Source organism: Urocampus carinirostris, chromosome 6 (genome assembly GCF_059441175.1).
Source record: "Urocampus carinirostris isolate Australia breed hairy pipefish chromosome 6, RoL_Ucar_1.0, whole genome shotgun sequence".
NCBI lineage: Eukaryota > Metazoa > Chordata > Actinopteri > Syngnathiformes > Syngnathidae > Urocampus > Urocampus carinirostris.
Window position 1 is genome coordinate 36,964,026 of NC_142354.1, and position 288,358 is coordinate 37,252,383.

The 288,358-nt window shown below is 38.9% G+C and overlaps 11 protein-coding genes, 1 long non-coding RNA gene and 1 pseudogene across 38 annotated transcripts; 7 read left to right on the top strand and 6 right to left on the bottom strand.

The window, feature by feature from the left end:
* The first annotated feature begins 255 nt into the window (after nucleotides 1-255).
* LOC148364725 (endothelin-converting enzyme 1-like) lies at nucleotides 256-38,560 on the top strand. Of its 3 annotated transcripts, XM_088338900.1 has the most exons (19): nucleotides 256-394; nucleotides 12,150-12,236; nucleotides 17,670-17,808; nucleotides 21,437-21,649; nucleotides 21,733-21,857; nucleotides 22,632-22,778; nucleotides 22,886-22,951; nucleotides 24,202-24,390; nucleotides 25,322-25,464; nucleotides 25,774-25,888; nucleotides 29,103-29,213; nucleotides 29,284-29,382; nucleotides 29,475-29,552; nucleotides 29,623-29,726; nucleotides 30,995-31,105; nucleotides 34,309-34,376; nucleotides 34,699-34,889; nucleotides 34,989-35,084; nucleotides 36,291-38,560. In XM_088338900.1, the coding sequence occupies exons 2-19, from the start codon at nucleotides 12,150-12,152 to the stop codon at nucleotides 36,465-36,467; spliced, it is 2,259 nt and encodes a 752-aa protein (XP_088195026.1). In that variant the 5' UTR covers nucleotides 256-394; the 3' UTR covers nucleotides 36,468-38,560. The 3 variants fall into 3 exon arrangements, with proteins under 3 accessions (XP_088195026.1, XP_088195025.1, XP_088195027.1); XM_088338899.1 differs by lacking the exon at nucleotides 256-394 and having other exon boundaries at nucleotides 11,815-12,236; XM_088338901.1 differs by lacking the exons at nucleotides 256-394; nucleotides 34,989-35,084; nucleotides 36,291-38,560 and having other exon boundaries at nucleotides 11,815-12,236; nucleotides 34,652-34,728.
* A 1,687-nt stretch (nucleotides 38,561-40,247) lies between these two features.
* eif4g3a (eukaryotic translation initiation factor 4 gamma, 3a) lies at nucleotides 40,248-103,101 on the top strand. 7 transcript variants are annotated; one of them, XM_088338902.1, is made up of 35 exons: nucleotides 40,248-40,913; nucleotides 56,154-56,226; nucleotides 59,776-59,943; nucleotides 64,116-64,208; nucleotides 67,449-67,481; nucleotides 73,413-73,433; nucleotides 76,634-76,813; nucleotides 77,989-78,100; nucleotides 78,202-78,362; nucleotides 82,482-82,607; nucleotides 82,878-83,040; nucleotides 83,676-84,416; nucleotides 85,227-85,312; nucleotides 86,660-86,945; nucleotides 87,293-87,426; nucleotides 90,453-90,572; nucleotides 91,124-91,279; nucleotides 91,363-91,560; nucleotides 92,214-92,360; nucleotides 93,376-93,612; nucleotides 93,708-93,812; nucleotides 93,894-94,032; nucleotides 94,141-94,253; nucleotides 95,358-95,448; nucleotides 95,577-95,700; nucleotides 96,888-97,123; nucleotides 97,215-97,327; nucleotides 97,400-97,572; nucleotides 97,820-97,945; nucleotides 98,042-98,123; nucleotides 98,592-98,690; nucleotides 98,775-98,921; nucleotides 99,719-99,800; nucleotides 99,878-100,024; nucleotides 102,236-103,101. In XM_088338902.1, exons 1-35 carry the CDS (start codon nucleotides 40,750-40,752, stop codon nucleotides 102,415-102,417), a joined length of 5,358 nt encoding a protein of 1,785 aa, XP_088195028.1. In that variant the 5' UTR covers nucleotides 40,248-40,749; the 3' UTR covers nucleotides 102,418-103,101. The 7 variants fall into 7 exon arrangements, with proteins under 7 accessions (XP_088195028.1, XP_088195029.1, XP_088195030.1 ...); XM_088338903.1 differs by having other exon boundaries at nucleotides 82,881-83,040; XM_088338904.1 differs by lacking the exon at nucleotides 73,413-73,433.
* Nucleotides 65,100-76,439, bottom strand: LOC148364727 (uncharacterized). Of its 2 annotated transcripts, none has more exons than XR_015850779.1 (3): nucleotides 76,232-76,439; nucleotides 73,366-73,456; nucleotides 65,100-66,945 (listed from the first exon to the last, which is right to left on the bottom strand). It is a non-coding gene; the product is annotated as an uncharacterized LOC148364727 (long non-coding RNA). The 2 variants fall into 2 exon arrangements; XR_015850780.1 differs by having other exon boundaries at nucleotides 76,228-76,439.
* A 3,054-nt stretch (nucleotides 103,102-106,155) lies between the features above and the next one.
* hp1bp3 (heterochromatin protein 1, binding protein 3) lies at nucleotides 106,156-119,808 on the top strand. Of its 5 annotated transcripts, none has more exons than XM_088338913.1 (13): nucleotides 106,156-106,487; nucleotides 108,491-108,578; nucleotides 112,918-113,095; nucleotides 113,448-113,525; nucleotides 113,640-113,799; nucleotides 114,290-114,433; nucleotides 114,514-114,573; nucleotides 114,647-114,786; nucleotides 115,032-115,122; nucleotides 116,236-116,395; nucleotides 116,490-116,601; nucleotides 116,685-116,846; nucleotides 118,643-119,808. In XM_088338913.1, the coding sequence occupies exons 1-13, from the start codon at nucleotides 106,332-106,334 to the stop codon at nucleotides 119,196-119,198; spliced, it is 2,085 nt and encodes a 694-aa protein (XP_088195039.1). In that variant the 5' UTR covers nucleotides 106,156-106,331; the 3' UTR covers nucleotides 119,199-119,808. The 5 variants fall into 5 exon arrangements, with proteins under 5 accessions (XP_088195039.1, XP_088195040.1, XP_088195042.1 ...); XM_088338916.1 differs by having other exon boundaries at nucleotides 106,344-106,488; nucleotides 108,499-108,578; XM_088338917.1 differs by lacking the exon at nucleotides 106,156-106,487 and adding an exon at nucleotides 106,524-106,547 and having other exon boundaries at nucleotides 108,499-108,578.
* LOC148364729 (U2 spliceosomal RNA) lies at nucleotides 117,926-118,015 on the top strand (annotated as a pseudogene).
* A 3,756-nt stretch (nucleotides 119,809-123,564) lies between the features above and the next one.
* On the top strand, nucleotides 123,565-136,341 carry sh2d5 (SH2 domain containing 5). Of its 4 annotated transcripts, none has more exons than XM_088338918.1 (11): nucleotides 123,565-123,790; nucleotides 127,591-127,656; nucleotides 127,730-127,810; nucleotides 127,952-128,026; nucleotides 128,115-128,261; nucleotides 129,785-129,985; nucleotides 130,063-130,298; nucleotides 131,051-131,133; nucleotides 133,403-133,508; nucleotides 133,693-133,852; nucleotides 135,364-136,341. In XM_088338918.1, the coding sequence occupies exons 2-11, from the start codon at nucleotides 127,606-127,608 to the stop codon at nucleotides 135,574-135,576; spliced, it is 1,353 nt and encodes a 450-aa protein (XP_088195044.1). In that variant the 5' UTR covers nucleotides 123,565-123,790; nucleotides 127,591-127,605; the 3' UTR covers nucleotides 135,577-136,341. The 4 variants fall into 4 exon arrangements, with proteins under 4 accessions (XP_088195044.1, XP_088195046.1, XP_088195047.1 ...); XM_088338920.1 differs by having other exon boundaries at nucleotides 127,759-127,810; XM_088338919.1 differs by lacking the exon at nucleotides 123,565-123,790 and adding an exon at nucleotides 123,841-123,914.
* A 962-nt stretch (nucleotides 136,342-137,303) lies between these two features.
* kif17 (kinesin family member 17) lies at nucleotides 137,304-150,157 on the top strand. Of its 3 annotated transcripts, none has more exons than XM_088338910.1 (14): nucleotides 137,304-137,608; nucleotides 137,871-138,017; nucleotides 138,105-138,206; nucleotides 138,792-138,981; nucleotides 139,829-140,284; nucleotides 141,217-141,284; nucleotides 141,377-141,542; nucleotides 143,383-143,516; nucleotides 143,595-143,710; nucleotides 144,650-144,878; nucleotides 146,063-146,321; nucleotides 148,583-148,641; nucleotides 148,716-148,818; nucleotides 149,870-150,157. In XM_088338910.1, the coding sequence occupies exons 1-14, from the start codon at nucleotides 137,378-137,380 to the stop codon at nucleotides 150,010-150,012; spliced, it is 2,403 nt and encodes an 800-aa protein (XP_088195036.1). In that variant the 5' UTR covers nucleotides 137,304-137,377; the 3' UTR covers nucleotides 150,013-150,157. The 3 variants fall into 3 exon arrangements, with proteins under 3 accessions (XP_088195036.1, XP_088195037.1, XP_088195038.1); XM_088338911.1 differs by having other exon boundaries at nucleotides 143,395-143,516; XM_088338912.1 differs by having other exon boundaries at nucleotides 137,305-137,608; nucleotides 143,455-143,516.
* Nucleotides 150,158-151,846: 1,689 nt separating this feature from the next.
* LOC148364732 (uncharacterized) lies at nucleotides 151,847-158,540 on the bottom strand. 3 transcript variants are annotated; one of them, XM_088338925.1, is made up of 5 exons: nucleotides 158,184-158,540; nucleotides 153,951-154,097; nucleotides 153,676-153,871; nucleotides 152,950-153,602; nucleotides 152,685-152,876 (listed from the first exon to the last, which is right to left on the bottom strand). In XM_088338925.1, exons 2-5 carry the CDS (start codon nucleotides 154,053-154,055, stop codon nucleotides 152,835-152,837), a joined length of 996 nt encoding a protein of 331 aa, XP_088195051.1. In that variant the 5' UTR covers nucleotides 154,056-154,097; nucleotides 158,184-158,540; the 3' UTR covers nucleotides 152,685-152,834. The 3 variants fall into 3 exon arrangements, with proteins under 3 accessions (XP_088195048.1, XP_088195049.1, XP_088195051.1); XM_088338922.1 differs by having other exon boundaries at nucleotides 151,847-153,602; nucleotides 158,184-158,537; XM_088338923.1 differs by lacking the exon at nucleotides 158,184-158,540 and adding an exon at nucleotides 156,368-157,184 and having other exon boundaries at nucleotides 151,847-153,602.
* A 1,468-nt stretch (nucleotides 158,541-160,008) lies between these two features.
* On the bottom strand, nucleotides 160,009-169,909 carry yod1 (YOD1 deubiquitinase). Of its 2 annotated transcripts, none has more exons than XM_088338927.1 (3): nucleotides 169,775-169,909; nucleotides 168,038-168,246; nucleotides 160,009-166,087 (listed from the first exon to the last, which is right to left on the bottom strand). In XM_088338927.1, the coding sequence occupies exons 2-3, from the start codon at nucleotides 168,243-168,245 to the stop codon at nucleotides 165,396-165,398; spliced, it is 900 nt and encodes a 299-aa protein (XP_088195053.1). In that variant the 5' UTR covers nucleotide 168,246; nucleotides 169,775-169,909; the 3' UTR covers nucleotides 160,009-165,395. The 2 variants fall into 2 exon arrangements, with proteins under 2 accessions (XP_088195053.1, XP_088195052.1); XM_088338926.1 differs by having other exon boundaries at nucleotides 169,614-169,830.
* A 1,212-nt stretch (nucleotides 169,910-171,121) lies between these two features.
* Nucleotides 171,122-190,400, bottom strand: LOC148364734 (6-phosphofructo-2-kinase/fructose-2,6-bisphosphatase 2-like). 3 transcript variants are annotated; one of them, XM_088338928.1, is made up of 16 exons: nucleotides 190,217-190,400; nucleotides 189,957-190,037; nucleotides 188,599-188,724; nucleotides 186,073-186,169; nucleotides 184,726-184,792; nucleotides 184,565-184,639; nucleotides 184,390-184,446; nucleotides 184,178-184,302; nucleotides 183,323-183,530; nucleotides 183,059-183,205; nucleotides 182,875-182,979; nucleotides 180,544-180,673; nucleotides 180,407-180,469; nucleotides 180,094-180,158; nucleotides 176,099-176,266; nucleotides 171,122-172,538 (listed from the first exon to the last, which is right to left on the bottom strand). In XM_088338928.1, the coding sequence occupies exons 2-16, from the start codon at nucleotides 190,015-190,017 to the stop codon at nucleotides 172,473-172,475; spliced, it is 1,560 nt and encodes a 519-aa protein (XP_088195054.1). In that variant the 5' UTR covers nucleotides 190,018-190,037; nucleotides 190,217-190,400; the 3' UTR covers nucleotides 171,122-172,472. The 3 variants fall into 3 exon arrangements, with proteins under 3 accessions (XP_088195054.1, XP_088195056.1, XP_088195057.1); XM_088338930.1 differs by lacking the exon at nucleotides 176,099-176,266 and adding an exon at nucleotides 178,879-178,905; XM_088338931.1 differs by lacking the exon at nucleotides 176,099-176,266.
* Nucleotides 190,401-196,422: 6,022 nt separating this feature from the next.
* On the bottom strand, nucleotides 196,423-213,010 carry phtf1 (putative homeodomain transcription factor 1). 4 transcript variants are annotated; one of them, XM_088338933.1, is made up of 17 exons: nucleotides 212,942-213,010; nucleotides 212,126-212,219; nucleotides 211,948-212,004; nucleotides 211,809-211,878; nucleotides 211,590-211,748; nucleotides 209,379-209,559; nucleotides 209,176-209,284; nucleotides 208,010-208,177; nucleotides 206,741-206,956; nucleotides 206,533-206,661; nucleotides 204,408-204,677; nucleotides 203,448-203,579; nucleotides 203,293-203,379; nucleotides 201,809-201,964; nucleotides 200,310-200,405; nucleotides 200,116-200,241; nucleotides 196,423-197,479 (listed from the first exon to the last, which is right to left on the bottom strand). In XM_088338933.1, the coding sequence occupies exons 2-17, from the start codon at nucleotides 212,153-212,155 to the stop codon at nucleotides 197,459-197,461; spliced, it is 2,007 nt and encodes a 668-aa protein (XP_088195059.1). In that variant the 5' UTR covers nucleotides 212,156-212,219; nucleotides 212,942-213,010; the 3' UTR covers nucleotides 196,423-197,458. The 4 variants fall into 4 exon arrangements, with proteins under 4 accessions (XP_088195059.1, XP_088195060.1, XP_088195058.1 ...); XM_088338934.1 differs by lacking the exon at nucleotides 212,942-213,010 and adding an exon at nucleotides 212,640-212,882; XM_088338932.1 differs by lacking the exon at nucleotides 212,942-213,010 and adding an exon at nucleotides 212,417-212,882.
* On the top strand, nucleotides 212,366-230,517 carry ora2 (olfactory receptor class A related 2). The gene is made up of 3 exons (XM_088338936.1): nucleotides 212,366-212,402; nucleotides 225,857-226,012; nucleotides 229,390-230,517. Exon 3 carries the CDS (start codon nucleotides 229,420-229,422, stop codon nucleotides 230,356-230,358), a length of 939 nt encoding a protein of 312 aa, XP_088195062.1. The 5' UTR covers nucleotides 212,366-212,402; nucleotides 225,857-226,012; nucleotides 229,390-229,419; the 3' UTR covers nucleotides 230,359-230,517.
* ora1 (olfactory receptor class A related 1) lies at nucleotides 217,780-218,734 on the bottom strand. The gene has a single exon (XM_088337250.1). It carries the CDS (start codon nucleotides 218,710-218,712, stop codon nucleotides 217,780-217,782), a length of 933 nt encoding a protein of 310 aa, XP_088193376.1. The 5' UTR covers nucleotides 218,713-218,734.
* Nucleotides 230,518-288,358: the final 57,841 nt, after the last annotated feature.

The following is a 288,358-nucleotide window of genomic DNA, read 5'->3' on the forward strand; positions in this document are numbered from 1 at the left end:
TCTTGGAGCTCAGAACCCCCACAGGTCTGAACCTAAAATCTGCCCTGTAAAATAATACAACGAAATTAGAGCGCCTCTCTTTTACGTGCAAAGTAAGATGAATTTTACTGTCGCACCCGTGTTTAAAATTTGGTTGATTAATCTATTTATTTCAGTTTTTTTACGCCGGGTGTGTTTTTGGGCCTGAAAATAAAATTATGCGTATGTTTGTTTTCCCTCGCTAGAGCGAAGCCACTTCCGGTATGACGTTGGAGAGGGATGGGACCTATGTTGACGCTTTGGATTGGATCGCAACGGGGCTGGCTGCCAGTCTGTCCCCCCTAAACCTCCTCTCCCTCGGGCCAAGAAAGAATACTGACCGAGTCACGCTAGTAGACCAACCACCGAGCGCTCGGTAAGTACATTTCTTTGTTTGTGGGGCTCTTTCAAACATATTCTCCGACTTGTCGCAACGCAACCATCCCAAAATAACTCAGGTTTCGTCTTTCGTGGAATGCACGTGAAGTAACGTGTGAATCCAAATGTTCATTTTTTTTCAGTTAAGATGAATCCTTCTATTCTTTCTGTATAATGTACGTCATCTTCATTACGTGTGAAACGAACATGTATTTTCGTGATAGGGATCCTGTCAAAAATGCTGGAATGTAATATCCGAGCATCAAAAATCAAATTACTTTGACCTTGACGGAGCAACAGTAAAAATCAAATATTACAGAACTGGAGGGCGACAAGTTAAAATAAACTTACGCATTTGTTTTTATATTGTTACATGAGTTCTTGTGATATGTCGGTCCATCTTCATCATCTGTATTGTATCAATTTACTGGACACTTGTCAAGTCAACTCATTTTTATTTGTATAGCCCTTAATCACAAAGAGTCTCAAAGGGCTTCACAGGTTATTACACAGACTATTTTTTCAGACTATTATTACACCATCCCCTGATCTGGAACCAACATGAGGGCAAGGAAAAACTCAAAAACCTCAACATGAGGAAAATGAAGAAACTTTGAGAAGGGACCGCACATGTGGCATCCCCCTTACAGGATTACCAGACAGCAAAGGATGTTGCAATCACAAATAATACAGAGATTTGTTTAGCCATACCTGTCAACCTCCACGGCTCCATGCCCGTACAAACTGTCGTATGTTCCCTTACAAAATACAAAATAATCTAACACCATATTTTTATTTTTCGGAATGATGCATGATGGGAAATCCCCAGGCGGCAGACGCATGCGCACAGTAGCATCAAACCGCTCGCTTCGTTTGCAACAGAAAAAAACGGTACAGAGATAGAGGCTTCCACGGCGAACTCCTTTGATTTGATTGATTTGCCGTTTCGTGATAGTCCGTTTTTACCAGATGGTACCTGTCATTGACAAATTTGCGTTTTTCCGTACAGATTTCCTTGCACGTCGTACTCGTCTTAAAATGCATAAAAAACATACTTTGTATGGCAAAACCGTACAGGTTGATAGGTATGTTTAGCGCTTCAGAGGGGTAAAAAAACACCATCCATTGAAAGAAAACAAATTTAACTTAAACACCTGAACTATTATCTAGATGTACTTTTTAAAAAACAGAATAATAAAAATCTCAATTCTCATCAATATCAATGGAGTGAACATTGTTTGCAACAAGATTAGACATGACACTCCAGGTTGAACAAGATAACCACGCAATGAAGACTGAAAAGAGAAATATGACATAAAAGAATTAAAGAATAAGTAGACATAAATATCCACCCTAAGAGGTAGTGCTTTGAGACTGGCCTAAGTTTTAAGTCTAATTTTCTTTCTTAATCTTATTGAATTGAAAAATAGTTCCTCGTAACAATATTGCAATAAAAATTACTGCAAAAAACATTTGGCATCAAACCCATTTTTCACTGCAACTGGCAAGATATATTATTTTTTTACGGTTTTACATGCTTGTTTAGGGTTGTAATTTTACATGAGCGTCACCTAGAGGTTGCTGACATAATTGTCTGCCATCTACTATGGGCACCTGGAAAAAAACCTAGCAGAAATAAAAGAGAAGAAAACTTGCGGTTTGGTGGCTTGAAATTACTGTACTACAATATCTGACTCATTGAACTTAATTTTTAGATATTATTTTCTATTCATAAATGATCTGCTTTTTGGCTAATGATATGTTGTTTCTTTCTCAATATGTGCTTCTTCTGTTTACACACTGACGACTCAATCTGTGTTAGTAATAATCGGGTTAGGAGCCTTTTTGTATGTTTGACACTTGTCTCGTTTTTGTTACTTGCTACTGGACATAATTGACGCTCCTTGCCTTCTTATAGAGATGCTGTTCAGTCTACATCCATTCATCCATCCATCAAACAACTGCACATTTACAAATCAAATTGTGACTGTTTTAAATAATAAACTACACATCAGGCCAGTAACCATTAGGATTATTTACGGTATACAATAGAGGGCTGATCTTTATTATCTCTCTCAGGTACTATTGTTCATTGTGGTTCCATGCTCTAGTTTCTTTTTCTCTCATCACAATTTCTAATCGTGTGCATAAGCCCTTACAAATATTTTTCCCCACACAATATGATGACACAAGTTACCCAATTCAGTTTGAGTGATCAGTCTCTGAGCGCACATGCACACACACTTTTGTATGGCTTGTTTACTTGACAGTTATTCATTAGCGAAGTGTCTGGAGAGAGTGCAGCAGAGAGCCACAACAAACAGCCGTATAGAAGGACGGGTCTCTTATCATTTGTGTTTGTGTTATGACTCAAAACCTACCAAAAGCAACAATCATGCACTGCAATTTTCAATCAAAATATATGAAAAAGGAATTGGTCCTTTTTCTTCCTTCTGTGATTTAAACCGTTTCTGTGAAACAAGGGGTGAATAAGACCCTCTTAATTTTAGAAAGTGTTTGTTCGGGATACACTGTTCTTAACTACTTCCACTTGTGCTACTTGTCAATAGAGCACATTTTGGGTCATGAAGACCCTTAACCAGAATCCTGCATGACTTTGTAACCAAGATCCATTCCTGGAGGGAATTTGGCACAGTAAATCCTTGCTGTCTGTCACTGGCATGCGTCAAACCATGATGTAGCTAGCCTATCGCATTGCAGGGCAGACGTACACCGAATCTGAAACGTTAGTTAGTGCCCAGCCTAAACTAGTTAGCATCCATATCAATCATAGAGCCAGAATTGTAAAATATGAAAAAATACTTTATAATTTTACTTTATACTTTATACTGTTCACTCTGCTAGCCTCTGGGAAGAGGTCTGCACTATTGTAATTACAGCGTTATTGTTACAGTGTTAATGTTACTGTGTACCTGACTTGTTAACCTGACTGCCCATTTTGCACATCTGGTTAGCTACTCTTCTTGCACTATCGGCACTATGGTAAAATACTATACGTAGCCAAAATACAATACAACATTATTTATATCTGTACATTCAAGGAAACTGTGGGGGTCAGATGCATCGACATTTCGTTCTGTATACACGTGTACTAGAATGACAATAAAGTAGATCTGAATCTGAATCTGAATCTGAATCTGAAGTACTTCAGATTTTTTACTCAAATATTGCAGCTCCACACAGCAAAAAACCCCTAAATAATTGAAGAAAAATATACAGTTAAACAAATGTTTTGTTTTGAATGTATTTCGGACACATTTTTATCTCATATTTTTTTTCAGCTCTACATTGCAAAAAGGAGAGGAGAAGGAAATTAAATGTCTTTGAGATGATGTGTTTGAGGAGTATGTTAGGAGTGACAAGATTGGATAGATTGGGAAATGAAATTGTAAGAGACAGAACTGGAGTAGTAGTGGAACTGAGCAAGTGGGTGGATAAAAGAGTACTCGGTTGGTTTGGACACATGGAGAGGATGGTTTAGTAGCGGATGTTGAAGGGGATCTACAGAGCAGAAGTAAAAGGAAGGAGACCAAGAGGAAGGCCGCGATTGACGTGGATGGATGGTGTCATGAGTGCACTGCAGGAAAGAGGTCTAAATATAGTGGAAGCTAGAGCTCCTGTTGGTGATAGGAATGAGTGAAGAGGTGTTGTGAAAGGATAGTGGGATGTTTAGACGCGTTCTAAGGGATAGGCAGGGCACCCGTATGATGTGGCAGGGGTAAACCAGTGAAATCTGTCGGGCCCTGCTGTTGAACAGAAGAGTGTGTTGTGTCATCCTGACCCGAGTGACGTGGCCGCTTTCTTGTGTCCTGTTTCATCTGGAGGGATGAAAGCCATGACCAACTTGGGTGCCGAGGTGCTTAACTTGTTTGGGTGTTTGGGCATTTGGGCATTTGGGCATTTGAGCTGGCCATGGTCCAAAAATCTTTGTGTTTTTTTGCTACTTTTTCCCTTTTTTATTTTCTTTGTTTTTGTATGTGTTTGTCTTGTTGTCAGTCACCCCTCCCAAAGGATATGACCAGGGTAGATAGATAGATGGATAAATTCATGCTGTGAAAACTTAAATTAGTTTCCCGAATTACTGTTCTTTGTTCTTCTTCCTGTTTTTTTGTTTTTTACTCATTTTCCTTCTCGTTATTTTAATTCTCCTTTGTCGTCTTTGTTTGAAACAATGTTTAGCAATAATTACAACTGTTCTTTATTTTATTTCTTTAAATATATATTTTATTTGATTTATAACAATAGAACATAATAAAATACAATAGAATAGATACCGCGAATGTCACCTTACAGTTCCGTAAAAAATATTTTTTTTCTGCTTGACAGAGGCTGCAATGGTGACACAAGCCAGTTGATGGTGTATGTGAATAAAAAAAAATCAAATTCCATACAGCTCCTTTGAATAGTTATAGGCGAAAAACATATGAAAACTCGTTACGTAAAAAACTCCAAAGGATTTTAACCCTGTCACACACAAAGCATACCTGAAGTACACGCTGAAGAATGTAAAGAATTCCTGGGTGGCAGCGTGCACATTACACCATGTGGTGGCCAATGCAAGCGGTATTTACTCTTTCAATACTTCTAAACAAATCTACACGTGTTAACATTTGATGAGAAAGCCTCTTAAATGGTTTTGTTTTAATCGCTGCCCTACCTCCATGATTATCAGGGGGTTATCCTCTCTGAAAAGGAAACGTGTTTTGCTGCAGGATGGGAATAAAGCGACCTTTTCCCGCAACATGTTGACGTCACAGGTCACGAGCTATACCCATGAGACGAATGTGACACTATCTCTCATTCTCAAGTAGGCCAGGCCACTGCAGCCCTGTAAATTGTGCTTTACAAGAGACGGACAGGCACACGTGTTTTGAGTCATTGGCCTACTTTATTTGTTTCCATGTCATATGGGAAAGCAAACAAACAAGCACTTACATGATGCAGTGTCAGACAGGCAGCAAGTTGGGTCATGTTGTGTTTACATTACGATGGTGGATGGCATGCATGTGCATTGTGCACGTTCGTACATAATTGTGTAACTATGTAGTGTTGTTGTTTGTAAGTTTGTCATTTGTGTTGTCTTGCTTGTCATCATTTTTAATGTTTTCTTTCATTCAGTATATTTTTTATGTATTTGTGTTTGTCTTGTGTATGTTTTTGGCAGGGTCATTCAACTCTAGAGCGACCTACCTTATTGTTTGTAAATGAAATGATGTAAAATATTGTGATTTTGGCTAAACTTGTTCTGGCCTAAGATAGTAGAATGTCTTACTGGAAAAGCTGCTGAGTCAGCACAACTGAAAGTCAGCATTTTGGGCCTGTTTCCATATTTGGGGTAGCCTACCTGACTGTCTCTAAACCAGGGATCTCCAACATTTTTCAAGCTGAAAACTAATTTTTCTTCTTAATTTGCGCAAAGAGCACCCATTTTGATATGCATTTCTAAAATAACAACATAGTATTATTATGTTGTTATAATATGGGGGAAGGAGCTTAAATATTACCACCATCTTTCACAGGCAGTCAGGTAGGTTACTTTCAATGCCAAACATGCCACACAAAGAGAGAGACATTCCCCTATCCCTGGCCAGAACTAAATTTAATATCAAAATCATTATTTAGAGTAGGTGTCTCCACCATGGTATCCACAGGCACCAGGGTGCCCCCTAAAGATAGCCGAGGTGCCTGTGGACTTGTTCTGAAAAAAAGCTTACAAGTACTGGGTCATTGTGAATTTCTGGTAAAATCATTTTTGGGGGTGTTAACTGAGTCCATATAACCCCATTTCCAATAGTTAACCTGCTTATAACAACATAATAATACCATTTCTTGGGTGGGCAGCTAAACACACAGACAAACAACAACAGAGTGCTTAGTAATAATAATAATAATATGATGCAATTAAGAATAGTGCTTTGTAACAAAAGGGCAATGAAAATAAGTGCAATAACATTTAGCAGCACCAATTCCCCCAAAAATTAAATATAAAATGTTGTGTGGACAAAGCACTGGTCCAGAGTTCACTTCAGTGATGAAAGAAAGAAAAAGAATGGACCAAATCACACTCGAGCAGTGTGAGAGACTAGTGCTATCCTATGGCCGCAGATGTGCTGAAGCCATTTACAGCGGAGGCCTGTACACTTCTTACTAATTGCTGACTGTTGTAACCTTTTGATTTTTTTTTCCCATGCCAAAGTCGTTTTGTTCTCTAATTTCGATCAGTGCGTTTTCTGAAAAATTTATTTTTTGTAAAATGCCTTTAGTCATTTTATGAAAAAAGTATTGTCGAACCACAAAATAGACACAATAAAATGTCATGTAACCGTGGAACAGTGAAGATAGTCTCATCTCATCTCATTAGCCGTACCGCTTATCCTCAGTAGGGTCGCGGGGGGGCTGGAGCCCATCCCAGCAATCATCGGGCAGTGGGCAGGGGACACCCTGAACTGGTTGCCAGCCAATCGCAGGGCACACAGGGACAGACAACTCATTCGCTCATTCACACCTAGGGACAATTTGGACCGGCCAATTCACCTGAAATGCATGTCTTTGGAATGTGGGAGGAAACCGGAGTGCCCGGAGGAAACCCACGCAAGCACGGGGAGAACATACAAACTCCGCACAGAAAGTCTGGAGCTGGATTTGAACCCACGACAGGTTCCCATGACATATTATTCCCAAATTATTACATTTTTTATAAGTTCTCTAATTTCATCTTCCTTAGATCCCAAATGAAAACATTATCACCTCCCTAGCTTTGCTTGCAAATGATAATAATCAGTTTTGTATCTGATATTGTTTTCTAAGTCTTCGTGTTTGTACCTTTTTTGTTTTTGTGTGTTTGCAGGAATCTATGCATGTTTTTTTTCTTTGGTACGTGTCTTGTTTTCGTGTGGTTGTTGGCAAGTTCCAAGTGTGTTTACAGGTTATAATGTTTTTTATGGATTTCACAATATCCATCTATCCATTTTACTATCTGCTCATCCGTACGAAATTGTTGTTGGATCTTATCCCAGCTGTCTTCAGGCTGTAGGCGGAGATCCTGAAGTGGTTCTCACTGGGCACACCTAGGAGAACAAGCATTTATACTATTACTCACTCATATGCGGGAACAATTTAAGTCCCTAAATAACCCAACATGCATTTTTAAAGGGATATGGGAGGAGACCAGAGTAGTTGGAAAACATGCCATATCCACAAAGAAAGGACAGTCGATGGAAATGAACCCCTTGACTCCTAACTGTGAGGTGGACGCACAATAAACAGCGGTGTCATTTAATTATAATTTATGTATTTTGTTTTGAGTGAGAATGAGGGAAAAAAGAGAGAGTGAGCGAGGGCTCAAGAGGGACCTTCCTAGCTGGGTTTGCACTAATCTGATGAAACTTGTTGGCGATCACCCATTTTTAAGGGCACCATTGTGCTGCTACTTAAATGATTTTCCCGTGTACAAGGAACCGGTTTGTTTGTTTGCGGCTAAATGTTTGTTAGCTGTATTTAAAAGCCCCTTTTTACATTGACGCAGGAAATTTGAACATGACTAAGTATCCAAAATCCTATTGTAGTAACAAGACCCACTTGGCAAATACAGCTCGGTGCCATACTGCAGGCAAGTACAAGTAATGAGTGGTTGCGAAATATATATTTATAGAAGCTAGTCTATTTAAGTATCTGGTCACTGCATTGGATAATCTTATCATAGATTCTATGCCTGCCATTCTGCCCATGAATATTTCAGAGATTTAATATTTCCATTTGATGGCCCTATTGCTCCAATGAGCCATGCAGTGTGGATTTCAACTCCCTTTAAAAATGAATCGCCTAATCTTACACATTTTATAGCCAATATAATCCAGTTTAAGAAGAAGACATTGCACAGTGTGAAGCATTTTATCAGCCGTTGTTTAATGTATATGTTGAATATTAATGTATTATTGTTTTTATTAAATGTATAATCATATTTTCCCCACAAAAGTCCACGTTATTGTTTGGAAAACCAAAAGAGGGTGACTGCAGCAGTAAACAGTAGATCGTCCCAAAGTTGTGGCTCTGACGAGAGAATTGCGAATTTTATTAAAACATTGTCGGGATTCTAATGTTAAATATTTTCATGAATTGATAAAGAGGAGTGTCATTTAATATCTGCAGCAAAATGAAAAACTACAATTGTTGTTCCGCATAGAGGCAAATAATGCTCAATTTTGTATTAGGAATCATTTGAAAACCATTTCACCTGGCCCTATTAGTATCTGCATCTACTTTCCTTAAAAAAAACAAAAAAAAAACAATTGTGTGGCTTTTTTTTCTTTGCTCGGAATTCTAAGCCAGCCTTTCCCTTGTGATTTTGTAAAACAAGTTGTGGGAAACAGCAAATCAGGGGTATGTGAGCATATGGACTTTGTGATTTCCTGGTAGCTGTCAGGGTCAAGTAAACATAGTGGGTTACTGGGTTTCAAGGTTCTTTAGATGGGAACCAGACAAGAAGACTTAATTTAGTGTATCATCCAAAGTCCAGGATGTTCCATTTATTTATTTATTTTTTAGATGTTTTTGGCATAGATGTGATAATTCATCTGAAGAAAAAAAGGAAAGAATGAACACTACAATTCACTATTGTATGAAAGGTGAAAGTTGTCAACCTGATTGTTTTTATTTTTGCATGGCAAAATGCTGTGAAAACCAGACTCATTACTGTCCTAGCAATTGGCCAGGTGACCTTGCCAGGTTCGGAAAGTGCTATCGGTTAGATCATTATTTGAAGGATTTGTTCCCCCAAAATGTATGCAAAGAGTGTGTTTATAACTGTTGGCTATGATATTTTTAATATGCAGTATTGCAAGGACAAGGTCAACTCCTTTGTTTTTGTTGTATGCTGGTGACATTTGGTTTTCAAATCGCAAGATGAATGAAAAAAGATAAGTTAACATCTGAGGTCAAAGTCACCACAGGATTTTGCATGCCTTTTAAAGATTGTTTTGATAAACAAAAAAACTGATTTTGTCGAAGCCTTTTGAGAAAGTTACAATCAAAGTTGCACAAGTAGGTCAATGTTGCAGTATATAGTTGACGTTAAAAAAAAACAATTGTGATATACAGTATATCTGTGTATATATATATATATATATATATATTAGGGTGGTCCTTATTTTTCGACTTTTAAAATTTCATGCTCTGACCCCTTGAATATGTTCCAATATATGCAAAACGTAATTAGGCAAAGTTTCATCAAAATCAAAGGATATTTAGAGGTCGCTCAAGGCCTCTGAAATTTTGGTATGAAAAATAAGGATTTTTCGCACATTATATCAGACCTAGTGTACAAAGTTACTTGTAACTTTTCTTGTGTTACAATTATAAGCAATGGACTGAAATTGGATGTTCTAAAACGCCGTACACATAGGGTTAAGATTTCCGTTTTTTCTCGAAAATTGCCAAAATTTTACCATTTTGGGAAATTTCAAAGTCGTTGAGCTACCTCTAAATATTATCCAAATTGTTCAAAATTGCACACAGTGTGTTTTTATCGATATAAGAACATATGCGGGGGGTCAGAGCCCAATATTTCAAAAAAAAAAATTTCGACCCCCATTAAGGACCACCCTAATATATATATATGTATATATATATATATGCTGGCTTGTTCACAAAACTTAGATATGGAATTCTTTGCAATGATGTATTCTGTGGTCTTAAGTCTTTACACCACAGGCACACTGTAGAACTGGTGAGACAACAATGACGTAAGAAAGCTTCACTTTTAGACAAACAACGAATGTAAACAAACACACATACCAATTTGGCCCACCAGTGAATAAATCAGGTATTTGTCATAGCTTCTCTTTTATCTCTTTAAGATTTTTGGTATAACCTTGTGGCCAGGTGAAAGCCACTGACTTGCTAGCTGGCAACAAGAAATATCTTAGAAATTATCTTGTAAATTGAAATCTAAATTCCCTAGTGAACTAAATACTATTTGTTATCTTTTTTTAGTTGTTCCTAAAGAAGCAACGAAGCAAAAACAATGTTCAGGAAAGTGATTATTACATGATGTAAACCTTTTTTTTCAAAGTTGTCACATGTATGGCTTTTGTTTATGGTGAATGGTAATTTGACTGCATCAGTCACTAAATACCTCCAAAGCGCTTCACAATGTACTTCACATGTTATGGATTCACAGACACTCACACACCGATAGCCAGAGCCTGCCACGCAAGGCACCTACCTGCCTATCTAGGGCTTTAGGGCAGTGTCTTGCCCAAGGACACTTCGACGTTTAACTTGCAGGAGCTCAGAATTAAACCTTCGACCTCTCTACCTTCTGTTTAAGTTAAGTTTCATGAGGAATACCAATTTGCCTGGAGCTCAGGAGGTAAAGCGCTGGTCTTGGGATCAAGAGGTCACAGGTTCAATTCTCGGCTCCTCCGTGTCATATGTTGAAATGTCCTTGGGCAAGACACTAGATCCCTAATGCCCCTGATGAGCAGGTAGTTGCCTTGCATGGCTGACGCTGCTATCGGTTAGTGTGTGTAAAAGGGAAACCTTATTATAAAGCGCTTTGGGAGGTCTTCAGTGACTTGAAAAGCGCTATATAAATGCAGACCATTTACATTATATGGTAAAATGAGTGAAACAATATTTTCAGTCATTTTTAACTTCTAACAACCATCTGAGAAAAACTCAATTGCTTAGACGTTAGAATTAAAACATTTCAGGGCTCTAAACTTAGTTTACCAACAGTTGCACTGCACAGGACTCATTGCACATATTTTTTTTACTTAGTTACTTACCCACTTACTTACCTACATAACTTTCTTACTTACTTACCTAGGAAACCGCAACTTTCAAAGACAATATATTGGAAAAGATAGTGAAAGGTCCTGATTGGCAATGTTGCGGTTGATTGATTACAATCGCCCAATCGCATTGAGTTGAAAAAGTTTAAGATACAAATTGCAATACCACAAATTACCGCAGGGTCTGGTATACTTTAGAACAGTTCCTACACTGAATGTCATTAGAAGCTCATTGTTATTTATGATAGTTGTTGATTTTGCCCACTGCCGGTATACATTATTTTACAAAACTGTGACAAAGACGGTTACGTTGAATCCGGCATCAGTGTATTCACACAACTATGTTTGTATTGGAAGTAAAGGAAAAAGGAAAGAAAGGCCTCAAATGTTTTTGTCCTCTTTAAAGAGGAGACGAGATCGCCTCACTGTCTCAGGTGTCGGTTGCCATTGTGACGAAACCGAGCATGTCGTGGGAGGGAAACACGCTTTCCAGGGTGCCTCCTTCTGAGAGTGTCTTGCCCAATAGAAAGAGATGAGGTGTGGCCTCTCCAAATCTTTCTGGGAATGTGCGCACGCATTCACACACATGCACACACACTCGGACGTCACAATCACCACTTCTGCCTACTTTTTCACTAGTTCCACTTCCTTTACACCAGGTCGAATCAACAAGTAGTAAAAGAGAACTCTCAAGGATTTTGAGGAAATGCCATTGTTGTAACGAACTGTGTCAGCAATCATCAGGGCAGGCAGGGGATGCCTTTGAAGCACTCACTGGTGTCAGCCCAGCCGGACCGGACCAACCAGCTCGCTCACTTGCAATGGATGTCGAGACGAAACCTGAACCTCCAAAAGCTGCCGAGGAGTAGACAGCTGAAGGGGGTTTGAAGAGGCATTATGGAGGCACTGAGAGACTCTTTTGTGCATCTAACTTTTCAGATGTCTTCATACAAAAGAGCCACGCTGGACGAGGAAGAACTGGTGGACTCTGGCGGTGATGACGTCTACCAGTCAGCACCTATGCGGGTAAGTGAGACACATACATCAACGTTCCTCTTGATCGGCTTTTATGCAGGATAAACACATTTCGGATATCCACAAGCCATTTTTGTGGCTTAAAAGTACTCCTGCTTTGCATGGAAGCCAGCCTTTTGTGGTGTGATTTGTTTTTTTATAGATGTCAACTTCTTGGCAAACTTCTGCTAAGCTTTATAATGCCTATTTTTAACATTTATGGAGAAATAAACTTGCAAGTTCTCCCCTTACACTATATTGGGAGTACCAAGATTTTGTTGCAAATTACCCAAGTCAACTATAAGAAAATATCATTCAGAAGCTAGGCCAACTCTTTCCTAATAAAATAAGCGGAGGCGTTGCTTGACTGGCAATCATTAAAAATGACATCTGATCAAAATCAGTGTCAATGGCTTTCCTTAGCTTGAATTTGACAACATAACCAAAGATTTCTGATTGAAAATGAATAGGTTTAACATTTCTTTGTTTATTTTTGCAGATTTTGAGAATAATCAGTCAGGATAACCTTTATTAATTGTAACTGGCCCTGGCAAAAAGGTGCTCAGGTTCTTGTGTTTGAGTGTTTTTTTTAATGTTAACGTATTTACTTAAATACCTTAAAGATGATGCATGTCAAACATTGACCAAGTTAAAGCAATTTTTATGCTGTCAAGTTGAAACCTGTGTTCTTGGATTTGAGAGAATTTGTGTTGTCAAATCCCCAGATATAATACACATGGACAATTCAATGTAAGAGTTCCAAATACATTTTAAAAAGAGATGTCATGGAATGTATTTAAAATTAATAGTTATCTTTTTAACACCCTGCTCTATTTTGTAACAACAATAACAATAATAATGATAATAGCTATAATGCTAATTGTTTCTTTTCAACACAAAAAGTTAAACATGCTCGGATTGAAATATATTTATGCATTACAAAATTGAGATTTCTCGTAATCTTGTAGTATTGCATTATCACAATGTTTTTCAAATGTTCCAATGAGTGCAACCTACATTGGAACTGAAAAGCAAGGTCATTTGTTGGACATGAAATGAAATGATCTGCATTTATATTGCGCTTTTCAAGTCAATTACTTCCCAAAGCGCTTTACAATGTGCTTCACATTTCCCAATAACGGCCGTGCAGCCATGTAAGGCGCTAACCTGCTTATTGGCGGTATTAGGGGTTCAGTGTCTTACCCAAGGACACTTTGACATGTAACACGGAGGAGCCGGGATTCGAACTGCAATCTCTTGAGCCCAAGACGAGAAATGAAATGAAATGAAATGATCTGCATTTATATAGCGCTTTTCAAGTCAATGACTTCCCAAAGCGCTTTACAATGTGCTCCACATTTCCCAATAGCGGCCTTGCAGCCATGTAAGGCGCTAACCTGCTTATTGGGGGTATTAGGGGTTCAGTGTCTTACCCAAGGACACTTCGACATGTAACACGTACGAGCCGGGATTCGAACTGGGATCCCTTGATCCCAAGACGAGCGCTCTACCTCCTGAGCTACTGCCGCTCAAACTTTAGTCCATGCTGCATAATTGCGTTAAAATTAAAAAAAAAAAATCTAAAGTAAAATTAACTACATTAAAACTAAAACGGGGTCACTCAAGCTTAAAGGTTTAGATAATAAAGAAGATGAAATGTAAGACAAACAATACATTATACAGTACTTTTCAAATAATTTAAGCAATGAAGCTAAGTACCGTATTGGATTTTTATTTTGGACAAAGTCTCATGGGACACTATTATGATGTAACCCATTTAGGGTGATTTATTCTATTCATTTTTACAGTCGCACATAAATAAACATTCTCTAGTCTTGAAAGTTTGTCCTGGCATTTTTATTTTTTGTTTTGATATGCAAAAATGTCAAAACTATTTTCGTCACTTTTTTTGTCCTATTGTTGCAAGTTTCCCAGAAAGGAGCCTGCTTCTTAGCAAATTCCCCTTTTGACTATAAATGTCCTGGTAGAATGTTGTTTTATCTTGCATGGTTTTCAACACACAAGGAAGTAAACTTACAAATTTAAAATTTGGGTATAGAATATACCGCTAGCCGACTCCACAGACTACGAACGTCCATGCACAGGAAGTGACCATACTCTCCAGCTGAATAATAAAGATTTGAAACCCCAAACGGTTCACATGTAATCCAAAGATTAATGATCTGCATCTGTGTGTCATGTTCATACCAGAAAGGAGTTTACCGCGTGTAAGAGTGACATTTTGTCTATTATCACAATTATAATAATTATAATCAACCAGTTATAGAACTTTATTTTGGAAAGCAGAAACTCACTTGTGACTAAGACCGCACCTCCGCACTGGGACTTTCCCACACCTATAAAAGAAAAGGAAAAGCTCCAAACTCTTTTTCTTTCTGCTGCCTCCACGCGTGCTCGGCAGGGGGGATGCTTTGCCGGCCTAGGACGCCTGGGGACAATGGCGACCAACAATGCCGAAAGCCACAGCCTTGTCTCCCCAGCCAGGAAACATGGCAAAACCAAGCCATGGTTCTCATTTTCCCTATCTCTCAGCTAAAGGATGTGACAAAAAGGGATACACAGACTTTTCTGATGAGTGTTTTTTTTCCTTTTTGCAATTTACTCTACATTTGCATAAAGTCAGGCGGTCGACTCACCTCGAGTTTTGTTAGTCCCTTTCGAAACAAGTAGCTAGTACTCCCCTGCTCATCTATGTAATAATTTTTCATACATGCTAAACACAAAAGAGTTACCATTTAACCATTTTTAATTGTGTTCTGCACACCATGCATAGGTAAGTTACATAAATGGTTTAAAATATACATTAACACAATTTCCAGTGGTTTAATTTAAAATAGTTTAGCGTTTCATATCATCACACTGGGCCACACTCTTTAAACCTATCACACTGTATAGGGTGTGATTTCATATATATATATATATATATATATATATATATATATATATATATATATAGATTAAACATGGCGGCTGGGTGGTTAGCGGGCAGCCCCACAGTGCAGAGGTTCAGGGTTTAAGTCCAGCTACCGCAATCTCCCCATGTGGAGTTTGTATGTTCTCCCCGTGCCTGCGTGGGAGTCCTTCGGTTTCCTCCCACATTCCAAAAACATGCATATCAGGTTTATTGGCCGGTCCAAATTGTCCCTAGGTGTGAATGAGCGAGTGAGTTGTCTGTCCCTGTGTGCCCTGCGACTGGCTGGCAACCAGTTCAGGGTGTCCCCTGCCCACTGGACAAAGATAGCTGGGATAGGCTCCAGCACTCCCACGACCCTACTGAGGATAAGCGGTCCAGATAATCGATCGATGGATAATTAAACATTTGTTTGAATAACTCACATTATGCATCTGACGTTGATGAGCACAATCTTAAAAATCTAAAAGTGGCCACTGTCAGTATTTGACTTTATTTAAGATTATTTCGAAAATGTTGAAAAAAAAAATGGGATGGGTTCCAGCATCCCGTGACCCTACTGAGGATAAGCGGTTCAGATAAGGGATGGATGAAATAAATCTTGGATGTTCCACATTATATATTCTTTGTGCTAAACTAAGTTTAGGTTCACTCTGTGTGATTAAGGCAAACCTTGGCTTTGGTGCTCAACACAGTCACGGTAACTTGGACTAATCTGATTGATAGAGAGTTAAGTATGTTTATGTATGTAATCAGTTTCAGTTGGATGATGCACTGTTGAGTGTTGCTCTGACCACTTAATAAGAGTTTTGGTTTAGCAATAGCACTTACAGGTAAAACAATTCCGTGACCCAACACTCAAAGTTCTTGAAACCCTGAAATCAAATTACACTTATAATGTATTGTGGTTGATCTTTTGGTTAGGGGAATGAGAAACCAAACTGCAAAATAGTTAGAGGCAAGACATGACGCTCAATTATCTTGTTATACAGCCATGGTGCTGCATTTTTTTTTACTGATAAGCAGTGTGTTTTGATTGAGTCAATCAATTTATCTTTTCTCCATAGCAAACAAGAAAGATATTTTATGCTACTTGTTGTAGGCCACAACAGTATCATAGTAATGATGTTATGTTTTTATCTTATAGTTTTACAATTCCTGAGTGTTGATTGCAGTTAACTTTGGGAGAACCGAGAGAATGCCAAATGTCCACTCAATAAAATATTTATCAGTCGCATCATTTAAAGCTACACTTTTATTCATTAATGCACGGTTCATTGATTTGAAAATGAATTAGTAATTTGAGTTTAAAAACAATGAGTAATTAGTAAATCAAATAAAACAAAAAACAGCAAACCTTGGTTGATAAACACTCTACTAAATTAATTCAAACTAAAGTCAATATTAGAATGAGATGGGTTTTGTTCAGTGTTTAAAATACTATGGAAAGTGAAAATAGCTAATGAAAGAAATGAGCAGAGACTTTTTATGGCGTGTATGAGGCTTAACACCGGCAGTTGTTTTTCTTTTGTTGCTACAAGTATCTTGAGAGAGAGAGATGTAGTAATCGTTCGGGTCAGCTGGATCTCTGTCTCTCGCTCTGAGATACCTCGGCATGCTAATGTCAAGAGAGCAAGGCTTGTGGGAGAGGACTCGTCCTTGAGACGGTTTTGGGCGGACGTGTCAAGGGTGTCTTTGAGATGTTAGGCGCTTGCGGTTTTGTTCCCTAAAAAAAGGCCTTGTGACGTCAGCGACCCCTGAAACGTGTTATTCGAACCTGAAATGTGACTTCCTCTCAGGACAAGGTACTTAGAGCTTTATTTATTTAAAAGGTGTCATCTAGACGCCAAAAAAGGCCAATTTCATCAAAAAGGTCATGATAGAATACTGATGTACGCATAAATCATAAGTCATCACGCAAAGACCAATCACCAATCTTTTGATTACAAGCTAACGCTCCCAATATGAACCTTTAATATAAATCTATCATTTTCCTGGAACTGGAACTTTGTTATTCAAATGCACACTTGTGGACAACTGATTTGCATTTTGTAGCTGTCCAACAGAGGTGTAGCCTCTTGCTAAAGTCTATGTATCAGGGCATAGGAACTCCAATAATCTGAAAGAAGGGGTGTCTTGGGGCCAAACGGTGTGGGCATTACCCTACAATGGTAACTATTTGCATTAAAACAAAAATAAGTTCAGTCATGTTTAATCGTAAAGCCCTTAATCACAAGGAGTTTCAAAGGGCTGCACAGACCACAGATCATTGCAAACTACAGACTATTATTACACCATCCCGTGATCTAAAACCTACATGTGGGCAAGAAAAAACTCAAAAACCCAACATGCGGAAAATAAAGAAACCTTGAGAAGGGACTGCACAGGATGACCAAAGTATCACAAATCAGTACCACTTGTTGCATCATTATACAAGTCATTAAGTACTTCTTAATGAATTCAATGAAGTCATGTTTCCATAGTATGACTAAAACATGTCAATATTTAAACAGGTGACTCTTCGTCAGGGCTGTGGCTTACCTTGCTGGCCCGAGAGACCGCCTAGGGAGAGGCAGCTTCTGTTTCTGGTGTGTGCGCTGTCTGCAGGCCTATTCATATCGCTCATCGCAACCTCCGTTCTCTACAAGCAGAGTGAGTGATTATTTTGCTGTGCAAACTGAACACATTTCAAAATGCAGGGGAATTGTAATGTAAAGTTGATATTGTTTGACTTCAAACAAGTAGGGTCATGATTACCTTTGGTTAATGAGTAACCAAATCTCCACATTCAATAATATTGGACGATCGAACAAATTGATGTCATTCAACATTCAAATTTAACAATGGTTGCCATATACACAACTGTGTTCAAGCAGGAGATGAAGGGGAAAAATTGCAGCCAAACATTTAGGTCATCTTCCCATAAGCTTTTTAGCTTTCCCTGTGAGCATGTACATCCGGATGACAAAAGTCTTAGGGATGAGCAATTTCGTATGTGTGTCTTCCTAATGCAACTTCCTGCCATTCACAAATATGAATGTCACAACATATGGAATAATGGAAGGAACAGGAATGAATTCTCCTCGGGGTGTAAACGTGGTTTGGTGACACTCTGCCTGCCCGTCTCACGTCTTGTACACGATTAATATTGTTTTTTGGTTAGAAATCACATTTTTCTAGTTAATTTTTAAGGGAAATCAAGTTTGAGTTTTTGCTGTATTTTGTGCTTTGGGTAAATACCACATCATAATTTAAATCCAAGAATTTAACATAAATATGAAATGTTCAGAAGTGTCGTGAAGTGCAATAGAATGAATTTTCTGTGAATTGTACATTTTAGTAGTAGGTAAGGGGTAGGTTTATAGTTGAGTAAACACTCAATATAAGGAGAAAGAAAATCAATTAATTTTGAATTTGCAAGGTGAACAGAAGAGGATTCTACAAACAGCCCTTGGATAAAAACATTCCAATCTATTATAAAGGTCCTCCAAGTCCTTGCTTTTTTTTTTAATAAAATCTCCTAGGCTACAAAAAGCTGATCCAGCCTAAAGGATGTGGAATCAAAGAACAGCATCATTATTAGCCAATAGTAACAATGATGTAAACTGTGCAAAATAGTCAACAAAATGAGCAACAAAGAGCCTAAATAGGAAATAACACTGGCATCCTATGCAATCTCCTTTACAGTTGCCCAATTTTAAAGATTGAAGAAAGCTCAATTAACATATCACAAGATACATAACATTAGGCTTTTAGATTCCTATTTTGTCAGAAAATAATTGGTAAAAAGACTTAAAATTATTGATTTGTAGTTTAATGAATACTATAAAATGTTCCTGAAAATGTATTACCGGTAGATAATGGCATTTTCAAAGTCTGACTTTACTGAATTTTAGATAGTATGTGACACCCCGTCACACGAGGAGGGAAGACATGGTCAATATCGTCTAAATCTTGCACAATGTTTACAACTGCATCTTGATAATAATCATTGACACCTAAGTCCTAAGCGGGACAGAAGAAGATAAGTGGCAATAAAACACGTTAAGGCATCTGTTTGCCCAAGAGGAAATTCCGAAGTAATATAAATAAAGAATAAGGAACACTTTGCAATCAGTTGTGACCTACTTTTAGCGCTTGAATTTACCAGAAGCTTAAAACAGTTTAGGAAAAAAACTATTATCAGCTTCATGTCTTGTGGCTAAGGCATCTAATAATTTTAGGGTAACGAAAAATTTCAATCTCAATTCAAGAAGACAGGAAGCTATTATAACTTGGCCAGTGTAAGGGTGATATGACCAAACTTCCTAGACCAAATAAAAGGAATAGCTGCAGACCTTTGTTACTAGCTAGACACAGGAAGCCCCGAAAGCAGCTTGTTGAATTAGTCGGCCTTGTTTGATTATAGAAGTCTAGACGGTATTTTGGACAGGGTATTTACTGCAAAGACGTGCCCGAGATAGTGATATCTCAGTCTTTCACATAGAAATTATTATTTTTAACTGATGTTTGAGTAGAGTTTTTCTTTATTTCCATTCACATTGATACGGTCGGGTCGGGTCGGGTTCGGTCCTGCTTTTTTTTTTTTTTTTTTTTTTTTTTTTTTAATTAATTAATAATTATAAATATATGTTCATTAAAAATATATACTTAAACTATGTATGGATACTAGACCAAGGAATACTTGTTATAAAATAAATAATTTGGATAAAACGGAGAAGGAGCTGTAATTGCTTTTAACGGAGCCAGAGCATGCTCTGTGCACGTGACGTGACGTGAATGCTGTCCTCTTAATAATCTTCCCCTCCGCAAATTCGCGTGATTTTGGCCTGGTATCCCCGATATGGAGTCGGACCAACAAGAAGTTAAGGATAAACTCAAGAGAGGAGAACTGACGAGGAAAACGCACTCTGGTAAGAGTTTTAATAAGCGTTTTATATAGAATACGATCGCTTTTGTCGGAAGTGTACATTGACGTTGGTGACATTTTCATCCGCGTTAAAAAACGCAATTTGCAGAATAAAATCACGCTTTATTGTTTAAATAAACGCGTTATATAGACTAGGATCTCCCAATTATTATAATTAGCTCGCTTTATTGTTTTAATAAGCGTTTTATATAGAATACGATCAGGGGGGGGGGGGGATTTGCATAGGAGTCGGAAAAGGGCACAACACGTCAACACCCCCTCAATGATAGTGCCGCGCTAAAATCTTAAGGACGTACTACTACTGCTGCTGTGGATTATGGCCCAATGATCAAGTCGTCAAAATGACGGACGCCCTTAAATGTTTTCGCTACCTCAAAAAAAAAAACCGTCAATGACAGATTGTCGCATAATGTAACATCTGCAGTGCAGACACAGAAATATAAAAGATGTAAATGTTTATACAGTTTTATTTAACTTAGGCCTAGATGTTGTAACAAAAGGCAGAGTTTAATTTGTTATCATAAATCACCCCTCCTTATAAATAAAATATGTAATTTCGGGCCCCCTCGGGCCGGGCCAGCAAATCCAGTTAATTAGTCGGGCTCGGTCCGGGTCGGGTTTAATACCCCTCGGGCCTGCGTCGGGCTCGGGTGCTTTTTTTGGGCCCGATCTTACCTCTAGATACCAGTTTGTCAATAATTATGATTTTCGAAAGATCCCCAAAACAACATAATTTCCTAAAACTTTTGAAAAACAGGTCGCTTTCAGAAAATTCAAATATTGTGATAGTTCTTTCTCATATAATTAAAAAAGAAAATGTCATACATACTGCATTTATTAGACTTCAACGTAAATATTGCAGATCTGGGTTTTGCCATGCTCAGCATTAATGAACAAAATTTACTGGTCTTTTTCAGTGCTGTGAAAAAGCATATGGCAACTCTCACTTGCAGGGCATTATCGCCATCTACTGTTAAAAAGTGTAATTAACCCTCAGTCATTTTTGTTTTCTTGGCAACTTTGTGTCAAGGCCCGCGACCCACTTTTGGTTTGACCTCCATGAGAACATTTTTTTCAACCATGTCGCCCCAAAGCTAAAATGAGTTTGACACCCCTGCTTTAAGCGATGATCAGCTTTGTTCAAATAATAAAGCCTTGCAATTTTTCGTTTGATTTGTAATGAATCCAGAATTGATGGCATTTGTTTTTAAATTGTATTACATAATGTAAAGAATTTCCTCACAATATTTCAATTCTCTGAGACAGTCTGGTGTGTTCCCGTTACCCACAAGACTTCTCAAAAAAAAGGCGAGATTTGACTCGAGCCTACTTTTCTTCTCCCCTCTACAGCACATCCGGGAGTTTGTCTGACAGAACCATGTATCACAGTGGCTAGTGCTGTCATGTCAGCCCTAGACCGCTCTGTGGACCCCTGCCATGACTTCTACAATTACGCCTGTGGAGGCTGGATGAAGAACAACCACCTTCCAGAAGGCAAGTCCCGCTGGGGCTCGTTCAGCACCTTGTGGGAACGCAACATGCTTGTGATGAAGCAATTATTAGGTGAGTGTTTGAACATTTGATGATTCTTGTTGCAGGTTTTTTTTCAACACATTGATATGATTTTGTATGTGTAACTTGAGCAGAGAATACAACAATGAAAGATCTCAGTCAAGCAGAGGAGAAGGCTCAGCGATACTATCAGGCTTGCATGAACGAGGCCAAGATTGAGGAGTTGGGCGCAAAGCCATTACAGGAGCTCATTACGGAGGTGTGTGTTTTAGCAACATTTGCCATCTAAACCAGCCATCCATTCATTGATTGATCGGTTGCAGAATAATTTGATCATACATTTAATTTTTTTGTGTATGCTGATAGCAAGCCAGTTACCATATTGGTTAACATGTTAATTAGTCAAAAAGGTTTTGAGTTTTTTAGGCCAAGTTTTGGTAGTTTTTTTCCTGGAAAATGCCTAGGTGTTGTGTCCCAAGTGGGTGCAGAACTGGTAACACAAATGGCAAGCAGCCAAAATGGGGTAAACTACACAAATAACACACAGAGGGCTGATTTTCAACGGGACCTGCCATTGTTATGAGTCTTTGTTGTCATCCGGATGACGTTCCAGCTCCAGGGGATATGAGGTGAATCGGTCGACTTTGAGAATTAATTTCTGAAGTTTCATGGCACACGGAGTATTTTGCAACATATCTGCATGCTTGTGGAGAGAAACACTACATGAAATAAAAGGTCTTTTATAATCCCTTCAAAACTGCAAGTCTTTTTGACGAGAAGCGGCTTATCTCTTTTATTTTGCTTCTCTGCATCAACTCGCAGGCTGGATTAAATCGTTTGTGGGCCTGATGCGGTCTGTGGGTCGTGGTTTGTTTAACTCCTGTTTTAAAACAATGCAGTTGGAGTCTTGTAATGATTTACAGTGAAACACTATTGGAACATTGAGCGTGTATGCAGAATGCAAGTGGTGGATAGCTCATCTACGAGACATTTTCCAGATACTCTTTGTTTTACACTTGTCTGTCTCCTTTAGCTCGGAGGATGGGCCCTTATTGGACCCTGGGACAAAGACAATTTCCAGGAGGTGCTCCGTGCTGTTTCAGCAAACTTCCGGACCTCACCATTCTTTACTGTGTTCGTCAGTACTGACTCTAAAAACTCTTCCAGTAACATCATCCAGGTGAGGGGCATGTCACAAATTCTGATCTTTTCACCCATGTTGCGTATTAATGCTCTGACGCTAACACAAGGGAATGAATATGCCTCTTGATGCTTGTTCTAATACAGGTAGACCAGTCCAGTTTAGGACTCCCTTCAAGGGATTACTACCTCAACAAGACCGCTAATGAAAAGGTATGCTGTACTGTATTGGTATTTATTACAAATGCTGTAAAATTGCATGGAACAGTATGCATGGTAAAGAATGGTTGACAAAATGTTTGATTACCAATTATAACTCTCACAAAAATATCTGCAATGTTGTGTCGGACTTTAGTATTTCAAAAAACTACATAGATCCTAGTAAACGATGAAAAACACTACTGGCAAGCTAATGAATACCACTAGTGTTGTGGTGTAATAAGTCAGAAAGCATAGAATATTTATGTAGCCGAGGTATTTTGCTGTTATTTCTAATATTTTAACACTGCCCCAATTGCCTAAAGGGCCAGTGTGTAATATTAAGGGCCTCCCATTGGTACAAAAAAAAACTCAAATAAAAAAAAAACTCAAAATTGATTTGAATAATAGGCAAAAGTAGATGAACTATCATACCAATTTTTATCTTTATGAATATTCTAAGGTCGAGAAAATTTGTATTTTATTTCCATAGTGGAATCCATACGTAGTTGCCTTTGACATGTTTGTTAGGCATCTTGCTGCTACACTGTCCTCATTAGTTCGCATTAGACAATACAGTGCCATCTTGCAGTTCACGGATCCCTTAACCTTATCCGCCGTTGCGGACGCAGCTCTGGACAGATTTCTCCACTATTGATTCTTCCTGGCCTGTTTTTGGGTTGTGGAAAAGTTGGCACCAGTGCACTCCTGGATGTTGTCAACCCAGTTCTTTTTTTATCCTCTCCTTCTGCTCCCTTGGGATGTGCCCTGGAGAATTATCTTGGCCAGTCCTGATGATCTTGTGATGTGACGTTACCACTGCAGTTTTCGTCTGCGCAGACTTGACAACAGTTCTTCTTAGGGTCCAATGTGCCTTCTCATGGTGTTGCGCACCGTTTTGTTTGTCACATGGCCTATGTAGCTGATACCTTGAAATTTCCTGTAGCAGAACAATCTAGTGGTCAAATATTACACAAAGTACCTCCAATGATGTGCGTGTTTCATGTACATTTGACAAGAGACCAATATTGTATGGTAAGTAATAGATGATACCTGTCCTGACAGTGTAACTCAACCCTGACTGTAAACACCTATTTGTTACACAAATACATCTTGTTGCTTCCATCTCTAAAATTAATTTCCCAAAACTCCAAAAGTGGAATGATCGTAAAACTATTCAGATTGGTTAATCGATGTGAGCAAGGATTTACAACACTTCATTGCTCAATAACGTTTCTTCATGCACACGCTTGCTTTCTTCTCAGTATCTGACGGCATACCACAATTTCCTGGTGGAGTTAGGTGTCCTCCTGGGGAGCTCTGAGGAGACATCACGGCACCTCATGGGAGAAATTTTGGACTTTGAAACAGCCCTGGCTAACATCACAGTACCCCAGGAGAAGAGGCGGGATGAGGAACTCATCTACCACAAGATGGATGTCAAAGACCTGAAGGTTAATAGAGTACTATTAAAAGACAAACCCCACACAATTACTTTTATGGTACCTGAGAGATTTTCTCGATTTCTGCAGTCACTACTTCAATTAACATCTTGATACATTTGAACATTTTTCGATCCAATAACAAAAGCCTAATCATAGTCGACTATTACAACATTGATCTTATGAAATTATTCAATACCAGTGTTTCCCCAAGTTCTTTAAAACCCCGAAGGCCACCAGGGTTTCAATGAATAGAAAGTCCAACTGACATTCAAACACCCTCATCCCATTAACATACCCACCTGTCCCTCCCTCTCGCTGCACCGATCTATCTGTTGATCACACATACCTACCCTTTACCACTAAAGTTAGAGAGACATATTAGCCATCTCACAGAGTGGCATATATGATTCAGTGTATCCTGTTCAGAGTCTTCCGGTTGAGGAGTTTTTGTCCATCTTGGATGAAATTCCTAGTCTAACCACCAGCCACCAGGCTTCGCCAGTTTTCTGCAGCAGCAACACTGTTTTAAATACAATTCAATGGAGATCTTTAATTTTCTAAAGCTACTTTGTGAAGATTAAGGCTATGTTAATATGTAGACAATCTAAGAGAAGATGCAAATGTGGCGTCATATACCCGCTTTTTATTTAGCGTTAAACTACGAGTGCCTTCAGTGAAACAAATGTGTGATAGATTCTACTGTGTATGCATACCAGACAGCCAGAGTCAGCTGGATCTGTTATTTCTTTTGAACGTGACTCAGCGTGATTTTTACCCTCAAGCATAATGACAAGCCCTTAAATGTTAACTTTAAATATCTTTCTGCATCATACATGGCCACCAGAACCCAGATGTTTTAACTGGTACCTTTCAGATTGTATCTTGTTTGTGGTATTTGAGATGAAACATTTTAATGTACACTATGTCAATTTTTTTGCAGAGTCTGGCTCCTGCAGTAGACTGGATCCCTTACCTCAATGAAGTGTTCGCTCCCGTGTCCATCAACGAGTCAGAGCCAGTGGTCGTCTACGCTACAGAGTACCTTCAGAAAGTTTCAGAGCTCATAACAAACACCAATAAAAGGTAAAAAAAAATTAGATTCTGTGCACTTTTTTTGTTTTAAAGTTTCCCCATGAAGTTCTTAAATGTGCCTGCAAACTAGGTTATATATATATATATATATATATATATATATATATATATAATATATCCTATACATTATGTATTATGATTTGTTTGGCAGTTGACCCAACATTATACAAAGAGTGAATACATACAATGTTAGACTGGTGTCAGGGGAAATAAAGACATAAAATCGTTACAGTTAAACAATACAGTAATAATAATACAATTTGAATGTAATTTGTTTTCACCATAATGTCTGTTTTGCAGCCTTCTGAACAGCTTCATGATTATGAAAGTGGTAAGGAAGATGGCGTCTATCTTGGACCGCAGGTTTCAGGATGCAGAGCAGCGCCTGCTAGAAATCATGTATGGAACTAAAAAGGTTAGCATAAATTCTTTTTTTAATTGTAAAGTTTATTTTGTTTACATTACAAACCACAAATGTAGTTAGTACTCATACAAACCCAAGTTCTTCTTTTTAGGGAACGTGAGTGAATAAGAAGAAGGGGTTCATGCCACAAAAAGTCAATAACACCCCTGAAAAAACACAAAGACAGTCATGTTGTAAGAGACGGGGTTTTGCTTTTCTGCAGTACTACACAGGAAATAGTTTGGCTCTCAAGTGGATTGCTGTTTTTGTAAAGTTAGGAAGGGAGAAAAAATGTCATGGAATAAGTGCAGGCGTACTCTTAGCGTTTATCAGGATGAGATCCTGTTTGTTTTGCTAGCTGGTCAAGCTGCAATAACAAAGACAACGTATGTGTAAATTTTATGTGACAGTGATACTAGAGCTTGAGTTACCACAGTGCTTTCTAGGAAGTCACTTTTTAGACCCATGACATATCATCTACTGTATGTATGCATGCAGCTACCGGTACTTTTGTCTTCTTGACCTTGACACTCATAATGTGGAGAGTTCAAACCAGCATGCGTTTGCCACAATTTAACAGTTACTATTTCTAAATACATCTCAAATGGTATACACACACATACATGCAGATATTTACTTTTTAAACTTACTTTTAAAATGTGGCGACCTCTCATAGTGCCCCCACACGCTGGAAAGAAGCACTACAGTAATGTCGTGTACTCGGAAAAAGGTGCACACAATACAAAATCTAACTTACAGTAATGTCCGGATATTTTTCGACATTCCGAAAAAAATATTCGTATCTACCGTTTTTCGTAAGTCGAATGGTCGTAAGTGGAGGAGCGTCTGTATGGTCAACAATTTTGGTTGTCGACTCCTGCAGTTTTCCATAATGTCCAAGTGATAGCGACTAAGTAGTTTTTAATAAACAGATAAATTAATAAATAATAAAGGTTTCTACTTAGTGGGTTTGACTATTGTGAGACCTTTATGGAAAAACTAGAGATTACTGTACTTTCATTTCATTTGAGGCCCATTTTCAGTTTTTTTTCTATAATTGTGTGGATCAGTAGTCATTATGACATTTTGGTGGTCGTATTGTGGCTAGACCCCTTTTTTCGGGGTTAATATGTAGATTTACAGTTTGGGTTTTAGTTGGAATTTTAATTGGGATAGGTTTAGGCTAGAGCAATCAGTTTCACAAGCTGAGGTTAGGGTAAGCTGCTATAGGTAATGCATTATGACAATGGAATGTCTCAACGAGAGTAGAAATGCAAACTTGTGTGTGTTAGGGTGTGTGCGTGTTTGCGTGTACCATTCTGCAGGGCTACACTGAGCAATGCTCTGGATAAAGCCTCTTGTGTTTGTTGTTTGACAGTGGCTTCTGTTCGTCCCACCTACACGCAAACATACGCGTACATGCACAAACACCCCCACAAAAACGGTCAAACACATTAGATGAATGGACATCAAGGACTAAACAAAAGTCGGCCATGGTTGAAGGCAAACAGGGCACTGTCGGAACAAAGCCTATGTTTACATGCAGGCGATAATATGATTGTAAAGAGAATATTGTATTTCTGGAGCATTCTAAATAAATTGTTTACATGCCAAGAGACAAACGTATAACCCCACACACATGTGTTTGGGCATCATCCAATTGAAAGGTCTGCAAGACATGTATGACATTATTATGCAAATAGACATTGTTTTTGTATTTAACTTATAATGTTAAATAAAGGATGATTTCATGCAGGTCACTCGCCAATATCAACCAATTTCCATGCTTTTTTTCCCCCAAGGATCCAAAGTGAGCACCATTTCTGTGTGTGTTTACAAGATTTGTTTGTACGTGGCTAGCTAAAAGTATAAATTTAAGACTATTTATGAATGGATACAATATATGTGGTATCCGCTTTATATATAATACACACCTGTGGCATTTTTGTCAGGGACAGTAAATAAATAGGAAATCCAACCATTGCACTCGGAAAAGTCGCAGTTGGATATTTGTGCTCGTTTAAATGGCTTTATATAATCTCAATAAAAACAATATTACGTTTCCAATCGAATCATTACCTGCAAGTAACTCTACCCATTGTAACCGTAATCACTTCAAGCTTTTCTAGGGTCATTTCAATGTGGGTGCAGTGTGTGTCTTATAAAGAACTAAGGGAAACCCTGCAAGCTAACATCACTGTTTCCTGATTTAAAAAAATAAAGAAAACAAATAAGTTCAGTGAGAAAAATGTACCATCATCCGGGCCGAGCATTTCACACCTAAGCCTCAGTAGTGCTACGTCTAAATCAGTCCAACCCTCAATAACTATTTTATGGCTAAAAAACATTTACTGCAGCTATATTTAAAAAAAGCGTAAATATTAACCTGATCAAATTGCAATATTATTTATAAATGTAGCCACATTTTACTCACAAATCCATCCTTTTTTCTCTGCTCCAGAATATTTCAATTACTCTGTCATACAGATTATCCTTGTGTTTGAGTTCCATCAAGAAGTTCTTTTATATTGCCACGAAAGCTAATGTTGAAAGTCCAGCCTGTCCTGTCGTATTTCTTGCATAGGTTTTTATTTGGTTTAGGGCTTAGAATGCTGTTGACAAGGGGAGATTTTTCTTCATCTTTTTGTTGTGATACTTCCGTTACCACCCTCCGTTACCGCCCCCTAGCCGGTTATAGTTTGCGAAACCACTGACGTTTTCCTAGGGCAGCTAAAAAGCCCGGACTCTGACAACTTGTAATCTGATTGGCTAATCAAACAGTTTTTTTTTTTACACTTATTTTTTTAAAGGGCCAGCAGAACCGATTGGAAACCCCCTCGGGTAGATATTTGACCCTGGAAACAAGTACCGGTAATGACTGAAATGTGATTGGTTAAAACATGAAAACACTTCTGGAAGCAGTGTAACCAGAGAAAAGCAATGAAAGGAAACAGACAATTTGGAATTATTTGATAAGTATTCATGGACTTAATATAATTAACATCACATAATTCAGATATTTTTTTTGACCAGCAGAGAAGGCCTTGCAGGCCCTGATTTTACTACATGACTATTTTTTTGAAATAATTTTCTTGAGGAATTGCCACTTGTCACTCAGTTGAAATTACTCTGCTGCATGAGTCAAGCTCACCCTATGTATAACTGTCTGGTATATGTAATGATGTCAATCTGATTCTCCCAACTGTCTGACCTGCTGATTTTTCAGAGCTGCACTCCTCGCTGGAAGCTCTGCGTCAGCGACACAGACAGCGGCCTTGGCTTCGCTCTGGGCGCAATGTTTGTCAAGGCCACCTTCGCCGAGGATAGCAAGGCCATCGTGAGTGCGTAAGTGCTCACACTGCGTGAAATGACGTCATTCCCACTGTTCCTTTCCGTTCGGTCTGCAGGCTGTCAACATGGTAGGTGACATTAAGAGAGCTTTTGAGGACAGCCTGAAATATGTGGATTGGATGGATCCTGACACAAAACAGGCAGCAAAAGAGAAGGTGTGAGAACAAAGAACATAGACCAGTTGAGGGAGCTTGTTGAAGCATCTCTACCTCCTGGTAGATAACATAACCCATTTTGTTTTGTCTAGGCAGATGCAATTTACGATATGGTTGGCTATCCAGAGTTTATCATGAACACCACTAAGCTGGACAAAGTGTTCAATGATGTAGGTAAATGCAGACACATTAAAACCAACCAAGTTGCCTTGCCAAAACAACCAAACCTTTTTTTTGCAGTTCGAGGTAGTGCCTGATCTCTACTTCCAGAATGTCATGCAGTACTACAACTTTTCTGCCAGAGTGACAGCTGACCAGCTAAGAAAAACGCCAAACAGAAACCAGTGAGTGTCTATGCTCATCCTAAGGACCACCAAGTAGAAAATCCACACTTGAAGGAATCACAACTCAACTTAATATACTAAGTATTATAACAGATCACTTGAACTAAACACAACGGTCAAGATTGAACTTTATTTAACAGTATTGTATACAAAAATGTGTTGCTCTACTCATTGCGTTTAAAGTATAAGTTGCATTCAGTGTCAAAGTGTAATTCTTTATTTTAATATTTATGAAAGAGTAAAGCTAACTGCTTGACAGAATTTTTTAACATATTCATTTATATTTGTCAACAATCTGGCAAACGGCTTTTTATTGTAAAGTTTAGTAGAAAGGACTCGGGTGTTATTTTAATTTTAACATGCGAACCAGTACAAAATATTGGACAACTGAGGTGTCATATCCAGTATTTGAAATAACGCCGTTATAAATAACGCCATTACGTAAAAATGTAAAATTTATTAATTTTCTTCTATTTTTTTTTCTTAATCTATTTTTTCCCCATTATTGTCTTAATCTCCCCCCCCCCCTTTTAAGCCATTCTTTGCAGAATGTATAATAATAAGTAATGTAAGGAATAAAACAACAAAAACAACCTGAAGAGCTGTTTGGGACCTTCTTTTTAGTGAGCTGAGGCGAAAAAGCACGTTTTCTAATAATTTCCATCTCTACGGGTAAACTCCGCTCAAAATCGTCACTGCGGTGTTTAGTATTTGCCCAGAAAATTTCCAATTTTTTGACATACAACAACTTCTTTTTAAAGTAATGAAAATAGTTACTTTCCCTGCTATAGACTAATTCAGTTACTAACTTTTGTTTGGAAGAAGTTGTGAGGAACCATGACTAATTATTTTTTTAAGGTAACGTGCCCAACACTGGACGTAATGTTTCTTCATTGGTCTGCTTCCGGTTACAAGACATGCATTATGCCAATTCTTTCACATTTTTTTTTAATAAAATCCAAATAGATTTAAAAAAAAAAGCACTTAAAGTCAGCAAAAATTGTTTCATGGATGAGGACTGCATTTTTTTTTTTTAATTATTATTTTTCTTATCTCAGCAAAACATTATTCCTAAAATGAGTGAAATTATTTTCCTTATGGGGTAATATTTTATGGATTGTTTCTCTTCTTTGTCGACATGAATGATTCAAAATGTAGACAAAAAGTAAATTAATGCTCACAATGCGCTAAATTATCTGCCAATCAAGTATGAATTCATTGTTTGCGGTGTGTGACTAAATTGCCTACGACTTTTGTTTATTTTGCAGGTGGAGCATGACCCCCCCAACGGTAAATGCCTATTACAACCCTACAAAGAATGAAATTGTTTTGCCAGCTGGAATTCTTCAAATGCCATTCTACAGCCGCCATTGGCCCAAGTAAGTCTTAAATGTGAAGTCACGTTTACGTCACATATGTGTCGGCTATAATACATTTCATTCAAAATGGAATCACGTGTGAGATTTTAATCTCGTAATGTGGCGGCCGTGCTAATTTTTTTCTTGGGAATATGTCTTTAAAACGAGATTAGTTCAGCACTTAATAAAGCCACAAAGCCCTATGACTACTTTTACATACCATATTTATTCATGTATAATGCAAACTCGTGTGTACGCTCACCCCTAAATGTTTATTGAATACGGCATAAAATTTTGTTTCACTTTTTCTCAGCTCAAACTAGGCATTTTAAGTGACACAAATTGTTGAATATGTTCCTAATTAAAATCATTTATTGACACATATATGAACACAATACTAACAAAAACTTTACAATGTATTTATTTCATGTCCTTCAAATTCATTATCAGATACAACAAAGAGTTGTTTCCCTCGTTATGCTTTTTTGCGTTTATTCGTATTTTTTTTGTACAACTTTTTATTTTCTCCATTCATTTCTGGCACCCAGTAAAATAACTTGATAACAAGGTAAAATGTGCCTTTTCATATGTTCTCTATATCACTGAGGATCTAGTGGTTAGGAATCCGGGCCCTCACCGCCGCAACCCAGGTTCGATTCCCATGACATCCAATGTTATATGGCCAGTGATTGCAGTTATCCGCTCCAAAGTCACTCAATTGGAGAAAACGTTCCATCCAGATTCTCGAGCAACCCTATATGACCCAAACTGTCCAGCAGCTTAACGATGAGTCTTTCTCAGACAACCAAGCATTGAACCCCGTCCCTAAGGAAAAGTCAGTTGAAGTGACAAAGAATTGGTAAATGTGGGCCTCTCTTCTGCTTCAGGGGAGTGTGACTGAATCACTGACTCGAAGCTCTGTGTGCAGTATGCAATTGTGAATGTACGTACGTGCGTGTCGGAGTGTACCAGCTGGTAGGACAAAACATTTCGTGACACTGCAGTTGCAACAGTCTTAGGCTGTTAATCAGGAGACAGGAAGGAGAAAAGGGGAGATAAGTGAACTGAGGCGAACCGAACGAGAGAAAGGTCCCAATATTCATTGTTTTTGGAGTAGGGAAACAATACTATTGGTCTGCTTCCGGTTACAAGACATGCATTAGGCCAATTCTTTCACATGAGATGCCAACTTAGTCACCACAGTATGCATTTGTGGGATCCTAGATGATACAATTAGCTTGTTGAGAAGTTGTTGTTAATGGTGTAAAAGACCAGCTGATCAATTTCATGGGTACATTTTAGAGGTAAGATTTATGGCCCGAGCCCGAACCCGAACCCGAACCCGAGGCAATTTCGGGCCGGGTCGGGCCCTGAAATGTCAGTCATACGGTCGGGTCGGGTCGGGTTCGGTCCTGCTTTTTTTTTTTTTTTTTTTTAATTAATTAATAATGTGTTAAATGTTCATTAAAAATATATACTTAAACTATGTATGGATACTAGACCAAGGAATACTTGTTATAAAATAAATAATTTGGATAAAACGGAGAAGGAGCTGTAATCGCTATTTTTCCGACTCCTATGGAAATTCCTCCCCCCCTCCGATTTTAAATGAAAAAAACAACAATTTGTTTACACCGCGGGATCCAATGCAACCAGGGTTTCATTCACAATAAAAAAGACATTACATACGGATATTATAGTAAATCAAATAAATATTATTTGTGTACAATTAGTTGTGATTGCGGAAATCATAGCGTACAGTGACGTTGGTGACTTTTCCATCCGCGTTAAAAAACGCATTTTGTAAAATACGATCGCGCTTTATTGTTTAAATAAACGCGATCTCCCAATGATTATAATTAGCTCGCTTTATTTTGTTTTAAAGCGTATTATATAGAATATGATCGCTTTTGTCGGAAGCGTACATTGACGTTGGTGAGATTTTCATCCGCGTTAAAAAACGCAATTTGTAGAATACGATCGCGCTTTATTGTTTAAATAAACGCGTTATATAGACTAGGATCTCCCAATGATTATAATTAGCTCGCTTTATTGTTTTAATAAGCGTTTTATATAGAATACGATCGGGGGGGGGGGGGGGGGGGGGGATTTTTCATAGGAGTCGGAAAATGGAACAACACATCAACACCCCCTCAATGAAAGTGCTGCGCTAAAATCTTAAAGGCGTACTACTACTGCTGCTGTGAAATATGGCCCAATGATCAAGTCGTCAAAATGACGGACGCCTTTAAATGTTTTCGCTACCTCAAAAAAAAACCGTCAATGACAGATTGCAGTGCAGACACAGAAATATAAAAGATGTAAATGTTTATACAGTTTTATTTAACTTAGGCCTAGATGTTGTAACAAAAGGCAGAGTTTAATTTGTTATCATAAATCACCCCTCCTTATAAATAAAATATGTAATTTCGGGCCCCATCGGGCCGGGCCAGCAAATCCAGTTAATTAGTCGGGCCGGGTCCGGGTCGGGTTTAATACCCCTCGGGCCTGCGTCGGGTTCGGGTGCTTTTTTTGGGCCCGATCTTACCTCTAGTACATTTTTGCGAGGATGAAATGGCACGAGGCTAGGAGAACAGTTTAGACGAGGACAACAAACAAGTCAAGTCTTGTTTATTTGCATAGCCCTTAATAACAAAGAGTCCCAAAGGGATGCACAGATCAAATACTATTGCAAACTACAGACTATTATGCCACCATTCCCTGATATTGTCAACATAAAATATAGGTTATTCATATGCTATAGAATATAAGTGTGTTTAAAGCTTAGATTTAAACATTTCCACTGAGGTTGCAGATTGAATCTCAGGGGGAAGAGCATTCCACAGCAACGGGGCCCGAATGGAAAACGCTCTCGAACCTGTGGATCTCTTCTTGGCTCTTGGGATCCCTAGTAAACCAGCATTTTCAGTGCGAAGGCTTCGGACCGGAACAAACAAGGCACATAAGTGAAAGGGATCAGAGTAAAATGTGCCCCTTTGACAAATCCTTCCATCAATTGCCACCTGGTCATTTTGGAAGGGGGAATACCTTATACCTGTGCGACCCCTTCTCAAGGTTTCTTAATTTTCCTCATGCTCATGATGTTGTAATTGCGGTCTGTGGAGCCTTTTGAGCCTGTTTTGATTAAGGGGTATCCAAATAAAAATGACTGGACTTGTCTCTTTATCATGGTCATCAACACACTACTTCTTTGTATGTTCCAGAGCTCTTAACTTTGGTGGAATTGGAGTCGTCATGGGGCATGAACTAACGCACGCTTTTGATGACCAAGGTTGGCAATCTTTTGTATTTAACTGTTAAAAATCGGAATCAAATTGTATGATTTTTTTTTTCCTGTTTTGCCTTTCAAGCCTGTTTTATTGCTCTAATACATAATATATGCTGGTGGCACCATTGTTCCAAGAGTTCTCAAAAAAACCCGGCGTAATGGAAAACTAAGTACTTAAGTTAAGGAAGTTAGATGCAAGTAACATACAGAATTTTGAACCACTTGTTCCAAAAATTATATATACATTTGGTTACGGTCATCATTTATTGGCGTTGCAGGTGACGCCTAGGTACATTTAATGATGCAGTAAAATTTTGCAATAAAGGAAGAGAATTTGACAAAGAGGGCAACCTGCGCTCTTGGTGGAAGAACTCATCAGTGGAGGCCTTCAAAAAGCAGACAGAGTGCATGGTGGAGCAATATGGCAACTACAGCATCAACCAGGAGCCTCTGAATGGTCGCCACACCCTGGGAGAGAACATTGCTGACAATGGCGGGCTTAAGGCTGCCTATGAGGTTGGGACAAAAATATTTTTTAACTCTGTTGCTTGACCGAAAAGCAGCACCTACCTGTCAGTGGGATTGTGTCATATTATTGTTTTCCTTCCACGCAAGGCTTACATGAACTGGATTGAAAGAAACGGTGAGGAGCCCACCTTGCCAGCTCTGGGAATGACCAACCACCAGCTGTTTTTTGTGGGATTTGCACAGGTTTGTGACTTGTTTTATATATCAATTTAATATGCTATAATTGGTATTCTTACATCTAAGGCCAATTTGAATTGTTTGCCTGAGTAACATTACTGACTTTTTTGCATAAATCTGGAATAAATAATAAAGATAACCACATTGCATTTATGGTAATGGCATGTTTTGACCAAACACATCACAGTGAGAAAAATTTGTAACATGTTACTTATTAGCAAATGTTTTAAACTTTTCAACTTTCTCAATTGATAAGTATACGATATAGTAAGAATATAGTGAGAAAACATGATTTTGCAGTTTTATTTCTCAGGTGCACGTGTGACCAATTGCATATTGCCAGGAATCTCTTAAAGCAAGACAAATATTTGAAGTGCATAAAAAACATATTTTTTTATCAATAAGAAACTGTAAAATTAGAGGCAAGCACCTTACTATTGTTTATCATTTCAAAAGTATTACTATAAATTATCCCATTTCCTTGGCTTTACTGTTATATATTGTATACATTCCATTCAAAATGCAAATGATTAACCTTTACATTCACATACATTTCTAACAATAAAGAATTTGTAGCCTTAAATACAAAACTAATTAGAAAGGAGAGTGTGCACCCCCCAGTATTACCTACCCAGTTGGTGTGGGAAAACATTTCCAAGAACATCCATTTCTATGTTTTACGTGACTCATCTAGATTCTTTTGTAACAATCTGATGACACCATGGGTCTATTTCACAAAGGAGGTTCAACAAGTGCCAAATCAAACTATGACTTCTGAGTTGCGCCATGGAGATAAAAAAAAACACACAGGAATTTTTTGTTCCAAGCCACAATTTCAGCGAGGTAATGCAAGTCAGCTGCCTGAATGAATAAGAAAAGAAAATAAACTGTTGGCTGAAAGGTGGAGAAAACTCTAGGTTTATAAGGAAAAACCTACTACCGAGCCAGTTCGTTTCAAAGACACTCTTATAATTGTACTGAGTCAAGATCTTAGTCACTTTGCTTTGTGGAACTGTTAGTTGCCCCACTTTCTCCGGTTTGAGTTACCTCTGCTTTGTGAAAAAGACAATATAATGTTTCCCTCATTTTGTGGTTAAAACCAAACTTCCTTTGATAAATGGACCCCATAAGTCAGAATGTCATCAACAGTTTTACAAAGTTAACACGGAAAGAGTCACGAAATGACCAGACAGATTATTTTCTTTCAATCAGGTGTGGTGCACCGTAAGGACCCCGGAAAGCTCTCATGAAGGCGTCCTCACAGACACTCACAGCCCGTCCAGATTCCGAGTCATAGGAACCGTTTCCAACTCACATGAGTTTTCCAAGCACTTTGGCTGCAAAACGAACACACCCATGAACCCCAAGCACAAGTGCAAGCTTTGGTAATGACTCAAAGTGGAACGCAAATGGGGGAAATGACAAAACTGACTGTGGGGGCTCACTGACGGGGAGAACCACTAAGAACCACTTGATGCCAATCAGCACATGTCAAGATTTAACATGCCTGCTTTGTGCAGGTGATTACCCGAATGCTTTTTTTTTAAAGACGACATATTATGCATCTTTTCTGATTTTTTTTTCCAGTCTTAAAAATGTGTCTATGACATGCTTTTATAAGATGTAACCCAAGTATCAGGAATCACTACACACTATTTCTTGACTAACTAAAAATAGCCCGTCAAAGCCCCTGGCTTTGCTCATGCAAGTTAATGTAAACTCCTGCCACATTCTAATGGACCATTGGTCCTTCTTTTTATTGCGCTAGACAATTTTCTTAATTTTCTTTTGTTACTAAAAAGTGCCAACAGCATGGGGGGGTTGTCAGTAATAGATGCAGCACTAAATACAATACACTGTTCATGTGGTGTATCAACACAGTGAACGTCGCTCTGGAATCCGTCCCTGTAAAGCTGCAATGTCACAGACATAGAAATGTATATTTTATGTGAATACTACGTCATGAAGCCAAACTGTGACACAGTAAGTTTTAACTTACACAGACGATGCAGTTATTTGTAGTCGGCCCTTGGTCCCTCAGGAGAGATGATCATGCTAGAGCTGTAGAAACTCAACGGTGATATAAATTAACCCTGTTACGAACCAGACAATTTACTTTTCTTTTGAAAGGAGCAGACAACAAGGCTCACCTGTTTATTTATATTTACTTGGATTGATGAGCAAGCACTCCATAGAACCGACTATTATACACGAGCTATTAAAAAGAAATATTTTTTTATGCTATGTCCCTTTTAAGGACAGCAGAGCTGTGAATGTGCTTTTTGTTTTGGAACACTGGTGTTAGGACTTTTGATGTTGAGGGAATAACTGTCATGTCTGTAAATTTTCTGTAGTACAGAATGGCACATTGAGTGACAGTCACATTCAGCTGCTTTTTCTTATCCCTGCCATCTTTTGTCAGGATTTCCTACACATTTAAAAGCCAACAATTTAGTAAATAGCATCTATTGAAATAACTTATAACATGCTAAATCCTGGGTCAATCCATGACAGTTAAAAATACTTTGTGATTATTACTTTATACTTAAAATGTGTGAAACCCTTCAATGCACTGTGCTTCATTTTACTTTTATATCGGTGCCTTGAGATACAAGCGAGCAGAAAAGAGTTTCAAAACCAGAGATACCTTTAAGATATTTTTTCCGAGCTATGAGTGAACTAATCTTGCATTCACCCAACCAAAATTTAAAAAAAAAAAAAGCCTTTGTGCTTTTCTATTCTACATTCAACTTCATTAATCAATAGTGTTAGGCAGAAACACAATACAGCAAACTTGATTATTCTGGCTGCCCCAAAAGATCAACCAAATTAATTGGATAGCAGCATTAAGCAATGTTGTGTTGGGGCAATTGTGTTTAAAAAGTCCAATGTATCTCAAGGTACCATTCGATTTTATCATTTATGTAGTTTCTATGTGACACTGAATTTGAACGGTTGTGTTTGTTCTGTTTATAGCTGTTGAAATATGAAAGTCCCCTCAAAGAGGATTTAAAAGCCATATACTGAAAAAATAGAATGTCCATTGCACATTGGGTGCGAAGCTCCACTGTTGCGACGGAATGTGGTACAAGACGGTCCGATATTCATTTTTGTGATAATGTTGAGCTGAATTTCAATAGGTAAGTAGCCTAGATGGTAAGGCGCCCGCTTTGAGACTGGGAGGTTCGGGTTCGCGCCCCGGCCGAGTCATTCCTAAGACTTAAAAAGTGGTCGGCGGCGCCCTCTCTTGGCTGCGGCTGCATCGGGTCAGATGCAATCGACATTTCGTTCTGTGTACATTGTTACACAGAATGACAATACAAGGAAATTATTATTATTATTATTATTATTATGACAAAGCCATTATTTGGTTTTTACAGCATATGCACATAATATAACGAAACTAACACCCAAGACCAATTGTACCACTTGAAGTTTTACGTGTAAAATTATTTTGAATAATAAAATGCTTATAAAACGCCCTCTGGCTCATTTTTATACACAAACACACACACACACACACACACACAGACAGACTCGGTATCATTTATCATAAAAAAAAAAACACGTCTTGGGGGGTTAAGTATTTGGTGTAAACGTAGAACCTAATAACTAAACAAAAACAATAAAATAAAGCAACAAAGAAATAAAAGTGATCATTGAGACAGAGCATCGAGAAGCATGAGTATGCATAACATGAATACACCATTGTTGTAGTTTCTTTTGACCTGTTTACTACTTTATATTTCCATACATTTCAACTACTACTTACTAATGATTGCCATCCCCTTATTAAATGATAATAAACCTTCCAAAAAAGACAGCCGCTATTACTCAGCAAGAAAAGAAAATGTGAAATCAAAAAGAATTGTGAACTTTCCTCTAACTGTTCATACCTTACCTTTCAGATAGGACGCTTTCATATGGTGTTGTCACCTTTTACCCTTTAAGTGTTACCCGTGGCGTTCCACAGGGCTCAGTACTTGGCCGCCTTGGTGATATTATTCGGAAGGGCGCCAGCAGGCTGTACTTGCCCAAGACACGCCACAGGAAATGGGGCCCTTACAACCCAAATGGTGAAGTGATCCAACCAACCAACAGTACTTTATAATAATAGTTTCCATTTCTATGCAGATAACACTTATCTGCCAATGGAGGGAATTAACCAGTTTAGTTGTGGAAATCTGCGTGCCTGCCTCACGAACATAAAAAGACGGATGTCACTTAATTTATTACGTTTAAGCCCAGAAAAAAAGAACAAATGGTAATCATTGCTCTAGCTCAGTGCTTCTCAAAAATGCTCAGTCAATGCACTGTGCAATATGCATGGTTAGATAGATAGATAGATAGATAGATAGATAGATAGATAGATACTTTATTCATCCCCTAAGGGAAATTCACATTTCCAGCAGCATCCCTTAGCTGAGAACAATACAATAATAAAGCCAAAAGAATACAATATACAAATACCCAGTGTGACGTGCAAATGCCCACTTTAGCATGTTATATAGAGTAACTAAATAGTGCTACACAGAATACATAATGCAGTAAGATTCGGTAATATCCAATGTAGGTGGTGTGGTTTAATGTGGGCCTTTACTCTGCCGGGTGGAGTTAAAGAGCCTCATGGCATGAGGAAGAAAAGATCTCTTCAGTCTGTCCGTAGTACAAGACAGTGACAGCAGTCTGTCACTGAAACTGCTCTTCTGTCCAAAGATAATGCTGTGAAGCGGATGCGATGGATTGTCCATGATATATATAAACAAAATGATAAAAAATTGTATGAACTACGGAAAAACGCATCAATTGACAGCTGCACTGTATTTCCTCTTGATTTTTTTATATGGAACGAATGGGAAAGTATGGATTAAAAGGGAAAATGTAATGGAGGGTCGAAAACGATAGATGGTGCCACCAGCACCAGAGTCCTGAAAGGTTTCGTTTAACGTTCAGGACCTTTCTGTAAATACTGTACGTATTTTGTACACAATGTGTATCTACTATTCAACTTAGCATTTTTATTATACATTTATAGCGAGTCTGCCATATTATGTAAAGTGCAAAACGGTTTGCAAATGTCTTTTTATTCAAGATAATGCCCACTTAAACGCGCATTTATGTGTGTCAGCGGAAGGCGCTCTTCGCTTGGTTGATTAGCCGAGTGCTTCCGTAATTGGCCGAGAATTGCCGAATCATCTGTCCTACCCGGACGGCTGGAGAAGCGGCAGGCAGCTGCGCCATGTTGGCCGACACTCTCACGTTTGTGAGGGCGAAAAATGAGAGGAAACACATTTGACGAGAAGTTAAACTAAAGCTTCCCACGCGGGAGGTTGAAGACTGTGCGTTTTATCCTTGTTTTCCTCCCCCCTCTCATTGAATAAGAAACGAAAACGGTGGGGGAATCCGATCAGGCTCCGGACGGGCTAGGGAGGCTAAAGCTCCCCACCGGCCCCATGAAGAACACCGCTGTTCCTGGCTGCGACTTTCCATGATATAAGGAAAGAACCGTATCGCTATTTGGGCTTCGTTATCCCGCTTTCTCTCCGGGGCTTGGGGCCTGCCTTGACCCATGTGTGAGAGCTAAAACGACGGTTCTTTCTCTATTTGTTACGCGGAGTTGTTTTTAAATGTTGTAGTTGTAGCTTTATTTCAATTTTAATTTCATAGTACGATGAGTTTACCACCGAAAGTAGTCGCTAAACCCGCCACCGTCGCCGTCAGTGGACCTGGAACTGGACCCTCTCCGTCGAGTCAACTGCGGGCTACCCTGACCTCCGTGTCTCTGCCACCGGGAGCCCCAACAGTGCCCCAACCTGGAGCTGTACCACCAACCCAGTATCCTTTGACTCGCTCGGTATTAACATTTATACATGATTAATTAACACTCTTTCTTCCCTTTGGATAGTTGGACTGTTTCGCTTATTAGTGTATGTGCTTGTGATGAAGGATGTGGGAGGGGGACGCTTAGCTCGCATGCTAACGCTAGCCGGGGTTCGAACGCAAAGCGCTAGGATTGATTGTGTTTTTGGGGGGTGGAGGGATTTTCCCCTAACCCCTTCTTACAACGCCACACCCAACGTGACTTAAAACTCCGTTTCAGTGGTACGCGTTTGGATTGTACTAAATTGTCAAATCGGTCTGACACCTTTGAAAGCTCATGACACCGGCCGGCTTTGTTCGCTTTCCTATGGTGGATAACCGCATCGCTCGAGGACAAGTGTGCTAACGTTGGCCCCAAAATAAGGCCCTGTTTTGGGAAAGAAGTGATAGTAACGCCCCCATCCTATTGTTGAGCAAGATGAAAAGGGGCTCTCTGTGACAGGCCTCTCGGTAGTCTGTATTGCTTCTACAGCAAAATCAGATGTTAAGAAAAAAAACGACACTGACTTGACAATAAAACATCAAAAACAGCGGTCGCAAACCCTTTTCAAGTTGATATCTAATTTTGTTCCAAAGTACGGCATGGCCACCCAGTTTAATATGCATTAAAAAAACAGCTTATCCTGTTATTACTATGTTATTACCGGGTTAATTATCATAACTAATACTCTCTTAAAAAAGTGTCTATGACATGCTTTTGTAAGACGTAACCCAAGTATCAGGAATCACTACACACTATTTCTTGACTAACTAAAATAGCCTGTTAAAGTGTATAGTTATAATATGTATATAAAATAATATTAATATTATAACTATAACTCAACCACTGAATAAATATATTTACTAAAAATAACAATGACTGGTGAGCTATTTTCAGAATAGGTCCACAGACACCACATCTGTCCTCAGGGGCCACCCTGGTGCCTATGAGCAACACGTTGGAGACCCCTTAATCAGAGAATTAGGATATTGTAATAACGTTTTTTATTTTATAAAACCATTAAAAACCTCAAAATGTCATACTTGATTTATTAACATAGCAACCAAATTATTGCAAGTCTTTGATTGTTCTAATACTGCTGATTACAATGATAATGCACCACTCCCATCTCAAAATATTAGAATATCATGAAAATGTATACTAGTAGGCTGTAAGCCATAATCGGCAAAATCAAAATAACTAAAGGCTTGCAATATTTTGGTTGATTTATGATGACTCCAGAATATATGGCATTTTGTAAATTGCATTACAGAACATAAAAAAAAACTCAGAATCTTAATGTTCTGAGACATTCCTCTTAATCAAGCAAGGTACCACTGATGTCACTCAATTTCTTGCGTCTTAACTCTGAAAAGACCGAAATGTTAGTTATTGGTCCATCTAAATGCCGTGACTTATTCTCAAAAACTGCTGTGAACATTGACAAATGTCACATCACACAGAGTGACTCAGTTAAAAATTTAGGTGTCATATTTGACCCTGATCTAGCCTTTGAAATGCATGTAAAGAAAATCTTTCTTCCATCTTCGTAACATTGCTAAAATCCGTTCAATACTGTCTCAGTCGGATGCGGAAATTATAATTCATGCATTTGTAACCTCCCGTCTCGATTACTGTAATGCACTTCTCTCTGGTCTCCCGAAGTCTAGAATCAAGTCTCTTCAGCTGGTACAAAATGCCGCAACGAGGCTTTTAACTAGGACAAAAAAGTATGATCACATAACACCGATCTTGGCTAACCTGCATTGGCTCCCAGTTAGCCTTAGATGTGATTTCAAGGTTCTCTTAGTATTATACAAAATCATACATGGACTTGCTCCCTCTTATCTTTCAGATCTGATTTGCCCCTATGTCCCGGTCCGAAGCCTACGATCTGAGAGTGCCGGTCTTATGGTGATCCCAAGAGCAAAGAAGTGTTCTGCGTTCTCCATCCGGGCACCGGTGCTGTGGAATGCTCTTCCCCTGAGATCCGATCTGCAACCTCAGTGGAAATGTTTAAATCTAAACTTAAAACTAATTTCTACTCCATAGCATATGAATGACCTACTCTTCTCGTCGGCTGAAAAATAGTCTGTGTAATATAGTGTAATAATCTGTGAAGCCCTTTGAGACTCTTTGTGATTTAGGGCTATACAAATAAAAATGACTTGACTTGACTTAATTTACATTTTTAAAATCATCAGCATCTGAATATTGGGTGCATGGATTGTGATGGTTCTGTTAGAACTTTCACCAATGTTGAATTTTCTGTGACAAAGCAACATTCAACATATTATATCTCCATTAACAATAGATTTTTTTACTACAGCAGTAGGGGATCTGATATCTATATTAAATATCGAACCAATATCAAGTCAAGTCATGTTTATTTGTACAGCCCTAAATCACAAAGAGTCTCAAATGGCTGCAAAGACTATTGCAAACTATTATTACAGACTTTTATGACACCATCCCCTGATATTGTCAACATAAATATAGGTTATTCATATGCTATAGAATACAAGTGTGTTTTAAGCTTAGATTTAAACATTTCCACTGAGGTTGCAGATCGATTCTCAGAGGGAAGAGCATTCCACAGCACCGGGGCCCGAATGGAGAACGCTCTTGAACCTGCGGATCTCTTCCTGGCTCTTGGGATCACTAGTAGACCAGCATTTTCAGAGCGAAGGCTGCGAAACGGAACTTAAGGCGAAATTAAATCTGAAAGATATAAGGGAGCAAGTCCATGCATGATTTTGTATACTACCAACAGAACCTTAAAATCTTATTGAGCACATCATCTCGAGCACACAAAAGAAACCCTGTATCAGATTACATCAATTTTCATTCCAAATCTCTCATATTTATGCTTCTCTAGGCAGTTATTTCTGGATTTGTCGGCATCCTGCCCGATCCTCCTATATCACATTTTGTTAACGTTTTTTTTTACCACCCTATCAGGAAAAAAAACGATCCTCAATCACAAATGTTATCATGCTTAATTTAAAAAAAAAACACTTTTAATCCACCACAAATTTCCTTTTTCTTTTTTTTTATATATCTATGTTTCTGTTTATATTTTTGACTCCTGGGCTAATAAACGGGATTGTTTGGACTGTATCTTGTAATTTTGTGAAACGGGTCAATGACTCTGATTATTAGACAAATTATGCCATTTGATATTGCCATGATCATACAATCATGATCAAAGCGGGGTAAAGTGTAGTAAATGTTGATACTACCCACAGATTATAAGTTTTTTGAAAGTATATAACATAATTTAGTAAAAATGGCTGCAGTCTTAAAATACTGGCCTACATACGAAAACCTTGAGTGGATGCCATAACCAATTGCTGGATTGTTAAATCATTGTTTAACTAAGTGGCTCTGTTGTCTATCAAGTATCAACACCCAGAGCATGGTGAAGTGTAATTTCCACATGCCACTGCTGGCCTATTTACCTTTACCTGTGTTTTGGGGCGGTGTTCACACAAAGGACAGACTAGCCTACTTATGAGTAGAGTGAGTCACTCACTGCACATGTCATCTCCTATTACAGTTTCAGCAAGGTGTCAGTGTTAGATGGTTACTAGTGACTTCTCTTCCCTGTCAGTCTGTCTGTCCGTCCATTAGTAGCCCAAAAGATGATTGTTGGAGGTTTTACGCTACAGGTCCAAAATTCCGATGGACTGTCCATTTACATGTTCTACGCAAAAAGGACAATGTGCAGTTTTTAATAAAAATGAAAATAACTTCATAAGCAGCAACATTGAACACAAATCATAAATGAAATAATTTTGTTCAGTAAACTATTAAAATTGGAGTTCTAATACATAATCAACAGAACGAATCAATACTCACAAGTCATGTTTGTGTTGGACAATCACTGCATCAGCATCATCATTTATTTGACTGGCATGCATATTACAGTTTGCACTAGGATATTTATGTGCGAGATAGTTGTGTTATCCACCAAAAAGAGTTAAACAAAGAAATCTTGCTCTCAAAGGTGTTTTTTTTTGTGTGAATAGGGCTACAACTAACGACCATTTTAATAGTTAAAATCATTTATTGGCGTTGCAGGCGACTGGTGAAATGATTTCTCAAATAATCAAATGATGTCTTTTTTCTTAAACATAGCATAAAGTTAATTTAATTATGTTATATATGCTAATAAACACAGAAAAATTGGTACATTTAAAAATATATACTTTATCGAACATACTCTGGATTCGTACAATAATCTAAAACCATTAAGCACTTGGGTCGGTCATTAATGACATAAATCCAAAAATCAACTTCTGTCCATTTTTTTTAGGGACAGGCAAATAATAAAGCATCTTAATTAAGTCGACCATTTTCATCCCTTAAAACCAAAAACAGGCTTATCAGCAGCAGTAGAACAGTTAATAAAACAAATGTGTAGTCCATTTGATGAAGTAAATTCAGTGGTCAACCACAAAGTCTGTCACATAAAAAGTACCTAACGAAACTTAACTGTTTGAAATCTTTCGACTGCATGTATTTGATTTAAATTATGTTTGTCAGGCACAGACATTCTGGCATAACGTTTAAGCTCTTTTATAGCAAAATATACGCGTATAAAATGTACAGTGCATCACATCAAAATCATATTGGCTTGAACGTTACTTGATTTTTACCGAGGCTAGTCAGTCTCAGTTTCGATCAAAACTCCGTCATGCTCTTTAAACTTTGGTGTGTCACCAATCTCCCTCCATAATATGGAATGTCTGCTTTGTTAATTTTGAAAGTAATCTTTTTATTGGCCGTATTCAGTCTTAAATTCTCCCAAACTTGAGAAGTTTTGGTACATGTTGATGTTGACGCTGCCGTTTCTGTGTGTTCCGCTATTGCGAATGCGTGACTCTCTGCAGAGATTATATTCATATAGCGATGAATCTCTGTTGGAAAAAGGTGTCTTTGACTGCAATAGTCAACAAAAACAATTGTTGTCAACTACAGAGATCCCTCGGTTTCTGCAGTTATTTGGACCAGAACCACATCTAAAAAGTTAAAATCCACGACGTAGTGTTGGAGGTTTTTCTGCTGACTTACTACTGTCAATGAGAGGGAGAGAGAGAAAATAATGAAACCTAGTGTTATTTTAAATTAGTTGATTATTTTTTTGTGCGGGACGCAATTTGATCAAGGCCCTGCTGACTGAGTAAGATCATGAGAGATCAAATTGAAACCCAGTACGTATTTTACATTAGTTGGTCTTTTCTAGGTGGGTTGCATTAAATCAAAGGAGAAAGAGGGTTATTAAATCGGTATCATTTATCATAAAAAAAGAACAAGTCTTGGAGGGTTAAGTATTTGGTGTAACCGTAGTGCCTTATAACTAAACAAAAATTGAGAGATTGAGAGAGAGGGAGATGGAGATGCATGACGAAGGAGCAGGATATAAACTTCTCAGTGAGATGTAATAGAATGCAGAGCAGGTGTCCGCTCACAATACTGTAAGAAAGACACTATGATATGGAATTGGCATCGGCTTTCTCAAGGTGCTGCCCTTTTGCGCTGTCAACCCAGCAAGCAGACACAGCGAGAGTGATTTCGTGAGAGTGGTGCTGTCGGTGTGGAACACTTTTTTTTTTAATTGGCCGGCCAATCTTCTTGAATCTTGGTTGCTCGAAAGGTTCTACAGGGCTCGGGGAAGCATCCTTTGTTTTATCAGATAATCTTTTTAAATTGAATACTTTTGGTTGCCCCGATCTTTTATTTTCATTTTTATATTCTTCCCTTGCGAAGGAGTGAACCAGCGATAACTGAAGTGCGATGTAGCAAGGTGTGTCTGTATTTTTCTTCTCAATTTTCTCAACAACGTCGACTACTTGTTGTGGCCCCAAGTGTCAGTAGTTATCAAGCCATTATTGTCCCTAAAGCCTCTGTTCCAAAGACTCTGTATGTACCCTCCCTACTCGACTTGACTCGATCCTACCGAGCTAAACCCCTCGACTCATTTCATCTCCACAACCGCAATAACTGCCCAGCAGCCCCTCTTCTGCCCCAATTGATGTTGTGCTCTTGAGCCGACGCTCCACAGTGCTCACACAGACAGTAATACCAATGGAACAGTGTTCGGCTGTACGTAAAGGCAGAACAGCTTTATTGCTGACAATCATCGGATTTTAAAAAAGCACCAGGACTCACAATGTTAAAAAAAAACACCCTTGTCAATGCAGTTGAGAAGCTCGGAATCCAAATTATCCGGCAATGGCAGCAGGTATGCAGCTGTAAATTGTGTCCATTAAAGATAAACTCCTTCAATTATTTAGCTGTTTTCCGTTCGGCCATTGCGTTCTTAAATTTTTTGGTAGTCTCTCTTTTTGAAGTTTTTATCGGCTTTGAGTAATACAGAATCACATACTGATTTTTTTCTACTCCCTTTTCCATCATTGCACCTCAAATTTGCCCGCGAAAATGCGTCATTATCTGGCCATGCTACTTGTTTTCCTATCTGGATTAGATTGGGGTACCACAATTAGCGGCCCGCGTCGAGTCAAACCAAGCTACTTGTTGAATGGATCCTGAATTTTATCAAGTGCGACTTAGTAGAGAAAGATGTATACGGTCTGTGGAACCGAGGTATAAGTATTATACTTCTCTATTAATACAGAAATGTGTCTGTCGTATTTCTGCAGTGTCCTCTTTTCACACTACCGACTGTTGAATTTGTTTGACCTATTTTCCTTTGCATGACTGCAGATGTATATGATCGGGGTCTGTAACATTTGCTGTATATATGATTCATGGTTTATAGCAGGTTTTCTGAGAGTGGATTGAACATAAATATATGACAAGTGAAGATTTTTGCTGCAGTGTTCTACATGTCTCCTTTTTTGTGTCACGTCACCTGGCATGTGACTTGTGACTGCTGATAGTACGGTATACCTATGCTATTTTTTGAGGACGTAGCCTTTACTTGACAACATTCTGACACCTATCCCAAAACATTAGATGATCTAATATTTTCATCAATGTTATTAACAAGCCATATTACTTTATTGAAATGAGTGCATTTAAAAAAAAAATCCAAACATTTAAAGCTCTCAGGGAACCAGTTTCTCTTGTATTTGTGTTCAGCTGCTCCAGCAAACATTTAAGATTTTACTTTACAGTCACGTGGTATATGGCTCAGTCTAGCCTGGCATGGACGAAACATTTCGGAATTGACTTGCTAATGCTTATTAAAAGAAATACTCCGTTAATCATGTTGTAGATTAATAATCAAATTGTTTTAATTACCTATCCCCAGAATTCAAGCTATTTTCAAATTGGTTCATTCATTTTTATGGACAGGTTTTGGCAGAAGGGTATTAGAAAAAGAGCAAAATTATTTTCCAAAATACAACATATCTAAATTAAAAAGAATTAAACACAGAAATAATCGTAATACAGTTGTAAACAAATTGTGAAGTGTTGTTGATATTTGAAATGTTAATTTTGAAATGTTGTAATGCAATTTTAGCGCAACAGCAGGAAGAAGAAATAAACGATTCACTGTTGAGCAGAATATTTTGTTACAATGTTTCTTTACCCCTTAACATTCTTGTAAAGTTCGACTAAAATCCCAATCCACGACGCACCCAAAGAAAATTGAATGCTGTTCTTGAACTATTTGGAGAATATGAACTGTTTTGGTCTCTTAAAAGGCAAGACTGAGGTTTATCCCAAATTTAAATAATCACTGCAAGTGCTACAAACATTGAGTAATTGGAGTGGTGACACACAGATACAGGTTTTTATTCTCGCCGGATTTTTTTTGCAATTAAATGCCTGCAGATGAGTGTAGCATGGGCATCTTGGCTGGAAAAAATGTGAGCTTGTACCTTGTCTAATTTGATCACAATCTGAAAAACTAAAAATTGTATTTTACTTATTCATTTTTCTAAGGGTAGGTTTGGTTGTTTCCGAAAGTGGGGACGACCAGTTTTCAAAATTAAAATATTTGCAATTTTGTATTTGAGGTGTTAGAGAGGTCGTGATGTAGGCCGATTAGATATTTTGTTCAATGGGGTAAGGTTGCATTTTGGTAGATTGTTTCAAGGGTTTGTATGTGGCACTAGGTGGTGGTTTAGAGGAGGATGTGAGGAAGAGGGTGGGTAAAGGGTGCAAGGCAATGGGTGTGCGAAACATATTGTTCAAATGAAGAGATATGGTAATGGTGATAATGGTGTGGAGGTACCAACAATGATGTAAGGCTCAGAGGCGTGGGTTTTGAGAGTAAATGAGCGTAATCTGTTAAATGTTTTTAAAATAAGATATTTGCGTAGTATATGTGGAGTGACAGGACTGGATAGGTTAAGGGTTGAGGAAGTAAGTAGAAGAACTGGTGGGGTTAGGGATCTTGCTGAGAGGGTTGATGAAAGTGTTTTGAGATGGTTTGGACCTACTGTATAGAAAGAATGGATAAAGGCCGTTTGACTAAAAGAGTATGTAGTGCAGAAGCGGTGGGAAATAGAATGAGAGAAAGGCCCAAATATTGTTGGATGGATGGGGTGAAACCTAATCAGGATGTAAGGTTGGTCAATTTAATGGATTGCAAAAGTGTGTGCTCGGGATAAATGTGAATAACGAAGGATAGTTAAGAATGACTGATACTGACGCATATGATATGTATGCTGTCGGGACTCTCTGCTGATAAGGGGTTGCATGGCACAGCGACTCACCCCTTGTTGTGCTATGGGCCTAAAGTTCAGTGTCGGGTTGGGAAAAGCAAAGAGAAATGATTGTTGGTTGTATGTGAGTGTTTTCTTGTCTCGAGCCTCCTCGTAGGGGGGTATGGCTTCAGTAAATAGACAGATAGTATTTTGCTTTGGCCATTTTTTAGACATTATAAAAGAATTGTAAACCTTTGAATTCTCTTTCCGCATGCCTATCACTATTCTGCACACTTGCACATAAAAATGGTGCATAAAAATGATCCATAAAAATGAAACACTAGTGGCGTTAAGCAAACTTATTTCAGGGTGTAATTTGAATACAATAGGGACATCTTTATCGATTTACTCAGAATTTCTTTGGCTAACCAATCTGTCGATCATCATTTTAATCGGTCACTATTGGCTTAAGTAATTTGGAGGTAAAGGAAGCGGGTTCTATATAGCAATACAAGCTAATGCTGCCTGTGGACCGTGAAACAAAGCCTGCAATTGGCCAAAAACTATGTAGAAGGAAATTTCAGTTACCTGTAGAAAGTAATTTAACTAGTGTGTTGATTTGTAAACGGTATTTATGGGGCTAAACAGACAGCTGGTAATAAGGAACGTCCATCGATGTAGATATGCTATTCGGCAGATTTTTTTGATCTGGGCATTATTGTGTGTTTTAGAGTAAATCCGTTCGATTCACTAGACTCTCGCGGATGTAAGGAGGCCATGGTTGCTTACTATCATTGAATGCAAGACAGCGTCTATGGTGCGCTACTATGGTTTTATAGTTTTTGGGTATCTTGTTACAGTCTATCAAGATGTTTCTGTGATTAGTACATATTTGAAAGGCCAGCATATGAAAAATGGTATCGTTTGTCGACTGCCTGTTGTTTGAACCCAAGTGCCCACATTTATGGTGATTGACAACTCATTAATGAATGCACTAAGTGCCCTCAAATCATTTATAAATTTTTTTAAAGACAAATGACAGTGTAACCCCCATGACCCTACTGTGGATAAGCGGTGTAGATAATGGGTTTACAATGTAACCAAGGCCTATGCTATGTGACTAACTAAAAATGCTGCTGCTAGTGCAAAGGTTTTTGAAGAGCCCTGGCATATGCTTTTAATAGAGCGTTTTTTTAAATCATCTTAAAATTTTATTGTGGCTAGTTCCTGTCCAGCAAAGGAATGCTCGGTGCATATGTTTGCTGCTGCGCAGGCTCCGACAATGGCGATGCTGCTTAATATTCCGTGTGAGAAACCAAGGTGGCAAGTCCAACCGTCAGCCAACAAAGGCCCGGATCAGCCAGCTTTGCTTGGGAACTTATCATGCTCTCCCAACCCCCTCTTATTTTATTTTTCATTTCAACTCACCTCTTTCCATTGGAGGCCCACTTTTTTTTTTTTTTTTTTTTTTTTTTTTTTTTGGGTGTCACATTTTCTAAAATTGTTGTGTCTACACTGTTTTGGTTTGGGAAGCAGACTGGAAGAGGAGAAGTGACGTCATCATCCAAATAGACTTTAATGCAGTGTGACGATTCATGCACAATCCAGGAAGTATAATTGTTTCTTCCCCTTTCCAAAAGCTTGCTCGTCTTGTGTGTTTCTAAGTTTTGCCTGGACTTGACTTGCCAGAAGCATGAACTTGCAGGATATACTATTTTACATATGAATAAAACCCTGGCATTTTTGGAGTAGTGACAAAAAATATTTTGCGCAAATCAACGTATTCATGTCGGGCTCATTAAGAGATGTCCTGATTTAGTGTGAATAATTTATTGGTCTACTCCAAGAACAAAGCTCAAAGGCTGTAACAATGAAGTCGAAAAATTTGCCAACCCTCTTAATCTAACTATTAGCAGTCTTAAGTCGAGCATATTTATATTTCTGTGTATGTTTACATTGGGGTACAAAACCCCCAAATTGGCAATACTCTGATGTGGCTATTCCCTGCATGTACAGTAAAGGTACTGAGTGGAGGCAATTGCTTAGAAGAAAATATTTACTTTCCAATATTGGTACAGTTTCAAATAAAATGCATACACAAATAAGTGAAACGTGATCTTTATTTCAAATTAAAATCCACACATTTCCAGGATACAACAGAAACAATCAAATTTACCTCGCTAGTTCTATACTTTTGGAAACGACCTTGCTAGCGCTCAATGTAATCTGATGGTGTTGGGTAGTGCATATATGATTTAGACGCGGCGTTTCTTAACTGGATCATGGATGGAAAAATACAAGTGTCATTTTAACTGTACAGTAGTTGGCTGTGCTACAGTTGATGACCCCATCCGCCAGACATGCCGTCACATTCAGGTATGAGGCACAGCTGCAGCTATGTTCTATCTACAAGCTGAACATTGACACAAAACCGTACTTGAGGCAAGTGTGATTATGTGTGTGTTGCCTGTGCGTGAAAATGTCTTAGGTTTGTTTGCTCATGTGTGGGAGTTATAAATAAACTGCTGAGCTGTTATGAGCCAGCATTAAAGGAAGTGTCTTCCAGGGAGGGTGTGCCTGTGGTAGGGAAAACCTTCTGCCTGATGTCAGAAGGCATGCTCACTATTGTTTGCTCTGACCGCCTTGCATTGTGCGTTCTCTGTCTGTATTTTGTCTATGTTTTTATGATGAATATATTATAAACTCTATTTTGATTAATCTTTTCCATTGATCCAGCACCTGACAAACCTTAATTTTTCTGTATGGACTGATCCGTAGCAGAGGACACAGCCATCAATTCGAAAACATTTATAATACTTCATTTTGCTGTTGTGCCGGAAATTTTACATATAACAACATGTTCTATCCAGTGTCCTTGCAGCCTTTTACAATTAAGTTTTCACTTGGTTTGAAAGTTTCTGAGCAATTTTTTTTAGATGAAAAAAGTAGCAGGACAAAATTCAATCATCCCATTTGAAAATATTATAATATCATGAACATATACTAGTAGGCTGAAAGCCATAAGCAGCAAAAATAAAATTATAAAGACTAGCAATATTTCAGTTTGTTTGAAATAAATCCAGATTATGCGATATTTTTGTTTTATTAATTTGGTTACAGAAATAATGAAACTACCACAATATTCTCATTTTCTGAGACAGTCTTGTAACATGAGGTAACACTGTACTGTATACCAAAAAACATTGACTGAGCATTGGTTGCATGCAGTGTTCCTGTCAAAGGCTCATCTTTTTGACATTAATAAGTGGAAGAATTTTTCAGTTTTGTCTGGGTGGGCGATATGATGATGATAATAGATCTTTAAGTACCTTAACCAGATTGTGATCGAAAGAAAACTCAATGATTGAAACATTGTTTTAAGTGCCCAGTCTATTCGGTTTAGTTTCCGAAAGTCATATAGTCTTATTTTGTTTAGGTGTATATATATATATATATATATATACAACGTGTGTGTAAAATATTTATATTTAGAAAATTAATTAGCTGTGACAAGAGTGGCCCCAAGTTTTAGAAATGGCTATTGGACACCACAGTTTTCCCATATTATCAGTTGCTTTACTCTGTCTCAACAATTTTAAGTAGTGTTTGACAGGCTTGTGATTATGTCTTGCTATTGCTGATAGGCAAACAAGATCCAGAAATCCACATATGTGCTTTGCTTACTCAAATTGCTCTGCGGCCATGCTTTAAGAATATAAAATAAGATCAAAATATAATATAATGCCTTCTAAGGTGCCAATGTTGATTATTATGTTTGTGAGGTATTCTGTTTGATTTCATGTCGTAGTTATTGTTAAATGCAATGCACCTTTGTTCCAACTCGCATGTTTCTTTTATTCAAATTAAAACCTGTTTAGAAAGCGTTTTTCCTTATTTTCAAGTTCAACATTAAAGAAACGCTTCATTTAATCTAATCAATTGAGTTCAATTTTCAACCAAACACACTAATGCACTCTAGCATAGTCGGGAGCAATTGCTTAACAACATACTCAAGGTAACTCATATATGTACGTACAGACATTAATTTGAACTGCGTTGCCAACAATTAACCCAATATTACTAAAATGGTGACCAATGAAAAACGTTTTTAAAAACTTTGATGCTTTGAAAAGCCTTGGTATACATAACAGTAATAGAGCTTTTAACCTTTTTAGGAGCGTTCACTGTTTTACTTTGTTTTTAATCCACTTAGATTATAAAGAAGACCAGCAAATCAAGGGAAAGACGGGAAAGAATATTTTTGGGTGACCAAATGCAATATGTGGATGATTGAGAGTGGGTTGTTTACTACATTTTTGGCTGATTGTCTATTCATTAGGGGTGAATAAGGATTACAGTTTTGTGATAGTTTGTATGTGTTTGTATTAGTTGGTCGTGCTGCTTTTGATTAGATGTATTATCTTTTTTCTGGTTCATATAATACATAATAGATCCAACTTTGTGTCTCCTGGCTGCATTTGTGTCACTGCGAACCGGCTAGGAAATTAATTTAATAGCGCTTCTGTTGCAAAAAGTGACTTTTGTTTAATGGCCTCACCAATTACTGAAGTCTGTGAAGTGGCATTTGGCACAGATTCCAATTGTGGACTAAGGATGAATTTCTAATTATTTTGGCTTTCTTTGGCATATTTTTTATCGTTGATTCATATACAGTCAACCTCAACTATTGACTGTAGGGATAAGCATCAATTTAGCAAGTTGCACAAATTGTATAAGTGAAGCCCATATCATTGAATAATATGATAGAGTTTGTTGAGAGTGAACTTTGGAATGGGGAGAAATCTTTTTATATTTAGGATAAAGCAATAATGCAAGAATATGGGTGCAGAAAATGTATGTGGGAGGTGCATTATTTATCTAAAGCTCAGCTAAAACATGTTACCCACACTGTACTCTAATAATGCATCAAATGGTAGTTATGGAAATTTACATTCCCAAAACTACAATTTTCTTGACTAATTAGCATTTAACCTCTGTATGGTACTTGTCGATACATTCCTAACAAGCATGTAAAATCAAGCTCCACTCTGCAAAACATACCATTTTCTATTTTTTTTTCATTAACATTTTCTGCACTACAATTGCATGTTGTTTTTATGTTGGCCTGGATTTTTCACAGCCAAGCAGTGTTTGTGAAAATATAAATAGTATCTTACAACTGACTGCATATATATAAAATAACATACACGCACACACATTCGAACCTAATTAGAAGTCCTCATTTAACACTGGGTTCCCAGATATTTGGTTTTCTAGGCTTGAATCCAAAAGGTTGGCACCTATTGTCTGCACTGTAGTGAAAGAGTGGTCTCAGCTGCAGCTTGCAGTGAAAGCTTTGTTAGTGCCACTCTTAAATGTGCATGTGTTGTGTGTGTGTGTGTTTAGAAAAGTAAGAAGGCAATGAGCCAACAGGGAGTGTTTGCACCACCTGGGATGACTCCGCTCACTTCTTTTGCCTTCAACCGCTCTTCTTTGTCTTTAAAGTTACAGATAACACTGCATTACCATATAGTGTGTTTTTAACCTTCGTTTTTATTTCTTCCCACTTATTATTTTGCAAATTTGTATCATATTTTATTGCCCACCCCCAACCCTCACTGCTTCCACCCCCCTTACAGTCTAGTCTGAACAATGCATTTGAATTTTTTGTTAGACCCAAATGGGCCTAATTTGTATGTGGCTTGAACATTCCATATTTGTCTGGATACATCCGAAGTATCAATCATGAATTCTGTCATCCACAAATCTGACTTACAAGTCAGAAAAAAACAAATGATTGTAAGAGAGGTCCTGGAAGACTAAGGTAATCTAAGGCGTGACAAGTTAAGATCAGCCTCTGCCGGAAAAAGTACTTTTAGTTTCTTCACTGCATAGTTTGAATGATTAGCAAAATCAGCCTAAGTCGGCTGGCTTGGGAGAGTTGGGAGGCGTGGTTGAACCAGGAGGGAGACATTTAATCACTCCGTTTCCTCTAAAGTCCTAACCATGTGACCAGCAGTTTTTGAATGTGACACAGGCTAGCAGTCAACCAAGTTGATTGTGGTCTTCCCAGTCATATGTGGCTGTTGGGTGCTCCTCTTAGTCAGTTTTGATCCTTATTCATCGGCCCATTGAAAACGCTTCTCTTATGCATCGATTTAGTAGATCCTAAAAAACATTGTAATAAATAAAAACAACACAATATATGTTTTACTCTTGTATGTATTTCCCCCGTGTGATGACTTGGCACTCGTCAGACTCTTTTACTATTATTTTTAAAGCTTACCCCTGCCCCAGAAATCCGCCCCACAATTTTTCTTTCACACTCTCAGAATGAGAGAAGGTACCTGCTGTACTCTTTAAGTTCAAGGAGCTCAACGGGAAGCCTCTTTTTTTAAAGGGAACCGTCAAAATAAATCCCGAAAAAGCTGAAAGGGAATCTCTTTTAGGTAATGAATGTACTTTTTTAGCATAGCTTACACTAACTCTGTTGTTTTCTACTGACTTTAAACCTAGCACACCAAAATTCCTTGTGAAAGTGTATAACTCATGTATCACAGTGCAGGTTTTCCTGAACATGCATCTTTGCAGAATTCCACGAGTTCCACAGTCCCTGGATGACAGAATCTTCTCCACACAGCCTGGAGTTGCTGCAGTGTACAGCGTGAGTTGACACACAAAAAAAAAAAAACATAAAAAATATCCATCTTTGAAACATACGGAACTTAGGTGCTGAAGGCCAGCTACCAGTAGAGTTTCCACTAAATATTGATAGGCCCATTGGCGCTCCAGGCTTTCAAACCACCCACCCCAGAGTTTTAATGGGAAACCCTGAATACTCAATTACTAACTACAGGGGTCGTATAGTACCTGTCCACACTGAAAGGGAAAAAAATTGCCTTGTTTTTTACTGGCATTGTTTTTGTTCAATTTTGCAAACATTTTCATAACCCCCACCGCCGTCCCAGAAAAAAAAAACCTCAAGGTTTGGGTGCACGTCGTACATGAGGTTTTACAGGTGAAATATAATTGTATTTGTGCAATGATTGATTCGTCGTCAAATATTGCTGACCACATCTGCTCAGCATTAGATGCAATGGGAATCAAACCCGGATTGCGGCGGTGGGAGCACCGAATCCTAACCTCTATACTATTAGGAATGTGGATGACATGGGAAAGGCATTAAATTTAATCTCGTCACCATTCAATTTTTTTCTCAAGCTGCCATGTTGTACAACCATGTAATGGAGCACTATGGGAAACAATGTTGTCCAACATGGTACTACGAATAAAAAAAGTGATAAAATTTAATGCATTTCCTGTGTCATCTAGTAATTACACAGGGGATTAAGGCTTACTTTAATTATTAATATAATTATTATTGTCATCACTACTAGTGTTTTTATTGGGCCGTACCGCGATAATACTGTAAATCACTAAACTGGTCCGTGGAATAGAAAAGGTTGTGGGCCACTGACTTTCTGCACCTGAGCATTTAACACGGTAGACTGTACTGGCAGATGGGCATTTTCTTAATGCCCAGCAATTAAATCTAAGCTTTTTTTGCTCATTCAACCCAAATGTGAGTTTGGCTAAGGGGAAAGTGATTAGTTTGCAGGCCTCGCTTTTCAATCACAGTACGATTCATCAATCAAAAGGGGTGCCTGTGGCATTAGGCGTTAGTTCTGCACGAGAAGAACTAGCATCCCCTCATATTACAGGTCGTCTGGAGCTGCCCTTCCCCCATACCATCACTCCATATGTCTGTAGATCAGTCGGCCACCAGAACAGGCTCCTCCCCTGGCAACAGCAGCGAGATTAGTTGCTTTATCCTGGGTTATGTGAGGGAAGTGGGCCACACAAAGGAGCTGCAAAGATGCACACTAACGCTGGCCGCTGCAAGCCTTGTCCTGGAGCCCGCAGCAGTGCCGCAGCACTCCCGATGTGCTGAATAATGCCGTTGTCGAAAGGAAAAAGGACCTTTTGAGTGAAGATTTCTCTTGTTGAAATACATACCCTTCCTGTTGTCTCCCTGCCGTGGTTGAGAATGGTGAGAATGGTGCCAGCTGCAGCAAGCAAGCCTTTTTTTCTTTTCTTCTATGCAGCCATTACCAGCTGAAGCCAGTGTGCACTTTCACACTGCATGCTGCAATTTCATCATTAGGCTGGCTTTATTAGACAGTTTCAAAACATTTGAGTACTGTGATAAAATGATTTATTTTCTGATGTTCAATAAAAATAACAAATGTCATGTATTATGGATTTGTTACAAATTAACTGGAATATCACAAGACTTTTGGTGGAGAGTGATTATACATGCGTGCTGGTCATTTTTATTTATTCATGGATGAAAATGTTGAAAGTATGAAAAGGAATTTTTCAAATAGTCCAAATCCCAACTCAAACGTGAAAAAAAGACTATTATTTTGGCTCGTCTATGATTGACATATACATGCCTGCGGCACACAAGCAACTTGACAGAGGCTGCAATGATGGATTTCAGCCAGAAGGTGGCATCAGCAAGTAGAAAAACCTTCAAGTTACGGACAGCACCCTTAAAGATGATTGGCTCTGGCAAAAGGGTTATCATGTTGAAAACATGTAAATTCCTTATGTGTTTGCCTAATTCCCTTCAAAATAATTATTAATAGAGTTGTTTTAGAAATCATAGTTATTGCAATTTGAATCTCATCAATTTGGAATGTTTTTAAAAATGTAATATTTTTTAAACAATTAAATAATTGTAATCCACTTAGATTACTAATCATAATATATGGGCTGCAGAGCAAGAAAATGGAGACGTAAATGAAGACATTTTTGAGGGGGGAAAAGTACATTTTAAACATTGGTCATTAAAGCCGATTGTTAATTTCTGACATTAGGATAGTTTTGTAAGGGTGTGTCACAAATTAATCTAGCCCTTCACTAATATAACCAAGCCAACAAAACAATAATTTACTTGTGGCCACATACTTGTACCACATAGCTTTTATATTCAATGCTCCACATATTCTGTATAGTGCTTTTAATGGTAAATTCCAAATCAATTGACGCCGCATGGACTTTTGAAAAGTGTGTACTGGTGTAAGTTCACACTGTGGCTTTCAAATATGCATAGTATGCTCAAATTAAGGGAATTTTACTTCAAAACACATAAAACAACAACATATTATATGATATACCTTTTAACAAAGAATATTCAACATTATACGTCAACAGTAAAAAACAAAATGTCAGTATGATAAATTACGATGCAAAATTAATTTAGCCAAAAATATTTTTAAGGTCTAAATGTGATTTGAAAACTTCCAACACACGGTTTATTGACATTTATTTTATTCTGCTCTTTCAGGGACAACAGTTGTTAAAGCTGGGGTGCGTGGTTTGAGGTGACCTCTAAAAGTTCAAAGTAGAATATTTTCTCTATTAAGTATGAATTAAATATGCCCACCAGACTTCAAAGAGCCCTTATCATTTTTCCACCATGTCTATCTGCTTTATCATGTAGCAAAGCTGTTCAGGCCGAGTAACACATTAGGTATGAGGATCGGGGGAGGGTGTGAAGATCAGCTGTGTGCTTGTCCCTGTGTTTTCTCCATTTGTTAGTGTAGCATAAAATGGTAAAAGTAATAAAAGCCCTGTTTCAGATAGTGACCACACGCCAACCCAAACAACCAAAAATATGGGGAGGAAAAAAAGAGTTTATTCAAGCACGTCCTAGAAATGCACATACTTGCATGTTCATCATGAGCAAGCTGACTAAGGTTTCAATCATGACTTTAAGCTAGGAGATTGCGTTAGAGTGTTTAAAAGTTTTAAATTCGGTACTGTTTCTCTAAAGGTGCAAAACCTAGTACTTACTGCACCACACAGAAAATTTGTTTTGTTGCATGTGTGCTCGTAAAATACAGTTATGGACTCTTAATGCAACAGAAATCCAAAACACAAATATTGAAGGGTCTCCTTCATTTCACTGATGTGAGAATCATAACTAACAGGTATGTCTAATATGTGCTCAAATTGCAAGTGTCCTTTATGAATTAAAATATTCATACTCATTAATAGGCCACTGCCAAGCATAGCCTTAGTTGCGTGATGAACAAAATGGTGGGATGAGGGTCAAACCTCACACCAATGCCAGCATTTTTGTGGTCCATGTTGGTCACCAGGATTGCAGATTGAACCTTAACCAACCTGTTTTACCACCCCCCAGCTCCCCAGGCATGCTGGCCCCCCTTACACCCCTCTTGACATCACAAAGGGACACCCGACTTTGGCAGGCACGCCGCCCGGTCATGCCCACTCCCCGGCGCTCTCTCAGGTATCCATACCCACGGCTCCCACGTATCGCTATCCTAAGGGCTGGGAGACGGGCGGAGGGGTGAGTTGAGTTTGTGTGACATTTACTGCCTTCATCCTCTGCATAATCATGTTTGCATTTTACGAATGTGTACTTTGACTTTCTTAACACTACTGTTAAATGTGCAAGTGTTAATATTGAAATAGGACAGTTAAAATAACTAAATTTAAGAATCTACAATGGATGCTCACATGAAAAGAATACGGATTACTTAGCTGATGGCCTAAAAATTCATGCATACTTCTTAGTGTATTTTATGGACAGTCATTAATTTGAGCCCTACACTTCTCACTATTGTGTGTATATTACCATAATATCCGCAATATAAGACGCACCAGATTATATGGCCCCCAAAAAAGTATATTTAGATATATATACAGTGCATCCGGAAAGTATTCACAGCGCTTCACTTTTTCCACATTTTGTTATGTTAAGCCTCATAATAATAATAATAATAATAATTTCCTTTGTATTGTCATTCTTTGTAACAATGTACACAGAATTCCAAATTGTATTAATTTAATCTCTTATCTCAAAATTCTACACAAAATACTCCATTATGACAATGTGAAAAAGTTTTTTTTACTTTTTTTAAATTTATTAAAAATAGAAAACTAAGAAATCACATTTACATAAGTATTCACAGCCTTTGCCATGAAGCTCAAAATTGAGCTCAGGTGCATCTTTTTTCCACTGATCATCCTTGAGATCTTTCTACAGCTTAATTGCAGTCCACCTGCAGTAAATTCAGTTGATTGGACATGATTTGGAAAGGCACACACCTGTCTATATAAAGTCCCACAGTTGAGTGTGCATGTCAGAGCACAAACACCAAGCATGAGGTCAAAAGAACTGTCTGTAGACCTGCGAGACAGGATTGTCTTGAGGCACAAATCTGGGGAACGATACAGAAAAATTTCTGCTGCTTTGAAGGTCCCAATGAGCACAGTGGCCTCCATTATTCGTAAATGGAAGACATTTGGAACCACCAGGACTCTTCCTAGAGCTGGCCGGCCTTCTAAACTGAGCGATCGGGGAAGAAGGGCCTTAGTCAGGGAGGTGACCAAGAACCCGATGGTCACTCTGTCAGAGCTCCAGCGTTCCTCTGTGGAGAGAGGAGAGCCTTCCAGAAGGACAACCATCTCTGCAGCAATCCACCAATCAGGCCTGTATGGTAGAGTGGCCAGACGAAAGCCACTCTTTAGTAAAAGGAACATGGAAGCCCGTCTGGAATTTGCCAAAAAGCACCTGAATGACTCTCAGACCATGAGAAACAAAATTCTCTGTTTTGATGAGACAAAGATTCAACTCTTTGCTGTGAATGCCAGGCGCGATGTTTGGAGGAAACCAGGCACCGCTCATGACCAGGCCAATACCATCCCTACAGTGAAGCATGGTGGTGGCAGCATCATGCTGTGGGGATGTTTTTCAGCAGCAGGAACTGGCAGACTAGTCAGGATAGAAGGAAAAATGAATGCAGCAATATAGAGAGATATCCTGGATGAAAACCTGCTGCAGAGCGCTCTTGACCTAAGGCTGGGGCGAAGGTTCAGTTTTCAGCAGGACAACGACCCAAAGCACACAGCCAAGATCTCAAAAGATTGGCTTCAGAACCACTCCGTGAATGTCCTGGGGTGGCCCACCCATAGTCCAGTCTTGAATCCGATCGAACATCTCTGGAGAGATCTGAAAATGGCTGTGCACTAACGTCTCCCATCCAACCTGATTGAACTTGAGACTTATTGCAAAGAAGAATGGGCAAAACTGCCTAAAGATAGGTGTGCTAAACTTGTGGGATCATATTCAAAAAGACTTAAGGCTGTATTTGCTGCCAAAGGTGGATCAACAAAGTATTAAGCAAAGGCTGTGAATACTAATGTAAATGTGATTTCTTAGTTTTCTATTTTTAATAAATTAAAAAAAAAAGTACAAGAAAAACGTTTTCACATTGTCATAATGGAGTATTTTGTGTAGAATTTTGAGATAAGAGATTAAATTAATACCATTTGGAATGAGGCTGTAACATAACAAAATGTGGAAAAAGTGAAGCGCTCTGAATACTTTCCGGATGCACTGTGTATATATATATATATATATATATATATATATATATATAAAGACGCACCAGACTTTAAGGCACATGGAATTAAAGGTACTGTAAGGGAAGGGGTTGCAAAAAGATAAACAAGTGCTGATTTGCGCATTGATAAGTCTGAATAAATAACTGATCACAATTGCATAACATTGGATGCGACAGGATTCAAACTCAGATCGTGGCGTGGAGCGCGCCGGATCCTATCCACTAGACTTGGGAGTCTAAGGATCATCTTGTGGCCAAGGGCAGCCTTATGTAGTGCCACAATTCATTTTTAGGGTCCCCATAGGTCCTTGCCACGGTGTGCCATATTGGGAGTTTCAGTGACCAGTATGACAGAGTGTACTACTAATTTAACGCACCTGCTCCCTATTCATACCTGAGACTTGGTGAGAGTAGCAAGTGACATGGTATTTTGGAGGGAAAATGACAAGCAGTGCTTTGTCTGGACATATAGGGTTGTAATGCCTTTGGAGTGTACCCAAGTTTGTTGGAGGTTTAGTTATTGTTATATATTGAGTTTTTTAAGGGGAAAGATAAATTTACTCTTCACATTTATTTTTTATTTGACTTGACTATTTACTCTTGCAGACTCATTTTCATTGTTTCAAAACGATGTTTTTTTCAGTGTTGTTCCATTAAACATTATAATGAAATATCTGCAGAAATGTGAAGTGTACTCACTTTTGTGACATAATTTATCTGGTGTCTGGGTCCCTTAATCACTGCGGTTGTAGGGGCACCATTTCCTGTTGTGTGTCTTGGGCAAGTACAGCCACGTGGTACCCATCCCTTTCCAGGCCAACAATACTTTTGACTAAATGAAGTATGATAATTAGATAAAACCTAATGCTTTTTCATGTGTTGTCTGTATCCCTAGTGGTCTAGTGCTGTGGTTTTCAACCTTTTTTGAGCCAGGGCATGTTTTTTACATTGGAAAAATTTTGCGGCACGCCACTAACCCAAAATGTTATAAAATGACACTGAACAGTATGTTTAATTACAATATAATTTATAATACCCCCAGTTTTTACAGCATAGACACTTGAAAATAACATATTTGCAAGAAATGATTCAAAAATGTTTTATTAAATTTTAAAAAGTGACATTGGATAATTTCTCACAGAACCCCTGACGATCTCTCACGGCACACTAGTGTGCCGCGGCACACTGGTTTAAAATCACTGGTCTAGTGGATAGGATTCGGTGCGCCTCCCGCAACGATCTTGGTTTTATTCTTGTTGCACACAATCTCATACAATCGTGCATGACCATCCATCTCCTTAGGGCCCTGGTGGTTAGGATATGGCACTATTACCATTGCCATCTGGTTTGATCCTCGTTGCCACCATTATTATGCAATTGTGGTCAGGAATATTGTCGACTAATCATAAATACGCCAAGGCATTTCTAATTTTGTCCGTGTATAAGACGCACCAGATTACAAGGTGCGCGTTAAACTTTCTGGCCAATTTTGGGGTTTATGCCTTGTAGTTTGGAAAATACTATGATCAGAAATTTATTTTAATGGAGGGATTATCCCAACTTGAAGTTAAAAAACCGTAACCACATAATCAGTATTTTGTGTCAGTTTCATTTAGATTATTGGCATGTGATGGGCAAATGGATAACACCATTCCAAAAACACTTTAGGCCAGTTTACAAACATCTGTGACATATATTCTCTGGAAATTCTATGTGAGCATCATAGGAATCTTCGGTGTTGGCAGTTCAGTTGCCCACTGTGCTCCCTGGAAGCAGTTTCAGTCTTAACATACTAAAAATAGAACACTCAGCCAGCACATTCTTAAATGGGCACAACAGTATTGATGGTATCTCTGAGAAAAAGAAAAACTGTCCACCCCTTAGCCCTCAAGACCAAATATGCGCCATGAGACTTTACACCTTCAGGGTGCTGCTATATACACGATATCTACCCCAATAGATTTATTTTACTGCAGTGACATAAAAATACTACAAGCTTACTTGATAGCAAGCTGTACTGTTGTTCACAATCTTGTGGATGATTAAAAGTATATTCCTAAATCGGTTTTTGCACCTGACTTATGAATCGTTCGTTTCCTTATACTTTTGACAGTCCCCGTATAATCCTGGGCAGAATGCTGTCTCGGCCCCCCTTGTGTATTCTCCTCAGACGCAGCCAATGAATGCACAACCACAGAGTCGCCCGGTGAGTATCACCTATGTTCCTCCCTCATCATTGCTAATGTAAGAGTCAGCGTTCCTCAAGCCCCGTGTTCATCAAGCTTTGTATTTAAGAGTCATGTGTGGTTACAACCAGCAGATTTTCTGGGTCATTGATGAGGTTGTAAAATAAAAAATGCCTGTAAAAGCAATTACATTAAGTCTCGTAAGTAGCTTTTCTGTGTAGTGTTTGAATATTCTGCATGTGCTTGCAGAGGTTTCTCCATATTCTCCAGTATTCTTTATCTAAAAAATAAATGTTGATCCGTCATTCCATAGGGGTAAATTATTGAGAGTAAAAAATTAACATGAATAATCTCCAGCTCAACCATGACCATTACTATTGGTACATTATAAGAAACCAAACATTTCACAACTAAATAGGCATTTGTTTACTGGTAGACTCACAAATAAACAAGTGTAAAAAATGATTTTCATAAGCCAGCTTTAAGAAAAAAATCAAATATTACATCCCACTCCTACTCTCTCTTTCACACAATCTTTCTTTTAAGAGCCAGAATAGTTAACCAGTATGTGCCCTTTAAAAGTGGCATAAGATCCCCGTCAGGGTACATTTGTTTGAAATTGAGAGGAGACTTGACAGAGCTCCTCAGTTTCCAAATTTTCAGGGTTGTTAACAGCACACCATGAACTAGTGTGTGTAGCTCCATTTTAGTACGTTGATCATGCTCTTCATTTGGATGTAAAGTTACCTTGCCTACCGTATTTATTCTTGTATAATGCACATTTTCTTTTGACTAAAAAGAGTACATTACGCGGGTAGAGTATTTTGCAATGTTAGATCAGTCAAAAGCTATTACTGACCACAATTGCAAAATATTGAATGAAACAAGAATCCAAACCAGGTCGTGGTGGTGAGAGTGCCACTAGAACAACAGTGATACAGACTATAAACTGTAAGGGATTCGATTTTATCTTAATATCACAATTTTATTTTACTGTATCAGAGACAAATATTGGAGAAAGTCATCCTTAAAGATATAAATGCAAAAAAGCACAAGGGAAACAACTCTTCGGTGTATCTGATGGTGAATCAGACTTTGAAGTACAAGAAAAAAAATACATACCCTTAGAAAAAGATGTAAAATACTATCTTTCAGATTGTGATCAAATTTGACAACGTACCAGGTAATGCTTCAAGCTATTTTCTCAACTGTTTTCCAGCCAAGCTGCTCATGCTACACTCATATGCAAGCATTTATTACAAAAAAAATAATCAGGCGAGAATAAAGATATTTTATATCTGTGTGTTCCAACTTACATTTCCCATTGTTAGTAGCACTTGCAGTGAATATCTCAGTTTGCGATAAAACGCCAGAGTCCATATTCTTTGAATGGTTCAAGAACAGTATTGAATTGACTTTGGGTACATCTTGGATTCGAATTTTAGGCAAATTTTAAAGGCACATTAATTGGTTAAACAAAATTGTACTTATTTTCTTAATTTATTCATAAATAATGAATTATGGGTGTTATACATGAATTAATAATGTAAGGTTATCTTACATACTTAATGTTCCTCTGTTGGCTTGTTTAATTATTTTGCCTGAATAGTCAATCAAAATAATCATACTTTATTTAGGATTTTTACTATAGCTACTTTATTAGTGCATTAGTGACAACCACTTATCAAAGTGCATATTTGGGTTGACGGGATTCTAGGTTATGTGCCAATTTCAGAAAAGATCTCTTTAAAGAAGTCCTACGACTTTGTCGCGGATAAAGTAGGGTACTGTATATCTGTTTAGTGTGAACTCGGGCTAAGCAGCCTATTGAATAACTTGATTAGTTGGTCGTTTTAAAAGTTGAGGGTTTCAAAAAATGTGTTATTGTGAATTTGATCATCGGATTTATTTTAGTTAAATTGTAATTACAAGAAGACAATACTGATTATTAAATATTGAACAATTCATTCATTTATTGATTTTCCGAACTACCACTGGTGCTGGAACCTTTCCCAGCTGACTTTGGGCAGTGGGCAGGAGACACCCTGCACTGGCAAAATTGGCACTAATTAATAGTGGCATTTAAGCCCATTAGTTACAGGCAAATAGTAGCACTGTTTTTTTCACACTATGAGTGATTTTAAACTTGCATTTAAATCGATTTAAAATCAGTTATCCTGTGCAAAATGTTCAGAAAATGTTTTCTTAAATCCATAAAACCAACGTTACAAATGTAACTATGGTTTTATGAGTCCAGTACAACCGCCAGAGGCGGTGCTTCAATCACGGAATTTCACCTTCACTCATGTGCAGTTCAAAAATTAGTCACTCCATCACACCGGTCTCATTAGAAATGTCTATATGTTCCAGTCTCATCACAGGTGCGCCACTTTCACAATCTTTGTGCATGAACAGAATTCCAAGTGACACTAGCTCTGCCAGTCGTACAGGACTCATAGAACTGTAGTTACATTTGTAACTTTTGTTCTATTTCGTCCCTATTGAACGCAGTGCTTCGAGCACGAAAGGACTAATACCAACGTAGTCATAAGGAATTCCTGGAACAAACCTTACGGAGAAACCTCGGCTGGACCAAATACAACGCCCGAGCATTGTGGAGGAGCCCACATCAACGCATTAAAACCTGGCAAAAGTCCCAGATGACACCCAAGAGGCAGCAGTACAGATGTCCTCCAGGAACAACATTCAGAGCGGCCCAAGAAGTGGCAACGGACGTGGTAGAATGGCAGCGCACCCCTGAAGGCAAAGGGGGGTATAATATGGGCAACATTTCCCGCAATCCAGTAGGACAAGCACCAGTCAGACTAAACAAACTCTAGACAAGCCATCACAACAAACAAAAGTCGAATCTACGAATGAAAACTCGACGCTGTGACCCTAATCGGAACAACGGCATGCACCCGCCACGCGAGAGCATTAAAAGGTGGCGCACCTGTGATGAGACTGGAATTTATAGACATTCTAATGATACAGGTGTGATGGAGTGACTACTTTTTAGTAAAAATTTCTTGAACACTGCATGCGCAAAGGTGAAATTCTGTTTTATTAAGAACTGCCTCTCGCTGTGGAAATAAGGTGTTTAAACCATGGTTATTTCTTTGAGGCATTGTTGATGCATCATACATTTTTTCATCTTGGTTGCTCTTTACTGTTTGCCTCACTACTCACCTTTGTGTCTGTTGTGCTTTTCCTTTTGCCTGCTTTTCCATCGCTACTTCAAACATCTTCCCTGCAATCAGTTTGCGACAGTCCCACGACCAACGCACCACCAGGTACATACTAAAATTATCACATTTCCCCTTTATATGTTTTTTTGAAAGATTTGGCTATTTTCACGATAAAAAGCTTTGACTTCGTGGTTCTAATTTACAAAATTTCTCCCGCCAAAGAAAACAAAATACGCTTTCCTTTTTTACTGCATTTGTTTGAGATGAACACAGGACTGTCTCAGAAAATGTTATGATTTTGATAGTTAATTTTACTGATAGCATTAATAAAACAATAATTTCATACAATCTGGATGAATTACGAATCAACTGAAATACTGCAAGCTTCTTTTATTTTCATATTGCTGATTATTTCTTTCAACCTTTTATTATACTCTTTCATGATATTCCAAAAAATTTAAATGGGATATACTGCAGTATCAAAATGACAATAAACGTGCAATATTAATGTTGATTTGTAATGATTTCTGAATGTATGACAGGCAAGTTTTTTAATTGCGGTACAAAAAAATGTAAAACATTTTAAAATTATTGTAATTTTCTAAAACAGTCCTGTACACAATTTTTTACGGGGAAAAGAATAACAACTCTTCACATTTTATACAATTAATGGATGTTTGCAACGACCTACAGGACGTAAATAACATGTATGTGTTGTTGCAAGGCAAGTATTTGTAATTTTGTCGAAAATTGGAAAATACATTTTTGCATTTTCTCTACAATTCAAATCACAATTCTAGTGATCTTTTGATTTCTTTTTTGTTTTGTTTTGTTTTTCTAAATTATTAGACTGTCACAGCGCAGTGGCCAATGGGTTTAGTGGCCACCGTTGGCAGTATAGATTTCTAAAATAAGGGTGATAATGACACCGTCCTGACTTAGTTGACTACAAAATTTGAATTGTGATCGTTGAAATATGTCAAGAATTCTTCCCTATTATGGAGTCATGTCTAAACGTGTACTCAAAATCTTCGTTGTCATCATGATATTGATAAAATATTTTAATAACCAATGAGCTGCTTTTGGGACGTGCTTAATCATAATGCACCCAGCGACTGTTTTAGTTGCAGAACTGTCTTCAACTGCTTTATTTATCCTCTGTCATTTATTTTGTTTTTTGCCTAGTCGAATAAGGTCATGTCGAGTGTTTGTAAATCGTTTGAACTCACACACACAATGCATACGTTGGTTTTTACTGAATGGTGCTATGCTCTGTTGTGCCGCCACGGAAATGGAGTTGGAAAGCCAATGAGGCCGAACAATAATGCTTTTTATTCCAATGGAGAAACATCCATTGTGCCCTGAGTAAGGCACTCGATTCGCAGCCATGAAAAAATTAATTTGCTTGCTAAAAGGAGCTGTGCATTTTGTGGTCATGCAATACTGATACTACAGCTGAGAGTATTGTCCAATACGTATGATCACCAATCCGATGTACAAAGATATTTATGCGTGCTGCTGTTCGCCCGTATTTGATTGCGTATCGAGACACAGGACTAGATTGAATTTTGTTCTTATTCCAGTTCCCTGTGTCAATTAAGGTTAGCAATATCAGTCCTAAATTTACTCCCTATCAGCTCAATCTTTGGTTATCTAATGCTAACTCGGACTACATTTTCCTCACATCTCTTCATCTACATCTAGTTAAAGTCAAACGAACTGAGGGCTGAACGCAACACCTTTAATTGTAAATTTATAAAATACTAACATGGTGATAAGAAATTAAAAAAATTATTTCTTAAAGTGAGAATGGAGTAGAGGTCAATTGTTTATCAGGCGAGCCAATTATTATTTGGAAATTTGACGGATATCGGTATAACCATTTTTATCTATTCGAAGGGCCAATTAAATCTATTTAAAACGGGTTTATTTAGGTTCAGATGCAGCCAAGCCTCCCTATTCTTTCTTGTTCCTCTCTAAGGGGTTGCGGGCCGAACAGATAAACATTTATTGATTACACTTCAATTTAACATTTTTTTTAAACCTAAACATTGAATGGCTGTTTTCAGCATAAATTTTTAATTTGGCCATTGTGGTTTTGCATCCTCGTTATCCACGCCAACAGATACGCCCCCCTGCTGGTCCCCGTTGAGCAGTCCTTTGCAGCATGATATATAGTTGCTCGTCCCCGGGCGTCACGTTTCTGCTTCCTGACACTTTTAATTCACTTTTAATGGCAGACGTGTTGTTTATTAGTCGATTAGTTCGCTAGTAGTTTTAACAGTGGCAGCGCTCGTCGGCCTTAAGCTGATTGAGTGATGCGGGAATGTTTTCGGAAAGTCTTGCGGCAGCAGCTGAAGCGCTGTATCATGGGTTGTGTAGTTTTAAAGTTGTCATCTAGCCGGGCCATTATATTAGATTTATATAAATTGATTTCGCGGGCTGGATATAATTGTAAACCGGGCCTGATATGGTCCGCGGGCTGTGAGTTTGCCACTTATGCTCTAGTTAGACCCCACCCACCCTATGCCTTCTGATTGGATAAGCGACCAGGAGCAAAGCCACTGAAGCAGGAAGAATAAAGTTCGAATAAAGTAAAAAGCGTCTGGTCAGCCAACTCCTGAGTCCTGACATGCCTGCTTATCAATACCGCTGATAGTAATGATATTTTCAAAAGTCCATGGTAGAAAGGCATGTGTGTGATTAAGATATAGTATAGTAGTTTTGGGAAAGCACTATCATTTCGAGACTAATATATTAGCTCTTATTGTAACATTAGTTGGTCACTGAAGCATGTGTTGTGATTGAGAGAGAGCATAAAAGCCCGCTCAAGTGGAAGGCTGAGTGATTAGCTGTTACCATAACATTCGATTTTCTATCATGAGTGCCCACTTCAATTCGTGAGCTCCGTTGAAATTTCAATGCGCTTGTTTGTTAATTTATTTTATGTTGGTTACATTGATATATTTATGTATTTATTGTAAAACATATTTATTGAGCTATTTTGTACATTTATACGAGTTTCTGCCAAGATCAATTTCATTTCCTGCGCTGTTTTTAAGTTAGAGAACATATAATAATCAGTGCAGGCAATTGTTTGTGAGGGCAGTTTTTTAGTCCTTAGTCTCGGTCAAAAGTCCTGACTCATACATAACAAAATATGCGGACATTCAGTACATACATAACACATATTAATTACCCTATCAATGTGAGGATGATTGAACAGATGATAGTGTCCTAATATTTTTGCTATAGTGTGTCACATTACCCTCTTTTTTTAACAGTAGAAAGACATTTTGGTCTTGTTTTAACTCCTGGATAAATAGAAAAACTGAGTAACAATTTAAAGCATTGGATAGAAATATAAAAAAAATTAGTTGGGGAGCGGTTCTGTCAATTGACTAGTAATTATAAAAGGTATTTAAAAAGGGAAGCATCACTCGCACAGCTATTATTAGATTTACATGACCAATCTTTGGTCATTCAAAAAGTGTTTGTTTAAAGCTGCTTCTCAGGTAAGTGTATGTGCATGGTAAGAAAACAGTGGATTAAAAAGAATTGGAGTTGAGGGTAAACTCATAAATGTTGCTCCCCGAAGAAAGCTGTGGAGAGAAAATATTATTGTTTTTAAGACAACAATTTTAGTTCCTTAGTTTGGTATTAGGTGTGTGTGTGGGTTTTTGGCTTATTCAATGAGTGTTGACATAAAGTCAATAAACCTTTTAAATTATGTTTCATATGTTCTAGTAAAAACAGAAAAAACATAATATGCTTTTATTCCCAATTCAACTGATTAAGAAGGTTCTGTCACTTGTACCCCTTTGGTTTATGCATTGTATGCATGCTTAATTTCTTCTTCGCCTTTTTATATTATTTTGTGTGCAAGGACTGCTCTTTGCTGTGCAAAAATCCTTTAGTTTAAAGTCATTGAAATCTTTGACATTTTTGTTTTCTTTTTCACTGCAATGCCAATGCCACAGTTGAATCTTTAGTTTAGGTTTCTTCCTCTCCCGAGCAATGTACAAGCAAACTTGTCTTTTATTTATTGAACTGAATCTTTCCTTTATTGTAAAGCATTAAATGCAGAAACGATGTCTACTTCCATAATTACAACGGTTGTGCTTTGCCACTCTTTTTTAAAGTCTGATTATAAACCGAATAATGCCTGCATGAAGAAGTAACTACTGTTGTACTGGTGCAAAAAATGGATGTAATAATAAAGTAAGTGTGTAAGGTTTATGGTTTTCTCCTAATATCTTCACAAGTGCATGTCGATATCATAATAGTCTACAGATTATTCAATACTTAACATATACTTTAAAATCTTGAAATTCAGTTTTTCCTCAAGCTTAAAGATTAATAAATGTATGTAGTCTTTATAAAAATGTTCCGGTGTGTAGCTTTGGAAGTTATTTTGTATGTACAGTCGTTCAAAATTGTTTCATGATTGGTTATTTAATCGGTATTTTCAGTTAAAAATCATACAAGAGAAACGCATTGATATTGAAATGAAGTTTACTGTATAGGATTTAGCCCAAGTGTGCAATCATTACTTTAACAATAGTAGAAAAGGTGTTAAGATTTGAGCACTTCGTAAGGACCAAACTTACAATGTTTAAGAAACTGTCACAGTTGAGGATCTAAACAATATGTTATGTAATTTTGCCCAAATGTATACACCAGCCTTAGGGTGGTCCTTAATGGGGGTCGAAATTTTTTTTTTTGAAATATTGGGCTCTGACCCCCCGCATATGTTCTTATATCGATAAAAACACACTGTGTGCAATTTTGAACAATTTGGATAATATTTAGAGGTAGCTCAACGACTTTGAAATTTCCCAAAATGGTAAAATTTTGGCAATTTTCGAGAAAAAACGGAAATCTTAACCCTATGTGTACGGCGTTTTAGAACATCCAATTTCAGTCCATTGCTTATAATTGTAACACAAGAAAAGTTACACGTAACTTTGTACACTAGGTCTGATATAATGTGCGAAAAATCCTTATTTTTCATACCAAAATTTCAGAGGCCTTGAGCGACCTCTAAATATCCTTTGATTTTGATGAAACTTTGCCTAATTACGTTTTGTATATATTGGAACATATTCAAGGGGTCAGAGCATGAAATTTTAAAAGTCGAAAAATAAGGACCACCCTAACCAGCCTACTCTCGGTGAAGTAATTTCCTCACTTTCTATAAATCTGAGGACTGTTAGCCATTTGATATATTATTTTATTATTATTATTATTATTATTAATAATTAAATTGAGTTTGAGGCCCCTGTTTTCAGGGAGTCTGGGGCAAAAATAAAGAAAGTACTGTACATCAAAAAATGAGTCAATGCAGGTGAGTCAATGCAGGAGAAGGAGCCAAATTTGGATTATTGATGGCTCCAAAGCCGAGTGCATTGTTTTTCAGTGGCAGAAAGAGCTGCATCAGTCCCTCAAAGCTGATGTAATTTCAGTCGTCACTGCTTTTTCTTTTTTCTTTTTACACATTTTAATTTTTCGTTTTTGGATGTTTTTAAGAAGTTCTGTGTCCAAATTATTTTTTTGGGTCCGTTTATTTTTTTTGAGCATTTTTGGGGGATTCTGTTTTATTTGCACAATTTTATTTTTGTAGATCTGTGGGCTGACTGACAGAAACAAATAAACACCAGGGCATTTGCTATCCGCACAAATTAAGCACAGAAGCAGAGGCAAAAACACTCATTTTAACCAATTAATCAATTCACCAAAAGCAGTGAGAGGACAAAAAAACAGCATGCAATCAAGCACATCATAGCATTTGCGATCTTTTATATCATGAGAAATTTAGAAGTTATTATGATTAACTTTGCATTCATATATGTTTAAGAATATTATATTTTTTTAGTAATGTTTATGTTTGGACACCATAGCGGCGACCAATTTGACCCTGGCAGCTTTTTAAATACATTACATGAAAATTGGAAACTTTGTGTGTACGAGTGAGAGTGTGCATGCTTGCCTTCTCAACATTGCAATTGGCTTTTTTGTCTTTTTCCCGCTCTCAAGGGAGGATTCAGGCCCATCCAGGTAACACAATGGCACCGGCAAACCTGCATGGCATGATGATTATTAGAATGAGAAGGGTGGGCTCTACCATCAACCCCTCGACATGACGGCCCCCTGGCGTCATCTTTCAGATTCGTAGAGAGCAGGAGTGGAGAACCTTTGTATTCAATATTCAGTGGGCTAAACTAAATTTAGGAACAAACCTTGTTGCAGGGATCACACTTCAGTTTATTATTAGACATGATTAACATTGATGAGCTGATTTTTTTGTGTTCCCACTGCCTGCTGGTTCCCCACGCCTGTAGTAGAGAAAACACTTAGACTCATGCCAAGTCATCATTTGCCATTTTGTCTTGCTGCATGACTCATCTAACCAGCCTGCGGACTTGCACCAATAGCATGCGGCATTAACAAGGCACATATGCACGTTCTAATAACATTTTTCTCACTCGAGTAGTAGGACTGTATCTAAAGAACCAGGCCCTGTTGCATGTACAGGGTGTTTACATTAAATTATTCTTTCTGAAAGTGTCCCAGATTTCAACTTAACGGGTTCATATAAAATCCGCTTAACTTTTCGACTTCTGCCATTTTCATGTGATTGTAACATTTCCACGGTCAGACATATTGATTTTATATTTGAGGACAACCTAGGATTTTCCTCATTTTGTAATTAAATATTTTCCAAATGCTATATTTGTAAAAAAGTAGAAACTTGATAACATTCACAATTTTACTTGAGAGCAATATCAAGTAGAGATTTTATACTGATTACTATTATAGCCATTTATTTACCAATTCAAATGATTCCAACCTGCACTCTTTTCAAGATTTTCCTTATTGGAACACCGCATTTGCTTTTAGGAAAATTGACCAGTTCTTTCGATAGGTACAGCAGTGGAGCGAATCCAAGCCACATTTACCCTACTTAAATGTGTATTTCCCCTAAGAATTATTTTTTAAATATCTTAAAATTCTATCCCAATGCATCATACATTAGAGTGTTATATTACCAATAAATCCGAAGCTTTCTAAACTGACTCAAATAATTTTACTGATATCATATTAAGAAAATCACCTTTTAAAACACACTTTTTAAATGCATCAATTCACCTCATTTGTTAGTCTTTTGTGTCTTACGTTCTACATTTCATACTTTTTTTTGTTTTTTTGCCTACATTAGTCTCAATGGCCAACAGATACTTGCAAATTTTACTGAAGGCAGTTTTTAATCTGCTTTGAAATAAGTAACAAAGTATATTGTTTATAAACTGTTTTTATTTATATGCTGACAAATGATTAGATATTTTTTTATCTCTCCATGATTGAAAGTATCAGGAAATGCAGAGCTGTCTGACACTCGTTTCACCGATCATGATAAATTTGGTGAACAAGAAAAGTCTTAATATGCCCATAAATCCAAAGATGCTTAGACATAATGGTTTTAATCAGCCAGTTAAGATCAAGTGTTAGTATGTATTTTTTTAAAAAAAATCACCCTAATCAAATACATTAAGTAGCTTTATTTCAAGACAAATAGGTGAATCAAATTAGGGAAAAATAAACACAGACGATATTGAACCTAACATGAGCGGCCAAAATTTTGGGGGGGACCTTAAAATGATGAGTCGTGGTTCTACATAAAGGTTTTTGTTATTTTGTTCATTTGTAAGTATTTATTTGCCACTAGCCAGATTGATATTCCACTTAACACCAGGGACTTCTCTGCATTCTCTTTCTGCAACTGCTCCATTGAAATTTGTGCTTCAAAGACAGGGTGTTCTGTACAATACCTTTAGCTGTTTGGATGATGCAGCAAGGCTACTAAACTTGCTTTGAATAATCACTGTAAAGGATATTAATGATATCACCCACACACGAAGAACATTTGACATCATGGCCCTCAGTTATAGATTTTTAGTTTTACATCTTGTTGATGGTGGATAATTTTGCTAGAACAGAAATTGATTGAAGCGTTCACGAGTTTGAGTATTGTTAATGCCATGTTCAGTTTGTTACCCTGACTGGTCCTGAAAAGGTGGGCTTTATACAAGATGGATTATCTGGTTGTTGTAGATCGCAAACAGCGTGAGAATTGATCTTGCAGGCGCAGGATTTGAGGCATTACAGCTTCTAGTTGAAAAAGGCAAGTGTGAACCATTCGCTTATTCCAGAACACAACACTCTTTCGATAGGGATTTATTTTCTTCTCAGAATATGATCTTCCAAATAATCAGTTGTATAAATGTTGCTATGCTGCATTTTTTTACTGCAAGTACGGTTAATTTAGGAGCAATTGAGTTTGTTGAATGATAAACTCATCATATTGGTCACTTGAAGAGCTTTTGCAATGGTACACAATGTTAAATATTGAGTTAAACACTTCAGGTCACAAATCTACCCCACATAAAGGATCACTTTTTTGTTTGTTACACCGGCCATACCATGAATTGATAATAAAGCAAGTTTGAAATGGGCACCTTACCGTCAGCTGGATCAAGTTTTGAGAACAACACTGCTTTATCAATCGCTTCACAAAGCATGTTCCCCTTTATGATGTCACAATGGGAACATTTTGTTTTCTCCCTTCATGGGAAATTTCAGAATCTGTCAATACGCCAAAGCAGTTGTTCATGTTGTATCATTTAATAGTGTTTAGAAGTTGGTCTTTTAAGGTTGAGTTAATCATGTGCTGATGACTGGATCCAGCAGAGGCCTTCCAACTTGCAGCTTTTGAACCTCTGCCGAGCCTAAAAGCATGTGCTTGGTTGTTTGTGTGCAAGATATTGAGTTAATTAGAAGGCAGATCCTTTACCCACATTTCCGGATTCCAGGAACTATAGGGAGAAGCAGTTGGGTTTCGGCACAGAACCAGATAACTAGGTTCTTGATTTTTTTCTCTTCCACCTCATCAAAGCCCACGTGCATTGCGGAGAGGGAGTGCAGTGATCCAAAAGATGGTGGACAAAGCTTGATGTGAGGCAGTTGGTATAGTAATTTCACTAAGCACATTATCACCACCCATAAGTTTTGAAAACATTATCATGTGGCAGGAAATGTTAATGTAGCACTCTACAATTGGTCGATGTATTAACTCCTCCCCCTTATTTAAAAAGGAGTTTCTCAAAGTCTCAAAGCCATACAAAGGAGTGGTTCAACTTTGCAAACCAAATCTCAATATTAATTGAGTAACAATAGCTTCATATTTGTCTCTCTCACAGTTTTTCCAAAGGACTCAGATGCAGACTGCAAGGCCCACTATCCCCACAAACACCCCTACCATACGGCCCGGCTCTCAGGCCCCCACGGCAGCCGTCTACCCTGCTAATCAAGCAATCATGATGACTATGGCGCCAATGCCTTTCCCGTCACCGCAGGCTGCACAATACTACATCCCACAGGTGAGGCCCATTGACTCAACTGTGAATGCATATTTTGACCTTTTTTCGCCTCCTGTCTTCATGGAACAGTACTAGTATAGCCAACATAGCTTATTTGGTAATTACGGTGGTTAGATTAAAATGTTAATTGTTTTGTTATCCCTTACCAGAAACATTTAAACTCGCTATGGTTGCAATCAATTCAGAATGTTAAGGAAAGTTGCTGGCTGTCTTCATAGTGTTGCCTCCCTTCTTTTGGAAAATAATACTTTTGCGAGAAAATGATTAATTGCAGTGTACGTTCATATACGTACTTCCACCGCTTTCAACATATTTGGCTTATTCATTTGGCACTTGGCCTTTCTAGTTTTTGTTACAGCAACAGGCTTTGTCCCCAAGCATAATTTCGCATTGTGATCAGGGTTCGTCTCAATACAAGCAGGACCATAGAATTAAATTTTGTAACGGAGGTTTAAAGTGTGATTAAATGTCTTTTTAAAGTTCATCTGAGAATTAAGTTTTTTTATAGTCCTAGTAAAGCCCTGCTTGTCCTTTTGATTATTATATTTCATGTGATATTGTGCTTGAATCTTACCATGTATTATATATGTCCCTTTCCCGTCCTCCTAAATAAGGTTCAGTCGATTTCCTCATGAAAGCAGTGGACTTATTTTCATTATTGGGCTTTTTTAACTACAGGATATTGGCAAATTTAATAAGGCCATCTCATTAAGACATGTAAGGTGGGGTTAGACAATTATTAAGTGAAGTTCACTTTAACTAAATTAAAAAAACTGAGAATTGCTAACTTAAGAGAAGAAAATATAATCTTCCCTTTATGCTGTTAAGCAAAATTATATATAACATATTTTTATCAGAACTTGTTAAAAATAGGTCATGCTTCGCTTCTTTGGGATATTGGCATTATTTCTATTGAATTATTTTTATTCGCGAGCTGTGTTTGCAACATTTTCTTCCTGTAAGTTGGTTCACCTTTGAACTTGAAAGATGATAACTCTGCACCTCAAATACACTGTCACTGTGCTTCTTTGTGATTAAAGGGAATGATGAATGGTAAAAGGATGTAGTCATGAGAAGCACAATCCTGTAGGATTTTTGTTTCTTTGAAAAAATCAAAAGTTGGCCCAAGAGCTGACTGTTCTTGTCTTGTTTAATCATTGTGTTGGTCTCTGCAGTATCGTCACAGCACTGCTTATGTGGCGCCTCCTCAGCAGTATTCTGTCCAGCCCCCGGGAGCTGGTACCTTTTATCAAGGTCCAGGACCAGGGGAGTACCCATCTCCTTATCGTAAGTTTGGAAAAAACAATTTAACACAAGGGCATGCTTGATACAAAATAACACCAATTGTCACGATGGATTTTTACTAAAGTAGTACATTTTCCCTGAAGATCCCCTCAGGTACCATCCACCCGTGTCCCCATCTGTACCTGCCCCTGTTCCTACAGCAGGTCCGCCCTATTACCCTGGCCAGACTGTGTACTCTGCCTCGCCACCCATCATAGTGCCTACACCGCAGCAACCTCCACCAGCCAAGCGCGAGAAGAAAACGGTGAGTAACTTTTCGGTCAGCATCTTTTAACTTTTTTAACATCGTAACCTATGTAATGTTATCAGAGTATATTTTTTCTTGATGCCTGACATGTAACGTGACTTTAATTTAATTTGATATGCATAAATCCCTCGGTTTTCGCGATTAATGCAGACAAGAACTACTTGCGAAAATCCACTAAGTAGCATCGCAGCTTCATAAAAGCCCCCAATGGGATAAACTTGCCTCAAGATGACATCATTACCGATTTAGAGTATATGACTGTAACAAAATTACAACTGCAGATCTACAAATAATAACACACAACACATAATTGCAGTTGAATGTTTAGTTTTATTGTTATTTTACAAAAGTAAAATTAAATTGGTGGGCTTCTATTGTCAGTGTAAGAAAGCACTGCTAGCTGCGCACTAGCATCGGGTGTCCTCGAATGGGGACAGATCCCCGCGATTATTAAAATAAAACCTTCCCGAATGTAGCGATTTCCCACGAGGTGTTGCTTTAAGTCTCTTGTTTCATGGCTAATGAACCTGGCTTTGGCAAGATACAGGGTATCCAAGAGTTGTTAGCCTAGCCGTTAGCAGGAGGCCAGACCAGCAGCGCCGCCCTTGCCATCTACCAGATGCCGGTTGATTCGTCGTGAACCTGATCATAATCCAAAAGCATCTGCTGGTGATCACGATTTCCTCCAAAAGCTACTGGTCACCATGCTTCCCATTTTGTCTAAGAAGGCAGCGCTCGCCCTCTGTTTGACTGACAGCTTAACACCAGCCTATCACAGCAGTGCACACACAATCAAGCACACCCAAAACAGAGAATCTTCCCTAATCTGTCTCTGCTGTCTAACAGAACAAAATGCATGATACAATTACGTCAATGACAGTGAAGACAAAATCAATTCTATTCTATATCTGCCAAGGAATGAACCAGCAGAAAGTGAAGCGCTAAGTAGCGAGGGATGTATGTAGATGGTTTATTTCTTTGAATCCCCTTTATCTTAGGAAAGAAATATAAAAGACTTAATCTACAGTAAATGTGTATCAAAGTGGTACATGTTTATATGAGCACCTCTAAAGAAGAGCATCTTGGTATACAAGGTTTCTTTTCAACAAAAATGTGCTTGCTAACGTAGAGAAATCCAGTTCACTAGCAGTCCCAGAAGCTACCACTCGTCACTGCCCACCGCCAGCATCAACTTGTTCCAGTTTTCACATGCAAAATACTACAGAAAAAAGGCTGTAAAATGTTTTGATGTTCATTTAAAGTTACAGTAACTTTAATTTTACCACCAGCTCGGTGGCCTTGGGGGTAGGGCGCCGGCTCCGGGACTGGGAGTTGGCTGGTTCAAGCCTTGGCCGAGTCATACCTAAGAATTACAACATTGGTACCCAAAGCCTCCCTGCTTGGCGCTCGGTATTAGGGGTTGGAACTGGGGGGTTTGGTTACCTAATGACTCCCAACGCATCAGTTGGGTTGAGTGAGGGGGCTGGGAATCCCCTCTTCTGTATCATTCTCCCAGAAAGAGTCAGAAATATGAACGTGTTTCTGACTCTAGCCACCTCCCACTAGGGGGATATGGCTCCAGTATATATAACTTTCATTTTAAGTGTACAGACACTGCCCAACTTATGAACGAGTTAGGTTCCAAATGATCGTTCGTAAGTTGCTTCAGTGCTTTATTTCGTATGTTTAAGGTTTATATCGTTAGGCGGCCATTACCTCGTTTCCCGGGTTTGGGTAGACCCCCCTGAGCCGCACCACAGACGGTGAGCACGCCACCACCCCGGTCACAAATTCACCGAGCGCATTTCGGCGAGAGTATCCTGCGGCCGTCGCAGTGCGAGTATATGGATGCATTTCCTATCTAACGGGGCCTTAGGGGTCCCTTTTATGTGCCTGTAATGTGCCAACATCCGGCCCGTGCGTGGACTGAGTGTAACCGGCCTTCCATTTTCGTTTCCCTTGTGATGTGACCTTATGCGCTGGAAGAACACGTGGACCAGTAGCCTAGATGGTAAGGCGCCCGCTTTGAGACTGGGAGGTCGGTGGTTCGCGCCCCAGCCGAGTCATTCCTAAGACTTAAAAAGTGGTCGGCGGCGCCCTCTGTTGGCTGCGGCTGCATCGGCTCGCTACAACGGGTCAGGTGCAATCGACATTTCGTTCTGTGTACATTGTTACACAGAATGACAATACAAGGAAATTATTATTATTATTATTATTATTATAAGTATGTTTAAGGCTTGTATAAGTAACCCGTATTGTTTTGTGCTAAAAAATAAACATTTCATAACATAGTATGCTCTAACTTAATTTTGGAAGATGCGCTCCAAGAATTCCTCCTCCGTGATAAAAAGTGGCTGGAGAAAAAGCGTTCCGAGCATTTTCCCAACTGTGTCAAGCTTTTTTATTCCACTTTCGTTTCAAAAGAACTGGCTCGTCTCTTTTTTACACTTTACACCAACCATATTGAATGGATGCACGCGATATTAAACAATACAAATGTCAAAGTGCTTAGCGCGCTGGAGATAGTGTAAGCGTAGAATGTGAGGTGCGCATGAATGATGTCAATAGCGTAAGAATTCAGTTTTGGAGAGTTTGGTGTCTTTACAAAGAGACCTAAAGTGTTTTTTAGTATTTTTTCATGAACGCGGAGCAATCCATTACCCACACAAAACGACACTCTATATTGGTGGCAGCGGTGGGATTACGAGCAGGTGGTGAGATGTTCACATACGAATTAGGAGGAGGAAGCGGATTTTTTCACTTTTGGGTGGATGCTGGGTGACCTCAAACAACACCTTTTGCCGGTAGCGGCGACAAGAGGCACTACAGTGCGGTCCTGTACTGGGAAAAAGGTGACCGCAATACAAAATCTAACTTACAGCAATGTCCGGATATTTTTCGACATCCCGAAAAAAAATGTCCGTATCTGCCGTTTTTCGCAAGTCTAATGGTCGTAATTAGGGAAGCGTCCGTACAAGTAAGTTCTTAGCTATTAACAGTCTCCTGATCTCATACCTGTCAACCTCAGCCTATTGCTCCCTGTATTAATTGGGGTTGCGATACCCCTTTTTTAAGCGATAATCAACCTTTCAAACACAGCGTGACGCCTATTTACTCACAGGAAGACAGACTACGTAAAACAGGTGACGATTTCAGCAATCTACGATTATGTTCTCGTCTGCTATTAGTGACCAAGACAGTCCGCATTTAGTGCCGCATTTACAATTGTTTAGTAAACAATAGGTATATACTACTAAGTTTCTCGCAAATACAAATTTCCCCCCAAAAACACTGAGAAAACCGCGCCTTTTGTAAAGGATGAATTTTAAAGCAGAACTTTGACTTTGCTGCTCTTTTTTGCCTTTGTAATACCTCTAATATATGAACAATGCTTTCCATAAACATAAAGTAAAATGTTATTGCAATAACATTGAAGTTGTACATGAACGGTGCATGAACAAAGCCAGAACTTTTCAGTGACCAATGTTTCTGGTAACGTAATTACTCAATTTCAGTCACCATAAGATCGCGTTCCTGCGAATGTGTACAAAACGTCATCCCTTCTATTTCTGTGTGTTCCAACTCAGATTACTCAAAGTAAGTATCACTTATGGTGATTAATTTAAACCTTCACGGTGTTACCTTTCAAAAGAGGCCAAAACCATCCATATTGTCCAAACGGTTCAAGAACATCATTCAATTTATTTTGGGTATGTCATGGATTTGGATTTCGGGCCAATTTTACAGGAACTGTAAGGGGTTATATTCATCTTATTTCTTTATTACTGTATTTCTCAGGTTTATTTACAATTCAAATACGGTTTTGAGTGATCCGAAAGATTTATAGCTCTTTAAGATTCACTTGAAAGCTTCTTGGAGGATTGGAACGGACCCATTAGTTTTTTTTTAATATTTCACATCTGTAATACTCGCTCGTTATATATTCGAGCTACGAGTACGATCCTGGAACAAATTAAGTTTGTATCAAGAGGTACCATTGTACTGTGACAGTGATATTCGACATTATAAAGATGGTTAACAAGGACACCCCAACAGATGTGGTTGTACATGTGCGCTTAATTGTTTTCTGTTGTTTTTGTGCTTTTGTCATCACAGATTCGTATTTGCGACCCCAATCAGGACGGAAGGGACATTACAGAGGAGATCATGGCAGGGGGCTCCAGGAGCAGGAAGTCAACACCTCCTATCGGCCCTCCTTCCTCCACTCCAACACCTCCACAGGTAAGGGTCAGGTTATTACTGTCAAAATAGCAGCTTGCATGTTATTGGGTGACTTTTTGTCCTACCTGTGTGTTCATGGATGTTAAAAGTTGCCTATTGTCTTTTTTTCTGTGTGTTGTTTTGTGCTCAATTGCCATACATTGTTTTTGCACTGCTCTTTGTATGTCTTATTCTGGATTTGCATCTCTGTGCTGTTTGGTGATTTTTGCTATTCAGTTTTCCCTTTCCCACCCTCATAATTATCCTCACGGTGCCTACTTCAAATCTCAGCAGCCACTGAGCAACAGGCAGACTCCAGAGCTGCAATCGCCCTCACAGCCTCCCCAGTCTGTTCATGCCACTTCCGGAGATGTAACGCCTGAAACCTCGGGGCCCACGCAGCAGTCACAGCAAGCGGTGACAACAGGGGTTCCAGATTCCAAACAAGGGCCAGGTAGGCCTCACACATATTCTATTCTTCCAAAGATAATTTCAAATTTGAGAACATGTTAGCTAGGACAATCGTGTACCTATTTATCTGAATTCAGAAACTGTATTCCATTGGAAATATAAAAATTGACTTTTGGGTCAGTTTTACAATAATAAATAAAAAAGGAAAGTTCGTCTGAGTGCCAATGCCACAACCCCTGCAAGATTGAGTAATGCCAATTAGACATTGAAAAATGGATAGAATTAAAAAGATCTATAATTTGATTACTGGTAAATTATCACTTTTTGAACTTTTTTATACTTAAGTGGACATCAGTAGTTCTGTAGGCCAGGGTATATGTCTTTTAGCAATTTTTATTTTCAATCATCCACTTTTAAGTTTCTTATGAGGCAGATTCCCCTCAAGCTATGACCCACCCATTGCTGCCTCTCATTGGTAGGTCGCTGTCTGCTTTAGCATATTTGTTTGGCCTACACTCACACAGTTTAGTAACTAATAAGGTGGTCATTTAATCATACACAGAAGTAACAGATAAGATCGAAGGCCAGCGGTGCAAGATGTCACAGGAAAACATCAGAAACTGATTCATGTATTGCAGCAAAATGTGTTACTTGTTTTTCTTGTCTTGCTTCTTCCAGATGACGTACCCAAATTAGAGTCATTGGTCCAAAAGTCTTCCTCGCCTAGTGGCCTCCATCCTGAAGCTCCCCCAGAGAGACTAGAAGCCAGTACCCCTGCATCAGAAACCTCTTACACTGTTGGACCAGAGCTGGCCTTCCCTGCCTCTCAGCCCACTATCTTAGCCCTACCCCACACAGTTGTTGAAAGCGTGGATCAGCCACCTTCGATAGCCTCATTCTGCTCCGGAGGCGACCATAAACATTCTTCGACTGCAAATGTTATTCCCCTTGCTGACAAGCCCCTATCAGATGCCCTCTCTCGGGCTCTGACAGTCTCACCGTCTCCAATTTCAAAGGCCGTGAATGGTGTCACTGACCCTGACACAGATATGGATGCTCCAGCCCCTGAGGCCCCTTCGTCACATCCTCTTGCTTCTCCACCCGCTTTCCAAGATTCCTCCTCTTTAAGAACCTTATCTTGTGACGTCAGGCCTGAGATGCCCATTTCTGCTGAGCTGGCTCCCATGGCATCTGTGGCAGTGGTGCCTGTTGCCCTAACCTCCAGTCCTGTCACAGCATTGCGTGTTATGCTCCCTCCCGGCCTCCCGCCTCTGGTGCAGGCCGCAGCAGTAACCGATGAGGCCAAACAGCCCTTGGACAGGATAGACTTTGTCACTAGATTGGGGCCAGAGGCACACGAAGATGTTGCTGAAGCAGATCCCCAGCATAATTCATTTACTCGGAGAAGCCCAACTACAGGTACATGGGGAAACTGAAATTGGGTATTTGTTCTAAACCGTGGTGTCGAACTCATTTTCACCGGGGGGCCAAATTAGCCTAATATATATGCTCAAAGGGCCTGACGTATCTTTTAAATGAAACTAAATGTAATTGAATGGAATGTAAATTGAATGAACTACTCTTGGATGTAAAATAACTCTGAATGTAATACTTATTCAAGTCACAAACATTACAGTTGCATTCAAAAAGTGAATCTACAGATACATATGTTAAAATTTAAACACTTCCAAAGAACAAGGTATTTCTCAGTTCGTCTTATTAGTATTGATATCAAAACACTGGTGTGTAATTGCGCTGATCCGTCACATCGTTAATATTGTAGTCAACAGGCGGTGTGGAAGTTAGTTTTTGGTCAAAGCACTCTGAATTCATTTATTTTAAAACACTGATATCGCGGGCCACAAAAGATGATGTGACTGGCCACATTTGTATTTGTATAAAATTTGTATTTTATGTACCAGTACTCGGAAATCTCATTTAATGTAATCTCAATCTCTTACGAACGTCATCCTCTTCTTTTCTTTTACATCTACTTGACAATCCTCTCATTTTACGATTTATTTATTTATTTATTTTTTTTAATTTTCATTTGCGGGTAGGCTTTCTGTTAACCAAACTGTTTCTACTTTGAATTACGTTACTTTTATATTAGTGTTATAGCATTTGAGTTAGTAGGTTTTGCCTTTAAAACCAAACTTTAAACCTGCAATGTGTTGTATGCCTAAATGGACTGTTTTTAAATCTCTAAATTGTGACTTTCATCTGCAGTAAATCAGACTTCTCCTATACCAAAGACCTGGAGGAAACCAAATGAATTGATACATGCTGGAGACACACCTCCGAAGCAAAACGAGGTAAAGAAAGAAGATGCTTTGACAAATTTGTGTGCTTTAATTCTTAAAAGGAATTCCTAGTGTATCAAAAAGTGCGACGGTTGGATAAAGAGGAGTGGAAAAGCACCATTAATCATGTGGAAAATGTTTCCATATGTGCCGCGTGAAAGCACTTAGACACGGTGTTTAGGTCAAGCAAGGTGTTATCCATCATCCTTACTGCTCATTCAGAACACTGTTTGTAAATTCAGCTGCGTGCCTCTCTCATTTCCTGTTCTTCATTGATAGACAACAACACACATACTGTCTCGTAGCCTTTTTTTTGGCTTGCTCTGGTTTACTTTTAGGACTGCCGATAATGCCTCAAACCAACATAAATATTTGCTTGATGGCACAGACATGCAGCAGTTTCTTTACTGTTATTTTTGTTTGTTGTTTTTTGGGTTTTCTTCTTTTTTTTTTTTTCCTTTTTTTTTTTGCAAAGATTTGCACCGGCATTCTGGATTTTGTTGACAGTGTTATTTCTATCTTTGATCTTAACCAGGTGGACCAAAACCACCCATACTGCTGACCTAATGCAGCTTATGTAGTATTTTACTTTTTTAAGTTATACTAGCTTACTGTAATTTTGAGCTGTACTTTAAGGGCAACTTAGAAACATATTGGAGCATATGTTTCTTTGCAGGGTTCCGCAAGTAGAGGTCTCAAGGAGGTAATTGCATAAAATGTAACTTTTTTTCTTCTACGTGGGGAAGGGAGCAAAAGGAACAAAAAATGGAGAACAGAAAGACACATTGGTCGTTTTGCAGCTCAGTATGTAGAATTGTGTCTCCTAAAAATAATGTTTACTGAACAATGTAATGAAAGCAGCACCTACAACTATCATTTATTTATTAAAACTTAATGTAGCAGTTGTCTTCAACTAGTTCACATTTTGTTTGAAGATTAAACGTTGATATATTTTTGGCCACAATTGATAATGTTAACTATATTATTTTCAAAAACTATTGTAGACTTTAAAAAACAGATGAACACACACAAGCACATATCTAGAGGAGCAGAACTTACAGAAAAGTGTGAGAGGGGTAAGAACCTGAGTCTGTTCGTTCATTAAGCTTCAAATGCACAAAAGCCGGAAGTTGGACTTAATGAACATGGCGCAGTTCTGCCATTTTCAAGGCCAAAAAGGTTTTTCAATGAAAGGAATTCCTTTCTGATTCAATCCACGGCAGCCATTGCAACAGGAATGGGCTTTCTTTCTTGTTTACACTTAGGTAGTTCATTAGACATTGCTTGTTGTCTTAGAAAGTAATGCGCTCGGAATTTTTAAAAGTTAGAAACTCATTCATATATTAACTCTTGTTGCAGGACATATCCCTGCCTGTAGATCCTGTTGCTGTGGATCCAGCGCTGCAGTCAGTTCTGCTGGGGGCGTCTGGGGTCCCGCCTCTGCTCTTACCCTCTACCGACATGCCAGCTTCTGTCTGTAGTCCCGAGGCCCACAGAAGACTTATTCTCCCAGAGGAGAACGGCAATACCGAGCTAGAGCATTTAAGGAATGGGGCAGGCCATACCTCTGAGACTGAGAGCAACGACAGTGGAGTGTCACCTGGGGAAAAAGACAACTCCACTGGGGCATCACAGGACTTAGAAAGTAAGATAAACTCCAAGTAAACTGTTTCTAATCGTTTTTTTCTGTCTTGGATTATTATTTGTTTGTTAAATGGATGATCTCCTTATGTTATTGGATATATTTAAATTAAATCGATCGTGTTTGTTCACCTATGAAATAGTTGTTTACTAAAATATAGAAATGTCTGCTTCTGACAAAACATTTCATGCTTGAAAGTTCTTCCCATTCTTCCAAATCTAAATGTTTTCAATGAAACCATTCAACAAACTGACATTTGTGTGTGAAATTTCATCCTATTTGCATTCCTTTAGAGAGGAGCATTGTCATGACAACTTGTATTTTTCCCCTCTCATCTTACACTGTGCTAGGTTGTCCTGACATGTCTGATCCCAGCAAGAAGCGACAATATGACCGGGGCTTCTTGTTGCGTTTCCAGTTCGTACCTGCCTGTGTACAGAAACCAGAGGGTCTCCCGCCAATCAGTGATGTGGTGCTTGACAAGGTGAATATCACATTTAGCACAAATTGTCAGTTTAAGGGTAGGTTTTATTGTTTGAGATACACTTTCTAACAAACGAATCTGGTATTTTCCAAAATTTTCAGTATTCAGTGTCGGTTCTTTATTTGTGGTATCCAATTCAGGTCCATTCACTTAAAACTACAAAGACAAATCGACAAACAAGTCAAGTCATGTTTATTTGTATAGTCCTTAATTAACAAAAGCCTATAAGGGTTTCACAGATTTACTACAAAAATCAGCCGTTACGTAGATTGAGGACCACATGACCAGAGCCTCAAAAGTTTTATATTATAGACACAGGCAGTAAATGTTTGTGTATATTTAGGGATATGCGCAATCACGCCACTTTTCCTGTGTGTTACATTAGGGCCCTCATAGTTAGAAGCCTCATTTAGCGGTAAAAACTCATCCGTATCAACCAGGTTTCATAAAGAATGTATGTATTTATGTATTTATACAGTGGCTTGCGAAACTATCTGCCCCCCTTGAACTTTGTGACCTTTTGCCACATTTCAGACTTCAAACATAAAGATATAAAACTGTAATTTCTTGTGAAGCATCAACAATAAGTGGGACACAATCATGAAGTGAACCACACTTAATTGGATATTTTAAACTTTTTTAACAAATAAAAAACGAAAAAGTGGGTGAGCAAAATTATTTCGCCACTTTACTTTCAGTGCAGCAAACTCTGTCCAGAAGTTCAGTGAGGGGCTCTTAATGATTCAATGTTGATCTAAATGACTAATGATGATAAATGGAATCCACCTGTGTGTTATCAAGTCTCTGTATAAATGGACCTGCACTGTGATAGTCTCAGAGGTCTTTTTAAAGCGCAGAGATCATTATGACTAACGAGGAACACACCAGGCAAGTCCGAGATACCGTTGTGGAGAAGTTTAAAGCTGTATTTGGATACAAAAAGATTTCCCAAGTGTTAAACATCCCAAAGAGCATTGTGCAAGCAGTAATATTGAAATGGAAGGAGTATCAGACCACTGCAAATCTACTAAGATCGGGCTGTCCGCCTAAACTTTCAGTTTATACAGGGAGAAAACTGATCAGAGATGCGTCCCAGAGACCCATGATCACTCTGGATGAACTGCAGAGGCCTACAGCTGAGGTGGGAGAATCTGTCAATCGGACAACAATCAGACGTATACTGCACAAATCTGGCCTTTATGGAAGAGTGGCAAGAAGGAAGCCATTTCTTAAAGATAGCCATAAAAAGTGTCGTTTAAAGTTTGCCACAAGTCACCTGGGTGATACACCAAACATGTGGAAGAAGGTGCTCTGGTCAGATGAGACCAAAATCAAACTTTTTGGCAACAATGCAAGACGTTATGTTTGGCGTAAAAGCAGCACATCTCATCACCCTCAACACACCAGCCCCACAGTCAAACATGGTGGTGGCAGCATCCTGTTTTGGGCCAGCATTTCTTCAGCAGGGACAGGGACGATGGTTAAAATTGATGGGAAGATGGATGGAGCCAAATCCAGGACCACTCTGGAAGAAAACCTGATCAAGTCCGCAATATACCTAAGGCTGTGACGGAGATTTGTCTTCCAACAACACAATGATCCAAAACATAAAGCAACAGCTACAATGGAATGGTTCACCAAAAAACATATCAAAGTGTTAGAATGGCCAAGTCAAAGTGCAGACCTCAATCCAATTGAGAATCTGTGGAAAGAACTGAAAACTGCTGTTCACAAAAGCTTTCCATCCAGCCTTACTGAGCTCGAGCTGTTTTGCAAGGAGGAATGGGCAAAAATATCGGTTTCTCGATGAGCAAAAGTGATAGAGAACATACCCCAAGCGACTTGCAGCTGTAGTCGCAGCAAAAGGTGGTGTTACAAAGTATTAACTCAATGGGGCTGAATAATATTGCACACCCACTCTTTGTTTTTTTATTTGTTAAAACGGTTTAAAATATCTGATAAATTGTGTACAACTTCATGATTGTGTCCCACTTAGTGTTGATCCTTCACAAGAAATTACAGTTTTATATCTTGATGTTTGAAGTCTGAAATGTGGCAAAAGGTCACAACGTTCAAGGGGGCCGAATGGTTTCACAGGCCACTGTGTGTGTGTGTGTGTGTGTGTGTGTGTGTGTGTGTGTGTGTGTGTGTGTGTGTGTGTGTGTGTGTGTGTGTGTGTGTGTGTGTGTGTGTGTGTGTGTGTGTGTGTGTGTGTGTGTGTGTGTGTGTGTGTGTGTGTGTGTGTGTGTGTGTGGATAATTTTGCTGCACACATGGCTGTCGAGTTGTGGGATGCAGCGTGAAGGCACACATCTTTGCTAAAATATTCCTCCTCCACAATGTAGTATGCGAAGATTGATTAATCCTTGGTTCTGCCTGAAAGACGCCCCTCAATTCTGTATTTGAGTGTGATGTGTAGCGTGGAGGTCTGTTGAAATCCTGTTTTGATTAAAATTACACTTTCATTATGTCACACTTGGCAGAGTTGAGAGGCTCTTCCCTGCCCCCCACCTGTGAAGAACGCTGCTGAATTGGCTCATGGGATAACTGATAGTTTAATTTTACAGAAAGAATCCAGAGGTCAACAAAGTGAATTGTTAATATTCTTTTTTAGTTTATCCTCTCTTCCCCTAATATTGTGGCTCTCACTTCTGTATCTCTTTTTACATCTGCTGCTGACTATTCTCATTGGACTGCCTGCTGAGCGGGACTCACGTTTCGTATACTCTGCAGTATTTGAAAGGGGTTGGGGAGTGGGTTAAAAAAAATGCGACAGGTAAAAGTTAAGCCAAACCTTGTCAAAATAGTTTTTTTTTTTAATTTATTTATCCCATGGATGATGACTGCTCTCCCTGGTGTTGATGAGTAATTCATGGTTTGACATACATTTTTATAAAGGCCTTGTCCACCTTAGATAAAGGTATTGAATATCCTGACTATCAGGCAATTGAGGTCACATAAAGTCAAACAAGCGTTCACGATGTATTGTTAAATTTTCATGTTAACCTGACTTCCATGCTTTTGCAGATGAACCAAAACAAGTTGCCTTCTCGAACAGTGGAACCCAGAGTGATTTCAAGGGGACCTGATTTCACACCTGCCTTTGCAGACTTTGGCAGGCAGATGACTGGTGCACGAAGCACTATGGTGAGTCACATTGATGTTGACAAACTTTTCTAAATTTAAATGACTTAAATAACTCAAACTCAAATTTTACTTACAATTAAATTACCATATTTTCTCGACGACCAGGCACACTCAAAAACCCCAAATTGGCCGGAAATTTGCACCTTGTAAACCTACGTGCCTTAAATGGGGACAAAATTGGAAATGCATTACCATGTTTGTGAAATTTATAGATCAGTTGATAAATGTTAGCACTGGTAGTAACAGGAATTGAACCGGATAGCAATGATTCCTAACCACCAGGCTGCTAAGGACATGGATGGTTGTTCACAATTGTATAATTTTTAAATGCAACGGGAATCATACCCAGATCATGGGGTGGAGTGTGCCGGTTCCATATCACAAAAGAGTATTTTTTGAGGGCGCGCCTTGTCCTATTTGCACGTGGTAGATGTTTGAAATACCAGCCGTGAAACTTTTTTCCACTGTTTGTGAAGTGTTATCCATACATTTATGAAATTTCCTACCCTGTTCAAAGCTTCACTGTATACTCTTCTTTCTATGTTTCACAGCTCATGAACATGGGCACGCGGAGACCTCCTCCCAGAAAGATCATCATGAGCATGTCTGTAAACGATGACGTTCAACTGCAGAAGGCCGAAAACGCCTGGAAGCCAGGATCGAAGCGAGAGTGTGTGATTGAAGACCCAGAGATGCTGAAAACACAGGTAAGAAAGTATATTTACCAACAATACACATGTAGAATTGATTTTTTTTTCTCTCATGGCGGGTCATCAATGTTTCTCTTTAGGAGCTTTTCAGGAAAGTGCGCAGCATTCTGAATAAGCTCACGCCACAAAAATTCAGCCAGCTGATGAAGCAGGTAACAGACCTGACCATTGACACAGAAGAGCGACTGAAGGGTGTGATTGACCTAGTCTTTGAGAAAGCCATCGATGAGCCCAGCTTCTCTGTTGCATACGGGAACATGTGCCGGTGTCTTGCTGAGGTAAAGTTAGTGATGCAGTGAATAGTCATCAAATTTCAATAATTTGAATTAAGAGTATAGCTGTTGCACTATCTTCCTCCCAATTTGTTCTCATTTTTCAAGGAACCCGGGAAACTTTATAGACAAAAATATGCAAGGTTGGAACATGGCTGAATTTTTTTATTTTTTTTCCGTCATGCGTCACCATAACTATACATTTTTGGTATTTTAAACTGTGGAAAAGTAAACAGGTTATGGTAAACTTTTGAGGAGCATTCAAAGCTTAAAATGAATATCAACCCCCAAAAAACTGGAATAGCCTACAAAATGTATTTTGATATTGCATTTGCAAGATATGGGTCAAATGTCTAAGTATTACATGTTTTTACCCCATGGCAGCCACTTGCCGTTGACTGTAAAGGACATCAAGGGTGTTTGGAGAAATATCAATCACAAAATACTTATTTTAAATTCTGAAGCTTTTATCAGCATGTTGTATCTTAAGTGTGACGAAATACTCGTAAAAAAAACAGAAAAATGCCTTGTACATGTTTTTGTATAATTTTGCTCACAGGCAAACAAATTAATTCTAAAAAAATATTGTGGGTAAGTATTATTTGTGGGTAAACAATACGTTTCTACTTTTGTGTGTGTCTGTGTGCTGAATGGTACAGCTCAGAGTGCAAATAGCAGACAAGCCAAACAACACAGTCAACTTTCGTAAACTCCTGCTCCACCGGTGCCAGAAGGAGTTTGAGAAGGACAAAGTTGACGACGTGGTGTTTGAGAAAAAGCAAAAAGAACTGGATTCAGCTGATTCTGTATGTGCCCATGTTTTTTTCGATTATTTTCGTAAAAAATAATGTGTGTTTAATTATATTTGCTGTATTTCTTGCACTATAAGAGGCACCAGATTATAAGGCGCACCCCCAAAAAATAGTCTTTTTTTCATATACTTTTCATACATAAGGCACCCTGGACTATAAGGCGCCTTAAATTGAGACTACAGTAGGAGCCTCCGTGTGTACAGGTACAAATTAATGTAATGCATTTACATGTGCTGCTAACGAAAACCGCATAAACATTGCATGCAGCGGGAATTAAAACCCATTATTAGTAGTGGCAAGCGCGCCGACCCCATATGACTAGACTACCAATGGTACAGATGACATATGAAATGGTATAGAGCTTATCCCAGTATCACACTATTTTTACTCACAGTGCCACAATTCTGGTTTACAAAAAGCATTCTTACAGGTTTAATAGGTTCTACATTTATTTTCCATGTCTATAACCTCTCTGTTTAATATGTATGCGTATGTAAAAGTACTTCAATAGTATTCAGTTTAAATACTTAGTTTTATCCATTCTCAACTATCATTGGTGAATAAGACTGTTGAACAGAATGGAAATCAGTGATCCTTGCATTGAACGTAATGGTCTAATAATGATATACGGTTTAATGCCTTGTCTTCTGTCAAAATATCGGCACTCTCACCGCGACTTCTCGATTCCCGTTGCATGCAATGTTTTGCAATTAGGTCAGTAATGTTAACATATTGATCAATCATAGCACAATCATTGCTCAAATTCGGTAATATACCATAACACATTATATGGTAACGGACCTATAATTATGCATTTCCAATCTTATTCAACAAATTTTGTGGTATATAAGGCGCACGAGGCTATAAGGGGCCTTTTCAAAAGTTCTCAACAAATTTAGGTTTTTAGGTGCACCCTATAGTCTGGAAAATGCGGTATACTTCTGTGTGCCCTATCACATACATACATACATACAATGTTTGAGTTTTTTTTTCTTAAATCGTGTTGCAGTCTACGGAGCGTGAGCGGCTTCAGGAGGAGCTGGAGGAGGCCAAGGACAAGGCACGGAGGCGATCTATCGGCAACATCAAGTTCATCGGAGAGCTCTTCAAGCTCAAGATGCTGACTGAGGCAATTATGCATGACTGTGTTGTCAAGCTATTGAAGAACCACGATGAAGAGTCTCTTGAGTGCCTCTGCAGGTTACTCACCACTATCGGCAAAGACCTCGACTTCGAAAAAGCTAAGGTTAGCAATAAGATTTAACATATGTAAAATGCCGTGAAATGAAGCTAATTGATTAGCATCTACCACTATTTTTAATTATTAACTTTTTTCATCAGCCTCGTATGGATCAGTATTTCAATCAAATGGAAAAAATTGTAAAGGAGAGGAAAACGTCTTCTCGGATACGCTTTATGTTACAGGATGTCATTGACCTGAGATTGGTGAGTTTGTGGGATTGCTCATAATGGAGCAACAGACTTTTTAAACCTGATATTATTTTTTGTTAATCCATATCTCCGCAGCACAATTGGGTGTCCAGAAGAGGTGACCAGGGTCCCAAAACTATTGAACAGATCCACAAGGAAGCCAAAATTGAAGAGCAGGAAGAGCAGAGAAAAGTCCACCAGGCGCTGCTTTCTAAGGAAAACAAGCGACGAGGAGGTATCCTCTCACGCACAATCGTTTTAATTGAACTTCCAGTTACGCTTGTTCAGCTACCATGATCTATTACTTTCCTGTTTATGGCATATATCGCTTTATGTTGAATAGATGTGCGAGAGCATAGGGAGCCGCGCATGCCCAGAGAAGAGATTTGGAATATTGTGCCCATGACCAAGAGCAGCAGGACCATTGATCCAAATAAGATCCCAAAGATCTCTAAGGTGAGATTCTCAAATTTGAATAGTTGCATGCCAATATAATAGCGGACATGATTTTAGAATATATAATGTGATATATGGATCTACTTTTGTGTTGCTCTGGTAGTTGATGACTAATATTTCTAAAGATTATTTTTATTCAAAATACAATTAAAATACATGCATATACCTTTATATGTCAGGCAGGTGGGTTCAAACAGTCAATTTGGTAATCTCCAGCCAATATGGGGCTCTAGGAAGGATTATGTTTTGGGGCCCCTTTGCCAGTCTAAATTATGAAATGAAATGATCTGCATTTATATAGCGCTTTTCAAGTCAAAGCGCTTTAGTGTGCTTCACATTTCCCAATAGCGGCCGAGCAGCCATGTAAGGTGCTAACCTGCTTATTGGGGGCATTAGGGGTTCAGTGTCTTACCCAAGGACACTTCGACATGTAACACGGAGGAGCCGGGACTTGAACTGCGATCTCTTGATCCCAAGACGAGCGCTCTACCTCCTGAGCCACTGCCGTCCCAAATTATTGTCGAGGCCACCTTCCATGGCTTGGGTTTATTCCATTTGATTGTGTCAGTTCAATAGTTTTTTTAGTTTGCAAGGTGGTTGTCCTTGTCTGATCTCAGAATGTCTAACTCCCCCTGGTGGATGCTTGTATGTAAAACAGTCAGGTAAGGAGTTCTCATTCTGTCGGACACTCAGTGAGTACAGGATATTTAGCGTTGGTATCCTTTTCATACAGCATGGCGGGCTTATGTCCATTATGATATTCAAAAGCAATTTTGGGGGGCTGAATGCTAACTTATGTTTTATGTGACAGAATTACAGTTGTTCAAGTAGTGACGATAACAATTGTCTTGAGAATCATTTTAAGAAGGCTATGTAAAATAAAAAATTCTGTGGATTCTGATAAAAGATGATCAGAATCAGCCTTTTTCAAGAATTTAAGAACCAGGGGAAGTAACGGACAACAAATCAGCCATACGCATTAATGAGAAGAACCTATTTAATGGGAAGACCCAAAGTCTTATGTGTAACATGCATAAACCTTTAACATGAAGTGCCTTGCCAGTTGCCTTTAGAAAAGTCTTTCTCCTGCCTCAAATTTTGCAGCCTCAAATGGACGAGAAGATCCAGCTCGGCCCTCGAGCTCAAGTCACTTGGGTGAAAGGCAGCAGTGGTGGCGCAAAACCCAGCGAATCAGGTTTGGTTCTTACACTTTGGTTTGTAATATAGCTAATGTGTAATGTCTATTGTCATACATGGCATGTAGTAGGTTACAGCATTTCGAAATCTGTCATCTAATTTTTTTCATCCCATTTTTACTTTTAGACATGTCGCGCAGTGGCAGCAGTCTCAACCACTACTCGGTGCTACAGTCAACACTCGTGTCTCAACAGGCTTCATCTACTCTTACACTAAACCGAGACTTTGATTCTAAAAGAACTCTTGGAAGGTGAGCAAACAATTGAGGTACATGCATAAAGATAGACTATGTATAACAAAAGTAACAAATTTAACTACGGTTGTACAACCGCCAGAAGCAGTGTTTCACCTTCGCGCAGTTCAAGAAATGCATACCAAAAATAAGTCACTCCATCGCACTTGTCTCATTAGTAATGCTTATAAAATCCAGTCTCATCGCAGATGCGTGAGGACTGTGGCAAAATGCTCTGGCGGTCGTACAGGACTCATAGAAGCATAGTTACATTCGCAACTTTCTTACTATTTTGTCCCTACTGACTGACAGAGGCGGTGCTTCAGGCACAAAATGACTAATACTAGCTTAGTCATGAGGAACCCTAGAAACAAACCTCACAAAGAAGGCTTCCTGGACCAAAGTCGTGCCGAGCGATGTGGGGAGGCCACATCAACGCTTTAGAACCTGCCGAAAGTGCTAGGCGACTCCCAAAGAGGCAAGAGTACAGATGGATAGACACCCCCTTCAGCGGGGCCCAAAAAGTGGCAACGGCCCTGTTAGAATGGCAGAGCACCCCTGAAGGCAGGGGGCATCCACAGCCGGCATGATATGGATAACAGTCCCCGCAATTCAGCAGGTTAAATGCACTCAGACCAAACAAACTCCAGACAAGCCACCACAGCAAACAAAAAGCGACCGGGCATACGAAAACTCGCTGTGCCACAATGTAGTCACGCAACACACGCATAAGGCAAAAGAGCCCTGCTCAGACCACACCGCCGTGTACCCCCATGGACCTGCCAGGTGAGTCATCCTCACCAGACTGGGGATAAAAACACCCGACGGGGGTAGCCTGCCTGGCAGGGACATTCCTTTAATCGGGACGTAGCAGTATGCCCCCGAGGATAAAAAGGTACCGCACCTGAGATGAGACTGGACTTTAAAGACATACCTAATTAGACTGGTGCAATGGAGTGACTAATTTTGAGTATTAACTGTACGTGCCCGCAGGTTAAATTCAGTGCTTGAAGCACTGCCACTGGCAGTTGGAAGGGACGAAATAGACGTTTAGTCATAAGAATTATTTGTTGACTGTTCAGTGACGTGTTATAGGTGCTCTTATTATCTACAGAAAACTAAAGTCGCTACTATGAAATATTTTCGTGTCACATTAATTAAAATCTGGTTAGTTTTAGTTGTTTAATATGTTTTTGCAATCGTAGCTCCGCAGCACGGGATCGCAGTGAGAAGCCACAGGTCCAGGCGGTGCCGTCATCGTCCTCATCTTCGAGACTTCAGTTTTTCAATAAGGGCGACAGCTCCAAGGAGCTGCGTGACGGCCAACCATTGGAGGAAATACGAAAGGAGAGGGAGAATGAGCCAGCAGAATCCCGTAGAAAAAGTGTCTCGGACGATAAGTCGGAACCACAACTAGAGCGGAGCAGGACCAAAGCGCCTGGTAAATAATGCTAAACATTTAAGAAATAACAAAATAAGTGACAACCACCAAACCTTTTACACTAATCCTGGATTTTATGATATGTTGACAGTTAAACCTGAACCAGTGGCACCGACATCAGAGAGACTGGTCCTGTCTGAAGAGGACATGGAGAGAAAGTCCAAGTCCATTATTGATGAATTCCTCCACATTAACGATTATAAAGTACTGAGGAGGCTTTCCCACCCTTATAACGAATTGATCAACTCAACTATTGCTGTATTTCTTCCTTATTAGGAAGCTGTTCAGTGTGTGGACGAGCTGGTTTCGGCCCCCCTGCTTCACACCTTCGTGCGTGTTGGAGTGGAGTCAACATTGGAGCGTAGTCAGATCACACGGGACCACATGGGCATGCTCTTCTTCCAGCTAGTGCAGCAGGGAGTGCTGCCAAAAGAACAGTTTTACAAAGGGTCTGTATATCTGATCGTACAGCTGATATAACTACGGTATTTAATTTGCTACCAAAGTGATCCAGAGTTTTAAGTACGCTATTTAAAACATAAACTCAAATGCTGCGCTTCATCAACATCACGACATTGATATGTCTTCAAATATTGAATTGAAAATTGATGCAGACCTAATACACTTATTAATACACTGAGTAATCATTAATCCTTCTGAAAGTTGAACCATGTCTACGTTTTTTTTTTTTTTTAGGTTTGCTGACATCCTGGAGCAAGCGGACGATATGGCTATCGACATTCCTCACATCTGGCTTTACCTGGCCCAGTTGTTAACCCCTCTACTGAAGGATGGAGGCTTCTCAATGCAAGAGCTCTTCAGGTATTAATTGCTAACGTCAACCTGATGGTTTGATGTCAAGAATCACTCTGTTGAAGTTCAGCGGAACAGTTTTGACAATTTGGTTTATGTTCACAGCGAATTAGGCAAACCATTGTTGTCTGTGGGAAGAGCAGGAATTCTAATATCTGAAATACTGCACATACTATGCAAACAAATGGTAAGAAAGAAGTCCGTCTGAATCATTATTTACCATCAAATTCAAACCTGTATCTGCTTGTCGACTCTTTTTGACACTGACATTCATTTTTTTACTACTTCGAAAGAACGCATGGATATCAATTCATATAAAATGTAGAAAAATCATTCGGGCGGAATTAAATGATAACCGTTTGCTGATTGTTTTTAAGTAGTTCATTTTGACAATTTGCTATCTACAATCTTGGTGTGGTTTTGTGTGGGATTGGAACAAGCTGAAAAAATGTGGACTGACAGAGGTCGAGTTTCTTCACATTACATTCCTTATGGATGGTTTAAGTAAATAAGTAAATGAGCAGAAAACAACTTTAACTCGCTGTTTTTCCTCGTTGAAATGACCTATGGCAAGATTCCAAAACTGAAATTTATTTTCATTCTCTTTCCTTTAAAATAATACTTAATATATTTTTCACACCGGTTGTCTCCACAGAGCCATAGAGCTGTGGGTTCGTTCTGGAGAGAATCTGGTCTCAGCTTGTCTGACTTCCTTCCAGAGGGCGAGGATGTCCATGCCTTTATTTCACAAAAGGTAATCATACACATCTGTGGTTGCCACAAAGCTGTGGTCAAATTGGTGTATTTTTTTATACTAATGTTGACCTCCCTCATTCAGAAGCTGGAATTCATCCTGCCAAACGCGATAGACACTGGAGAAACTATGTCCAAAAAGAACTTGTCCCCGGAGGAGCTGAGTAAACAGCTTGAAAGGCTGCTGCTAGAAGACATGGCCAGTGACGAGCAGATCTTTGACTGGGTGGAGGTGCGGAAGAGTGCTCACAAAGTTATTATTTATTGAGAGTAAATTTATAGTTATTTTACAACAAATTATGCAGTTTAGTAATTTTCCTCAACAGACTTCCACAAATTCCGGACTACAAGCCGCTCCTTTTTTGCCTCCATTTTAAACACGGCAGCTTTAAATACGGTGCGGCTTTTTCTTTTTTTACGCGGAGCAATTCTGTTGGTGTCAACTTTAGACACGAGCTAGGCCCTTCCATTAAATATCGCTTCAAAGCACCGCGTCGGCACGGCAGTGCTCCTGCCCCATTCAGCGGCGCGTCCGCAGCAGGTCACACCGGCCAGCGCCAAGCAGCTGGCTTAGAACTGGTGTGGATCAGGGAATCTAACTCTTGAATTTAAAATAAGCATCACAATTCCTGCCAAGTACTATGAATGTCAAAAATGAAGAAATTCAATAAAGCCCGGGTAGATGTGGAGAGTAACTGACCCTCCTTCGGCAGCCGAATGCCAGTTACAACGATTTTAGGCAAGTTTTTCAAGAACAATCAGGGGTTAATCGGCACGCTGTGTTACTTTTCTGATATTTTTAAAATTGTAAGAAATGGACGTGAATGGGTTTCTTTTTTATGGCTGTGCAAGCCTACTGCTCAAAATCTGGTGGAGCTTGTACAAAATTAAAGGTGAATTTCTTCCTTGAATTTGTGCATGCGCCATTCATCAGGTGCACTTTGTGGTCCAAAATATGCGGTAATCTGCTGTGGCACAGTGGTTGTGAAATACTAATTTCACATATTGGCTCTTTGTATCTTCATCAAGGCAAACCTGGATGAATCTCAAATGAGCTCATCGCCTTTCTTAAGGGCACTTATGACAGCTGTGTGCAAGGCAGCGGTGAAAGGTAAACCACATATTTTTTATTTGGTGAAGCTGCATGACTCACTTGTTCTCTTCCCTTTCCCCTTGCTCTTTTGGTAGACATTGGCAACAACTATCAAGTAGACACAGCAATCATCCATTGGAGAAAACCCGTATTACTCAAGTACCTTAACTTAGACACTGAGCGACAGCTGCAAGCACTTTATGCACTTCAGGCACTGATAGTCTCCCTCGATCAGCCTCCAAGTAAGTGTTATTCGTTACTTGAATTTTCAAAGTGTTGGTCTAGCAGGTTAATGTTTGCGTTTTAATGTGAGAAAATAGTACATTGTTTGTACACAAAATCTATATGTATTCCATCTGTATTTTCAATTATTTTCCAAAATAATGTATTTTGAAGACAGGCTGTCTTGTGATTCCTGAGCTGAGATGTCAGTAGGGTAACACCATATTGTTTTACATGTTATTCTAAGAGGTTGTGAGTGTTTTAAGCTAAGTTTTGTTAGTTTTCATGGAGGATGTCTGCCTATTGTGTCTCAGGTGGATTTAGTAGTAATAGGGCTCAAGGTTTTTTCGAAGAACACTGTGTTGTCGAGAGTTCTTGTGGAAACTCGATGCCTGCACCGTCTGTAAAGAACTAGTTTTGTGCTATGGTGATTCTTACTACAATAAAAGTCAAACAGTGCAGTTAAGTAGGGAATTAACAATACATTTAGACAAGTTTTATGTGATATTTGCTGTGAAACATCTATATTTTACAACAGTAAATATATTCAGTCATTAGGTCTTTGGTATGGCCCGTTCTCAATGGTGTTTTCCCGAACTGCACACTTACGTAAAAAAAAAGAATATAAATTGGTAATTAGGTCGAACACTATTTCATAGGAAGGGTTTTAATCGCAACCTATCAACACCTACTGTGTTCAGGAAATGATGACTAATTCTCTTCATTGCGAATGTCAAGTCTCCCCGCATCTGTCGCCTTATTTACTGGTTTGAATTGATACAGCTTTATATCTAATTCTCTGGCACTATAACTTTTTTTTTTTTTTTTACTCTAGACAAATCTGTCAGGGACATTCTTTCATCATTATCGTTCATACAATCGGGGTCGGAGAAACTTTGTACACTTCAATCGCTGTCTGCTGCAGAGCTCGCCTCATATGTTGTTTAAATGGGATTTGCCATTTTGAAAGTGTTGTGTTACTCAGTGGCCTCACAGCTCTAGGGGAAACAAACCAGATGGGTCAACTTTGAAACAAAATTTCTGGAGTCCCTGCTGCATGGAATATTTTGTACCATATTTGCATAATTGCGGGGATGAACACTACATGTTCTGTGGCAAATTAAGGAAAGAAATGTTTGGGAATACATTTAAAACCCTCAAAAACGAGATTTAATGATTGGGTCTGTTTGTAACCTCCCAATCCCCCCCTAAATGAAATGAAACAACCCATAATTGTAATAATGTCTTTGAGGATAACACTGTCATTTGATCATAAAATGTATGTACTGTATCTTTAAGAAAATTATGCTATATTTTTCGATAACTGGGTGGGTGGGTGGATGGATACATACACACATACACACATACACACATACATCCCTGAAGGGAAATTCACATTTCCAGCAGCATCCCTGAACTGAGAACAATACAATAATAAAGCAAAAAGAATACAATATACAAATACCCAGTGTGACGTGCAAATGCCCACTGTAGCGTGTTATATAGAATAACTAAATAGTGCTACATAGAATACATATTGCACACTTTACTACACATTCTCCTTTGATGGTTACAGGAACCGGGTGAGTTCTGGTTCTCCTGAAGTCCACCACCATCTCCCTGGTCTTGGTGGTGTTCAGGTGCAGGTGGACATTGTTTTGTTCAGAATAAGTTGGCCCACATTGTACAACAAATGCCCCATGAAAAAAATATATTTAATTTATTCTAAAAAAATACAAATAAGGTCAAGGGGTTGGTGTGATTATTTTTTGGGAGGGGAATCATGATTTTGTATGATAAAAGTGGAAAAAGGATCTTTTTGTTTAAAGCCCCAGTGTGTAATATTTGACCACTAGATGGCACTTTTGTCTAATGTGAACAAAAACCAGTGCCACGGAGCACACTAAGACGACAGACAAACATGTCAGCGACTAGTAGTTGGGATTCCACTATGTAAAACTAAGACACATTTCTGGACCTAACATATAGTATGATAGTTTATGTATTTTAGCCTAGTATTCAATTTTTTTTAAAATTTTTATTGCTAAATTGGAGGGTTTTTTTTGTACCATTAGGAGGCACTAAATTTTCCACACTGGCCCTTTAAAGGCAGGTGCATTATATACAATGCAAACTTTTGATAGCATAAATATATGTCAATTTCCATCCACGAGTTCCCTAACAGCAAATACAAAACAAAGCTTGACATTTCTGTCTTTGCTGTCTGCCAGACCTCCTGCGGATGTTTTTCGACTGCCTCTATGACGAGGACGTCATCTCGGAGGAAGCATTCGACAAGTGGGAGACCAGCAAAGACCCGGTGGAGCAGGAGGGCAAAGGTGTAGCCCTTGAATCTGTGACTGCATTCTTCACTTGGCTTCGGGAGGCCGACGAGGAATCGGAGGACAATTGAGACCTGCAAGGCCTCACCGGGCAAAACTTTGAACTTGAACCAACTGTTCTTGTTGGCTGGAATTCCTTATTCTGCGGTACGGTTCGGAAACATGCCGCCATCTTTAGTTTGGATTCCAATGGCGGAAGCACTAAATACATGTATTATAAACAGAAAATATTTTTGGTTTAAATTTTAACTTACTTTTTTTTGTTACTTTTTAAGAGACTTAAAAAAAGAAACAGCAGCATAGGTTATGAACTCTTTAATTTATTATTTTTTTAAGGACTGAACATATGGAAGCAAAAACCCAAACAACAGAAGTAACGATGTAATGAAAAAATGTTATTATAACAGAATAATTTTGACAAGTTAATAGAGCAGTCTTCCTGAACTCAACATGGCTTGGGCTCAAACTGGGAAACTGAATCCTTTTGGGGTTAAAAGGAAAGCTGAGTAAGGTTCTGGTACAATAAAAAAAAGAGCTTTCCTCGCCCTTCTGCTTTTGCCGCTTGTATCGGCGCGTCAAATCCAAGGAATGACTGAAAACTGACGGCCGCTGATGAGCAAAGTGGATGCGGAAGCAGCAAAATGTCAGGAAGGCTCATGGCAAAAATGCTTGTAATACGTCAGCCCTATCCAGCTCATCAAAAGCTTGTAAATACATTAAAGATGGAGAGAGAAAAATGTTCAAATAGGAGTTGATCTATTTGTCTGTCATCAATTGAAATTGCACTACACATCAGGTCTTTTCATGAATGTATTCCAGATAGCTGAATTTCCTGCGATATGTTTTAAAAGATCAATTTGTGTGTAACCTGGGGGGAGCAGGCTAGAAACCCCCTCTTAACCTTCCCCTCAACACTTGTTTCACCCATTTCCAAGACATCTATCTAGGTTACTCTTAAGAAAAGATCTAGAGGCGGGAATCAAAATCTAATGGGCAGTCAAACATTTTGGTTTAAAGTACGGGTCTCAAACTGCGGGCCGCCAGAGTTAGGTTCCAGGCAAAGTGTCTCTTGCTGCATCTCTTTCTGTCTCTGTCCGTCAGTTTCTGTCTTTCTCTCTTTCTCTGTCTCTGTCTATTCCTCATCATCTAAATGGTATCGACCAGCCAAGTACACTGACTTTCAAGTACCGTGTTTAAAACACAACAGATCACTTTAATTGTTGGCTAAATTTCGGAGTGAATTATGGCTAATATTGAGCTAGCATCTATATCAAACTTGCGTGGGCCGCACTGACTTAAATCTTTCATATTAAGGCGAGGTGGTCAAACTATCATCACACCGGCTGTAAATGGCCCCTGAGCTGTGAGTTTGAGATCCCTGGTTTAGAGCATTCAGATGCAAACATCCAATTAATTTAGGGAAATATAACATTTTATTTCATCCGTACTGTGTGTCAATGGTTATAAGAGAAACCATGACATCAAGAGCTCTTTTTTCCACTACATGCCCAGGCCCAATTTCAAGCAACTTTAAGTGTATTTTTTTCCGTTTATTACCATTTTCTGAGAGGCGGCTATGGAAAAATCAATTTCATTGTTTTTCTAAAATTCTCAGAACAGCCTATACGATTTACGTACAATCTGGCGCATGAGAAAATACTTTAAATGATGCGGTGGGTGATTTACTTTTACTTCGAGTTTCATGCCTTCACTTGAAAGCTGACCTTTTCAGTGATATTTAACAGAAACAAGTCTTTCTGACGAGCGGCACAGCGGATGAGTGGTTAGCGCACAGCCCCACAGTCTGAAGGTTCAGAGTCCAGTTACCGTAGCTTCCCAGTGTGTAGTTTGCATGTTCTCCCCGTGCTTGTGTGGGTTTCCTCCCACATTCCCCAAAACATGCATGTCAGGTTTTTTTGGCCGGTCCAATTTGCCCCTTGGTGTTACTGAGCGAGTGTCTCTGTGTGCCCTGCGACTGGCTGGTAACCAGTTTAGGTTGTTCACTGCCCGAAGATAGAGTTGGCTCCTGCACTCCCACGACCCTACTGAGGATAAGCGATGCAGATAATGGATGGATGGATGGAAGTCTTTCTGACATGTTTTGAATTCTTAGTGTGAAGAAATCCTTTCTTGGTAGATAGTTTTCGAGATCGAATACTAAAAATAGTCATTAACCTGTGTTGTAATCATCACATTTAAGGTTCCATCATCAAATAACTCATTTGGGTCAAGATGTTCAAGTTTTTGCCTCTATTGTTATGTTAGTTAGGTGTGAGGAAGAATGCCCATGCCACAATCGTATCAGTTTTCAACAAGGATTGATAGAGCTTCACATGCTGCTTCAGCACAAAGTTCAAACTTGAAAACAACTTTGCTGGTGTACAACGACCTGTAAATGCCATCAGTGCACATTACAGGTCAACAAAGGCAGTGGTCCCAACCATTTCTGTACCATGAACTGGTTTAATATCTGACATTATTCCTGTGGCCCAGCCCAATAACATTAGTGATGATGATAATAGGCCTACGTTCTTTGTGTAATCACTAGACCACAAGGGATGTAGATGACATAGGAAAAGGCATTTGATTTGATCTCATCACACAATGTTTACTCACGATACATGAGTTCAATGTTGGGACTAGAAATGAAATGAATGAAAACAAAGTTGTCCTGAAAGCTAGAAACACAGAAAGGCACGACCATGGAAACAACTCTTTATGTATGAATCAGACCTTGAATGTCATTTAAAAAATACAATTTAATTTTATTATTGTTTTCATAGTTTACGTTGTCAATAAATAATCTTCATGGCTCCACAGATTTAACAATGTGGTACCATGAGTAAAAATGGTGAGATGATGAGATAAAATCTGTATCTCAGCTCGATAGCCCAGATGGTAAGGCGCCCGCTCCGAGACTGGGAGGTCGCTGGTTCAAGCCCTGGCCGAGTCATACCTAAGACTTACAATATTGGTACTCATTGCCTCCCTGGCGCTCGGCATTAAGGGTTGGAATTGGGGGGTTTGGTCACCTAATGACTCCCAACACAGAGTTGAGTCTAAAAAACGGCGGCGCCCTGTTTGGCTGCGGTTGCGTCGGCTCGCTACAGTTTAACTGTATGGGTCAGGTGTAATGACATTTCGTTCTGTGCATGGTTACAAAGAATGACAATAAAAGTAAATTCTATTCTAAAGCCTTTTCCCATGTCATCTACATCTTTAGTGGTTAAAATCAGCACTCTCACTGCTGTGAACCTGATTTGATTCCCATTGTATTCAATGTTTGACTGTTCAAGTACAGTACTAAAACCATCGTAAAACCTCGTGTATAGCACGCACCAAATCTTTGAGTGTTTATTGTGGGTTAAAAAAAATGTGATCACTAAAAAATACAGTGTGAGCAATTTTTATTTTTCTGTCCAGGCCTAGTACTGGCCCGCAGCTCGGTGGTTGCTTCTCACCGCCGTGATCTATTCAATTTCCATTGCATCAAATGTCCACTGGACTAAGACAACCATAGTTTGTGTAACATAAATTTTAAACACTATCATGAAAATACAATAAGATAATGACCAAACTATTTCCATCAAGGCGTGAATCGTTTCTCAAACAAAAATAATGTTAAAATAAATTCAGATAAAACCAAGGTAGACGGTTAATGCAAACTATTTTTAAAATTTTGGACAACAACTCCCATGATCCTTATCGCCACACATCGCCTCAGTCTGAGTTCATATTTGAAACCTCCCCTCCCCCAAGCTTAATAACTGATTAGCAATTGAAAGGAATAGGTTTGTATTTCGTGACATGGTCGGCCTATTGCAGCATTAAATCAAGTTTTTTTTTTTAAATATGTACTGAGATGCAAGTATTTAAGCTGTAGCAATGAATGAAACATTAGCTGTTTTCATTGAAACTGTTGATACATGTTTAAAAATTGGTGAATAAACTCTTCGTGATAGGTCTCAAAACAAAGGAAGTGGCAATGGTTGAGAGAGAGTTGACGCTGCGCCATGACAGTCGAGACGTTGTGACGTCACGAAGCAACGGGGCGGGGCTCGTAAACAGAGGATTCGAAATAAAGGCTCCGCTGCACATTTTCAACTCTCGAATATATCAATTTTGCCATCATAAAGTCAGAGGTAAGTTTCCATTGCAACAAAAGCTTTGCTGTTAGCAGCGTGCATTGGATTTTTGCAAGGTAGGGTGTCTTTGAAATGCTCGCGCGACGCCATCACCAGCGCCGACTCCGCGTACGTGTGTGACACTAGCTATGTGTGGAACATTCGCTATAAGACAAAATGGCGAAATAGGTGAATTTTGTTTCGGCTAACTCGTCAAAAGTACAACAATTGCGACCGGCACGAAATACTACGACAGCCTGGAAATTTTCGTCTATTCGGCAATTACCGCTCATTTCACGACCTCGGGCCTCAGTTAAATGAGGTAAAAGGCTTTGCCTGTTTGAATCCATGGCGAGTGGTGGGCCTCGAACCAGTTTTTTTTTGTTTTTTTTTACCACTCGCCTATTTTATTCTATTTGGTTCGGAAGAGATGAATTAGTGGGATTGGTAATCGAAACCATTATACAGCTAATAATTCAAATGATTTATTTTCTGGCTTTCTATTACTTCCATTTGTGTGCTATAAATAAATCGATTTCAACTTTGATGCACCGTGCCACCATAACCCCAATCAGAACATCCGGGTAACATTGTTCTACATTTTCAACCATGTAACGTATTTTCATGCCCATCACTTTAAAAAGTGACACTGACGTTTAGTTATAAAATATCCTTACCTTTATTTTTTTAAAAAAGGTAAATTCTTACAGATTGTCATTCAAACATTTTTCTCAGAAATCCGATATTCATAAGGTACACGGTATTTACATTAAATGTCACAAATATTAAAATACATTGCATGGATATTTGCGTTGCACATATTCATCCCGACAGATTCCTAATACCTATTTAATAAGCGCTGATCAATAAGATGAAAGTATGATAATGTTGCAGTACACAATTGCCAAGACTTGCAATAAGTGTTATTATTCTACCAAGTAAACAAAATTACAACTATTATGCCCTAGAAAACACTGAGCTTTCCTATTTGGCCAATTTAAAAATATATTTGCATAATATCTATCCAACTGTTCTTGCATTTTCTACGTTTGTGCAATGTGCATTCTTAATATCAATGTAAACACAAATTAAAGGTGCAGTGTTTAGTATTTAGCACCTCCCAATAACACAAAAAACTTTTATTCAGTAAAAAAACATAGGTCGATTAATCTGCATTTATTTTACATAGTGGAATCCCTACTTAGAAGTTGCTGTTGTGTTTGTCTGGTATCTTGCAGCTACACTGTTCTCTTGGCGCTGGTTTTTGTTCGCCTTAGACTATACATTGACTTCTAGTGGTCAAGTATTACACATTGGCACTTTAAGTAACTGTCATCCTCAGTCACCGAAATAGTATGTAAAAAAAAAAAAAATCACAATAAGAGCTGTTTTGAAATTTACCTGCTACATTTGAATAATATTTTCGATGTGGAAACCTCGCTACTCCTTTTAGCAACTGTTAATTGGGTTGGCAGCCTGCACCAGAAAAAGCAGGTACTCCAAATAAATGCAAATCAATGAGTTATTTAAAAACATGGACACCAGATGTAAAGCAAAACTAAGTGGCTGTCAATATAATAAGTCAATATAATCCACCTATATTAGTCACATACTCGTAAATCCTTTCAGCAATTAATAAAAAATCCTAAGGTGCGTTATACCTGGAGACATTACCAGTCGATGACCGTCAACACTGTACATAGCTTCAACACAAGATCTTTTATTTTTTTTCCCGTTGCAGTACTCAACACAAACCCGAAAATTTTCCTGTTAAACTGCAAACTAAAAAGAAATGCAAGATCTCCCCCGCCCCCCAACACACACGCGCACATAAATAAGAGTCCGCTAGAAGAAACCGCCCAGAACAAACAACTCCCTCATTGACAACTGTCTTTCTTTGGCCGCCAACAACAACCGTACCTACACAGACCTCACTTGGCTATCTCTTGGTCATCCTTCCCATTGACGATCAATCACGTATTGTCTCCCATATTGTCTTATGTATTTTTTCCAAATAAATGTTTCCAGAAAATCATCTGTGATGCCGATTCGCCGAGCAGCAGCAACTCCAACGTTGGAGAAGCCCCTCTCGGCGGCACAAGAGACTGGTAAGGACTGTGGAGAAGTCAACGAGGAGTCAGTTATGATCTTAAGAGTTCCTTTTTAACTTGTCTTAATTAAGATGTACTTGGATTGGTTTTTCAAAATAAAAACAAATTGCACTTTTTTTCATACATGAATTACAATTTTGATGCCGTTTTGGATTTCAAAAGAAAACTTATTTTCTCTCAAAAAAGAAAACTATTCCTTTTTGTGAGAACGCAATCATAGTGAACTACAACCTTACGTCGAGATTATGTCATTACATACTGCGTATATGACTGTCACAAAATAACAACTAAAGATCTACACATAAAATAGAATTGCAGTTGAATAAATGTATATTATTGTCATTATACAAATTCATAACAAAATTGGAGAGCTTCTCCTTTCAGAGTAAGAAAGCAATTTAAAGGGAAGCTGACTAGCTGCACGCCAGCATTGGGTAATGCGACCTCAGCAAAGTCTCTGCAATGTTTAAAATAAAACCCTCCCAAATTTAGCGGTGTCTCACAAGTTGTAGCTCCAGGTTATCCGTCTCATGGGTAATGGATCTGGTGTTGGTATGATACAGCCTCACTATCACAGTTGTGCACATAGTGCTTGCAAGGTTTGCCTCGCCTTTATTAATTAGTGCCATTCAAACTTGCCTCTGATTTTCCGGGGCTATTAAAACCTGGCATCACTAAATAAGAAGGGGGTGTATCTATAAATCTTTGGGGGGAAAAACTCGCACTACATCACATTGCAATATTGATTAGATTTCCGTTATACTTACCCTTACTTTGTCCAGCCACTCAACTTGAACAATTTCTGTTTGTGTGTGTGCTTAACTCATTTATTGGAAGCTGTTTTTCTTAAATTGGTAGAGCCAGTGCCAGCCAATTTTTGCCGTTTCAACTCAGTTTTGAAGGCCTACAAAAACCCCACTTCTTCATTAGGAAAAAGTATGTTTCTAGAATTTAACAATTGTTTAGTAAACAGTTGAAAATTGCTAAGTTTCTTGGAAAAGCAGAGACCCCTCGCAACTTCGCGCTTAAGTTATTGCTGGTTCAGACCTTCGTGGGAAAAAAGATTTAATTTAACAAAAACAACACTGGATGCTTTCTGCACCACAAGGAACGTTTTGGGCAGCCAAGATTCAAGCTATGTGGACATTTAATTTGGAGGGGAATCAAAAGATCAGAATAATGTTTCCTGCACTGATAGAAACTCTCTCGGGAAACGCTGTGGCTCAGTTCAGGTTGCCCGCTTGACTGCATGTGAGGGAAGAGTGGGTGGTGGAGGCACCAGCACCTCTTGACTTGAGATCTCTGGTGCCAATTCACATCATACTGCTTTCATACTGTATTGTGAGTGGACACCTGATCTCTTCATGCTGCATTTCGCTAAGCGTTTGTGTCCCGTTCTGTTATGTCCCTCTCGTTCTTTTTCTCTCTTGCACTCTTCACATATAAGCTGCACCAAAACCTTTCATAATAATGTTACTACTATTATTACTTTTATTTTTAAATGCAAAAACATGTTTTTATGTTTTGGCACTCGGGCAATGCTTCTGAAAACATATTTATATGTTATGGCATGTAATGAGTTAAAAACATTGCATTTAATCTTAGAAGAGTTCTTAAACTTTGAGGTTTTGCCTCAAAAGCCATATTTCTGTATATCATGATATGCAATGTATTTTAAAGCGGATCGCTACATGTGGTTGTCAGCAATCCCCAGTTTTTTTCTCTTAACTACAAAAAGAAATCCGGTGGCTCACTTCAGCGTAGTTAAGTTACATGAATATAGATCATTAATACAGTTATCCCGCTTATTTGTCGGGGTTATCTCCCAAAAAGAACCTGTGAAAAGATATTCTTTTTTTTTTTTTTAACTATTAAACAATTGAATACTCTATTATACATTCAGATAAATGTACAAGGAGGAAAACAAAACTCTTCTTATCCCAGTGCTTCTCTTCATAATCCTTTTATAATACTCATCAGGTGTCTTAAAGCAGGGAATGTCACTTCAACAAAGTTGTCATTGCTGCTTTTATTTTTGTAAATGATTCAATTACTTTTGTACGTACTAATGGGTATCACCTCATGCATAGTCAAAGATGCTTCATGCTTTCCCTTAGCATCACTGATTACTTGTTCAGTCAGAGCCCTTAAAACGAGGACAAAGAGGTTCTTCCCCAGCTCCATAACCACCCTGAACAAGTCATGACACTTATTTGAATAGCCCTTAATCACAAGCAGTCTCTAAGAGTTGCACAGACCACGGACTATTACAGACTGTTATTACAGCATCCCGTGATCTAAAACCTACATGAGGGCAAGAAAAAACTCAAAACCTCAGCATTAGGAAAATGAAAAAACCTTTAGAAGGGACTGCACACGAGGTAATTCCCCATCCAGGATGATCAGGCTGCAATCAATGTTGCAATACACAGACATTGTCAACATGAAACAAAGGTCATTCATAACCTATAGAATATAAGTGTGTTTTAGACTAGATTCAAACAGTCCCGTTGAAGATTGAATCTCAGAGGGCATAGCATTCCACAGCACCAGGGCCCAAATGGAGAAGGCTCTTGAACCTGCTGATCTCATCTTGGCTCTTGGGATCACTAGCAGACCAGCATTTTCCAAGCGAAGGCTCAGATCAGGAACTTGGCATGAAATTAAATCTGAAAGATATGATGGGGGCACGTCCCTGCATAAATTTGTATTTGACCAATAGAACCTTAAAATCACATCTTAACCTGACAAGGAGCAAATGCAGGTTAGCTAAAATCAGGGTAATGTGATCAAACCTTCTTGTCATAGTCAAAAGCCTCTCTTAGGACATTTTGTACTAGCTGCAGGGTCTTGATACTAGACATTGGGGGACTGGAGACTAGTATATTAACGTAATCGAAATGGGAGGTAACAAATCCATTAATTATAATCTTAGCATCAGACTGGACAGAATAGGGCGAATTTTAGAAATGTTGCGAAAATTGAATAAAAGCTGTTCTAGTGATATTCTTAACATGTAACTGGAAGGACCGATTAGGGTCAAATGTGGCACGTAAATTTTTGACTGAGTCATTGTGGGTGATATTACATTTGTCAGTGTTCAAAGCAGCGTTTTGGAACAAGCCGCGACATTTGGATCAACCAATAATATTTCAGTCTTTTCAGGGTTGAGGCGCAACAAGTTAAGTGACATTCATATTTTCGTCTCAGTGAGGCAGGTCTCTAAATGCCTACAATTTAGTGGGGCATATTCCTCTTTTGGAAGATGCACTTTAGTGTAATCTGCCTAGCAAGGGAAAATGATATTATACTTGCGAATAATATCACCTAACCGAAGTATACAAATGCTGAATAGTGGACCAAGTACTGAGCCATGCGGAATGCCACAGGGGCTCAGAGGTCGTTTCACCATATTGAACACAACGCTTCCTATCCGAGAGGTAGGATCTCAACCATGAGAGGACCGTTCCTGAGAGACCAGCCAATCTTGTAAGATATAAGGGTCCAGAGTGTCAAAGGCAGCACCGAGGTCCAGCAGCAGCAACTTTGCCAGAAGATATCGTTGGTTACCATCACCAACGCTGTCTCAGTAGAATTTTTAGCCCTGAATCCTGACTGCATAGATTCAAAAAGATCATTCTCACCCGTAAAAATATTCAATGGCTGTGTCTCAACCTTTTCAAGTACTTAAAAGAGAAACGGTACATAGGTGATTACATAGGCTTTCCGGGTTAAGGTGCCAAAAACTGAAAAATATATATCTTGTGACTTGTTTGCGATTTCGTATTGCTGCTTAAGGTTTATTACATTTTATAAAAGAAGACATTGCACTATTGTTATGATAAACTATTCTTTCGTTGCACAATTATTATAACTTAAGCCAGAATATTTAGAACTATGTGCGAAATATTTTTGCCTTTTTATCCAGAGAGTCTTTTATCTTGTTTTTCTCTTTAAATTCTTTCTTACATGTCTACCATGGTGTTCCCAGTCTTGTCTTGTTATACACAATGTTTCTCCATGTTGATCTTAATGACAATAAAGACAATTCTATTCAGTAAGTGACAACATTGCCACTCCCAAAGATGGGGTATAGGTTCATCTTGCAAGGCCATGATCTAAAAATGCTAGATTTTATCAGAATGAAATTAGTGATGCAGTTTGGTGTGTTTTGACTTTAACTTTTAATAATGCAATATTTATAGTATTTATTTTTTATATCAACCGCCTAAGAACCGAGGTACTTGTTTGATGTCCATTTATGTCCACGCATGTGGACATAGAAGGTTTAGGACCTAATGTAACCTTATGTCAATTTTCGTTTTATAATGATCAGGTCCTAAAGACACTCCCGATGTGTCTCCCTCTGCTGAAGAGGAACCGCCAGTTTCCTCCGGGGAGACCCCTGGAAATAGCAAGGCAAAGGTGGGCGACACAGCTGAGCCGTCAGAGAACGGCGAGAAGGTGGACGAGGGGGAAGCCAACAAATTGGATGACGGGACAGAGAAAAACGAGTGAGTTGCCCACGAGTGTGCCAAGTCACCACAAAAAGGGGACCTGCTGCGATATTTCACTCTGATAGCACTTGATCCTTACCTCCGCCCAACATTGGCATGTTGCCCATCCATGGCACAGCATTGCCTTTCCCTAGGATAGGTGATGACAAATTACAAATCCAATGATCAGAAACAAGTAGATGGTCATGTGTCATCCAGGGAGATTCGTATTTCCTAGATAAGATTTAGGAGATCTAAATTCCATCTTTTTGATTGAGAGAACCTCCCCTCTTGTTCTCCCGAGCAAATGGGAGTGCACTGTAGAGTAGCTACTACACATTTATTAAGCCAGATGTTCTCAAATTTTCAGTTTATCCGGACCAAGTGACAAATGTGAGGACTGCGTGGCTGGCCAGTGCGCAACACACTGCTATGTTCTCCTCCCAAGGTGAGAATGTAATAGAGATAAGGGTGAGAAACATCACAGTGAAATATCGCTCCTCGGCCTCAGAGAGCCAAGCCCACTCAACATTTATCGCCGTCCCCCTTGTCCTTCCCCCAGGTTGAAGGATGGCTACAAGTACAAGAAAGCCAAAGTCAAGAAGATGAAAAGGACCATCCCGGTGTGGGCCAGCGTCAACACCAAAACGAAGCAACTTCCCGTTTCTAATTATGCCGGCACACACAACAGGCTGGACAATCTTATCATCGAGGCCATCACGGTGTGTACGAATAAGCACTTGTCTTCTTGTGCAAACAAAGAAAGGGAATGGTAAATGGTCTGCATTTATATAGTGCTTTTCTGGTCACTGGAGCCCTTCCAAAACGTTTGACAGTGCGCTTCACATAGATAGATAGATAGATAGATAGATAGATACTTTATTCATCCCCGCAGGGAAATTCACATTTAACCATTCACACACAAACTCGCACACCGATGCTTATCAGAGGCATTGGGAGCTCAGTATCTTGCCCAATCACACTTTGACATTTAACTTTGAGAAGCCAGGAATCGAAACTGCGACCTTTGGAAATAGTTTACATAATCTGCAAGAAAGTCTTATATTGTGCTGTGGTTGGTAAAATATTATTTTATAAATAACAGAAAAATTCTTAAATCAAGCCCAGTTTTGCCAAGTTCATTCGTTTTTTGTCTTTTTTTCTGCACGTGTGAGTGTTAAAATCATCTTTTTTTTTCTTTTTTCTCCCCAGTCATTAAACCACAGATCTGGAGTATCCTACCAGTCAGTCATGAAATACATCGCCAAAAAGTGTCCGGACATGGAGCTTGACAAGAAGAAGTTTCACATTAAGAAAACTATAATGAAGCAGCTGGAGAAGGGGACTATCAAACGGGTGAGTTAAAGCAGCTAAATTAAAACTGAATTCAAAACATCCATTGCTATTAACTTGTTACTTTCCCTCTGCTCTCATAGCTGAAGGGCAAAGGCCTCTCGGGAACCTTTGCCATTGGGAAGCCGACTTCCGCGTCCAAAGTAGGTGCATTTTGCTGCATAAATAGATAAAAGTACTGGTGCTGTTGTTGTTGATGATGATGATGTGTTGTAGAAGGCCACCTCCAAGCAGGAAGCTCTAGGAGACGCACTGCCGCTCATCATCACACGTCTGTGCGAGCCCAAAGAAGCTTCTTATCTGCTTATTAAAAAATACCTGGAGCAACACTTCCCTAGCCTTAACATAGAGAACAGGTGGGTGGTTGTGCAGCTGTTAAATTGTTCAATGCCATTGTGATCTTTGAATGTAATTATTGGCATATCTTGGTTTTAACATAGTGTGTGTTAAAATACAAAATACTCTCCTTTAGCAATCATGCTTTATGCTTCGATGATTAGCCTGATGGCCAGAAGTTTTTGTTTTAGATGTTTTTACTGTGAAACAAAGCACAATGGTTTAACAGATACTATAAAACAGTGTCTCGTTTTCCCAACTGCAGACCAGAAGTTCTGAAGTCGGCTCTTGGGAAGGCCGTGGAACGTGGACAACTAGAACAAATCACAGGAAAGGGAGCCTCTGGAACTTTCCAGGTAAAATGGCGTGCATTTCGACACACCCAAGTATTGTGAGCCCTCAGGTTTTTGAAGTAGTAATAAAAAGAATGTGACAATTAGTTTTAATAATCAACTAGTTATCAACTCTTGGAACAATTAGTCAAACAATTGGATGCTTATTTTTTTCTTAAACTTAGTTTGAAGTTGATTTAATTAGGTGGTGAATGCTGATCTACACAATTAATCTTTTATTAAAAATAGATTCATTCAAAAATGTGAAATTAAATGCCCTTTCTGAAATCAATTCGGCACGGATCTCGGTACGTAAGGACATCAATCCATAAATTAACCTCTGTCTATTTTTGGAGACAGCAAATAAATAATACAATTTTTAAAAAGTATGTTTTTAATCCCTGTAAATAGTAGAACAGTAAAGGAAATCTGTATTTTGTTACGTAAATTATGTGTTTAACTGTGTTGTCTGTAACAAAGGAATTTAACGATTCTTAACAGTTTGAATATCAAAGCCTTTTTAAAGGGGTAGCTGTTGTCTTCGGACTGAATGTGTTTAATTTCAGGTAGGTTTGTCATGCAGTCTGGCATGACGCTCAATCTCTCTTTATGAGAGAAAATAAAATATATAGGCGTAGAAAATAATGTACAATGCATGTTATCAAAACCGAGACTAGTCAGACGGTTTCGTTAAACTGTCCGACGTGCATTTTCTTAAAAAGTTTGTGCATCACCGAGGTACTGCAATGATACGCAAGGTCTGCTTTACTGCTTTATTCGTCTTATCCAGGCTAAATTGCTACTTAACTTTAAAAGTTTTGTACGCATATTAGATGTGGGCGCTTTGTTATTGCTTGAGACAAAGACACTATTGCGCTTGAGCGACTTTCAGCAGAGATATTCATGTAGAGATGCTTCACTCTGTTAGGAATAAGTGTCCGGCGACAAAAGTATCTCTATCTATCTGTCTATAGTCTAGTCTACAATGGAACTCATGTCGACTTTTTTTACTATCAATTCTCGTTGCAGTCTTACAATAAATGTGAGTGAGTGAGAGCGTAACAATAACAACTGTGACAAAATAGAAATGGTAAATACTCTTTTACCACATAATTAACAGTGTGTGGTTTATTGAAGCTCAAACGAAATGGCAACCAAGTGATGCTTAAGGGGGGCACCCTGGAGGTGGCTATCTTGGCGGCCATCACGGCCATGAACGAGCCCAAGACTTGCAGCACAACCACACTCCGCAGGTATTTGGTAGATGCCAACAAGGACACCAAGGAGTATCAGCTGGGTGAGTTAAGCTTTCTCCAGTGGCCACGCATGTAAAACTAGCACATCAACTGCGATATTTTGACTAAAGGCAAACTGTGTGTGCATTTATCAAGTTGCCAATCTTAGGAGGACCCTAACTAAGTGTAAAGTCCTCGGATGGATGGAGCAAATCACCGGTCACGGTTTTACAGGGACTTATCGCCTCTGTTTCCCTTTCTATCCTAGGTACCAAATCTTCCTCAAAAATGTATTTACATCCAAGAAAATAACATACTTAAGGTTCATTGTTTTCACTTGTGTGTCTTCAGCCCATCTACTTTGTACCCGGATGAATTTGCAAAGCTCTCCAACAAGCCCAGCTCCAGGCCAAGGCGCAGAGCTACATCAGACGAAGAGTCAGAAGAAGAGGACGAAGAGGAAGAGGAGGAGGAGGAGGAAGAATCTGAGGAAGAAGCTCCTGTTCGTAAGAGGTATGTGCTAAACGTCGGCCATAATTTGGGAAGTCCTGTGAGTCTCAACCATAACAACCTTCTTCGACCTACTACAGCACATAGTAATTAGGTTCTAATAAATATGTGTACAAAACAACCACATCTGAATAGGGAGTTACACCCCCAGATGTGTACAAAACAACCACATCTTAATATGGAAATACACCCCCTTAAGTCTGTGTGCTTAGATAAACTGTGTGCATTGCTGTAATCAAATACAAATGGACCTGCTGTGGTCTATTTCTAGCATATAGGACTGGCTCAGAAAATCTGAATTTTGTAATGGTTTTTTTTTCTGTAGTGCAAAAAATAAAAATCTCATGCATTCTGGACTTATTACAAGTCAACTGAAATATTGAAACCTTTTTTTGTTTTAAAATATCTGTTTAAACTTTTTCATGTTACTCTACTATTTTTAGATGGAATATTTGAGTTCACCATTATTGGGAATATTTAAACAAATATTATTGGATAGCGCGCACTCAAGATTTACGTGCACCCTTAATTTTTGATGAGAAATCGGTATAATTTTTATTTTATTTTATTTTTTTCAAATTGAGCGCTGTTGTTCACAAACGTCATTTGAAAATTATTGCATGGCTTATATGAACCCGGTTGTTTTATTACCATATATGAGCAATGATTGACCAGTCGAATAATATTGCTGACCACGCTTACACAACATTGGATGCAAGAGGATTCAAACTCCGATTGTGGCAGTGTAAGCACCGTATCTTAACCACTAGACTATTGTGGTTTTAGATGATAAAATCGAATGCCTTCACCTGTATCTCATCATCACACTCATTTTGCTCACTGTACAACGTTGTTTTGTCTGAACCGTTTGCCATAATGTTCCATTACACCGTTGTGCAATTTGGAACCGTGAATAAAAATTGTGGGTCAAAATGATAAAACCTGAAGCCTTTTTTTATGTTATTCATAAACCTGGTGGGGTAGTGATTCAAATTTGCCACTTACACTGCCGGCTGCGGTTTTTGAACTATGTACTTAGTGGTTAGGATTCTGCACCGGCCTGAAGTTGGCCTGCCTTGGCTTTTGATTTTTGCATTCCGGAGATGGAATAAGAGCTTGCTCTGTCCACTCCACGCATCGGCCCGGTATTGCAGTACCTCCGGGAACGGTGCATTCGCAATGATCGCAGCAAGGCTTTAGGGCTAGGACCTTAGCTTGGCCTTTTGGCTGAGAGTAAGTGTCCCGGCTCCTAGGCTTTGTAGCGTATTATGAACTGACCGATAACGGATAATGGATAATGAATAACGAAGATAGATCAATAACCCTTAAAAACCCCCACACCGCCGCGATCTGACTTTGAATCCATCGCATTCAATGTTGTGCAAATAGGTCAGTAATAGCTTATGATTCATCTATCATTGCTGAAATAAGGTAATATACTACTGTAAAATCTCTTGTATAACATGCACTCAGGATTCAAGTTATTTTTTGGGGTAGGAAGAAAAATGCAGGTTATACACAAATAAATAAGGTTTATGTATCAGTTGATTTAGAATTGATCCAAAATGCTTGACATTTTTGTTATTTTAATTGCATTACAGAAAATAATGATCACAATATTACAGTTATCTGTATTGCATTTCAACATTAAAGCGGTAATATAACATGCAAAGTAGTTCTAAACGTTCAAACGTCACATTTTGTTGTAATCAAATGTCCTTCACTAATTTCAACACACTAATTGGGGTTAATTGTTTGACATTTAAATCACTGTTTTTTTGTTTTTGTTCTGCTTGCAGGCCTACGAAAAGACCTCCTCCTCGGGTCCGCCATCCCCCTGCCGCCAAGAAGGCTGGCAAAGGCCGAGGACGCTCTATGGCCAAAGCATCTCCTGCCAAAAAAGTGGTAGCCAAGAAGGTCAATAAAGCCAAGGCGTCGGCTTCTAAAGCCACCACGCCCATCAAGAAGCGATCAACCGCCAAAGGGCCAAAGAAGCCCGCTGTCAAACGTCTTAACAAACGGGCAGCGAAGCGAGACGCCACCCCTGAAGAATCTGAATTGGAGGACGAAGAGGAAGAGCCTGAATCTGAAGAGGAGCCTCCAACGACAAAAAAGCGCGGAGTTGCTAAACGCGCCAAGCCTGCCCCTCAAGCAAAGCAGCCCACAAAAAGAGGTGCTGCCAACCGCTCCAAACAGGAAGAAGACTCTTCTTCAGAGCCTGAAGAGTTTGAAGATCCTAAGGCCAAGAAGCCAGCGAGCAAAGCATCAAAGCGCTCCGGGGCTGCTTCAAGGGACCAGCCCCCAGCAAAAAAAGCGGCACCCAGCGCTCGCAAGTCCAAGAGAGGAAAGAACTGAGCCCCTTGCCCTCAGTTTGTCACCATTACCACTTTTATGAGTGCTCTTCTTTTTAGTCTTCCCCTTTTTTAACGGGGCAATGTTTTTGTTTTTTTTGTTTTTTGAGTCATTTCCAGCATCGAAGAAGATTCTACAACCAGTTCCCTTTTTAATCTACCGGTATATGTAGAGAAACTCAGTTCAGCTCAGGGCTGATATTTGTAAACTAGTACCATGTTGTTTTGATTGTTGGGTTGTATTAATTCAGCCTGTCCTCTCCATGCCGGCTACTGATGTGTATTTTTCCAAGTCGCAACATTTTAGTTCAGTCCCACTGTTATATCGCTGTGGTAGCCGTCAATTAAAAAGGATTACGGACACACCGCTGTTCTTTTACAGCAAAACATAACATTTCCAATTGATATTTGTTTTGAATTTTTATACACAAATATGTGTGTGTGATAGAAACTGGTTTTGAAGCTTCTCAGCTGTATTTTTGTTTGCAGCTTTCTGTTGTGAATAAGGAAAAAGCTGCATAGTGTAGCGCCTCCATCACCCTGCATGCATGTGTACTCCTTGTGTTGTAAAACCCTTTTTTCCAAGTAATAAAAAAAATATGGCTCTTTGTAAACATTCTTTTGATTTTTGTTATTTTATGTTTTTGTTTTAAACTGTTTGCCATCTTCAGAGGCAGTAAACAACGCTATCAGAATTTGGGTAAGATAATAGACTTATAATCACGGATCCTTTTACTGTCTGGGTTGTCGGGGCACCACTTCTTATGGTGTGTTTTGGGATACTAAACTTGATGCTGCTCATCCCTCTTGTTAGTTTTGGCCTCTCAGATATTAAAGGACCTTAACTGCTAGGTTTCTGTGATCGTCATTACTTGGTGTACTACTATCTAAAAGTACTCTTGCACACATCACCTAGTTAGAACCAGTTAAGACCATTTGGTCTCACATTGGGACATTAGTCAGGCTGAGTCATACCCCCCCACCTGTGTGGGTGGGCAGCCAAGACAGTATAAGACTAAGCACCATTTTAGATGAGACAAACTTCTTCCGGGTCATACCAAAAGAGGCTCCCGAGCTGTGCTCAACATTTCTGGCATACAGTAAAAGGGTTAATGAGAATATGCAGTCTTCCTAGCTCTAGTATGGTTGGTTGGTTGGATCCTTTAACCACTAAGGTCATAGGGGCACTGTTTCCTGTGGTGTATCTTGGGCAATTACAGTTTGGTGGCGCCCATCCCTCTCTTGGCCAACTTACATTCCCACCAAGTCTCAAACCGGTGACCTTTTGGGGGGTGGGCGAATAGTGCAGCAAGCATTTGAGATAAAAGAACAGGGCTGAGGTTCCTTACAATTACTGCCTAAACTTGATACCTCTCGCAGACCATTTTTTGGGGGGATGGAGTTTGCTCCCCCGTGTGAAACGGACATGATTGGTTTCCTGGGTTAACAGTTACAGGAGAAGCTTCCTAGTCTGATTCAGTTACAGCACTTTCATCATCTGGTTGCAGTTGCTGGTATAGCGCGTGCTCCTGCTATTCAGAAATGAGCTAGATCTAACACTTAGGCAAGAATTCTTACAATTTTGGGCTAAATTCTGCAGTCTACAACGCCACAGCGTTTGTAACTGAATAATGGAAAATTTGCCAACATAATGCGAATGTCACATTTCTTGGACAAAGCCACAGTACACATTGCAGGATGTTTTCTTTACAATTTCTATATTGAATAGCTGAGAAATTTAACAGTTATAGAAAAAGAATGTTACAAACAATGCATTCATGATTGAAGAACTTCAACTGAAAAAGAAAAATGTAATAACATGACTTTAACCCTCGTGTTGTCGTCATTTCAAGGACAATCTGAACTTTTGTACAGTTTCCTTGGAAATGCGGATAAAAACATTTCAAATTTTTCTACCCTTGAGACTAATCTTGAAAAAGTTGTAACATTTATAGTAAAATTAAATATAACTATACTTTCCACCAATGTTCCCTGTAATTTTCCACGGGTCTGAGCGTTCACACAAAGTCTTTGAGCAACGCTTGAAACAACAGTGAGCAACAACAATCCCAAGTGTGGCAACTAAGTCATTATCAAATGATCAAAACTTGACATCAAGTTACATTTTGCTGAGTTTCCGGCAATGGAATTTTTTTTCACTTTTGAATGAATTGACTAATGTATTATTGCAAAGGTTGTACGGCCTACAAACGTCATTTGTTTTTACAACAATTCTTTCACAAGATTTCCATTTTTTTTTTTCCTGGTATCTTTTGTCGCATAATACTAACATTTTTGGGGGCTTATTTAGTCAGTTTCACGACACAGAACTGTATTTAATCACATTTTTTAGTGGAAGTACAATGTTGGCAACAAGATTGACTTGGTATAATTGGAAATTATTTGAATGCAACACACACTTTGTCTTCTTTTACCCTGTTTCTTTTCTTTTTGTAATTCCTTTAAAAAAATCTCATTGTGTTTATTTTCCTAGCTGTTACTTTTTTTTGTTCTCTATTTACATTTTTCATTTGTTTCTTTCTTTTCTTTTTTATGGCCTTTTTAGAATTTTTCCTTCCTTTTTGTTCCTTTTGGTATTTTTTTTCTTTTTTGTTCTATTTCCCCCCCTTCCTTTAAGTCATTTTGTGTACAATTTTACATAATATTTGGCCGTGTAGGGATTAAAGAAGCAAAAACAACCTGAAGAGCCGTTTGGAGCCCGAAAGAGCCAGTTCTTTTTAGTGAGCCGAGCCAAAGAAGCCGGTTCGCGAAAAACTCAACTGACTTTACTCAACTTTGTTCTCCTCAACCCGTGTATTTTTACCTTCATGCACTGTAACTTTGACTTAATTTGCTTCTTAATTAGCAATTTCGAGCCCTGATTTCTGTGAGTTTGGCTAGATTTTTTTGTGCGTGGAAAAGCTCTGGGTAGTGCGCAATTGCGCACACACGCAGCTTAGAGGGAACATTGCGCTGGATAGCTTTTCTTGTGCGCTGAGTATGTGTGGACAGTGCGCGATTGCGCACGCGCGCAGCTTAGGGGGAACGTTGGTAGCAAGTCATAATGACCTAAAGACAACAGGAGGGTCTCAGGCAGTGTTCCCTCTAAGCTGCGCGCGTGCGCAATTGCGTATTGCTCGCACATTCTCAGCGCACAAGAAAATCTACCCAGCGCACAAAAATGAGGGCTCAAAATTACTAATTAAGTCAAAGTTACAGTGCATGAATGTAAAAATACACGGGTTCCCCTGACGTTGTGTCCTAAATGCGGTATTTTGAAGTTGAGTCGAAGTAGAACAAAGTTGAGTAAAGTTAGTAAAGTTTGTCAAGGAACCGGCTTCTTCGGCTCAGCTCACTAAAAGGAACCATCTCTTTCGGGTCCTAAACGGCTCTTCAGGTTGTTTTTGCTTCTTTAATCCCTATATGACCAAACATTATGTAAAGTTATACACTAAATGACTTAAAGGAAGGGGGGAATAGAACAAAAAAGAAAAAAATACCACAATGAAAAAGTAGTGAAAAGCTAAGAAAAAAAATTAACAAAAGGAAGAGAAAAAAAAAATTAGAAAAAAGACAGGAAAAAAAAGAAAGAAATGTAGGAAAAAAGTAAGTAGAGAACAAAAAGAAAAAAGTAAAAGCTCGGAAAAACTGAACACAATGAGATTTTTTTTCAAAGGAATTTAAAAAAAAAGTAGAAAAAAACACGGAACAAAAGAAGAAAAAGTTTGTGTTGCATTCAAATAATTTCCAATTATATCAAGTGAAAGTTGTTGCCAACATTGCACTTTCACTATAAAATGTGATTAAGTACCGTTCTGTATCTTACAACCGACTAAATAAGCCCCCAAAAATGTTAATATTGTGCGACAAAATATATCAGGAAAAAAAAAGAAATGGATATCTTGTAAAGGAATTGTAAAAACAAACAACGTTTGTAGGCCGTACAACCTTGGCAATCGTACATGAGTCAATTCATTCAAGAGAAAAATAATTTTGCATTGCCGAAAACTCAGCAAAATGTAACTTGATGTCAATTTTTGGACATGTTTGATAATGATTTAGTTGCCACACTTGAGATTACGGTTGCTCACTGTTGTTTCAAGCGTTGCTCGCCGACTTTGTGTGAACGCTCAGACCCGTGGAAAATTACAGGGAACATTGGTCTCAGGCATTTACAATATTAAAGTTAACGTTTTATCATTTCAAGAACAAGACAGGTTACTAATATTTTAACTAAAATATGCAACTGTAAAACAACCTTTTCAAGATTATGGCTTGCCAAACATCAGGTTTGGCAATTTAGCCGTAAACTACAATTAAGAGGGCGGAGTAATTTTGTCTGGTCGAGGTATTCAACTTCCGACTTTGGGTACGTGACGTCATCAACTGTTAACGAGTAGTAATGCTGCTGGAGGGACGGACCGTGAACTATACACAACTTGGGTTGGAGACCACCACCTGTTATCTCCCCCGAACCTGCACCTTAGACATTTTGTTTTTTCTACAGCAGGCTCCAAGGTGTTTTCTTGGGAGTTGTGGGAGCAGCACACCTGAGCTGAAGCGAAGCACACTTTAGCGTGGACGCCCGGACTTCAGGTGAGAGCGGCGGGGGCGTCGACGAAGACTGTCTCGGTCTGAAAAACGCCAGCCGACGCGTGAATTCATCACGTTCAGACTTGTCGGTGTTTAGTCTTTTTTTTTATCTCAAGAGTTTTTATCGGTAGGCAGATTTAATACATGAGTATATTATACTTCCAACAAGTAAGCCTTTCTAAATAACTGTTTTAGAACCATTTTAATCATGTACACCTGGTGCAATATGTTTTGAGACAAGTATGCTATTTCTCAGTGCTTTGAAATCGTTAACATACCAGTGTTTTCTTAACTGTTTTTGAGGCAAGGCCCTTTTATTTACAAATTTCGGGGCCATCGTCAGTCTAAATTATTGAAGAAATCATTCAGTTTAATGTTGTTTTTTTTAAGCTTTATTAACCATGTTGCCCGAAATGACAACAGTTTTTCTAATTATTTGTTGTCACCAATGTTCCCTCTAATTTTTCACGGGTCTGAGCGTTCACACAAAGTCGGTGAGCAACGCTTAAACACCAGTGAGCAACTATAATCCCAAGTGTGGCAAGATAATTAATTATCAAACATGTCCAAAACTTGACATCAAGTTACACTTTGCTGAGTTTCCGGCAATGCAAAATTATTTTTCTCTTTTGAATGAATTGACTCATGTACTATTGCAAAGGTTGTACGGCCTACAAACGTCGTTTGTTCTTACTATTCTTTCACAAGATATCCATTTCTTTTTATTCCCTTATATATTTTGTCGCATAATATTAAAATTTTGGGGGGCTTATTTAGTCGGTTGTAAGATACAGAACTGTACTTAATCACATTTTTAGTGGAAGTGCAATGTTGGCAACAAGATTTACTTGATATAATTGGAAATTTGAATGCAACACAAACGTTTTCTTCTTTTTTTATGTGTTTTCTTCTACTTTTTTAAAAATTCCTTTAAAAAAAATCTCATTGTGCTTATTTTTTCCGAACTGTTACTTTTTTCTTTTTGTTCTCTATTTACTTTTATCCTACATTTCTTTCTTTTCTTTTTTTCTGGCTTTCTTCTAAATGTTTTCTTCTTTTTTTTCTCTTCCTTTTGTTTTTTTTCTCAACTTTTCACTACTTTTTCATTTTGGTATTTTTTTTTCTTTTTTGTTCTATTCCCCCCTTCCTAAAGTCATTTTGTGCATATTTTTACATAATATTTGGTCATGTTGGGATTAAAGAAGCAAAAACAACCTGAAGAGCCGTTTAGGAGACGAAAGAGCCGGTTTCTTTAAGTGAGACGAGCCGAAGAAGCCGGTTCTCGACAAACTTTACTAACTTTACTCAACTTCTTTTCACTACGACTCGACTTCAAAATACCGCCTTTAGGACACAACGTCAGGGGAACCCGTGTATTTTTACCTTCACGCACTGTAACTTTGACTTAAGTCGCTTCTTAATTAGTAATTTTGAGCCCTCATTTTTGTGCGCTAGCTAGATTTTCTTGTGCGCTGAGAATGTGCGAGCAGTGCGCAATTGCGCACGTGCGCAGCTTAGAGTGAACACTGGTTGTCACTGTGGCCCAGGAGATGATATACGTTATTCATTTTCGTTAATAATTTTGGGTCTTGGTATATGAGTAACCTGTTTTTCAAGTTACATAAAATTTTTAACCTGATTTTCTACATGAATAACACAAAATATTCTTCAAGTGATCAAATATTTTCTGCCAGTGGATATTTTTACCGTGCTCTAACTTTGTTCTTTATTATGGCAATATATAATGATTAAAACCTGTAAAATGATGTGCAATATTTTTAGTCTTTAAAATGTATTTTATTATTTTTACTGTTCAATCTTGAACAGGCTCTGTGGTTGGCTGGCAATCAGTTCATGCTTTCCCCTGCCCATTGCCTAATGTAAGATGGGATACGCACCAGGTCTTCACAACATAATGTATGCATAGAAACTTATTACATGAACCTGTCAGTTTTAGAAATGGAATTAAGTTTAATTACTCCTTCACCCTAGAACAGTGCAGTAGGCAAGTTAATTATTTGATGCTCTGTGCAAGTATTTTCCCAAATACCTCAAATGTTGTGAGACTTTATATTTTGGGAATTGGTAAGTGTGAATTTTTTTTAAGCAAAGCAGGAGTGTTATTCATTTTCAAATTATTCAAGGGTTCGTTTTTCACACACAAGTACAAATCCAGTTTGAGCCTTTAAGTCAGGGGTTGTGAAACTATGGTTCTTTTCATAATTACATCTGGCTGGGAAATAAAATAGAATCCAGCAAATCTTTGTTATGTTGTTTCAAAGTAAGTATATGCGATGCTGAAGCGGCGCCAAAGCGAATCACGTTAACTGCAGTTTACAGTTATGGTGTTACACGAACTCACCTAGTTTTGGTTTTACGTCTCTATGGAATCCTGCATGTGGATGCTCATTAAACAATGTACAAGTATGCACGATGTTGAGACACTTTATAATGAAAACCCACAGAACAAACTGTACACATGCAAAAATGCCAGCAAAGCGATCAGAACAAATTGATTGGGTGAGCAGTTGGGATGGTCAAATGTCTTCCCTCTGTTCCTCCCAGCGACTCTTCTGCACGGAAGCGAAAATCTGTGTATGTATACCTCTTGTTTTCAGTATTTTGCCAATTTTTAAAATAAACCCCCCCAAAAAAATGTTTGTCAAAATGAGTCTCAACGATCTTATAAATGGGGGGTGCGGGTTTTGAAAATTTAAGACTGCAATCATGACTTTAAGCTAGGAGATGGTGGCAGAGAATAAGACATGATTTGCATGCAAGTAGAAACTCTTCTTTTTCCTCATCATTTTGGGGGTTTGGGTTTTAGTTTAACTCTACAAAAAAACACACCTTTTCTTACTTTCATCAAAAATTCAAAAAACCTGCTCGGATGAGCAATGACGTCTCTCCAGCACTCCCCAAGTGCCCTTCCTTGAACCTGATGTCTTCCGCCCCGAATATGTATGATAAGTAAGATAAGAGCAGGTAGGCGCCATGGAAAATAAAGCATAAGGGCATAAGTCTGCCATTGTTAACAAATACTTAACAGAGAACATATTATACTTTTTAAGGACACCTCAAATGACCCATCGCAGTTCAGGTAACTGTGGGAGGGAGCTACATTTTATTTCATACATTTATCAAATCATCAAACGTCACACATTTAAATAAAATGTGCTGGAAAATTAGCTTTTTTTCTTCAGCGCAGGTTTCGTGGTTTTGTTGAAATTTGTCTTAAAAATGAGGTGTGGCTCTCTCTCTCACCCCCAAAAAACCCCCATCAAAATATTTTGATTTCCCGACCCCTGCTTTAGGGTTTAAGTCAGTCACGTCTCCGGTCCCTAACTACAAAGTGTCCTGAAGACGTTGAATATCTGATAATTTACCACCCCAACAACCCTTGCACTGAGACTGACTTATCTGGGTGCATTTTCAAATGTCCAAAAAGTTAGAGCCTAAAGGTTGTTGTTTATTTTGGCACCTGTAATTTGTATTCCACACACTGTATTCATAACTGATTTGTTTTGTCAATGGATAAATGAGTTGAGATGCCAATGCTATGAACTGGCAAAATCAATTTTTTTATCATTTTATTCAAGATGCACGTGCCTTACCTAGAGAAAATCATTCCAATTTTAGTATATGGGAAGGAATAAGAATATTTAACACAAGCCTAAAGGATTTTTGTATTTGAGTCATTCTATTTGTCTTTTGCACAAAATAAAATCATGGAAAACCGCTTTAGTCCGCCAGTAAAAATAATTTTGTTAACTGTGCATTGATGTACACTGTTGCCCGTGCAGAAATCCCCAAGAATCATGGGCGACGAAGCAGTCAGAGAGGATACCACAGTTATGCGATCAGCTGAGGTCAGTACGATGTCTACATTTAACATTACATTATCACATTATTTTTGCATCCAAGACTGCATTGGCTCTAAAGTACATAGGCTCCTTTCCGGTTGATGACAGCTGTCTAGATGACCAGATGGAGCAGCTGCACCGAAGCCTGAAAACCTTGAAAGTGAGTCCTGATGCCTGTTTATATGATGAAACATTTGAGAGAAATATGAAAGTGGTTATTTTTTGGGGGGAAAATAATACAGAAAGTATAAATCCTCATCAAGGCATTGAGTGACCTAAACGCCTTGTAATTTTTTGTCAGGCATGCAAAAAGAGGCGACCCGTATCCCTCAAGTTTTCCATTAAAGGCGTGAAAATGTACGATGAAGACGAAACGGTACTGATGTGTTTTTTTTCACTTACTTACTTTGTTGAGTCTGCATTTACGAGTATTTGTTTGTTCCAACTTGTCATCCTGTCCGTAGACCCTCTTGATGGCCCACGCCCTTCGCAGAGTCTCACTTTCCACAGCCCGACCAAGCGATGCCCAGTTCGCTTTTGTCTCCCACAACCCGGGCAGCGCTGACGCCCAGTTGTACTGCCACGTTTTTCGAGCCAGACATGCAAGAGCCGTAAGAGACAAGCCTGTCAATAGACTGTGTGCCACCAGAGGATTTGGGTACCATGCTAGATCAACCAAGGCGGTTCCAGGGTGGGAGTTTGAGCGATGTCGCACAACAGGCCAGGGAAATTAGTACCATAATTTTTTTGTTGCAATTAAATGCAATTGCATGGCCACATTTCTCAAAGAGAAGCATAAGACTTAGAATTTTTAGCTTGTCAGTAGCACCTCAACTTTATTATTAGTCAACACATTGGTGATAGTTAACATATTCCTTCATCATTTTAAACAATGACGTTGTCTTTAAGCATCGGAACCATTTTTTATCTAGGGAAAAATACCAGCTGACCTCTTGCTAACAATATCAAGGATAGTGATGTTTGATACTACATTTGTTCATACTGAGTACCAGGATCTTATAGCCATCTATTCTGATTGGTCATACCGATATTAGGCCATACAATTCATGTCTGTATGCAAATTAAGGACATGTTTTTAAGGAAATAACTCGGCTTTATATATTAAGCCCTTTAAAACGGCCTTAGCTAAAGACAAATCTGTACGCATGGTTAACAAAAATCTTAAATGGATGTCATAACTTGTGAAAATAATAAAACGGGAACAAAGTCTAATGTTGGGCCAAAAGCCAAGGGGAAGAAATGGGTTTTAAGACTAGTTTTATAAAAATGGACAGTGAGGGAGCCTGTCTGATGTGCAAGGGCAAGTTTTCCTGCAACAGAAAAGGCTCTATCCCCTCTGAGCTTCCTCTTAACTCCAGCAACTAACTTTTGAATCACCCCAATTAGGTTTTACAAATGTACTTATTGGCAATTCCTGTCATTTAGATTGGCTTCGAAAAAGCTGCTATTGCTGGTATCGGCTTACATTATGAATACTGAGTCCTTAAAAAGATGGCTCGTATCGGAAATCATCAATCCCTAATCTAAAAGGAGGGATGCTGAAAGGCAACATTTCCACTTCATTCCTTTTCAATGTTTACCATTTCCACCTTGGCTGTGCTGTTGGACATCAAACAAAGACAGCAGATTTGTAAAACATGCTGTACACTCGGATTTGGTAAAAAAGATAGGAACACCAATAAAAATTAAAGAACAATATTAAATATTTAAAAAGTGCTGTAGGCATCCCTAACCAAGCTGATCTGGTTTTCAATGAAACTTTGTGTACTTGTTAGAAGTGCTAGCAAAACACAAAATCTTGAAGCCTTGTATCTTTAAAACTCCTGTTTTGGCATTCATAAAAAAATGGTTGGGAAAAAAGCGTCTAAAAAGAAAAGCTGTGCTTGGTAATGGATTTAGAAATAATTTTTTCCATGGAGATTTAGCGGTTTTTGACTTCTAAGAAAAACATTTTAGTTTTTTGGTCAAATTTTCTTTTAGAAGTCAACAGAACCTTCCCAGACTCACCTTTTGTAGTTATCAAGACCTTTGCAGAAATGATAGTTTGCATGTATGTTTAGAGAGAGCATGGGTGATAATACTAGTATCATGACAGTATCTCTTCTCCTTTAAGGCCCAGTTCCTGAACCTTCTGCTGTGCCGCTGTTTCCAGCTGTCTTACTTGGAAAAGCACCCGGACGAAGCCCAGGACATTTCCTCCGGTTCTGCGCCTCGACGTAACCCGTCGCTTCTCAACCACGGCTTCCCGCTCAGTGTTAGCGCGCTGGTTTCCTTTAGAAGAGCTCCCTTTCGGGGGTGGATGTTCGGGTCAAAGGTTGTTCGGTAAAACTTTCACAACTTGTTTATCAGGACAGCTGTTGAAATGCTGTCCTTTTTTTCTTCTGGGTGCAGAAACAAGACAAGTTCTCTGAGGAGCAGAAGCTGGGCGACCACGACGAGGTTTTCCCTACGTCTTCACCATCGCTGGTGCGCAAAAAAGCCATCCGCAACAAAGTGCTACGTTCGGGGGCCTACCGCTCGTTTACGTTCACGCCGCTCAAGCAACGCCAAATGCAGGAGCGCCTCAGCGCCACACAAGGTGGGCCCGCTGTTCACAGGGCAATCGCCAAATTCAGGGACTTGATTAGGTAATGCTGTTAGTATTTGCTTCCTGGGGGGGGCACACGGGAGGTGTTTCTGCATGCTATTTTTCAAAACTACCACAGTGTACACTTGTTTGAATTCTTCACAAGCTGTGACCTGTTCGGTTTTCTTATTGTTGGCTAACGGATGTCAATTCTTGGGAGTAAAAGGATTTTTTCACAACACTGACTGGGCTAAAAGCACTGGAAATACTGGAATGCTGCAAACAAAAAAACGAAACCTAAGAAGCAGGCTACAAAACACAAAATTGTGAGAAATCATTAAAGGTGTGGTTTGAGGTGTCCTTAAAAAGTTGAAAGGTAAATATTTTCTCTATTAAGGATGTGTCAACAATGCCCAACCAAGTTAAGAGCCCTTATGCTTTATTTTTCACTGCGCATATCTATTTTTTTCTTACTTTTAGCAGGGCTGTTCAAGATGGAACACATTAGGTTTGATGAATGGGTTTGGGGGGAGTGCTCAAGAGTGACGTCATGCTTGTCCCCACAGTCTTTTTTTCTTTATCTATTTGTCAGTGTAGCATGAAAGGGTTAAAATAAGAACCGGCCTGCTTCAAGTAGTCCAAAGCCAACCCAAAACCCCAAAAAGCTAAAAAAAAAAAAGGAGAGTTTATTTGATTGCATCTAAGAAATGCTCTTATTTGCTCGCGCATTGTGAATAAGCTGACCGAGGCTGCTATGTCGACACAAACCATGAGATGACGGCTGAAAATAACAAAGTTCCAAATTCCATACAGCTCCTTTAAACAACTGCAAACTAAAAGTGCCCCAAGTAACAAGTCACAGCAGAAGGGACCCAGGCTACTAGGGAGCTCCAAAGGTGAGACCAGATTACTATATCAATATACAGTGATGCCTCATTTACCGCGGCGGTTACATTCCAAAAATAACCCACGATAGCGATCAGATCAGAATTTTTTACAATTATCATTCAATGAAGTACTCTTATACATTCAAACTAAAGAACAAACCCCTTTTCATGCCCAAGCATTCTTTTAACTCAGTGTCCAACTTTTCAGAAAGCAGGCCAGATTTGATAAGCTGAAAATGTGTGACTGCTAATTATTCAGCCTGGCATTTTTTCAACAGTCTTTAATCAATTCACCCTTCGTGAGAGGTTTTCAGTGTTTGGCGATCAGCGTTGCAACCCCGTAGCTTGCCCTTGTAGCATTTTTATTTGTCTGGCAGGGCCTCGTAAATAAGGGCTGCTGTGCTGTTAAAACAGCTTTCAGTTTCTTCACCTTTTCACAGTGTTCGTTTCCCGTTAGCGTTTTGTAGCCAGGATGTTCTATCTGAATGTGCCACTTTTTTATTATGTTTTTTGAAAACTGCCACATTTGGGTTGAAGATACTCCAATTTGCGCTTGTCTTGGAAGTTGCAGCCCTCTCAGTCAAGTTTCCTTTTTATTTACAATCGCCATGTTGGAAATGGGATGGGATAAAATTCTCGCAGAAAGCTAAGGGCAAGTTGTCAAAAGTGCTACTGCCATTATCTGGTTAAATGGTGAATTTTGTTTTTTGAACAAATTTGTTTTATATTGCGGTCAACATTACTGGCAGAGCACATATTATTAATTTTATGACAGAGGCCTCAGGCCAATAGAAATTTGATCTCGGACCATAATTGGCCCCTGGGCCGGACTTTGGACATGTAAGTTTTTAACTAACAAAAGTAATTCATACTGTTCTGTACCTGTAAAACATGTATTCATGTATTTTTGTTTTTACCAATACCTTGTCTCTTAGGGGTTGTAGAACACAATGCATGATTAGATGCTGTGATTCAACGAGACTGTGAAAGCTAAACAGCATTATAGTGAGGGATTTCTGTATATACATACAAAAAAACACACAAAGATCATGGGTTTAGGTCATTGCTCTGTCTAAAATACAAAAAAAACATACTGAACCTACAATTTTTAATGTCTATCCCTGCCAAAAGATTCCACAAATTAGGAGCTAAGTACATTTTGCCTGAATGAAACTTTTTGGCACACTATAACACCAAGTTGTCATGATGAGGGGTGAGTAAAAGCACTCATTTTGCCTACATACACTTCTCAATACACTAGACCTAAGTTCTTGGGCAGAACCCAGCGAGAGAAATTCAGGCGCAGGGTTTTTCCTTTTCTCTTTTTTGTCCTCTTTTTTTTTTTTTTTTTTTTTTTCGTGGATGATCTGCACAGCATGCAATCAGTTTTACTCAGGTAATTATTTGGACGACTACTTTTTACTTGAGTGACATTCTTAAGTAACTGTACTTTTACTTGAAAAAACACACTTAGGCGCTGCACCTCAGCGCTGAAGTGTGCACTTCGGCGATGAACTTTAGGCCGCCCGTACTTCTGCGGCAAAGTGCACACTTGATTTGAGGGACCGAGCTCGAAGAAAACCCGAAGCTGCACCCCAGTGCTGCATTTTGGCGACTCTTGCACTTCAGCCGAAGAAGGCACTTCAGCGCCAAAGTACGCACGGCGCCAAAATGCAGCATCGGGTTTACTTCGGGCCCAGTCCCTCAAAATAAGTTATTCGGTCGGGTTTTATTTGTGGTCCGGGTCGGGTCAGTTTGGATTTTAAGCCCCATCTTACCTTTTACATGACATTTTTCCCCTTTTTTATGCAAAATTCAAAAAGTTCATAATTCTTCAAAGATGCTGCAAGCAGAAGATAACTTGACCAGTTTAAAATCTCCACATGAGTTCCACATTATTTATTGGCACCAAAGCCCCAAGAAGATTTAAAGCATTATTGCAAATTTGAAAAATAAATAAGCAAATTTTTAGTTAACTTTTTAATCACCTCTAAGAAGGCGTACAATATGCTCATGCTCTGAAATTGTTCACTGAGAAAGAAGCGTGCGCGTGTTTCATGCCTGGAGCAACAGCAGTATAACTTCCCTTCTTTGTCACCAAGTCTTGTTAGTCAGTGATATTGCTGGATGGAACTTTGAAAGCGTTAGAGATCACACAGAAAAAACAAGTTTTCATAAAGCTGAGGGTTTCACTATTTTACACAATACCAAAATGGGATTTGGCTTACTGTGTCTGCAATACAATGTCTAATTGGGTAATTGTCTTGATGTGGAGTAGAAAAGGACCAACGCAAGACACTGGCAAGACGATCACGCATGCCGAGCTTGGCCGAAACCGAGGAAGCGCTGGCTCAGGCTGTGTGGTGCTGGGCCGGTATTGCAACGTAAGTGTGTGTACTTCATGTAACTCTTATAAATCACGGATGTGGATCACGAAAACTGCAAAATTTAAGAATCTTAGACGCAACTTTGACTTTTACTACCATGACGAAGCCGTAGCATCAGTACTCGGCTCTGCTTAACTTTAACGTTTCAACATCTGTCCTTTACCTTGTCATTGTGTCACAGTGACAGCAGCTACTCTCTCCTGGCTGATGATGTTTTAGGATCCTACCTCCTCTGCCCGCACCCCAAGAAACCCAAAAGTGGATCCCTCATCATTCGCTTTCCATCTGGTCTCGTCACACACCTCATCGAAAACACACGCAAAGGGAATTTCCTCCTGGAGGTAGCGTGCATGTCACTCACCATTCCTTAATGAAGTAGTGTCTTTTTCCCAGTTTAATTCGATATTAGTATTCCTTTTATGCATTTTTTTTATATGGCTGCTCTGCCATAAAAATGCAAACTGGAACGAAGTTCCCCTCTGAAGTTTCTGTTGCCGGGGGGCTTCTGTACACAGTCAGAGAATAACACAACACAGACAAAAGAAAATGAGCATCTCATCTTTTATCAAAATACATTTAATTGAGGTTTAACGTGTGTGTGTGTGTGTGTGTGTGTGTGTGTGTGTGTGTGTGTGTGTGTGTGTGTGTGTGTGTGTGTGTGTGTGTGTGTGTGTGTGTGTGTGTGTGTGTGTGTGTGTGTGTGTGTGTGTGTGTGTGTGTTTTATATATATTTATTGCTATCTCTTATATATAAAACACACACACACGTTAAACCTCAATTAAATGTATTTTGATAAAAGATGAGTATTTTAGATCTGATGCTGATTAAAGGATCCTACATTATATACTCTTATTATATCTATATATATCCATCCATTATCTGCACTGCTTATTCTCAGTAGGGTCGCGGGGGAGCCAGAGCCCATCCTCGGGCAGTGGGCACGGGACACCCTGAACTGGTTGCCAGCCAGTTGCAGGGCATGCAGAGACAGAAACGTTACCTGCCGGCCAATTAACCTAACATGCATGTTTTTGGAATGTGGGAGGAAACCGGAGTGCCCGGAGGAAACCCCTCTAGCATGGGGAGAACATGCAAACTCCAGACAGGAGGTTTGATCTCATGACCTCAGAACTGTGCCGCACATGCGCTAACCACTTCTCCGTCGTGCTGCCCTACACACACACATATATATAAACAAAAAAATATTTATCATTAGTGTAGTATGTGCAGTATTAAATGACAAATGGTCAATTCAAAGGTTTGGTCTATATATGGGTAGTAGATCGAATGGTTGACAGTTGGCCTTGTGTCATTTGACTTGCTTCAATTATTGGTGAGATTTTTTTTTTCTGTTTGGTCTTACTACTGGATGCCTGGAACGTCAGGGATTCCAGACGGTATGGACGAGGCATTAGGCTTAGATGCGGTGGTCCGATGGAGAAGGAGGGGGCATTGGTGGCTGTGACAGAAACTTCAAGTTAATGAATAGTCATCACTGTCGACATTTTTTGATGGATATGATGAATATAAAAGACTTTGAAAAACAGATATGAAATGTATTTCTATTTAATATTGATATCAAAAGTGATGGCTCCACTTAACGTTTTGTGTAGTTATTATTTACTTCATGCGTACAACATGGAGTAATTGCAAGAGGTGGATTAAGCCTGGTAAATACCAAATTAGGGCTAATGCTACTACCTGGCGCTGTACCTTACGACAGAATACTATATTTGTATTTAACTACATTCCACTATGTGCCTGTTTAATGGCAATATTATAGTCCAAGATGTTTAAAAAATGAAATGTTGTTCCATTTAACATCAAAACTAAATTAATCTTTTGGTGCAGAAATGCAAAACAGAATTCAGCTCCTTGGCAGAGCTGATCGAACATTACACAGAGGAGCAAGATGGACTCCCGTGTTTGCTAAGCTGTGCCCGAGTCAACCACTGTTATGAATGGGAAGAGGAAGACGCCACAGAAGTCAAGGCCCAGGAGTTCCGCAGGAGCCTGAACAAAGGCAAAATGCAGAAAATAAAGAAAGGAAAAGGGACAAAATAGAGGTGGTCAACCGCAAACATTTTTTTGTGTGTGTCACATCATCTTTAACTTGGTCACAGTAACTTTAATAACACTCAATGCACCTTTTTGTTTTCCATGTAGGCACTTCAAATAGCTGTAATCTATAGATAGGTAATTTTGTATTGCTGTTTTTTACTGCTTTTACTTTTTTTTTTTAAATGCGTGTTTTATTTTTGAATCAAGTTCCAGTATTGAAAGGCATGTCCCGTTCTTGACCTATGTATTTGTTCAATCCTTATGGGATTAAGGCCTCAGGTTGTTAAATCTGATGGCAAATTTGTTTTTTGCAAATGTATTTGTTGACATTTATGTCGTTGGTTGGACTCTATAAAAGTTTGCACTTTTTTCGGAAACAGAGATGCTTATAACAATGATTGCCTTTGGGAAAATGACCTTGAGGCAAGAGCCTTATTACACATTCCCAGGTATTGTAATAGACATATGTTCTGTAGAATATATTTCTGTACAGTGACTGATTAATGTTATGGTATCTTGTATTGTGGGTTAGATTTTTGTGAGGTGTACTGTTGTGTGTTCATCTCGAATTTTAAGAACAATTCCAATTTGAAATGACTGTTAAGACATCATGGCTACAAAAAAGCCCAAAATCTTAAAATATTCTTATTTTAAACATGCTTTATCTACTAATTCTCACTTTTTAATTTTCCTACACACTAAATATCGCAGCCTTAAACTGTAAACGGTCACAAAGTATGTCAGCAATAAATTCATCATTGATGTCTATTTATTGCCACTATTTTTTAAAACATTGGATATTGTATAATGACAATTGAATTTGAAATTGTGCTGTGCATTTTTAACTCTCAAATTGTAAATGTTTTCCCCTCTCTTTTGCATGTATTTTTGTGATAACAGGTGTAGTATGTTTGATGTAATTATCTCTGATCAGTCTGCCCTCAGAAACATGGCCGACCGGGGGAGCCAGGAGGCCAAATGTTGCTAGGCAACGTCAAAAGCATTGCAGAGGGGAAACTGGAATTGCAAAATGAGACCTGCTGCTTCGACGTCACGAGAAGCTGCAAACAAACGTATTTACTCTGTTTTCTTTTGTTAGTGGTTGAGTTATCTACCTCTAAACTTGAGCAAACGTGCTTTTGGAACTACTTGCCTTCAAGTTTTCAAAGTCGTTTCCAGTCGTTCCGGTGAGTGCTCTTTTTTTTTTTGTGCCAGTATACGGTATGTTCTATGACAGGCCACTGTACTTAGGTACACTATAAATTGTGTTTTATGGAGGAGAAGGGGTCCAGGGAGGGACCACGTCTTAATAATCGTTAGTATTGTATGTTATTCTAAGACATTTGCATCTTTGTGTATCCTTTTTAGAAACGAAAACATCAATATTGTTTCAATGATTAATAAAAAAAAGTTAACGTAAATAGATATGATGTATACATTTTAACATGTATTTGTTCGTTAACACACACATTGTCAATACGGGCAAGGTTGAGAAACACTGCTTTAGATGAACAATACATCTTTCCACTTTTCATCATAATTTTCGTTTTTAACAAGATGTCAGAAATGGATACAACACTTCAATTTTTGCTCATGACAAAAAAAAAACATACATCCATCCACTTGGGTGGGAGGGTGACTTGGCTTCACCAATGTGTCAATCATGAGAGTTTAACTGGTCCAGACTGGATAATGTTTGCAAGAGTACTTTTAGATGGGAAGGAACCCAGTGGCTCAGCTTCGGCCTTATTTCTAATACCCGGGAGGCCTAATCTAACAATCTAAATTCTTCCAGGTGGCTGAGATGGGGTCAGAATCCGTGAAAGTGGTGGTCAGGTGCCGGCCCCTAAATGACAAGGAGATAGCTTTAGGGTCCAAGATTGTGCTGAATATGGACCTTCAGCGCTGTCAGTGTTTTATAAAAAAAAACACATTAGCAGACGAGCCCCCTAAACAGTTTACCTTCGACGGGACTTATTTTGATGATCAAACCACGGAGCAGATGTACAACGAGAGCGCCTATCCATTAGTTGAGGTGAGCTTTCTACTGGAGAAAAAACATTTATAATACAAACTCACTAAAAGCACTGAATGTCAGTTAAAACTAATATATGTACACTAAAAAAGACTTTGCAGCTCTGTTTCTTTGACGTAACGGAGATGTCATTGCTCATATTGATGATGGGATTCTGCTGGCCATTTGTAGTTTAAAACCAAGTTTACATTTTCATACAGATACTTGAAAGAAAGTCTAAACTTATGGCCCCTCTGACATAAAATGTATAATTATCTTATAGGGGGTTACAGAGGGGTACAATGGAACAATATTTGCTTATGGTCAAACGGGGAGTGGAAAGTCCTTCACCATGCAGGGGGTGTCAGAACCCCCTGCCCAGAGAGGAGTCATCCCAAGAGCCTTTGAGCACATCTTTGAGAGCATTCAGGTAAAATGTGTCAGTAATACATTTTTTTCACTTGCACAGGAATAAGTAATGTTGACGTGTGTGTATTTTTGTGTTTGTATGTGCCAGTGTGCAGAAAATACTAAGTTCCTAGTGAGGGCTTCCTACCTGGAGATTTACAACGAAGAAATTAGAGACCTCCTGGGCAACGACCCCAAACAAAAATTAGAGGTGCAGTATATCAGTGGAAAATCTGATTGTAGTGCACAATGATATCAAACGCTTACCATTCAAAACATGAGGTACCCTTACCGCCTCGCATTGTGTGAGCAAGCTTGAATGGGCAATACAACAGGCAATGTTTTCATACAATGTTACAAGTCACATTATTTGCAGAAGTTGGCTAAATGGTGATTATTGTTGACTGACATTTCTGCACTATAGTGCGCACTTGATTCCAAGGTGCACTCCGCAAAAAAGTCTTGACATTTTTTTTTCATATGAGGCGCAATGGACTATAAGGCACATGGAATTAAAACTACAATAAGGGCTAGGGTTGTACAAAACCTTTTTAAAAGTTAACTTACTTTTTGCATTGATTGATCTGTTGAAATATATCTCTGATCCCAATTGCACAACAATGATATCAACTTTATCGACTAATCTATAATTGCACAAATGTGTTAATGCATTTCCCATTTCGTCCGCATATAAGGCGCACCGGATTATAAGGCACACATTTAAATTTCTGGCCAACTTTAGGTTTTTGGGTTTCCTTTATCAATTTGGTAGTTATTTTTCCTTTCTTGGCGCCAGCTTAAAGAGCACCCGGAGAATGGGGCATACGCCAGAGACCTGTCCATGCACACGGTGCACAGTGTGGCTGAATGTGAGACTGTGATGGAGAAAGGTTGGCGCAACAGAGCTGTTGCCTCCACCTTGATGAACAAGAACTCATCTCGCTCGCATTCCATCTTCAGCATCCACTTGGAGATGTTTCGCACAGGTCAGGTTATGCTATGGAATTCTTTGAACACTTCGTTGCCATTCTGGGTGAAAATGTGGGGAATGTTAATTAGTTTGGAAGGAGAAGTGATTAGGTAAGAGAAAAGAGAAAGAAATTAGAAAGTATTTGGCGGTATCTCCCATTTTGATTAACCTCACTTACATTACAGAAAGCGAAAGACACACTAATAAATACTTTGTTTCAATTATAGCTCTTAAAGTAGTTGAAACTTTGTATTACCTCTAACTGTGTGGGAACGTATAATCCTCTTTTGCATGTTTTAGACCTATATTGGTCCTATTTAATGAATAACAATTTTCTTTACAAACCATTTTTTTTTATATAAAAACATTTTGACTTCAGGCAAACATTGATGCATAATAGTACTGTTCCCATGTCTTTATTTAAAGGTGGGTTGTGTTGTTTGAGATGTCCTCAACCCTGGAGAACTCAATAATCCTTTTCTTTGTAAAAATATGACCTGTGGGTTCTCCAGGGTTTAAAAGTTGAAAGTTAAATATTTTATTCTTTTGAGTATGTGTTAAAAATGCCCAACTCGGTTCAGTGAGCGCTTATGCTTTACTTTCCACTCTGCTTTCATCTTACTTTTAACAGAGCTGTTTAGGGAGGAGCCCTTTAGGTTCGAGGAATGTCGGCTGAGGGGAGTGGTCGAGAGTGACGTCGTGCTCATCCCCCAAAGTTTTTTTTATTTGATTCCTATTTGTCAGTAAAGCAAGAAAATGGTTTAAATTAAGAAAAGCCCTGTCTCAAGTAGTCTAAATACCAACCCAAACCCCAAGAAAAGGGGAAAAAGAAGAGTTTATCCAGGGTTGTTTCATCTCCACAGATGCTTCAGGCCAGAATCACCTTCGGTCGGGCAAACTCAACCTTGTGGACCTGGCGGGAAGTGAGCGTCAGTCTAAAACAGGCGCCACGGGTGAGCGCCTGCGGGAGGCTACCAAAATCAACCTTTCGCTCTCGGCCCTGGGCAATGTTATCTCTGCCCTGGTGGACGGGCGCTCTAAATACGTCCCTTATCGTGACTCCAAACTGACCCGGTTGCTGCAAGACTCGCTGGGTGGCAACACTCGCACCCTGATGGTGGCCTGCCTGTCGCCGGCCGACAGCAACTACGAGGAGAGCCTGAGTACGCTGCGCTACGCCAACCGGGCTAAGAGCATCCAGAACCGACCGCGCGTCAATGAAGACCCCAAGGACGCACTTCTGCGAGAATACCAGGAAGAGATCAAGAAGCTGCGGACACTCCTTTCGGGCCAGGCAGTCTTTGCTACTCCCATTACCGGTGAGTACAAAATGACAGAGTAGTTACCCTCTCAAATATTTAATATGAAAACACTGTCAAAAGAATTGCATCAACAGTTACTCATTTTGGTGCAACAAGACAAAGCCACTAGAACAGCTCTTGTGCCACCAAATACATTGATAAAAAACACATGTTAAACATAAAAAAATTAGGTAATCTGGTTTTAAACACTCCAGGGGGCTGGGAGACAGGGGTTTGCTTCACCACATGAAACAAATAGTACTGGTTTCCATGGTTACCAGTAGCAGGAGAAGCCTCCTAAACTGACTCAGATAGAGCACTTTCATGTTCTGGTTGCTGTTGTTTTTCGGTAAAAAAACGTATTTCGTTCTGAAATTGGCATTATGTCCTTTGCTTTGGTGAGTCATAAAAGTGATTCATTCTCTTTGAACTAACGGGTCACCAATCTTTTTTCATACCGAGAGCCACATTTTTATTGATGATTAGCGCGAAGGATTACCAGTTTGATATGTATTTTAAAAATATCTTAATTACTTTGTTGTTACTATATTACTATTATATTACTGGGTTCTAATTATTAGATGTAGGATTGAAATAAAATATCATGCCAGTTATAAATCTCAATGGCCCATCACTTAGGTGCTTGGTTTTCCAGAACCGGTCAGCAGGCTTTTCGGGTGTTCTAATGGGGCTACCTTGTGCTCTCTGCCATGTTGATAACCCCTGCTTTAAATCTAACGGGGACAAAAGGGGGTTGTATTGTTTTAAAAGCTATTTTCTTTAAATTAATTTTGTTGTTTTAATTAAAGAATGAACAGTTGCTGAACTAGTATTACTCTACTGAATAACAAAAAATGTGTAGTAGTTCAAAACGAAATTGGAAACTAAAATGTGTGCTTAAGTTTGAATATTGTTTCTTCGTTGTTGTTTATTTGGGGGAAATCATGCAGCTGTGTCTGAGCACCTAGCAGAGGTTCTTCCCCATCCCACCGATGGCGAAAAGGAAAATATTAAGAAGGTCTGTATTGGACAAGCACAACATTCCCACGCTCACATATCACTGAACGCCGCTGCCGCCACTGGAGCTGATTTACTCTTCTGGCATTTCAGGACTACGAAGAGAAGCTGGCCAGGTTGCAAGCCGATTTCAGTGCCGAGCGGGAGTCCAAGGCCAAACTGCAAGTGGATATTGCCGTCCTTCGTGCCTCCTATGACAGAAAAGTTTCCGGGCTTGAGAAGGGCAAGTCCAGCAGGGGGCGCTGTGCCGTAGAAAATGGTGAGCTGGGATCCATTGTAAAATTTGGACTATAAACCGAGATGTTTTTCCCAAACTTTCAACCCGGCACTTTATGCAACGACGGGGCTAATTTATGTATTTTTCCATTAGCTGCCAGGGGCGCCCAAGCAGTAAAGATAAGAGTAAGACACGTGGAAGATATGTGTCAAGGAAGACGCAAGTTTAATATAACTTTGTGCTTTGTGCATGAATAAAACTAGCATGAACAGACCCTTATCATGGAAAAAGTGTCAATCGTGAGTGGAGCGCTAACTACCATATCGGGAATAATTTTTTCGAGTCTGTTTATTTGTAAACGGAAATAATGTGAGGAAAGATTGGATTACAAGAAGCAATGTCAAACAAAGCAGAAATTTTTAAAGCGGATTCCTATTAATCTGTAGGCATTATCGTGTCGTTTGGAGTAAATATTTTACACTGTTAGATTATATGGATTGTCCTTAATGTAACAAAAACATTTTTGCGGACATTTAAAGAAGTTGAAGACAGCCAGAGGACGTAATGGTGAGTAACCTCAGCTTTAAAAATGTATGTATCTTGTTCCAGACTGATCGTGGTGTTTCTCTGTTGAGTATATCCTGAAGTGTTTGTGCTTTCCAATGATATGTGGCATGACTTATTTCTGTGACTGGTGACATCGTACAGACACACATTTGTTTTATCAAAAGTCTGGCTGCCCACCGGCGGGCTGTTGAAACAGTAAAGGGTTAAAGGTACTATACATGTATATTGTTAAAACTCTTTCTACGTACCGGCTCTCGTTTTAAATATCTCATGTTTCTATTTGGGCACATGCGGTATATACTCAGGTGCGGTTTATGTATGTACAGCATGTTTTTTTCTTAAAAAATGTGTCGTGCGCGACTTATAATCAGATTCGCCCAATAATCCGAATTTTATGGTATTTGCTTTCTCCCAGGAGTTGGAATTTTGTGATTGCAATTTCAATTAAGATCTGTTTTTTAATTTTCTTTTTTCTTCTTTTTTTGTGCATCAAAATGTTTTACAGTTTTTAATTCCAGATCATTATACATAGATATTCATAATATGTTCCTGAAAAAATAACATATTTCAATTTTTGTAATTTTTTTAAAAACTTTTTGCCTGTATGGAATGTTCAATTTAAATTGGCTCATGTTGCACAAGATTAATTTTATTCAAAACAACCGCAAAACTCGTCATTCAATTTTTTTTTTTTAAAAAGGAGACAATTCCATAGAGGTAAAAAAATTAAAAAGATTTACAAAATATGAGCGGTTTTCTCATGGCAGGGATAACATGCTAAATAAAAGCCCAACTAAGAATAATAAACAACATATCATTCAGATCAGTTACTTAAAGGGACATTGCGTATATTTAGTGCTTGCATGTGAAAAAAACCCTTAATTTATTAAAAACAAAATGATATTGATTTGAATAATACATGAACTCATATAAACATGCATTTTCTAAAAACGTGCATTTATTTTACATATTATAAGGCTCACGTGAGGGACTGTCATCATTGTCTACCATCTTGCTGCTAAGGGTACTCCAAAAAACTAATATTGTAAAAGGCTAGGCAAGAAAATTGGATGAAAAATTATGTGGTTTGGTCACCTTGAGTGTCTATAGTTATTTTCCATGCCTTCTAGCACTGTTTTGGTTACATTACAATACAGCGACAGGTAGTGGTCACATATTTGTGTGCCCCTTTAACCCCCCCAAAAAGCTTTCATTTTTCTTGAAATAATGGGTATTAGGGTTTTATATACACAGAACATGTCCTACATTTTCTTAGCATCTGTGAATGTGAATGATTTCAATATATCCTCTAAAGCTGAATTGACAGAACCAGTGGACTTCCAAAAGGCAAAACCAAGAAGTTTCTTTTCTTTGTCTCCTACACAAGCAAGTTCCAGCAATGTGACATCAGAGGGCAATAGCCACGCCTCCCCCAGTCACACAAATCAGGTTCACACGATGCCCTATAATAAAATATTTAATACAAAACCTACCATGAAAATGATCATACTTGCATTTTTTGTGTAGCTTGGTCAGTCCCCAGTGCTACATTCTCCTGCAGAGATCAATACATGTTCAAATGAAGTACCAGAAGAGTTGCACAGTGTCAGCACAGCAGTCGAGCAAAAAGAAGCCCTGCAAAGGTTGGTTGTGGGCCGCTGTCATGTCTTTTCATCTGCACCATTAATGCCAGTTCAAATTGATAGGAAACGTCTGACATGTTGATCCTATTGGGACATCGCCAAATGACTGTATTTCCCGCGTTATAAGGCGCACTCCTCAAAAAGTCCTTGGTGGTATATTTTTTAAATACAAGGCGGACTGGACTATAACGTGCATGGAATTAAAACCATGGCATGACATCTGGTTTCATCAATAAACAATGATCATATTCTTTCATAAGTGGTTACTATGCTATCCTCACTCCCAGGTATTCCCTTTTTTGCTAGCTAGACAGCTTGTGAACGACATCCTGAATAAACAAACTGCTTGTGCTGCTGTTTATTCGGACAATGGCCTCAACCGTTAACCTTATAAAGTCGCTGTAAAACTAAAAACATAGTACAACTAAGTCCGGTTTGCTTGCTGAATATACAGATGCATTGTAAGACATGTCAACAGTAATTCAAATAAAAGTACTTAATTGAATACTAAACGCGACCATAAACAATAATTTTCATTTTAGTAATCATCATACATTTCATGCTTACAGACAATTCTTGTCTACAGCAACTACATAAGAGGACTGGCAATGAGCGTCCGAAAGTTGGCGTCTGAGCTGCTGTCAATGTATTGCGTTTAGCTTATGTTTCCTTTTACCAACGATCAATTAACATGTTATCCACAACAGGGCAGTCAAAAACCACTCTAAATGTTTCGCAAAGGCAGAACAGTTACAGTATGCAGTATAACTTAATTGCTACTATGTATTTCTATTTTTTTCCGCCGTATTTTCCTGTAAATGAGGCGCACCGGATTATAAGGTGCACTTTCTAATTTCTGGCCAATTTGGGGTTTTTAGATTCTTGTTATAATCCAGAAAATCCGGTAATACAAAATGGAATCTTTTGTCTCTTGCGCAGACTGCGCAGGCTTGAGCAAGAGGTTGTCGGCGGTGAGCAGGCCCGCAACAAGGAATTCCAGCAAAGGCAACGGGAGAGGAAAAAAGTGGCTGATCAGAGAAAAGCTCAGCTCATCAAAGCCTTGTCAGACAACAGCGAGGAGAGCGACCACGTGCTGTTCAGCGTCTACGACTCCATTCAGAAGGAGGTCCACACCAAAGGACAAATTCTGCTCAAGGTCCAGGGGAAGGTCAGTGCAAAACAGGCAAAACATTCAGCTGGACACGGCAAAAAAAAAATGCAGTTAGAATATTAACGCTTAAAAATAATTCAATTTTAAAGGATAATTGCCTTAAAAAAATTATTTCTTCTTTTTTAAGATTTATTATTCAGAAAATCAGATTAACATACTTGCAGTGAGAAAAAAAAAGACTCGACATACAACATATGAGATCAGTTTTGATAATTTTAAGCAGCAGTTTACCAGAACATTAAGGTAAAATGTATGAATAAGCAGATGACTTTTTTTTACTGGGAAAATAAAATAGTAATTCACCATATGTAGAATAACTATTCAAAAAAATAGTACTACTCCAATACACAATACAATATTTTGGTTGTCTGCAACAAGCGGCTCTGGAGTTGCATGCAGCTCTTTGGTGCTCCCTAGTGTCTCCCTGGCGATTCTGAACTAAAGAGAAAGGCTTTGTGAGCAGTAATTTGGTTGTCTTGAAATTTATAAAAAAAAAAAAACATTGCTCTACATATTCAAAACGTTTGTCACTTGTAATGCCTAGTTTTGAGCTGTGAAAAAAGAAACCCAACCGATTTTAATCATTGTCTGGTTTCTCATTTTTAATAAGACAAGACCTATTGCCTTTTTATGGGTCTGTTGTATACCCAGTGGTCTAGTGGATAGGATCCGGCACTCTCTCCGACGCAATGCAGGTTCAATTTCCCTTGCATTGAATGTTATGCAATTGTAAATAACCATCCATGTCCCCAGCGGACCAGCGTTTAGGCTCTTACCATATCTCTCCGGTTCGATCCCCGTTGTCACCATTGTTATGCAGTTGCGGTTAGTAAAAAGATTTTATGGGCTATTCAATTATTGCACAAATAATTTGGAGGGTCTGGGTGCACCTCATAGTCCAAAAAAAGTTATTGGCTTGAAATCCAATAAGGTGCAAACATTTAGATCTAAACATTTTCCACAAGGAAAAGTAATTACTGGTGTATGTTAAAACAATTAAATATAATCAACTCAGGGGACTACGAAAACCTTTTTGCTGTTCACATATAACCTGGGGGCCTTGACTTTGACATACAGTATGTGCTTTAAAGCAGCATTTTTGATGCATTTTGCCAATGAGCCATGTCCTCACAATTTAGCTTGCGTTGATGTTCTTAAACACGATCCTCTTTCCTGGTCAGCTGAAAGCGGCCAAACTGGAGATTCGTGACCTGCAGTCGGAGTTTGAGGAGGAGCGTAACGACTACTTGGCAACCATTCGGCGGCTGGAGCGAGAGGGCCAGCTCCTCCACGGCCTGCTGGAGCGCATGGCGCCACTGGTTCGCAGAGACTGCAACTACAGCAGCTTGGAGCGCCTGAAGCGAGAAGCTGCGTGGGACGACGACAGCGCCACGTGGAGGATTCCCGATGTCACAGTAGAGAGAACAAAGCTGCCTTCTGGTGGGATCACCTAGATGTCTGTCCATTCTGACCAGTGTTAGGCGCCTTTCTGAAAAACAGTTACTAGTTATTTTGTTTAAAAAGTAATTTCGTTCCCCCCGGATTACCAATACCCCAAAAGCAGTGTGTTACTCTGAAAGTAACTGAAGTGTTACCTTTTTGTACGAGGACTTCTACACATGAGAATTTCTATTCGCAAGTGTTTTTAAACAAAAATCTTGCCCGCTCTATGAAGGAAAATTTAGTTCACGAGTAGTCCCAGAGGCTAGCACTAGAGACCATTCACTGCTTGTGACCGCTCACCACCAGCACCTCGGTTCAGTTTGCGCATGCGCTTCCCACCATCAGGCACCAGATTCTGCTCCTTGGATATACCTGTAGAGTATCTGTATTCCGCAGCAAGTTCGTTTTGTTTGCATCTCTTAAACAACATTTGAAGTATCTCCTTTTTGTTAACTTAGCCATGAGTTACGAGATGATAAACTATAAGGTGTTCGAGGAAAAAAAGGAGAATGATGAAAATTGAAACGAACCTTGAAACAGAAACTCACGAGAGCTATGTTCATGTGATTGGCCAAGCGAAGGATTACAATTGAGAAGCAGCGAGTGCCAATTCCAAAGCGCAAAATGTACGCAGTGTCTCGCTGCAATAATTTCTGTGGGAACTTATATTTCTGTTGCCAAAAAAAAAAACCAGAGAGGACAAACCAGAAGTTGGTGTCTACAAAGGAGATTGGAGAGGAGCTGCAGTGGGAAAACGTTGCTGCTTTTGTTAAAAGGAAAAAAACATCCAGAAAAGTCGCAACTGGTCATGTGACGGCTCTCTTTAATGATACTTGCATTACGCACTTCCATAACATTTTAAAAGGGAGATGGAGACAAATCTCCTTGGATATTTTTTTTCTTTTTTCAAAAGACCTGTAGAAAGTGATAGCATTGCAAATCCAGCCAAAAGGGCAAATGAAAGTGAAGAATTAAAACTGAAATAGGTAAAATATATATATATATATATATATATATATATATATATATATATATATGTGTGTATTGTGCTGTAAAATAATATAAACTTGTGTGTTCAAGGTCATTCAAAGTTAGAGTAACTTATTTTAAGTTTACAGTGAGTGCTTACGTATTATCAAAAACCATGCGCCATCACATCTACTCCTGCAACTGCTCACTACGCAAACACCCACATGGAGACCCCCTCATAATAAACTAAAATTTTATTTTGTCAATATCATTCATCTTGTCACTGTATTTTTTTGTTTAATTGATATTTCTGTTTTTAGTGATCAGGATGATTTGTTTTTATATTTGTTAGGGTTCACTTTGATCATTTTAGAAAGTCTGTAACAGGCCAGATACATTTTGAGTACTTCATTACACAAGCAATTCGATTTACGAGCATGATCCTGGAACTAATTAAGCTTGTGTAGATGTACGTATCACTTTATCTAGTTACAAATTACGGTATATACTTGCATTAAATCTGACCTCCTAAAACCACTTTAAGTGGTGAAGCCTTCATATTTCTTGGCCTGTGCAATCTTGAGAGCTTGCGTTATAACACTTAAATTTGATAACCGCAAACTTAGGCCTGGTAAAGGTCTTAAGTTTGTTTACAAGTCTTAGATTTAAATCACTAATGTCTTAATTTTCCCTGTCTTTGACTTTATAACAAGTAAACTAACAAAAGTATGGAACGTCTTGTCGTAAAATTGGCCGGAGCCTAAGAAAACTGGGAGCGCGGCTTTAGGGGACAGGGTGGGCAGTCCCCAAGCCACGCCGGTGCAGCCAAGTTACGCCATGAGTGAAGGATGATCAGTTAGCGATTACTGGAATTTCTAATACATTATCTGCTTTCAATAAGTGGCATAGTGATGCACCATGTTGTAACCTCAGTTAGTCTGGGAAAGTTAAAAATCCAGAAGATAAACGTGCTCACACTCCCCTTGATGGAGCCTTGCGCCCCACTATTTGAGAACGACTGCTCTTGAGGATAAACCTCAAACCTTGGGACAGTGAGCTGGTTCTAAGGACCATTGTTTACAACACAGACAAAAGAAAATGAGCATCTCGTCCATCAAAATACAGTACATTTAATTATAATTGTATTAATAGCGCGTTACACTACTCGTTACCAAGAAAAGTAATTCTGTTCCTTTGAACAAGATAGTCCCAACAATGTTCTGTGCAATGTTTTCCTCATCATGGACGACACTTTGTGATTAACCTCATATTGTGTCGTTCATTCTCAGCTGTGCCCACAAAACTTGCCTCGGCCAAAAGTCCAGCTGACGATCCTCTAACGTTTAGTGTGAGTGATGCCATCACCATGAGATTTAGACGATGCTCCTCAGTGGCCATCAAGTGTACTTCGTTCCCTTGCAGGTTGAGAAGGACTGCTACAAAGAGCTCTTGGACCGCAGTGACAGTGAAAACCTTGCCAACTCTTACTTCAGATGCAAAAGGGCCAACCAACTGCTAGCCAGCGGTGAGTTTTTTTATTTTATTTTATTTTTTTATGGCATCGTGGTTTGGATTGGATTATCAAATTCCAAGCCCAGCTTTGCATAAGAAAGCATTTATGACAAATCAACTCTGCCAACCTTAATTTTTGGCTGTGTATTAGTTAATGAGCAACTCCTGATTTAATGAAATCAAATTTATTTTAAATTTTCAGGCAATGAATTGACATATATATTGCCGATGCTAAGTTTTTTTAAGCAGCCCATAATAATTGTAAATGACAAACTACAAAACATTTTAAGAGTTTATTTTTCAGGTGTTTTGTTACGAACAATAAAACCAGGGTAAGGTTTGGTCTTAATTTAGGAACATATATCTGCTAGTATTAGCACTAAAGCTTTACACTTTTTAGATGAGTGTTTTTCAACCATTGGCTGTGAGACCTTGTCTAGTGTGCCTTTGGACATTGCCCAATTTTAAGCATGCCATTAACTGTTCAGTATTGTTCAGTGCTAGAGATTGACGTCATATTTGTCCCGGTCTATTTCATTTATATTTGTTAGTATAGCATAAAAATGGTGAAAGTAAGAAAAGGGCTAGCTTCAAGTGCAGTCCAAATTACAACCTAAACCCCAACAAATATGAAAAAATAAGTTTATTCAAGCATGTCTAATAAATCCACGACTTGCACTCACTATGAACGAGCTGACAAAGGTTGCAATGATGACACAAGCCAGGAGATGGCGGTGCAAGTAAAAAAAGTTAAAATTCCATAGTTTCTTCGAAGCGTAGTTATTACTGGTTGTTTCAACTCCTGTTTGAGATCAGGGCCTGTTGTTACCATGTATAAACTGTGGGATTGTGGCGCATATTGGCTCTTCTGGAATTAAGCGCTACACAAATGACGGGCAAAACTGAGACTGTTACAGCACTACAATTATGAAAAGGGACTTCTAGACTTTTTTAATTAATGCAGCTCCCCACATTGACATTGCTTGTAAAATGCAAATAGGTGAATTTGTGATCTACAATCATTGGGGTGATGCCTATTCATTAACTTGAAGCTTTTGTCACAGCCACCCATGCCCCCTCCCTCTCCATCGGACCACCGCATCTTAGCCTGGACTCTGCAATGCCTCGTCCATACCGTCTGGAATCCCTGACGTCCCAGGCATCCAGTAGTAAGACCAAACAGAAAAAAAACAAATCCGACCAATAATTGAAGCAAGTCTAATTGTACAAGCCCAACTGTCAACTATTAGATCAACTACAATTTTTTAGACAAAACCTTTGAATTTACCATTTGTCATTTAATACTGCACATACTACACTAATGATAAATGTTTTTGTTCATATATATATATATATATATATATATATATATATATGATATAATGCTGATACCTCAATTAAATGTACAGTATTTTGATGAATGATGAGATGCTCATTTTCTTTTGTCTGTGTTGTAAACAATGGTCCTTAGAACCAGCTCACTGTCCCAACAATTGAAGTCTCTTCCCCAAGAGCAGTCGTTCTAATAGTGAGGCGGGCCCCTTGGTGGGTTATAAGGCTACATCAAGGGGAGTGTTGGTGCGTTTATCTTTGGGGATTATTTTTACTTTCCCAGACTAAAGTGCAATGGCACCACCACTAGACTAGGGGGTAGTGGTAGTGTTGTTTACATTTAGCTTCAATGCAGTATGAAGTGTAGACCCAAAAATAAAGAACTGCCCAAGAGCCATCACCGGCCTAAACAATCACACAAGACTGTAAAATGAATTTAAATATATAATATATATGTTTCCAGGCTGTACTTGCCCAAGACATATCACAGGAAGTGGTGCCTGGATGATGTGTCCACGGTCATGTTTCCAGTAATCCTTTGGGCCCTCACCAAACTGCTTCCTGTTTTTTTTTTCTTTTTGTCTGTGTCATGTTACGCAAGTTCGGCCAATCTCACCCTCTGTTGCAGAATATGAGTTGACAGTAAGACGTGTTAAGTTTCAGAATTTGACACCCCCATCCGCCATCTGTTGCAGAAACATAAGTCCAAGACTGCACCCCCTTTTTCCAGACCCGCTGCTCAAGTGATAACGTCTGCCACAAGAGGCAACGATCGACCTCTGAGGCTACGGCGACTTTGCGTAACGCTCAAGGGAGGAATTAAAAGTCAAACACGCAAGAGGGGATTCAGCGGACACAGAGAAAGTGGCGTTTACTAACAGTTGTGCCACGCTCAAAAGCTAATCTAATCACGGAACCGAAAACAAGCCTCCCGAGTAAGACGAGTAGTAGCTGGATTACGGGTCACACAATCCTCAGTCAAGGCTACAAGCATCTGCAGTCAAACTTGGTTATATTTCCTTTTTGTGTGGGGGAAAAAACATGAGGTAGAAAAGGACATGACTACTTTTAAAGGGACCATGTGTATTATTGACTGCGGGGCGGCAGTGGCTCAGGAGGTAGAGAGCTCGTCTTGGGATCAAGAGATCGCAGGTTCGATTTCCGGCACCTCTGTGTTACATGTCGATGTGTCCTAGGGTAAGACACTGAATACCGTCAATAAGCAGGTTAGCGGATTACATGGCTTCACGGCCGCTATTGGGAAATGTGAAGCACACTGTAAAGCGCTTTGGGAAGTCTTGACTTGAAAAGCGCTATATAAATGAAAATGCCATTTTTCATTTCATTTCTTAGTGGTAAACAAAAACATGTGTTAATTTAAAAAAAAAAAAAAGTCCCTTTTTCTTCACAAAAGGCTGGGCAAGAAAATGGAAGAAACGTGGTGCAGTTTGTTCACTCTGACTCTCCAGTCTTTGTTATCTTCCTTGTGCGTTGCAGCACTTGTTTTCGGCTGACCTACACAATTATGTGGCATCTAAAGAGGCTGTCCCTTTAAAAGAAATATTGAAATGATAGATCAGCAAACCTGAGGCTCACCTAAATGTACCTGGCATTATTGTTTGCCATCTTGCTGCTACAGAAAATTCAAAAACCTTGTGAAAATCTAGGCAAAAAAAAAAAGAGAAGTCAAAATGGTGCAGTTTGGTTGCTTTGAGTCAAATAGTTTTTATTCTTCCTTGTGAGTTTTGGCATTTGTTTTCGGTTGCACAATACGATACTGCGACAGTGGTCCAATATTACACAATGTCCCTTTAAGTTTTCAACATTAAGTGCCACTGGCTGCAATAGAAGATAAAGCTCTATTTAAAATATTCAAGATTTAAGACGCTTTTATCATCATTACCATAAAATGCCAATAACATTTTTTGCAGACCCCGATGTACAGTGACAAAGATGTACGGTATTCATGTTTTTTTCTGGGGAAAGAAGAATCTCTATTTTCACTTCTGAAATCTTTACCTACAAACGGAGCACATTTAGTGTTTTTTTTTGTTTTTTTTTTTTTAAAGAATTAATTAGAAATCGCTAATGTTGCCAACATGTTTGGTCTATAACTGGCAGTGTACAAGTTTTAAGTAGTCTGGCAGTAATGGAATGTTGTAAAATCAAGTCCTAAATTCACAACCGGTTATCCTGACTTAATCTGATGTCCGACTTGAGGCACAAACATGGATCCTGAATATGTCAAAGCAAATTAAAAGCCTTGTAAACTATTGCCCAAACCCGGGAAGTAATCAGTCACAATTGGTTGGAAAAACTGCATAAAAAACATTGAGGAATAGCTCTGCTCCTTTAAAATCCTGTCCCTCTTTGTCCTGAGAAGAGTGCCAAGTGGCTCCTTAATCCCTTCACCGCAGGAAGTTGGCAACCACATCTCTCAATTTTGCGAGGCGTCTCTAAGCAGTCCCAACTTCCTGAGGGCCTCTTTTCTGTCAGCACCCATCCCACGCACCATCATCACCGTGTAGGCCACCGAGTTTGAGGCTTTTGGGGTGACGGGACGATCCTCATGGACTGTTTTGAGAGGCACTTCAGGACGATTCATCTCTTTTTTGCAGTCGACATGGACCATGTTGGGTTGGGCTGGATTAGAGAGCGATGTTATCTGTTGGTCGTACCTGTAGCCGTGGTGAAAACTCACACTGCTCTGCAGCCCCTTGCTCCTTGGTCCAGGGGGCCCTGAAGCATGGCAAAAAGAGGGGCTCCTCACTAGGCTGACATTTGAAGAGCTTTTTGCAAATCTGTTACAAACCGAGAAATTCGACTTTGGTAGCTCTAGTTGGGCCACTTGAGCAGTTTCAGACTCTCTGTCTTTGAGTAGACCGAGCTTCTGCAAAGCTTCCTGTCTGACTACTTTGGGATCTGTTGCGTTCTTGAGATTGTACGATGAGTTTGAAGTAGAGGGTGCTGCCTTTTCAATCTTCAATGAAATATTTGAAGGAATGCTTTTTGTTTTTTCTGCAACTGGGGGAAGGCCTGTCCTTATCCGGCAGGCGTCTGAGATGGCTCTATCAAGCCTTCTCAGATTTCCAGCGTTTGGACAGTCTGTGGAGCATTTGACAGAGTCTATGGTGTGATCGACTGAAGGGCACAATGGCGTTTTCTTAGTGGAGGCGCTCCTCCTAAGGTAAACGAGCGCATCATAGGACAAAGGTCCTCGTTCACCCGTTTTTCCGAAGTTGTCTTTGGGTTTTGTTGAAGCGTCAACACCAGAAGGCTTGTCACAGGAATTGCTTCCAAACGAAAAAGACTTCTTTTTGTTGAGCTGAATGCCAACCTTTGCGTTTGGCTCCGAGCAAGTAGCGCCGCTCGCCAAAACAAAAGGGGTTGGTACAAGGTAGTTCTGTATAGGTTTGTTCTCCACCTTATTCCTGATGGTTTCCATGAAATTGTCCCCTGGCAGACCTACAAAGTCAAAAGTGCTCTGTTAATCATGTAATCATGCTTCCTTGATGAGAGGCCAAAGTCATTAGCTCACCATTTTGTTTGGTTTTGCTAAAGGACGCTGACAAGTCTGCCAATCGGGAGGCCAAGCTTCCTTGGACGGGTAAGTGGTCTGCATCTTTGCTTGACATGCCACCATCGTCCTCGTTGTCCAAGGCCTCAATCGTCTCTTCCAGAAACATCAGGCAGGCTTTCTCCTCGGCAGACAAATGCTCCAAGTTATCATTGCTCTGTAACAGAAAACAACAACCATCCATAAGAACTGTTTTCACTGAAAAACTTTTTAGATACGAGATATTTAAGACTTGCCATTGCAGAGTGTCCGCTGATGATGCTCTCACTGCTGCCAGCACTGTCCATGCCAGCCATAATCTCCAGTCCAGCCCCACCTGGCCAGATGTCATTTCTGGGCATTTTGTATTCAAATGTTTGGCACCCCGGAATGATTTTGTCACTCTATAATAAAGAATGGTAATATACATTAAAAGAATAGAATTGTCTTTGCTCTTATGATACCAATGTTGTGAACATTGTTTGCAACAAGAATATAATTGGAACTTCATGATAAACACACATTAAAGACTGAAAAGAGAAAAAATAGATAAACCAATGTCTGGATAAACAAAAATGTTTCCAAAGCTGTGCTCAAACACTGGCCTGAATTGTGTAATTTTCTGTCATAATAAAATTTGCAATGAAAAAGAGTGCACTGTAACAATAGCCCAAAAAATGAGCAGTCATTGATAACAGAGTGAATAGTGTTTTCTATAGGATTAGACATGGCACTTGAGGATGAACATTTAATTAAGAGAAAAATAAGTTGGAGTCTGGCATAAGTTGTAAGAATAGCATAATGAAAAAATTGTGCATTGAAACGATATACACGCCAACCTTTTCGGCATTTTGTTGAGCACTCCATTTACACGCGGGAAAGACCATCTTCAGAATATTTTAAAAAAAAAAAATCACTATCCTTCTGAAACTAGACACCCGAAAACTATAAAGCCTGTGTAGCTCACTGATTACGTTCGCTGGCTGTCATCTAATTAGTTGAATGTCCTCAAAAAATGGCTTCGTTATATCCAGAGAATCTTAATGGTTTAAAATTTTTACTCCAAAACGCGCGATAATGCCGCTAGATAAAAAGAATCTGCCTAATAGCATCTCTGCTTCGTTGGATGTTCCTTGCTGTATTCCGTTAGTTTTGTTCTAAAATTCCCCTTAGTCTTAAAAGTATTCTCAATATGGTCGTTGATCTCTGACCTTTTGATTGACACCACTCTCGGCCAATAGCGGCCTTTTTTTCCACAGTCCACAGCCCAGAATTGGCCTATGAGGGCGTGTTTCATAAAGCTGAGAGCCCCCCCTGTAGTTCCGAATATCTTCAGCCAGTAGTAACTGGAAGAAATTATGATGATTGACACATTGGTCGGCCAATGAAATTTCCAACTTAAATGTATAAAATGTTTTCATGTGCAAATCCAACTCAGGATCCATTTGGACACACCATTATTATGTGCAAGTGTGCCCAATCATTGATCGACTTTTGGAAAGAGAAGGCAAACATTTACAACTCTTTCAAAATGTCTAAACAAAAATACACATTGGTAAAGGTTTTAGTGTTGTAAACTGGTCATCTCCAAATGACCACTTATGGAAACGCTTAAACCTACTCTTTGAAAAATCTGTTTAGTTTTTTTAAATTTGTGATCAAATTTGACAAGGCACCAGGTTGGCTCCAAGCTATTTCCTCAACTGTTTTCCCGCTTGCAGGCATTTGATTGCAAAAATAAGAACTTAATAAAAACTCAGATTACTCAATGTTAGTATCCCTTGCAGTGATAATGTCAGTTTGGGACAAAACATCAGTGTGTTACCTTTCAAAATAAATCAAAACTTTCCATATTCACCAAAAGGTTCATGAACAGCATTCAATTTACTTTCGGCACGTCTTGGGTGGGATTATTTGAGGCGTATTTTCCAGGAACGTTAAGGGGTTAAAGCATCATCGAAAATCTGAAGAGCTATTTGGAAGCTAAAAGAGCAGGCGCTTTTTAGTGAGCCAAGTGAAAAGGGCCTGTCCGCCAAAAAGAGCCAGAATTCCCATCTCTGCTATAGTGACTTTCAGATTCTGCAATACAGTGTGACTGCCCAATTTAGGGCAAGGTACCACCTAGGTTTTGAATTACTCAGATTCACTTTATTGTCATTCGTGTACACATGTATACAGAATAGGGTGGTCCTTATTTTTCGACTTTTAAAATTTCATGCTCTGACCCCTTGAATATGTTCCAATATATACAAAACGTAATTAGGCAAAGTTTCATCAAAATCAAAGGATATTTAGAGGTCGCTCAAGGCCTCTGAAATTTTGGTATGAAAAATAAGGATTTTTCGCACATTATATCAGACCTAGTGTACAAAGTTACTTGTAACTTTTCTTGTGTTACAATTATAAGCAATGGACTGAAATTGGATGTTCTAAAACGCCGTACACATAGGGTTAAGATTTCCGTTTTTTCTCGAAAATTGCCAAAATTTTACCATTTTGGGAAATTTCAAAGTCGTTGAGCTACCTCTAAATATTATCCAAATTGTTCAAAATTGCACACAGTGTGTTTTTATCGATATAAGAACATATGCGGGGGGTCAGAGCCCAATATTTCAAAAAAAAAAATTTCGACCCCCATTAAGGACCACCCTAATACAGAACGAATTGTCGATACCTCTGACCCGCACAGTTTCCTTGAGCGTCAGCCGGGATAGATAAGATTAACCATGTCTTCGTCAGAATTTTAGCGCAGCAGTTCGTCATCTCGCAGTTCGATGCCACTTCCAGTTGTTAAATGGTCCAGTTTATTGTCCAGAGAGCGAACGTTGGAGAGGAAAATGGATGGGAGAGGCGTTTTGAAGGGTTTAGCCTTTAGCCTAGCGGTTAGCCCGGCCCGACAACCTCGCTTCCTCCTCCGGCACACTGCTCTCTTGCCACTCTGCTTCGCTGCTTTGTAGGCCGCTGGGTCTGGACTGTGCTTTTTAGCATGTTATGTTTCTGATAAAGCATCCTAGCTAGCAAAGTGACCTAGATTACAACACACACCGCAGCACCCACCTACACCGCACTGCATATTATATTATTGGTTCATTACAGTATATGCAGTTACAGGCAAAATGCAGCTCTTTTCCACTTGCTAAATGGTGAATAGTGCTCTTCATTGTTAACTCTTATTGACCGCTGCCTGTCGAGATAAAATGTGTTGCAGACCGTAAGCAAATAAGCTTGGCTTTGTAATTTGTTTCACTTTACGTTACTTTTCCTGAGATGTTTTCGGCCGATAGATATTTGCAGTTTTTCCTTCCGTTATCTGCACTGCTTATCCTCAGTAGGGTCGCGGGGTTGCAGGAGCCCATCCCATCTATCTTCGGGCAATGGGCAGGGGACACCCTGAACTGGTTGCCAGCCAGTTGCAGGGCACACAGAGACAGAGAACTAACTCTCTCATTCACATCTAGGGACAATTTGGACTGGCTAATCTGACGTTTTTTGTCTTTGAAAAGTGGGAGAAAAACTGGAGTGCCTGGAGGAAACCCACGCAAGCACGTGGAGAACATGCAAACTCCGCACAGGGTTGGTAGCTGGATTTGAACCCATGACCTCAGGACATGCTTGTGTATATCAATCCAATTACATTAAAAAATATTCTGGTTGAGTGAATGATAGAATATTCCGATATTTTCTTCCTTTTAAGTAAATTTAGCCAAATGTTTCTAGAACCGATTCTGTATGCCACTTATGGTTCCTGAATACCGGGTTCGTTTTTTTTAAATGTTCATGTGATGGGGATTTTCATATCATGGGAATGTTTCTGGTGTAACTGTTGAAAATTTAAGAAATATTTACTTCATGTCCTTGATCATATTGGACTAATTTACGTAATTATAAGGCTTTATTAGTTAGGCCGACCCTCAGCTTCTTAAATTTTTAATTCGGGCTTCTCATCCATTTGCCTTTAACACCCGTTTTAAAACGTACAAATGTTCAAATATTAGAAGCCTTTGTGTATTGACCTTGAACTAATTTATAATTAAGATTTCACTAATGAATAGAGTTTATACATTTGTTTAAAATGTTCAGTTACTTTATGATGTAAGTATGCATGTTTGCTTACTATCTACTGTATTACCTAAACAAAAAAATAAGAATCTCTACAGTTACTTTGAGTCAAACTTAAAAACAACAAAAGTAATATCTTAATACATTTTGAATAACATATAGTTAATGTTTGCACTCAGATCTACTGAGTGTGTTTGTCCAAAATATGATTAAAAATAGGCTGATTAATTCAAACCCCTATTCAAGAAATACGGAACTTAGACATTTTTTTTTTACTATACATTACAAAAGGCTGGCTAAATATTGTTTACAGTCACTGCAGAGCACAGAGGAGGATGTAGGGTACACACGCACGTCCTTTTTCAAGAAATTGCAACAAAAGCCAAAGTTTTAACGCTCGTAAAAATGTAAATAACTATTCCAAAATGTACCTTTTAAATCGTCCTCGGTCATACAGTCGCTTTGGAGTCCCATAAAAAGCGCTTCCCCGAGCTCCCTCTTCGCTTACCTGCCCGAGGGTTAGGCGACAGCCAATCAGAGAGCAGCCTCCAAGCTGTCAACCAATCCCGGCACGCTTTAAAGACGCGTTGTCATGGGAATAAGCCGAAATTAAGCTCTTTGCCCTACTGCATCTATTGATCCGATTCATTTCGGAGCACAATTTCACATTCAAACCATAAACGGTTGCAACCCGTTTCTATTAAGAAAATGTACGAAATCAGTTTCTAATGTGAAGCCTCTAATTTCCCAGCATTCATTGAAGTTCATCGTGTAAACGATTACAAAAGCAAGCTTATCGATGCTTTGTGACTAAGAGTGACTGTGATGTCTTGCAAAGCAGCACACAAAGCCCAGACTCTTTTTATCTTTTTATTGTGAAGACGCTGCAAAAAATAAAATAAGGCGAGTCAATCCAGTCGTCGTGAAATGATTACTGTACTACATTCGTGGAATAGTGAGGGGAACTTTTTTAATTGCCCGGTGATTTTTAAAAAGACAATTTTTCATTCTCTCATTCATATTGGAACGACAAAACCCGGGCAAGAATTGTTGGCACCAACTCTAGAAATGTCTTTATCGGTTCTCAAATTCACAATAAGATATCTCACGTAAATGAAATGTAAAAGAAAGACGTTTTGCCCTCTTTAAAGTGGAATTAAATGGCAAAAAAAACAGTTCAGGTTCCACAATCTTAGTGAAACAATTTCAAGCATTACAACTAATTTAGCAAAGATAATAACTTAAAAGGAGGGGTGAGCATTTTAAAAACGTTTAAAATAAAAAAAAATTCTCACTTAGATATGTGTTAACAATAGAGGGAGGGGGGAAAGACTGATAACGCACGTGCTCGAGGTTATCTTCATATCACGATGAAAATGGTGAAAGTAGGAAAAGGACTGTTTCAAGTACAGCTCAAATGCCAACTCAACCCCCCAAAAAGATTGTTTATTCTAGTGCATCGAAGAGACATGCACCATACAAGAATCTTGACAGAGGCTGCAATCACGATTTCAGCCAGAAGATGGCGTCAGCAAGTTGAATATTTAAGATACGGACACCGCCTTCAAGATTTTCTGTAGTGTGATGATTAACATCTCCCCAATAAGCACAGGAGACAAAATGAACTCAAAAGTGCCACAAAAATCCTAAATGACAAATCGAGTTAGTCCTGTATAAAAAAAATATATGGTTCACAAAAGTTTTTTTGTTGGTCAACGTTGCAAGTTGGAATAAAACACTTCAAAACTTCCATGTCCATATCACTTGAACCGTTCCACCGTTTTGTATGTATGTACAAACCGAGTGTCACAGAAGACCTCCGCCAAGGCTGTAAACAAATCTGCATCGCAACTTCTTTAAAAGTACGACAAAACAATATCATCCGTTAAGAACGTATTCACGCATTGTTTAATTCATTCATCTCAATTGATGTGACAATAAAAAGTGGGCCTGTAGTGAGTTTGATATCAACATTTATCAAAAATGATTAGAAGGGAACAATCGCGTATATATTTGTTCAATGTGGATACAAATGAGCAGAGGCAACAGTGATCAAGCTGTGTGTGTTGTGCGTTTTCAGGTCATGTTTATTTGTGACGCCCTTTATCACAAGGAGTCTCGAAGGGCTGCACAGACCACAGATTATTGAAAACTAGACTATTTTTGAATTATCCACTGATGTAAAACCTACATTAGGGCAAGGAAAAACTCAAAAACCTTAACATGGGGAAAATGAAGCAACAGCAGATCCCTTGGTTAAGGCATTCCTACTTTATTTTTTCTCATTACGATGTTGGATAAAATGCTTCTTTGGCCCCCGCTAAACAGATTTTTCTCACCAGGACACCAACACGAACTTATTTTGGGTACCCAAAAGCATAGAAAATTCAATATTTCTGTTTCTGTGGATGACTATTGTTGTCTCTCACTGCCTATATTTAGTCATGAGTGTATAACTTCATCTCCTGAGTTGAGCTTTGTTTTGTAGCCATATGTGTCCTTGAGCATCATCATAACAGTTCCGGTTGATACTCACTTAAACAGTTTTAGAAAGAGATTTATTATAACATGAAAAATTCCACCTCCAATTTCTCTTGTGATTAAGAGCCATGTAAATAAACATGACTTGACAAAGCACACAATATGTTTTTCCTTCTGTGCGGCATCCCCTCCTATTGTTCACATTCAGCTAGTGCATACCTTACATCACCCCGATAGACGAAATGTTTTGTTAAATCAACACGATCAATTTCGTACCAGTCTGAAACGGCAACACTTGAGTGAAATTTGGAAGTCAAAGAAGAAAGAATCATGAAATGAATAATAATCAACGTGGATGGTGTTGGGGTTATCCTTAAATGACCATTTTGGGTTTGAATTTTCCTTTTTTTTTCTTATAGCAATTTTGGGTAACTTTCCACTACTAGGTTGTTCATTGACATTATGAAATGAAATAGCGCTTTTCAAGTCAAGACTTCCCAAAGCGCTTTACAGTGTGCTTCACATTTCCCAATAGCGGCCGTGCAGCCATGTAAGGCGCCAACCTGCATATTGGGGGTTCAGTGTCTTACCCAGGGACACTTCTACATGTAACACGGAGGAGCCGGGATTCGAACTGTGATCTCTTGATCCCAAGACGAGCGCTCTACCTCCTGAGCCACTGCCGCCCATTATAAATTGATAAATTATGCAAGATCGGCGTTCCACCACCCTATAATTAAAGACAAATTGTCTTTTGGGCATTAATAGGCGAATTAATAACTTATTAATTTTCTAGTTTTTTTTTCTTCCTTAAAGGACGCACCAATCTTAAAATATCCTCCATGATCAGCCCCCAAAACGGCAACGCTCGAAAATGCTGAAAGCACCGTATAAGTGCACGATGACTTTTCAAAACGAAAAAACAAAAAAGCAATTTGAGTAAAATGATGAAAATATGGATTTTCACAAGTCCAAACATGAAAACAGCATTGGTGGCCAGTTGACAGTAGTGAATGTGCGCAAATGATGTGAGGTAGACCAGTGATTCCCAACAATTTATCTGCAGTAATTTCACTCTGTAAATGATGCATTTCCCTCCTATAGTGCATTTTTGTTGGGGTGTAAGAGCAATAAAGTTCAAAATCAAAATGGATCATTTTTACAAAGTGCACATTCACTGTTAATCCCGATATTTGGGAATTTAACAGATATCGGCATTGGCCTTTTCATTCATTCGACAATCCGATAACTAAGTCATGCAGCCGAGACTCTCGTTCTTGCTCCCATTCTCCTCGGTACCCAACCAGCTCCTTGTGATTGGATAAGCGACTGGGGGCGGAGCCATTCACGCAGGAAAAATAAGAGCGCGGCAGCTCAGCTAACATGCTTGGATATGCCTGTGTTCATGTTAGAAAAGCGTGTTTGCGATTAAGGGATAGCCTAAATAGTGTAGTTAACTTGTTTCAGAGAACAACGTTGAGGTGCAGACTGATATATTAGCTTTTATCATAACATTAGTTCGTCAATCTGTCTCTAAAACAGAAGTACCCATAGTTTCAATTCACTAGTCCTGTTGAAAAGGTGTAGTTTTTGTTTAAAGTTAACTTAAGTCATGTTAGTTGTGCTGACATTTTTGTTTATTGTAAAAAAATATCAAGGAGGTTTTTATGCACCATTTTACTCGTTTTTATTTCTTCCACCGTTTTCGTTTAAGCGAGTTATTTTAGTTGTGTTGAAATTATATTTTTTTTACTGTAAAAGGTTTAGGAGAGGTTTTAAATATTTATATGAACTTATAACAAAATTTCTTTTGGCATTATTAAAATTTTCCTGCACCGATTTGAAAGCTTAGTGGTGGATCCCGAGTAAATAGTCTTCAAGATGTGTGTCGGGCCCTATCATATGGTGCACTTATGTGAAGTAGAGGACACCATGACATTTTGAGAAGTGTTTTGAGTAATGTGTACTTCGGCAAGCAGGTACAAAAACGTAAATGTGTATTATTAATGTAACATTATTTATATCAGAATTTGCATATGTACACACGGGTTTTGTACGTATGCATTTTAAAAACTAAATTAGATTAAAATTTATTCCTATCCACATTCCACGCTTCTCTATTGGCCATCCACACTGATGGTTACGAAGACTAGTACCAATATCCTTAACACTACAGTCAGTTTCCCATGGTATCTTTCGCATGCTTGTCTTCTTTTAGCATGCCGTTACTTGTCTCGTACATATCTGAAGAAAACTTTATATGACGCCGTGAAATCATGAAAATACACTACATGACCAATGTCGCCAACTTGAATGTTCAAGTGATCAACCCATTTCGAAGCATCTCCTAAAACAGCGCCTGACAACAATGCTGATTGCCAATGGTATGCTATTAAAGGCACCTGTGCACGGTTTCACCTCGAACGGGACAGAAACAAGTCAAACTGTTCTTCAGGGAGTCCTGACGTAAGAACTCCAATGACTGGACATTGGTGTGAACCGGATGTTCAATACAAATTTGCGAGGGACACCAGTGCGATTTTTGACCGATAAAGACCAAAGTTTCACTAAGAGTGGCAAGTCGCCCTCGGTGAGTCACACCACAATTCTATGGTTGATTGGGCTGTCGCAGGGGTCGGGAACCCTTTTGACCCAAAGAGCCTTAAAAACAAAAATATTTGTAAACAATTTTGAGAGACTCACCAAATATCTGAAGACAAAATGCAGCAAAACCGCCAAACCTGCTCTACAGAGAGAAGCGAATTCATTAGCACATTTTATCACACCGTGTCATTTGATGATTTGATCAAATCTATTTAGCCCAATAATGATAATAAAACACTTAAAATGTATCTTCCAAATTTTGTTTACCAAAACAAGGTGCAAGCAAAGTCCTTTTATGAAAATGTTACAAGACACTGCAAACGAAAAGGATATCGTCATACTTACTTTTGGTGCAGAGTGCACTGAGCGAGAAAATAAATGGAGAGCAGAGATCTTCCCACCTCTACCGCTCACCCAATCAAATTGCTCTGCATGGTTTGCTCGCGTTTTCATATATTTACAGTTCATTCTGTGGGTTTTCATCATAAAGTATCTCATCTGTGATTATACATAGTTTGATGAAATGAAATGATCTGCATTGATATAGCGCTTTTCAAGTCAATGACTTCCCAAAGCGCTTTACATTGTGCTTCACATTTCCCAATAGCGGACGTGATCTGAGCAGCCATGTAAGGCGCTAACCTGCTTATTGGGGGTAATTGGGGGTTCAATGTCTTACCCAAGGACACTTCGACATGTAACACGGACAAGCCGGGATTCGAACTGGGATCCCTTAATCCTAAAACGATCGCTCTACCTCCTGAGCTACTGCCGTTCCATTTCAAGAATTACTTAGCGACCTACTGCCAAAACAGGGTGAGTTGGTGGGACACAGACTGTAAACTGTATTTGAGAAAATGGCTTATATCTCTTGGACTGAAACATGAGTGTACTCAGTGTTGCTGTGGGTTTGTATGTAAAATCGGGATTTAACCACCCAACTTTGGAACGCATCTGAGAAATGTACTACAGTCAAATTTCATCTCTGAGCCATATGTACTCATGTCTCCCGAGCCATGGGTTCCCGACCCCTGGCCTAACGTGTCTGCCTGTACCGTTTGAGCCTTCCCTATCAATAACACGGAAAGTGACCGCCAGTATAGGAAACTTGGGATGTTCGATGTAGATGAAGCGAAACAGAGGATAAGGACTTAGATGTTCAGTTTTGCTCTGCTTTATTTTTAGATGGCATGCTCGAGTGTGTGTTGTTTGTTTAAGGTGGGCGCGGTAGGGGACACCATGATGACCTTAAAGGGTTAAGTGCTTGCACCAAAGGGTCATGTCCGGAACACAAATTGTATATAAAGTCCTGGCCCTGTAATCAGGTGCATCATACGTGTGTGCCAAATACAACAATGGCACTCTTAGACTGCACCTTTAGTCCAGCGCACCTTACGGTCGTGAAAAAACAATAGATTCAACAGTCAAAGCGTAGTAAAGTCAAATTGCCAAAATTTCTAGTACAAAACCCAACTTAACTGCCTATCTGTTTATCGAAAAGCGGGAATTTCAGATGTACATCTTTTTGTGTTTTGTTTTTTGTGTGTGTTTTGCTAACAATGACAATCTGTTTGAAAAATGGCCAAACCAACAAAAAAGCACAATGCACAACGTGATTGGTCAGCTCAGCAAATGCCATAACCTACTGTTATGGGCAGAAGAGTAATGAAGTAAGGCTCCTTAACGTTTTTGAGTGGAAAGAGTCCTCTAAACTGTGTTGACACAATCTCTTAGTGAATGCTGACATTCGGACTGAAGTTTTGACTTTATCAAACCCTCAAAAACTCAATACAGGCAAAAGAAAGAAAATCGTTGTTTCAAAAAAGCTTGTTATAACTGAAATTTGTCCTAAATGTAAAATTTCGCCAGAGCCAACTTATTTTCAATGGCAGATTAATAAAAAAGGGTTGAGTAATAAACAGACTTTTTTTGTTGAAAGACGAGCTAAATTTGTTCTTTGAATTCGTCATTTTTCTCTATTGAATTGAATTGTTTATTCTACATATATACAGTGTATAACCATAACACAATTGTCTGTAGGCCTTGAAAGATCCTTCAAAATTGGCTGCTCCTGGTAAATTACTTTTTAGAAAATGAGTAGAACTCAAAAAGTTAACTTCATCGGAAGAAGCTTGCTTATCAACCGCCAGATTAACAAAAAATATGTTGATATCCAACAACAAAATTGAATATCGACTTTGATTACTCTAGCCAAACTAAACGGAGCTTTGGTGACATCTTGTGGCATGTTCGGTTTGTTTTAAAATAATAAAATAAAAAAACAGAAAACAGCCATTTGCCTGAATTTTCATTTTAAGATCACATTTTTTTTTGCTAAATCCTGAATTAGAAAATAAAGTACACTTCAAAATGTTATTTCAGAGGGGAGTATCACAAATTGATGGTTTTTCTAACAGCCCTCACACGTACTGGTTGGCATTGTTGCTGCGGCATCCTATTTTTCCGCAGTAAAACAAGCTCCTTTTCTCTATGATGGTCAGAAATCACTGAGGTAGGCAGCCACGGACCTGGAAGACGAGCACGAGAACCCAAAGGTCTCATACTTCGCCAAAGTTGGTGTGACCCGTCTCCTTAGCGTGCTCGCGCGCCTCCTTCTGTCCCACCAGGCCCGTCTGGCAAACCATGCAGCGCAGCGCAAAGCGGTTGACGTCCGTGAACTGCCGCTTGCGGCGAGCCTCGTCGGCCAGCTCCAGGGCTTGCGCCAGGATCACGTCGTCCCCGGTAGAAAATATGGTCTGGGGGGGCGCGCCGGGCGACTCCCTCTGCAGCGGGTCGTAGTGGATGCCGTCGTAGATGAGCAGGACGCGCTTGCGGTAGCCGGCGTCCTCGCCGAAGCGGTCCACGCGCACCGTCTGCGTGTCTACCACGCAGATCTCGCACTGGTAGAACTTGGACAGGATGGACACCTCGATGGCGCCTCCCCAAGTGTCGCCGCGCCCGATCCAGGTGCAGTACTCCTCGTTGCTTTTTCCCAGGACGGCCTCAGAGTAGGACGCCGGGTCGCTGGACACGATCTGTCCGATGAGGCCGCGCATTTCGGGGGCGCAGGCAGGGTCGTAAACGCCACCCTCTACCACGTAATTGACGCTGGTGAAGAGGCACGAGTTGTCGGCTGGAACTACGCGCCGCGAAAGCGCCGGCAGGGCGTTCAGGCGGGGCATTTTGTTCACCGCTGGATGGGCGCCTGGACGGGGCTTGTTTTTCTCCTCCTCTACGATGAGTGTGTCGCCTGAAGAAATCGCACATGAAAATTGTTTAAAGGTGCGGTGCATCGTTTGAGGCGCCTTTAAAAACATTTAGAGTCAAATAAACGGACCCTTTACAACTTTGCACTTCAAATATTGCTGGTTCACTCCTTTGCAGATTTTTAAATGAATTGTTTTTGTCTTTGTTGTCATTAATACCATCGATCGTGCATTGCGTTCAACAGGGACAGATTAAGGTGGGCGCTCAGTGTGGTTGGGTGTGACTATCCATGTGTGCGGCCGTGATAGGCTCCAGTATGCTGTCAGTCTACATTTCCGAATCCTAACAAACGTGGCTACAGCAACAGCTAGCTTTTAGCGGCCCGTTCTATTCAAAAGAAATCCATCAATTAAATTGGACTCTAAGGAAAGTCAGAAGAACACAATTAAACGCTGACCACCAGCGGTTTCTCTTGACGATTATTATCAGGTTCCAGAAGCGACTCGGGACGGTCTTATTTTAATATCTGTCTCTGACACCTGATGCTAGCGCCCAGCTCGTCGGACGCTCTCTAAATTTCTTTCTTACACAGAAAGAAAAAGCCCCCCAATTTCTTTTTACTTTTTTTATATTGAGAAGAAAACCAAGTGGCCAAGCATTCCGATTTCCGTGTGTGGGTCAGGGGGTGATAAAGCCAGGACCACGCCTGGATAGCATGCGTGTTGAAGTAAGTGGGGCTCTTTGCTCATACTTGAATCTGCATGTGGTTTTGACGAATGTCCTCCAATTTTGTTTTAAATTTGTATAATGACAATAAAACCGTTTATTCAGCTGCTCCTATGTGTTATTATTTGTAGATCTATAATGTTTTTTTGTGTGACAGTCTTACACTCTTAGTCAGTAATGACGTAATCTCGATGTAAATGTAATCCTTTGGGGACTTTTATGAAGGTGAGACACTACTTGGAGGATTTTTACTTTTCGTCGGTGGTTGTGGTCCTTGTTAACCGCGGAAACTGAGGGATCTTTGTATTTTCTCTTTTAATGGTGCTGTCTGGAATTTAAAACTTTGTTTCTCCCTGCCACAATCTCCTGTCTTAAAATCATGATCGCAGTCACAGTTTGCTCACTCCTCAAGAACATGCAAATCTTAAATGCGTCCCAACAATCTCTTTTTTTTTAAATCTTTTTTGGAGTTCGGGTTGGCATTTGGACTGTATATTAAAAAGGCCTTTTCTTACTTTTACCATTTTCATTCTACACTAGTTCTCTTAGGAAAAAATGTCTTTAGTACCATTAAGAGAATAAATATGGTGTGAATCAATCCATAGCCCTGTGTTGAGGTCATGTATTTTGCAGATCAACGAATGTATCTGCAATTTACAGATGTGTCTTATATGTCTGAGCCTTTCTCTCCTATTGTAAAGAAATGGATCTCTTTTTGCATTATGTCCAACATGCTCCGTGTGGATTTGTCCTTTTTAGCCAGTGTTCGTATTCTCTGTTTTCTAGCCATCGCTTATTGAAACAGCAGCCTCCCGGCATCTTGATGCCCCTATCCCCTTGGGCACGCAGGTGATGACGCTTCATAGGACAATGCCATACGAACTAAATAAGCTGCCGATGACCACCAGGGGAAGAACAAATGCTAGGCAAAGCGAGACCACCAAATCAGGTGTGTCAGCATCGTTTTTAAGCATACTTGTTTTATTTGTATTGATTCAATGAGTGGTCTTTCGAGTCAGACTGCCAAAAACATGGCAACAATTTCACTATATCCAAAGTTCCAGCCCATTTAGGACTTTGAAACACCAAGGGTCAAGGATTCGAAGCACCGGTGTGAACCCTGCTCATGAGAGCATTCAAATGTTTCACAGTCTTCGAAGAGTTTTCTTGAATCCTTGATTTTCCATGACTATTTTGCTTTTGCTTGGTTTACATTAATCGACATGTCTGAAAGCTAAAACTAAGTGACGAGCTGGTTGTGACTTACCGGACTTGATGGGGTAATCCTTGAGGTGTGCCTCTCCGTTGCGCAGGTCCAGACTTGAAGGTGGATACCCCACCATGATTTTCTGCACATCGCTGGGGATGCCAGTCAGCTCCTCCACTTTTCTTTTCAACTCTTGCACGCACGATTGGTGGGTCAAACCTTGCATCACATGACTCCCATTTTTGGTCTTACAGCGAAGACGCAACATCCTGAGGGGAAATTGAAGAACATTTGAAACGGCAATTACGGCAGCTTTGACATGAAGGACGATTTTCCTAGATGTCCAACACCCACCCACGGGACTTTAATTTAAAATAGAAAATATGACTTTTCCTCTTTTTTCTTATTATTTAGATCAATATATAAGCTTCCCAAATAACATGACCTCAAAATTCCTTGTCAGATGTTAAATGTTGAAAATGTAAACATTTATTTAACAGGGCATTGTGTATTAATTGACTACTATATATATAGCTGTATTGTGTTGTGCAACTGATTACGAGTGCTTTAAACTATGAGGAAGAATACAAAACTACGGAGACTCGTAGTGACCCAATTGCACCATTGTTTCATTTTATGACCAGCCTTTCAAAAGGTTGTTTTTTGGTGGATTGTGTAAATTATGTCGGCTCCCTCTAACCCTCGTTATATAAAATAAACACACATTTCTTGAACTATGAAACTGCATAAATATATAGACTAATATTTCAGCAATATTATTTTGTATATTGAACAATATTTATGTGAACTGAAAAATCTGAAGCGATAACTGCTTTGTATTACCAATAAACTGTGATGATTAAAACTGAATGAAAATATAGATTCATATAATAATTTCAGCAATATTATTTTGTATAATGTACAATATTGTTGTGAACTGAAAAATCTTGAAGTGATAACTGATTTGTATTACCACTAAACTCTGATGATTAAAACTGAATGAATATATAAATTTATTTTATATTTGTAGCCGATTTACATTTTCAACCTCGATAACAGTAAATTTCTGGGACCCATAGATCTCTGTTGGGACCCATAGATTTTTGAGCATGCGAGTCCCCGGGAACCATCACTTTTCAGGGGTAAAATGAACACCGTATAAGTTAAGCTGAGACAATGAAAACGTTTTAATGCTACAGTTTATATATTACTTTCTTGCTCTGCCATTCAAAATATGTAAAAGATGTATGTGCAATTGTGCAATCTGAATTAACTGTCCCTCAACGTGAGTCACTGCAATTACATAAAAACTTTCTGAACATTCTAGTTGTGTTTACAAACAAAGACGTTTACCCGCTAGTATATGGAAAACCCCCTCAACAAACACACACCACCCAAAATGAACACAACATTGCTTTGTTTTGCTGCCCTTTTGTTCGTAGGCTGTCCTGTAGCGTTAGAATGTTGGCTAGATAGTAGATAATGTCTCTTTTTCCTTTTTATGTGGAGGGTTTTAAATATCATCCACTTCTTCGTTGAAGAAACTTAACTCAAGTCATCATTGTTATGTTATTTTTAATTATTGTGAAGAAGTGTGGTGGGTGGGCAATGAGCTATCCTGAGCTAGCATGCTAACCTGTCCGTTAACTTAGCGTTCAGTGGACATTTTCACTCGGAGCGGCCTTCTTCGTCCTGCTCTCGTCTTCGACAGAAGCAAGCACGTTGGATGACAGCCGCGACAACTTAAATGTCCGCTTCGTCATTTCTTTTGTCCCTCATTTTGTTAGTTGTTGTTACCTGAAGTCGCCCGATTCCAACACCTCGAACAATGCACACACAATTGCGGGGCGGGGCGAATCCTCCACTACGTTATCGTGACGTCACGGCGTAGTTAATACCGTAACTTCTCTAATTGCTCACAAGCGAACATTATTACTGTGATTTGGCAACACGTATGCGCATTTATTTAAAACTAACGCAGTTCGTCATGCAGTAATATCTGAAGAAAGTGTTAATTTAGTTATAATCTTGCCCTAGTAGCATATAACGTTTACTACGTTGTTATTAATGACAATAAAGCCTATTCAATTCAATTTACCACAACGATGATGGCCAGGGCCAGCCCAGGTGTGAGTTCTTCAAAACATTTCTGTTTTTAAAACTAAAATGCTCTGAACTGGATTTGGAAACATATTCAAGCCATTGTAATACGCAGGGTTGGGTAGGGTTACTTTAACTTGATTACTTTCAATTACTTTTAGATTACTCCAATACCAAATATGCTAATAAAAGACAAAATAAACTAAATATGAATAAAATGATGACTCACAACACGTGGTAAGCTTTCTCTCCTGGCTTTGATCTCTGGCAAAACTAACATGCGACAGAAACAAAATAAAGATAAATCCAAACAGCTTGCCAACATCATTTTTGCCGTTCCATGTATTCCGTTACTCCCCAAGCCTGCACAAAATTTAGTCATTTTATTCATATTTAGTTTCTTTTGTCTTTTATTAGCATATTTGGTATCGGAGTAATCCAAAAGTAATTGAAAGTAATCCAGTTAAAGTAACCCTACCCAACCCTGGTAATACGTTATTTAACAGTGTAAACCAGACATGACGGGTGGCTGATACTGGACATTTTGGTACAATACAGATTACATCCAAGTAAAACATGTTGGTATTGATTGATATCGACATCGATACGTTTCGCTTGGAATGATCATTGAATAAATGACGCATAACAGAGATTAAATTGTCTAAAAAAATGAAAAGGTCAATAAGTGCTTTGACCAAAAACTACATTTCCCACAATGCCTGTCAACTACAATATCTACGAAGTGACGGCCATGCGCAATTGCGCGGCAGTGCTTCTATAAGTAACATTGAGAAATAATCCCCAAAATGTCCATCCATTATCTGTACCGCTTATCCTCAGTAGGGTCGCGGGGATGCTGGAGCTCATCCCAGTTATCTTCGGGCAGTAGGCAGGGGACACCCTGAACTGGTTGCCAGCCAAAAAAGTCCCAGATATTGTTATTTTTGTTATACTGTGTTTAGTATATACGAAATACGATACACCTGTATTTGTAGCCATATTTTTTGTCGATGCAACTGTAACATTTCTGACTTGACAAAGCAATGAATTCAGAGGTTTTTATTCATTTTACATATCATTTAATTACAGTTTCAAGTTACACACTACCATTTGAAGGCAGCTATTACGTTAATGTGCCCCTCTGTGAAAAGGAATTCTACACTTCTAAGACATTTTTTCAGAAAAAGTTTTTTTTGTAGTTATTGAGACCTCAAATAAAATCTCATTGAGAAAATTTGTCATAATTAAGTCAAAACGTGTGCATACGGAAACATAGCATGTAAAATACATATTTGTTAGTAACTTACCTAGGAAAGGAAAAATAAAACTGAGGGATAATATACAATATAATGTGATAACGTTTTCACTTGATCACAAACACATTTTACCTGAATAAAAATAGAGCTCTGCCATTTTTGGGATACGTGTTATTTAATTGCTTCAACATTGTGACCAAGAGATGTGCAAATACAAGCAGCTTCGACAATACTGTACAAAAACCACCCAAAAATACTCCAATTCTATTTTCCAATCCAGACCCTTGTATAAGCTAAAAAGGCACATGTATCGGTTTTACACACATTCTTCTTGCATTTCGTCTTTCAGTCAATTAAAACCGCATACAAATGTAACAATAGAAATACAGTACAACCGACATCCGTCTTTAAAATGGGGAGACAACATAGGAGTTATAATTCAGTAAACTCACAGAAAATAATGCTTAAGAATTACTAGGGACGTGTTCTTCAGCAGCTCCACGAGTGCTTTTTCGTATTTGACAAAACATACCATATTTTGATAATTGACTTTTTAAAATATGTTTCAGAAAGTGCACCAGCGACAGGTTCTCCTTGCCCAAATGCGAGGGTATTACAGTACTTTTTCAATTGATTAATTACCACAGCGCCTCTAAAATATGCTCTAACCACAAATGTTTAGCAACACAAAACAAAAAAAGGAAATGACCAAGAAATTAGTATATCATTTGAAAGATTTCTAAATTGGGACACTTGCAAGTCATTGGTTTAAGACTACAATGAGACACTGGTATTTGTGACCACATTGCTCTGGCCTATTTATTTAAAATATGAGAATAGTTTTTTGTTAAATTAAAAAATACATCACAAATATATAAATATATAGGGTTTTTTATGATTATAAAATTGTGCTTGATTTTAAATAATCGGTACCTTCCCTTCAACTGTGCAACCTGTTCTTTAGGGGGAAATCTAATACACACGGCTATAAATATGAGACAGACACAACTGCAGCGTAATCCAGTATTAATAGTCATTTTACAGAGGATAAAGAATGTATGCCTGTGTTTATCCTGAAGCTAGGTCAATCGTGTATGTCAAGGCACCACTGTTCATACTTGTCCATTTTGCTTCTTCACTCAAAAGCGGACGCAGCCGCTCGTTTCTTCAGGGTTGTCAAAGTCGATTCCTTCGCAAAGGGAGCCCTGCAAAGCAAAATATTCATCATTCAATGAGCACGTTTCTGAATTTAGTGTGAGTGCAAAAAGGGGGATGAAGCACACTTGGAATGTTGTAATGAGTTTAACCCTTCGATGCATGGCCTACCAGTACATAAAGTACAATTTTCCATGAGTGGGGTTGAAAATTAGCTGTGGGAAATAAGAATATTAATGGCATCGTGTCATAAACATGTTTTATGAGGAATACCTGGAATATGACAATATTACAAGATTTTGAAGAATAACAACTTCAATTTATGCATCCAAGGGTTAAGAACTGGACGCAAAGTGGGAAAAAAAAAGGTTTGGACATCCAAAATACTCAGACATTTCCTATGCAAGGCTTGAAGGTTTAAAGATAAAGAAAAACTGAATAGAAATGGAGGGACAGAAAACAAGCAGGCGTACAAACATGCATTTTTTTCCTGCTAATTTTGGACCAAACATGCAGACAAACAAAAAAAAGTCAAATCAAATGCTTTACTTTCAATCTCTTGTGAATAATTTGTGCTATATGTTTGCCAAGCACAAAGACTGTAAACCAGAAACATTGGTAGACTTCTGTATTCTTTCAGCGAGTCTTCTAAAATGTGCGGCAACGGACATCTGGGCCAACATTGGCCCCGTTTTCGAGGACAGTTCCCTGACTACCCCCCAGCCTGATTCATTGTTTATGCACAGTTAATTAACAATGTTAATTATGTTCAGTCAAAGCGTGTTTATCAAGGCTTGCTGTTGTTTGTGTATGGACAGTGATTACACAAGCTAATTAGGCTTATACATTTGGCTTTTGGCCTTATGTGCGTATTAATGAATATCAAAGTATATATACTGAGTGTATTTGGTTGTTGAAACAGTCAATAAGTTCTTCTTCTTTGAGTTTAACGGTGGCTGGAATCCATTACTTTAGTGCATTACTGCTCCCTATTATTACTGTTATTGGTCTCTGTACCACTCATACACACACTAAAAACAAACTCCAATGACTCTCCTGAAATTCTGTTATAAAGTCCCGTACTCCTTAAAATCGGTAAATTAGTAAAAGTATCCTTAGTTTAAGGCTAAGACTCAAGTCCAGCAATCCTTTAAGTCAGTGATTTTCAACCAGTGTCCCGCGACACACTGGTGTGCCGTGAGAAATTATCCAATGCCACTTTTTAAAATCTAAATTTTATAAAACATTTACGAATCATTTTCTGCAAATATTATGTCATTGTCAAGTGTCTGTGCTGTAAAAAATGGGGTATTATAAATTGTATTGTAATTGAATATAATATTCAGTGTCATTTTATAACATTTCTGGTTAGTGGTGTGCCGCAAATTTATTCTAATGTAAAAAACATGCCCTGGTTGAAATAAGGTTGAAAAACACTGCTCTAAGTGATATTTCTTTCTTCTGTAAAGCCCATCTTCATCTTCTCCCTATTCAATTTGTACCTCCTGCATTTTATTATTTTATACTTGCTGATTTGTGCTTCTGACCATCTTTACACAATCTAAAGTTATGTTCCCGTAACGGTTTTAACGTTTCTGTCATGATTACTGAATCGGGGCACCTGCAGCTGCCCCGTTGGCGCCAACAGCCCTGGTCGCTGATTGGCTCCCTGCCTCTTTTTAAACCCCCGGCTTCCAAAAAGAAGCTGTAAGACCGTCCTGCGAACCTATGCTTTCAGCTAGGCAAGCTCTGTACCTTCCGACAATCTTCTGCCCTGTTTTCTCCTGCCTGATACCTGTTGCCGACCTCTTTTCTGGACTCATTACTGCCCTTGCTCCCCTGTCCCGGCTATCTACCAGTTTTTCCCGCTGCCTACGACTATCCTCGCTCGACATGAAAGTGCCACTTCAGCGTTCCTGCCATCAGCTACCCGTGTCCGACGATCATCGGATCGAGGAAGCAAGCACTGCTCTCTTTCTCAATAAAATTGAGTAAAAATGAACGCTATTGGTTCCTATCTCCCTTTCTGGCTTGTGACAGTTTCAATTAAGGCACTTTGTCCAATCTCAAGTCTTGTTATCACACTCTCCACTCTACTGTTTTTGCCACCAATGCTTGCTGTTTTAGTATTTTGTCGAATTTTATACAAGGTTAATAAAACATCTTCATGGTCAAATTCAAGGACTTTTTAAGGGCTTTCAAGGCCACATTCCAATTTTTCCAGGACCATTAAAAGAAAGGTTTACCACTGGTAATCGCTACTTTAATTCTTTTCATGGCCTATAACAAAAGTCCATAATTGATACGTAATCCTTGCACTAGTACACTTTTGATCATTTCATAGTGCCCTGTTTAGGTGTAGCATATAGAAAACGCTTAGCAAAAAAAATAAATAAATAAAAAATTGTTAAGATAGTCATCTCTGTGAATTACCTTTTCTCTCATATTGTAAAGTGGATCTTTTTTTTCATACTTTGCAGCCTAATGTTCGTGGAATTGTACCATATTTTAGCCATTATTTGTTTTTTCAGTTTTTTTTAGCCATCATTCATTAAAACGACAGCCTATTGGCATCTTGTTCTTTTAACCTGTCATTCTGGGGGCGACGCAAGGGGGCGATAACATTTTACATGATAACACCGTACAAACTAATGCCAGCTCCTGTTAATCACAAGAGAAAAAGAAATGCGATGGCATAGCGAAGCCACCAGAGATCAGCATCTGCATAATTCTAAGCTGACTTGTTTCATTTTTCTTCATTTATTGCGTGGTGTGTCGAGTCAGAAGGCAAAAATTTCAAGCACCTCCTCACCTAAACATTAAGCTCATTTCAAACCTTGAAAAAAACAACTTCAAAATTCAAGCTTTCAAGCAGCTGTTTATACAGGTGTAATCTTTTGCTCTTTTTGTCCCACATGCCGCCCTATATCTGATTAATTCTTCCCTTATTGATTACTTGCATTATAACCCTATTAGCTCTCAGTGTCCTAATTGCCAACAGAATGGGAACTGCCATCCCTTCCTGTGTATTCTGGTGATTGTGTACAGAACCTGGTATAATATTTCCTGCCTACTACTGCAGCTCAGTGGCTTTGGGGGTATGGCGCCCGCCCCGAGACTGGGAGGTTGTGGTTTAAGCCTCGGCCGAGTCATACCTAAGACTTAAACATTGGTACCCGTTGCCTCCCTGCTTGGCTTTCAGCATTAGGGGTTGGAATTGGGGGGTTTGGTCACCTAATGACTCCCAACACCTCAGTTGGGTTGGGCGAGGGGGCTGGGAATCCCCTCTTCTGTATGAATCTCCCAAAAAGAGTCAGAAATGACTCTAGCCACCTCCCACTAGGGGGATATGGCTGCGGTATATATGTATATATATACTACTGGAAGAGCTTCAAATGTATTTCAATATAAAAGCACAAAAGAGGAAGTGTGAGATTAAATATATGGATTTTACTAATTTAACATATTTCCTTCATAAGTTTGCACCTAGCAACGTGTATTAGCTTCTGCTTTATTTCTATTGAAAACACACACATGAAACATGGCAGGGCAACGAGGGTGAGTGGGTGACTGGTTAACTACAGGACCAGCAAGGAAGATGACAACTGACTTGGCTGGACCGTCCCTCGGGCATCAAAGCCGTCGGCGTAGGGGCAAGGGGCAGCCAAGGTTGGTTGCCAGCGCTGTACAGCCGAGGACGCTTGACCTGGTCGTGACTGGACAAGGGCGTGTAACTATTCCGTCGGAGTAAATGGGCTGAGTCCTTGGGGATTTGACCCTGGTGGGTGCGTGGAAAAACAAAAATGTAAAGCTGGAAGGAGGTGTGAAGACAGGGGTGTTAAATGTTGACAACTAATTGGATGTGGTTAAATTAAAGACAAAGGAAAGGATAGTGAAAGAATCGGGTTGTAATTAATGATCCATTTCAGGCCGAGCAAGGCTCAAGCAATATTTGTCATTATGAGGGAGTCGTTGGCTATTCATACAATTCTGGTCTTTTAGCAGCAATGTACCGTATTTTCCACACTATAAGGCGCACCGGGTTATAGGGCGCACCCCGAAAAAATAGTTTTTGGTCCTATTTTTGACATACATAAGACGCACCGGATTATAAGGCGCTACAATGGGAACGTGGACAAAACAGTCAGATAGTTCAGTCCAATTTATTACCCCCTTAACATTCCCAAAGCTTGCAAAGACGCAAATACGTGTCGAGAACACGTGCGGATGCGGTGTCCGTACGATGTCACTCAAATGCATCGTTCCATCATTCGGAAGGTTAAAGTCTTGGGATTCAAGAAATGCCAAACATTCCTTAGTTTCTATTTTCTTTTTCGCTCGCAACTTTACTGTGCATATGACAATAAACACTTGGAATTGAGTTTAATTTAAAAATAGACACTCCATTCCATCCATTATCTGCACCGCTTATCACAGAAACATCGAGTTCAGTCTGAAACAAGATACAGGGACAATATAAAACCCGTAGTAGCTCACCGAAGTCGTTGTGTTCATAATAATGTGCAGCCAATGTCCTCTTATATTCGTGAGGGTAGTAAATCCAGGACAATAAAATATGTACAAATACAGAATAGAAAAAAATGCTTTCTGTATGCCGTCAGCCACGTGCTATACGCATTCATCTTTTTCGGCCAATTGCAGGCTTTGTTTTGCCGTTTAAGCCAATGGCAGCCTGTAAATGATAAAAAGGATCCGCCCCTTGACCTCCGAATAACTTTAGCCAATAGTGATCAATTCAACTGATGATTGACACGTCTTTTTTGGCCAATTGCAGGCTTTGTTTTGCCGTTCAAGCCAATGCCAGCCTGTAAATGATAAAAAGGATCCTCCTCTTGACCTCCGAATAACTTCAGCCAATAGCGATCGATTCAAATGATGATTGACACATTGGTTAGCCAATGAAACGCCGGTAAATAAATCCCAGCATACACCGCGGACTACTTGGCGTTCGGGGGAAAATCTAGTCGGCGGCGGCAAGTTAGTTGCAAGACTTTGCGAATTAATTTTGTTCCATAAATAAGGCGCACTGTATTACAAGGCGCATGGTCAGCTTTTGAAAAAAATAAAGGCTTTTAGGTGCGCCTTATAGTGCGGAAAATACGGAAATTCAAATGTGCTATAACTAACCTAATAGTTACCGTATTTATTTGTGTATAACGTGCAACTCATATTTTTGACTTTTTCCTAGCCCAAACTTTGCAGTTGGATGAAAGGGGAATTAAACCCAGGACGCGGACTGGAGAGCACTGAATTCTAACCACTGGACCACCAGTGGTATAGATAACATACAAAAAGGCAGTACATTTTAACTCATTATCACACTATTTTTAATTACGGTACCAGAGGCGATTGTTACTTTCGTTGTGAGTTACGCAGGGATCAGAATGGAGATTTTCATTTTCAGCTGAAATAGCCAGCGTCCAGGAATAAACCTGGGCGGAAACCCCCCACCCCCCACCCCCCCAAAAAAACAAACAAACCTGGGTTTTAGGCAATTTACTTGTCCAAAACCATGCTTATATTTATCATTTAAGTAACATTTTTAGAAGATTAAAATAATTTGCCCACATAACTGATTTTTTTTGTAAATACTGCAAGATAAGTTCAAATGCAGTTCAGTCCCTGCAGCTTGTGCGACAATGCGGCCAATTTTTCTAACGGCCGCCAGGGTGCGCCAGAGCAATAAAGGAAAGAGTGAGACAGTCGGATTTTGAATTTGTTTGCTACGCAAGAGAAAAAGTGAAAAAGTCGGAATGCCTTTGGGGTTCAAAAACAGCGGAATTCCGCGGATCCGCGGAAAATTCTGATCCCTGGTTACGATAGAATAAATGCTATCCATTAGGGCGGAGCTTTGGCCCACATAGCTCAGTTCTAACACAGGGGAGGGAGAAGAAAAAAAGTGGAGGAGTGATTCCCCGGAGTTTTGCATTGCAAATTCTTGAACAAATTATATTCATTGTCATTGTAACATTTAAAATTCACAACGAAATGAAGATTCATATCTGGTACCAGGCCTTAAGATAATAAAATAAAACCCAATGCCTTTTTATATGTTATTGACTTCACTGGTCGTACAGTGATTAAAGCTCTCAGCACCACAACTCAGGTTCAAATCCTTTTATCGCCAAAAACAGGCACCAAAACTTTAAATTATTTTTTAGGTGAAAAAAGAAACAAAAATATGGTAAGTGAGAAATATAAGGTTTTGTATTTAACTTTTCAACATTGAATTTTTTTTTACCACCAAATATTACATTTATTAGTGCCATTGATTAACTCATACGCCAGTGACTACCCCCCTGTAATGCACAGCAAGGATAGGCATCAAAACATTCCAGAAAATCGTATTGGGCTGTTGTGATATCAAACCTGTTGTCTGGCCAGATGTTTCCCAACCTTGATTGAGGCAAGAAACATATTTTTCAACATGAGAAAATCTTACTAAACCACTAAATTAAAAGTCATAAAACATAGGGATGCTATAAAGGACAACACATATATTTGCTAGATTTGTAAAAAAAAGTTCTTTTTTAAATTTCCAATTTCCACTTGGGCAAAGGCCTTTGTGTCATGGCTGATTTGACTGGCAATTAGAGGGACAATGTAATATTTGACCACTAAATGTTGCTGATATTTGCAGCAACCGAAAATGATTGCTTCAAAGCACAAGGAAGAATAATAAACTCAAAGTGACCAAATTGCACCATTTTTCTTATCATTGTTCTGCCAAGCCTTTCACAAGGTTTTTGGTCTTTTGGAGTACCCTTAGCCGCAAGTTGGAAGAAAATCATCTCTACTTCCTCTTGGTGAGCCTCATGTTATGTTAAATAAATAAAAACATTCTCGACCTATGAGTTTTTCAAAATATGCCCATTTATGATTGTTTATGTAATTCTTCTTATTATTCTTATCAATATTGTTTTGTAATAATATATATATTTTTTCCCATAGGAGGTGCTAAATAATACACAATGTCCCTTTATTGGAAGTTCTGAATTGACAGAAACACTTTGAAGATACTTGGCCTAGTTGAAAGTGGGAACAAGGTACAAAACAGTGCTAATACCAGAGCTGCTAAACATTGAAAATCATTTTTCAGGGCGGAGAGAGAATTTTCAGACTTATAATTTTTTAAAAGAGCGCAATTTTTAAGTGGAAAGTGGTTCCTAGACAATGTTAAATTGCACGTCGAACTTGCTGCTACTGCAAGTGTGCAGCAGATTGCACTAATGTACAATAGCCAATAAACAATGTCAATACAACAATGTTTGATTCTTTCTTTTGTTTTTTATAATTATTTTGTTATTGGCTAATAACTGGCGTAGCAAGCTATGATAGAGAATGTGGTAGAACTGTTATACATTTAGCCTTGAAATCAGCTTTTACCTTTAATTCATAACTTTATGGAGCTATTTAGCAGATATGGATAACTGATCACATTGCTTGATTGTTAGATCTTACGAAAGACCAGATCATTCTAACAAATTTTTCGACTTTTGAACTTAATAGCGTGCTCGCCTCAGTTTTCTGACAGTGCAAAAACTGAGCCTGTTTATTTAAACAAAAAAAAGTTGTCATACTCACAAGGGGTCTGTCGCGATGTGTGTTCACGGCCTCCACATCGAGATAAAACATTTCTACTTTACAGCCTGAAAGATTGAGGAAGTATGTGTGTGAGACGTATTTAAAACATTTACCTGCTGCTAAGAAATGAGAAAAACTAGAACAACAAAATTATCGAATACCCAGAAATGTATCTGAGTCAAACTTCTCCCTACTCATTTGACACAATTCAATACCTTTGAATAAACAGCTCTTCTGTGGCATCTTAGAATAGACATATGGAGGGAAAAAATGCAAATGGCACAAAAAAAAAAACATTAAAGTTGATACATACCATATGCCACAGGGGTGAGTTTGAGGACGGTGTGGAGAGGACATTTCATATAGGGAAGATCTTCTGTAAGAGGAACAAAATGGAGAAAAAGTCAGCTTCAAGGAAGTAAAAGAACGAGTGCCCTTGACCTCACACACCTGCACTTTTGTCCAGGAAGTATGCTAGCAAACAGCGCATGACCGCCTGGTGGCAGATGACCAGCACGTTGCCTTGTCTCTCCAGCTCCATGATAACCGGCTCCAGACGCTGGACCAGATCCTGGTACGACTGAGGGTGGAATGTCGGCACAGGGAAAGTTTGTCTTAGGTAAACAACCAGCCATTGGCAAGTGATTCAGATTCAGATTCAGATTCAGATCTACTTTATTGTCATTCTAGTACACGTGTATACAGAACGAAATGTCGATGCATCTGACCCCCACAGTTTCCTTGAATGTACAGATATAAATAAAGTTGTATTGTAATTGGCTACGTATAGTATTTTACCATAGTGCCGATAGTGCAAGAAGAGTAGCTAACCAGATGTGCAAAATGGGCAGTCAGGTTAACAAGTCAGGTACACAGTAACATTAACACTGTAACAATAACGCTGTAATTACCATAGTGCAGAGAGCAATGTGCAATGAGTGGCAAGCTATAAAAAACTGCCAGTAGTGCAAAAAGTCAGATTAGCAGCCGTTTAGATTTAAGTTAACTATATGTTAGATTGACCATTTAACAGTCTAATGGCCAATGATGTTACTCAATTTAAAGCCCTGGTGTGTAATATTGAACCACTAGATGGCACCATTGTCTAATGCGAACGAAAACCAGCGCCGAGAGCACAACGTAACAGCAAAAGATGACAGACAAACACGGCGGCGACTACTAGGTATGGATTCCGCTGTGTAAAAAAAAATAAATACAAATTTCTAGACCTATGATTAATTTTTAAAGAAAGATTAATATTGTAATGATAGTTGGTGTAGTTTTGCCTGGTCTTCAAATCAATGTATCTTTTTGACTGAGTTTTTGTACCACTATAAGTCACTAAATATTACACATTGTCCCTTTAAGTGCAATAAAAAATGCTTATAATGCCAGGGTTGTTCGATTTGGAGTATTAAACACTGAGAATGCCTTTAATGCCAGGGTTCGTTAATTTGGTTTTATTCTGCTTGCATTTAAGAATGCTTATTAATCTAGGGTTAGTTTATTAGATAGATAGATAGATAGATAGATAGATAGATAGATAGATAGATACTTTATTCATCCCTGTAGGTAAATTCACACTTCCATTAGTCTCCCTTGTTGTTTATTAACAGATTAACATGATGCCCTTGGGGTGCTTGTTGTAGTTTAGCAGAGTGGATGACTTCACACGCTAGTCCAAAAGTTCGACATCCCTGCGGCAGATGGAAATCTTTGTGCCCAGGGATACACCACCTCGTGTTAGCGAGTCCACCTCCTCTCTATTAGTTTGTTTTTGTGAAATAAAAGGGGGCAATATGATTAAAAATTAATGTAATATTAATCATTTTTACATTAATATGTTGCCGTTTTGGACAATTTAAAATTTAATTGATGTTGTTTTGTGTAATTTTACCCAATTCAACATCTATTTCAGCCTGGTCATCCTGGAAGGGGGATTACCACTTGTGTGGCCCCTTTTCAAAGTTTCTTATTTTCCTAGTGTTAAGTTTTTCTTTGCCCGTGGGTTTGGTTTCAGATCAGGTGACTGTGTAAATGTAGGCTGTGCAGTCTTTTGATACGTTTGTGATTAGGGGCTATACAAATAAAGTAGTTATGCTTAGATGCCAGAGTTGTTATATTTGCTATCACTGCATCGTTTTCACTGTTGACCAATCATGTTGCGGCTCTTTGATTTTCTACACCCTTTAGGGTTGAACTTATTCCTGTAACCTAGTTTTGTTAATTCTTAATTTTAATAAAAAAATAAAGGGTACACAGGAGGACCTTTAGAACAGGCAGATTATTGTACATGTTGAGGGTTTTGTATGGTACTCTTTGTTATCGCATTCTCAAAAGGAATACATGTCTTCTCTCTTTTTTTGAGCTTGTGTTGTACTGAAAAACCATCACAGTTTGTGTAGTAACATGAGAAAAATACCTAAAATCTCAGGAACTGTCTTATATTCTAATTGTACAATATTTAATTCAGTTTTACTGTGTTTCTCTATATAAATAATATATTTTTTTGCATTTCATATTTTTTTGAGTAACTTTTCCAAAAGTATTTTTCTAGCAGGACAAAAATAGTTAAACATAAGAGATACATTTAGAAAAAAATACCTAATATAACCAATGGAAGATATATATGTTTTTGTTTTAGCTAGAAAAATAAGCCAAAGTGTAGCAGAAATTTTGCAAGAAAATCAAAATGATTAAAATAAAATTAAGACGTAAAATGAAGAAAGTAGTACTAGAAAAAATTCTCCAAAAACAGCCAAATGAGAAAAGGTCAGTCACCTCCCCGCCTGGATAGCGGTAGTGATATTTGTCCTGGTCCCTTAACACAAACTCCTCTGGGAACGCCCTCTGGATCATCTCATAGGTCATCTCTTCGCATACACCCTCAAATTAAAAAATAGAAAAAAACCTTTTGAGTACAATCGTCCTGTTGAATCGCATCAAAACTGTATATGATGCCAACCGCGTCAATTTCGTTGAGTATCTTCCACTGCTCGTAGGGGATGGCCAACTCTTCCGCCGTCTGTATTGTGCGTCTCAACTGGCTCGTCCACACCTTCAAATCAGAGAGCTCATGCTCCTCAATGAACTTCCCTAGGGCGCAGGCGAACTAAAAAGTACATAAAAAGAAATTAAAAAAACAATTGAAAATTTCAAGCTGTTTTTTTCCATAGTAAGACTGTTATTATAGAAAATTACAAACAATAAATATATAAAACTGTTTTACCTGTTTTCCACGGGGAGAAAGTTCAGAATCTCCTCCAATGCGGCCCTGGACATTATGATCACTCTCACCGTGGCGACACAGGTAGATAGAGTGCGAGTGCACGTGGATGTTCATGAGGTAGTAGACGATCTTGCTCTGGATATAGTCCTGTACCCGGTTCACCAAAAAACGACGGCCCACGTTTATCACTTTGATGAAAGACAGGTCCCTGCAAAGAGGACGTCTCAGTTTAGCCTCTATTGGCTGTTTGTGGAATTGCATATGTCTTTGACCACACTGGAAAAAAACTGAAATTAATTAAAGTTTTATGGGGCATGCAACCTTATTCGGAGATTTTGATTTGACAACAGAAGTACTTGCAAGCGCAGAAGTTCTAATTCTAAAGCAGTGGTCAGTATTACCTGTACCGGGCCTTGGGTTGTTTGGTATGGGCCACACAGAACAAAATGTGCCTTATTTTTTGCCCAAGATAAGATAATCCTTTATTCTTCCCACAATGAGGAATTTTTCTTTTGGTACAGTCGTACGACAATAAATAACAGCTAAGGATATAACCAGTATAAACAAGTATTTAAAATACTTATACTGTATTCGTGTGTAAACACATTTTTTAGTTCTAAAATACACTTTTGATGCAACTTAAGACACATCATCACTGTTGACACTTGGGTTCACTGGGTGTTTTCGGGTCTCACAACAGACACCCTCGCCCAGGGTACCCAGCCAGGGTTGATCAAGTCCTGGCTTGTGTCTTAAGAGCCTGTAACCATGTGGGGCTGCTTGGCACTAGTTGGCGCTAAAAATGCACACTCTCCCGTTAATAAAAATAAACGGTATATTTTCTGGAAGTCTTACTTGTCGTAATCATCAGGATCCAACGGTTGATAAGTCACCTTGTAACACTCGATACGTTTTAGAAAGTCATCCATGACCCGCTCTCGGTGCCTCTCGGGGTAGTCCGGACTGGACACCTTGACTTCCTGTTTGATGGCATGCAAGTAGGCGCTTTCTTACATAATATCTTAGCAACAGCACGTGGATATGAATAGAAGCTTTCCAATACCTACCATGATATTGGCAGCAATGACCTCTGGGTCGTCACACACAGATTCCACAAAGAACACCTGTTGGCAGAACTCCAGCATGACTTGTGGTAAGACATTAGAGCAGACCTGGGCACTGTGGTCCTACATAATTTCCCTTAACGGCTACTCATGTACTTTATTGTTGGCTAATACTCACCTTGAATGCATTTTCCTTCGCAAACACCTGAATGAGGTCTCGGCGTTCTCTAGTCGTGTTGGTTGCGTCAAAAACCTGGCATCAAAAACGTCAGGGCAAAATGCTCTTTCATTTTGGGAAGATAATTAAACAAAATGAGAGCATATAGAGGCACGACTCACAGCGATTTGACCACCCTCGTCCGTCAGGTACACTTTTACATCTCGGAGGGCCACAAGCGCACACTGCCTGAAATAAGGGCAAGATTACTTTACATTTTTTTGCATCTTGGTGCAAAGGAACTATGTCAAGGGGGGATTTCATGTAGACAAATGGGCTGCTTCTCTGTCATCCTGTGGCATTAAACCATCTGTTTGTCAAATAATACCGTATTTTTATCGAAGCCTCAATGTGTCATATTTGACCACTAGATGGCACTGTGTTGTTTGGTGCCAGCAAAGCCCAGTGCCACAGAGCACAGCGTGGCGACAGGATGCCGGACAAACATGGCGGGAAACTAAGTGGGGATTCCACTGTGTAAAAGAAATACACATTTCTCAACCAATTATTTTTTTTTAATAAAAATTAAAATTGGTATGATAGTTCATGTATTTTTGCCTAGTTTTCAAATCAAAATTTTATTTTTTTACAGAACGAAGGATTTTTTTGTACCACTGGGAGGCAACAAATATGACACACTCTCAATTTTATACTAGTATTAGAATTAACCATATTTCCAAATATGCCAGAAATTTGAAAGTGAGCCCTATAATCCAGTGTGCCATATATACAGGAAAATATGCTGGATACAGTTGGAAATACATGTTACAATTAAATGATAATGCACAGGTAACTAATTTGCCTTTGAGAAACATATAGCCTGGTCTTTTGGTTAGCATGTTAATAGTTTTCTTGATTCCCAATGTGTTGTGCGTCTCGAACAGCTCTGACAAAAGTAAGATAGAAGGGGATGGGCACAGTGGGAAAAAAAATATAAAGGCTTTTTGATCTAAGTTGGGTATACTTAATAGAGATGATATTATACTTTATATTTTTATATTTATATATATATATATATATTATTCAACATTTTAAGTATATCTCAAATGATTTTACATGTATTCATTTATCATGCAACCCTAGCGCTTACTACAGTTTTAATTCAATGTGCCTTATAGTCTGGTGTGCCTTGTTTATGACAAATATGTCACTAAAACTATTTTTAAGAATGCACCTTATAATATGGTTCACCTTATAGTGTGGAAAATATGGTTTGCTTTGTGTGAGAAAAGAAACAGAAGTATAAGAGTATGAAGAGTTCATTCATTGATCCTGGTAAAAACACTACATACTCAGAGTGATGTCATCCATATTTATTTTAAGCTTCCATGTGAGCCACGATAAATCAGGCCACCAGTGACAGCTGCAGGTTTTGCTTTCATATTTGGGTCAGCAGCGTAAAAGCCGTCCAGTGTCTTACTTGGTTTCATAACAGCTCTCGTGTCATGGTGTTACGAAGTATAACTTACTTCCTGATTTCCATAGCTTCTTTGTTGTCGTGCCGGAAAAAGTCGTAGGACTTGTAGGCTCGGACGGCTTCTCGACGGTAGACGCCCAGGTTGAACACTGCAGAGACACGACGGGCGTGACATAAAAGCTAGTGTGCGGATCTAAATTTATCAACGAAACAATTAAACAAGTCCTATTTTTTGAGACACATGGGTGTCGAGTACAGAACGAACACTATCTTTAGATTATATAATGGGATGGGGGGAACACTATATTTTACTAAGATGTTTAAAAAATGCCCAAAATATGGGAACAAATTGAATAAAATTTATACTGGTATTTCAGTTAAAGTCAGTTAAAGCACAATGCTTCGGTTGTTTTCCATACGAGCCAACGTTTCAACATTACATACAAATCAAGTCAAATTTGTTTATAAAGCCCTTAATCAGAAAAATGTCTTAAAGGACTGCACAGGATTACAATGACACAATTACCTGATCTTAAACCAACATACCTGTCAATTGCTCACCTTTTTCATGATTGAAATTACCCTTACTAAACTATAATGAGCCTTAAAAACACAATGTGGCAAATATTAACTCACAGCAAGACGGATTATGTAGAATTGAAAAAAGAGGTAATTTGTGTAAACAAGTTTATTTTATTTGCTACACAAACAACAAAAACAATTCAGCATTTCCTCTATTTCCCCGCTTGCAGTAAAGTTAGTGTTGCTACTTTTGTCTTTTATTAGCCTATTTGGTATTGGAGTAACCCAAAAGTAATTGAAAGTAATCAAGTTAAAGTAACCCTACCCAACCCTGTATATAGCAGTGTAGGATTTTGCAGACTTCTTCTGTTCTATAGTTGCAATCTGTAACATAAACTCTTCAATTACGTTTAATTTGCGAAAAAAGATGCCATGGTAACATAACAGAACCCATTGTCTTCCTATAAACTGTATGTACTTTCCTCACATGGCTGAAAACTCTCACTGTCAGCATCCACTACCAGCAACTTTCACATCCTTTTTACACTGAACGCATGACCAGAAATAAGGACCTTTTGTTGATGATTAATCCATCCAGCATATTCACCGTAGAACGATTCCAATTATTTATTTGTGTCGACGTGATTCTTGAGTTATTCTCCTCTTGTCGGTTCTTCCATGCTTAATTTTGCAATTATAACTGGTTGATTAGTTACATTATAACACAAATGCCTGACCCTGAAATATATAGAAACTGATACAATGTGATGGGCGTGTACATATCATGCTTTATCGGCAAAGCCACAATAAAAAAAAGCTTGATCGAAGGTAGCATTTGCTACTTCACCACAATATTTGCAGCGTTGGGCACGTTACTTTAAAAAAGGAATTAGCCATAGTTACTAACCACTTTTTCCAAAAAACAACTGAGTTAGTAACTGAATTACTCTGTAGTAAAAGTAACAAGTTACCAGGGAAAGTAACTATCTCTGTTACTTTAAGATGATATTTGTCAAAGAATTTGAAATTTTCTGAGCAAACAGGAACACAGTGGCAATTGATGTCTTTGACTGGAGTTTACTTGTAGAGATGGGCATTCCGAATATTTTAGAGAATCGTCTTTTTCGGCTTGGCTCCGTCGGGTCCCAAATGGCTCTTCAGTTTGTTTTTGTTGCTTTAAGCTCTACATTACCAATTATTATGTAACGTTATGCCTAACTTAAAAACAAAAAACAAAAGAATAAAGAAAATTTAATAAACTTTACATTTTTATAAACACACTGACACTGAAAAACCTGGGAAATATAATTCAAATTTTTAAAGATCTACAAAAATAAATAAAGTAAAAACATTTTGTAACCTTGTTTATGCTCTCCAAAATTAAAGTCAAAAACACAGAATCACTAAAAAGTCGAAGGAAACCAGCTGTTGATTGGTGAGGTGCCGGGTCCATTCGTTTACTTCCAAGAGCCAGCTCATAGAGATGTTTCTTTCTTGAATGACTCGTGTCAGTTGCACCAATGACAACAGCACTGTCAAATATAGGGCTCACATTTTTCGCAACTCAGACTTCATTCACCTTTTCTTTTGGCGGTTAGTAAGTACTATATTCGTAGTCACTATCTAACGTGTGATAGTCTCTATTTTGAAAGGTGGCATGAGCCAAAAAGAAAACTCAGTGGAGAGCAAAAAAGCGCACCATTGAAAACGGCGTCAAATTTGCGGGGCCGGAGGAAACCCACGCAAGCCAAAGTAACGCAACGCTTTTGACGGTCAGCAACAGTGACAGTGTTGTAACAACAGAAAAACTAATTAGTTAGATTGCCCAGTTACTGAAAAAAATAACGTAACAACATTACAATTGTATACTAATCATTTGTGTCTGTGGCGGAAGACCCTAAAATATGCAGGACAGATGCCCTTGAGGACCTGACTTTGACATCAGACAGTTTAGCCAAGAAGAGTGTAATTCTATGAGTTATGGTCCAAATTCGAAAGCCAGTTTATATATGGTAAAACGTGCTACACATTCCAAAAAAACACCATTTAGTTTTACCTTTGGTGGGGACGCCGATCCAATTGAGGTATCGTGTGAGCTTCTTGGACACATACGTCTTCCCTCGGGCGGGCAGACCGATCATCACGATGACGGTAGGGATATTTGTCATGTAAGATGCCCACGCTGCATTGAAAACAATGTGAATGGTTCCAGATGAAAATATGGTCATTGTTTATTTCGTTTCTCCGAATGATTCAGTAATAAGGTTCATTTTTATTTAACTTCAAAATGTTTGATTTTTTTTTTTTAAAGATTAATTTTCCAGCGGTATGGCAGTCAGTGGTAAGGGTCCATGGCACAGTTTGTATGTTCTCCCCGTGCTTGCGTGGGTTTCCTCCGGGCACTCCGGTTTCCTCCCACATTCCCAAAAATCGCATGTCAAAGTAATTGGCTGGTCCAAATTGTCCCTAGGTGTGAATGAGCAAGTGAGCTGTCTCTGTGTGCCCCGCGACAGGCTGGCAACTAATTCAGGGTGTACCCTGCCCACTGCCCAAAGATACCTGGGATGGGCTCCAGCAACCTCGCCACCCTACTGGGGATAAGCGGTGCAGATAATGGATGGATAATTAATATTTCATCATCATCATTGGGCAGCACGGCGGCGCAGTGGTTAGCGCATGTGCGGCACAGTTCTAAGGTCTTGGAAACCTCCTGTGTGGGTTCAAATCCAGATACCGGACTTCCTGTGTGGAGTTTGTATGTTCTCCCCGTGCTTGCGTGGTTTCCCAGGCACTCTGGTTTCCTCCCACATTCCAAAGACATGCATTTCAGGTGGATTGGCCAGTCCAAATTGTCCCTAGGTGTGAATAAGCGAACGAGTTGTCTGTCCCTGTGTGCCCTGCGATTGGCTGGCAACCAGTTCAGGGTGTCCCCTGCCCACTGCCCGATGATTGCTGGGATGGGCTCCAGCACCCCCGCGACCGTACTGAGGATAAGCAGTGCAGCTAATGAGATGAGATCATCATCATCTATTAATAGAATATTTGTGCAATGTATTACTGTGCTGACCGTCTACAGAAGAAGAGCGAGGCAGACAATTAACTTGCCTCATGGCAGAGGGCAATAGCGAGACCAAGGATTCTCATTTAGTGCAGACCTTAACCTCAAACATAGAATCAGTGATAGTATTAGCAAGCTAGCAGCAATCCAACCCATCCGATAATTGATTTCTCGATGCATTGACTTTTTCTAACAATGGAGGATTACCCATCTTCATTTCTAAGTTAAAGTAAGACAATAAAACGGTTATAGGCTATACAGTTTATACATTCCTCACAAATCGGATTGTGCCTCTCCAGAAACTAACCTCTGATACACAGTCCAAGCCAGCAGGTGTACCTAAAGAATTGACTTACAGCATTTCTTCTCATTCATCCTCTCGTCCGTCGTTTGGCTGAAGCGGCGCAGGTTCGACATGGACGATGAAGCAACCTCGTCTGGACACAAAAAAATCCCGAGGATTTTTTTCATACAACAGCAGCTGCAGACCGTTTCAGGATACAAGAAATGGTTCTGCCCCTCTGCCACATCACCGCTCCGAAAATCGAGGCGGGAAAATTGGCGACAACACAGCATTTGCCTACGTCATTATGTGAAGAGTTTTTATTTTTCATACCTCATAAATTGACCGTCCGGAACGAGCAGAAGGGTGAATGAGTGTCTTGGGGGTACCGTCCTTGGGTTCCGAGCGAGTCAACCCAGCTGGTGCCCTTCCAAAACCAGTAACGGAGGTGTGTGGTAGTACGTCACAGCGACCCACGCAAAAGGACCGGTTGTTCCGCCGAAAGGTACTATCTTGTCGAGACGTCCTACCAATGCCTACTGCGCATGCGCAAATGTCTCATTGCGATTTTCTACGGAGAGTATTTAACATTTTGCTTTTGATTTTGTCTTATTTGACTCTTTCACTACTTCAAAGTACTGATTTCTGACGTGTTTTTCTGTGGTAACTTATAACATGATGTTTGGTGACTACGGTAGCTTTATGTAGGCATGCCAACCCTCGTTATATGCAGGGTAGGGTAGGGTTACTTTAACTTGATTACTTTCAATTACTTTTGGATTACTCCAATACCAAATATGCTAATAAAAGACAAAATAAACTAAAAATGAATAAAATTACTAAATTGTGTGCAGGCTTGGGGAGTAACGGAATACATGGAACGGCAAAAATGATGTTGGCAAGCTGTTTGGATTTATTTTCATTTTGTTTCTGTCGCATTTTATGTTAGTTTTGCCGGAGATCAAAGAGATCAAAGCCAGGAGAGAAAGCTTACCACGTGTTGTTAGTCATAATTGTATTCATATTTAGTTTCTTTTGTCTTTTATTTGCATATTTGGTATTGGAGTAATCTAAAAGTAATTGAAAGTAAACAAGTTAAAGTAACCCTACCCAACCCTGGATATGTCATGATTAAAAGTTCTATTTAAAATAATTCTGAGGTTCAGTGTTCCTCGATAAGAAAGAAAACAAAATTCGCTGTCAGATTAGCCTACGGTAGGACATCTCCACAATGTAGGACGTTTCGGCAGAACACCGTAACACTCCTAATAGACGCTCACAATAAAAATAAAAGCTGGCGGGAGAAAAGCCAGACCTGATCCCGTCCAGCCTATTTTGGGGGGGTGCTCAACCAATTCCAAATTCAACCCAGACACCCTAAAAATTATAGCATGTTTAAACTCTTTACCTTAATAAAAGACAGGATATGCTTTAATATGATGAAAACCGCTAGATAAAAATAAAAGGGTAAACAAAACAAAAACGGGAACAACACGGCGTCGGGAATACTCCACTGCCTTGAAATAATTTAGCCTATTTGATTGCTAGCCTCCCTCCCCGCACTTCTTTTGCTGACTAGTGTCGCTTGCAGCATAGTGGCAGAGTCTGTGGAGGCTCCGATGTATTATGCTGAGAGTATGGTATACAGTGAGCTTGTTGAACAACTATTTTACCGCCAATACCACAACTTTGTTATCATCAACAGATACTAGTCCTCATTTTAGCTGCAAAGCTTAATAGTTGCATGAGTGTAAGCTATGTGTTTGGTCATCCTTGCAGCACTAGCATGGACATTCAAACAGGTGAGAGTCTTACCCACATTAACATTAACCCTAACCCTAAATATAGAAAACCTCCCTCTGATTTCTTTGTTTGGTTGTCAGCGCTAGAAGAGATACGGGTAGAAAGGGAGAAGAAGAATCCCAGAACCCGGTAGAACACAAGGAAACACATTCACTGAGATGTAAAATATGAACAGTGGCTTAAATTAAAAACTTCAAAATGTATTCTGATAATCATATATTTTCTTCTCATAAGTTGACCACATTATCATCCCATTTGAAAGGATCATCTATAAACCATTTACTATTAAAAAAAGTGATGAATTGATACAGATTTTTCTTATTTATCTACTATCTATCTACCCTGGTCATATCCCTCGAAAGGAGTGACCGACAACAATAACATACAAAAAAACAAAGATAATAAAAAAAAGGGGAAAAGTAGCAAAAAACACACACAAAAAAAAATTGGGACCGTGGCCAACCCAAATGCCCAAACACCCAAACAAGTTAAGCACCTCGGCACTCAAGTTGGTCATGCTTTCGTCCCTCCAAATGAAACGGGACACAAGAAAGCAGAAATGTCACTCGGGTCAGGGTGACACAACACACTCTTCTGTTCAACAGCAGGGCCCGCTAGCTTTCACTGGTTTACCCCTGCCGCATCATACATGTGCCCTGCCCATTCCTTAGAACGCGCCCAAACATTCCACTATCCTTTTACAACACCTCGCCTCTCATTCCTATAACCATCAAGAGTGCTAGCTTCCACTATATTTAGCAGACATGGGACCAAGTCACACATGTGCAAGTCTCAAGTAAGTCTCAAGTCTTCACCTTCAAGTCCCAAGTAAGTCCCAAGTATTTTTTTCTTGGGCAAGTCAAGTCACAAGTCAAGTCCCGAGTCTTAGATTGCCAAGTCCAAGTCAAGTCACAAGTCATAAAAACAGCGACTCGAGTCGACTCGAGTCCAAGTCACTAAGTCTCAAGTCCCCATGTCTGATATTTAGACCTCTTTCCTGCAGTGCACTCATAACACCATCCATCCACGTAAATCGCGGCCTTCCTTTTGGTCTCCTTCCATTGACTTCTGCTCTGTAGATCCTCTTCAACATTCGCTCCTCATCCATCCTCTCCATGTGTCCAAACCAACCGAGTACTCTCTTATCCACACGCTTGCTCAGTTCCACTACTACTCCAGTTCGGTCTCTCACAATTTCATTTCTCAATCTATCCAATCTTGTCACTATTTGCCCTCGTGTAGGTTTTAGATCAGGGGATGGTGTAGTAATAATCTGTGGTTTGCAATAATCCCAGCCCTTTGTGACTCTTTGTGACTAAGGGCTATAGAAATAAACATGACTTGACTTGACTAACATACTTCTCAAACACTTCATCTCAAAAACATTTAATTTCCTTTTTCAGGCTCCAAGTCTCTGCACCATTCAACAGTCGGCATAATCACACTCTCATACAGTCCCCTCTTTCTTATACAGAATTCTTATCTTTTTGGTAACAAGGCAGCTTGTGTTTGAGAACACAGGGGAAGATTATTTTTTTTAATTTTATTCTTTATTAGTTATTCAAATGACTGAATGTATATTTTTAATGACTGAAAGATGTTTGTATGCGGTTGCTTGCGGAAAGGGAGAGATAAGGCACTCTGGGTGCTCTGCACTGCTTATCCTCAGTAGGGTCGCTGGGGTGCTGGAGCCCATCCCCGCCATCTTCGTGCAGTGGGCAGGGGACAGCCTGAACAAGTTGCGAGCAAGTCCCACGGCACACAGAGACAGACAATTCACTTGCTTATTCACACTTAGGGGCACTCTACCTGACACACGTATTTTCAGATTTTGGGAGGAAAATAAGAATTAAGTTCATGCAGGCAAAGGGAGAACATGCAAACTCTGCACAGGGAGGCTGGTAGCTCCATGAAACGCTGGACCTTCGCACCATGGGGCTGACACACTTACCACCCAGCCGCCATGCCGCTCAAACACTTGTCACATCAATCAAATCGTAACCAGTTATTATGACAAGGTATATGCAAATGAATAACATTTTATTATCATTGAAAACAAACAAACACTTTATACAAAGTCAGTTAATTAATGTAGGATTATCATTTCTCATCACACCATTTGATGCAACATAATCACACAAAAAAATAGACTAAAGTGATCTCAATAAATGTATGTATGTATGTTTTTTTTATTGATTCATGTTTAATTTAAAGAATAAAATTATCTTGGCATTTTTACATCAAAATGAGTTTATAGGGTTTGTCCACAAGATGTCACTGCAGCGTGTCATGCAACTGAAAATGAGCACTTGAAGCGCTGAGATTGATACTAACTATGGAGACTCAAAGTGACCAAACTGCATCATTTTTTTTAATGTTTGCCTTTCACAAGGTCTTTTGGTTTTTGGGGTACCCGTAACAACAAGATGTTGGATAATTATCTCAGCTCCCTCTAGGTGAGGCTTATTATGTAAAATTATTGCATTTTTTTTTACCTACGAATTATTAAACATGCGAGGTTATATGACACTTAATGCATTTTGGTTTATTATTCAAATTAATATTTTTTTTTTAATAAATGTTTTTTTTTTTGCTTCAGGTAGACGTAAATAATAGAAAATGTCCCTTTAACCGAAAAAAACCCCCCATCTTTACTTGCATATTGTTTCTAAATAAAAGTAATTTTGACCTGAACATGTCTAGCCGTTAAAGCTAAATGTTTCCAAAAAATTGGATTTAAATAATGCAAAAAGAAAAATTCAGTGTTCTTTTAATATCTAATTATTCAACTCACAATCCCAAGAAACATAATATTGTGTAAACAATGTATAGTTATGAAAAACAATATTGTGTTTTAGAACATAACAGCAGAGACAAAACCAAGTCATAATCACGAATTCTTAATGGACTATTCTTGCGAATGATTATGCACTAGGTTTTCCCAAAACATGGTGAAAACCTGTTTTTGTTGGATATTCTGAAAATAGAATTATGAATAATAAACGAGCCATCAACAGCGGAAATCAAACTCTTCAAAGTAGCATTTCTAAAAGATGCGCTGCCGTTAATATTGTGACATGACAGTGTAGCCTAGATGGTAAGGCGCCCGCTTTGAGACTGGGAGGTTCGGGTTCGCGCCCCGGCCGAGTCATTCCTAAGACTTAAAAAGTGGTCGGCGGCGCCCTCTCTTGGCTGCGGCTGCATCGGGTCAGATGCAATCGACATTTCGTTCTGTGTACATTGTTACACAGAATGACAATACAAGGAAATTATTATTATTATTATATATATTGTGGCAAATTTAAAAGGCCTGTTTGTATTGTTAGACCCCTAGATGTCGCCACATGGTATAGTGGAGCAGAAAACGTGTGCTAATAAGCACAAGGGAAAATACAAACTACAAAAAAGGTGACCAAAATGCATCATTTTATTTTTTTTGCCCAACCCTTTTGAGGTTTTTGAGTACTCGTAGAGGCAAGATGGCAGAAAATTAGTTCAGCTCTCTATAGGTGAGGGTCATGTTTTGTCAAATACATTTCTCAACCTTAGTATTTAGAAAAGGCACGTCTAAACGATAGTTCACATATTGTTTGCTTACTATATAAATCTTTTTTTTTCTTTGATGAATTACGTTTTTTTACCACAAGGAGGCGGAAAATAAAACATACTGTCCCTTTAACATTGCATCACTGCGATTAGAATTGTAAACCGTAACTCCATACCAATTGAGGGAAGTTTTATTGGATGGGGTCTTATCGGACATGGAATAAAACCTATACAAAAACAATTTGATTTGATCAGACATAATGATGAATGGAATGTTTTAGTAAATTAAATACATTTCAGAACATAAACAAAAAAATAACCAAATATATAGGACTTTGTAATGCTTTACTCCACACTGGCAACATCTTTTTTTTTATTCAAATATTTGACATACTACCTAAACAATTTTGTCCATTTCTGTAGTTTTAAGAGAAAGAAAAGAAGTCGGTATGTCACATAATACATCCTATTTGACATTTTTCTCCCCTCCTTCAGGTTGATTTGTCTTTTCCCCTTCAATTTCTTCACACTTTTCACATTAGTATACTAACATATCTTAGAACGTGTGTATTATTTGACCACTAGATGTCTAATTATTATGTCGTTCTACCGAAAATGAGGGCTAAAAAGCGCAAAAAAGAATTCAAGCTACAGAGACTCAAGGTGGCCAAACCGCACCTTTTTTTGCCCAGCCTTTTGAGTTTTTTTTATTTTTAGGGCACCTGTAGCAGTCAGATGGCCGAGAACTATGTCAGCTCCCTCCCTCTAGGTGAGGCTCATGTTATGTAAAATAAATACAAATTTCTAGACCTACAACGATTAAAAAAAAATAAATAAATAAAAAAGAAAACATGGTCATGTAATACTTTATGTATTTTTGCTTATCATTTATGTCAAGTGTTAAAAAATGAATTCCCTTTAAATGACATTATTACATTTAGGGTGCTTGAAGCAGGCAGACAAAATGATAAAATAATGGTTTAACTGGCTGCAAGGATCTTACTTTGGAGGCTTAACAGTTGGACTGCTCTATGCGCTGCACCAACATATAAAAAAAAAAGATAAAAAAATTATGTTATACTTCACTTTTCAAATACTTAATCCCAACACTACATATGCATTGGAGTCACGTTACTATCGCAAGTGAAGAGAAAACATGAAAATAGCTTCAATAATCACACATCACCATGTTAGCAGAAACTTTTTATTATATTAACCAATACCAACGCTGGTGTCAAACCCCCGATTCTTAAAAAAAAGTTTGAAACGAACCTGTTATGGCAAAAGTGCACAATGCTAATAAAAGAATAAACCCATAAACATTGTTTCATAAGTTTTTTTTACCTTTTTTAGTTTTAATTGTAAAAAAAAAAACAATCCAAAAAACACCTTAAGTGGATTTTCCTCCACCAAACATTGACATTCCTGTCATATTTCATTCTTTGCGACACCAAAAACATTCCCATTCTAGTGTAACCCTGTGTGAGGTTATCATTAAACAAAAACGCTATAAAAATACACTTTGTAAATGTCGAAAAATCCCCAAAACAAAATCAACTCGGTTACCAAACACTTTGTGTCCCACTAACCCTTTTCTAGTTTAAAGTGAGGTTAACCTAGAAGTGGTCATTGTATAAATATGTGGAATTTTAACATTTTGATCCCAAGCTAACCATTTAGACTTTAAAACAAAAAACAATGGGTATTCTAGTATGGTACTTTAAAGGGATTTTCTTTTAAGTTAAAATAGTTTGAAAATTAAATTTCTGTATTCCCTCACATTGCCAAATCAAACATGTTAAGTTCAGTGAAAATTCCCAATACTTGCTCGTCTCACTGACTGCTGTATCTATACATAGTGAAAAGACCTTACAGTACATATTGCATTGGTAATGCTAGGAAAAAAACCTAGGTTAACAGTCCACAAGAGATAAGGCATACAGTGGTGATGGTCCGTTAATACCCAGAGTAAGTGCTAGAAGCCAAAATAAATATTAAGAAATAAACCTAAAAATATCCACCTGTGTTAAATTACTGGCATTATCTAGCATGTGTTATACAACAGTTGATTGTGCAGTCTCTAAGCTAATACATCACAGGTTTTTAAAGGGAGATGCTTCGTGGCGTGATCCACCATGTGGCGGTCAGTAGATTTGCACGTAGTTTGAGAGCGAAGGTGGGAGCTTTTTTTTCCACTTTAAAAATTGAGAAGGTATTTTCTTCACATTATGGTTTAATTTTCCATAGCTGCAAAACAAAGACAATAGATTCAAACGTCATGCCACAAGAGAAAATAATGAAAGCATCACCAAAAACAAGTTTGGATTTCAGGTTATATTCTTTTGTCATTTAAAAAAAAAAATGTTTACTGTGAATTCCGGACTACAGGTCGCTACTTTTTTTGCGACATTTTGAACACTGCAACTTTCAATACAGTGCATCTTATTGTTTTTTTTTTCGTAGCTGCACAGAGGGAAAGGGTGAGCTGCTGTTTTTCAGGACAGATACGCTCTAAACACATCTACAAACATTTATGACGACCTTTTAGAAGCAAAATTAGTTAATGTTTTTGCTAACTTTATCATCAGCAGGAGATCAGCAGTAGCCTTTAGTCTATCAACAAAATCTAATTGTCTTGAATGCTAAAAGCCTGGTGCTTGCAGTTCAGACTCCCACCTTGAATGCTGTTGCCCCTCACAGTTTATGAGATCCCAAGATCAACCGTGGTGATGTTGAGGAGGGGGGTCACAGGGTACATCAAAAAGTAGCTCAGAGTTCCACGATGGTTTACCTCCATAGGTCTCTATTGAGATGGCATCCTAAAGCTTCCTCTCACCAGTTCAAGTGGGAAAAAAAGACTCTAGATGACACTGAACGAATCTAGGGACTTAGGAGTAAACAAAGAACCAATCTTGGCAACAGGGCGCAAATGGAGGCTGACCCAAGCAGTGGAAGAAGCAACAGCAGCCTTCAGATACGCTGACATTGTGGGCCATGTCCAGCAAGGAAGAGGAGGCTTTGGGTTAACGGAGCTCCGCCCAGCTTGGAGTTAAGGCCACAGCAACCGAACAAAGAGGAATGGTGGTGGAGGAAGTAAGCCGCCAGGAGGAAATTGCCAGATGGGCTAAGCCAGTCTCTCTAGGTAAACAGGGTCAGTGGATGAAATGGGACAGTGTGGAGAACAACATCAGCTTGGGGGACATGTGGGTCATGAAAGCAAAGCAGCTGAGCTTTAACACCAGAGCTCAATATAACGTCCTTCCAATACCAGTTAATCTTCACCAGTGGGTTGGTGAAGACCCCATGTGTGCTTTTGCCCCATGCCAGCACCCTTAGGCATATTCTTATAGGGTGCAAAAATAGTCTCACCGAAGAATGTTACATGGGGCGCAACAACCTGGTCCTCAAGACCCTGGTTTCCACCCTGGAAAACAAGGCAACCGCCTACAACCACCAGTCAACCACCATCAGGCAACTTACCCTGTCAGTAAAGGGGCTGAGGTAGCAAAGGGTAGCTCCATACCAACTAAGAAAGGCCAGCCAAGCTTGGCACAGGACTGGAAGATGCTGGTTGATCTTGAGGTCTGCCAGTGGAGGTGGGGTGCAGAGGCTTTGTCGCGAGATCTACCACCAAGCTATTGGTTGACCTGGGAATCCGGTGCCAAAGCCTGCATGAAGCCGCATCAGGGGCAGCCGAAAGAAGCAGCCTGAGGCTATTTATCAGGAGGAAATACCCCTGCTGCGCCCCAGGTAGCAAGTCATGAAGTATGTGCTCAGCTTGGGCTGGACTTGTGGAAAATGATGCCCCTGCCATGCATAGAGACGTATAATACCCAACAAAACAGCTCTCATGAAGGCATAGAGGATTAGGACTGACACAAGCCTGAGCTAATCAGCCCGTGGCTGGCCACCCATGGTGAGGGTGTCTAGTGTTGTTGCCAAAAGGCCCAGTGACTCAGGGTGAAACTACTGATGATGTGTCCAGATTATAATTTGGCCTTTCACCATCCCACCAGTAACCACCAATACAACACTCTCTGCCAACACAAGGAATCTACATCCATCCTGTGTTCTATAAATAAATTAAAAAGATAACATGAGCAATCCGGCAACCACCAATGACCACACAGACGACTTCTATGTCTGTGTTGCAATCTGGCACTTTTCTTTAGAATACAGTTGCCCTAGCACTGCCGTCTAGAAATATAGGGATCAGATTATATGCCACGCAGTCCTCATTTACATCTTCTTTTCCTGCAATGGTAGATATGTGCGCGTCCACGAGTATTTCAAATAAAGCATGTGTATTTGATAGTTCACGCAATTTTTGCTCATTAAATCAATATTGTTTTTTTTTAATGAACAAAGTTTTTTTCCTCAATTAAGGTTATCGATCAAAATCTATACACTTCTCATCAGCGTCAATGTCAGGTCATGTAATTTTAACGTCTTTGTTGCAATCTGGCACTATTTCGCTACCGTGTTGTTGCGCCAGCAATATCCTCTAGAAATATAAGGCTCACATTTTACGCGGTTCGATCCTCATTTTTGTTTTCCACCCAAACAGTATTTAATATTACCAGTCTTGAATAGGCAAATGATCCAAAAACCCGTAAGGTGAACAACTTGGAGCAAAACTGAAAACAACGCAACTAAAAACGGCATCAGGTGCGCATGAAATGAAAGAAATGGACGTGAATTAGTTCCTTTTAATGGCTGTTTCAGCCCACAGCTTTAACTCCACTGCGACTCATACAAAGACAAAATTGAGTTGAATTTGAGCATGCAGCGTTTGATCGGGTGCGGTCTATAGTCCAGAATTTAAAGTAATCCAGTTTACTCAAAAAAACATCGATTGTTTTTAATTCAGCTATGAGACTTACTCTTATGTTAAAACCTAGCAGGTCACTGACCACGGCGGACACCGCCGACAAGATGACTACTTTGGTGATGTTGTAGATGAGCGGGTTGACGGTTAAACCCAGCAAGCGGAAGGGCGTATCCAGTTCCTGCAGGGAGGTTGGCCGTTAAGATCGGATAATGACTCAAAGAGATACATTGTTGCAACATGACTTGCCTTCATTAGTTTGGTAGCCAGTTTCAAGACGTTGTTGACAATATTGAGTTCCTCTTTCTTGTTGGGTTTTTTCTCTATTTTCAGATACAGATTGATCTGGAAGGCACACAAAAAAGAAAGGACACAATGACACGTGCTGCACATGTGCACTAAGCTACAACAAGCTCATCAGATCCAAAGCAATGCAGTCAAAGATACAGAAGACAAAACCTTGGGTCTTTACAAAAATTACATTGCACGCGGGCAACAAAATTTAATTAATTTCCTTTGTTTGTGTTGAGCAGGTTGTCTTGCAATTTGTGTTCGTGAATATTTCCATATTTAGATTTAATAATTAATGTTTCAGTAAATAGGAAAGAAACAACAAACCAGTCAAAAGTGAGCAAACCCCCCAATCATAGAACAAAAATCTAACCGCTTTCATGATTTTAAAGTCAGGTTTGTTTTATGTATATCAAACTTCTAATATTACAGGATTAAAAAATGCACCATCTACTGTATGTGTATATATATATATATATATATATATATACACAGACAAACACACGTGTGCATATAAGCTGACCCCCTAAAACTGCTTGAAAATAACCACATACTAAAAGAAATATGTACCTATATAAATAAAATGTTTCCCCTAAAAACAATAACTATTTAAATATATTATAGTTATATTAAAAATTAATATGCTGATATTAAAGATAAAAAATATTTGTAACCATTTATTGTACCTTTGAGCAGCACTTTGATGTACACCGTTTTCATATTTTACAATAATTTCCTTTTTCGACTTGATGAAGTTGTCACTGTTTTCCACTTTTCCTTAACTTATCACCAACTTTCTTGGCACACACTATAATGGCCAAAAAAGCAATAAAACACACTCAATCTCAATAAAATGAAATGAAGTGCCTCCAAAAGTGAGGGGGGAGCATGTGGTCACCCCCCCTAGCCATTGTGGACGCAATATGGAGCTCAAGATACGAGGGCCAAGTAAAGCATCTGTATCAGCAAGATAGTTTGACTTCCAAGGATTGAGCTCAGCGGTGGTAAACAGACAGAGAGCCTGCTTTGGGTGGCAAGGCCTGTCTTATGCTAACTTGTGCTCATTAGGTTCATGCGCACACAAGCTAACCCCAATTTCAATACTTATAGTTTTAAATTTGGCGAATATTCATATCTGGTGAGTGAAGTTACTTACTAACAATGATGTTCATATATATATCTACAGATGTCAAAAATATAATTTCTAAAAAAAATTGGTAGTATTTCACTCTGACCTAAGGTGAAATATTTATAATATAATTGGGAATAGGAATCCACAAATTGGATATGAAATATTAGATAACCAGTTCACCGTAGAAGTATATCAAATAATAAAAACATGCTGCGTTTCCAATAGATTAGTTGCTTATTGGATGGGTGAAACATATATTAAAAACGTCATCATAAAAATGTAATGGTAGATAGGTTAAAGAACATTACATTTGTCTGATTCTAACCTGTTCAGTGAGCAGCACCGAGGAATTGCTGTACTTGCAATTCGTCTCAGAACCTAATGTGGCGAGCCGAAGCAGGAAGAGCACAAGCGATGAACCCCACAACATCAGCTCCCAGTTGGTCAGAGAGTCCAGGAAGGTCTTGTGGCTCTGCAGAAGCTAAAAAAGAAAATATAGGAAAACAGTTTTTTTTATCAAGTTAAATTTTATTTTTGCTCTAGTATACATATTTTAGTAGGCAATAACTTAAGTTCCCCATTCGTATATTGTATTTCCCACCAATCAATATTCATACCTAGAATAAATAACAAGAAAAGACTACAAATGACTATTTCTTTATGGGCACAGTGTGTAATATTTTGCGCCTCCAAGTGGTAAAATCTACTTAGTTGAAGAAACAATATTCATTCAAATAATAGGCAAAATGACATGAATTGTCATATAAACGCAATTTTTTTAAAAAAATACTCATGGGTGAGAAATTGCCATTTATTCGACCCAACAACTCAAATAATAACTCAAAGTTCGTGAATACGTTATATTCATGGTTTTAAAGTATTAACGAAACAAAAATTGGATGTAGTGGAATTCGAACCCGTGCTGCGGATTTCGCCATTCGAACCACTGAACCCTCAATAACATGAATAACATGAAAGAGCATTGGGTTTTACATCATTATCATACTTTCTTTAGTCATGGTACCAGAGACAAATGTCAATTTAGTTGTGCATTTTACATGTTACAAAAACAATATATCTGTCACCTACGATGCTTAGAATAGAATAGAATTCATTGTCATTGTAACATGTGAAAGCCACAATGAAATTAACGTTAGTCTCTTGTACCGTGACTATATATATAGTGTGATCATGAGATATAACCTTTTTCCATGTGAACCATATCGCTAGTGAGCTAGTTTGAATTATATGTTATGGCATTTGTCTATATTCTTCCTTGTGCTTTGTAACACTGTTTTGGGTTTCTCTACACCCAGTGTCACCTACCTTTTTGAATTTGAGAGTTATGCTTTGTTACCAATTGGCAAGGAGTGATACCGGTTTGATAAGCATTTTTAAATAACATGTTATTACCATGTCATTACTATGTTATGTTATTACCAGATTGTAATTGTTAAAGGTTAAATATAGGCCCAGTGAACCACTATACATCAAGCCAGATAGAGATCAAATATCCTAGAAAAAACACTATGACCAATGACATACTTTCAGAACCTGTCTGAGGATTTCAGTTGGTCTTAGGGGCAAAACTGGTGGGCACCACATTGGGGACCACTGCTCTACACAATACAGCGACATCTACTGGTTAATAATACACACTGTCCCTTTAAAGTATTTTTTTGCAATGAGTGCGTACTCTAATTTTTGGGACATTGACTTTTTACATTTATTCGCATTATGATGTTTTGAAATATTCGTCCTTTCTGAGTAGTACAATATGTCAAGTTACCGTCAAGGGGCTCCTTTTACCTGAGCACAGATGATGAATGATATGGAAAGGGCGAGGAGGAAGATGGTAGACACGATGACGTCAACGGAGCGCTGCGGCCCTCGCCTCTGCCACGAATGAATGAGGGATGTCAACAGATAGGACAAACGAGCGGACAAAATTTGAGGACACACACCCTGAGGAAGGAGCGCAGAGACAGCCACATCTTGATGTTCTGCACTTTCTTCAGCCGGAAGTGGGGGATTTTCGACTTCTTCGCCTTGCGAGCTGACGTCAGGTGGCTGAAGTGTTTGGCAAACAAAAGTCTCTGTGGATCAGGTGTCAGGAATTTCAATGCATGGTATTTACATTGCAAAAAAGCAATAAGGATTGTTCATCAAGTCAACTATTTGGAACACACAAATCCGCTTTATATACAATAAAAACTGTTGAAATTTCATGACATTGTATCATAACAAACAGCAATTATCATGCATAAGGCAAAAGACAGGATAAAACTAGAAAATATTCAGGAATCGAGTGGGTGGCTATCAGTTAAGGGGGAGCCATAACTTCAAAATCTTAAATGTAAAACAAAATTAAAACGTTTATCTATATCTATAACTGGTGTAAGACTATGGAACAATCTAAGTGAGGACCTGAAGCAAAGTCAAAATATCCACCAGTTCAAGACAATTTATAATAATATGTTATTTAGTGGCCACAAAGGAGAATGACGATGAATAATTACAGGTGAATTTGATTTATTTATTGATATGGCATCGTAAGAAAAAGCAAGAGTATTTAGGTACGTAGGTAGGTAAGGATGTGTAATTGTGTGTATATATATACATATATATATCTATACATAAACATATATGTTTCTGCTCATTTTATTCTTAGTATGTCTTTTGTTTTCTGGCTTGGGTAACTTCCTCATTTTTTCTCTACATGTTTTTGTTGTTAGAATTTCTTTTACAACAATCAGGAAGTCTTGCACTTCTTGCAATGCATATGCAGTATAGATGACAACTACAACCATTACATCACTGATTATATTTTTCAACAGGTAACTAGTAACTTTTAGGAAGTATATAGGATTACATTTTTAAAATAACCCTCCCAACCCTGGTAACAACTGTCCATTTGAACTCACCTGTTTATAGGTCCTCTCAGCCACACACATCATAAAAAAGAAGAGCCCCGTGAGACAAACTCTCAGCACGGTGGTTATGAAGAAGAAGGCGTATGCTTGTACACTGGCTGGGCAGAATGCAATCTCCAGGAGCTCACCCGCCGTCGGCGAGCCCAGGCTGGATACGTCTAGTCGCTGCGCCAGGCGGTAGGCAAAGGGTAAAAGTGCCAGCGTAGCGGTCACAAGTCCGCCAAACACCAAGTAGCCGACGCCTTGTTCTGCAAGCTTCACCTAGGGGGCGAGATGATAAAGCTTCTGATCAACATAAGTTTATGGTTAACCTCTTGGGACTTGGCATACACATCCGTGTACATCACAGCTCGGGTCTCAAAAGGTTAAGGTCATTTGAAGTTACATTTTTTATACCTGCCATGAAATATATGCCAGAAACGCCTGGACCTGTTTTTGTCTTGAAAACTGATCGATTTAGCTTTGTTTAACGACTTCTATTTAAACTAATTAAAAATGCACGTAGACATTACAACAAAAAGGGGGAGCTTTTGTTAAAATTAGGTACACTATGCTACAGCCTATGGTCCTACAACAAGTTAGACTGGCATGAGCCACCTAAATTCTTTTTTTTTTCCAAGGAAAAAAAACACGACAGATTTGGTGACGCTACCAAAAACGTTTCCATGATTGTTTTTGCCAGGGTGAGTATGCATTAGTTACATAGGAACAAAGTTGGAAGCACTCTCGTCTTTTTCGGAAGTCTCGCCCCTACTGTGGCTTAAGCCTATCGTCATGGTTACTTACCGGTACATGCAGTAGGCCTATTTGTTGTCCCTCAGTGTCACTTTCTTTCTGCGCACGTTCTCAATGAGAAATCATGTCGTTAAAATTTGGAATACCGGATTGATTTATGCATATAGCTTATTACAAGCGCATGTCCAATTTAAAGAATTTAGATTTATAAACCTATTTAAGGAGCTGAGAAGACAACCGGTCAATGGGCATGTGTCAAACCACTCTAATTCATCGCTCATACTTATGGTTCAGCATTCGCAGTGTTGCAGATTTTAAGTGAAGTTACAGTATTTCCCAATTTCTTTTTTTTGTATTTTAAACAACTAATTTTCACAGTTTACAATTTCTTTTTTCTATAAAATTCTCAATTATTGATTGTAATAGTTGACTATGATTACAAGCTACTAGCTTTATTGTACTTGTAGTAGAGCGCATATGTCAAAGTAAGTGGGCTATATCCAACCCCTGAGAAGCTGTTCCTGGACTCGAGATCTTGATTCATTATTGTATAATACACCAGGAATTGTATTTGTTTTCACAGAACGTTACGTCTACTTGCACTGGCACTTTATAGTAGTTTAGTAAAGTGTTTCTCAATTTGTGGATCGCAACTCAAAAACTGGTCACGCACTGGTTTTGAGTAGGTCATGGACCTTTGCCTTGGCAAAAATAAAAGAGGGTCGATTATGCGCCCTTAACAGGAGATGGCGATCATACCATACAAATGCGAGTAGACACTTGCCATTTCACAGCAAAAGAAAAGACCAACCAAAGTTTGTTTACACATGTTGAATACAAACACCGTGTGTGTTCTGTGCAGCAAAAAGCTGGCAGATGTAAGCACAGGCCGTAAAACTGAAGCAAAACAGGAGCAAAAACAAGGCCAGTTCTCAGGTTAGTGGTACAGCTAATGTGGAATTACATTTTGGCTAAAGTTTTCAGGATTTTTCACAATTCAAAAGGTTGTCCATTCCCTATGCTCTATGAGTAGATAATTCTCACTGTGCTGTCCCTGACCAGCAATCTATGACTTCCATTTATAGTGACAACCAGATAATCGAAAAGCATATGCAGGTATTATATCGATGTTTTATTTAGGGGATTTTGCTGGTGCTAAATGTTATCACACTTCTTTTTATTGCATTGTTCTTATGATGGACTATTCTTTTCTATCCACAAACGTTGCATTATTTCACGACTTAAGCCAGTCTCTAAGCACGATGTTGCAAATAATTATTTTTTTCTGCCTTTTTTCCTAAATCTTTATTACATGTCATGCCATGTCTAATCTCGTTGCATACAATGTTTGCGTTGTTATCAATGACAGAAGTTACAGTACCCGAGTAAGAATGATCCCGCTTATCTCCAGCACAGACATATCTGCTTTCTTACACTCGCCCTGCTCCCATATAATGGCACTGACTCTGTCTCTGGAAGGATGGCATGCTTGGAACCAGGACAGATGGTGCTGCGGACATGCCCCACCAAGTTAAAAAAAGGCAACGAGAATTAACCATGAACAACAATTAGCAGGAAGCTGGTTTTACCCCTGCCATGCCTTGCTGGAGGCTCTCGTCGTCGCTGCTCAGCGTGGTGGTTTGCTGCAGTGCCAGGCCGCCTGTAAACCTCTCGTTGTTCTCGCTGTCGCTGCTTCCAGTGGAGGCAGAGTCGGGGTCTTGGAGGAGCTCCTCCCACATTGTGTCTTCGGTGTCGGAGGCCGGCCGGGAGCCCACGCTGGCTCGAAGGCGTTCAACTTCCCGGGGCTTGGTGTTGAACAACAACTCTTAAGCAAAACTGGAGCCACCAAATCTGGTTTAACCAAACCACCTAAACTCACATCTACATACCAGTCAAGCTCAGCTTATTGCTACCCTTAATAGACTTTAAAAACACAACGCTGCAACTATTTACTCACAGCAACACAGACTATGTAGAATACCCCTACAATATTAGCAATCTACAATGACGTTTAGTCTGCTACTGGTGACAGAGACAATCCGCGTTACAGCCAAAATGGGAAAATCACAATCAGTTTAAGAAAGAAACAAGTTTAAAAAATAAATAAAAATTCCCGTACCAAAATTGCTAAATGGCATAAAAGAGGTAAGAGACCCGATCAATTAACTTGATTTGCAGGGTTGAGCACAAAGCAAACCCGAAATTTCATATTTCATTTGTGAGGTGATTCATGATGACGAAAAAAGCCTGTCTTTTTTCATAAAAGTTAAACAAAAATGTGTGAACATTAACATGTTTATATTTCTTTGCCTGCAGAGGTTACATTAACAATTTTCCATCATTGGCAGATTTTTTTTTAAGAGTTGACGGGAAAAGTTTTAGGCTTTCGTCATTTCGTCACTGGTTGAAAATTGGGCCATAAACCAAAGCATTAGTACATCCTTATATATCTAGCATGCCACTTAAAGACAGAGAGGCAGCGAGAAAACGGCGCAACTGGTTTTTTTGCTGACCAGGGTTTCTCGTGGTCTACTCACAGCTTTGAAAAGCCTTGGCGAGCAAACGCCTGGCCAGACCTGAACATAATGCTTGACATTTTAGGCCCGACCCAGGCAGAAATTAAGGTTTCGTTGGCCTTGGACCTTGGCTTAAGATCTTATCTCTGTGGCGTACACAATATGAAATTATCAAAAAATGTATAAAAAAAACAGGGAAAATGTATAAGTTGAAGACTATGCAGAGCCTTCAGCAGAGAACACATAAAAACACAGTGTGTGAAAAATCACCTATTGTTGTGGATTTTAGTCCCCGCCCCACGAAAAAAAGCTCCCACATAAAATGCATTCTCACATTTTTACCTGAGGCCTGACTGCAGCGTTGCAGTTTGACTTTCTGGAGCGCACAGAAGATGCCGTCGCAGGTGGAGGCCAGGAACCGGCAGGTATCATGTCCACCGGTTGCAAGCCTTCTTCTTCACTAGAGAGCTCGTCCGAAGCGCCAAAACCAGACTTTCTTTTGCCCTGTGACTTAAAGGCAGCAAAAAACTAATTTAACTCTCAAAATTTTGAACAAAGATTTGATGCAAGGAAAGCAAACATACAGTGAAGTACAGAACACATGGTAACTCCTAATTTTGAACCACTTTTCAGTATAAAACAAAATCCCTACAATTTTTGCCAGGACGGGCATTTAGCAGATTAGTAGATTGTTTTGCTTTTTTAAAGTATTTTTTGTAATCTTAGTCGAAAATCATTATTGAAATAGACAATTCAATATACCATTTGCAAAAAATAAATTAAAAAATAAATAAAAATATATATATTAGGGCAGCACGGCGGCGCAGTGGTTAGCGCTTGTGCGGCACAGTTCATGTCATGGGAACCTGTCGTGGGTTCAAATCCAGCTCCAGACTTCCTGTGCGGAGTTTGTATGTTCTCCCCGTGCTTGCGTGGGTTTCCTCCGGGCACTCCGGTTTCCTCCCAAGTTCCAAAAAACATGCATTTCAGGTGAATTGGTCGGTCCAAATTGTCCATAGGTGTGAATGAGCGAATGAGTTGTCTGTCCGTGTGTGCCCTGCGATTGGCTGGCAACCAGTTCAGGGTGTCCCCTGCCCACTGCCCGGAGATGGCTGGGATGGGCTCCAGCCCCCCGCGACCCTAATGAGGATAAGCGGTACGGCTAATGAGATGAGATGAGATATATATATTAGCAAAATCTTCTGTCTATTATGCAAGATTTTATATTTTGCAGCTTAAGTTTGGTTTTGCTTGCAATAAAAACAGTAATAGGGGTAGGAACGTATAAGCTTCTCCTTCAGCCTACTTCCTTTGGGTTAATAATTATGTATTACATAATTGTATTGTACATCTGACTGAGTGCAAATTTTTTATTTTTGTTAATTATCTGTAGATATTTTTGTTTGTTGTTTTTGTGCTGCCCAAAGGGAAAAAGCAAAAAACAAACATCATCATCTGTTGTCTGTCACTCTTTTCGATTGGTTTCATCTCCTTGGTTTAACAGGTACCATTCTCTTCTGTCGTTGAACTTCTTCCAATGGCAATGTGACTTGCTTTTCCTTGTCTTGAATCTCATTCTTGTCCTCCATTTTTTTCTGGCCCCTGCCTTTTCTGGGCCTGACCGAAAACAGGCAGGTAAGCACCCGACAGCTTTAGTGCACATAATCCAAAGTACTTCAAGCCTTAAGTGTTCAAGCCTAGAGTTTCTCACCTCCTCCTGCGAGCCGGGCTGGTGGTGTTGCCAACCGCTGGACCGCCAGAAGGCCAACGGCTGCACTCGGTGGACACGATCTGGCAGTGAACGGTACCAAGCAGAAGCATAAGGCACAGGGGACCGAACGCCTCACTGGCACTTGCCCCAGGAACATCCACATAGAGTACCACAGCAGCAACTGTGAAGAGAATGAAATATTTTCTTAGTATAGGGTGTAATAACAACACAGGAGAGCAAGACTTCCTGTTGCACTCAGGGGTCATACTTAATTCCTCTATATAATATCGGTGGGAACAAGACTAGGCACACCTGCACAATCTCAAGAGATAAACATAGATGCAACAAAAAAATATTTTTATAGATGTTTTGAAAGTCTGCCTTCGCTAAGAGAAAAATCTAGACACAGTTTTTTACGGTTCTCCCAACAATCAATTCTTAAAAAATAATTACTTCCTGTTCCTGTTTGTGGTGAAATAAAGTTTATTTAAAGGTAAAAATAAACTAGAGAGAATTTTACATGATGGTTTTAAATACACCACATAGGTTATCTAATAAACCATGAAAGGTTAATGCTATCAAACAATAATAGAGTCCCAGGCAGACAAAAGAAGGTACCATCAATGATGCAGTATGATTGTTGTCAACAAACTAGTTAATGGTAATGCTCATTAATGGTAATGGTAAGGGCAGTAACACACAAAAAACTATTATTATAATCAACAGCATTTGCAAAACTCTGAAAATTTTGTTTACAACATACCACTATGCACTTGGACTTACTGTAAGTGTCCACTGTCTGTTTATCTGTCAAACTGTCTACATGTGTCTTAGTGAAGTGTGTCCTAGCATAGTGTATGTGTTTTTTTTCTAGACACCGAGGGCTCAAAGAAACGCAATTTCAATTCTCTGTTTATGCTGCAGAATTGACAATAAAGCTAACTTTGACATATTAGTAAGCCCAGGGGTCGAGAACATTTTTGACCGAAAGAGCAATAAAAGCAAAAACATAGAGCCACATCATACATTTTAAGACAAAATTCAACAAAACCGCCAAACTCGCTCTCCAATTCTTCAGCGCATTTTATTTTTCTGTGTGACATTTGATGATTTAAAAAAATCTATGAATTAATAATGATACCAGAGCCTGCATCTTATATCAATATAAATGTCCATCTATCCATTATCTGCAATGCTTATCATCAGTAGGGTCGCGGGGCAATATACCACTTCAAATTTGTCTTCCTCCTGCAGTTACTTAAGAGTATTGAGGCTCATTTTGACTGTCATTTTGTCATTAATAATGGTTTCAAAACGAGGTGCAAGCAGTTGTTTTGTAAAAATGTCACAAAATAATGCAAACAAGGATATCATTATATTTCTCTTCAGCTGGGCGAGAGGGTGTGTGGGCGTCCTGTCCTGTGTATACCTGGTTAGAGCATTCCTACCCCTCACCCAATTAAATAGCTCTAGGTGCCTTACACGAGCTTCTGGGTATTTAAAATTTGTTGTGTAGCTTTTTATTATAAAGTGTCAAAACAATGAGCACAGAACAGGATTATTTGGTGAATAACAGTCTAAATGGGGTCTGTTGGTGTGACACCTTGATTGTAGTGAAACTTGTGTCCTATATATACTGGACAGGAATCAACCGGAGGTAAACGGTAAAGTCACACATTGGATAGTCAGCCCCGAGTAATATTTTATCTAAGAGCCTTAAGTTCTCATGAAAAAAGCCACATGAGACAAATGTACTTATGAAAAGAGCCATATTCGGCTCACGAGCCATTAGGATCATGAACCCTGATTCAGCCACTTGGGAAAAAAAATATTCTAATGTGATCAGAGCTTAGTGGGCATTAGTTTAATTTATTTTTGAAAGTCTATAATAAAATTTAGTAAAAAGTGCTATTACTGAAAAAAAAATGTAGCATTTTTTATTGTTAATTTACAGGTGTCTACAATAACTTTAACAGGAAAACATACGGTCTTACAAAAACGATTGGCCCACTTTCGATACAGTGGAGTGAGGGAGCGCTGCCTGCAGCCTATTTTGGCATTGTCACTCATTACCAAAGAGAAACTACGCACGGTAATTTTTGACTGATTTCTTGTGGAGTCTTTCTGGTAGTGTTGTACTGTACTGTTCTATGTGTACATCAATAGAGAACATGGATTACATGTCATGCGTAGGCGTAAAATGTAACCAACCTTGCATAAAGTAGAGCAGCAGAATGCATGAAGAGATGGACTTGGAAGTGACCTGGATCCACCATGGGAAAAAGAAGGGGAACAGCAGGACACGGACCAGACCCTTTCGAGTCAACGAAGTCCAGGGACTTTGAGGTTTGGCTTTGCTGAACGTAGAGCCTGCAAAGAGCAAAGCAATGATGGCTTCGAATGTGAAAACTTGGCATCTCGGATTCTAACCTCTGACTAGGTCGACGTCAATGAGGTCTGACTTGATGTGGCCTGTCTTTCGGGGCTTACTGTCCAAATCCTAGAAGACACAGGACTTGGATTTGGGCACACACAGTCGACACGCCTAAATATTCTTTTCTTATCTTACATTTAAATCTGTTTGCTCCAGAGACTTCTCCCAGACTTGTTGATCGTAAGCTCCTATCTGTGGCATCAAAGACATTTAAGTAAAGACAGGATTCATTATTTTCTTAGCTTTTCTGTACTTGTAGTTAATTGAACGCCCCTGGGAAAAAAGAGCCACTTATATACACACAATTGCCCACCTTCTCTTGATACCAGGATATTCTGGCCATTGTGTTTTGTTGCTGGAAGCACTGTTTGATTCAGTCAGCTCATTTCACTGAGAACGCAGGCAACCTGTGGACAGGAAAACAGTACACAACTGAACAAACAAGAGCCAACGGGTGACGATGAACTCGCTCAACTCGAAAGAAGGCCATTTAATGGAGCGATAGGGCAGCATACTAGGTTAGTTATCAAAGCTGTGCAGCAAGTTATCAGGAAGACATTTGACACATGCCGTGTCGCCAGCATAGCAAGGTATCCAAACTTACCTGAAACGAACAGCAGAGTTGGCACATTTTGGAATAAGCTACGTCATCATTACACGATCGATTGTGGTGTTTGGTGTTTAACTGATATTCAGAAATGCTGTCATCCATATTTCAAGTGTCCCAGATTTGTACTCAAACACGTTATTTTTTTCTTTTAACGCCCTCGACGTGACCTCTACCAGGGAATGCCATTTTTTTTAAACTCGCACGTTTTAAAAAGTACCCATAATTTTTTTTTGCCAGCTCTTCCGTAGAGATTTTCAGACTTCTTTTTTCTTGTGTTTCGTACTTCTTTTCCGGGTTTCACGATCTAAAATGAAATTCCCTGATGAGTGTATATCAGGGAAAATACAATCCGTAGTTGAGAAGTCTTTCACTAATAACACCTAGGTGACTCGGTATTGAAATTTACATATTAAAAAACTATTTTAATGAATTATTCAGATATTTGATCCACTTTACGTAGATAACGGGTGACATTAATTTCCTCTTAGACAAGGTTACGGGCAGAAATAGAAAACTCACACGGGAAGTCATGCCCAATCAGAGACAAGCATGAAACCAGCCCACTGTTTCACAGGTCTTCGGTTTACGACCCTACCGACGTACGGCATTTTCGTGTTTCCGGTATTATTTTATAAATTTATATGTACAATATAATGGCATATTTTTAACAATTCCCTACAAAATCCACTACAATCTTGTGTTAGTATTAAAACCCAACCGTACAAAAAAACACAATTACAAGAAAATATGAATAAAAATGCAACGAGGAAATAGATAAGTTACCGTACATACAAATTCTGAAATGTCGTCCACTTAACACTATGCTGACAGAAAACGTTTCACTTTCTTAAGTGTATTGTTTTTCACAATTTTATGACATTTTACCTTGTTTTTCTTGTTAACCGGAACACAGAATGTACATAGAGTAAGAAAAATATTTTTTAAAACCAGCAAAACTATCCAACATCGACTAGTTGGACAATTTGCTTATTCTAGGGATGCTTTTCGTTAATTTATCCAACAAGCAATATAAAATGCCTAAAAGTAAGAAAACATACGTAAAATGGGCTAGGAATGTATTTCTTCAGTGCAAACAATTTGTATCTTAAAAAATATATGTATGTCTTTTGGAGCACAGCGGATGAGTGGTTAGTGCGTCTGTGGCACAGTTGTGAGGTCACAAGTTAGAACCTTTTGTGTGGAGTTTGCGTGTTCTCCCCGTGCTTGCGTGGGTTTCTTCCGGGCACTCCGGTTTCCCCCACATTCCAAAAACATGCATGTCAGGTTAATTGACCGGTTCAAATTGTCCCTAGGTCTGAATGAGCGAGTGAGTTGTCTGTCTTTGTGTGTCCTGTGACTGGCAGGCAACCAGTTCAGGGTGTCCCCTGCCCACTGCCTGAAGATGGCTGGGTTGGCTCCAGCACCCCCGCGACCCTACTAAGGATAAGCGGTGCAGATAATGGATGGATGGATGGATGTATTTCAACAAGCTAGAATTGCAAAAAAGAGTGAAATAATCTGTAGTGTACAGGCACTGGTATTAGTTTTTACTACCTTCAAAGAATACATAATAATGCTTTATTGTAGCAAAGGTTAAAAAATAATTAGCCCTAGAGTAAAAAAAAAACAGATTAAAATAGGATCATCCATCCATCCATCCATCCATCCATCCATCCATCCTCTCAAAACTGCGTAGACCAAAAAATATGAAGTTTTCACTGCTTCCATAGGTTGTCGTACACGTTTTCTACTATTTCTTTTACTAGATAGATAAATAGATAGATAGATAGATACTTTATTCATCCCCACAGGGAAATTCACAGTATGTTTCTATTTTGGAGTTTTAGGGGGTCTGAGTTTATGCGAGTATATACACGATTATTTGCAATGAAATTGTTACTTCCAGAGTAATGCACTACATTTTATTCAATCACTTTTTAAAATAAGGACTTGTCACTAGTTACTGTTTTTTTAGAAACGCGCCCAACACTGCCTGTCTGTACCCCATGTCCTGATGAGTGTACAAGAACCCTGGTTTTATGCATTATTCTTCTCCAAAGTTCTTATGACAATTCCCACAGGTCACACTCATCAAGACAGGAATCGATCAGCGTTTTCACACATGCACACTTCCCCTCACATCCTGTTTCTGACGCAAAGGACCAAGACAATTAGTTGGATAACATCACATGTTGCAATTCACTGGGGAGACGATGAAACCTGTTTTTGCTATTCATTTTAGTCTCAAGGTTACCATCGACTCGACTTCTAATTGTTTCATGTTCGCACTATCAGGTGGCTCCATGTTTGCTCTGCTGATCATTTCTGAAGAAATGACTTTCCCTAGGGACTGTTGTTGTTTTCACTTGCATATGTGTGAGGGTGTTTTACACGTTCAGAGACTTCATTAAGAATGACAAGTTCAAGCATGTTCGTCTGGTCCAAGGTAAGCAACATGTCCCACAGCTCAATTGACATGAATTGAATCTTTAACAGCAGATTAAAGTTCAGTGATTTATAAATCCCCAAAAAATGTAAGAATATGTACTGTATCATACTGTATATTTGTTTTCACTGTATGCATCATGTGTTTTTCTCATCCATTTAAAATGGCCTTTCACTGTTGGTCTTTTCCCCCTCTTCACAATATACCTATTGCAAAGAGTTATTTGAGCCATAAAAATAAAACATATGTTATTACCTGAACAGACCAAACACATAATTTCAATGTAATATTTTTTGAAAATAATTTATTCTAACAAATCTAAAGTTATGCTCTATCTACAAATAATTTTGGTTAAAATATGGAAAACTCTTTATTTACTTTTAAATACACTGTAAAGGACACTGTGCCATCTTTCAATGTACTTTTCTGCTTTAGTAATGTACACATAATGCTTTTCATTCTGGAACGTCAGAATATGTACATGGATCAACAGAAGATGACGTTCTTGAGAAATCAATTGTAAAAATGATCCTCTGCAAATCTTACATTAAGTATATCAATATTTGCAGACATTTCTGTCGTGTATAAGGAAAACGATTTTTCTCGACCAGAAACTGGACCTTGCTTTTTTTTTATAGGTATTGTACTTAAAAGATGCATAATAAGCCCAGTCCATCATGATGCATATGTACACCGTTTTCTATGTTCTAAATTGCAGTTGTTTTGTCAAATAAAAACTTGTGTGTAGTATATTATCAATAAGTACTTTATCTTTTTATTACTAGTCAGGATTCCTTATTATTTTAACTATCATATGGTTAAGTAAGTCTGCAAACTTATATTTAGTCTACAACAGAAAATAGCTCATTGGCAAAGATTTTGCTTCTGTTGAAAATAACATTAATAATACCAGGATATCTACTTGCTTTTTGTTAATAGGATAAAAAAATAGTCCTTCAAAGAATTGAAATGGTCTTATCCAGAAGGTGCTATAGAGTTTTATCATTTAAAGAAATATTTTCTACAAAGATTAGAAAATGAATACTACCATGCTAAATGAATGAATTATTTTTTTTTATTATAAAGTATCTTATTTAATATAAGAATGAGTAAAAATATATCAAAATAAAAAACAACCTCAAAATAATCACAAATGTATAATAGTGGGTTGTATTTTATCTTTTTAGTGTTGTAATGGTCTAAGTAAGATTATGGCATATTGCTATATGGCAATACGTCTGAGTAGATAATAAAGTGGATTGCCTCTAAAATTACACTGTATTGCATATATTTACAGTAAAGTAACAATTTTTTCCTCTGATGTGATTCAAGTGGTAAGAAGAGAGTTTTAGCAAGGTCATTTATAAATGATTATTTTTTTCTGGTTTGTGTTTGTTAGTGTGAGTTCTCAATTTTTCTTCGCTCACAAGTGCACATGAAATAACATTTGTCATTTTTTTGTACATGTTGAAAAAAAGTTTTCTCTCATCTTTTTATAGTGCTGGTGCAAAGAGAAAATGTGAAAAAGTATCAATTAATTTAGTAAAAAATCAATAATTTAGACATTCTAATAGCATATTAATTCAGTAATGTTGTTTGCTCTTTTGGTTGATTATAGGCATTAAGTTAAGTATGTCTGCTTCATTTTGAGTTCTTTCTTTTTTTCTTTTTCTTTTTTTGTGTGAATGTAATTTACAGATTTAAATAAGATTACCCTTGCTTATTTATGACATTGGTTAAGGGTATTTGTGGTAAATAAAGTCAAACATAGGAATAAGGTCTTTGTGAGAGGGATGTGCAAAAATTGTGTTTTCATTTCAACACAGAGACAGTTTCTGAACAATAATAACTTGTGATCAAATTTGATGTGTTTTGTGCAAAGCAAAAAATACACAGCAAATATTAGAGTAATCCAGATTATTTTGTTGTTGGCCTTTAATTCCACACATAAAAATAAGACAAGAAGGAAAACATCATAACATATAATAATAATGTCATCTGGTTAAATAGAGGTGCCCAAGTTCACTGAACTATCATTTACAGTACTTCATTGTAAATTAAACACAGAAGTAAACAGAATCTTTTTGTTTCATAGCAATTGCCCATGCACAAATATAGTCTGATAAAATCACTAATTTGTCTAACAGTAAAGCTTTATTTTTATAAAGTTTCTCATTGGGATTATATGTTCATTCTTGGATATACAGTACACCTTTAATGATGTATGTTTCATTTAGTAAACAACAAAATGTATACACCTATACCGAAACAACTTCACACTGTTTACTTTGTCATTCTGGCATTTACACTTCATATGAACAAATGTTTTGCAATAAATTTTAACATCAAAATGCATTAGAAATAACACAAACACCCAAAATATACATGACGGTGAAAATGATCTTAATTTTATATACATTATCTGTAGTTCTGTGACAGGATGTCTGACTGAAAGATTTAAGCACAAATATGGTTATTAACTCTGAAAAAGTAAACAATAAAATGAGAAAAATAATACCTAAAATCAGCAGCATTTTAGCCAAGAGAACATACAAACGTGACAGAGATATAGTATTACTTATACACTTTATGAATCAAGGGACAACAGTATAATTGGCCCTGGAAATGGTGCATTTTTTTTACGTGATCACATAATGTTAATCGGGACAAAACAATGATTGCTTGATTTTGGTGGGGACATGTCCCTCCCCTGAATTGCAAAAACAGATTAAAAATTAGAAAACAAAATAGTAAAAAAGACACATTGCAAAAACACATATTATAAAATGCGCAAATTCATAAAATAATGGAATACTAAAATTATCCGACCAATCTGTCAAGAAATCATGGATATTTCAGGGTAAATGATCTGGATGTTAACCATGATAAAAAAAGATAAAGTTGAATTATATCATTTCGACTCTTGTGTGTTCATGGATGCTAGCTGATCCTGCTCAGCCACACACACAAGTTTGGCCTTGACCTTCTTATTGGAGGAAATGATGAAGTAAGGGCTGAGGAAAGCATAGCAGGAGGAGCAGAAAACCCTCATGTCAGCCACTACCGGAGACACATTGGCCTTGGTCAGCATGTAGATCCAGATCACATTATCTAAACCGAAGAAGAACACGTATAGGACAACCAGGGTGACTACCGTTTTCGCTGCTCTGGTCTCAGTCGGGTGGGAGCGCCGTATGCCCCTCATCTGGTGGCTGTGGCGGTGGAGAATCAGCAAAATGTAACTGCTGGACAGCAGCATTAGGGCCACCACGGAAAAATCCCTCCCCGAGACGATAACCCCTTGGATGACATAGAGCAATTTGTCTTTGAAGTCCATGAGGCAGAAGCCTAGGTTGAGCGTGAAGGATGGGACGGTACCATTATGTGGAGCTGTGGAATAGAGAAGAGCTGGGATGTAAATGGTCATGTTGCTTAGCCAGAGCCAGGCGAAGGTGGGGAAGACCAGCGAAGGGAAGGACGACTTCAGCCTGGACATGTAAGGCCCTACCGGGGCAAGGCTCACCGCCTGAAAGACACTGAGCATACAAGTGATGCATATGGACAGCGCTCGGCCAATGCGGTAGCCGTAAATCACCACCTTGCAGCCCGGGTTGTCCAGCAGGTTGTTGAGACCAAACACTGTCATGGTCTGAGGCACGCCGCGAATAGTCAGTATCATCAGATTAGCAAATGCCAGGTGGCACAAGATCATGTCCACAGGAAGGAGATTGTGCTCGCTGTAGATTATGTTAGCGTAGGCCAGCAGCACCACCATGTTGCCGAGAATGCCGATCGCTGTTTGCAGGAGGAAGGACACACCTTTGATGGTCATGCACAAGTCCATGCCTCCGAGGCCTGGGCACTAAAATCGCAGAGACGAACGAACACCTGTTAGCAAAGTATCATAAAAGAATATTTCAGGCGCCCACTCCACACCAATCATTCTCACCTGAGCAAATGTATGGCATACGGCTTGGCTGCTGTTAGGAGCATGCAAGACCGCATTTATATCCTCCAACGTCCGTGGAGAGCTAATTTGATAGCGGATTCAGTAAAAACAAAGAACACATACACACAGATAGACAGAGGAGAAACTCAATTTGGATGAAGTCGTCCCAAGGGGAAAGTCTAGTCTGGTATGGGTCACTAAGGGAATACTGTTGATCTTTTTTTCCAAATATATCCATTCTATTTTATCAGTTTTGTGACGTTGCGGACGACAAATGACATGTGTTTGAACTTTGAATTGATCGCCTGCGATGATCAGAAACAGAAGTTACTTTTTGGGTGAGACACAGGGACAGATCAAAAATTAAAAGGTGATCCAGAAGATGATAAACAGGGCAGCTCTGCCATGGTGAAAATACTTGCTTTAAGCTTACTACAGCCATGTTTCAATGAAAACCTCAAAAAGTAAACATACTGAACACCACGGTTCATCAAACTTTTTGAAACTGGTAACTTTTTCTTTCTAACTGATAAGTGCACAGGCTACCAGTTTGAAATGCATATGTAAAATAATGATTGTTTTTTGTGATCGGTACAATGTTAGTATTGTGAGTTATAAACTTGTTGATTTATACATTATTGAAAGTGTGCTAATAGGCTTTTGTCAACCACAAAAACATCTTCCAAACAGAGTATTATACTACACTTTAATGTTTAACTTTGTAGAAGATTCACAATCATCTTATACAATATACTGTATATAATATATATATGCACACACACACACACACACACACATATATATACATATAAATATATGTATATAAATATATATATATATATATATATATATATATATATATATATATATATATATATATATATATATATATATATATATATATATCCTATATAGGGCAGCACAACGGCGCAGTAGTTAGCGCGTGTGCGGCACAGTTCTGAGGTCATGGGAACACCCTGCGTGGGTTCAAATCCAGCTACCGGCCTTACTGTGCAGTGTTTGCATGTTCTCCCTGTGCTTGCGTGGGTTTCCTCCGGGCACTCCGGTTTCCTCCCACATTCCAAAGACATGCATTTCAGGTGAATTGGCCGGTCCAAATTGTCCCTAGGTGTGACTGAGCGAGTGAGTTGTCTGTCCCCGTGTGCCCTGCGATTGGCTGGCAACCAGTTCAGGGTGTCCCCTGCCCGATGCTTGCTGAGATGGGCTCCAGCACCCCCGCGACCCTACTGAGGATAAGCGGTGCAGATAATGAGATGAGATATATCCTATATAAGCAATTACTGAGTGTTGTGTGATTTGATTGTATACTATTATATTTTGTGTAGTAGACTCTACTATTACTATCACTACTACTACTACTACTACTACTATTATTACTACTACTACTACTACTACTATTACTATTACTACTACTACTGCTACTACGATTACTACCACTACTACTACTACTACTACTACTACAGTTTTTGCTTGACCCAAGAGTCGTAAGTCCTGAATGAGTGACTCAAGTTTTACATGAGGAATTCATATACAGTATTCATGCGAAAAACTGCAAAACCAGGAGTCACTACAGTGGCCACCATAGGAACTTGGTTGGCACCCAAGAAGAAAATCAGTAACTAGGAGATCAACTTGCCGATAATGTGTTATGGCAATCTTGGAAATTTGAAAAAGCAAAACGGTGGTAAATATTTATTGAAATAGAGTGTTGCTTATTGGTCTTTATGATTCATAATGTAAACATTGTTACCAGGGTCAGTATCTTCACATAAATGATCGATTCATTAATAGTAACAATGGGTTGCCCCCCCCCCCTAGGGTAGGACATTTTTGTGCCGGCTATTTATCTCTTTGTTGATTTAACAGATACAACAGCACATATATAATATCAATAATAAGAAGAGATTATACAAATTAAGCTGGGAACATTTTATTTTTAGAATTTGAGAATTATGTTAACACTTGTAGCCCTCTGTACAGGTCAGTTTCCAAAAAGTATTGAGCTTTACATAAATCGATGAGCCTGCACTCGACCGTCTAAAAAAATATTTGACTCATTTTCAAATAACTTAAATCTCATAAAATTACATCATTATCAGACTAAGAGGGTGCATTCCATTGTAGGGTACCACACTTCCACAAATACATTTCCCCTAACCTTTTCCAACTCTGACTGCAAAAACAAGGAAGAATCTTGAATGACTCACAATCCTTCATACAAGACCCTTATTCCTTTCCCTTTATTTTAATTGGGTTTTAGCTGGGAGTATTGGATTACATAAAGCACCCTGAACTGCACACAAAGGCACACCAGGGCTCACAGACAGACATTCCCTTCATTTACAAGTGAGCAGACTCTCTAGCTGTATTTTAAGGATTTTAACCCCCAAAGCGTTCATTTTTAAAAAGATCAATTATCTGCCTATGTATGTTGTCATGATTCAGGCCAGAGATTTATTTTGTTGTGTGCCCGTATGAAATTTGCCTGTCTAATTAGAGAACTTTATTTTGAAATATATCAACAGGAAACTTCAACCGGTCACAGGACATGCCTATGGTGACCAATGACACCATCTGTTTTTAAAAAGCTGAAGCCCAAACACCTACTCTTTCTTTTTTCTAGGGCAGCGTCCCAAAAAGTGGCCCTAGATGGCCTTTGCTCCTTGCACAATGAGGGCAAAGAAGGCCGAAGTCCCGGTGCCCATGGACTGGGACCGAGATTAAAGGGTAAATGGTAAATTGTCTGCATTTCTATAGTGCTTTTCAAGTCAATGAAGACTTCCCAAAGCACTTTACAATGTGCTTCACACTTACCCATTCACACACACACTCACACACACACACTCACACACCAATAGCTGCCGTGCAGCCATGCAAGGCGCCAACCTGCTTATTGGGAGCATTAGGGATTCAGTGTCTTGCCCAAGGACACTTCGAGAGTGGCAAGAAAAGACTGTTTTGGTGCTGGGAAAAAATAATATCATTCTGACACGCTATAAAGTAATTACTGATCATTGAAATAAGTTGATTATCTTAAAATTGGGCTTATTGGTGAGCACTTTTAATCACTACAGAACTCCCTCCCCCTCTTTCCACACGGTACCTTGTCTTTTTTTTTGAGTAAAAGCGCGTGAGAGTTTTTCTTGATATAATATCCTGTGTTTTATTGGTTTGATTTTCTTGCCCTATAAATAAATCTTAGATTGTATGAAATGAAAAGATCTGCATTCATAAAGCGCTTTTCAAGTCAATGAAGACTTCCCAAAGCGCTTTACAATGTGCTTCACATTTACCCATTCACACACATACTCACACACCAACAGCGGCCGTGCAGCCATGCAAGGCGCCAACCTGCTTATTGGGGGCATTAGGGGTTCAGTGTGTCGACATATAACACGGAGGACCCCAAGACGAGCAGTCTTCTTCCTGAGCTACTGCCGCCCACGTAGAACCAAACTTCACAGCATTATTTGTGTGTCTATTTTATCTTCGGATTGATCAATAATTATCAATCTCAATGATCTGCAAATTCGATACCTTAAGGCTAAAATAGAACATATGATTCAAGGACTATTTCCTTCATGATACTGCAGAGACAAAAGAGGCGATTTTATAGTTTTTGGTGTTGGATCTTATTAAAGCGTTTTGGGAAGTCTTGACTTGAAAAGCGCTATATAAATGCAGATCATTTAATTTTATTTAATCTTCAGCTCCACCTAATGGGTGATCCGGTCACCAACAAATCCAGTTTCAAACCCAAATAAATATAACAAGCAACCACGTACTTCCTGTCATCAATACATCTTTGATCAACATTTTTTTTATGATTGAAAGACTAACAGCTATTAGTTTATGTCCATCAACTGAGATGGATTGCATATTTTTTTACAAGGCTTTTGGTGACTTAAAGAGGCCGCCTTCTTATGGGCCTCTTTTGACATGCTAAACTCTGGAAGTTTCTACAAAAACCCAAATTTTAAAACTGCATTAGTATCATCAAGTATTTTATGTTTGTTGGTACCATAATTTTGTTAAGAAAACAGTTTCAAGATTACCTAAACAAGTGGTACTCAAAGAATTAACCAAAAATGACCAATGTCCTTAGATGTGGCATGAGCAAATAAATAAGAGTTTACCTGTTTGGTGACCTAGAGCAGTAAGGCAATTAGTGCGATAACAATTAGCGTGGCGTCCCATTGGGGGAGAGCTTGTTATTATTATTATTCATTTAACAATCTACTTAACACTACCAGGTAATTACTTACCCGTTGGTGATCATCTGGGATGCTTTTTATGTTTAAAAGAAGCGTCTTTTCTCAAGGGAAAAGGTTGTGTTATTTTCTACACGTGTGTTTACATGTTCTGGGACCTCATTAAAATGGCAAGTTCAAGCACGTCCACATATCATACTCAGCAGCATTATAGCAATTACATGTAGGTTCAAACAAACATTTTAGAATTATGCTAATTATTATCTATTAAAAAAACTATCACAAATCCAATGAAGTGAGATAAATATAAACTTGAAAAAAACAATATGCTTTTAATGTTTATTTTATTGATTCTCTTTGAAAATAAATTATTTTTAGTCCCGTGTTTTTCGGTTTGGGTATTACATAGGCTGCTTGCAGATACAAAGTTGCCACGAATCTGGACTTTTTCTAATTGATTTCATTAAATTAATTATCCATTATCTGCACCGCTTATCCTCAGAAGGGTCGCGGGGGTGTTGGAGCTCATCCCAGCCGTCTTAGGGTAGTAGGGCAGGGGACACCCTGAACTGGTTGCCAGCCAATCGCAGGGCACACAGAGACGGACAACTCATTCGCTCATTCATACCTAGGGACAATTTGGACCGGCCAGTTAACCTAACCTGTGTGAGTGTGTGTGGGTGAATGGGTAAGTGTGAAGCACATTGTAAAGCGCTTTGGGAGGTCTTCATTGACTTGAAAAGCGCTATATAAATGCAGACCATTTTTTTTATCCATTTTACATGCATGTTTTTGGAATGTGGGAGGAAACCGGAGTGCCCGGAGGAAACCCACGCAAGCACGGGAGAACATGCAAACTCCACAAGCTTAAAACAGCTGATTAGATTTTGTCTTTCCAAGTTAAGATTTCTCCATGTGCACATCGGCCAAACCACATAGAAACATAAAAAGAAAACGAAGCTCTTATCTTAAAAACAAAGTTATAGGGCTTCTTTGTTACTCTCGGGACAAACAGTCCGTAGTCTTGAGAAATAGTATATTGAATAAATAATGAGCAAAATACATATTTTTTTTCAAGTAAAAAAAAGATCGCCATTGGTTTAGTTTTAACACTTTGATTCCCTTTAGTTTGTAATCTTCCTTGTGCTTTTCAGCACTGTTGGTTGCACTACACAACATAGCGACATCCAGCCGTCAAATAATACACACTGTCCCTTTTACTGTACAAAATGACAAATCAAAATTTGTTAAGCCATTGTACACCTATGGAGATTTGGCTTACCCAGATTAATCAATAAATTGCAACGCTCTTAAAGGTCTCAATTGAAAACACAAAGCAAAACAATGATCTAACCCAGAGGTGGCGAACAAGTTTGACACAAAGAGCCGAAATCTTTAACTGTGAGAGTCAAAGAGCCACACCATGCACTGACTGCCATGACGGACACACACAAAGACACACAATTAAAAACATATTATTTCCCATTAAGTCAAGTCAAGTCATTTTTATTTGTATAGCCCTTAATCACAAAGAGTCTCAAAGGGCTGCACAGGTTATTACACAGACTATCTTTCAGACTATTATTACACCATCCCTTGATCTGGAACTGACATGAGGGCAAGGAGAAACTCAAAAACCTCAACATGAGGAAAATGAAGAAACCTTGAGAAGGGACCGCACATGTGGCATCCCCCTTTCAGGATTACCAGACAGCAAAGGATGTTGCAATCACAAATAATACAGAGATATTGTCCACGAAAAGTATAGGTTATTCATATGCTATAGAGTAGAAGTGTGTTTTAAGCTTAGATTTAAACATTTCCACTGAGGTTGCAGATCGGATCTCAGGGGGAAGAGCATTCCACAGCACCGGTGCCCGCATGGAGAACGCTCTCGAACCTACGGAACACTTCTTGGCTCTTGGGATCACCAGTAGACCGGCGCTTTCAGAACGAAGGCTTCGGACCGGAACGTAGGGGCAAATCAGATCTGAAATATATGAGGGAGAAAGTCCATGTATAATTTTGTATAATACTAAAAGAACCTTGAAATCACATCTTAGGCTAACAGGGAGCCAATGCAGGTTAGCAAAAGCCGGCGTGATGTGATCAGACTTTTTTGTCCTAGTTAAAAGTCTCGCTGCAGCATTTTGTACCAGCTGAAGACTCTTGATTCTGGACTTCGGGAGACCGGAGAGTATTGCATTACAGTAATCGAGAAGCGAGGTAACAAACGCATGAATTATAATCTCCGCATCCGACATAGGACAAATTTTAGCAATGTTGCGAAGATGGGAGAAAGCAGTTCTAGTAATTTTCTTCACATGTGTTTGAAAGGACAGATCAGGGTCAAATATGACACCTAAATTTTTAACTGAGTCACTCTGTGTGATGTGACATTTGTCAATGTTCACAGCAGTTTTTGAGAATAAGTCACGGCATTTAGATGGACCAATAACTAACATTTCGGTCTTTTCAGAGTTAAGACGCAAGACATTGAGTGACATCCACTCTTTTATCTCAGTGAGGCAGGCCTCCAAATTTCCACAATTTAGTGTGGCAGATTCCTCCAACGGAAGATATAGTTGAGTGTTATCTGCGTAGCAATGAAAACTGATATTATACTTGCGAATAATATCACCTAAGCATGTAAATACAACACGTTTTGTTCTTGTGTTGATTTCAAAGAAAGTGTCCACCCTCAATACAAAAAAAAAAGAAGCTAAACATGAAACAAGGCAAAGAGCCACAGTATATAGAAAATAGATTTAAATAATAATTTCATTGATATATATTCTTAATTGTAGTCGAGGACCATCACTGTCAATAGAAGATGCAGCAGTGTGACGTATAACCTCCACAAGACTATAAGAAGAGAAGATGCATGAAGGTGGGGTGCTGATCGGGGTCCACGTTGGACCGTCTCATCATTAACAACCACTCTTCCCAGACGGATGCATCAGGTAAATATGACTTGGCTGCAAGAATATTTACTTTAAAATTGAAACCAATGAATTTTATTCTTGATTAAATAAAACATTCATTCTGTAGCATATAATGATTTTAATTTATCACATTAAATCTAAAAGAAAAAAACTTGAAATATCTATAAAAGATATGACTTCACTCTTGAGTCAGACTACTTTTCATCCTTGATTTTTTTTGTCTTGTGTGATATTTTTAGATACAATTTTAACAGTATCTTTGAATATTCTAAAATGGCAATTTCCTAATTTTAAAAATAGGACCAATCCCAATATACTTTTGAAAATGTCTAATTCTGTAAAACCAAACACTTTCCCAATTGAAATAAGAATACAGTATGTTCCCCTTAAAAAATACATTGTTTTTTTTTGTTCTTAAAATACAATGAAATATATACGCAAATTATGTAAACATTTTACCTTCACACAATTAAATGATTTGAAACATTACAATGACTCTGTACTGTTTAATATTAGGCCTTGTCTACAAAATTGTTTAACTTTTTTATTGAAATTATATAAATACATGCAATGTAACACACAGTGAAAATTATTGGTCACTGTTCACAAATATTTATCAGCCGTGGAATCTGTCCAGAGTTTCATCCTCAGTGGTGCCCCAACGACCCACGATCCGTACTAGTACTCTTGACTGTATCTGTACTTGATTTGAGTATAATAGTAGTTAAACTGACCTTATCTCAGAGCAATTATCTGTATTTTTACTATACTACTTATAAAATGATGTTTTTGCCATACTCACAAATTTTATCCTACTCTCCTTTTTCGAAATATGTGCCATGGTTTTACATTTGTTCTGAGTCATGAACTGCATCAGTGGCAGTAAGTCATTCAAGGTCTAACTTAACAAATTAAACCAACTTAACTAGTTAGTTAGGCAAACAAATGAACATTTTAACGTCAAAGTTGTCTTATTTATTGCTGGAATAATGTTTTTGTAATGTTACTTTTTTCTTTCCCAAGCTAGTTTCTTTTCTGTCCTTTGTCTTAATTGATTTGTGCATGACTATTAAAGTTAGTTATCAGCAGTTCATGTTATTTTGCTGTGTACTTTCCAAATATGGGAATGACATTCATTGCATTTCATTTTACTTTACAAGCTATATCAAAATGTACTTTTATATTTGCTTTACAAGTAAGTGAACTTAAATTTAAGTTTTTGTACTTGGTAGATCAGTCCACAGTTTTTTCAGCTCTAGTTCTGCTTTTATTTCAACATAATCACTTCATACATCACTTCTTATGATTTTGTGACTTAATTTTAACCTTTCAAGAATTTTGAAGACAGTAAGACTGAAATGAACCATTTCCTAAAAAAGTTTCGTCATGAATCATACATATTGACCATCATTGTTTAAATCTATAAAAAGCAGAATGCAGTGAACTTTAGTAGGAGAGACTGAGTACAGTTGTAACACATTTTGCTTCCTCTCTCCCCATTTTATGATCTTTTTTGCTACACCTCTCAAACTTGTAGACGTGTCTTTTACAAAGAGACATCAATGGTAGAGTGCTAAGTAGCTTCAAGTGTCTAGGACAGTCTCTCAAACAGAGAGATACACAGTGTTACCATCGTACCAATTACTGGGTACAGTTGTAACACTGGTAGTGGACAGTTCTAACAGTTTGATTTCTTATTACAAATAAGCCTTAGATGTCAAATATTTGGAGAACTTTATTCAATAGAAATATATGACAAGAAGTGCATGGAATTGAACAAAGTGCGTGTGTCATATATTTCCATTTGTATGGACAGCATTTCTAGTCAGAGTCTGACAAGCAGTTGTGGCAAATGTTTAAGCAATTGCCCCGGGTGCGGCCTTCTTGGGCAAATTGCTTGCAATTAAAACACTCGACCCATTTTCTTTCTTCCTTTCTTTCTTTCTTTCTTTCTTTCTTTCTTTCTTTCTTTCTTTCTTTCGTTCTTTCTTTCTTTCTTTCTTTCTTTCTTTCTTTCTTTCTTTCTTTCTTTCTTATCTTTGCCCTTGCATTTTTCCATATATAAAAGTATAAGTATATAAAAGTTGTCATTTTACAACTTTACCCATACCTATCAGCCATTTTTAGTCTACATTTTCTTTATGTGGTTGTTAGCTAGCATGAATGAAAACACACAGGATTGAAGCCAAGAAAGTGGACATTACAGCCATGTGCCAGAAATGTGTCAATTTTTAGCATATTTGACAGTGAGAAAGAAAAAGTTTAAATTCTCATCTGAAAATGTGTTATTTGACCATAAAATTGAGACAATGGCACCCAGAGTCTTTAAACATCTTGTGTGAGGTAAGTATGGAGAGAGGAGAATCCTATATCAGTTGCATCAAACTCTCTCTCAATCGGTCAATTTCTTGACTGTTACAACTGTCCCCGTGTTACAACTCTACCCGCTCTCCCCTACTATTGGTTTCTTTGACATTGTTTCTTTAAAATGTTTCTTTAAAGTCTTTCTTTGTTAAATTTTGTTGACAATATGATTAAATTGAAGTATTTGCTTGAAATGTTCTATCATTAATCGCATACATATTGAACATTGTCATACAAATCTATAAAATGCAAGGTTAACTTTAGTATTATTTCTTTTAGTTTCTTTGACATCATTTCTTTAAAATGTTTCTCAAAAGTGTGCATTTTCCTTTTTTGTTTTTCCATAAAGAATACTCGATTATCTCAGAATCAAAACGTATTTTAGTTGTTTTCACTCAAATCAATGGATAGACATTTTTTTATGTTTTTCCAGCAAAACGTAATTTTTAAATTTATATTGGAGTGATATGAGTTCCCGTGAAATCATAAAATTTTCCTGCTGTGGGTTTTAATTTTTAATGTTTTGTTATTTATCTTGAAAATATATAGGATTTATTGTTTTCTTATAAGATATTGTAAACAATAACATGTACTCTTTTCTTAGAATGAAAGTATTACCCTTACACATCCAGTGCTTGACAGAAATAAACACCAACCAAAAGCCCGAGTAATCTATGGAAGACTGTGATAAGACATTTTGTGCCATTTACAAACATAGTCATCAATTCTCTGTCTTTTTTAAGTTGGGCAGGACATTCATCTCCTGAATCTTTAGTCAAACAAAGTGATGGGCGAGTGCCAATACCACATATTGGTATCTGATTCGATACCAACCTTTTCAAGGTATTTTCACTCAGTGTACTGTACTGACTACACCTCAGAATCCAGGGGAAGATTTTTTATATGGAGTCGCAGGATCTTAAGCGCTCTCATGCCTTGCGAACATAACAAAGTGAAGGAGATGAGACCCAGTATTTCTTCTACTTTTCGAGACCCTCTGTGTATACATTATGTACAATTCTCCCTTCTAGGTGTCGTGAAAAAGCATATTTTCTGAAGGAATGGTGTCCGAAGAGTTGGTCCGCGCTTTGTTGTACCTCTCCTTGAGCGTGGTGGGCATCCCTGGCAACCTGGTGGTGATCCTGGCTTTCCTGTCCGCGCTCTACCAGGACAAGCGTCTGCAGGCGGCTGACGGTATTGTGCTGCATTTGGCGTGCGTCAACCTGTTAGTGGTGACTGTACGCTGCCTCTCAGAGATGCTGGCATCTTTCCGCCTCGCCGTCGTTTTCACAGACGCCGGATGCAAAAGCATCATCTTCGTGTACCGCACATCGCGCTCACTCTCCATCTGGCTTACTTTCCTCCTCAGCGCCTACCAGACGCTGAGCATCGCCATGCCTGGCTCTCGCTGGGCCGCAATTCGTGCCTGGCTGGCTCGCCGCCTTCCCCTGGTGTTCTTCTTCCTGTGGGCGCTCAACACCTGCATGAGCTCGGCCGCCATTCTCTTCTCCTTCGGGGCAAGGAACTCGTCAGCTCCGACCAGCCACGGCATCAACGTGCAGTTTTGCTTCGTCAATTTCCCCTCTAAGCTCTCCAAAGAGTCCAACGGGGCGGTCCAAGTCGGGAGAGACGTGGTGCCCATGGCTCTCATGGCCTGCGCCAGCTTGGTCATCTTGTTTTTCCTCTACAAGCACAGCCGGCAAGCCAAGGCCCGACACGGTGCGCCGGAACGGAGGGCGGCTAAAGCTGTGGTGGCTTTGGTGACTTTGTACGTTGTTCTCTACGGGGTGGACAATGGGCTGTGGGTGTACACGCTCACCGTGAGGAAAACAATGAGCAGCTCGCTTGTGTCTGACTTTCGCATATTCTTCTCCTCACTCTATGCCGCGCTTAGCCCTCTTGTCATCATCGCGTCTAACAGGAAGATTAGCAGCAGGCTCGGGTGCTGCATAGCCGTTAAAGTAGTTAAGGAGCAAACCACGTCTCTAGCCACTATTTGAAAACTGCTTACTGATTGCTCTCCAGCAAAACAGGACTTTGAAGTAGAAACCATAATTGTCAACCCCAGCCAATTGTTCCTCTTATTAATGATTGCAATTTCCCTTATTAAGCGTTTATAAACCTTACACACACAAGTTAAATTTATTTACCAAATAAACAGCATTAACAATTTTTTTTCAGCATCTTTCTTAGTTCTTTCCCCACTTGCTGTAAATGTATTATATTCTATTATATGGAGCAGTGCAGAACTTTGCAGACTTTAATTGATCTAAAGATGGTTATACTCTGTTACTGTCAGGGTCTCATTCTGGGTGGTGGAGAAACACAATGGAGAAACACAGATTAGTATAGTGGTCTTTATTTCCGGTTGGGTTCAGTACATGATGCAGCATCAGCATTAAAGTTAAGGTGCAAGCAACGTTCCTGGCTACTATTTGAAAACTGCTGACTAATTGCTCTCCCGCAAAACATGCCTTTTTTGAAGGGGAAACATACAATTTGTTTTTAGTTGGTTTCAAGAATTCTTTTCCTCTAAATTACACATTTTCTCGGGAAAATACATTTTTAATTTACTTTTTCTGTAGCATTTCCCCACTCCGTTTGAGTATTGGATGCTTTGCTGCATGATTTTAAATACTGTATATGGTTGGCTTACTTTAACATTGCTTTAATGCATTATTCTTTGACCTGTATAAAGCAGTTGGCATTTTCAGTTAGCATTTGGCTACTTAACGTTTTTAAATCACAAAGTTAATATGGTTTATAGTAGTTGTTTGGTATCTGGAACTTTTATTACTCTGTGCCGCCATTTCCTGCCTTCTGTCATTATAGCAGCCTCTGTCGGCTCATTCATCATGTGCGTGCAAGTATGTACATTTGTTAGACGGGCTTGAATTAACTCATTCTCATCTTTCTTGGAGCTTGGGTTGGCGTTTGGACTCCAATTGATGCAGGCCTTTTCTTACTTTCACCATTTTCTTACTGCCACCCTCAGCCAATTGCTTCCCTTATTAATGATTGCAGTTCCCCTCAACGAGCGATAATAGACCTTACAAAAAGAACATGGCAACTATTTACTCACGGCATGACAGATTATGTCGAATAAAAACAAAGATAATGTGTGTAAACAAGTTTATTTCATTCACTGAATAAATGCTTGATCAAGGATAACATTTGCAAGTGTACCGCAACAATATTGTTAATCTACGATGATGTTGTCTGCAGCCAGTAATCGAGACAATTCAGATTAGAGCCAAAATCGGAAAGACAAGATTTTAAAAATATATTTTTTTGAAATCTTTGATCTTTTTAAATGTATTTTTCCCATACACAATTCGAATTGATAAAAAATGTGCTAAATAGGTGGAAAAGGTATACTGTACGTTGACAAGTATGGACTTAGGTGAAATGAATGACGATGTTTTTCATGAAGTTTTCATAAACATGTACCTTATTGTCTGAAATCACAGGTATAACTGTCAAAAATATGCATCTTTCCAGTTGGGAATTTTGTTGCCATTTAATAGTTATTGCACTGCTTTAAATTGCACTATTATTACGATGCACTTACAACTTGGGCCAGTCTTCAAGCAATACCTTGTAAATAGTTTTGCCTATATGGCCTCAAAATCTCATTTTTCTCCTTTAAGTCTTTAGAACATGTTTATCCTGTAGTGCCATGTCTATACTCATTGTGGATAATGTTCACTACATTGTTATCAAAGACAATAAAGGCAATTAAATGTATTGTTTAGGTTTTTTTCAAATACAATTTCTTTTTCTTGACAAAAAATAAAACGGCAATGCTCATAATGTACAACACGAGTTTGAAAATACTTTGCATGTAATACGTATTCGTATAAAGGGATATTGTGTATTACTGTATTTAGGGCCTCCTTGATACAATTTTTACAATGTGATTTTGAACAAAACAGCCCTTCTCAAAATTTCTGAAAAAAAAAAAAAATTCCCCCCAGTGATTGAGGACTTCTGGCTCATCTCTGAAGAGCAGGACGACACTTTACAGCTACAAAAACAGCGAAAAGATGATGAAAGTGCTGTATCTGAGGCTTATCCTGCTACTGCTATTGATGAAAACCAGGACTATCTGTTTCATGAGTGGGGAAAATAACAACCCCCCAAAAAATGGCCTAGAGAGGAAAGCACGCCTAAGACAACCCACAGGACAACCCACAGGAAGTGGGCCCCGATGACCAAGATGGGTAAAAGATCCGTGAACCGTGCGAACTTGTAAAATATTTCATATATTCATGTTTTATACATTATCCTTTAAACACTGTTTTTTGTGCAAATTTGCAAATTATCTAAGTAATTTTTTTGCACCTTGAAATAATTATTTTGGGCAAATTTCACATTAACCCCAAAGAAAGCTATTTGAGTGTATTTAGTGGGAAATGTTTGCACACCTCTTCTCTCGAAGATACAGAGGAATTGTATGGTTTACCAGAGCCTTAACGCAATCTATCTTTTGACCATCGGGTGGCGACACGCATCAAACACATGAGTCATAGAACATAGTTACCTGAACACTGTTTATTTGATATGAAGTTTGGAAAAAAATAAAACCATATGGCTAAAAGAGAAAGCAAAACAAAGTTTTCTCAACTATGAACTTTATTTGTAGTTTTTGTTTAATTCTTAATGAAGCACCTTTCTACATATTGTTTGGATCATGTCTACAACATTCTACAGGTCATTAAATGTTAACCAGTTTTTCATCAGATTTTTGTGCCATTATAGTTTTGCCTGTATGTTTTTTTCAGATGCATCAATATGGACACCAGGAACCTTTTGATTAAGAATTCATATAATTTGCCATCCGGGTACCCCCAAGCATCCACATTGCACTTTGCAATATTTCAAAGGGTCAACTCTATTTTTAATTTAATTAGTTTCTAGAAATACTGCCATTTTTCATTGATGAAAAGTAGAAATAAGGATATGGGAAAAAAATTTGATTATTGTTCAGCCTTCTTGTGGCGAAAGACATCTGCCATTGTGAGAATTGGATTTTGAAAAGGGGTGTGGGGAATTTAATGGGGAGAGATTGTCTTGTCATTTTGTTCGGCTGGAGGAGAGCAAAAATATTTTTCTTACTGTTGGGACATGTTCTGCCATACAACTGATCTTTTCTGTTCAGTCTTTTTTAAATTCAGTGCTTACTGTGTGAATAATGTGTTATGATAAAATTATAAAAAAAATAGGGTTGTGGACTGACATTGTGTTGTGCTTGTACAGAATGTTTCATGCACACATAAACATCATATCACGTATTCTAAAGCAATGGGTAAAAAAAAAAAGGAATCATCATGTAGAAAGCGACAAACCCATCAATCTAAGGGACGACAAGTTCCATGTGTCTTACTCTTCATACCACTGAAATCTGATTGACAGAGATACACAGACTCCGGTGGAATGAAGGATAGAATACACGGACAATTTCATGGGCTGTGGAATTCCAGAATTAATAAAGAAAAAGTATTTAAAAAAACAAAAAAAACAATCTACTTTTACAACAGCATTCTACAAAAGGCTCTCCCAAAATCTTGATATTATACAAAAACAAAACTCTTTTGAAAACTTACCTGGGAGTAACAACATGCATCACAATCAACAACAAAAAGTCAAAGGAAAGTAATAGATTACTGACAGTGAAAAAGGAGCAACACAGTGATTACTTTGCAGACCTCTCAGGACTGCAGTAAATCCCAGCGGCTGTCTGTTAACCTGCGCCAGGTACGAGCTTTTTTGTCCCTGTTCCCACCAATGATGCAGCGACAATGGCAGCTAAGCCCTCCCCTGAGTCACACCCATTTGCCCCAGCTAAGAGTCCACCCCCAAAAAGTCTAATCTAATGAGGAATTTTAGAAACTTGCTTTGAAATGAAAAGCAGAACGTATTATGACTTGAGAGGCTTGATGCTTACAATCAATTCAAAACCAAGGTTTTGTATTTGAAACAGCCACAACAAATGCTAATATACACGCGTCTAATCTTATTTTAAAAAATCTATGTACGCAGCAGGTCCCATATGCAAAAATCTATCAATCTTCGCATGCATGAATTCTTTATCCTCTGCGAAGAATGACAGACATTACTAGTGCATTGTGAAACCATGAAAGGAGCTGAGACTCTTGTATTATGCAGGGATATCCTATCAGCTGCCTGTGAAAAAAAAAATTGTCTCGACCGATTGACGGAGAAAAGAAACAATCGGTCGGACTAAACTGTCGATAATATTTATATGTTTTGATTTAGATTTGTTCTACAACATATGGAAACTTTTCCCTCAAATAATATTTTAGATTATAGAACTTTTAAAAGCTGTTGTTGTTTTTATTTTTTCAAATTTAATCCTACAGCAATTATATGCAAACAATACATTCTTAACCCTCTTGCAGAATATTTTGCTAATTTTAAGAAGTTTTTGTACTTATATTTTGATTTATTTCTCCAATGAAACAAGCGAAATTAAAAAAAAATATCTGATATCAACAGAAAGGAGATATATTTTTGATCATTTTGAGATATCTGTTATGCTAAGACTAGAAAAATATGAACATAACAATCAACCATGTGTTAGATAAGAAAAATTGACTTATTATAGGAGTACATTTTCCATTGTTACCACAAAAAAAAACGAGGTCCCGGTAAAAATATCATTAAGTGAGCAAAACTCTCTGACAATGATGTACCTTTTCAGATGTATTTTTGAAACTACTTTGTGTGTAATATTTGCAATTTTACTGACTTTTTCTCTCTCTGCAGCATAAAGTGAACTAATACACACTGATGATTTCCTTCAACATGCCTGACTAAAAACTTCAATGGAAATGTATTTCCTGTGAGCATTTTGGATTTTCAATAGAACCCAGTGGCTGGTTTGCAGTGAGGAATGTTTTTCTGCCATTTCCTTGCATGCTTTGACTTTTGACTTGTTGAGACTTGACTGGAATGCATTCAGAGATCTGCAACCATCCAAGAAAACTGACTAGGTGAGACTTGGTGTCCGCATGCAAAAACTACCCAGCGATAGATAGATAGATAGATAGATAGATAGATAGATAGATAGATAGATAGATAGATAGATAGATAGATAGATAGATAGATAGATAGATAGATAGATAGATAGATAGATAGATAGATAGATAGATAGATAGCATTTTCTTCATTTTTTTTTGCAAAATAGCTTATTCTCTAACATAATAACAAATTTGTAATAATAAATATTTATAAAATAAATATGTTTATGTCTTGAAAACACTACAATATATTTTTGGTAGATTTATTTTTTGTCACGTTCCCAAAATTAAAACACTCGTAGGCTGAGACTTTCGTATTTATGTGACATAACATGAGCCTCAATTAAGGGGAGCTGACAGAATTCTCGTCCATCTCGCTGCTATTGATATCAGACAACCAAAAGCCTTGCGAAAAGAAATGTGGTGGGGTTTGGTGTCTTTGAGTCTCTGTAGCTTTTATTCTTCATTGGGCTTCTTAGCACTCGTTTCCGATTGCAAGATACAATCCAGTGACATCTGGTAGTCAAATAATACATCCTTTCCCATTTAAGGAAACAATGAGGTTGTGGTTTAAAGTGTCTAGGATCAATGGCCATGCAAGAGTTAGTCGCGGAATTGGTATGAAGTACTATCGAAAGTTTTAACTTTCTTGGGTTAAAAATTGCTACAGAATTATAACAAAATATTTCTGTAAAATTCACATTTTTTTAATTATAAAATTGTCTATATTGCTTCCGTTCACACAGAAAGGCATTGCATTTTGACCTGTACAATTAAAACTTTCAAACATTAGAACAATCAAATTGCAAACAATTTCAGGGAAGAACCCCTGCATGTTTGAAAGAGGAAAAAGGAGCCATCTGCGTGATCTCACATTCTGTAGCAAGAGCTGTGTCATGTCGTGGCAGGGAGAAAGGGAGAACAGCAAAGTGCTGGGAGTGGCCTGGGGGCTTCGCCTATCTCATATTAGCAAGGGTGGGGGAGCGCAACATCTTGAGAACTAAAGGTTGAGCTCAGGTTGTCCAGCTTTGCAACGAGAGAATCTCCTTGCTGACAGGGTGTGTTGAAATCATGACCCTTTGCTGCCATTTAGCATTAAAACATATGGCTCTTAGATTTTCATCTTCCAACTTACATCATTTTGTGTGATTATTGTAGTGCAGGGGTGAATGAACTCCTATCACGGGCTACATTGGGTTAAAATAGCAGAATGGCCAGGACAGAATGAAGAAAAAACCCCCAATATTTAACTGCTGATACAGAGTCTCAAATAACGTTCCCGCTAATCTTCCACGGGTCTGAGCGTTCACACAAAGACTGTGAGCATTGCTTGAAACAACAGTAAGCAACATCAATTCTAAGTGTGGCAACCTAATCATTATCGAACTAGTCCAAAACCTGAATAAAGTTACATTTTGCAGAATTTCCGGCAATGTTAAATTATTTTTTACATTTTATTGACTTGACCAATGTCTATTGGAATAGTTGTACGGCCCACAAATTTTGTTTTTACAACAACTTTTACACGAGATGTCCATTTTTCTAAAAGTAACTTTTGTTACACAATACTAACATTTAGGGAAGGGGACGGGTTAGTCGGTTGCACACTACAGAACTGTATTTAATCACACTTTTTGTTGGAAGTACAACGTTGGCAACAAGGTTGACTTAATATATATATGAAGATAATAACAGGATGTCTTTTTTTCTCTTTTTTGGGAATTTTTTCTTCTTTTTCCCCCTGCTTTTATTCTACTTTTTTCCAAATGGTTCCTCTTCTTTCTTACTTTATTTTTGCCTTGTATTTCCTAGCATTTTAATTATTTTTCATTTTGGTCTTTTTTGCTTTAACAAAAGCAACTAAAGCAACAAAAACAATCTCTATTTTTGGTGAGCCGAGCGGAAAGAGGCGGTTCTCGAAAAATAGATTGAAAATATCGTGGCAACATAGAAGTAGTCACGCATGCAAGTTGGATCCCGTCGCTACGTAGTCCAACTAGGCAGGCAATGATTAAAGTAAACTACACTTATCTCTTTATTTTTGAATGCCTCAGAAATAAAGAATAAGGCCCCTCGCCGCCTCTCTGCACTTATGTAGGGTGGTTATGGCCATAAGGCAGAAGCTTCAGTCCTTGTTTTAGGGACCTGTCGCGCCTACCAGAGGACAACTGGTTAAAGAGGTGATAGCCGGGGTGGGAGGAGTTCTTTATAATGTCCTCTAGAGTGGGCAGAGAGCAGCCGATGATCTTCTGTCCTGTGTTGACTACTCTGTGCATGTTTTTTTTCTGTCCACCGTCGTTGTAGCAAGAGTCAAGAAGAGATTCACGGGTTTGAGAGCGTTCTTAATTCGGCCTGGTGCCGTGGAAATCTCTGCCCCCTGAGATTCGATCTGCAACCTCAGTGGAAGCGTTTCAATCTAGGTTTAAAACAATCTTATATTCTGTAACTTTGAATGACCTAAGTTTCATGTTAATGATGTGTATCGTTTGCTGATGCCCTTACTCTTGAATCACCCATTGCAGAATTGTCATCCTGGAAGGGAGATTACCTCCTGTGTGGTCCCTTCTCAAGGTTTCTTCAATTTCCTCATGTTGAGGTTTTTTAGTTTTTCCTTGCCCTTATGTACGTTTTAGATCTGGGGATGGTGTAATAATAGTCTGTAGTTTGCAATAATCTATAGTCTGTGCAGCCCTTTGAGACTCATTGTAACTAAGGGCTATACAAATAAACATGACTTGACTCCCAGTTTACTACACTGTGACAGTGTATGCAAGAATGCTCTCCTTTGAAGGCGTTGTAGAAGGACACCAGCAGCTACTGTTGCTGGTTGCGCCTCCTTAAAACCCTCAGGAATCGGAGTTCCTGTTGGGCCTTTAACACCACAGCCTTGGTGCCAAAGGACCAGGAGATTAAAAATGTTTTTATTTGAAAGGCACATTATCATAATATTTTTACCATTTCTGCTTGCCCTAGTACGCCCACCCCTGTTGTAGTGCTAAGATTCCATGAGAAATTGCTTGGATCTAATAATTTTCACGTATTGCTTCATATTTTTTAGTTAGACTTTAACTTATCTTTCCAAGGCAAAATCAAAGGTACTTTACAAAACAAAAAGCAACTTAAATACAATAGGAAGAAAAGTCTGGCTGTATCCCCTCTTGCCCTTACTGAACCTAATGGAATTTTCCACAAGTCGCTTCCCTTCAAGCCACAGTGTGGAATGCAGGCAAGATGCTGCAAGTCGTCCGAGGATGGCATGCAAGTAGGGAGTTAGTGTTGAAATGCGCATCGTGACCGGCCCTACCCCTTCATTACCTGCCGGGGGCCACAACTCAGAGGGCCTGCTACCTTGTGTGTCCCAAAAAAAGGTGTCTCTATTCACAGGAGACTTTTTACGATTGCTCCACTAAAAGAGCTGTGTTTGCCTCACAGCTACACTCCTTGCAGAAGTTATACAATGCGGACATGTGCTAGCATGCAAACATATTTTGTTTTCTACTGCCGGTGATCCAAAAGAGGGATTTAGACTCTAAGCCTCCAATTTATGTCTTTAAACCAAATTTTTAAATTTCATTCTAGTTTCCTTTTATAGCGGAGAAAGTGAATGACATCATCAAACAAACGAGGTTTTTTTCTCATAGCTCAGGGATCAGCAAAACAAAATGTTAAAAGAGCCATTACAGACAAAAAAAAACAGGAAAAAAAATATGTCTAGAGCCGTAAACAAATAAAAGCCTTCTAAAATACTTTTCTTGAATCAAAACAAAAAGGTATTCCTGCATAAAAGTTACTCATCTAATATATAATATGTATTCCAAACATTTTTACCGAATTGAAAATTGCTAAGAATATTGATTTTGTCTATGTCCTCCTAAAGAAACCAGCTTTAAGAAAATATATCTCCTTCTTCCTCCCCCATTTCCTAACATTATCAGAAACGCTCCAGAGAGCCACTAGGAGCAGCGCTAAAGAGCCACATACTGCCCTAGAGCCACAGGTTGCTGACACCCTTCATAGTTGTTAGCTTATTTGATGGCAATCAAGTCCATTAAAAAAAATAAGAAATATAATTAGTTAAGCGGAGCTACACTACAATATTTCAAGACACTACAACTTTTCCTGGAGCTTTCTTTTTAGAAATGTAAACAAAAAGAAAGACTATCTTGAAAGGACAGTGGGTATTATTTATTACTTATTGGTACAAAAACAATTAAATAAAAACAATCATTGTTTAGAAAATAGGCAATAATACATGTACTATCATAGAAACATTCATTTATAAAAATCTTCATAAGTCAAGAAATTTGCATTCATTTTACATAACATGAGCCTCACCTAGGGCAACACGGCAGCGCAGTGGTTAGCGCGTGTGCGGCACAGTTCTTAGGTCATGAGATCGAACCTTTCTGTGTGGAGTTTGCATGTTCTCCCCGTGCCCCGCATGGGTTTCCTCCGAGCACTCCGGTTACCTCCCACATTCCCAAAAAAACAAAAATCATCTCCCATCTGCCACGATTTCTTTCCAGGATTTTCTTTATCTTATATTTATTGATTTTTTTTCCTATTGTAATGTATTTTGTTAAATATAATTAAAATTGGCAAAATAATAGTATGATCAGTGTGTAAAATTCACAAACAAAAATAACAGTAGAACAGTAAATTAAATATAAAATATAATCTAAATATGAACATTTTAATTATTGTATCAGACTGGTGAAACAGGATGTTGTAGGTCATCATATTGTTAGAAAAAAATCCCAGAAAACAGCTATTGCATAAGCATATAAACCTGTGTTAACAATGTCTTTATTTTAACAGTCGAGTAAATGGAGCTTTACATCTAAACTGACTCACCACAAAAATAAACAGACTCAAGTTGATAAAAATATGCTTGCCTCAATTCTCAGACTCCTTTAAAATAAATTAAAAATTCATACAAAGTAATAGTTTTAACAGTAAACAGGCGATAGCATCTGATGAAACTATTAGGCTGGACCTACTAAAGCCGAATAATATAATATTGTCTTTACATTAAAACCAGGGTTGGGTAGGGTTACTTTAACTTGATTACTTTCAATTACTTTTGGATTACTCCAATAGCAAATATGCTAATAAAATACAAAAGAAACTAGATATGAATAAAATTACTATATTTTGTGCAGGCTTGGAATACATGGAACAGCAAAAATGATGTTGGCAAGCAATTTTAATTTTGTTTCTGTCGCATTTTATGTTAGTTTTGCCGGAGATCAAAGAGATCAAAGCCTGGAGAGAAAACTTACCACGTGTTGTGAGTCATAATTGTATTCATATTTAGTTTCTTTTGTCTTTTATTAGCATATTTGGTATTGGAGTAATCCAAAAGTAATTGAAAGTAATCCAGTTAAAGCAACCCTACCCAACCCTGATTATAATGTAACAAAAATAAATAAAAAACATTAACATTGAACGAGAAACATTAAAATTATGACTCACAACACGTGGTAAGCTTTCTCTCCTGGCTTTGATCTCTTTGATCTCCGGCAAAACTAACATAAAATGCGACAGAAACAAAATGAAAATAAATCCAAACAGCTTGCCAACATCGTTTTTGCCGTTCCATGTATTCCGTTACTCCCCAAGCCTGCACAAAATTCAGTAATTGTATTCATATTTACTTTCTTTTGTCTTTTATTAGCATATTTGGTATTGGAGTAATCCAAAAGCAATTGAAAGTAATCAGGTTAAAGTAACCCTACCCAACCCTGATTAAAACAGACTGGACGTCAGCTCTTCTATACCTTTATTGCCCTTTAACAGCAAGAAAGAGCATTTGATTTGAATTTATTAAAAAAAACATCCAACCTTTGATAGAAATGAGCTAGAGACTTATGGCAGGCCACAAGCTGTATGCTTGACCACCCTGATATAAAAACACAGGAAAACAAGAATTTTTATTTATCTTCAAGTGATAAAATATACATCGGAAAACGTAAATGGTTCACTGTGGCGCAAAAAAAGGGATTTAAAAACGGGAAAGTAAAACAAATGGGGGAGTTTTAGATGAGTTGTCTCTGAATGCCGACTAGTAGGCGCCACCTTGGAGCCCAAAGTCAACTGGGATGGGTTCCAGATCATCAACAATTCAAAAACAGGGATTCTCACCGTGGTGGGTTGCAGAAGTCAGGATGCAGCACGTAGATTTTTGTTCATGAAGATAATAACAGGATGTTTTTTTATACGAGGAAAGCTGCTTAAGATACCCACAACCACTAGGGGGCCCCCAAGAGTCGTTAACTTGTTTGGTGCCAACAATGTCCCCAATGTCACTTTGTGTGTCCACTCAAAAATACTTCTACAGAAATACAACAAAAATACTACACAATAACTGAAAAAATGTATCAAACATAGTGCCTAAAAACAGGGACCTCATATATTATTTTTCTCTAATTCTGAAATTAAAAAATTATAGAATTACTAAAAAAATATTACTAAGTAATACTATATTACAAACCCCGCGACCCTACTGAGGATAAGCGGTGCAGCTAATGAGATGAGATGAGACTATATTACAAAATTCTACTACAGAATTATCTACTCCAATAATACTACAAAAAGACAACAAGTGTAATTTTACAAAAATACTAAAGAAATATGACAAAAACACTACTATGGGAATACTACAACATATCTACAAAAATACCACTAAATACTGCTTTGGAAATGCATCAATTATACTTCTACTGAAATACAAAGAAATATATAAATACATAATACTATAATACAAAAAACCTCTAGAGAAATACTACTACAAGAGGTTTACAACAGAAATATTGCAAATTACACCTATAGCGATTCTCCGATGGAAATATCATAAAAATACTACAAAAATAAAACTACAGTAACACTACAAATATACCATGGGAATGCTACAGATATACAACAAACATTCTTATATGAAAAGAAACAAAAATAGTACAAAAACATCAAAAAAATAATAATACTACAGTAATACTACCAAAATACAATAATCATATTGTAATAATAGAAAAATACCACGGATATACAACAAAAATCTACTTTCCCAAAACAACAAACGTACCACAGAAATACTAAAACAATACTACTATGGAAATACTACATAGAAATTACTTCAAAAATAAAACAAAAATAGAACAATAATAAAACTACAGTAACACTACAGAAAACTACAGAACTTCAATAAAAATCAGACTTGAAGAATACTAAAAAAAACAAAAAAACCTACAGTAATACTTCAAAACTAAATAACAAATGAAAATAAAATAAAATAAAAGTGAGTTCAATTACTCTTTAACATGCTTTCCCTCCACTCTGTAAAGTCTCAAATTCACTCAAACACATGAATGCAATCAAGTTGCACTGTGGACATATAAGATCTTAACGTGAGAATATGAGGACATCTCACAGAAATGAAAAAAAAAAGCCATAAACGTCACATTGAAAAGCGAGGAGTAGAAAAAGAGCGTTTTGATAAGAGCGACCCTCCGAAAGAGATGAGGAAGAAGAGAGCGCCACCAGTTGATGATAAGCAGCGTCACAACCAAAGAGCACCTCCGCACACCGTGCTTTTTTCTATTTAAATTGCATATGAGAGAAAAACAAAACAAATACATACATTACTTTTATGTCAATAAAAAAAGAGTGATAATTTTGCTCATTGAGGTCTAGTTTAATTTTTTTCCTTTACTTCTCCCCAAAAATATTTATCTTTTTCCCCTCTCTCTTCGAATGGTTCTTTAGTTCTTATATATATATATATATATATATATATATATATATATATATATATATATATATATATATATATATATATATATATATATATATATATATATATATATATATATATATATATATATATATATATATATATATATATATATATATATATATATATATATATATATGGGGCAGCACGGCGGCGCAGTGGTTAGCGCTTGTGCGGCACAGTACATGTCATGGGAACCTGTTGTGGGTTCAAATCCAGCTCCAGACTTCCTGTGCGGAGTTTGTATGTTCTCCCCGTGCTTGCGTGGGTGTCCTCCGGGCACTCCGGTTTCCTCCCACATTCCAAAAACATGCATTTCAGGTGGATTGGCCGGTCTAAATTGTCCCTAGGTGTGAATGAGCGAGCGAGTGAGTTGTCTGTCCCCGTGTTCCCTGCGATTGGCTGGCAACCAGTTCAGGGTGTCCCCTGCCCACTGCCTGGAGATGGCTGGGATGGGCTCCAGCCCCCCCGCGACCCTAATGAGGATAAGCGGTACGGCTAATGAGATGAGATGAGATATATATATATATATATATATATATATATATATATATATATACCTACCTACTTGGAAAAATTTTCATAGTAGATGCATGTCCACTGTGAGAGACATACTGAAAAGAAAATTACAGAAATTACAATGCATTATTTTTTAGCTTAACTTTAGATTTTGATTTGTGTGATACAGCTGCAAATAGGTATTTGAACACCTGTGTATCATCTAGAATTCTGACCCTGAAAGACATGTTAGTCTGCCCATTAGAAGTCCACCTGCACTCCATGTATCATCCTGAATCTGATGCACCTGTTTTTGAGGTTGTTAGCTGCATGAAGAGGCATGTCCACCTCATACAATCAGTAAGACTTTAATTTGTAACATGGCGAAGACCAAAGAGCTGTCCAAAGACACCAGAGACAAAATTGGACACCTCCACAAGGCTGGAAAGAGCTAAGGAGCAATTGCCAAGCAGCTTAGTGAAAACAGGTCCACGGTTGAGGCAATCATTAGAAAATGGAAGAAGCTTAACATAACGTTCAAGCCTTATCGGAGTGGAGCCCCGTAAACAATATAACATCGTGGGGTCTCAATGATTCTAAGAAAGGTGAGGAATGAGCCCGGAACTACACAACAGGAGTTGGTCAATGACCTGAAAAGAGCTGGGATCACCGTTTCCAAGGTTACTGTAGGTAACACACTAAGACGTCATGATTCGAAATCATGCATGGCACGAAAGGTTCCCTTGCTTAAACCAGCACATGTCAAGGCCCGTCTTAAGTTTGCATATGACCATTTGGACAGGGTTGGGTAGGGTTACTTTAACTTGATTACTTTCAATTACTTTTGGATTACTCCAATACCAAATATGCTAATAAAAGATAAAAGAAACTAAATATGAATAAAAATACGAAATTTTGTGCAGGCTTGGGGAGTAACGGAACACATGGAACGGCAAAAATGATGTTGGCAAGCTGTTTGGATTGATTTTTATTTTGTTTCTGTCGCATTTTATGTTAGTTTTGTCGGAGATCAAAGAGATCAAAGCCAGGAGAGAAAGCTTACCACGTGTTGCGAGTCATAATTTCATCCATATTTAGTTTATTTTGTCTTTTATTAGCAGATTTGGTATTGGAGTAATCCAAAAGTAATTGAAAGTAATCAAGTTAAAGTAACCCTACCCAACCCTGCATTTGGATGATACAGAGGAGTCATGGGAGAATTTTTTTTGGTCACATGAGACCAAAATAGAACTTTGTGGTCATAATTCCACTAAGCCTGTTTGGAGGATGAAGAATGAAGAGTACAATCCGAAGAACACTATCCCTACTGTGAAGCATGGGGTGTTAGCATCATGCTTCAGGGGTAGTTTTCTGCACATGGGACAGGACGAGTGCACTGCATTAAAGAGAAGATGACAGGGGCCGTGTATTATGAGATATTGGGGAACAACCTCTTTCCCTCATTCAGAGCATTAAAAATGCGTCGTTGCTGGGTCTTTCAACACGACAACGACCCGAAGCACACAGCCAAGAAAACCAAGGAGTAGCTCCATAAGAAGCATATTAAGGTTCTAGCCTGGCCCAGCCAGTCTCCAGACCTGAACCCAGACGAAATTCTTTGGAGGGAGATCAAACTCCGTGTTTCTCAGCGACAGTCCAGAAACCTGATTGATCTAGAGAAGATCTGTGTGGAGCAGTAGGCCAAGATCCTTTCTGCAGTGTGTGCAAACCTGATGAAAGATGGCAGGAAACATTTGACCTCTGTAATAGCAAACAAAAGCTACTGTACCAAATATTAACATTCATTTTCTCAAGTGTTCAAATACTTATTTAAAGCTGTACCACACAAATAGATTGTTAAAAAAAATCATGCATTGTGATTTCTGGATTTTTCTTTTTAGTTTATCTCTCTCACAGTGGACATGCACCTATGATGAAAATTTCAGGCCCTTCCATGTTTTTTAAGTGGGAGAAATTGCAAAATAGGAGGGTGTTCAAATACTTATTTTCCTCACTGTATGTATATATATGTATTGAAAATTTAAATATTCATATTTTTTAATCGGTTTATTTTTGAATTTTGCTCCTGCTAAGTGTTATTGCACTACTTTTAATTGCACAATTGTTACAATGCACTATTCTCCATTACAATTACAATTTAGGCAATTTTCCATTTACTAACCTGTAAATGTTTGCCTATTTGTCCTGATTTTTTAAAATTTTCTTATTTATCTTTTTTACGTGATTATCCTGTAATGCCATATCTATGTTGTTGAGACAATGAAGACAATTCCGATACTCATCGTGACAATCTCACAGGGGAAAGGATTCATTCAATTTCTCAATGGGAAAGTTTGGAGGTCAACCATGCAGCTTTCCAACAAACTAGCAGCTCCATTAGAACATCCATCAACATCTCATCAGCAGTCAACATTAACGATCACATCTGCTCCGCTCAGTGAGGAGAGGAGCCGGACACCCCCACCTCTCTGCCAATCCTTCAGTTTCTCATTAATGCTAGAGGACGCCGGACAACGTGACCTCAGCGTCAAACAGAGTCCATCAACTTGACCTCGACCTCCTTCCAAACGCTCCCCAGGATTTGCTAACGGGATGTTGCGGGATAGAAAGGTGGAAGGTCAGCTTCTCACAGGGTAAAGTGTGGCGTTTGACATCCACGGGGATTTTTTAAGCCGGTTCCAGCTCCATGACCTCAGAGGACCTAAGCAACGGAGTGTGCTTTTGTTGGAGGGTCTGCAGTGGTCACATTGAGAAGATACTGAATCAGAAACACATTTATGTTGGATTGCTGGTGAAATGCAGCACTTCAACAGTTTGCCAGAGGACTTCAGGTCTGAGGGACCCTTGATATCTTTAAGAGGAGGCTCAAGGCTCACTTTCTGAATATATATTAATATATTTTTATAGTTCAATGTTTCCTCATTTGGGGTGTGGTTCAATGGCTGAAAATCCTGAGGCCATTGGCAGCCAACCCTGTCAGTGTGGATAAATCTCTCTCAGGTCCCTTTCCTCACATGGCTAGTCTGTGCCCTGCCATAATTATATCTTATCTCTATAACTACTTCTGTTGTTCTTATTGTATTTTAACCAATGTGTTTGCATGTGTATGAGTTGTTTTGGGTCTTCGGGGTGAGGGGAGGCGGGGGAGGCGGGGGAGGTTATATTAGGGATGATATTACTGTACTGTCTTCTATGCTAAATGTTTTTATACAGCACTTTGATTGGCTTTTTTTTGTCTGAAAATTGTTTGACAAATAAGTTTGATTGGATTTAATTTGAGAAGTGACAGCGTAAAATTTGACCAGTGCATGTTGTTGTATTGTGTAGCGCAGGGGTCGGAAACTATGGCTGGCCAGCCATACATGGCTCTTTCTATGAGTACCTATGGCTCAGAGACAAATTTGATTGCATGCACATTTTCTCCGTCTCGTTCAAAACTTGAATTTTTAATCCTGTTCAGATACACGCAAAGCCAAACCAAAGCTGAATTTAATGCAGTACTTCACAGATTATATAGGGCACTTTTTTCACTACAATTTACATTCAAGGTGTCACACAGAAAAAAACAAACAAAAAAGCAAAAAAAAAACCTCGTTTTGGCTGTACAACGCTAAAGAATCCTTTATATAAAAGCTCACTTTATAATCTGTGTTCAGTGTTCAGATACCTTATGATGAAATCCACAGAACAAACTGTAAATACGCCAAAACACCGGAAGAGAATTTAAGGTTATTTGATTGGGTGAGTGGGAGGGATGGGTGGAGCTATGCAAAAAGTGCAAGCACTCCCTCCCATCGCTCGCCCTACGTCGTCTGCGCCAAAGGTAAGCACATCAGGCTCCCTGTTTGCAGAATGTTGTGATGTTTTTACAAAATAACTGCTTCCATCTGGTTTTGAAACCAATACGTATGAAAAAAAAGGGTCAAAATGAGTTTAACCGATCTTGAGTAATTGCAAGAAAGAGACAAGTTTAAAGTGGTATGTTTGTTGATTTTGGGACACGGGCTCTGGCATTATTCTCTTTTCATAATTTTTATCAAATCATCAAAAATAAATGTGCTGAAGACTAAGCTTTGGTCTGGGGTGAGGGTTTAGCAATTTAGTAAATTTGTCTCATAATATATGTTGTGGCTCTTTCCCAAAATAAAATTGATATATTTTGCTTTTATGGCTCTTTGAGTCAAAAAAGTTCCTGACCCCTGGTGTAGCGCAATCGAAAAAAAGTGCTACTAAACACAAAGAGGGCTGCAAACTACTCCAAGTGAACAAACAGTAACATTTTTCATGCCATTTAATTGCTCGGCTTTGTCGGAATTCTCCAATGCATACGGTTTTGGGGTGATTCAGGTACAGTATATGATAGTTGTGTTTTTTATGTGTTTTTGTTTATTAGTCAAATCAATATTGTTGTTTTTTAAATGAATTAGGTTTTTAACCACTAGAAAATCCTAAATATTACACAATGTGAAAGGCAATTTAGTTTAACTAATAAACTTACTTTAAAAAGAGGAATTACAGCTAAAATCAACTTTAAATTTTAATAATTTGATGCAAGTCGTAATATACAGCACGCACTGCAGTAAATGAATGATTGAAAGAAGGATATAAATATATGATGAATAAACAAATTAATAAATAAATTCCTTACCGGAGTCTGGAAGTATTTTTTATTTTCACTATATTTGATCGTTTTTTTGTCTTATTAGAATAATTCTTTGTTCTTAAAAATAATATTTTAAACAAGCAGAGGTCCAGCTGAATAAAAAAGATACAGTTTGACAAATATAATATGTGGTTTTTGTAAGATAATAATAATAATAATTATATTAATAATAATCATAATAAGAAGAAGAATAGGAAAAACACACTTGAACACACAGAAACTAACTATAAAACCTTTCATCGAACAATTACAGCATTAATTTAATTTCCATAATTTGATGTCGTCTGTTTCACATGCTAATAACAATCCTTATTGACCAAATTAGAAAAAAAAATAGGTTACTACATAAATATTCTTGAAAAAAAGAAAAAGAAACAAACAATAAAAGAGAAAAAGAAAAAAGAAAGAAAAAGAAAGAAAAAAGAGAAAAAAGGAAGGAAGAAAGGACAGGAGGAAGAAAAGAAGATGGATAAACAGTGAGAGGGAGAGAGCCACAGATGGAGAAATAACAAGAGGCAGAAGGAAAGAGGGAAAGAGAGAGAGAGAGAGAGAGAGAGAGAGAGAGATATGGGAGGAAGAAATAAATAAAGAAAGAAACAAAGAAAGAAAGAAAACCAAAAAGGAAGACGTAATAGAGAGAGATGACAGAGAAAAAGAAAGGAGGAGATAGAAAGAAAGAAAGAGGGAGCAGAAGAAAAAGAAAGAAAGAAAGAGAGCAAGGACAAGCACAACTTAACACATTACACATTTAACACAGGGCAGCACGGCGGCGCAGTGGTTAGCGCTTGTGCGGCACAGTTCATGTCATGGGAACCTGTCGTGGGTTCAAATCCAGCTCCAGACTTTCTGTGCGGAGTTTGTATGTTCTCCCCGTTTGCGTGGGTTTCCTCCGGGCACTCCGGTTTCCTCCCACATTCCAAAAACATGCATTTCAGGTGAATTGGCCGGTCCAAATTGTCCCTAGGTGTGAATGAGCGAATGAGTTGTCTGTCCCCGTGTGCCCTGCGATTGGCTGGGAACCAGTTCAACCACTGCCCGAAGATGGCTGGGATGGGCTCCAGCCCCCCCGCGACCCTAATGAGGATAAGCGGTACGGCTAATGAGGTGAGATGAGACATTTAACACAATACTTTACGACGTGACTTGAGCTTACAATATTTTTAGGGGTCACTGCATCGAACAAATTACCAACCATTTTCATCCATTTTATGTTCATTTTGTCTCCAATTCCACTTTCACTTTAATATGAAAATCGAGTAGTTCTGAGAAGGAAAATACAGCAGAAAAGAAAAAGAGTCTATTAAAGGAAGATGAACTCTAATGGACCAGCGAATGAAATGACGACTGGAAATCACTAGTGGAGTCCTTTTATGCTAGGATATGGGGAGGGACAGCAGGGGGCAAACTTTTGCAGCTGCTGCTTGAGTAGTGCTCAATTAACCTTTGCAAGTACTTTAAAGAAAAGCAAAAAGCACGATTTGGTGCGTTTAGTTGGTTTAAAAGCTCAGCAAGTAAAATATTTCATGGTCAGAGATGTACTAAACACCAGAGCAGTAATTCAGAAGATACAGACTAGCACTGGCAATAACATTGTTTGGTGGAATTGGCTGTTATTAAACCAACAACAGGGCAGCACGGTGGAGCGGTGGTTAGCGCGTGTGCGGCACAGTTCTGAGGTCATGGGTTCAAGTCCAGCTACTGCAGCCTCCCCTTGTGGAGTTTGCATGTTCTCTCTGTGCCTGCGTGGGTTTCCTTCGGGCACTCCGGTTTCCTCCCACATTCCAAAAACATGCATGTCAGGTTAATTTGCCGGTCCAAATTGTCCCTAGGTGTGAATGAGCAAGCGAATTGTCTGTCCCTGTGTGCCCTGCGACTGGCTGGCAACCAGTTCAGGGTGTCCCCTGCCCACTGCCCGGAGATGGCTGGGATGGGCTTCAGCACCCCGCGACCCTACTGAGGATAAGCGGTACGGATAATGGATGGATGGATAAACCAACAACATCCAATGAATATAGATACAGTATGTGTTTCCTTTCCCTTAAGGCTTTTTTTTAAAATTGTGGCTCCAAACGTATTTTTGAGGTCCAATATGGCCTTTTTGGGTTTGCCGACCGGAATACAATTGCATTTTTCCATGACGTCCACATGATAACGACAAAGTAACATGTAAAAAAGTGGATTGTTTCCTTAAAGTTTCAATGAGGAATATTTGACCGCTAGATGGCACTGTGTTGTCGTGTTGCGAGTGAAGACCAGTGCCACAGAGCATGACGTGGCGGCATCCTTCTTGCCTGACAAACATAGCGGTGGCCTAAGTGGGGATTCCAGTGTGTACCTATATTTATTTTGAATTAAAAAATAAGATTGGTAAGATAGTTCATATATTTTTACCTTGTATTCAAATATATGTATATTTTGTACCACTAAGAGGAACTAGATATTACACACTGTCCCTTTAATTGATACAGCTGTGCATTAAAACAAGAGTGTTTTTGAAATGATAAATTTGACAGTACAGAACTTATTTGTAAAGCAAACGTTTATAAAATACAGTTCTTTTACTCCATAAGCATATACTTGAGTTTGTAAATTGGGTTTGTTCTTGAGTATTTATTAAAGAGATAAATATATACCATCAGATTTTCACTTTAGTGGGAACACAACCCGTGCAAAAAAAGAGAGATTTTTGCAGTATATATATTGCGATGTATATTGCACCAGGGCCGGCCCGACCCTTCTGCAAAATGAAATTCGGGGCCTGGTATTACTTGATCATTTGCATACCCACTAGAACTTTTTCCATGTTCTAATCCAGGGATGGGCAACAAATTGGAGTGGGGGCCGCATGGGGTCCCAAATTTTGGGCAAAAGATCCAATTTTTCAATTTGGGAATAAATATACATGCAGACATTTACGTGGGGCAGTTCTTTTGAACTCGATTAGTCCCATCTAATTGGTTTAAAACGATCAGAATTAAAGCAAAATAATATATAAGGTCCCTATTTTAAGCAATCCATCAGATATTTAGCTTTCAACTTGAGGGACTGTAGTAAATTCCACCGAGCTCTTCTTGTTGGCCGACTTTTATAAATAGAGGCCTGCCGCAGAAGAAGTCTCCGAGCTCACTCCCAGGTTACCTTGCAACTCCGAATTAACCTATGGGCATACAAGACACAAATAGGGTCAGAACGTGGCTGAATGGGCAAAAAGAGACAACCAAACACAACATGTTAGGGTCACATACCAGAAGAGGGCAAGTAGAGTGTGTTGTATGTCATTTCCACTCACGTTAATTGTGAAGACAAATAGTCAGGATTCTCCGGTGCCAGAATTCTCAGACCTTTCTCAAGCTATTAGTTAAACCTTTCTGTTTTCCTGTTGGATTGGAGGCGAGACCCTGGCGACAAACTGACTGTGGCCCCTTTAAGTTCACAAAAGAACACGAACAAATTGGCCCAAAACCAGTAGTGCTAAAATAGTCAACAGGAGAGGAGATTATGGTGCAATCAGGGTATGTAACACCAGTTGTGAGTGGAAATCACACTCAAGTAGAAACCGAAATAGGAAAAGGGAAAGTGAGCGGGTGGCCAACTTTCCAAGCCCGACAGGCAGCATGTGACAGTAAAATTATATATTTTGTTTCAATCTAGAGAAATAAGAAGTAAAAAACAGTAGGTACAATTTTAAGTGTTTGGGTCAATACAAAGCAAAATGAACAATAACATAATGCCATTCAAACTGACTTCGTCAAAAAATATTAATGTCAGCTTTTAATTGGCAAAACCCTGGCCAATGAATATTTTATTCATTTGATGAATTTGTTGAGGTGGATTGTTATGCACTGTAGATGCAGTACTGTGCTTTGGTTATATGGAAAACGTCTGACAAAGTCAATGTCAAGGATTATCTCAAAAGGAGCGAAAGCACAATGCAAAAGCATAGATTATTACAATGAAAGAGTTTTTTTTTTTATTAGGGCGAAGTTTCTCACACGAGCAGGCAGGCAGTGAGGCAACAGATTTAAGAAGTTAAGTAATCCAGTGAGTCCAAGCAGTGAAGTCAACAATCTAAAAGTTGATCAGGCGGTATTTGTGGCCCAAGACGTCAGGCAGGGATTCGGTGCACTGAATAAACAAGAGTCAGGCAGGGGGACTTGGAGCATGACAAGAAAGGCAACAAACTAGTAAGAAACTAAAGAGATGGATTATTAATAAAGAAATGAGGACAAGTCGTGATAGGAGGAGAAACCGTGGGGAAATCGTGACAAGTGACAACTGCTGTGAGGAGAAAAATAAAACACAGAAGTGAGTGACCAAATGATGTTAGAGTGAGAGGGATAGAGAAAACAGAGTGTAGAATTATAACAGAGCAATATTTGTATATTTATATATATCATTTTGTCTTCACTGTGATTAAGGTCTCTCACATAGGAAAAATCAAACAATAAAATAAATCAACACAACAGTTCCCACCAATTGTTGGAGGCTGTAGCACTTGAGTGCTCATGATAAAGTCAAATAGATCACGTAGGACAGCAAACTTGACACCTAGCTAATGTATTCATGAGTTCTCCTGAGGTCCTGAATGCGTCGCCGTGCACGTTCGTTAGGAAATCTGTTAAAAAGCACCAGTGTTTGTGTCGTCTAAGGAAATTGTCTCATCTGCGGACTTGAAACCATCTAGGAGTAGAGAAAGGAGTGCGAGCTCTGGTTTTCAGCCACTGTAGTGATGGGCTGTTGAACGCTTACAGTAGGCCAGCATCTCTGGAAAACTCAGATAAATTACAAAGAAATTGAAAGCTTTTGACATTTATTACAAGAGGGAGCCGGCAAAGGTCAAATGCCTGCTTTCTTCTTCCTGTAGCTTCCCCCTCTGGGTGTGTTATTGCCAAAGCATGGGGTTCTTGAGGGGCGTGGGCGTACTTGATGTTCGACATTGACAACATAGGTCAGTTGCGGGGATGAACAAAAGAAAACATCTTCTGCTTTCAAATTCTGCTTGTATTTGCAATGATGTTTTTTTTTATCTCAGGTTCATTTACCTACCTACCTACCTACCTACCTACCTACCTACCTACCTACCTACCTACCTACCTACCTACCTACCTACCTACCTACCTACCTACCTACCTACCTACCTACCTACCTACCTACCCACCCACCTACCTACCTACCTACCTACCTACCTACCTACCTACCTACCTACCTACCTACCTACCTACCTACCTACCTACCTACCTACCTACCTACCTACCTACCTACCTACCTACCCACCTACCTACCTACCTACCTACCTACCTACCTACCTACCTACCTACCTACCTACCTACCTACCTACCTATCCATCCATCCGTCCTTCCATCCTTTTATCCATTCATCCATCTTTCCATTCATGCAAATTTCAGTCCTATAAATATCAGTCAGCTAATTGTAATTTATTGCAGTAACACACAGTATATATGTTGGATATAGAGTATGTAAACCGAATCGGTTTGACAATTTTGATTAAAGAAAGCACAGAGTAGTATACTTCATTTACGGCAACAGATTGGACCCTTTGCTTGGGTTCAGCTAAGGCGGCTGAGAAAGCCCCAATGAATAAACAATCATAGTGGTTGAATGAATAAAGATACAGCAGAAAAAAAACTTAAATACCGTATAAGTTGAAATGTCATTTGGAGACCAGTGCCTCCGTCTATGTAAACAGATCTCAATCCCTTTTATTTCATTCCTTGAAATGCTAGCCAGATTTATTGTTTCTAGAGCTGAAATGATTCATTTGTGGAAGCAAATACCAACTGATGTGCCCATCAGGTACTTCATATATTGAAACGTCGCCTTGAAGAAGTAAATGTGCGGGATGGCTGTAGGTCATCATTTCCTAAGGCGGGGGGAAATCTCAAAGCAGGCACCGGGTGTATTGTTTCTTATTTAGGAAAACACCTGGGAACTCAACACAACCCCTGAAGATTGCTTTGGAAACTCTCATTCTGATTGCAGTGCTGAGCGCTGCTGTCCATGGTGCTGAACGCATTTGCTATCCATGATTGTCTATCGCAGGGAATCTGAAGTATCTGAAGAAACTCCTCGAGTTTAGTTTGAAAGTAAATAAACACAGTATCAAATACATAGACCATCACTTTCGCTCTCTATAACAATTTTCATTTTGACAAAAATATACCTGATTTATTTAATCCTTCTTTCCTTACCCCAGAATGCCAATGACTGTTTGAACTTTCAAACGAATTTATTCCACCAACTTATCCACACACACACAACAAATTTTGCACTCTACTTATTAGTGTTTGGTTTTGTGTAAAACATTTTTTATGTGTAAGATATCCATCATGAACATTTCTCAATTCAGAACTTGAATTTGCTATCTTTAGAAAGACAAATATTTGGAGGTAATTATTTTGTATGTTGTATGCCTTTCTTGCCTATATCTCGGCCTACAGAAAATGTTTCTTGTTCCTGCATCCTCATGTAAAACTATTTAAAAAAACAGTATTATAGTATTAGCAGATGTCTTAGATATACTTGGGGCATCACAATTACATAGTTGGACTTAAATACATAGCAAAAGATCTTTGAAGATGATGGCGGCGCACATGGACGCAGCGGCTCACAGCTCTTCAGCTAATTTTCTATTTATTACCGTTCTCTTGTCTTTTTTACTTTCCTTTCTGGACACATGCGTGGCCAATAATACTTATAGTCGGGAGGAACTTATACAATTTGGTCAGCGTGTAAATTTCGACTTTTTGGGCACTTTTTGTACCACCTTTGATATTGCGCAAGAAATACAAAGAGTTGCGGGATCTCCGTGGGTGGCCAACCCACTTACAAAGTGGCGGAGATGGCATAGGGATCGCAAACAAAGCAGGGCTGTCGCTCGGGCAAGTGTGCTAAGCTAAGAGAGCTACTTCGGCGAAACGACAGAGAAGGACACGAAGATGATGATATTGTGCCTAATTACACCAATATTTCTTCCACGATCTTGCCTGTAAAGCGAAGACTGAGACTCAACACGTCCGAACGGCGACATCTTGTGACAATTTCTACAAAGACTTCAGCTAAGTTAAACAATTCAGCAAAGCTAAAATTTTGTCTTTTAAATATTAGATCGCTTTCTCCTGAAGCTCTACTTGTTGATAATATCATTCGTGATTACAAACTTAATCTGATTGGTCTATGTGAAACTTGGTTGAGAGCAGCCTTTGCCTCTGCTAAATCAGCCTATTTTTCGAAGGTGATTGTGACACAAAAGAATAACCCCAAAATCCTTTCCGACACTGTAGCATCGCTAACAAGGCAACAGATTATCCCAGATAGTTCTACCCATTCAGCCCATGACTTTGTGGTCTTCTTTAATAAGAAGATTCAACGCATACGGGAAGAAATTTCTAAAGACAGTGTTAATAAATCACTTATTAAAGGGCTGAAATCTATAGATGCGCGACAAGGTGGCTGTCAAGGGAATTTTTCCCAATTTAGTGATCTGTCACTTGATAATCTTAAACAGGTGGTGAATATGGCCAATCCGACTACTTGCCTGTTTGACCCGCTTCCGGGTTCGCTGATTAAAGGTCTTTTGGGGTCCTTGGACCTTCAGTTCTAAATTTTATAAACATATCACTCTCCTCAGGTGTAGTTCCAGCGGCTTTTAAGTCCGCTGTTATTAAACCTACACTGAAATGAACCAAACTTGATCCAGAAAGCTTATGTGATTATAGACCTGTGTTAAACCTACGGTTTCTTTCTAAAGTACTCGAAACAGTTGTGGCACAGCGGCTGAATGATTTTATATCCGAGAACAATCTTTTTGAATCAATGCAATCAGGATTCCGGGCTAACCACTCTACTGAGACAGCCCTGATTAAGGTATCCAATGACTTTCTACTAGCAATGGACTCCGGCGCTTCATCTTTCTTGCTGCTGCAGGACCATAGTGCTGCCTTTGACACGGTGGACCATAATATCTTACTAGAATGGTTGGAAAAATGGATTGGTCTCTCAGGAACCGTCCTCTTATGGTTCAGATCCTACCTCTCAGATAGAACGCACTGTGTTAAATATGGTGATATGACATCTGAGCCCTTTAGCGTTACCTGTGGTGTTCCGCTGGGTTCAGTACTTGACCCCCTTCTTTTCAGCATTTACATGCTTCCATTAGGTGATATTATTCGCAAGTATAATACCAGTTTCCATTGCTATGAAGATGACACTCAACTATAGCTTCAGATGGAGGAATATGCCACACTAAGCTGTGGAAATTTGGAGGCCTGCCTTACTGAGATAAAAGAATGGATGTCACCCAACTTCTTGCGCCTTAACTCTGAAAAGACCGAAATGTTAGTTATTGGTCCATCTAAATGCCGTGACTTGTTCTCAAAAACTGCTGTGAACATTGACAAAAGTAATATCACCCAGAGTGACTCAGTCAAAAATTGAGGTGTCATATTTGACCCCAATCCGTCGCTTCAAACACACGTGAAGAATATTACTAGAACAGCTTTCTTCCATCTTCGCAACATTGCTAAAATTCGTCCTATGCTGTCTCAGTCAGATGCTGGGATTATAATTTATGCGTTTGTCATTTACCGTCTTGATTACTGTAATGCACTACTCTCCGGTCTCCCGAAGTCCAAAATGAAGAGCCTTCAGCTGGTACAAAATGCTGCAGCGAGGCTTTCAATTAAGACAAGAATGTTTGATCACATTACCCCGATTTTAGCTAACCTGTATTGGCTCCCTGTTAGTTTAAGAAGTGATTTTAAGGTTCTGTTGGTATTATACAAAATCATGCATGGACTTGCTCCCTCATATCATTCAGATTTAATTTCCTCCTTTGTTCCGGTCCGGAGCCTTCGCTCTGAAACGCTGGTCTACTAGTGATCCCAAGAGCCGAGAAGAGATCCGCAGGTTCGAGAGCGTTCTCCATTCGGGCCCCGGTGCTGTGGAATGCTCTTCCCCCTGAGATTCGATCTGCAACTTCAGTGGAAATGTTTCAATCTAAGCTTAAAACACACTTCTACTCTATAGCATATGAATAACCTATATCTTATGTTGATAATATTTTTGCATTATTTGCCCTTATGTAGGTTTTAGATTAGGTGATTCCGTCATAATAGTCTGTAGTTTGCGATTTTCTGTGCAGCCCTTTTGAGACTCTTTGTGATTAAGGGCTATAAAAATAATCATGACTTGCATTGATTTGACAATAGGATGTCAAGTATAATGCAATGGTGTCTAACCGTATTAAAAGGAAATTTAGTCATGCACTTGCTTGGGAAGATATTTCAAATATTGTGTATTTGAGGTAGTGATTCAGGCACGGCCCTCTCAATCCTCTCCTAGACCAAAGACTGATGCAGTAGCATTCAGAAATCTGTGCCTCAATTTTCTCTGTTGTTTGCGTTCCTCATTGAACTCAAGTGTGGCCGGACAATGATATGAAAATGACAATGTAAGGAAGCCTGCTGAGATTTAATCAGTGGTGCGAGTTCAGGCGAGCCATCACGAGACTCTGCTTGTCAGAGGCCAAATTTGCAGATTCTATTTGACCACACTAGGCTTTTGGCGCCTTGCTGCAAATTAAAATCAAACATTTGTCAGTTGAAGCTGGGATTCAAACCTTGAACCTCAGATCCGTGAACCGTACATGTTAATCATTGGATTGCCATGCTATGATATCAAACGGCCCAATTCTAGCACCTGATACATTCATTTGCAGCCCCAGTCAAGCTGCTGATTATTCACACATGCACTCTTTCTCTGACAAGAAAATGCCAATTTACGCAAGGCGGGCAAAACTTCTTTCATCCAATAAGCCAAATGCAAATGAGCGCCAGCAAAGAAGGTCAAACGTATTCAGGAGCCTTGGTGAAAATAAGATTGAGAATGAGCTGTGGCTTGTGGTGCATTGATAAGTAATCTGAACTTGAACACTTACTTTTTAATTGCTTTTTTATGTAATGCCATTTGTATCTTAAATGTCAACTTTTTAGTTTCAATCCATTCACAATATATAAAAGAAAAGCCATTAAAAGCAATGGCAAGGATTATTTTTAATGTAAATCTAAAGATGACTATATATTTGTCTTCATAAAAGGTGGACCACGTCCAAGACCGCCTGTGATGTCATGAACCCATTGTTAGTCTTTCTTTCTGTTATCTTAAACTTTGTCGACTTGATGTCTTGGTGTCCTGATTCATTTGCATGTAAGGTTTTATAAAGGTGGGTTTGAGGGTGTGCATTGCCAGATATCATTTGTGTGCTCAGCTTAGACAAAAGTGTGGATCGCTGGGGATTGTTCCTACAAAGGAAGTGTGAAATAAGACAACTGTAATAAATCTAATTCGCACATAAGGGACTTTGTGCGAGCTGTTAGAAATTTGTCTGAGGGCGTTGTAATATTTGTTTCAACGTTGAGGAGATTTTTTTTTCCCGCCTGCCACTCTAGGTTCATCGCATATTCCGAAGACAAGTTAGGTTCAGTAAGGACTCAAGTTCATGATTATGTTGTATATGTATTGGCAAACAATTGAGTTTTTTTTTTTCATGGGGTATTAATTAATCCAAACGGCCATGGGTTTAAACCGCTACTCATTGCGTTACTCATGGAACTCAAATGTGGCCGGACAAAGAAATGAAAATGACAATGAAAGGATGCATTTGTTGCAATTATCTCTATATACAGATTATGACACTTAAATTGCCTACTAATTATACCTAGCATTCAACTATTCCCAAAAATAACAATTAATGATAGAAAAGTTTTAATGTTTTAAAGTTACAGGGTGTGAAAATTCCCACTACAGGTTACTGTCAATATAATTGAGCCAAAGCTTGAGCCTTCAAATAAGATGAATTCCAGAAGCCCAAAAAAGTGTCAGAGTCCAGAATGGACACAGGACTCAATTGCATGCGTTTCTCAGATTTTATTGAAAGAGAGTGAGAGTAAGGCTTGCTTGATTGCTTGATCCGAAGACTGGCGGAGAGCGGGATCGAGCAAGGCGGGGGTGACACTTGTGTGTCGGAAGAAGACAGGCGGGAATGGCAAGTCGTTTGACCAGGGCTGGAGATCAGAGGCGATGTAAAGTTCATAATAGTGGTCCTAGGCAGGCAGCAGGCAAAACAGGCGTAGTCAGGTTCCGAAACGGGTCGAAAAACGGCAATCAGGCAGGAAACAGGTTTTAACAGGGACGGAGTCGGACGGGAACGCTCACTGAGTGAAACATAACAGCTCGCAACGATCTGACAAAGTTTGAACTGCAGTCGGGGGCTTAAGAAGGGGGTGGCCACCAATCAGCTTGTCCGGGCTGTTTGCGCCAATCAAGCTGCCACAGGTGTTCCAAATAGGGCAATCATGACAAAAAAAGTAGCGCTTTGCAAAATAGGCATCTTTGTTTCCAAATCGCATTGTTTGAGTCAACAAACAACATAAGATTAAAGCCGGGGAGAATCCAGGTGAGTGACAAGGAAAGAAAGCATGATAGTTATCTTACAAATGACAAATTAGAACAATATGACTTTTATTCGTTCAGTCTTTACGATTATGCTGAGACACATAGAGAAAAATTGCATGACTTTCTTTACTCAGAATCAAATTGAGTGCACCAGAACCAGTTTGTCAAAGTTTAGACGACCACAAAAGCAGGTGTTTGCTGGCCTTTTCCCATAACAAAAAACAACTCATGTAGCAATGATTGACAGATTGATCATGACATTGTTAAAGACTTTCCAAATTTTTCTCTGAAGCACACACAAATGCAAGACACTTATGTTAAAAATGTTGATGTGGACGACACATCAGAGGTACGTCCGGGCAGCACAAACAAGCTAACGTGGAGATGATTGTTTTTTTGTTTTGCCCTCGCTCTCTCTTTTGATGAACATCTCATTACAATGCAAAGGTGTTTATAAGCGATTGTTCGGACATAAGGAGATGTTTGGAGGATCTCTCAATGGCTTTCTTTTGGCACTTCGTACTGAAAGGTTTTAATAGCCTTCCTGTGTTATCCTCCAGTGGATTATGACGGCTTGATTGGGTCTGAAGTCTGCTTTCATTTGGCGTTGTTATGGAAATGCATCTTAATGTCTACGTGTTCCACTCTAAAACGTTCAGCAAACAAAAACAAAAAGTGCCTCATAATGATGATCAAGACCAAGACTGACCATGGTGGTTACCTGAGCAACGTGGATCCCGGCGGAAGCCGGCTGGGTTACCCTCGGGTGCAGTTTGCACCTCGTATCGTGGACCTCAGCTCATTTCATGGTGATGGGTTAGCTGGCAGAGCAGCGCTTCGCTGTGCATGAGGCAGGCCATTCAAAAAGCTTTACGCGGCACATAAAAAGCAGGTAAACAATATAAGGTAGAATGATAGCCGCACGTGCTTGGGTTCAGTGCAATATGCATCTGATATAGCCCCAGGGGCATTTTGTTGCCTATGCAAAAAGCAACATTACATTTATTTGCATTAACACCAACACTCTGACTCACAGTATAATGAGTAATAATGTCACTAAACCTTTATTTTTGATTCCAGCTCCCTTAAATTCCTTTATATTTTGCATCAAGCAAGGATTACAATTATTCTAAATTAAGTTTTTGACAAGGGAACATACATCGTTTTCATTTGGAAGACACTTTTATTCATCTGAAATATTATTTTGTATTTATTTGTTCATTTAGTTGAACTAAAAAATAAGTGAAATTTATTGTAAGATAATTGGAAACATTTTACTAATTCAAACTATTATTTTTTTAAATGTATTTCATTTTTTTGTCTCTATGAAAACATAATTTTGTTTATTTTAGGTAACACTCTTGTTAACATGTATTCCATTTTTTCACTCTGTCCATCTCGATGCAAAGTTACAATGAATTCAAAAGCCACAAGTTTACAATACAATTGAAATGAAAACAGAAAGAAAAACAGGGCTCATGGAAGAAAACAGCGCTTATATTGTTTGCGTCCCCCTCAACCCTTTTGACTTTCTTTACATTAGTATATTAATTATTATTCTTTGATTTTTCACAAGTTTTTGTTATTTTATCCATCTATATACTCTTGGCTGTTGTTCATTGATCAGAAGCAGATGCTTCTTTCTGTCCCCCTTCAATTTATTTCAGTTTATAAAGTGGAATAAATCAAAAAAGTATCGGCCAGTATTTTTTATTTTATTTAAATGTAAAGTTACAACAATTAAGCATTTTTACTTATATTATACTAGGGCGGCACAGTGGATACCTGGTTAACATATCTGCCTTACAGTTCAGGGGTCTCTGGTTCAATTCCAACTACTGGACTCAAAAAACAGGTTTAAAGTATTGTAAAACCTCAAAGCCCAGTGATCACAAAAACATTATACCGTCAATTCAGCCAATAAAATATTTCAGTTAAAAAAAATTTGAAACTCATGCCAGGAATAATTTCTAAATATTTTTGACAGATGGTGTGGCTTGAGATTATACTTTAAAATCCTTGCGAAACACTGTTCTTAATTATTCCCATGTCTTAATGGGATTCCACAGAGGGAAATTCCATTCCAAATCATTTTGTATTACATTAAGCAATAATTAGTTGTTTCCTCCTCAAGTCTTAAATAAGAATTGACAAGATTGTACAGCAGCTTCAACTAATTTGCCAACAAGTGTGCTGCATTTAACATGACACTCTCTCATGCTTGCCTTGCACGCCCCGTTGCCTCCGCTGGCAGTGAATAATGGCATTATTATTATTATTGAGTGTGATAATAAGAATGGCGCTCATCCGTCCTACTTGGCTTACTAGATCCTCCATCACGACCTCTTCGGCATAACTGTGGAGAATGTCGTCAATCACTCTTCAGGTTGAGCTGTACAATTTAGAATGTGCTGCTGAGGAGACCGTAGTGGTAAATTGACTTTTTAATTGCTTGGACCCAAAATACACCCAGTAAAAAACTTGTTGAAAATATGTTAAAGGTATTACCAAACAGGATATTTGTTTTCAATTAGGCATAGAACTGTAGTGTTCCTCTCCACATTTATGCAAAATTATACATGTTGAGAAATATACCACACACTGGGGGACTTCATACCATTAGACTCAAAGTTGACCCATCTGCCTTGTATCCTGTAGAGCTGTGACATCATTAAAGGAACACAACACTTTCAAAATGGCTTAACCAATTAACACAACAAGTGAAGTGCGCTCCGAAACAGACAAAGATTGGAATGAACAGCAATTGCTGGCTGGCTGCTCACTATGTGGTTTTTTTTTGCCGGCCAGCCTCACGTTTCTCCTCTGAGGCAAAGGCCACCGCCGCCTTTAGGTTAGTCCCCCATTTGCGGCTCTTCTTCTGCATTCACCTGTAACACAACGCCGAGGAATTTTCCCCCAAAACTACGCTTGGCTTAAATACTTGCAACCTCTAATTAACGCATAAATCAATATGGCGACTGGCTTCTTCGGGTGCTGGTGTTCCTCCGATGACCTCACAGCAAATACAAGACATGCTGTGTTCTAAATGCATTATATCAGAAAAAAGGGAATATTATGATGAAATATGTATACACTGCATGGAAAGTCCACGTAGTATTTCCTCACATTTACCATGTTTAGGAATTTTTAATTTTTAAAATACCAGATTCCGTTCAAAAGATGTCTTTATATGGTTGAATACTGAAATTTGAAAAAAGTAACATTACTCAAGATGTGGAAAATACATCATAATTTGCCCATTACTCTCACCTGTGCCCGCTTGTTTGGCTCCAGCTGCTGCTTGTTTCCTGATTGGTTCTTCTCCTATTTAAATTCAACACTCTCATTCCTTGTCAGTCCATCAGCGAAACTCCGCACATGCAAGGCAAGCACATTTTGACTCTGGCTCCCATCTGTCTCGTCCTTTCCTGTCTCCTACCCGTTTGCCCCTGGCTTCCCGATCGTCTCCGGCGACCTGACTTGATTCCTTCCTCCGACCACGCTCCGATCTCCTGTCCCGGCTACCCGACTTTTTTCTGCCCACCGACCACGCTCCAATCTCCCGTCCCCGGCTGCCGACTTGTTTCTGCCCACCGACCACGCTCCGATCTCCCATCCCGGCTGCTCGACCGGTTTCGGCCTACCGACCATGGTCCGATCTCGTGGGCTTCCTGCTTCTCCTGCCCAGCGATCGCCGAATTGCTGACGTTTGTTTTCCTGCTCCTGACTTCTCCGCTTCCGCAATAAAGCTTGGTGTGAAACGTTACGCGTTTGGGTCTACTGTAAGTTCTGGTTCTGACAAAAGAAGACTTTTGAGGGCTTAATTTGGATCACAGTCAGTGGTCCAGCCTCTCTTGTCATGATAAAAAATATACAATTAAATATATTAAATGGTTATATCCTGATTCCATTGATATTTATTGAAACAAAAATTTCGTCCCATTTTTGTAGACTTAATTTAGTGGGTCAAATTTTTTTAAATCACTCAATTTCAAAAAGAAAAGTAATAACATTGTGATGTTTTGTTATATCACGGACGCCTATTTGTGTACCTGTCTAAGCTGTAACCAGCTAATCAAAATAGACAAGTTTCTGCCTGCTCTTTTTACAATAAGTAAACAGCAAAATAAAAAGGCATTTTATTCATAGTCATTCAAATTCTTTGAGGTTCAAATATATAAAACTTAACTGTGTGCTCCAGTCGAAAACATCATTATCTGAATTATCCCCCCCCGTTGCTTGGGAACCCCAAAAACCCTTGGTCCCAGAGGTTTCTCCAATACAAACAAAACTTAATCCCAATTTTTTTAACAATTAGTGCTGTGCCCTGAAATTACATCATCTTCTCAGGCCAACACGAAGCCTCCACCGTCTGGGGACTCTGCCTGTGACCTGGGTTGTCTTATATCCACAACCCACGTCATCAGACAGGTGTCCAATTGACAACATGAGTTGCTTCATCATCAAACATCCATCCATCAGTTGTCTGCACCACTTATCCTCATTAGGGTCACGGGGGTGCTGGAGCCCTGCCCAGCTATCTTCGGGCAGTGGGCAGGGGACACCCTGAACTGGTTGCCAGCCAGTCGCAGGACACACAGGGACAGACAATTATCTCGCTTATTCATGACACATTCACACCTAGGGACAATTTGGACCAGCCAATTAACCTGACATGCATGTTTTTTGAATGTGGGAGGAAACCGGAGTGCCCAGAGGAAACCCACGCAAGCACGGGGAGAACATGCAAACTCCACACAGGAACGTTCAATCTCATGACCTTAGAACTGTGCCGCGGGCACTCTAACCACTGTGCCGCCGTGCTGCCCTCATCAAACATCCATCCATTTGTTGGTTGGGTGAGAATAAGCTAAAGTTCTGTATACCTAGCATTGGTCACCAGTTCTTTTCAAACAAAATGACTATTGATTGAGTACAACGAATTTATGTCCTTTTTTTTTGAATCATGGTAGATGCTGGTGTGGCGGAAGAGCCAAACATGCAAAAATCCTATATCAAAAAGGTGCAGGGCCCAACAAGACAGGATCCCTTCCCATCTCCAAACCCAAACTTTCGTGACGCACCGGTCAGACGAGGTGGGGGCCACGTGGGGAGTTCTTGGCCCGCCCATGGGGGGTGTCCGACGCCCCAACGTATGAAAAGACGGGAGACGGAAGGAGAAATGAGAAGAGAGATGGGAGATCGCGAGAGGGAGGCTCGACGAAGACTAATTAGACTTATTCGACAATAATTCGGCTAAATTTGATGGAATTCACTTAGTTAAATACTTTAAGAAAATAAATCTGCCCCCGTGTGGAAATGCCTGTCTCTTGTCAATATTTTTGCCTAAATTAAGAAAAGAGCATGCATTGTTAGGAGAATGAAGTTTGTGTTTGGTTAATGGAGTCAGATAACTAATTCGAACTATTTGGTAAACACTACATTTGTAATATAGTGTTTTCCCTAACACTGTCCACAGTTGGTGGTTTTCTCTGGGTACATCCCTTCCCTCGGGCATTCCAAAAACATGCATAGCAGTTTGATTGGCAAGTCAAAACTGTCCCTAGGATGTGTGTGTGTGAATGATTGTATTTCTATGTGTGCCCTTGGCAGGCAATCAGTTCAAGGTGTCCATTGCCCACTGCCCGAATGGGCGCCAGTATCCGTGCAACCCTTAAGAGGATAAAACGGTAAAAAAAAATACCGAATGATTTGAATGTTAGCAGACAATCTACTACTTAATTAACATTCCCTTCACAACCACGAAACGATCACTGGTGTGAGCAGTTACACAAGTCAGCCAACAGATGTCAGTATTTCAAAGCAATGTCAAATCCGGAGCTGCAGCTTGTCTTGCTAGATCCCGTATTTTTCTCAAAATATATTGCCCACATGCAACCAAGGAAAGAAAACAAAACGCATGTAAGGGGAATTTAATATGACATCGTTGCATATTTGCACGACAAGTTGAAATAACCTTGATAATAAGCTAAAGAAAAATTGAATGCATTTTCTATGTTCTTCTATGCACACACAAACGTATACACACACGAACAGAACTGCCCGGGCTATAAAAATGCATTGGAGAGAGAGAGGAAGAAAGAGAGAGAGAGATAAATGTTGGCTGGGGGCTTTTGGAGGGAGGGGGCGTGATCAATGCTAGAGCAAGGCGTGAGGGTCACTCTTCTGGAAGAGAGGGAGATGCACGCCTTTACGCGCACCACGTTACCGGGCTGCCACTGAGAGAGTCAACGCGTGCGCAAGAACGCAGGAACGTTGACCTGCCTGGAGCAAACCAGACTACACGTCCTCATGCTTGAGTCTCGTCACCTTCCAAGGTGAGTACGCTCTCCTTTAAAAATGTTGCAAGTTTGTTGTTGGTACGAGTGATGGCGGGGGTCCTTTTCGCCTGCTTGGTGTTCCTGTGGACTTCGGAGGGAGGCATTTTTGTAGCTTCCCCGAAAATATGCATCCATTACGCGCCACAGTGCATATCACACTAAGGCTGAAATTAACTATTTCATTTCTACTATTTTATTAGTCGACTGATCACCGACAAATTATCGGAGTAGATTTAATTATGGGGCAGGTTATAATAAACACAAGAAAAGTGAATGCAATGAAAATAGGTACAATGAACAATACATCTTTTATTGAACATACTCCCAATTCGTGCAAAAACCTAATACCAATGAGGTGCAGTGCTCGGTCAGTACAGAATAAAATCATAAATAAACCTCCGTCCACTTTTTAGGGACAGGCAAATGAATAATACCTTAAAAACAACATTTTTCATCCATGTAAACCAAGAATGGGATCATAAGAGACAGTAGAACAGTAAATAAAACAAATATGTACACTTTGTGAAATACATTCAGTGGTCAATAAAAGTTCTGTATGAAAAGAAGTTAACGGTTCTCAATACTTTGAAATCAAATGGTTTTAACAGCTGAAGATTGTTGTTTTTAAAGGGATAGTGTGTAATATTTTGTGCCCCCTTGTGGTGCAAAATTCAATACTGGGATTGAATACTGGGAAAAAATACACGAACTATCATGCCAATGTTACTTTGATTAAAAAAAAAAACATAGGTCGAGAAATTTGTATTTCTTTTACAACGTGGAATCCCCACTTATGTTAACGCCATGTTTGTCTGACATCCTGCCGCCACGCTGTGTCTTATATTACTGCCCCTTTTGTACCGGATGACACTGTGCCATCTAGTGGTCAAATATTACACTTGTGGCTTTCATTTTGTAACAATTGTTGTTCGAACTGCCTGCATTTAATTTCAAGCAAGGCATAGTCTAGCACAGGGGTGTCAACCTCATTTTAACTCGGGGGCCACACGATAGAACAAATATTCTCTCGGGGGCCGGACTAGTTGATTGAAGAGAAAGAAAAAGAGATATAAAGAAATAAGAGAAAGAGGGAGGGAAAAGGAGAGAGGGCGGGACAAAGGAAGAGAGAGAGGATAGAGCGTGAGAAACAAAAGAGATAAAAAGAGAAGTCGTGAGAGAGGGGGAAAGAAAGGGAGAGGAAGAAAGAAATCCACAGAGAAATAGAAAGAAAGAAGGAGAGAAAAGAGAAAAGAAAGCGCAAAGGGTAGGAAGAGAGAAAGAGAAAAGAGGGAAAAGGAAAAAAGGAAGTTAGAGCAAAAGAAGTTGAAAAGACACAGAGAGAAAGAGACAAAGAGTAACAAAGGAAGAAAAAAAGAGAGAACCAGAGAGTGAAAGAGACAGAGAGTGGGAGAAAAGGGGTGGAAAAGAGTGAGAGAGAGAAAGAGAGAGATTGAGGGAGAGAGAGAGAATTAAATACAATACAAGTACAGTGTCTTTGTGCGAGGCACCTGGCTTTGGCAACATCAAGTTGACATATTTCAACCTGCAGCTTGTTTTTCTCTTGCGCTTCTCTGAGTGTTGTCTCGTGGGCCGGATTTATACCCCTCAGCGGGCCTGATCTGGCCCGCGGGCCGCCTTTTTGACACCTGTGCTCTAGCATAATGCTCAGGCTTTCTTTTATAGCGAACTATACGTGTATACAATGTACGATGCATTCATGAAAAAATCTTGTACATATGCAATCAAGGAATGACAGGAAAACACAAGTAAGGGAAATTCAATATAAAATTGGATGTTACTTGATTCTTAAAGTGGTTCAACTGTCCGACCTGCTCTTTAAACGTTTGTGCGTCACTGAACTTCTGCCATGATACTTAAGGTCTGTTATGCAAACTTTGCAAGTAGTCTTTTCATTGGCTAAAATTTTCCCGATCTTTATAAGTTTTGGTTCACGTAATTTTTATGTTGACGCCGCCATTTCTGGATGTTAGCGCTAGTGAGAGATATGCTATTCCGCACGAGCAGGGTTGGGTAGGGTTTCTTTAACTTGATTACTTTCAATTACTTTTGGATTACTCCAATACCAAATATGCTAATAAAAGACAAAATAAATTAAATATGAATAAAATTATTTAATTTTGTGCAGGCTTGGGGAGTAACAGAATACATGGAACGGCAAAAATGATGTTGGCAAGCTGTTTGGATTTATTTTTATTTTGTTTCTGTCGCATTTTATGTTAGTTTTGCCGGAGATCAAAGAGATCAAAGCCAGGAGAGAAAGCTTACCACGTGTTGTGAGTCATAATTGTATTCATTTTTAGTTTATTTAGTCTTTTATTAGCATATTTGGTATTGGAGTAATCCAAAAGTAATTGAAAGTAATCAAGTTAAAGTAACCCTACCCAACCCTGCGCACGAGCGACAGCAGAGATTATATTAATTTAGAGATGCCTCACTCGGTTGGAAAAAAAAGTCAGGCGACAATAGTCGACAGTGGAATTCATTGTTGATTATTTCTGTCATCGATTTTTTTTTGTCAACGTTGACGAAACGTTGCAGCATGAATAGACACACTGGGAGCACTGGGATGGAGAGGAAAAGCTGCACACATGTGCACACTGATACAGTGGCAGTGTACAGTGCCAAGCTCCACAATGATGACCAGGGCTCCCCTAGAAACTTCCTTCTCCTGAGTCGTCCTTATCTGGACAGGCCAGTTGGAGCCGCTTCTGTTTCCCTTGCTCTCGTTCCTATTCCTGGACCCCACCACCTCCCCCTTCATAGGGGCTTGAACGCCTGCTGAAGGGAGCATTGGAGCCAAGTCGTCAGTCTGCAGAGGCGGAGGCTTGCACTTTTATCAGTCGCTGGCTAATTTTAGAATTCAAATGAGGGAAAATGTGAATGGGAGCTAAAGTTGGATTTGAGATGAGTGCGGCTCTTCTGAGGGGTTTTAGGCTGGATTTACCATGCGGGTCCCAGTGCGCTTGCGATTCTATGCCTACAGGAGATTGTGTTGAGTTTATTTCCATGCATATTTCAAGTGACTAAAAATGAATAGAGAAGGGGATGTTAGAACTCGTTAACACAGATAAATGAAAGTACTTGTTTGAAGTATTTTTGGCAAAAAGTCACACAGTCAACCACATGAGGTTATCATATTGAGATGAAAGCAGCAATTTGTTTTAGAAAAAAAAACATTTATCAAGGAAAAAGTTGGATACACTAGATCAGGGGTCACCAACCACTTTAAACCTGAGGTCTACATACTGATTGGGCGGCAGTGGCTCAGGGGGTAGAGCGCTTGTCTTGGGATCAAGAGATCGCAGTTCGAATCCCGGCTCCTACGTGTTACATGTCGAAGTGTCCTTGGGTAAGACACTGAACCCCAAATGCCCCCAATAAGCAGGTTAGCGCGTTACATGGCTGCACGGCCGCTATTGGGAAATGTGAAGCACACTGTAAAGCGCTTTGGGAAGTCTTGACTTGAAAAGCGCTATATAAATGCAGATCATTTCATTTCATTTCATTGGGACAAAGGAGTACTAATTTACCTGTATATGCATTTTGAAAATGACGACTTATCATGTTATTAGTATGTTGTTACTATGTTATTATCAGTTAACCACTTAAACATTACAGTTAAAAATACATTTTTTCCGGAAAACCACAATGACCCATCACCGGTGAGCTATTTTCAGAACTTGCAGGCTTCACATTGGTTACCCCCACACTAGGTTGTACTACAGCCACAGCCCTCCTGTCTTATGTAAAAACGTGCCCTTTTGGCAAGAACCTTTTTGAAATTTTAATACAATTTAAATGATGCAGTATGCCTAACTCTTCGGTTATTCTTCTTTTTAACATAATTGAAAAACCCTTAGAAACCCCAATTGTACCCTGTCTAAATTAATGCATTTTTTGCATACACAACTTCGGAAAGTTTTTTTTTAGCCTCAACTTCAACAGTTATTGGACATTTTGATTCCTTTTAAAACAAAACTTTAAAATTTGGAAATTGAAAAAATAAAGTCAAACTGTATTCAACAAGTGCACGTGTCAAAGAAAATCAGCCTACAATACCGACGCTGCCCTACTTACGAACGAGATAGGTTCCGGATGATTGTTAGTTGAATGTGTTCGTAAGCTGCCTCAGTGCTATATTTTGTATGTTCAAGGATTATATAAGTATTTTAAGGCGTGTATAAGTAACCTGTATTGTTTTGTCCTCAAACATAAACATTCAATAAAATAATATGCTCGATAAAGATAAAGTTGAGTTTAACTTACTTTTGGAAGATGGGCTTCGAGAGGTCCTCCTCCCTGGTAAAATGTGGCCGAAAAAAAACGTTCCGACCACTTTCTCTACCACATCAAGCTTTCATATTCCACTTTCATTTTAAATAAAACAGCTTGCCTCTTCTTTACACTTTACACCAACCATATTGAATGGATGCACGAGATATTAAAAGATAAAAACGTCAACGTTCTTAGCACGCTACAGATACAGTACACGTAGTATATTTACACACGAACTGGATGGATACTGGATGACCTCACACAGCGCCACCACACGCCTATAGTGGCGGAAACAAGCACTACAGTAATGTCATGTACTCAGAAAAAGGTGCACACAATGTAAACAATTATCGTATCTACCGTTTTTTGGAAGTCCAATGGTCGTAAGTAAGGGAGCGTCTGTATATGCAAAAAATCTTTTTTTTTTCTCTGAGCATTTGCCCCCCCAAAACATATTAGACTATGCAACCCATTTTCTAAGATTTTTTTTGCATTTATATCTGAAGAAAAAAAGTTTAACCACAATCCAAGATTGTGGAAAATAGGTAATTGTCTGCTAGTTTTAAAATAAAACTTTTCCCCCCAATGATCTTGTCCTGCTGAATTAAATTAAATAATGTCACCTCAGTGAGAGTACTAAATGAAGATTTATTTTGAGCTGAGATAATTCATGTGCCTTTAATTAACGCTCACAGGTATACTTCAATGATAACTAAAAAAAAAAAAAGAAATGGGGATAGGTGAAAAGAGGGTCGATTGATATCTTTTAAATATTGCGGATGGGTCACCAGCCAGACAATTATGATGAGTACATCCCGAGTTTTCCCTATAATTCCGATATAAAATCCTATTTCAAGTTTTTGTATCCCTCTGAGGCACATGAGTTTTGCCTTAGAGATTAAAACACCTGTATTACACAAAAATAAAATCCAGAAAAGTCGCTTCAGCAAGTAATGAATGATATCCGTGTTATATTTCTAAGTGTCCATGGGTAAGACACTGAATCCTTAATGCCCCCAATAAGCAGGTAGGTGCCTTGTATGACTGACTCCCTATTGGTGTGTGAGTGTGTGTGTGTGAATGGGTAAGTGTGAAGCACATTGTAAAGCGCTTTGGGAGGTCTTCATGAACTTGAAAAGTGCTATATAATGCAGACCATTTAATACATGATTCCTCATACAGTCGGCATTGAATCAAGGCCAGAATCAACCATCCGTTTGCAAAGAATGCTTTCAATAGACAGTAACTGGCCTCGCCTATCAATAATACGCAGCACATCCATTAAAAAACGGCGTGCACACAATCCAACCAAGCATAAAAAATACAGCTTCTGTTGGATTGTTTATTGATTTCGCCTAGCTGAACATTCCTTTTTGCCATTCTCCCATTTTTATAGTCATTTCACATTACTTTGTCCTTGTGATCCTGGAGGTTATGCTAGACGGTGAAGGGGTTTTCTCCGCTGCCCGTTTGTAAGTTGAGAAACAAACACCATATTTAGAAAATCACATTACACTCCAGTTCAATCAGTGGCATTGATGCAGGCGTCATTCACATGAGGAGGGGGTAAAGGGTGATTTGGGTCAGCAGCACAGGCGAGTGCATCAGTGCATCGGGCGAATTAGTGTACGTAACACAATTACATGATGTGTGAGTGCACAACGGCGGCTACTCCTGCCACACTCAGAATCCGAGACCCCCACCCAATTCGATGCCTCCAGAGCATCCACACCTCCCCCAAACTTTGAGTCCATAGTCTGCAAGAGGATGATTAAACACGACCGTTAGGAGTTTCTAGACCAGAAAAGAGGAAAAGGGGGAGGAAGAGTGTTGGCGTATTAGCGTAACATTAGCTACGCCTGCCTAATTTCATAGCGTACAATACCGGGGATTGACCTGTTCACATGTGTGGGGGTCAGGGTAGGAAGTATGTTAGCTGAATGAATTTTTTTAACGGACTGGACTGTACCACTTTTTTTCTGGGGCAGGGGAAACACTTGGATAAAAAGACTTGCTGAGGAGTCTTCAATTGTAAGCGGAATCACGTCAATTAATATCAGGAATAGGACATGCCATCAGAGTCACCCAAAAAAATCATCTGCTTCTAAAACTTTGAGGGACCCCAAAAACAAAAGTTAAACAAAATTCAAGTTAAACAAAATTATAAATATTTACAATGGCAGTTTCCCTCCACAATTGATATCTCTTGTCGTACCAAAACTGACCACCTTGCGGCAGAAGGGAACCAATAGCCATCTAAACTACAGGAAAATATAATTAAAAAAAATAGGTGCGATCTAATTTTGTATACCTAATGAAATTTAGTGATGAACACAAAAAACAATCTTCACAGTCAAAGTCAATTTAATTTGTCAATTTCTCAAATGTACTTGACATACCACTTTCCCAATCGGTAACATATGACATAATATATATACCGTAAATTCCGGACTATAAGCCGCTACTTTTTCCCAAATGTTCAGCCCTGCGGCTTATTCAGTGAAGCGGCCAATTTATGTAATTTTTCTAACGGTGTTCGAAATGTCCGTATGACAGATGACAGAGGTTCGTTCCGATTATGAGGAAGACGCCCTTGATGGCGACAGTTATGAGGAGAAAGACGAGGACGGTTTACCGTGAATTTCGCAATTGCGGTACGTCTTTTTTTTTAAAAGCTACTCTTTGTGCGTTGCGAACGTGTTAGGAGTAGCGTGGTGGTACCTTTCACAGGCACGGTTTGGGATGAAAGTTATATTATCATTATTAAAGCTTTGAAAACTCTCTCGGTCTACCGTCTTTCTTTGTAAATATGTGTAACCATGTATAATATGTATTTGCAACTGTATATTTTTGTAATGTATTTATTTTAGAGACTTATTGTGATATGTTTTCTACGAGCGAATCCAAAAGAAGGGGCGGAGCAAACGTGGGCTGACGGGAAGTAGGGTAAAGCTGAGTTAAATCGCTTTGTTGTTGCAGCGGACAATAGTGGATGTATATTTTTCCCACCCTTAACTTTGGAATCATACATTTTTTTCGTTGGATTACTTTCAACGGGACCTGGACTTTAAAGGTTTGCATTAAATTCTAACGACCGGTATCATTTTCCGTTCATGTTGTCGATTGTGGTGGATGGATTGTGTACTATATTTGCAGTTACAATCGCGGCACCTAGAGTCAGGTTTGGGATAAACTTGTGACTGTGTTACATGTTTAAATGTTGGCGCATGCGGCTTATATGCAGGTGCGGTTTGTGTAAGGACCAAACCAATAATGTCCGCAAAATGTGGTGCGTGCGGCTCATAATCAGGTGCGCTCTATAGTCTGGATTTTACGGTACATATATATGTATATAAATATATATAAATATATATATATATATATATATATATATATATATATATATATATAAGTGAACAGCGGTATGACGAGGGATTACTGTAGCTGAAAAAATATGTCTGACAGACCACATTTCTTACGTTTTAACCAATGGTAATGTATATATTCAGCTAATTTACATAATAAAAATATTGTAAATGATCTATCCGCACGTCATATCTTCTGGGCTGGGTGAATATTGGGGGTCACCTTTCATCCCTGTTTTAATTGCTATCATGCAAAAACCTTCCCTTCCAATAAAGAAAGACTATCTGTTGTCATGTCACCATCAAAGGTAAGTGGAGCTGCTACAAATTTAGTTGAAAGCTGCATTAGCATCGGATTACAAAAACACTACTTGATTGCTGGAGGAAGTTGCCACTACAGCAATGAAGACTATTATGTATGTTTCCCGCTCTTAATACACCAAATACAGTACATGCTGTGTAGTGTAAGAAGTGCTTTCTCCATAAATAAAAATGCTTTGATTTTCCTCACGGACATTCGCTTTTTTTTCCCTACATTTACCTGCGACCTTCAGTCACACATAGAAGTCAAGTTTTACAGTCCCAAACCTCCGCCTCTGGTTGACATGGAAACCAAATCCATGTTCCTTATTGGCCCTGCATTATAAGCAGGGTTGGGTAGGGTTACTTTAACTGGATTACTTTCAATTACTTTTGGATTACTCCAATACCAAATATGCTAATACAAGACAAAAGAAACTAAATAAGAATAAAATGACTAAATTTTGTGAAGGCTCGGGGAGTAACGGAATACATGGAACGGCAAAAATGATGTTGGCAAGCTGTTTGGATTTATTTTCATTTTGTTTCTGTCGCATTTTATGTTAGTTTTGCCGAAGATCAAAGGGATTAAAGCCAGGAGAGAAAGCTTACCACGTGTTGTGAGTCATAATTTTATTCATTTTTAGTTTATTTTGTCTTTTATTAGCAGATTTGGTATTGGAGTAATCCAAAAGTAATTGAAAGTAATCCAGTTAAAGTAACCCTACCCAACCCTGATTATAAGTGAGTGTCCAGTTTAAAGTGTTTTGCAATTTTGATTATCTTTATGTAAACCCGTCACGCACATTGATTAAGACAGTGTATTATTTATGTGTGTATTTCTATCGTATAATGATAAATTATTAATTATTCTTAATTTTCAAATAGTACCCACTCCACTCATACTGCAACATGTCGCATGGTTAACAGTCTGCTGGATTTCAATTATGGCAATCACTTTTTAGGGAAATTAAGCCAAATTCTCCTGAGAATTCCTCAGTGGTTGAGCAGCTTATTGTTTATTGGATCCAGGATTTCATTCAGCAGGTGGCTATGGCCACAGGACAGCAGGATATGTAAGATGGCACTATCGTGATTTTTATTGATATTATGTCATTATCCAAGGGTGCCTCTGTGCCACTCCATTGATATAAGTCAACTGAAGGACAGCTTTTTCCAATTAGTGTCCGTGTACTTCTATGAAAAGCATTGGCAATATCCAGTGACATGTGGTGAGGTTCGTGTCTTGGGAGACACAGCTAGATTTACAAGTAAATAAGCCTTCATCTTATTCATCATTTGACTGGCAAAGTAAAAACGTTATATACAAACTGCAGCATGGGGAAAAAAAATGTATTTTTTTGCTTTAACTGATGAATGTACTGTGAGCAACTCCTTTTGAATAAAGCATGTATGAATAAGTAATTGTCCATTATCTGCACCACTCATCCTGAGTAGGGTCACGGGGGTTCTGGTGCTAATCCCAGCTATCTTCGGGCACCCTAAACAGGTTGCCAGCCAATCTCAAGGCACACTGAGACGGAAAAGTCACTCGCTCATTCACACCTTTGGACAATTCAAACCAGCAAATTAACCTGATATGCATGTTTTTGGAATATGGGAATAACTGGAGAAACTCATGCAAGCTCGGGAAAACATGCAAACTCCGCACAGGAAGGCTAGTAGTTGGATTTCGAACCAGTGACCTTAGTACTTTGCTGCGGAAGCACCAACCAATCATCCGCCGTGTCAATATAAATGGTCTGCATTTTTGTAGCGTTTTTCAAGTCAATGAAGACCTCCCAATGCGCTTTATAATGTGCTTCATACTTTTCCCTTTTACACACTAACTAACCGATAGCAGGGTCAGCCATGCAAGGCAACTACCTGCTATCGGGGGCATTAGGGATTCAGTGTATTGCCCAAGGACACGTAGACATATAACATGGAATCGAACCTGCTACCTCTTGATCTCAAGACGAGCACTCTACCTCCTGAGCTAATGCTGCCCTCAGTAATGGTCCATTAAGTAATGGACCATTGCAAAAAAAAATGCCATGCAACAAGAAAAATATTACTGGATGACTTGACTTGATGTTAGCTTGCTAATGCTATCACTGATTCTATTGTTTGGGGCTGATGTTTGCGCCAAATAAGAATACTCTATATCACCTTTTGCCATGAGGCAAGTGAATTGTGTGCCTCACTTTGCACCAGCAGATGCTCAGCATAGCAATTTGTTACATAATGCTTGTTTTGAATGAAAACAGTCAATATACTCCTTTATGAAAAAAATCCATGCCTCAAGAGAAAAGAACTAAATGGCTTGACTTGCTATTAGCTTGCTAATTCTGTCACAAATTCTATCGACTGTAGGTTTGCGCAAAATCGGAATCCTTGGTCTCGCTATCGCCCTGCCATGAGGCAAGCAAACTTTATCCGCAGATCCTCAACATATTAATACATTACCGTATTTTCCGCACTATAGGGCGCACCTAAAAGCCTTTATTTTTTTCAAAAACTGACCATGTGCCTTATAATACAGTGCGCCTTATATATGGATCAATATTAAGTCGCAAAGTCTTGCAACTAAGGCAAGCAGCCGCCCACTAGATTTTCCCCCGAAGGCGAAGTAGTCCGCGGTGTGTGCTGGGATTTATATACCAGGGTTTCATTTCCTAACCAATGTGTCAATCATCATTTGAATCAGTCACTATTGGCCAAAGTTGTTCGGAGGTAAAGGGGGTGGATCCTTTTTATCACTTACAGGCTTGCATAGGCTAAAGGGGCGAAACAAAGCCTGCAATTGGCCAAAAAAGATGAATGTGAATCACACGTTGGGTTGCACTACGGCATAGAGAAAACATTTTTTACTATTCTGTATCTGTAAATATTTTACTCTCCTGGATTTACTACACTCACGGTTGTAAGAAGACCATGATTACGTATCATTATTGAACGTGATGGCTGGAAGAGAACTTAGGTGAGCTATGCGGCTTTATATTTTCCCGGTATCTTGTTTTAGAACGATCTTGATGTTTCCGTGATGAGTCTATTTTAAAACTAAATTCAATTCAAAGTGTTTATTGTCATATGCACAGTAAAGAACCCCGTTTCCCTGCACAATAAAATTCTTACTTTGCTGTCCAAAAAAATAAAATAAAATGGAAACTAAGAAATGTTTGGCATTTCTTGAATCCCAAGACTTTAACCTTCCGAATGATATTTGGAACGATGCTTTTGAGTAATTGGTGACATCGTACAGACACTGTTTCCGTACATGTCTGAGACACGTATTTGCTTCTTTGCAAGCTTTTGGAATGTTAAGGGGGTAATAAGTTTGACTGAACTATCTGACTGTTTTGTCGATGTTCCCATTGTAGCGCCTTATAATCCGGTGTGCCTTATGTATGGGAAATATAGGACCAAAAAACATTTTTTGGGGGTGCGCCCTATAACCCGGTGCGCCTTATAGTGCGGAAAATATGGTACATATTAATATTCATGATAAAAAATGGAAGATCTGTGATTTTGAATAAACATAAGAATTTGATTACTGTATTTCAATTTTGTATTTCTATGACGACAGGTGAGGTGCAACCTCATCTTCCTTCTTTTACTGAACCTTACTGCCAGTATCTACACGCCTTAACATACTGAAAAGTTACTTTTTAGAAAGATTTGAGTTTGAATGTCAAGCGTTTTGTGAGGGCCCAGCTCGTCTACACCAGCTAGAGGGCGCCATAGTGTTTACATTGATAATTGAGCGCACCAGGTTCTTATTAAATCTAGCAGTTAAAAGCAGCGACAAGAAAAAGTTTTGTGTCAGATCGTCTGCTTTGAACAGTGGAGATTGCCGCATCTCACTCACCAGTCAAGCTGAACTTTCGTAAGACTTTGCCTTTTTACCAGCCGCTAATTTTGGGACTGTCTTTTTCTGTTTTTGACATTGTCCTTCTTCCATCGGAGCGCTTTGTGTTCAACCCCTTTGCCCAATTAATAACTCTTGAATTCCTCATCTGTTTGAGAAGCAGAAACAAGGGTTTCATGTGTGTGCTACAACCCTTTAAGCTCACGGGAGACACTCAAAGAAACAAGTTAGTGTGCTTTGTTACTGTCATTTTCTCTTGATAATTATACGTTGCCTGTTTAGCGGCTAAAGATTGGATGCTTTACGATACGTTGCAATCTGGATTGTGTGTTCGGCAAGGTGGTTTTGCCAGAGTGAACTGCTGGCTGCTTGCTGAGCAGCCAGAGCAGCCATCTGTCATTTGAACAGCACGTTTTCTTCTTCTCATCACCTGCAGGCTCCATCTTTTGTTTTTTTTTATTTGTCCAGGCTAAAAATCAACATCGACTTTTCGCATCGCAAAAAAAACCCTGTTGACTTTACAATCATTTAAATGATTTTTTGGTTGGCGCTAAGACTTGCGTTCATTTTAGGACGACAATTAGAGTAGGTATTGGTAAAAAAAAAAAAAGAAAAGATTTAAAGCTACATTATACAATACTTGTATGTTTTAAACAATTAATATTTTATATTATTATTATTTTTTAAATTATTTTATTTAATTATTATTATTTTTTAGACCTGCGAACGTGGAACCATGAGGTAGCGACGCCCCTTCAAAAATGCTTTAAAAAAAACATTTTAAAAAAATTTTTATTTTTTATTTTTAAATTTTTTTAATGTTATTTTTTTTTAGACACGCGAAGCTCTGAACCTGCAAACGTGGAACCACGAAGTAGCGAGGTCCTACTGTATTTCATTGTATAACAATTGTAAAAAGTAAAGGTTTCTACCTCACGGAATTTGCCTATCACAGGTTATTTTTCGAACCTAACCTCAACGATCAACGAGGGTTCACTGTATACTTACATCATCTGGGTGAAAATATCCCGATTTGGTTAAAAAATGAAACCAGTTAAATACCTGGATTATTTTCATTCAGGGTTTTGTGTTGTTTTACTCAATGATTTTGGCTGTTTTAATATAAGTGACACAGAAGTTTTAGAATGTTTGGTACAACATTTTCTAGGGGTTTATTTTAGACAAGACAATTTTACCTTTTTAAACTTAACCAACTCCGAAAACAATATCAATAACAAAAAACGTTTTTTTTTTTTTTTTTAAAGAAAAAAACAACCCCATTTTGGGCTGTTGTCCTGAACAAAATTACCCAATACAGTGAACGCTCATTTATTGTGGAGTTAAGTTCCAAAAAGAATCCCTGACATGCGAAATCCGTGAAGTGGATTTTCTTCACAATTATTACAATTAAATACTGTAATTGTCACAGACCAGAAACGGACACAGGACCCAATAGCGCTCGTTTTCTCAGTTTTTATTAATAAAGAGGGAGAGCAGGGCTTGCTTCCACGATCCTATGGTTGACGGACAAAAGGAGCAGGACATGCGGAAGTGGCACTTCCGTGTCTAGCGAGGATGGTCACAGACAGGCGGGAATTACAAGTCGCTAGCCGGGACTGGAAAGCAAGGGCGGTGTCAAGTTCGGAAACGAGGTCGGCAACAGGAGGCAGGCAGGTAACTGGGCAAAACAGATCGGATAACAGGCAGGCGGAACGGGGCAGAGTCAGGTCCGGAAACGGGTTGGCAACGAGGATCAGGCAGAGAAAAGCAGGGCAGGAACAGAGTCTGACGTAAGAGCTTACCGAGCTGGGGGCAACAGTTCTCATAACGATCTGACGGCTTCTTTTTGGAAGCCAGGGGTTTAAAAAGTGTACATCAGCCAATCAGCTGTCCGGGCTGTTGGTGCCAATCAAACAGTCACAGGTGCTCTGAATCGGCAATCATGACAGCAATATAATGAAATACTTACAAAACATTCAAATAAAAAAAACAATTTTTTAATGGCCCAATCATTAATTTGACAAATAAGAGTACAATATACCGTAACTGAAAATATTTATTTTCTATTTTACCACTACCTACTCTTTTAGGAGCTGTTAAGCCAATCTAAATGCAGAACTCAATGAACAGTGAAATTCTGTGAATCAGCGAGACCATTAAAGAACCACGTTATAGGGGGGGTGTGAATGTACATGCGTTATGAGGAACTTTGGTCTAATTGGTTTGGTTCATCATCTTCCCAAATCGTGCAATTTTTTTTACCTCAATGTTTTCAGAGACTAGGAAGAATACGCATTCAATTTCTGACCTGTTATAATGTTGGCTGCAAAGTTCATATAAAAGAGCAGAATAACCCTTTTGTTAGATGGAGAGGTTTTCAAACGTTCAACTATCCCAATCATCAACATGGCCTAAAAATCAATGAGATCTTCAAACGACAGCCTGGGGGGCACCGAAATGAAAGTAAGCTCATGAATGAGTCTTCTTTTCCCCGTTGTCTCCACATGATTGAAATTAACAGACACCACCATAAGGAAACAAAATCAATAAACGTTAACATTCTAAAGAATGAAACAGGTCTTTGTCCAGGAAAATGCCAAAAATGCAACAACACTATTTAGCTACAGGGCAGTTCACTTTGGAGTATATTGCACTGCAATGTCAATTGGGGTCTTGCAAGATTTTACTTTGGTACTTGCATGAAGCTGAGATTGTCTTTCTGAACGCTGTGACGATGTAAAACTGGTTTCCAAATGTTTTTAAGGTTAAAATTATAAAGCTGAATCAGCAGTTCTGCTTCATTCTACATTTAGCATAGGGGAATTAACTCGGGTCCATTGAAAAGTGAGGGAATTCTACCTGTCCGTCCAAAATTATGTCACTGTAAATTCATATTTATTTGCCTAGTCCTTAAAGATATTCACAATAATACTTTTTCCAATTAGAAAAGGAATATGTAGTGTTTCGCCCCACGATTAAGCGGATATTTTGCATCATACTCCAGGGGACTCGAGAAATTTAGTCTCAAAGTTGTCTCATTCAGATCGTGTTCTCCAGGGCTGTAGTGTCAGTGAAGGAACACATCACTTTCAATATGGCAAATCCCGTTAATGCAACAAGTGAGGCAGCTTCGAAACAGCCGGCAATTTACCAAAGACTCACAAATTGCCACTGACAATATTACTGAGCTGGGGGATTTGGGATCTTGTGCTTCTCCACCTTGAGGATGCCTCAAAGATGTTTTTTGGATTTAGATCTGGAGACATACTTGGCCGATCCATCCCCTTTACCCTTAGCCATTCTAGATACTCCTTGGTCATCTTAGTAGTGCATTTGGGCTCATTGCCAGGCTGGAACATTGCCACCCAGTTTCTGGAGAGAGAGAGGATGATTCTCTACTCCAGTTTTTCACAGTACATGCTTGAGATCGTGTTTCCCTTAATGAAATGCAGCTCCCGAATTCCAGTTGCACTCATGCATCCCCAAACCATGACATTCCCAACATCATGCTTGATTTTAGGCACGACACAAACATCTTTTTCTACCTCACCTGGTTGCCGTCTCACATGCTTCACACCATCTGAGCCAAATAAATTAATCTCTGTGTCATCAGCCCAGAGGATATCTTTTCAGTAAGCCTTTCTTACATTCTTACTTTCAATGTGTCAAAGCAGTGATGTTCCATTAAATATTATAATGAAAACCCTGCAGAAATGTGAGGGGTGTTCTCAGTTTTGTGGCATACTGTATTCACAGGCTAGGAGGCCGGTTCCTGCACTCACTCACTCACTCACTCACAGGTTACTTCGTGCGAATGTTTTGTGGGTACGGTATCACAACATTCTCGAGTACTCTAGGGAAATATACAAAGTGATATGAGTTCGGGAGTGGATTTAGGGACACTCTGGGTTGGGCTGAGAAGACCTGAGCAACTGTCAAGGGAGATAATCCTGGTTGAAGCGTATATTTGCGCAGCTTTCGGGATAGTGTCCGCCAATATGGCGTTTGCCGTGAGGATTAAATATTAAAAATGGTTTTGGGACGGCAGATGCTTCACGAGCAGTGCAACAGGGCTCACAATTTGGCTTTTTTGGGGGGTCATTTTCCTGCTCTGATAACTTCATAAATGCTGGCTTGATGATATCATTTGATTTTATTTGTATATACAAATGTCCAATAGCATTATTCTCACGGTTCACAGACCTTAACTGCCAGGATCGTTAGAGCTCAATTTTCTGTGGTGTGTCTAAGGTAACTACAGCCTTGTGGTGCCCATTCCTCTCCAGCCTGTTTTTTGGGTAGGAGTTTTCTCCCCTATATGGAACAGATAGTACTTGTTTCCATTGTTACCAGTAGCAAGAAAAGCATTCTGATCTGACTCAGATACAGCACTTTTATCATATGCTCTGAGTTGTTTTCCAGTGTAAAGCGTCGTCTTCATAGATGAGCACATTGAGAAGCAGTGGCGTGTGACAATACTGATACTAGATCTTAAATCACTGGGGAAACGCTGTTTTGTTCTAAATTTTTTTCGTTTCTCATCGGATTATATGGATTGCATATTGATGTTCAACTCTGTAGTAGTATTTGATACCTGTGCATATTATTACATCCTTCTGATGACCCCACCTAAAAAGAGATCATTTATTTTCAATATGAATGTAAAAACAATCATAGTAAACGTAAACAGAAGGATTTAATAAATGATAGACTCTTAAAAGTTTGCTGCCACACTACCATACCTGGTATCAATATTTGCCAATCTATACGTGACAAATAATCTTGGAAAAGTCACTTCCAACTACTCTTATCTTTGGCAAAATATTCAACATTGCTCTATCATAATAATTGGCCTAATAAGTTGCATCCTAGAATACGATCCTGTCAGTATATTCAGTATTGTATCGTTTTTAACATATTTTGATGCCATCTGCTTAGCATTGTGATGCTATTCATGTTTTTAGTATAATATCACAAAATAGTAAAATTCATTATGTTAGGATTGTTATTAATGTATTTTTATATCATAAGTGTTGAAATATGATCGGATTCATGAGGAAATAATTGTGATATAATTTTTAGAAAATATTGTAGTCTTAGTGGGAAACAATGGTTTCACTATAAATGTTGATAGAATACGGTGGCCCCTCCTCTCCATCTGAGCTACTCTAGTTATGAGAAATTAGAGATCCAAAATGTCTTTTGAGTAAAAATGCTGCCCAACATACGAGAGAAAATCCATGTTAAGAGAATTTCTAGATGCTACCCCAAGATGGCCGAGTGCTCAAGACGGCTATTTGTCAGCAGGACGTGCGCCATTCATACCTCATTCCGTCGATTGCGTTGTGTTTTCTTTATCTGTGTATTTCATGCTGGTTTACTAATCCACCACTACGGTTATGGAATGAAATGAAATGATCTGCATTTATATAGCGCTTTTCAAGTCAATGACTTCCCAAAGCGCTTTACAATGTGCTCCACATTTCCCAATAGCGGCCTTGCTGCCATGTAAGGCGCTAACCTGCTTATTGGGGGTATTAGGGGTTCAGTGTCTTACCCAAGGAGACTTCGACATGTAACACGGACGAGCTGGGATCCTATGATCCCAAGACGAGCGCCTCCTGAGCTACTGCCGTTACTCCTGCATTAGAAAATACCGACTCCTTCCATGGCAAGTGCTCATAATAAAAATTTTAGTTCATTAATATCTTATTTATCTTACTACTGTATTTTTCTGTTCAATTACTATTTCAATGTGTTTTATTGCCCTTTTGTTAACCTGATTGATTTTAGGTGGCTGGGAACAGATTAACTGTTTTTCATTTTTTTCTTAAAGGAAAAATTAATTCAAGATACGAGAAATTTCAGATAAGAGCTTGAACTGGGAACAAATAAATCTTGTATGTAGAACGGCCGCTTGACAGGTATATCCACATGCACTGTATGTTTATATCCTGATTCTTTTGTATTTTGACACTTCCTGTCAATCATTACTGTGTAAAGGCGCCTTATTGTGATTTTTCAGCAACCAAGTTAACAACTGTTCCTTTTGCATCTTAGTTTTTTTTTAATCATGATGACTCGTGCCAGCCATTTCCAACCTTGGCATCACGGGCCATGCCAAGCGGTATGGTCCAAAAGCGTGCCGAAGTGAGGACGCTGAGAGTCGCTTCCTCAAGATAAGGACTTTGATTTTGTTTGCGGCAGCGCGGTATTTATGGATTTATGGACATATGTGCATCGCGGCTTCACGGGGATGTGCGGTGGCGGCGAGTTTGATTATTTTTCCTCGCCGGGGTGCAGGCGCTGCCAAACGTAATGGATTTCCCCCCGGCAGGTTCCAATGATTTATGCATGCAAAGGCAACGCGGCCCAGCGAGCTCGTAACCATGTCAGTCTGGGTGGAAATGTATCGTTGTTCAACACCGGAGCAGCGTGTCGACGGGGATAAAAAAAAGGGGGGGAAGGAGATTCAAAGCTGCTGTGTGATTGTGTGTGCAGCGAAACAGCCTATTAAAAAGGCTATTAAGGAATTGTGTCAGGACAAAAGACTGCTGCCGTAGTGCTTGTCTTCAAACTGGAGAGGGAGATCACATTTCAGATCATCCTCGGTTTAAAATGTTATGATGTTCTTAGCAGCAATGTAACCTGACATGCTGATAGAAACCTGTTGTAGTCATAGGTTTGATTCTTTATTTCATCCAGGTTGAGTGAACCAGGTGAAAAGGGTCTGATGTAATAATTCATTCATTTTCCATCTGCTTGAATCTCCTTGGTTTGTATTCTCCCTCTTTTTGTATTCTCCCCTTTTCGGTTTCACTATATAATACACTGACATCTAGTGGACATATAACAGTGTCTGTGATATGACATCAGATAAGAATATTCTTGACACAAGCAACATCTGACCACTTTTGGACAAATGAACATTTGAAAATTGTGTTGTTTCACAAATTCCGGATAAAGGGTAATTTTGTTAACAATTCAAAAATATAATGGGTTATTCTTTAACAACTAAAAACGTCTCATTGTGTAAAACAATTCCCCCAAAATGGTCAATTAGTTTTAAATACAACATTTGGAGGTTATTTTGTTCTTTTGAGTGTTATTTGTATATTTTAGGGGTATCCAGCCTTTTTCAGGCCGAGTTATTTTATGTTACTAACTAACATAAAGGGCGCCCAGTTCTAGATAGATAGATAGATACTTTATTCATCCCAGTAGGGAAATTCACATATGCATTCCTAAAATAGATTTTGATATTACTCCGGTTTCCTCCCACATTCCAAAAACATGCATGTCAGGTTAATTGACTGGTCTAATTTGTCCTTAGGTGTGAATGAGCGAGTGAGTTGCCTGTCTCTGTGTGCCCTACAACTGGCTGGTAACCAGTTCAGGGTGTCCTCTGCCCACTGCCCAGAGATAGCTGGATGGGCTCCAGCACCCATGCCACCCTACTGAGGATAAGAGGTGCAGATTGTGGCTGAATGGATGTTTAAATAGTCTCAGTAAACCACAAAATAAATCATTTCAATAGAAAACAGAAAGACTCAGAGCTGGTGAGCTATTTTCAGAACACGTACGCAGGCATCTCAGCTGTTGTTAAGGGGGACCATGTAGAAGACCCCTGTCCAATATCTCAATCTTTTAAAATAATTTTATTCTATTTCAATTTTGGTCATAAAATGAATCGAAGCAGTAAATCAGTTTCTTTCTCCGATAGAGTACTTTTTCAACTGACATATTCAGCCTGTAGAGGGATAGGTGTCACAAGGCCGTACTTGCCAGTGACACACCACAAGAAGTGGTGCCCCAATGACCCGGGAACTGTGAATTTTGGACCGTAATGATTTTTTTTTATTTTTTCTTAGTATTATTTTTAATATTACAAACCCAAAATACTGGTTAATTCTATGTAAGTAGTTTGAACAATTTTTAACAATTTTACCAATTTCAATTGGTGTACGTCATATGAACAACTGTGAGAACCAAAGTTCTATTAGATGTGATTTGCTTTAAGAAACAATAGAGATTCTATTCCAAACTGTGTAACAGTAGAAGTGTGCAAAATGGACATTTGAAATAATCTTAATGCTAGTATCTATAATGGATAACAGCTGGGTTCTTCTCTGTGAACGACTTATTCTGAACCCTTTTTGTGTATTCACTGCAGCAGCGTTGACCACATATCCCTTTGTGGCAGCAACTTAAGAAACACTAATGACGAAGCATGTGGGGCGAATGATGCAGCAGGTGATGCATCATCGCGACCACAAACACGCTTCCTCCTTGTCCTCCTCACTGAATTATAGAACAACCTCGATGTGGTTTTCATCCCACATCCGGAGGTCACTTTGACTTTCCATGCTGTCGCTCATCGCCTATGCAACACGGGCGAAAGAAGCCCGCTTGAGTTCAGCATTAACTGGGGAAGAGCCAACAATGCGATTTATGGACGAGCGGAAACGGAGCCCGGGAAAGCCGGCTAGGAGTAAAAAGGACACATATGGCTAAACTCAACTGTGTTGCAGCCGTGCACTTCATTTAGCCACCTTTTCCTAACAGCAATTTCAGATACGGTCCTGTATCTGCATGTATAATGCATGTAGGCGCAGATAATGGCATCCTATGCTGGGGGGTAGGACTTGAAAGGAGTGGGGTTTACTGCCTGTGTTTGTGGCAGAGTGCTGGAATTGTCCCCACGTGTCACATTTGCCCCGGCCTGGCTGCCTCCAAGGGTTCTTTGCTTATTAGAAGCCGAACGCGGTCTGATGACATACTGCCATTTTGGTGCTCCCCCCAGACATCCGCGTCGAGATTAGTGGCGAGAGGCCTGGGGGGCTCTGACTCTCTCGCAGTCTGCGCTGACCAATAAAAATGCAGCCGGTGGGGGGGAAATGGCAATCGTGACTTTTATCTGTTGAAGAAGGGAATAGAGGAAACAAAATTACTGCGGCAAAGCTAGAAGCTTTACGTCTGATTGCTTTTTTTATGTGTTCCTGTTGGTGGGTGGAAGGCTACTATTTGGTGCGGACACATGCACACAACATGCATGTGTTATCAGGCAAAAGCGTCAATGTTTTCACAATCCGTTGGAACAGTTTTAGACAGTTATTTTTTTTATGTGCTACAAGAGGGACCCCATATAGAGCGGGTGTACCTGATAACAAAACTGCTATAGCAGGGTAAGCAGGGTTCACCTTAGTAACCCAAGTGGCTTTTCCATTTAAATCTGCAGGGTTGATAGTCATTTAATGAAATTGTTGAATTTGCCGTTTAGGAGAGTTTATCACAATTCCATGCTTCATGATTATTGTAATAAACATTTGAAATGGAATAAGCCTTAAATCCTCTCTCATCCATTCTTTCAAAAAATAAAACTGATTATTAAATAAAGTTAACATATTGGTATGACTGTAATTGGCTGGCAACCAGTTCAGGGTGTCCCCTGCCCACTGCCCGATGATTGCTGGTATGGGCTCCAGCACCCTACTGAGGATAAGCGGTGCAGCTAATGAGATGAGATATTTGCATAAAAGAAATATAGATTACAAAATCCTATCTTTCATGCTTCGTAGACTGCATGTGGCAAGATAGCCGCTCCATGCAATGAAAAAAAACAAGTGGACTTTTCTACTTAACTTATATTTGACAAAAAACATGATAAATGCAATAGTTCACCCAGTGAAGAGCATAATATTGGAAGAATTCTTTTAACATGTGATACAGTTGAGGTCAGATCATCAGTTTTTGCAAACATTCTTGCTCTGAAAAGTTTCTAATTCTATGAACAGATGTTAGTATTGTAGCAAAATTAGGGATCAATAAATCATTCGAACAAATCATTGATTGATAAATTAGTCAGAAGAGAGGAGTAAATATTTCTAATAAGATGGTCCGTCTTTCTGAACAACATATCAGTTTTTTCGTTTTACAAATGTCAGTCATTTCACAACGAGTGCACATGATGAAACTCATGAGCAAAACTTATCGTTTTGACACATTTATTAAACGAGACGTACGGTATAAACCCATAGTTTTGTCCATCGTTCTGCTTTGGGATCTATCTTCCATTGCTCCCCTTTCGGACAAATGGGTCGCGGTGTAGGAGTGACTGTAGAAGCCCTTTTTTATGTCTGTTGCAGATGTTTGTCCATCTGGAAACTGTCCAACTAGCAGTCACCTTACACAATGCCAGGTTTACCCTGACAACTTGTTGCTAGGGAGATTTATTGTTGTTTGAAAGGTATTTTCGTATAACCATGCCCACAAGGCCCTTTGATTGACAATGTGGCGCGAATGGCCGCAGGAAGCCGCTTGGAACAAGAACAAGGCGTACAG

Coding starts and splice junctions, on each gene's coding strand:
- LOC148364725 (XM_088338899.1), top strand. CDS start 12,108: ATGGAGGCACTGAGAGACTCTTTTGTGCATCTAACTTTTCAGATGTCT. Junction 22,952..24,201: donor ACAAGACCGCTAATGAAAAG/GTATGCTGTACT, acceptor CTTTCTTCTCAG/TATCTGACGGCATACCACAA. Junction 25,889..29,102: donor TCATGTATGGAACTAAAAAG/GTTAGCATAAAT, acceptor CTGATTTTTCAG/AGCTGCACTCCTCGCTGGAA.
- eif4g3a (XM_088338902.1), top strand. CDS start 40,750: ATGAGTTTACCACCGAAAGTAGTCGCTAAACCCGCCACCGTCGCCGTC. Junction 97,124..97,214: donor GAGCAGGACCAAAGCGCCTG/GTAAATAATGCT, acceptor ATATGTTGACAG/TTAAACCTGAACCAGTGGCA. Junction 97,573..97,819: donor AAAGAACAGTTTTACAAAGG/GTCTGTATATCT, acceptor TTTTTTTTTTAG/GTTTGCTGACATCCTGGAGC.
- hp1bp3 (XM_088338913.1), top strand. CDS start 106,332: ATGGTTGAGAGAGAGTTGACGCTGCGCCATGACAGTCGAGACGTTGTG. Junction 113,096..113,447: donor GACGGGACAGAGAAAAACGA/GTGAGTTGCCCA, acceptor TCAAATTTTCAG/TTTATCCGGACCAAGTGACA. Junction 114,787..115,031: donor AGCCTTAACATAGAGAACAG/GTGGGTGGTTGT, acceptor TCCCAACTGCAG/ACCAGAAGTTCTGAAGTCGG.
- sh2d5 (XM_088338918.1), top strand. CDS start 127,606: ATGGGCGACGAAGCAGTCAGAGAGGATACCACAGTTATGCGATCAGCT. Junction 130,299..131,050: donor AAATTCAGGGACTTGATTAG/GTAATGCTGTTA, acceptor AATTCCATACAG/CTCCTTTAAACAACTGCAAA. Junction 131,134..133,402: donor GCTACTAGGGAGCTCCAAAG/GTGAGACCAGAT, acceptor GATGTGGAGTAG/AAAAGGACCAACGCAAGACA.
- kif17 (XM_088338910.1), top strand. CDS start 137,378: ATGGGGTCAGAATCCGTGAAAGTGGTGGTCAGGTGCCGGCCCCTAAAT. Junction 138,207..138,791: donor ACCCCAAACAAAAATTAGAG/GTGCAGTATATC, acceptor TCTTGGCGCCAG/CTTAAAGAGCACCCGGAGAA. Junction 141,543..143,382: donor GCGCTGTGCCGTAGAAAATG/GTGAGCTGGGAT, acceptor TATCCTCTAAAG/CTGAATTGACAGAACCAGTG.
- LOC148364732 (XM_088338922.1), bottom strand. CDS start 154,055: ATGCCCAGAAATGACATCTGGCCAGGTGGGGCTGGACTGGAGATTATG. Junction 153,872..153,950: donor TCAGCGGACACTCTGCAATG/GCAAGTCTTAAA, acceptor TTTCTGTTACAG/AGCAATGATAACTTGGAGCA. Junction 153,603..153,675: donor TAGCAAAACCAAACAAAATG/GTGAGCTAATGA, acceptor TTGACTTTGTAG/GTCTGCCAGGGGACAATTTC.
- yod1 (XM_088338927.1), bottom strand. CDS start 168,245: ATGTTGCGTCTTCGCTGTAAGACCAAAAATGGGAGTCATGTGATGCAA. Junction 166,088..168,037: donor GGATTACCCCATCAAGTCCG/GTAAGTCACAAC, acceptor CGATTTCTTCAG/GCGACACACTCATCGTAGAG.
- LOC148364734 (XM_088338928.1), bottom strand. CDS start 190,017: ATGTCGAACCTGCGCCGCTTCAGCCAAACGACGGACGAGAGGATGAAT. Junction 184,793..186,072: donor GAAGCTATGGAAATCAGGAA/GTAAGTTATACT, acceptor CCCTTATTTCAG/GCAGTGTGCGCTTGTGGCCC. Junction 184,303..184,389: donor TCATTGCTGCCAATATCATG/GTAGGTATTGGA, acceptor GCCATCAAACAG/GAAGTCAAGGTGTCCAGTCC.
- phtf1 (XM_088338933.1), bottom strand. CDS start 212,155: ATGGCCAGAATATCCTGGTATCAAGAGAAG. Junction 206,662..206,740: donor TCCAGCAAGGCATGGCAGGG/GTAAAACCAGCT, acceptor GCATGTCCGCAG/CACCATCTGTCCTGGTTCCA. Junction 200,242..200,309: donor TGGCTACCAAACTAATGAAG/GCAAGTCATGTT, acceptor ACCTCCCTGCAG/GAACTGGATACGCCCTTCCG.
- ora1 (XM_088337250.1), bottom strand. CDS start 218,712: ATGGACTTGTGCATGACCATCAAAGGTGTGTCCTTCCTCCTGCAAACA.
- ora2 (XM_088338936.1), top strand. CDS start 229,420: ATGGTGTCCGAAGAGTTGGTCCGCGCTTTGTTGTACCTCTCCTTGAGC.